At 41.4% G+C, this 226,151-nt stretch overlaps 2 protein-coding genes across 5 annotated transcripts in view; one reads left to right on the top strand and one right to left on the bottom strand.

Annotated features, from left to right (window-relative positions):
• Positions 1–36,777: 36,777 nt before the first annotated feature.
• Positions 36,778–183,288, top strand: PRKCD (protein kinase C delta). Of its 2 annotated transcripts, none has more exons than XM_024195678.2 (18): positions 36,778–36,843; positions 117,584–117,720; positions 123,243–123,442; positions 133,674–133,734; positions 160,705–160,861; positions 161,490–161,521; positions 162,275–162,360; positions 163,244–163,373; positions 164,139–164,239; positions 165,496–165,592; positions 167,459–167,583; positions 168,480–168,653; positions 169,304–169,395; positions 172,668–172,730; positions 176,222–176,360; positions 180,113–180,301; positions 180,918–181,046; positions 182,764–183,288. In XM_024195678.2, exons 2-18 carry the CDS (start codon positions 117,606–117,608, stop codon positions 182,920–182,922), a joined length of 2,049 nt encoding a protein of 682 aa, XP_024051446.1. In that variant the 5' UTR covers positions 36,778–36,843; positions 117,584–117,605; the 3' UTR covers positions 182,923–183,288. The 2 variants fall into 2 exon arrangements, with proteins under 2 accessions (XP_024051446.1, XP_024051444.1); XM_024195676.2 differs by having other exon boundaries at positions 167,456–167,583.
• A 5,193-nt stretch (positions 183,289–188,481) lies between these two features.
• Positions 188,482–226,151, bottom strand: part of PFKFB4 (6-phosphofructo-2-kinase/fructose-2,6-biphosphatase 4) — a 60,623-nt gene continuing 22,953 nt past the window's right edge. Inside the window, exons 5-15 of one of the 3 annotated variants that reach the window (XM_026656683.2) lie at positions 224,160–224,234; positions 222,908–222,964; positions 222,274–222,395; positions 220,350–220,557; positions 219,369–219,515; positions 217,628–217,732; positions 210,015–210,144; positions 209,544–209,606; positions 200,994–201,058; positions 197,114–197,199; positions 188,482–191,284 (exon numbers count right to left, since the gene is read on the bottom strand). In XM_026656683.2, the coding sequence (XP_026512468.1) occupies positions 197,140–197,199; positions 200,994–201,058; positions 209,544–209,606; positions 210,015–210,144; positions 217,628–217,732; positions 219,369–219,515; positions 220,350–220,557; positions 222,274–222,395; positions 222,908–222,964; positions 224,160–224,234 (1,032 nt within the window). In that variant the 3' untranslated portion in view covers positions 188,482–191,284; positions 197,114–197,139. Of the gene's footprint in view, positions 191,285–197,108; positions 197,200–200,993; positions 201,059–209,543; positions 209,607–210,014; positions 210,145–217,627; positions 217,733–219,368; positions 219,516–220,349; positions 220,558–222,273; positions 222,396–222,907; positions 222,965–224,159; positions 224,235–226,151 lie in introns of those variants that run through there. The other 2 variants (XM_026656684.2, XM_029912579.1) reach the window with 2 other exon arrangements.

The raw sequence follows: 226,151 nt of genomic DNA, 5'->3' as shown, positions 1-226,151 counted from the left end.
CTGTGATAGTAAGACAGTAAATATCATAATACCACTATGTAAATCCATGGTACACCCATACCCTGAATACTGCATACAGTTCTTGTTGCTCCATCTTAAAAAAAATATTAGAATTTGAAAATGTATGGAGAAGGGCAGCAAAAATTATTATTGGTAAGGAACAGCTTCCATATGAGGAGAGAGTTAAAAGACTGACTGCTCAGCTTGGAAAAGAGATGATTAAGGGAGGATATGGTAGAGATGTATAAAATCCATGAATTCTGTGGAGAAAGTGAATAAGGAAATGTTATTTACCCCTTCACATAAAACAAGAACCAGGGGTCACTCAATGAAATTAATAGGTAGCAGGTTTAAAACAAACAAAGGAAGTACTTCTTCACACAACGCAGAATTAACCTTTGGAACTTGTTGCCAAGGGATGTTGTGAAGGCCAAAAAGTATAACTTGGTTCAAAAAATAATTAGACATAGCCAGGGTGAATAGGTCCATCAATGGCTATTAGCCAACATGGTCAGGGATGCAACCCCATGCTCTGGGTGTCCCTAAGACTGTCAGATGCTGGGCTGGATGACAAGGGATGGATCATTCAAAATTGCCTACCTAGTATGGCCGTTCTGATGTTTGCATGTTTTTATTCCACTGACTCAACACAAATTTGAAACTTAAATTGTGTTGACTTGCTGTGACTGGTCAGGTGTTGTTCTGTTCCCTAACTGAATGAGTGCACAAGCACTTGTGCACCAAAATTTGGTTTCTGCAACTAATTGTGCTTAGGACTCTGAAATTCACCTACCACTAACATTTTGCTAGTCAGTCAAACTCAACTGTTCAAGTGTTTTTGGAATCAAAAACAAACTGGAAAGTGTGCATAGGCAAGGCAAATTTATTTAAAAATTCAAATTAATATTCATGAACACTAACTGTTAGCTTTATTCTCCCAGCTCTAACTGGCACTAAAGCATGTGCTCTGCTGCTAACTTCATAAACCTGGAGCCCCACTGGATGCTTCAGAGTAAGATACAAAGCACACACACCAGCCTTCCATAATGAATCTAATTTTACAAAAAAATGGACCATAACGGGGGAGATGGAAGTCTAATTATATCCAGAAAGAAGTGTCTCAGAATAGCAGGCAATGAACTTGGAAGGTGCTGGTAGGGAAGCCACTGAAAAGGAGAGTTCAAGTAGTAGAACATGAGGATGCATTCTTTTCACTGAAGCGTTTTGCCACTTGAGCTGAAGTGGTAAATCAAAGCTCAAGCAAGTGAGACACTATTACACCTTAACTTCTTTTCCTTACAGCTATTCCAATTAAATAAGATAATTAAACATAAAAGGACTGGTGGGCAAATTAACCACAACAGCCATGTAGAAGGCTATCCCTATACCTGGAGTTAAGCAAATTTATTCCAATATGTAACATTTGTTCAGCATTTTCAGATCTGTTAAGAGACCCCTCTGGCATCTAAAGAAACTCAGTTTCCCTCTCTGTTCTCAAATTCTGTATGCTGCAAGCATGGGGAAAGTAACTGATGTTTGTAGCTGTTAAAAAGGCAATACAGACCATGCAAATATAGTACAATATGAAGAATGATGACATTTTAGTTGCAGGGCTGCTCCATTTGAAGCAAGACTGGTTATAAGCCCTCTGGCTCCAGGCTCCACTGAAGCTCTTTAGAAACTCTCACTGGCTAACATTTGCCTCAGAAGTAACAATTTAAAAATTAAAATAACCTTGGCTGCTTTTGAGAGAGCACACTGTAATTAAATATAGTCCAGTAATGTACTTCACAAAGCATCCAAGCAAGTTAGAAAGTTCTTTCACAGGTACCTAACTGAAGCACTACTCTTACTGGAAGCCTTTTTCTTTCTCTCTCTCTCTCAAATTCATTGGACAGGTACTGCTACTGAAATAGTGCACGCTGTATTTATAGCGCCACAAAACACTCTATAAGGTTTAGTCATCAGTATGTGACTGTGGCCACACCCCTGAGGCTAAAAATAGGACTTGGTTAAGCGTACTGAAACCAGATTTACTGAATGAGGTAATAAGTACTACTCCTGTTGTCAACAGAGAAACTTTATTCGCTCAGTCTTCCCAGTTATTATTTACTTAGCAATAAGCGGATAAGTGACTATCTCCCTTGCAAGCTATCTTGATCATAGCAAATTATTACATGATTAATCTATATAACCCTTGACTTTTGAGATTACCAAACTGTTTTCCCAGCCCCTCAATGACACAGTTTTTCCACATAAAACTCTCTCTTGTAAGGAAGGCAGTGGCAGGTCAGTTTCATTTTTGCATACTGTAATGCACAGGTTATAGCAGCAGAATTACATAAATTCAGGTCACCTGACCTCTGACGTGGCAATGTTTGAGTCGATCATTCATATCTTCTCTGCGTAAACAGAAAATGGCCATATATGGGTTTCCGTGAAAAACAAAAGTCCAGCAGTCTCCTTAAGCTATGGCGCTAGTGGCTAATTAGGGTGCAGCTTTATTTTTCTGCCAAGTGGGTGTGACTTACACACCTGAAAATGGAGAACTAGAAAAAAAGAATTAATCCCAGACTTTAGGCTGAATGATTCATTAATGAGGCCATATGGGAAATTTTATCAAAACTAAGTTTTAACTCTAATTTCTCTGTGAAATTCACCTAGTGCTTCCTAGTTTCTTGATATCCCATAATGCATTATTCTGGAGCTTCAGTAATATCTTAGAATGCATCTTCTGTGACATTCAGGTAAAACACAGAATGATGTAACCTGGCATGTCTTCTGCTAAGTGGCAAGAGCCAGAAGAATTTAAGCAGGGGAAGTCATTTTTAAGTCAATTCTGTGCTAAATGCCCCTCTCCTACGCAGCTAATGAGAAACATGATGATGCACTGGCCTCAGTTTGTGTTGTAAAGCTTCACAGTTCAGATGTCCCAGGCTCCCAGGTTTAGCTGCCAATTTGCTGTGGCTTCAACCTTCTCAAGGGGGTTAGGCTTGAGTCTGAGTTCAAACTCTAGGCTTACACTGCAGGGAAGACACACCCTCAGTGATTTAGTAATAAGGAGAAATGGATGTAGGGCACAGAGAGCTTTAAAAATTAGGAGAGATAGGGGGAAGGGTGCCCACTACAACAGTAATTGACTGGAATAAGTTACTTTCCATTTTATGCAAAAGTACCAGAGTAATGGTAAAAACTCTCCTACTCACAGCTGAAGTGTTTTGGACCAGTACTGTGGAATACTGAATTATATATTTTAAGTAAGGGTTGCTTTACAAATGCAAGCATCTCAACAGTCTCTGAATTATTCTCATAGGCATTATTACCATTGTTTAATGTTAAAGAAAATCTTTAGGAAAACATCCAAGATGAGGGGTTATATATTTAACCTCTCTTACATTAATAAGGTAAGATGTAAAACACTACAAAGGAGCCTAAATAGCATACTAAAAGGCCTTTCTCTCTGACAAGTCACCTGAAGTGTGAAGGGGGCAGGAAGAAAAGTGTGAGTGGGGAGCAAGGCCTTGTCTGTTTTAGTGATCAGCTCTGACTTCAGCCATCAGGGGCAACAAACTGTATAGCTGCACTGGATCAAACTTCTAGTGCAGATAAGGAAAGGGGTGATTTCTACTCATGGGCAAGGTCTAAGGCTACGTCTACACTACGGGGGGGGGGATCGATTTCAGATACGCAAATTCAGCTATGGGAATAGTGTAGCTGAATTCGACGTATCTGATCCGACTTACCCCGCTGTGAGGACGGCGGCAAATCGACCGCCACGGCTCCCCCGTCGATGGCGCTTACTCCTACCTGGGCTGGTGGAGTACGCGCTTCGATTCGGGGATCGATTATCGCGTCCCAACGAGACGCGATAAATCGATCCCCGAGAGATCGATTTCTACCCGCCGATCCGGGCGGGTAGTGAAGACAAGCCCTAAATGTCCAGTTGTGGGTATCCACCATTACAGAAAGATCTGGTGGAACAGACAAACAGGCTCTAAAAGCACCTAGTCACAGCGTTGGGTACAATCTGGATTGAATTTGGGAACAGGCCCCAAGAACATCACTGAAGCTTGGAGGGGAGGAGTCAACTTGCTTGATAAATCAGTCAGCCATATCAAAAAAACTAAAGATGTATCAGAGCCATGAAGGGAACTTGCAGGGGGCCTGGAACCAGTGTGATGGGTCTCTGACAGACTGAGAGACCCTCAGGATGGACTAAGGAAAATGCAATGGAGAACTAGAAATTGTTTAGGAATTGCCATATTGGATCAGACCAGAGGTCCATCTAGTTCTGTATTCCTTTTTAGTATTCACATGACTAGATGAACTTTGCAAAGTATTTATTTGTTTTCTTTTGATTTTCTCTCTATTGTTAATTCAACGGCTTGAGTCTTAGATGATGATTTGGGAATTTTATACAGACTCTCCCAGAGAGAAACCATTTTTTCCAAATGGAGATTTTCTGGAGCCTAGCTTTCTGTCCAAAGGACACAAGATGTGTCCCTTCCAGGGCTGCGGTCAGACAGACAGACGGGAAACGCCTACTGACCACAGAAGAGAACAGTTTAAGGGACACAAGGTGACAGCTGAATAAACACATTTTTGATACCAGTGAAGAATCACTGTACTGTAGGCTTCTGAGAAAGCAAAACATTTTGGTTCTTGACATTCTCTAATCATTGTCTGTGCAGTAGAGTAAATGGTAAGTTTTCCTATTATGAATTGACTCCAATTTCTGATAAAACACAAAAGACAGCTTTCATCAAACTCATACTTTGTAGAAAAGCCCCAAATCTTCTAAAATAAAGAAGTCAGATTCTGGTGGTGGCAAATTTTACAAAACCCCTTGACACTGCTCCTCTCCTTTCTGGCTCCAGTTTTCAAACACTTGGGCAAATCTCACTTTTAGCATTCAAATTACAAAGTACATGTGGTTTGCTTGACACAGCTCCAGAAGACCAGTGGCATGAAAGCTTCTACACTGCAGAAGGGTGCAGTTACCAGAGTACACATCAGGACGGAACCAGAGTCCACTATGTATGGCGTAGAATCAGAAAAACTATCCCACTAAACAAAATAAATGAAGATGTTAGGAAAACATTTATCCACGTAATGGTGTTTCTCTTCAGTTCCGGAGCCAGCCTTAATCAAGGGCATACAGAATTGATGAGTTATTGTCAGTGAACTATGTGACGAAGGAGTCCTTGACAAGCTTGAGTACCCAGCTGACAGTCAGCATTGCTGATAGTCGCAGATAAATCCTAGGCTGAATTGTTGATTGCTGGGAAAGGTTCTCTCTCCAAAGGGAGAAAAGGGATTTTCCTGTGTCTGAGAGCAGTTCTGTCTTGTTTTATCCTTATCTCTGTTATATCAAAAATGTACAGATTCCCCATAGATCAGTCTAGAGATAAACTGACTGAAAATGGAGCAAAACTGTTCTCTTCCACTTGTGTAAATCCAGAATAACACAACTGACTCCATTAATTATACCAGATTTAGGCTGGTTCAGATGAGAAGAGTCTAGCCTCTGCAGTTCTGCTGTTATAGCATGGGAGTTGGGACCCTAAGGTTCTCTTTCAGGTTCACCTCTGAGTCATGGTTTGACTCAGAGTAAGTCACTTCAAATAACAAGGTGTCCAGCGGGGGTGTAACTTCAGTAGCGTGGATATTTTCAAAGCTGGGGTTTGGGTTAGCTGAAGATGTCTAAGAAGCACACCGGAAACCATGCACTACAAGGGAGCAAGTATTCTGAGGGATGTGGGTCTTCACACAGCATTTTCAAAACAACACAAAGACAGCTAGAGGTGCTTGGAACTTAGATGAGACCCTCGGGGGGTATGAGTGAAGGTGCTTTGATAGCAGCATCTCATTGGGTCTCCTGCAGCCCTGTGCCCCTAAACAGAGCAAGCAGACTGATAGTCATAATCCCAGAGAGCAGCCTCTCACTCCACTGAGAGACAGGCTGTATGCCACAAACTTGACTCTTAAACTAGAATGGAAACATGCTTAGAAGACAGAATAAACATGGTTATGGGGTAAAATGTACTTTTTTATCAATGCAGTTAGTGAGGGACGTTTGACAAGAAGACCAAAGGAAAAAGGTCCAGTGATAAACTGCCAACTGAGGCTACTGTTTGAGGGCTTTTCTATTTGCTCTTAGGCTATTTAGGTAATGGCTTTGGAGCCATCTTAAAAGTTGGCAGTCATTATCAGGTATTGTAGATTGGGCTGGTGGCACCTGAAAATGCTAAATAGCTGCTTGCATCACCCACCCAGGACTAGTGATGGGGTTTCACTGGGAGTTAGTATTAAGGGGATCAGCCTTGGGGGCAACGTAAGAAGCTTGTGTAGCAGAGAAGCTGTAGGCTGCTGCAATATTGGATTGGACTGAGAGCATATCATCAGCACCCATAGCTAAGTCATTCCACACAACATGAGTGGATGCAGACAAGTGGGACCAAGGGGAGGAGAGTGCTGGAGGTATAAGTCTACCAGCTGCCATGAGGCCACCACAAAGGCTGCCATGGGCTTTGCCTGCAGCTTCTCCCCAGATGCTATGGATATTAGGCTGTGCCTTGTTTCTTGGGTGTTTCCTAACTGAGCAGTTGCCCCATGGTAAGTTCAGGGCAGATTGTGCTGGGAGAATGCCAGCTGCTCATGATGCATGATCTCTTCTCATTTCCATTAAGGTCTCCAGGAAGCAGTCAAGAGCAGCACCCAAAATGAGACCTTCTGAAGGTTCCCCTGCTAACTTTATGCTCAGTTTACTTTTCAGAGTACTCTCTCATTTGTGCTGAGGCTTAATGCTTGTGAAATGTTTATCAGTGTTTATATTTCTTACATTACGCTGAATAACACAGAAACCTACTACCGAATAACCCCCTTCAGTAACATTATACACACACACAAAAATCAAGGACCTTTCAAGTTATGCAAGGTGACAAGAAAAACAAGAAAACACCGAGTTCAGGCTGAGCTGGCATGATCCTGCATGCTGAGTCATTGCTAGACAAATAAGGCAGTCAAAGAAGAAACACTGTATAATTGGTATACATCATCTCTGACTGGGAATTTCCTCATTTGCATTAACTTGGAATATTTCTAGTAATTTCCTTTGCTGCTTAAGTCAATTAAAAAAAACTTAATGAAACTTCTATTTATGTAACAAATTTAATATAATTCTATGGGAAATTTATGCTGCTAAGTCAACATCACATGCTCTAACTGCATCTTTCAGTGCATTGTCACATCTACCTTTAGCAATTCAGTTCAATCTATAATTAATAATAAAGTTGAATACATTTTATGGGTAAATATGGCTGGGATTCTTTGCCCAATACTTATGAAAATGTATGAAAAGCATATACTGTGCAGGGGCAACTACTTCAAGCTATCAAAGTTGGTTATTTGTTCAGATTCTGACACATTAAAGTCCCTCTAGACTAGTTTTACATCAGAGGCTACAGAAAAGCTTTATTTAAACATAGTGGTAGTAATAATATTACCTTTCATCCTAAAGGATCTGAAATTGATGATAAATAAGATATACAGAGAGCTACATTTCACTGGTAGTTGAAGTGACCTATCTCTTCGGTAAAATAGGCCATCTGCTACACAGCCCACAGCAGTGTTGTACAACTGTTGAAATTGGAGACCTGAAAAATAACACTCAAGTGAAACCGCAAGGGAAGGAATTTAGGAAAGCAGTACTGTATGTAACTACCTGCAGTGGGATTTGGTGTTGACTTCTACCTGTTAAGGTGACCAGACAGCAAATGTGAAAAATTGGGACAGGGGGTGTGGGGTAATAGGAGCCTATATAAGAAAAGGACCCAAAAATCAGGACGGTCCCTATAAAATCGGGACATCTGGTCACCCTACTATCTGTTACTCTTAAAAGGCCTTGGAATTTTACTCAGAGTGCTATAGTCATAGCTGCATTTATCTGATTTTGCTGTAGTCAGAGGGTCAACCTTTGTCTTAGTTCTCCTAGAAATATCTGTTACATAGTAGGCTGCCTGTAACCTGTGCTAAACTCTGGTGATGTTATTCACCAAACTTCACCCATTAGGTCATCCTCTTGACTCAACATTTCTTGCTTTTTGTAAATCTATCCTGATCCCACCTTCTTGCTTTTTTAAGGATATTGCACTTATGCCCACCCTTACTTCTTCAGGAGTATAAAACAGGAATGAAAGGTTTGTTTGTTTGTTTGTTTAAATTGTTGGTCACTTCACAAACAGATTCTACTGGAATCTCAGTGGTAACTAGTTCTTCACAAAAGAATTGATTGAAAGCTGAGTAACTGTGAATGGAAAAGATTTTTAGTGACTATTTTAAATACTTCAAAAAACACCTAGTCAGCTTTGTCAGTGAACACACTAGAGAAAGGATGTCTTTTTAGAAAGTTCTATACCCCACTCTCTCAATTAAAGTATGAGAAATAACAATTGGCATCTTCCAGAACATTCAGTTCATTCTCCAGGAAGACAAGAGTTGATATTGTTGGTACTACCAAGGGGGAAAACAGTACAGAAAAATATTTAAACCATCTATCCAACATCAAGAAACAGAAAAGGACACAAGCCCCATTCTTTTAAAAAATCCTTAGCAAGTCACCATTAAAGAACTCTTATAACAAAACTCATATTTGTTAGATTTTTTTAAACCACCTCCAAGATTCATGTGATTACATGAGAATGTCACCTTCTATTTAAAAAAAAGAAGTTTCTTGGCCTCATGGCTGTATGGGAAGCTTGAAAACATGATCTAAGTACACCCTAAAAGCTCAGAAACCAGCAGTCAAATAAAAAACAACCCTGTGGACTGGTACCATCCCTGAGCACTTCATCATGGCCTGATATAGCCTTGCAGGCACTGTGCTCCAAGTTTCCTTTTAGTTCCTTGCAATGACTTATTCTCAGACCACAATTCTTGGCATAAGAGTCTCTGTTTGTGGGGTTTTGTGGTGGTAGGTGTTTTCCAAAACACAGAGTCTTTTAGCCCTCAGGCCTGCTCCTACTCCTTCTCCTTTATTCAGGAGTCCCCCAGCCCTTCAAGGGGGCTGCAATGATTCATTCAGGTTTTCCCTCCTGGAGTCCCCCCATCCGCTTTTTTAGGGCTTGGCTAATTCAGGTTCCTTGTGTAAGCAGAGTCAGGATGAGCTCTACCCTGACATCTGGTGGTGAATTATGGCGAGTGTGGAAAAGAACTCCAGGGGCTGATCTTGTTTGCATAGGCACACCCACTCGCCTGGCATGAAACAACAGCAACTGAAAGTGGTTACTTTGGCTGGTGTGGGATCCCCAGTTTCTCTGTTATTGGGGCAGGAAGAATAAAGTTTTGTTACCCTGATTCTGTGAATCAAGGCCAGTGGAACTGTTGTATGACAGAAGGCCTGAGTGAGTCCTTCACCATTACCTAAGTCGCATTTGCTTGTCAAGGGGCATGGGTTACAAAACCCAGTGAATTGAGAGAGGTTGGGGGCAGGTATTGGTACCTGGTGGTGTGGGTCGCCTTTGTGAGCCCGAAACACCAATTGCACCTTCTCCTCTCTCCACTGTTGAATGTTAGAGCTAACTTTGATTCCCTTAGGAGTCTAGTTACAGGCTGCTGAGCTGAGTTCACTTTGGGCCACTAGTGCACCAGCACTGGGGCTCCCCTACTATGAGCTGAAATCACAAAAGAGCTAAAGTTACTAAGAGCTGAGATCACTGAGGCTGTGTTAACTAGTGGGGGAGCCTGAAGCTCTACTGCTAAGCGGCTGGCGGAGCAGTTTGCGGGGACGGCTGGAGGAGCAGCTAGCTGAGTGGAGCCTCGCGGGGACGGGCGGAGCGGAGCTGAGCGGTTCACAGGTCGGTGAGCAGAGCAGAGCAGCCGGAGGAGCAGCTGGCAGAGCGAAGCTTTGCGGGGACGGCTGGAGCGGCCCAAGGGACGGTTGAAGTGGAGCGGAGCCGAGCGGCTCACAGGTGGGTGAGCAGAGCAGAGCAGTTCGTGGGACGGCAGGAGCGGCTCATGGGACAGCAGGTGGAGTGGAGCGGCTCGTGGTGAAGGCTGTGGCAGAACCCCACAGAGAGGCGGCCGGTTGGTCTCGGATCACGTAAGGTGCCCCTTAACACCCTGCGCACCACCCCCCCGAAATCTGGGGCTGCACTGACCAGGGACAGAGACTTTAGGGGGTTGTTGGACTTTTGGGACTTTGGTGATTCTTGGGTTGCTGGTTTCAAGAACCAACGGGAAAGGACACGGCCCAATTTGCTGGGGTGGGTCTTCGCTCATGGTTTGGTCTATGAACTCTAGTTGTGGGGTTTTCCCAATTTAATGCTATGTCGTTTACCTAATGTTATTAAACATTTTCTGCTACACCGAGGCTCTGTGCTTGCGAGAGGGGAAGTATTGCCTCTTCGAGGCACCCAGGGGTGTGTGTAAGATTTTCCCAGGTCACTGGGTGGGGGCTCAAGCTGGTTCTGTGTCACGCTGTTGGGAAGGGACCCCTATGTACTGAACCCGGCCCTTGCTGCTATCAACTTGGCCTGGCAGAAGGGTTACACTTGCAACTCTAAACTAGCTTCCTTCCCAGTTAGCCTTCTTTGTAACTCACTACTTTTCCTCGCTGGACTGAGCAAGGATAGCAATTCTTCACCCCTGCTGGTATTGCCTCTGTTATAAGGGAAAAGATAGCATATATGCTGCCCTTCTTCTCAGGGCTCCTCCCAGTTGGCTGAGACAGAAGGGAGCATTGTCCCACCTACACTGCAAGGCACCAGGACCTAGCCCCTTAAAGAAACAGTAGCCTGGGTTTTTCCCTCCAAGCACCAACTATTCCCACAGGGACCATCTCCCAGGAGCAGCGTGAGGCCAGGGCAGGCAGGGAACCCGCCTTAGCCCCGCTGTGCCGCTGAATTTTTAGCAGTTAAAAATCTCCCGGATTGGCTTCAGTAGCCTCCGGGAGATAGAGCCCTATTCTGGGAGTCTCCCGGCGAAACTGGGAGGGTTGGTAACCCTATGTACTAGGCTTGAACGTAACATTCCAAACAAACCTCCTTTACTTTCTCTCCCCACCCAGATTCACAGCTTTTTCTTCTTCTGTGTTACAATAAAGCAAACAGAAAATAAATATATTTTTAAAAATAATAAAGGATGCACATGGAAGACCCAATGAGCACTTTGGAAAACGGAGTGTACTTTACAAAGAACATAATAGGATTGAAGGGAACAGTAGCACTCTTTGTTAAACATTCATTATGCTCCCAACTTATGGGGGTTTTAGTTTTACATAACTGATTCAGGAAAGCATCTTATGCAACAACTACTGATCACTAGTGGATCAGAGAAGGAATGGAATATGAGGCTATGTAAGCTAGTTCTTAACTGTATGCAGGACAAATGGCAAACTCCCTGTTTTCTTTCCTTTTCTTTCTTTTTTCCTACCCATCATAGAAAGAAAGAAAGAAAGTCGCACTTTAACTAACTATAGCTCACTAAGAAGAAATATATCTTCCCCTATCACCTCAAAATAACCCCTGTTTGAATAGTAAAATCACACAGCCACAGAAGGAATCAAATTTAAAAAGCAAGTTTCACATGGAAACTGGCAACCTTTGTTGGTCCACATCTCTGCCAAAACTGTAACAAAAATTTTCAGTGTGTGGAAAAGCCCTGCTAAAAGGCTGGAACAAGAAGAAAACCTAGAAGGGGAAAACAGGGGAAATGTCAAGGAGAAGAGGCAGAACTCTTTTACTGTGGTAGACTGTGGTAGAAGGTTCACACATTTAAGAGAGATTTAAGGTCTCAATTCAGCAAGGTTTTAATCACATGCTTAACTGCAAGCATGTGAGTCTTCTTCAGTGGGACTACAAAGTGCACAATTACCCTGATGAATCGGGGGTCTAAGTGCAGTTCCTTCTATTATATTGCTGCAAACAGTTGCTCCCAAAGACAAACTTGGAAGCATTTTCCTGCAGCCTTATATGCAACCTCTACAGCCCCTCTACCCTTGAAGGGACGAAAACAGAACCATGTGCTTGAGTCATTTCTTCGGACATAAAGACTAACAGCTGTTTTCCTAGGGGAAGGTCATCTTTATTTTGCAAGAAAATCTTTCTAGGGAGCTGTGAACAATGTATAAAGTGCCTTTACCAGTTTATGGCCCAATGGTATTAGATCAACAGGATGTAATGACACTCAGGACTTTACAGGATCAGACCCTGAATGAAAGAACTGGCCAGATTTTTGTAGTCTATTTTCATTTTACTTGCTTCAGATTTTCCTGTGGATAGATGTATGAAGTGATATTTGGGTCTGTTCACACACCTCTCCTTCCCCGATCTTGCAAAAGTGTGCTCATCTAGAGTGAGTAATTTTAGATATTGTTTCTCTTTACAGGAAAGCAAACAACAACAATGACCAAAATCTAAAGTGCAGTAGTTTGAAGTTACGTCTTAAAAAAGGGAAAGTATAAGGATCTGTGGATGAGTACTAGGTATCCAATGTATGAAAGGATATTGGATTAAAAAATTTTAAGAAAACCACTTGGATGATGACTATGCTTCTGTATAAAAGCTGGGTTTAGAGGCAAAAGCACAGAGTGCATGTTCCATTGTGTTCACTTGCCTCAGTTTAGATGAATTAATTTGCTTCAGGTTCCTTGAACATAAGTGTATATCAGGTCTCATTATCAAAAACAGAATAGTTTAGTCAATTGCTCTTCCCTTGTTCACTGAATCCAGACTTTTTGAAATGAAGTTTTCAAAAGAACTATGAGAACTGATACAGCTCCATGTTCTCCACCCTGAACTATTCTTTACAATATGTTGTGCTGGGTAACAAATACACTGAAAGGTAAACCTGATCAAGTTCTTTATCATGTGTTTCATCTGAGCACTTTGCATTGTTGTCTGCAGCTTCTTAGTATACTAACATAATACTAAAATCTATTCCTTGAAGGTGTGCTTTTCAAACCTTGTCCTGTATCTTGCAGCTTTCAGGCTTAAAACCTGGAAAACCTGTCATTCCAGGACCCCACCTGAAACTGGCTGTATTTTACCATAATTTGTTTTGGAAAATCAGCAATCAAAAATAGAGTTTTAAATTACCACAGTTATGAATGACAACAGATCATATAATTAGAACAAGTAAAAATCAAGGACACAATTTGTATGCAGCCAGCTAGAGAGAGTGCAGAGCGTACAACACCTGTATCACTTTAGCCGACATGTAATACACTTCACTACCTAAAATAGATTGCAATGCCTTTGTCAAGGCTCTTTCCCCACTCTGATCTTTAGGGTACAGTTGTGGGGGCCTGCATGAAAACTTCTAAGCTTAACTACCAGCTTAGATCTGGTCCGCTGCCACCACTCCCAAATGGGTAACTCCCTTCCCTGGGTAGCCTTGAGAGACTCTTCCACCAACTCCCTGGTGAACACAGATCCAACCCCTTGGATCTTAAAACAAAGAGAAAGTAACCATCCCCCCTCCTTTCTCCCACCAACTCCTGGTGGATCCAGATCCAACCCCCTTGGATCTAAAAACAAGGAAAAAATCAATCAGGTTCTTAAAAAGAAGGCTTTTAATTAAAGAAAAAGGTAAAAATCATCTCTGTAAAATCAGGATGGAAAATAACTTTACAGGGTAATCAAACTTAAAGAGTCCAGAGGAACCCCCTCTATCCTTAGGTTCAAAGTTACAACAAACAGAGGTAAACACCCTAGCAAAAGGTACATTTACAAGTTGATAAAACTAACACGCCTTGCCTGGCTGTACTTACAAGTTTGAAATATGAGAGACTTGTTCAGAAAGATTTGGAGAGCATGGATTGATGTCTGGTCCCTCTTAGGCCCAAGAGCGAACTTAAAAATAGATAAACAGATGGAGCTAATCTGAAAATGCCAAATTACTTCATCGTATAGGTAAGGTCAAAGGGTTCCTTTACCATGCAACCATTTCAGGTGTAAGTTGATGGGGTAAATGTGTCCCACCTGCTCTGTAGAGTGAGCTCTTCAGAACAGCACTAGATCAAAATCAATAATGGTGGGTCAAATTCAGACACTGCAGATGAGGGCTTGGCTCCTTTGTCATTAGTGTTGTGTTCACTTACTGAGCTGCTGAACTTTAGTCCATTACCTTGAACAGAGTTTTTCATCAGGAGACCTTAATACACGTTACAAAGAGGGATAACTTTTATTATTCCCATTTTACAGTGAGGCACACTGAGGTGACATGAATTCCCAAGATCATAAAGCAACTCTTCTGACTTTCAGTCTTATGCCCTGTCCATCAGAACACACAGTGCTCATGAAAATTGGAAGAGCCACCCATAGTTACTCATCCCCAAGCCATCTGTAACAGTAGGAGCAACCAATTTCTGCAACACCATCAGTATTAAAGAAAATCTGTATCAAAGGCTGAACTAACCCTTGTTGACAAATAAATGTGTATGTCTTCCCCTAGCTCTGTTTTGCATTACCAGTAATTCCTAAAAGCCAGATAGACCATGACATGGGAGAATAGGAGACTGGCCCACAAATCTTAATTGATCTCCTTCCTTAGTTAATCTCATTATTAGACTCTTCATAATGATACTAGTGAGCTCAGCCTATTAAACTTCTCTGACCCCTGGGTCAGAATAGCTTAGTTCTATTGGTAACATACAAACCTGGATACATTGGCTTAGTCTGCACTGGGGGAAAAGCACTGGGTTAGCGTGTGTGTCTCCAAGTTTTCCAACAAAGCTGAACAGTACTTTGCCCTTAGCATGGATGTGTTAGATGATTGTCAGAGCTAACCCTAGAGAGTAAACAGAGAAAGCGTGGTAGTGCAAGTCATTTTTCACACCAGCATAGTGTGTCTACACTAGGGGTTTGCACCAGTGCAGTTGTGCAAAAAAAAACCCAATGTAGACAAGGCCTAAGGTGCATTTGAGTAAGCCACAACAGTCAAAGTACCCATCCTGCTTCTGGCCGTGGTCAATATCTAATGCTTCAGAGAAAGATGAAGCCACCCTCATGTTCCACTTAGCCCTTGATATAGTGCAGAAGGTGGAGGAAGGAATTCCTTTCTGACCCTGCAGGGCATCAGCTTAAACCTGAAACATGAGCACTAATTGTATGTATCACTGTCTTATCTTGCCTAACTACAAATGTTAACTACAGCCACATGGCAAAACAAATTTAGGCTCAATTTAAAATAGCTTTGAAATTCTGGGTGGGGGCAATGCTTAAGTGCTTTGCTGAATCAGGGTCAGTATGTTCAGAAACTTGCAGGATCAAGCTTTAAGTTGGGACGACAATACATACTTTAAAATTACGTGTATATAGGCAGATAGTTCCCTGTTATCAATGAACATTCAAAATAGGGTGACCAGATGTCCTGATTTTATAGGGACAGTCCCGATTTTTGGGTCTTTTTCTTATATAGGCTCCTATTACCCCCGACCCCGTCCTGATTTTTCACACTTGCTGTCTGGTCACCCTAATTCAAAAGTAACCCCAGTTAAGATGAAAGGTAAGTTCAGTAGCAACATTCAAAGTGAATCTGGGAAACAGCTGTGCAATGGTGCAGTATGCCCTCAGTGCCCATTGATTTGAATGTGCTCAGCATCCTACCCCACTGGGACATGGGGTTCTCTCTTTACAACAGCACTACATTATAATAATAATGCTAATTTGACCACTCTTAGGTTTGTCATAACACATCTATTATAAATTTCAATATTTGGCTTTATATAACTGTGCTGCAGAAGCAAACTCTGCTCTGGAACTTGGGTTCAGGCCTGTAGCTCAACTCCTTTTTTACATGTTTTCAACAATGGATGTATTTTTAAGTTAAAAGAGCAAAAACCAAAATCACATTGGAATGACTTTTTTTCCACTTTGATAAAACAATTTGAGTTCTAAAAATTTTAATTCCCAATCGCTGTCATGGAATTATAAAGTCAGTTGCCCTTTTTTTAAAAAAAAAAAGTTTTAAAAAAATGTCTGAGTAATTAACATTTGCAGGGAAACATTTTCATAACTCGTTATAATTAAGCAGTAAAGACAAGCATAGGGCATTTCCTGGCAACAAATGACTGGAGCTGATGAGCTGAGTCTTTGCCAAGCACCATAACCCCTGCTGGGCATAAATCTTCAGGATGTACATGCCATAAGGAGATTGTTATTGCTGTTATAAAATGAAAATGATTAAATTCAAGTAATCAATATTTTTAATTGGTGGAAAAGTTTCGATTGATCTGTAAAAGAGAGTTGTTTCCCTGTACAATAGCCAATCAGACTATTTGAATTGTTTTCAATGTTCCATCCACCTTCTAACATACATAATTAAATTTTATTTTGCCAAGGAAAAACATGGAAAACAAGCTCTTTTGTGGTGCTGAACTATCCAGGCTAGGCTGACATGGTGCTAAATATGGATTTATGGGGCAGGTTCACTTTGTGCACTTCCTTGAAATTCCTTTAAAAAGAGAAGTCTGTGGTTTAAAACAACAGTGTTAAGGTTACCAAAAAGAAAAGCAGGATTTTAAAGCTATCTCGTCCCTTAATTCAGATCATTGTCTTTCTTTTTTCCACAATAGTTTGAATTAGGTCTGTTCATATTCTGTCAACTCTTGTTTATAAAGGTTTTTGTTTTCAATTTAGTTATTGCTTAGGAACGAACAAGTAGGCAAACTGATTTTCCTTCCAACCCACTGCAGTTAATGCATTGGTACATTCACCAAAATGTAAATGTTTTAATGGATATTTGTGGGGATATTTGCAGCCTCATTCTTTTTGACACTCACATGTCATGTGCTGAAATAAATAAGTTACTGCTAATAACTTGTGTTAGCTAATGAAATGCTTTCAACCAGCCAATAAAATAGTGTTATCTAAAACTATATCCACATATTTCAGTGGTAACCATGTTAGTCTGTAGTGAACCTCATGCTGGAGTGCTGAATGCCTTTAGCCCCCAAGTCAATGGAAGCTGAGAGAATTTAACCACTTGCAGGCTCAGGCAATACAACATCTTAGATGTATTCATTATTAGTTATATCAAGCACTACAATGTTACACCTTTATGTGCTCATTATTAGTTATATTGTATCCACTAACCATGCTGGATAAATGTGCTATATTGTATCCAGTAACCATGCTGTAAAATAATGTACCCAATTTCTGTAAAGCAGATGCCATTCAGAGAACAATTGACACTATAGAGTAAAATTCTACTTTAATTTCTTTGTATAATTCCCATTATGGGAATTGTGTTCATGCACTGATGGCCAAATAGACATTTAGGCAACTTTGAAAATCTCACCCTAGCTCCCATTTTAAAATGAATGGAGAGTAAGTATCCAAATCCCTTAAGTGGCTTTGAAAATTTTAATTCAGAGAGAGAGAGAGAGAGAGAGAGTGTGTGTATATATTTCAATCTCTGGCTATATGGGGGGAGATTTTATGTATTCCTATTTGGGATTTTTTGCAATAAGACATTAAAATTACATTATATTGACATGTATAGGTACATAAAATACAGAATTAACAGTATTAAGCAAGATGTTGCATATTGACCATATATTGTTCTATCATAAACATTTTCTTTTCTTTTCCCCCCAAAATTATTTAAGCACAATCTTAACATGGTGTGTGGGTATGGGTGGGTGTATATATATTGTTAAGCTTATGTATATATTTACAGGAAAGTAGAAAGAAAGGAAAGAAAAGATTCCTTTCATTTTCTGTAAATAGCAAGAATAGGAGTAGCTTTCTTATTCTTAGTTTGAATCTTTTTTAACAGGCCAATAAACATGTCTTTCAGTCCTGGTCGATTTCTATCTCTATTTTTATTTTTTATTTTTTTAAATTTCTTTCAGGATGGTTTTCCAATTTTTTTTTTACCATCTAGCAGTCACATATCATGTGTATGAAAGATGGCCTGGCTGTGTTGCATTTCACACAGATATCTTGGGCAATATTATGTATTTTATTCCATAGAAATAGTGAAACATACTTTCTGTAAACTAAATAGTAGTGAACTTGCACTATTTGTGTAGGAATGTGTTGCTCCCAAATCACAGCCCACGAGAATGGCAAACTGTTCCCTTGGTAACGAGGCAGGAGTGACCTTGTTCTAGTGTCTATGTTTGGAAAACTTATTGGCAACCTGATATCACCCTTGCAGCTGGTGTTCACGCGCTCAAGAGATGGGTTTGTAATCTCATGTGCATGTATACTGCCTGCCTTCTGTTTGCGCAAGAATGTAACCACTAAGAAGAGTTGTAAACAAAGTAAGGAGAAGAATAAAAACCCCAGGAAAAGTTTTCCTGGGAGGCTTTTGGCTTGAGGCTTTAGAAGCTAGTAACACAGACCTGGCGTTCTGTTTCCTTTCTCGTCGCCACATATTTGGTTAGTATTAGAGACAATATTTGTCTCTGCATTCTCTCATTCCATTCTTTTGCTGTTACTTTATATTCACATTCTGCACTCCATAAATTAATAGTTTATGCAATTTGGATTTTAAAAACATAATCCTGAGATTATATATTCTGGACATAATCTTGGTTGCTGAAACTTCAAGTCTGTGCATAAATTTTTCTAATACAGAGAGTTTCATTCGTTACTGTCTTCACTAAAAGTATTTTTAATAAAATAAGCAATCTCTATAAACTCATAGTGCACATTCATTATTTTTTGCTATATCAGCTACATCTGTTTGTGTTAAGGGTTGTCCATCCTAAAGAATTGCTTCCCTTTATCATAGTGACATTTGCTCCAAAATCTAAAAACTGTCTTTTTCAGACTGAATTTGAAAGCCCTATTATTTTTTATTTTTGATATTAGCGTGATCTGCTCTTTTTGTTTGTTCAGGTGCCTCACATATGCCCAGTTAGTAAGTGCATTTTTAAGTAGCAGTTAGGGTTGACAACATTGTCTTTAAAAAATACAGGGCAGACCTCAGATGTCCCCAATCTTGACTTGAACCTCTGGTCAAGTCCATTTCCCCTCAACCCCATGCTTCATAGGGTTTCTCTCTCTCCAGCTCTGGAAGCTGTAGAGAACCCAGGGCCACAGGTGCTGGGCTAGCAGACTCTGCAACTCTTGTTCAGGTTCTGCCTGGGCATCAGGAGCTAGGTCGGAGGCTGCACTTGCTGGTCTTTGCCTGCTGCAGCACTATGCACCCTCCTGGGGATGTTGGCAGGGACTCTACAAGTGGGTAGGCTACACCCCAGGAGTGCTGACCCCCTGCCAGACAGAACCCCTTCCAGACCCTGGCCCTTTAGTGCAGCTCCAGGGCACACAGCCCCATCTTGCCGTGCCAGACAGAGCCTGTGCAGGAAAAGCAGACGGGGATGCACTAAGGGCTAGAGTCAGCAGGGGGCCAGTACTCATGGGTGCATCTTTCTACTCACCTCCCGAGTCCCGATCCTAGCCCTTGAGCGCAGCTCTGTTTGCTTTCCCTGTGCAGCACGGAAAGGCCAGGGTCAGGAGGGGAGTGGAAAGATGCACTCATGGGTACTGGCCCCCTGCTGTTGAAATGCAGAATAAAAGGCGTCATGGTATGGGACAGGACATTTTCTATTTAAATAAGGGGCGTCCCTTATAATACGGGACTGTTGACAAGCCTAGTAGCAGGTGATATTTCATGGATGTTGGAATTTGGGGATTTGAGTCCAGCGCATTATTTTATAATAAAGTCTCCCGAAGTCTGGTAGCACCATGCCTCTGATCTCAATTGGATGTTCTGTTTTGATTTGACCAGATGCAATTTTGAATACATTTTTATTTAAAATGAAACTTTGTTTTCTATTCCCAACATTTATTCCCTGAATTTCTTCAGTATTCCTGATCTTTTGTGCTAGTAATTCAAAAATCAAATCATATCATAGGGGTAACAAGGAACACCCTGGTCTTCTTCCTCTGTATAATGTGACACATCCACAAATACATGACATAGGACCTTTGTAGATTATTTTAATTTACTTCTGAAAGTGTTCCTCAAAACCATATTTCTCCAACAGTCTAAGAAAAAATGGGCATTCTATGGTGTCAAAAGCCTTTTTTGCACCTACAGTTAGAATGCAGGCCTCTTTACTAGCACTCTTGGAACGCTGTACCAAATATAGGAGATTTTGTATGTTAGTTAAAGCGCTTCTTCCTTTTATAAAGCCAGATTGGCTCTGGGGCACTAATTTAGGCATTACTGTCTCTAATTTAGATACTAGTATTTTAGTTAAAATCTTACTATCTATATTTATTAATGAGATGGGCCTATAAGACACTGGATCTGATATGTCCATATTTAGTTTAGGTCAGGAGTTCTCAAACTTCACTGCACCATGACCCTCTTCTGACAACAAAAATTACTACATGACCTCGGGATGGGGGACGAAAGCCTGAACCCTGGCGCCCTGGGGGAGGGGGTGAGCCAAAACCTGAGCCCCGCCCCCTGGGTGGGAGTGGGGGGGCAAAGTCAAAGCCAAAGTGCTTCAGCCCTATGCAGGGGGCCTGTAACCTGAGCCCCGTCATCCAGAGCTGAAGCCCTCAGGCTTCAGCTTTGGTCATGGGCAGCAGGGCTCAGGCTTTGGCCCCGAGCCCCAACAAGTCTAATGCCAGCCCTGGCGACCCCATTAAAAAGGGATCACCACCCACTTTGGGGTCCCAACCCACAATCTGAGAACCGCTGGTTTAGGTATCAAAACAACATCTGCTTGATATACGGTATTTTGTAAGCACTCCATTGCTGAGAAGTGAATTACCTGTGTTTTAAATATTTTATAGAATTCAGAGCTGTAGCCATCTGATCCAGGACTTTTCCCTGATTTTAGTGATGGGATTATCATCTCTCTTCCTGTGTTATAGGGCTATGTAACAGGGCAGCTAACCTGTTGAATGAGCACTCAGCACTCTTGTTCCAATCCAGGTATTCCCACTTGGGCCAATAAAGAGGGCAGGGCAGCATATGGGGGCTATAAGAGGCCTGGTGAGAAGGCAAGCCATCAGTTGATGATACAGCAGGTGGCATACATTGAGTTTCTATAGTATAGTGCCTATACTCTTGCTGTACTGTCAGTATTTGACTAATACTTAAAGCATTTCAAGATAGAAAACCCAAATTCTATTCCATTCCATAAGCATTTAAAAGGAATTATTCTTATTTTTATAAATGTTGACTTAATACTATTTCTACGTGTTTTTATTTTTATCAGGATATTTTTGTTACTAATATTTATATGCAATTTCTTGGCTGTCTAAATTGAAATTAAAAATAAAAACACAATATTTAATAAAAAATATCATAATTTAAATATCAGAGAAAAACAAATTCTTTGCTAGAGCCACTTGCACAAATGATGTATTTGCTCTCAAACAATATTACTCTGCAACAAAACATATTTCCACCTTTGAATGTCTTGATGATTCACAATTGATTTTCATGTTAGCTTTTATTGAGTGGAAGCAGAAATCAATGACACTTTATTTACTGATTAAACTCTAATTAATCCAAACCTAGCTAAGGATCACATACCATGGAAGAACCAGAATAGTTTAACATAGTCCACGCATCTTGACCATGTATGTTGAGAAAACAGGCTTTGTCTGTTTATCTGTAGTTTACATATTATCCATATTGCCATGTTAAACTAGGTTTTTCTTTGGTAGACTTTCTCTTCATGACACCTTCAATGAGGAATAAATAAGTCTCCTTCCCACTGAGTAAGTACCTTTTAGGAAGCAGCAGTGCAAGCTTCTCCTGCACCATCTTGCTAATGTATTAACCCTGAACTGGAGTGACCATCTCTAGGGGTGAGAGAACAGTCAAGTCTTTGGCCTCTTTGTTCAGACTGCTGACATGAATGTCTGCTAGGGCCACTAGTGGGAATGGTTTTGTGAGATGGCTACTTGTCCACTAGAAACTGGACTGAAATGAGCCACTTATTTCACATATAGTAATATGGAGTGGAGAGAGGAAACAGAGTTAAAAGGGAGAATAAGGAAGGAGAAGTGGGGTAAGAGTGTGGAGGAGAGGGGGACGGTACAGGGAACTGTAAGGGAAGAGATGGGACAAGAGGAAAGATAAAGGACAAATTATTGAAAAGACTGAAGCCATGAGGAAATGTCTCATGACAGACCAGAGAGGTCAAAAATGGATCGGCCCAAGCTGTGAAGTTTGGGTCCAAATGCATGAGGGACTTGACCTGGAACAGAAAACTGGATGCAAGTCTAGTTAAGAGAAACTGGCCCAACCCTAGCTCAGTTCCACTGCTGATCTGTGCATTTTAAAATTCTATTACTGGAAACTCAACAGGTGGTTAGACTGAAGTTTACAGCTCTTCTGCTGTAATGTTATTCTTACCTTATGCATTGTAATATCATGCATCTATGAAATAAGTCCTCAGCCTCCACAGACTGCCCCATGAACACATTCATAAGTGAATGGGGAGCTCAGGGAGTAAATTATTGCTCATAAGAAACAATGCATCTATGTTCTCTGCTTCCAACAGAACTGCTGTTTATTTTCCAATCTATAGTGTTGGCAATAGGCTTCTCAACCCACCCCCCGCTCCCAAATGTCAAGGTATCTGAAAGTGAAGGGCAGAAAGCATTTTAAAATCCCCTCCAGTCCACTTAATTACATTATTGACTAGATTCTTGGATGGATAGGGACTGCTTGGTCCTACAAACACTGACAGCCAAGCATGGGACTTACTGCTGAGTACTTACTGCTCTGAGTTCAGAGCAGTGAACCCTTTGATTGACACAAAGGCCTAGACCCAGCAAAGCAACTTAAACATACACTTAGCTTCATGCAAGCAATTAGTCCCCTTGAAATACATGATACTACATGCAAGCTTAGATTTAAGTACATCCTTAAGTGTTTTGCTAGACTGGGTCCCCTAGGGCCTGCTCTAAATAGAAGTTGCACCCGTTGAATTAAAGGTGTGATTTCAAACAGACTTAATTAAAACAGTGCAACTTAATGAATGGACACATATCAGTTTGGCTTGCCCATAGGGTGACCAGATGTCCCGATTTTATAGGGACAGTCCCGATTTTGGGGTCTTTTTCTTATATAGGCTCCTATTACCTCCCACTCCCATCACGATTTTTCACATTTGCTGTCTGGTCACCCTACTTGCCCCTGTAATCTACATGTGTTTGCTTAAACCAGTATACACCAGGGTCAAACTGTTATAAAAGTGTCCACACCAGAGATTTCCACCTGCTTACTTACAGGGGTTTAAATGTACACCTTTAAACTAGGGGAACTACTATGTGCAGATAAGCTCTTTGTATTTACAGAACTGGACCCTCAATTCTGTTTAGCCTGCCCAGTAGACTGGAACTTCATAGCTATTCCCAAGTAATCAAACTAGATGCATTGATACCAAATGTGCATAAGATCAAATAACCAACTTTAATTTCACTCTTGCATAGTTCAAGATACAGTAGCTGTTCCCTTCTAAGAAATACAGGCTTTTGGTTCTCTCCATTTGCTCTTTGGGGCTCTTTGGACTAAACACTGTTGCAGCCTTAAAACAGTAGTGGCTATATACAGCTGGCTAAAAAGACAGTCATTGCCTCCAAATCCTGTAGGATTTCCCTGTACTAACTCAATTGGATTGGTTATAGTGCAGAGGGGAGAAGTTTCCCCTTAGTGTAAGTGTTTTATGTGACATGAATTCAGTGGAAAAAATAAGGCACTTTCCTGGCTTGGATGAGTCAGTGTGTCACAGTTAGTGAGCTTTTTAGTCCCTCTCAAGTGCACATCTCTGGTGATAGGCTCTGGTACTTTCACCCCTCTCTGAGTAGAACCAGGCATTGGTCTCTGGGCTGTTTGCCAACCATGATAACACAACAGGCAAAACTGTTTGGTACCTATAATTTTTCTTCCTCCAGGAGCTTGTACCCAACAGCTGATTAAAATGACTCAGCTTCTTCAAATCAAGGCATTATGTTTTAATTCACCCAAAGGTATATAGCATGCAGAGCAAAGGGATAAAACAAGAAAAGACCTCTGCCTGGGTCTTACCCAAAACTTGCAAGGAAAAAAAATCAATTTTAGGTAAATTCCACTCAGTCTAGACCCTCTGCTCCTGGCCTGGGAGAGACAGCCCCTGCAACATTCTTTTAGTGTCTGTGTCAGACATTCACCCCCAAATGGTGCTGCCCACTCACCAACCCTGTCCTCTCTAGGCTGGGGTTATTAATGATTTGGTGCCCCGTAGTTCCTAGGCTCAGATCAGGGGAAAATCAACCTGCTGGCCTGGTTGGAGCCAGGCAGGTGGGCATTTCCCAATTAATAGCTTCCCCCATTGTTACCATAAAGACCCTTAGTATTGTCTCCAGTAGGATTTTATCTTTGCAATTGTCTTGTTTCCTGGTTGTTGCCTCCTAACAGCCTCCTTTGATTTAATGCCATGCAGTCAGCCAGGATAATGTCAAACAAGTAAAACAAGATGCTAATGATGATCATAAAAATAATACAGATAACTCCCTTTCTCCACAGCACGAAATTTTATTCACACTAATTTGACACCTGGGAGGCATGAAATTTTAGGGACATAGGACTGGAAGGGACCTCCTTGTTCACTAAGGCCAGAGCCCTGCTATCACAGGCAACCCTGTCATACAATCCTGTTCATAAACTTATCCAATTTCCTCATAAAAATCACCTTGATTTGACATTGATCAGAAAAGAATGGGAGAAGTTATGTGGTACCAAATGAAATAGCTGTAAACAGAGAGGCTCTTTTGAAACTTTCAGCCTGAGTGCCATTTTCAAAAGTGACTTAGGCACTGAAGAGCCTAAGTCTCATTGAAAGTCAATGGGATTTAGGTGCTTTTGAAAATTCTACCCAGGATCAGTCACTCATATAGTCACTCCATTCCTAAACAGAACTAATTGGGCATAATGACTGAATTTGTACAATGATCCAGAAATAAAGATCTCTTTTCTCTAAACTCTGTGTTCCAATGCTATCTGCTTCAGAACCACTAGTTTAGAAGCATGCTGTACACTAATCCTTAATTGCTTCATATGCCTGGATTTAAAGTTTGTGGAAGGGAAAATAGCACTTCACAGGGAGAAGTAAATATGGGTAATTTTGTATCTTTTCTGAGAATTAATATTGGAATGTCTGGAAACGCTGTTAAGGCTCCACTATAAAGCAATCTTTTTTAAATGCGTGGGAGTGCAGAGTTCAAGTTACACAAGCAATTTTTACAGAAGAAATTGAAACTTGTGTTTTTTGTTTTGAGTGGTAATCTGCTCTTTAGAAGACAAGGGGGGAAATCTGCTTTTTCAAAATAAAAGCTATGATTTATAATGAATAAAAGACAAGAGAAGCAGGACCATAAGATTATATTACAGAAAACAAGGGCTGTGGAACACCTATATTCCTACACTAAAACGCTTATTGTCCTGTTTCAGATGCATGCTGTATAATGGACTAAATGAAATGCAATCTCTTAGCGAGTGATCTAATCAAGCATTTACCAGAAGAATTCAAGTGTGACAACTGTACAATTTTTTTTTTCAGTTTCCTTTTGCCTACACTGAGACTGTATCTTTTTTCTTAGTAAAGGCCAAATGCAAAAGCTTTGAGAGCAAATCAATTTCAGATAAATGCTCCAAAATGTTGTGTAGCAGATGTTCAGTCAGCAATTCCAATTGGGCTGGAAATCTCACCATAACTACCTTTGGGTGGTGTCTGAGTACATCTCCTTGACTATAACCAGGCACCGCAAAAAGCACCCAAAAAGAAAAAATGTTTTACAGTGATCCTAATCTACAATCAAAAAGTAGATATGAAAAACATGCAGTGTAGATGGTGACCATGGGCAACTTTTAAAAGGAGTCACTAAAGCAATGCATGTTAACTTTCATCTGCTCAGTCACTTGTTTCAGTTACACATTGACTAAAACAGTATAGTTTGGATTTTGTGCTGGATTTCCTCAAAATGGAGAAGAGGATGGATATAGAGTTTTGGTGCAGAACCATCACTAATTGTACTTGGTTTACATCATACTTCCAGTCAATTGATAATATTTAGTGCTTCCTTTGTATATTGACCTGTTTGCTCTAACTGTAAGCATGGAATGTGGTCACAGGAAGGTAACAGTCAACACAGTCCTACTGGATTCTTTTTTTCAAGGATTGTGTGACGTTGTGAGTCTATATGTTTTTATAAAAATATGATAATAAGTGAATATAATGTAACTGGAATATGCTTCATGCAAAAGGTCTCTTGTAAGGTATCATTACAAAGCTTATAATCTACTGAGTGTGATCATCCTATTTGTATAAATGTACCACTCTTGTATCTAAAACTAGAAATATGAAATATAACTCTGAGGGCCTGTTGTAATTATGCAAAGTGTGGGCCATTAATAGTGGTTTGGAATCTTGATGACTCCCATTAACCAGGACCATTGTTTGCAGATGGCTGTGTTTACCTGTTAGTCTTCCTGTATATGTGTGTGCTGGCAAGTGGGTAATGAAGTCTTGCAGTGACATGTGATCATATCACCTGAACTGGAATCCATCTTTAACCTGGTGCTTTTCCAGTGAGGGGGGGTGGAAACCCAGAGGGACAAAGGGTTCCCGCCTTATGCAAAAGATATATAAAGGGGTGGAACAGAACAAAGAGAGAGGAGCCATCATGAAGAATACCCTAGCTATCACCTGAGCTGCAACAAGAGCTGTACCAGGGGAAAGAATTGTGCCCAGGCCTGGAAGGTGTCCAGTCTGAGAAAAACTTACTGAAGCATCTCTGAGGGTGAGATTATCTGTATTTAGTTTGATTAGGCATAGATTTGCGCATTTTATTTTATTTTGCTTGTGACTTACTTTGTTCTGTCTGTTACTACTTTGAACCACTTAAATCCTACTGTCTGTATTTAATAAAATCACTTTTTATTTAGTAATTTACTCAGAGTATGTATTACTACCTGGGGGAGCAAACAACTGTGCATATCACTCTATCAGTGTTATAGAGGGCGAACAATTTATGAGTTTGCCCTGCATAAGCTTTATGCAGGGTAAAACAGATTTATTTGGGTTTAGACCCCATTGGGAGTTGGGCATCTGAGTGCTAAAGACAAGCACACTTCTGGGAGCTGTTTTCAGGTAAACTTGCAGCTTTGGGGCAAGTGATTCAGATCCTGGGTCTGTGTTGGAGCAGACGAGGGTGTCTGGCTCAGCAAGACAGGGTGCTGGAGTCCTGAGCTGGCAGGGAAAACAGAAGCAGGGGGTAGTGTTTGCACATTAGGTCGCAGCTCCCAAGGGGGTTTCTGTGATCCAACCCGTCACAGATTGTTTCAAAAAAAATCTACAGCTAATGATGGGATGGAAAAATAAAGTTCTTTTTGTGGAGAAATAAATGTGAACAGGCTGTGACTGCAACTCCTTTCCAGCTGCTTTTGCAGTAGTTAGATGTTTGAAAGAAAAAGCAGTCTTGCGCTGAACTGCCACTCTTCCCCCTTAGCTGGAATAGGAGCTATACCTCCTTAGAGCAAGAATGACTTTCTCACTTCCAGTGCTTGGCCTGGCTGAAAAGAGCCTGGTCAGATAAGTACAATAGAAAACCATTGCTCCTTTCCCACTTCCCAACATCTTGAATCACTCCTACTCTCTAAAATTGGCTACTTCCATCTTTCCAGCAGTGCAGTGGTCATAAATCTATAGGTTGGGAACACACTGTTTTCTGCAGCCACCAGTTATGATGATGCCAGGGCAATAAACTCTGCCTTCAAGATACATATGCTCAAGTCCCAGTGCATTCAAAGGGAGTTGCACATGTGTAACCAAGCACAGAGATCCTGCTTCTCTTGCCTTAGTCCTTCCGCACTTATGCACACCTGTGCAAATAGTGTGCAAAATGCTACTCAAAGAATACTAATTTTTATAACTGCTTTGGATGGGTGTAAATGACTACACAAGGTGCCAGACAGTGGAGAACTAGACTCAGTGACTTCAGCTACATCTTTTGCATAGCTTTATATTTGAACTCATAAGTCAAAGTTGCTAGTAATTTAAAGAACAAGAAGGAAGAAGTCCGAAACACTGAAAACTTCACCATCTAAAATTCTGTTCTGTTTTTTTAAAACACATTTGAGAAGAGGTGGAGAATTAAAATATAAGCTCAAGTATTTTGTCTGTAGGAATACATTGTTTGCTGTGTTGGCTGGGTGAAAAGAGCAACATCTTAGCTAATATTTGGTAATCTGACTGGTTCTTCCATTCTCTATCTATACCAACAGTGCCCGGGCAAGTTTCTATCATGGGAGTGTTCAAAGCTGAATGGTGAAACTGAAGACTGGTACTTATGCATATGAAAGAGTATCAAGTGGTGGTCTGTGATGCCCCTACCTATTGGAGAAAAACACTTTTCTTATAAAGTCATATTTTAAAAGACCAGTTTTGTTGTAAGCATTAAATGCAATGTTTAATAATGCACAAAGACAATTGGCTTCTGTATTTCAAAGTCTTGAAGCAAAAGATTTAACACTAATTTGAACACTTAAAGTATATGAATTCTGTTTAATGGAGTTGAACTTTCAAAAAGTGTTTAACAGGTGGTCCACGATTCAGGGTTTGACCCTGTAATGCCTCAATCTCACAATGTGGAGAAACATATGCCATGCTCAAAACAGTGAAGTTACACCCTGTTGTGCATAAATGTGTGTTACATGCAAAATTAGTTACTTTTGGGAATGGGGGCCGTAGAGGGTGGCCAACACCAATGGACCCTCATTTATGAAGTGGGAATAAGAAACGCCATCTTTAAATACATTCTGCTGTTAGGAGCATTATAGACAGTATTTACAGTGATCCATCCACAAGTGGGCAAAGTAGCTCTGCTCTAAGGTGAGCAGATTTCCTTAGTTCTTCTGCTACTGACCTCCTTTCATCCCTATCCATAACTGAGCCTTTAGAAAGAAAGTTTCTTCCTTTTATCTACTTTCTAAAAGCTAGTCTGAATTTTCTCACTGTAGCTATCTTAGTTATTATAATGTGTTTTAAAGGATGGTCCAAATCCTGTGCTTTACCTAATTACAGGTAGCAATGGGAAAGCAAAGGCAATGCAAGTTCAGCTTCTACTTTTCATGACAAAGTTTAGAGATCTCAGCCCTGAACTATCATCTCTTCTCCACTGTTCAAATCCCTGATCACAGTGCTCTTTGGGGAAGAGAAGCAGTTTACCCTCTTTGCCTTAGCGTAGCATGATGTAATATTTGTGTCATGACTCCAGACATTTTGAAGGCATAAATCCATCTGCTAAGCTGAACTTGCCAAGTTGAGTTCAGCAAACTCAAACATGACCACTGCAGGCTGTTTCAGCTTTCTGCCCCACCCTTTTTACTGTGCAAACTTACACAGAATGGCATTTCAAAGCCAGTGTTCCTGCTGACTAATAGGCTGATTGGAGTGTACTTTGCATCTGTTACCTTGTTTGACTGATACTAAGCTTTTAATACCAGTAAATTTACTGCCAGTAAAAAAAACAAAAAACCCTAATAAACTTTTCATGACTCAGGCCACCCTGTCATAAAATAGTATTTACTAAAAAGAGACTAGACTACCACTGTGTTCCTGTCTGGGGAAGGGGCTGATGAGACAGCACAGAGAACATAAAAACTAAGAACAATATTATTAATCACAAATATGATATGAAAAAGATTCAGTGGCATCTAATCCCAGAAGCCTTTTAAGTCAGGCCTAGAGCCCAAAGTAGTAGCAAACAAATAGGATATAGAAGTGGTACTTAGGAAAGAAATTTCAGTTGGAAGCATGTGATGCATAAGGTAAGCTGGGCATTACAGAGGGTCAGAACTATTTGTTAAGGTTACACAGCTGTGAACTGTTGACTTCAAACTGGGTGTGTGACTGGTCCCTTTTATTGTTTCCATTCTGAGTAAATGGCTAAAACATTTTAAACAGGAGAAAAACTAAATAATGACTAATGCCCTTCTGGGATGGATGTTCAGCTAAATAATAATTTGTGCTAAAATTAATAAAGATTCCTCAAAATGTTCATAAACACCTAGTATCAGTCTGAATATTAATGAACAACAACTATGGTACCATGAATCACAGTGAACTGAATACAACTCTTATCCATGAAAATAACTTGTGAATTAGATAGGTTTGGTATGTTGGGTTTTTTCCCCTCACACTATTTGAACAGCCTTATTATTTAATCAGACACCATCAATCAGCAGCAGTCCCCTGACTGCTGGCACCCTTGATGTGTGGCAGATCATACTTAGCCAGTAAATAAAAGTATACATGGCAAGTGGGAATTGAATACCTCAGGTGACTAGTTATGGGCAACAGAGCCTATAATGCATCTCAGGTGAATAATAAGCAAAAAGTTGTTTTGTGGCCTGTATTAAGTTCTTTGGTGGTCTCAGTCAATTTCCCAGTGAATATGCATCCAAATCATAACCGTCAACACTACCATAAATAGTGCTGATGATCTCAGCAGCAATGACAATTAGAGATTCAGTCCTTACCTCTAGCCAGGACAGGGGCACACTTGTGTTTCATATCCAGAAGTGTGAACTGCTACTGTATATATACTGTCCTTGTTCTGTAGATAAATAGGAATTCAATTTTCATCTCCTTTTAGCAGAATTAAGATCAAAGAGAATTATTGCAAGGCAAACAAAGCAAAAGAAGACTGGCTACATTCCTGAACACCATAGCTCCTCCTGCAGCAATCACAGCAATGTAAAATCAACTAGGAATAGGACTGTGGTCAATTTCAGAACTGCACCAACACACACCCTTCCTTGTTGTGCTATAACCTTCACCACTTCACGCTCTCTTTGCAAACTAGCATTGTAATAAGGGGAAGTGTCACAGCAATGCTGGTCAACACAGACACTAACAATTTGACAGCAGGCAGAGTGAGACCTAGTAGAAGGGTATGTGCACTGTGGAGTTTTAATCATACCAGGAAGTCTTTTTTTAAAAAAAGCTTTAAAAAACTATTTTCATGAACATGGATTAAACACAGGTTGCAGTATTGCCAGCTCCAATATTCAGCACTCATGAGAACCTAAAAATAAAAAACTTTTAACACCCCAACATTTTAGGTTCTTTTTATTGTCATCCTGGATTTCGATCCTTTAGGATCCACGTGGGTCATGTTTTCGAGCTTTTTCACCCCTCACAATTCTGAAGACTAGAAACATACTTTTTTAAAATAAAAAAATTGCTTATACAAAGTATGGAGGAATTTATATGCTTGGATCTGAAATTGAGAATCTCTTAACTCTTGACCTATATACCTCAACAGTCAGGGAAAACTAAACCCAGGGTGTTTTGTTTTTGTTTTTTAATTCCTAGTATCTATTGAACTCTATGCAATTGAAAAATCTGATGCAAACATAAGTTAAAACATGAAGATTATGTCTCTGATCCTGCAACATGTAGCACATGAATGGAATGCCTCTACCTGTGGAGATCTCTGCTGACATCAGTAGCCATCTGTGCAGGCACAGCACTGTACACATTGAAGAAGCAAGGCCTAAAAAGGTAGAAACAACTGATTCAAGCGCAGATCATGATAAAAGACATGCTGACTAATACAAAGAAAAACAACTTCATAAGTCAATATCAAAATTAAAACATTTTTTTAAAATTTCATATTGCTGTGGAGGGATCCCCTAAAGCAGAATTCAGCTTCACTCAGTCTCTCAAATGGATGTGGCAGGCAGACTTTATTAAATCGATGAATCCTGCCTATTACACATCTAACTCTCAGTGCTAACCCACAAACATGCTTTTGGAGGTAAGTATGAGAAACTGAAGGAAAAGTTTGTGCGGTAAATGGGGGTTTCTGCAGAAGACTCCAACATTCTAAAGCCAGTTAGTTAAAACTATAATCAATTTTCTGAGTACTTAAAAAATAAATAGAGAGGATAGAAAACAACAGATTAATTCAGAAAGTATTCAGCCTCCCTACTTTTGCTGTTCTCATTAATGGAAATCCCCATAATTTTTAGACGAGATTGTAGCAGGCTCCTCCCTCTGTCACTCCCTTCCCCTGCCTCTGTGAGCAAAGGGGAAGTGAGACTAGGCATTTGTTGCTTAGACTTGGGAAACAGAGATCAACAGAAGCTCACCCTCCAGCTGCATCATGGGGCTCAGTGAATAAAAGTACAACTGTAACTGCCATGTTTATTTCTCTGTTGTGAATTGACACTTGTCCATACATAATCATGTGTATCAGTAAAACACCTTTCCTTAATTTGAATTGGAGTCCTTTGGCCCCATGAAAAATATATAGTATTAGTACAACTCAAAGGAGTTAATCACACAACTTTGGAAAAGTGCTGGGTATGATAGTGGATTGGTGTGTTCAGGAAGCTCATTTTTATTCTCATTCTCAGCTGTGAATCTTTTGCTGTCACTTCACTGTAGAAAATTTAATTTCTCATTTCTTTCCACCTACTTGTAAAATGGCTTGTAGACATACCACCTTCTACTGTGGCCCTATCAGATTTCACATGCTAAGCAGCCTCAGGCAAGGTGAGTGTTTTGGATGCGAGATCTCTAAAGAAAACCCAAGTACTTTCAGTATTAAATCAATGCCTCAGCATGGTGCTGGGGGCATTGTGCTACCTATGGTGCAGTCTGACAGATGCAATGTAAAACCACAATTGTCACCACTTAAGGTGATAAAAAAAATCCCATGGTATACTTCACAAGAGTAGAACTATTAGCCCCAGTGTCTTGACCAAATTTCAGCTTGTATGATTACATTTTACATCTCTGATTTTCCCCTGTATTCTCAATTACATACACCATGCTTGGCTGGTGACCTAAAAGTTGTAGTGGAGTGCTGTATACTATTCAACAATTGCTGGTTTTCACACCTTTGTTGAATAACCATTTGTAGTCAGCAAAGTGACTGTACAAACATAAATATGTAATGCTTTCTAAGGTGTTTTGGAATCTACCCAGATGAGACACTATCACTCTCTCCTCTCCTGGTTCTCCTCCTACCACTTTAATCACTCCTACAGCATGTGCTTTGGAGGATCATCCTCCTTTGCCCTTCAATTTTCGGTGGGAGTCCCACAGGACCCTGTCCTTGGTCCCCCTTCCGTCTCCCTCTATACCTTACCTGTGGGTAATCTCATCCACAACCACAAATTCAACAACTATCTCTATGCTGTGTTGACTCATAGGTCTACCTCTCCTCAAGACCTATCTCCTGTCCAAAGTAAAATCTCGGCCTGTCTCTCCATTATCGTTATCACCTTGCAGACACATAGCCATCAGCCCAAGAGCAACAGGGCTAAAACGTAGTTTTTGATCTGTCCTCCAAGTTCTCCCTGTTACCTCCTTTCTCAGTCATTGTAGACAACATCGCCATGCTGCCTGTCACTCAGCCCCATAACCTGGGCATACTCTTCCACTCACTCCTCTCTCTAGGGTCCTCACATCCAGGCAATGTCTAAATCTTGCTGGTTCTTTCTGCATCACATCTCTAAGATATAGCATTTCCCATCCATCCATCCAGCTAAAACTCTCATCTATGCTCTCATCATCCTGCATCTCAATTACTTTAAAATCCTTCTTGCTGGCTTTGGCAAGTGCAGTCTTGCCCTACTCACATCCATTCAGAATGCTGTTGCAAAGATGACTTTCCTATTCAGTAACTTTGATCATATCACCCCACTCTTTGCATTCTTCCACTGACTCCTCCTCCTCTATCACATCAAACATAAGCTGCTTGTCTTCACTTTCAAGACCTTCAAAGTCAATCCTCACACTATCATCAGTCATTCACTATCAAACTGTCAACAACAACCTTCAGTTGGCCCATGACTGCCAGTGTCTATTGCCTGCTTGTTAATTTTCAAACATGCACCTTTGTGCATGCTGCCCTACGTGCTTGGGATGTGCTCCACATAAACATCCACAAAGCAACCTCATTTACACCTTCAAATCCATAGACTGTCCTTTGCTATGATGCCTACAAAAAAAAACTTGACAACGGTTAGGTTGCTCGACCACTGCCTATCATACTGACCAATACTGTCACATTGTTTCCTTGTAGTCCTCCATAAATTTGCCTGTATCCATCTATCATCTCTTTTCTTATACTTAGATTGTAAGCTCCTTGGAGTAGGGTCTGTGTTTGTACAGCACCTAGTACAATGGGGTCCTGATCCCTGAGTAGGGCCCCTATGTGCTATAGTAATACAAACAAATATATACTGTAATAATAAATGTAAGAATATCATCATCAAAATCCATTGTTTGGTTTTAAGGTGAAGCTAGAGAAACAAACCAAAGTCACTAGGAAAAGGCAACTGAAAACATAATAAAACAAAACTAAAGTTTTAGAATCATTGGTGATTGGATTGGAAGGAACCTCAAATTGCTAAGGCCAAGAATTTGCTTTATTAAGTAGGAAAGATTCTACATTGTACTCTCCATGCGCGCTCAGATAATCTTTCATATTTTTTCTTTTAAACTGTAAATTGAGATGTTACTTTTGATTATGCTCTTCATTTCGAAGTGGAATTGTGATAGAGGTGGTCTCTGCAGTAGATTCAGAGGTCTTCAGACATTTTAGAAACTCTCAAGTTGTACCCTATGTACTTTTGGTAGCTATAGCCTGGGAAGGTGGATGGATGACTGGGATAAAATATCAGAAATTCAGGAGGAGGTTGACTGGAGCCCGTATACATTGGGTTTGACTTTCTGCTTGGACAGTACCTAATCTGCATGGTTTTGATCACCCTCAGTTCCCAGAATCTAGCCCAAAGAGAGCTGTAAATGAAGAAAATTAAAGATATTTATGTCCCATAGCTCCTGTACTGCCCTAGAGAGGTGGAAGTACATTGGATTTACTACTATTGAATTCAGTGAAAGTTTAATTGGAGAAGGATAAAGTCATTTAAGTGAAGGTCTGACAGGGAAGTCCACTTTACTAAAGAAAAAGCAGCTAAGTGCTAAAGAGGTTGTTAGGAAAGTTTCTCTCTTCCATACCAAGAGTAAATGTGTGTTTTATTTATCTGTTATCAATGGTTCTGAGCATATATGCTTTATGTTCCTTTTTTATAATTATAAAGGTTTAATTTTATAAGTGGAAATGATGCTTTTCAATAAAGGAAGACAAACTTTAGATTGATTCACCATCCTCATAGCCTATATTTTAAAAATAGACAATGGGAGGGATATTGGGGAACTCCATTCAGAAGCATCAATCAAGGTCAGCCCCCTCCCAGTGAGGGCACTGTATAAACATGCAGGAAGACAGCTCCTGCCCTGAATTAATGCAACTCCCTGATCCTGCAAACATTGGATACACATGCTTAACATCATGTACATGAGTAGTTCCAATGATTGCTCCCCAGCTCCCATGTGTAAAGTTAAACATGTGGAAAGTGTTTACAGGATTGGGGCCTACTGTGTTTTTGCCATTCTTTAACAATACAACTCACAATTTAAAAGCCATCAAAAATCTATTTTTCACCTTTAAAAAAAACCATGTTGTAAACTTAAGACAATCTTTCCCAAAGGATTAGGCATGTATTCAAAGCATTAGTCCAACAAAAACTTTTACACAGATGGAATTCAAATGCACATCACCAATGGCTGAAAATCATAAGCCACCTCAATTGAGTTTGGTGTCTTCTGTCCAATTTCTGGGGGACAAGTGACACATCAAGAAAACCACTGTGGCCTTGCTGCCAGGATTACTAAATATCTAAAGTGAACATTAAAACCACTTGTTCAAATAGAGTAAGCTGGCTTCCCCAAAGGCCAAGCATCTCCCAAAGAAGAAGGGCTGCTGCAACTACACTAATAGGAGCTTAAGATTGGATGAGTTTGGTGAGCTTGGTCCCATGCTGGAATCTTTGCCTTTAATGCTGACCTAGAGCTGAACTCTTGGGTCAAGCGGTCAGGGAGAGCTCCTTACTGGTCTCAGAAGAACTCAAACATGAAGGGGAAGGGAGAAGAGAAAAAGAGGGAGAAGGAGAGTAAAAGTGAAGGGGAAGACAACATGAGGGAGGAGGCAGAGGAGAGTGAAGGAAGGAAAAGGAAGGGGAAGAGTAAAAGAGAGGGGGAAAGTACCATGAGGGAAGGAAGCCAAGTAAAAGAGAGGGAAGAAGAGTGAGAGAAAGGAAAAGAAGGGAGGAGAGTAAGAGGGGGAAGGAGAGGGAGAACAGGAAAAGGACAGGAGGAGAGTAAGAAAGGGGGACGGTAATGTGAAGGAAGAAGGAGTGTACAAGAGAGGGGGAAAGTACCATGAGGGAAGGGAGGAGAGTGATAGAAGGGAAAGGATAGGAGGAGAGGGGGACAGTAACGTCAGGGAAGGGAGGAGACTAAAAGAGAGGGGGGAGGAAAAGAAGGGAGAGGGGGGAGGAGAGTGGGAAAAGGACGGAAGGAGAGTAAGAGAGAGGGAAGGGAGAAGAGCAAGGGAAGGGACTGAGGAAAGTGAGAAGAGGAGAAAACAAGGAAGGTGAAGGAGCACGCGGAGCCGCAGCAGGAGGGTGGCTCTGTCCCACGCCCCGCCGCCAGAGAACTGGCTCTGGGGCTGGGTTTCCCGCATCTAGCTGGGCGCGGACCCGGTGCAGCAGGAGCCCACACACACCGGTCCTGTGACGAGGCCGAGCCGGCGGGGCAGGTGAGCGGGCCGGGGCGGAGGGAAGGAGCCGTGCCCCGGGGGGCGGAGCGCGGGGGGCGGGCCGAGCGGCAGGGGGGCGGGCCGGCCAAGCTGGGCTGGGCACTCGCTAGCTCTCGGACAGCGCTCGGCCTGGGAGCTGCAGCAGCTCCGCGCCGTCTGGCCGGGACGCCGGCCCTGCGGTGCTCAGCTCCCCCGGGAGGCGGTGAGTGCCTGGGGTCCGCGCGGGGGCTGCCGCCCGGGTACCTGCCGCCGGGACCCCGGCCCGGGGAGTTCCCCGCTTCGCACGGCAGTTCCTGCCTCGCCTGGCGCCGGGTGAATGAGGAAGCGGCACAGGCGCTGCCTGTCCCACCCCTCCCTCTGCAGGAGGCTCCTTCGTGCCTTGGTTGCGGGTGCTGTCCCCGCTTAGGGGGTGCGCATCTCCGCGGGGGGCAGCGCTCGGTCTGCTCCAGCCTGGGTCTCTCCCTTTAGCCGTCCCCGGGGGCTCAGGTTCCCCTCGCAGCACCGGCAGGGTGGCGGGGGTAGCTGGCTTTGGGCTCAGGACGGGTACACTCGTGTAAGTCAACGAGGGAGCCTTGATCTGTCCTGTCTTCCCCTCCTGGCGGCGTAAGGAGAGACGGTCGGGGCTGCTCCGCAGAACTCGCACCGCTCTGGGGTAAGCAAAGGTTGCCTCTGACATCCTTTGCCGAGGAGATAACTCCTCTATGGCTTCCTGGCTATGTGAGCCTCCATATTTTGTGTAATGACTCCGTGGTGAATGCACAGAAATCAGGGAGTATAAGCGATACCTGTAAGTCCTTCTATCGGCTCGGTCAGTCTTCTTGACCGTTTTGTTTGCTGACTTCGGATCCTGTTTTTCTTCTGGGTGAACTTGCTCCTAAGAGTTACGCTATTTACTTTAGTCCTTTACTTTCCCAGGGTCTTGCTGCAAATGCCTTACTTGTTACATGCTAAACTTTGTTTGCGTGTAATAGCTGGTCAGTGGTGGTTTGTAAATCAGCAAGTGATTTTTGTTAAATCCCTTACTGAATATTTGAGAGTCAGATCAGTAAACCTATTGAAACAGGGGTCTCTGGCTAACTCTGAGCTAAGATAGTGACCATAGAAGCTGATGCCAGTTAATATACATGATAATGGACTTGCGTAACAAAACCTGAATTTAGTACATTTAGAAAGCAGATAAAAAAGTCTTCCTAGCTGATTTGTGTTTCCCCTCTTCCTGAGAGGATGGGAACTGGCAAGAGTACATTGACATTTTTTAAATTGTTGTTGTTGAAATATAGCCAACATGACAATTGATGCCAGTCAAATGGTCCTTGCAACAAATGATGGCAGTCATATAGTTTTTAATTAGGCGTTTTCAGTGATGCTCTTGCTTCAGAAGTGAGGGGCCAGGAAGTAAGGATGATTATACTCTTCTACATGTTAGCAAAAGTTGTTGTATCCCTGTATGTGAGATGGCTCAGCTGTCTGAATGAGAGACTTTTTTTGTGTGGACTTTCTTAGCTTGTTTTCTGGTTTCACTGTGATAATAGTGATCATTAGCTCCAGGAAGCATAGCTAACCTGGACAGGGAAACTTTGTGTTCAAGGAGGAGTCATAATTTAGCCCATACAACTCCAGGAATGCTACAGTATGGAGTAATTTATTTGTCATGTCAGCTAAAGGTTTGATTATAAAACAGCCGTAGCTTCCTTTGATTTGGGAGATGAAGCAACATATCAGCAGAACAGACTTTAAAAATATATATACACCAAAAGCAAATGGGAGCAAAGTTGAGTTTTCAGTGAGCTAAGCAAATTGTAACTATATGACAAGATAATGGAATTCTTACATCTTCAATCCCTGTTCAAATATCTGGAGCTTGTGTAATTTAGGGTTGCCAATTTTGGTTGGACGTATTCCTGGAGGTTTCATCACATGACATAATCTTTAATTCCTGGAGCCTCCAGGATAGTCCTGAAAGGTTGGCAACCCTACACTCTGTGTGTGCGTGTATATGCATTTGTTTGTTTTATAGGCCCCTCTGTGCTGATCCATGGAGGATGTGAGTTGTTACGGTGTCCAATTATTGAGCCTTGTCTCGTTCACTCAAACTCATGCTGTTAATTTTTGAGGTCCTGGGTTCAAATCCTCTCATGTCAGCCAAGATGGTATCTGTCACATTTGCACTTAATATAGATCCTAAATATGGTAATATTAGTCTTTTTAGTCCAGACACACGTATCATCAGTTTTTGTTTCTCAAGGATCACTATTGGATATGCAGCTCATTTGAACCATAAGTATAACTGCTCAGCATGTCAAGCTATAAAATCCCTCGCTATGTGATCAAATATGGATCTTTTGAAAGCAGTTGGAAAACAGTAAAATTTAAGGAATTAACTTTTCTGGTCTCCCCTTTTTGTATGCATGCAATATATGCACACACATACCCCCTACTATATGTATAAGTTCATAGAGGAAACTTCAGAATTCTCCAAAACTTTTAACATTATTGAAATATAGCATTTTATGATCATATCTGAAGTCTTAATTTACAGGGGTTGGTTGGATATTGTGCTATCTCTCTCCTAAAATACCTAGGTAGCACAGAGGAGATAATATTAGTTTGCACATAGGAACTGCCAGGCCCAAAAGTCCATCTAGTCCAGGGATCGGCAACCTTGCAGAAGTGGTGTGCCGAGTCTTCATTTATTCACTCTAATGTAAGGTTTCGCGTGCCAGTAATACATTTTAACATTTTTAGAAGGTCTCTTTCTATAAGTCTATAATATATACTAAACTATTGTTGTATGTAAAGTAAATAAGGTTTTTAAAATGTTTAAGAAGCTTCATTTAAAATTAAATTAAAATGCAGAGCCCCCCGGACCGGTGGCCAAGACCCGGGCAGTGTGAGTGCCACTGAAAATCAGCTCGCGTGCCGCCTTTGGCACACGTGCCATAGGTTGCCTACTCCTGATCTAGTCTAATATCCTCTGAGTTGACAGTGGGCAGGACCAAGGGAAGTGTAAGAACCCCACTGAAGACAAATGGGAGATCATCTGCCTCCCACATTGTCTCACTCTGTTAATCTCAAATAGAGTTTGGTTTAACCTGAAACATTAGGTTTAAAGTCTCTAACAAAATGTTGTTCACATTAACTTTCATAACTTTGGATATTCTTGTTATCCATATAAATGTCCAATTTCTTTTGAATTTTGGTAATTTCTTGGCCTCATGCACACATTTAGGTTAGGTCTACACTGCAATCAGAGGTGTGATTTGCAGTTTGTGTAGGCATACCCATGCTTGCTTTAGTCTAGCTAACCCACTAAGATAGCAATGCAGGCATGGGCTTCAACATGGGCTTTCCAAGTCTGCCCAGTCCCCACAGATACGTATCGGGTTGCTAGCCCGCATTGAAGTCTGCGCTACTGCATCTTCACTGCCATTTTAGTGAGCTAGCTAGATTCAAGCTACAATAGGTATGCCTAGCCAAGATGCAAATCACACCTCCAGTTGCAGTGGAGGCATATGCCCCAAGTGCTTCTTTCACTCGGTACGCTAGCTACTGTTAAATGCACCGGCAAATAATGCATGCTGTGCCCAGCTCCAAAGAAACAACCAGAGAAAGAAATGCCATTGAGTTTTGAGGTGACTGCAGTTTGTCAAGCTGAAGCAGCAACATTGTAGTTTTCCTGAAATGTTCCTTAACAGCTCAACAGCTACTTCAGTAATTTAAAAAAATGTTCAGCATTTCCTGTTTAGAGCAGTTCCTGAAAATGTCTGTTACAAAAATGTATGAGCTAATATCTAATATTCTGACTGATGGATTATCAGTTACCCAAAGCCACAGTGGAAAGTCTGCAAACTTCGGGGAAAGAGTTAAACACTGCAGATTGCAACACACAGCTTCAGAACATTATTTTCTTTTTCAGCTTCTACTTCCAGTCATATGTTCAAATACAATCATTAGGTTCCACAAATGCATCCCCATGCATATACCCTTTATCTTAATCTTTTTATAATACTCTTCTTGACTTAAGGTTCTTTGACTGTCTTCTTTATAAAACCTTCTTATAATGTCCCTCAATTAAGCATTACCTCTTCATGACATTTAAAATATTGTTATTTCTAAAGGGGCTGAGAGACAGAGAGGGTAAAAACTGTACATTTTGGAATTGTATTTTTAAACCAAAATTTCTACAACATGAGAAATATTACTCCATTAAGCACAAATTAAATGGTTTTGTGTAATGATAAATGAAAGCAATCTAATTCTAGGAGTTCAAATTTAGCCGTCAAGTTATTACAGCTGCTCAGTGGCAATGAATGGCTCAATATGAGAGTGTAGGCAACTGTCATCTGTTACAAAGCTCTGTTGATGTAAGGCCAATATAGTTGTTAAATGCAGCATAGAGTCACTGTTTGTCTGATGTGAAGTAGAATTCATAGAAAATAGTCTGAGTCCTGCCCCCCCAGTAACTGAGCCAAGAAGACACCACCTTGTTTAAAACAGTGATTCCTATGCTGAGACAAACCTGATAAAAAGAGATCTCTTAAATATAGGAAGCAATTTACTTTGTCTGGTATCTTGCCTATGCCATATTTGTGAATATATTTGGGGTATTTTTTTTTATAACTTATAGCCTACCTTTTCCTTGTGCTCAAACATACTGTGCAGTCATAATTTTGTCACCGTGGCATTGGTCTGGTGAGCCTGAAATACTGAGATATAATAAATTCCGATTTCTGACCTCACAGCACAGTGAAGAGAAGATGGGCTATGAGGAAGTAAGCGCTGCTTAAACGTATTTACTTTTGTGAGCTTGCAAATTTTGGAAGGACACTTAAACAAAAACAAATCTATTTACTTATCAAAATAATAGATTAAGTAAATATCATTATTAATAACAAAGTTTTTGTATTAAAGCCACTCTCTAAATTGGCTCTAGGCCTAAAATTAGACCTGCCACTCTCGTTTCTGGTTCAAGGACATGCACGTCATGCTGTCCCTCTGCTCTGCTTGTCTACTTAATTTTGGGGAGTAGGCAAGACATTTACGTGTTCCAGATCTCGGCTCTCTAATGAGTTGGAGTTCAGATCTTAGACCTCAGATTTGAGAAAGAGATAAGAAACTCTTCCTCCTTCACCACCAAGATCAGAAAGACATTTACCTTCCACAAAAAAAAAGTTGAGTAGACCAGGGCTTGAAACATCAAACACTAGTCAAAGGCAGATAGAAAAGGTGAAAGAAAAGGAGGGAACCACCAGTGAAATTCCAGAGTAACCCACTTGTTATTAGAAACCCAACTGTCCCACTATCGTTGGCTGTTGAAAAGAGTGCTGGGATTCCTACCAGAATGTTCTCCTTGGACTTTAGTCTGGGCCTCCATCTTGCATATCGGCTTCTGGCTAGTAGGTGCCTAATAAACATGAATGCTCTTTCCTCTTCCATTCAGCCTTGTAACTATTTGTGGAGCTCCACTACTGTACCTCTCGGCAGCTTCCTTTGAGTCCTCCTCTCCTTGAATAGCCTCAATGCCTGAGTTGGTTCCTGATAGTTTCAAGCTGTGCAAGGGGTCCTAAATGCCAGCAGAGAAAGGAACCTGAGTCTTGCAAAAGGATAAAATTAACATACCCTGGTCATATTCACTGTTGCTATTTAGAACCCCCTGGACAGCAGTGGAAAATATCAAGAATAATGCCAATTTGAATCTGTTGTATTTGGCAAAGCTATGAGCAATAGAGACAGTAGAGCTCTCTCTTTGCAAACTCAGAAAGAAAACACTACATTGGTTTACATTGTGTCCTATGTAGAAGGTTATCTTAGCTGCCATAAGCACTAGAGAGTGATAGCCTGACTTATTTATTTTTTCCCCATAGGTACTGATCACCCTGTGTAAAGGGAACTGTGGGTGCTCTCAGGACCTATGACAATCAGGCTATTTAATTTTTTAAAATATGTGTTAGTTTATGCAGAAATAGAGGTATTGGCGCCCACTTGCCAGGAAAAGCTTCCACCTGTCAGAGGCAAGATTTATTTTTTCACCAGACTGAATTAGATTTTGGACCTGTCAAACTTGCTTTCGCTTGTTATCTTTTTTTTTCAATTGACAAAAATTCAGTTAGAATTGATGCTGTTCTAGCTAGTAGGAGGGAGGAGCAGGGAAAACTCCAAAGGTATAAGCTGAGGTGCCAGACTTTAATATTAGTATTTTATAGATGTTTCTTAAATTAAAGGGGAGAGCAACTGCACAAAATTAATAAAAAGCTATAGAATATGTATTGCAGTATCGCAGTCCAGTATCTTTCAGTAACTGTGTTGATGGAAACAAGGAGCAAAGCAGTAGCTTGGCACTCAGTTTACTGGAGAGAATGCCTCATGCTACTCAGCCAGCACCTCAGAAGAGAGCCATCCATTCCTCCTTTGTCAGCAGGACCATGATGATGGGATGCAAGTCCTTTGGGGCTGATGGGAGGGGTTAAAAGTTCATGAAACTTGGGAACATCCTTGATCCATCTGAGAAATAGAGGGCCTTTACAAATTGTTGCAATGTTGGTGCTGAGTGATTTGAGGGCTGGAGAGTGTGTGTGTGTGTCTATTTCTGATTATGGGTTTGTTAAGCCTTTCAAATAAATGCATAGTGTATTGTCACTTAATGCTTAAGGCTGAAGCTGTCAAAAGATTGAGACTCAATGTGAGTTGGGTACTTAACTTGTTTAAAAACCCCAGCATAAATATTAAAACACATTCACCCTTGGAAGTGATGATGCTGTATCAATATGGCTGCTGCACATGATCACACACTAAAATCATTTTCATGTGATTGATATCTGACATTATAAAGTAAAATCAGTTTCTATAAACAGAATTTCAGAACACATCTACATAAATAGAAAATAATTTTAGGTATTTCAGTTCCAATGAATCTGGGTTAACATGTAGTTAGTTTGCCGTTGTGTGCGGTGTTGAAAAGTTTATTTAAGGGTGTTTTCTCAAGCACATTCAATTGGTATTCATGCAGTGATAACTGCTTAATAAACTGTTCAGTGTGTTTCTATGTGGCTGTCACAGATAATTTCATAGAACTGTAGCATAGGTAATGCACCTTAATGGTTTTACCTGGAAAGGGACACACTCAAAGTTGCTAGGCCTTAAATTATACAAGTTCAACTATGTTTTAGAGAGTGTGTGTGTGGTTGGGGGGTGCTTCTTGTCACCTATCTTTTTGAGCGGGCAGAGAACCAAAACTTACAAAAATTTGGCTCAGAAAAGGATTCTTGTGGATTCCAATATGTTACCTGCTTAAAAGAACAGGGCAGATGGGCAAATTACCGAGGAGAACAAGAGATAATTTGGGTGGCATTACAGTCATGGGCGAAGTATTATTAGGTTGTTTGCTTAGTTGGTGTCATAACTATAAAGGGGAAGGGTAACAGCTCTCCTGTGTACAGTACTATAAAATCCCTCCTGGCCAGAGACTCCAAAATCCTTTTCCCTGTAAAGGGTTAAGAAGCTCAGATAACCTGGCTGACACCTGACCCAAAGGACCAATAAGGGGACAAGATACTTTAAAATCTTTGTGTGGGGGGGAAGGCTTTTGTTTGTGCTCTTTGTTTGGAAGATTGTTCGCTCTTGGGACTGAGAGGGACCAGACATCAATCCAGGTTCTCCAAATCTTTCTGAACAAGTCTCTCATATTTCAAACTTGTAAGTAAACAGCCAGGCAAGGTGTGTTAGTTTATCTTTGTTTTCTCAACTTGTAAATGTACCTTTTACTAGAGTGTTTATCTCTGTTTGCTGTACTTTGAACCTGAGGCTAGAGGGGGGTCCTCTGAGCTCTTTAAGTTTGATTACCCTGTAAAGTTATTTTCCCATCCTGATTTTACAGAGAGGATTTTTACCTTTTTCTTTAATTAAAAGCCTTCTTTTTAAGAACCTGATTGATTTTTCCTTGTTTTTAGATCCAAGGGGGTTGGATCTTGATCCACCAGGAGTTGGTGGGAGGAAGGAGGGGGGATGGTTAATCTCTCCTTGTTTTAAGATCCAAGGGGTTTGGATCTGTATTCACCAGGGAATTGGTGAAGGTCTCTCAAGGCTACCCAGGGAAGGGAATTAGCTTTGGGATGGTGGCAGTGGACCAGATCTAAGCTGGTAGTTAAGCTTAGAAGTTTTCATGCAGGCCCCCACATTTGTACCCTAAAGTTCAAAGTGGGGAAGCAGCCTTGACAGTTGGTATGTCATCTAATAATGTGTTTTTACACTTTGTTGACAGTATTATTTTTATTTGTGTGGTGGTAGTTCCTATGAGCCCCCAATCAGAGACCAATGTTTATTTAGGCACAGGCCACCTTTTTCATTATAGGAAGTATCATCCTTCCTTGGTTTGCAAAGGTGATTTAGAGATCACAGGCCTGGTTCTAATACTGGCTGTGTGACCAAAAAACACTTGTATATCTTGACCTCTTGAGGTCCCTTCCAGTCCTATGATTCTATGAAACATGCCCAGCAAGAACAATAGAGGTTTTCCCCCCCAACATAAAAAGTTATACATGTTGGAAGGATGAAAATCTAGTCCTGTGCTGGCTTAACCTAGTTTTTTATTATGTGTTGGTTTCATGAGATGACAGATAGATAGTTTCACCTTTTCGTTCCCTTACTCTTAGGCCCGTTAAATTAAAGGTCAAGTTACATAATAAGCCATTTAGAACCTCATTTTTCCCCGAGTACCTTTGTATTGCAAACCTGTTAAAAGCAATGTTTGTGAATGTTGATTTTTGCACCTCTTATCACTTTAAAGTCCATGGTTTCTTGAGGAAGTGCAGTTTATCTTTGCCACCACATTTTTCTGCCTGCCTAAGAAACTTGCTAAACCTGAACACTCAGTGATTACAGAGTTTGGTCCTCATCATGCCTGTGGCAGCTCGTCTATGTCAATGCACCAGATTTATTTTGTGTCAACATGCAATATGAGCAGAGTTACAGAGAGGAGGAAGTTTGTTTGTTGTGATATCAGACTTGTCTTTTTGTTTGCCTGCTGATTGAAATACATTTCTGGAAACTTGTGGCCAGATATTTAAAGGTATTAGGTGTCTAAAGATGCAGCTAGGCACCTAATGGGATTTTCAAAGGCACCTAACTCCCACTGAAACCAATCGGACTTGGGCACCTAGGTGCTTCTGAAAATCCCAGTAGCTGCCTAAATACCTTTAAATATCTGGCTCTTAGTCAAATATTATGGACTAGACCCTGCAAGCCTCTGATTCGTTCAAAACTCCCACTTACTTCAATGCAGCTTAGTTAGTCTATTGCTAACAGAGCTATTTGGTGAGGTTTTTTAAAACTAAGCTTACCAGGTAGTGTGCATATTTGCCAAAAACTTCTGTTTGGGAATTGATTCGGGCCGGGTGGGAAGCAGGGTGAGGCATGAGGCTTTTTCATTTAAAGAAAACTTGCTGCATGAGAAATTAATAACAATTGAGAAACTCCAGGCCAAATCCTTCCATAGTACCATCTTAGTGAAATACAGGTAGCAAGATTCACCCCTTGCCTTTCATTTGCTGTCAGGGCCGGCTCCAGGCACCAGCTTGCCAAGCAGGTGCTTGGGGCGGCCACTCCGGAGAGGGGCGGCACGTCCAGCTATTCGGCGGCAATTCGGCGGACGGTTCCTCATTCCCGCTCGGAGCGAAGGACCTCCCACCGAATTGCCGCCGCAGATCGCTATCACGTTTTTTTTTTTTTTTTTTTTTCGCCTCTTGGGGTGGCAAAAACCCTGGAGCCAGCCCTGTTTGCTGTTGTCAGAAGAGAGTCGGTGATGGAGCTGAATGACCATCATTCAAGTACTCTGAAAGGTTTTTATGTTAAAATGAAACTAGCTTTTTTAATTGTGAGAATCTCATAATAAAATTATAGCTTTTGTAATGCCTCCTGGATGACTTTGCATTTGGTTGGCTCAACTAAGTAACTAAAGAAGGGAGTGTTTTGTATCTAAATTTTTTTTAGTGTTACTTGGATTACACTGGTGTAAATGCTGATTTGTGGCAATGACATAAATATATGTCAGATAATATTTGAATGGAAAACCTTTTGTCTATGTAGGATTGATTGCTTTTTTTAAACAGTTTCTGATTCATTTAAATACATGTAAGAAAAGAACACAGTTGATGTATTTATTTCAGGGTGGATGGGTGTTTTCCTCTTGTTAAGATCTCATGCTTTTGACAGCAAACTTTGCTTCCTTTATAGATTCACATTGTGATTCCTACAATAAGAACTAAAACCCCATACAGTCATACAAGTATGTGTGCATGTGATGGAGTAGGAGTTGATTTGACTAAAGATGCTTTTAGTATTGACAGAAGACTCTTCAAAAGTACCTGGAGATCTTTGCTGCAAAAATACCACATTTCTCATACTCTCTAGTTCAGTGATACTCAGACCTCAGTGGTTCAGCATTATCGATCAGCATTACCCAGAAGAGCCATAGTAGTGTGAATTAAATGTTTCATTTACTGTTGTACTATATATTCATATTTAAACAGTATGACAGAGGAATTATATATACACAATATTCTCACAGTAAAACGACTGACCAAGTATTATTATTTTATCAACTACAATTGGTTAATAACATAGTAAAAGCATCCTAATTGGTTAAAACTTAGATTGGCTAATAATTAAATCACAGTGTTTTAATATCAAGTGCTGCAAAGAGCTGTAGGAGAAACATTAAAGAACCACTTGGGACTCGCGAGCCTGCATCTGAGTATCACTGCTCTAGATTTTAGGTGTGCGGTGTGATCATAGAGTGACTTAATTCTTTATCATTCAGTTTGCTGATGCATTAGAGCTCTGTTAATGCAGAATTTCCAGTGGCTCCATAAAAGTTTCACTCTGCTCTTATGCATCTGTTGGCTAAGGTCTGTGGCTTTCAGTGAACTAAAAAAATTCATACCAAGATAAGATCTCATCAGGAAGTTGAGAGTTCACTAATAATGTCCTTTTCTTGTGTCCTTTTCTTGTGTTCCTTAGCAGCTGTCTAACGCTGACTCTTGTCATTTCAATTCAGCAAGTTTATCCTGGTTCACCTGGGGATTATGTGGCTCAGGTGCATAAGAGCACAGCTGAACTGACCCAAACTTGGAAGTCAGCTGATGGCCCCAGTTGTATATGGATCAGAGAAGGAAATAGCCTCAGTGCTGGGATCTCCCCCCTCCCAGTCACACCACTACAGAAAAGGGGACCCCGTCTCACCAGTTCTCCAAACCCAGCGCAGGGGGAAGGGGTAGAGAATGAGGGGCTAGTAGGCAAGGCTGCAGAACTCTTATCATGCCCCCTCTGACCCAGCAGAAGTTCAGCAGAAAAAAACAATACAGCCTGAATCTATGTTCTCATCCAGAGATCTCCCTGCCCAAAGGGACCACCCTGGCCATAAAGACTCCCTGATAATGCAGCTCCAATGGAGCGGCTCTGCTATGGAACTGGGGGCTACTGGAGGCCAGAGCCACTGTGAAGAAACAGGGCCTGCTGCAGATCCCTGAGAGCTTGCCAGGTTAAGGGAGAGTCTGTAGTTTATTCCACAGTGGGCAGGGAGGCTACCCCTCCACTTCCCTCCTATTGGAATAGTAGAAGAGGAGCTTTTTGAGGGATCCTTGTAGAAACTTCCATCTTCTAGGGACTCCTTATACAGGCTGAAGGAGGGAATGATTTGGGCCAAAGGGTTTATAGGGCATTCCTGTTGACTTCCTGGGGGCTTGGAGATTTCGCCTGGAATCCTCTTTATTTAAAAACAAAATACCAACAACAGACTAATTTCTACAGAATGAGCATTAAAACTGTGGAATCTACAGTCTGCTTGTGCCCTGCCCCTCCACCTCTAGTTGAACCAGGCTGTTAACTTAGTTCATGATGACTACTCCCTTTGCCTGCAGTAGGCTGAACTTGCTTCTTTGTGTAAGCACTTTAGGGATCTCTTGCAATTGGAAGGTGTTTATGAACCCATATTTCACTCATTCATTTAATCAGGAATGAATCTCATTGTGACAAAAGTTGTTTTTTCAAAGAGAATATCTGGCAAGTGAGGGCATAGTTTCATTTTACCTCAAATGAAGGTTCTTGGCTAGAAAAAAAATGACACCAGGCTCTTCTGTTTGCTTTGTATGATACTTTTTAATGATTATTTCCAGACTTCTCTGGTTTCCAAATTAGTAGTCCTCTGGGTCCCAAATGGTCAGCTGCCAACCATCCCCACAGCGGTCTTACCAGCAGAGCCATTGTACCAGAACTTGCATGTACACCAGAGACTGAACTCATTGCATCATGGGGGCCTGTGAACATGGCCACTGGCTCTTGTTAGGCCAGCCCATGACTCTGCCTCTCTTGCATTACACTGGAAAGAAAAGGGGAAACTTTGGTTCATTCTGACCTCAGCTGGCTCCTCCTTTTCTCCCTCTGGTGAGGAGCAGAATGCCCAGAGTGGTCTTAACTCCCCTCGTTGTAGGGAGCTAGCAGTCATGTATACAGGGTATCAAGCTACAATGAACAGGAATGCTGCTTGTGCTCTGGGAAAGGGGAAAGCCAAATTTTTGCTCCTGGAGAGCCGTATGAGAACTGGGGGATGGGGCAGCATGCATGGAAGGGAATGGGGACTTGTGAATGAGGAAAAGCAGGAACGTGGAGGCTGAAACAGTGGGAGGGTGTCATAATTGGGGAGGCTGGGATCATGAGAGATTATAGGACTGGAAGGGGCCTTGAGAGGTCATCTAGTCCAGTCCCCTGCACTCATGGCCGGACTAAGTATTATCTAGAGCAGCCGTTTGTCTAACCTTCTCTTAAAAATCTCCAATGATGGGGATTCCACAACCTCCTTAGGCAATTTATTCCAGTACTTAATTACCCTAGAAGTTTTTCCTAATGTCCAACCTAAACTGCCCTTGTGATTTAAGCCCATTGCTTCTTGTCCTATCCTCAGAGATTAAGGAGAGCAATTTTTCTCCCTCCTCTTCGTAACAAACTTTTATGTTCTTGAAAACTGTTATCCTGTCCCCTCTGTCTTATCTTTTTCCAGACTAGACAAACCAGTTTTTTCAATCTTGTCTCATAGGTCATGTTTTCTAGACCTTTGATCATTTTTGTTGCTTTTCTCTGGACTTTCTCCAATTTGTCCACATTTTTTCTGAAATGTGGCGCCCAGAACTGGACACAATACTCCAGTTGAGGCCTAATCAGCACGAAGTAGAGCAGAAGAATTGCTTCTCGTGTCTTGCTTACAACACTTCTGCTAATACAGCTGAGAATAATGTTTGCTTTTTTTTGCAACAGTGTTATACTGTTGACTAATATTTAGCTTGTGATCCACTATGACCCCCAGATCCCTTTCTGCAGTACTCCTTCCTAGCCAGTGATTTCCCATTTTGTATGTGTGCAACTGATTGTTCCTTCCTAAGTGGAGTACTTTGCATTTGTCCATATTGAATTTTATTCTATTTACTTCAGACCATTTCTCCAGTTTGTCCAGGTCATTTTGAATTTTAATCCTATCCTCCAAAGCACTTGCAACCCCTCCCAGCTTGGTATCATCTGCAAACTTTATAAGTGTACTCTTTATGCCATTATCTAAATCATTGATGAAGATATTGAACAGAACTGGACCCAGAACTGATTCCTGTGGGACCCCGCTTGATATGCCCTTCCAGCTTGACTGTGAACCAGTCAAGATCCTAGATGATTACTCTCTAGAAACAGTTTTTCAGCCATTTTTGCACCCACCTTGTAGGAGCTCCCATAGAATGGGATGCTGAGCCAGAGGAGAAAACAGAACTGGGAGAGCGAGGTAATGGGTGAAGCTGAACTAAGCTAATGAGGAGCCTGGGATATAGGGGGAACCAACCTAGTGCAGAATATGGGAAATCATAATTATCCTGAAAAACCACAGAAGACCAAGTTTTCAAGCCATATGGTGCTGCTTATAATTGCTGATCCAGGTTTATCTGGGATGCAGCATACCAATGGTATTCTCACATGCTTTCTGGTGGTTTCACTAAATATCTGGGAACTCTGTTTTTTATTATAAGGTTCTGGGGAAGAGCTGAAAGAGAGCACACTGGGTTGGGGGGAAGTCAAGCACTGCTACTTTGTAAATTCTATCCTCTATTTCGCATTAATGTATAAACTGTTTTTCTTCAGGGAATGGCCCTGATGTCCTTAACAGTCTCCAAAGGCAATCCCAGAGCTTTAATGAAATATGTCTGCTGGACTGATCTTCTGACCTATGTTGGGTATTGTAGGTTGGATCGATCTACTTTCCTTTTCCAGTGGGTAAAGATAAGCAAACGTAGCTTTGCTTGAGAGAAGCATTTCTTTAAAAAAGAGAAGTTATGAAATATTTGTTCCCACAGATTTTATGGCTGTTGTATCTCATTATGTTGTTAAGACTTGGAATTTACCCTCGTGTCCTAGCTGGGGAAGGACAGAGACGGTGTGGACTTCTTGTGGATGAAAACTGTTGTAATTTAGAAGCTTCCCCCATGCTTTCTTGTGGTGTTTTGTGTCTCATTGTCTCTATTCTCTTATTTGTTAGCAATTATGGGCCTGATCTTATTTTGATTAAAGTTAGTGATAAAAATTTCACTGACTCCAATAAGAGTAAGGTCTAGCCCTAAATCCTTAGTTCAGTCAAGAGATGGTAACTGTTTGCAGTTGTGTATTAAGCTCATCAGGCATGCAATTGGATTTTGGAAGTGCATTGTGTCGCTCATCCATTATTCACTTAACTTCCAGCCAGAATAAAAATATGTTGCAAATCTTATTATACAGTTGTTCTCATTTCAAAAGCTGCTGACACTATAACAGGCTACAGCAGAACTGGCTTAACAGGTTGCATTTTTTTTCACATAGGTGCTATGAAGTAACTAACTTGCTATATCAGGTTACATGCTATATCAGATTGCCTTTGCCACCTGAGTGTAAACTGTGTTTGAGAAAATTTATGTCTATAAGTAGGTGGACTTTATTGTTTGCCCAAGGATCCTGGATGGATTTTGTTTCTAAATGTTTGCAATGTTGTAGTTATGTTGGTCCCAGGATATTAGAGAGACAAGGTGGGTGAGGTAATACCATTTATTGGACCAACTTCTGTTGGTGAGAAACAAAAGCTTTCGAGTTTACATAGGACCCTTCTTCAGGTCTGGGAATCATGTTCAGAATGTCACAGCTAAATACAATGTGGAACAGATAGTTTAACATAAGTAGTTAACACGTATTGTAAGATTATGACCTGAAGAAGACTCTGTGTAAGCTTGAAAGCTTGTTTCTTTCACCAACAGAAGTTGATACAATAAAAGATATTACCTTACCCACCTTGTCTCTCTCATATTTTAAGAGACCCCGTTCAGGGTGATGTGGCCAGTTAACCCCTCTGCAGTCATAGGACAAAAAAAGAGGGGTTAGTGGGGATTGTTGTAAAAAGCCATAAATCCAGTGTCTTTATCAAGTCCATGATTTTTAGTGTGTAGCAAAATTATGAATTTAAGCTTCCAGGCTCATCTTTTGAAGGTGTTGTGCAGGTTTCCTTTGAGGACAAAGACTGAAAGGTCAGATGTGGAGTGATTGCATTGTGTAAAGTGTTCACCAGTGGGAGATATGGTGTTTTTCTCTTTTATCCGTTTTCTGTGCGAGTTCATTTGAGAACGTACATAGTTATTATTGGGACATTTAGTGCACTGGAGGAGGTACACTATGTGTTGTGATAGGCATGTGATAAGCATCTTTTATGCAAAAACTCAGAGCTGTGTGAAGTATTTGTATTGATCCTGAAACTGTAAATGAATGTGAGTGTAGTGGTAGGGATCAGGGAGCATGGACTGAGTTTACTTGAACCAGGAACATAGAGAGATGCTTTTGCGAGCACCTTCCAAACTTAAATGCATTTTCAGAGCCCACAGTTTGCTGCTAGTAGATCAGAACTGCAAGCTAGGTCATTGCTTATATTTCTGGTTAATTCTTAAAATGGCTCAAATGTATAAATAAGTCTTTGCAGTATTCCATTTTGATGGAGATGTTGGATGAATATTTAATCCTTAAGGCACACGGAGGGAGTCCGTCTATTTTTGTGAATACTTTTTAATATGTAGTAACTAGAGTTCCATGTTGTGTATACATGTTCCATGTATATCTTGTTATAGCTAATTTCTAGATATGCCTAGTTCTTTCTCTCACTTAGGCCTTATCTATATTAAAAAACTGCATTTGTGTAACTAAGGCCATTTAAAAATTGTTCTAGGTAAGCTGGTGCAAGCCTCTAGCATAAATACACTTAAGTTTCACTCTTATTTAAATTGGTCCAGCTATTTTTGATAAGGCCATGTCTACTGACACAAGTCCCATTGTCTTAGATAAAAATCAGCTTTATGTTGATTTAGTTAAATCAGAGCAAAGCCTGATGTGGACATCCATCAGTCGACACACTTGTAAACTGATTTGCCACAATTATTTGTACTGAATTAAGCTAAATTGACATAAGTCTCTTATAAATTGATCAGAGTGTAACTTCAGGAGTGTCCAGGAAAAATCTGTCCCTTCTCCCTTTGGCCACTTGGAATAAACAATAAGAAAATCCTAAAGGAATAGGATGGGACATAGTTCGGTCCTCTGTAGAATTTGAGATTTTTACTCATTGATAAGGTTGGTTAGTTGTCATGGCAGAAGTGTAAACATTAGAATTTTAGCTAAAAATACTCTAAAAATCATGATGCACCCACCATCTATTCAGTTTTGTCAACGGGAGACGGTCAATTTGAAAATCACTTTTTTTTGCCAGAAAATGTTATAACTACAAGAACACTCTTGATATTTCTTAAACATTAAATACCACTTGCCTGTTTAGTTTGTGTTAAAGAGAAGACTTTACAAAACTCAAAATGATGCATGCTATTAAATACCCCTATATTTGGATGAGCAAGTATAAAAATATGTTGACTGGCTCTAATGCTATAAATACCATGTCAGCAATGGAAGAGAAAACAAACTGAAGTAGGATCCAGGGAGATAAAGGGATATAATGAGAGACAGAGTGATGTAGCAGATAGGGTGCTGAGCAGGGAGTCAGGAGATGTGGATACTATTCCCAGCTTGACCACTGAATTGCTGTGTGATCTTGGGAAAGTCAATTTCTCTATGCTTCAGTTCCTCTTTGTGTGAAATAATAGTCCTCTTTTCTCCCACCCTTCAACTGTATTGTTTGCCTAGATAGTTCCCACCCTGAAGAGTTTACAATCTTTAGGCTACAATAAACTGATCTTCATCTGAGTTGCGCCTCTGGGTGCTACTGTCTTAAAAATAACAATTAATCATTAAGAGATATTGCTGCCTGACTAATTTGTCTGAAATACAGTATTGTGTCAAGGCTTCTAATGAAATGAACACAAGGTAAACAATTCTGCAGACACACAAGGTTGTAATTTAAAGATGACATTTAAAGGCAAAACAAATAATGCTTATGTACCTTTTTTTCCTTTTTGCTGCTTTATGGTGCATAAAGAGGATCCTGAAAGTTTTGGTTTTTTTAACGTTTTTTTCTTTCCAACTTGTTTTATGCTTACAGTATAGTTTCTCTTTATGTGTGTGCATGACCTGGTAGACAAGATCTGCACAAGGAATTAATTTGGGGAAGTTTTATTGCCTGTGCTATACAAAGGGCTGACTAGATGATCGCAGTGGTCCCTTCTGGCCTTGGAATCTGAGTCATGTAAGGTCTCCAGTGAAAGCCTATGCGTCACATTTACAGAGATGCAATTTCTTCATTACAAACTTCTTGTAACATATATCATTCCAGGAAGCAGAGAATGTTCTTTAAATATGCCTTGTATGAAAATTTGTTCATTTTAGAAGCTAATAACTCTTGTGGGTAAGTAATTCCTTTTCTTAACGAGGAGTATGTTAGGACAGGAGTGTGTTTGCAGCTTTTATTCCTTTTATGTAGGCCCGAGAATCTAGGTGCTGATTGAATTTGACAGAATAATACATGGTGGTTTCAAAATGCATCTAACACTATCTCTGCTGTAATTGTCAAATTGGACATTGAATTGACTATATTGAGCAGAATGCTGGCAATCTGTGATGTCTGTCTGTTTACAGGCTTTCCACAGATGTTGCTGAATAGCCAAGAATATAAACTTCTGTTTTAAAATAAAAGTTTTAGATATTTTGGTTACATGTTCTTACTGCGCAAATCTTCACAGTCCAGAAGAAGAGACTGAATCAGTAACTGTGACATCATTGTTGCATAGTGGGACATTGCAGAACAGCAGGGTGCATGGAGTAGCAACGGGGATGGATGTCATGGGATGTAAGGAGGAGTCAGAGACTTTTTCCCTAAAATTTCACACTTTTGCTACCGCCAGTTCAGATCCACTAATCCTTTAATGAGGTAGGAGTACTAGTGTAGACAAGGCATTGGTGTCTTAAGCGCTGTTGTCTAACTTCAGACCACAGCCAAAACCAGTTGCCTCTGTCCTTCAGTTAGGCTTTAGACCCTATTTATGCTGAAAATGCAACCAAATTTAGCTACTTTTGTTAAACTTTGTTTTTGCCTAATTGTGTTCTAATACCTGGTTGGTCCAGCCTCTCTGGATGGAGGCAGATAATGCCATAACCCAGTGGTTCCCAGACTGAGGTTCATGAACCCCTGGGGGTTCGTGAAATGTTACAGGGGCTTCTCAGGGAAAAATTCCCTAATGGCGGACAGAGCTGTCCCTAGGGACCTCGGGCAGCACGGGGCCAGCAGCCCGGAGCCCTTGGACTTTCAAGAATTAAGCAGATCAAAGCAAGCACATCTATTACACTGAGGAGATTTAAACTTCAAGACTCCTTATAAGAAATGGAAAGAGAGGTGAATATTTTTTGCTGTTTTTAAAATTAATTATTATGAAGAACAAGTTTAAGGTTTGTTGTAACGTGCATTGGTTGCCTGGACTGCTCAAGACCTGAATGCTTGTGTAGGAGGAACTCTTTGAGTTGGCTTCTTAAATATCTTCATGCTGTTTCACATCTGATACTCCTTGATGAAACATAGGAACCTTGTCTTATAACAGGCTTATTCAAAGTGATACAAGCTATGAAAGTGAGATCTTGGATGAATGTTGCCATTTTCATAATGTAATAAAAATACTGTAATGATAAATAATAATTAATTATAGTGTGTAATAAGCATGTCATAAAAACATTTTATATTTCCAAGATCACTGCTTTTATAATTTATACCCAGGTAAAGGAGAAAATACCTGGAAATTTCATTTTTAGGAGGGGGTTTGCGAGACTTGACATTTTATTGAAAGGGGTTCACAGGTTGTTAAAGTTTGGGAACCACTGGCATAACCCAAATGATTCAGTCTGGCCTGAACAGTCCTTTAATAGCTTTTAGCAAAACCAGAGTTTAATAATGTTTAATTTTGTTTTCTACTACTATAGATGGGCACGTTAAGGAATCAGTCGGCGCATGTTGCTTAACCAAATATTGTAGCTTGTTTAATAGTACCAGCATTTCAGTGTTCACAGCTAGCCTCTGATGTTAACACCCAGTGCTAGAGTTTTTACACCTCGGGGGCTAAGTTCTGCTTGCCTTTCCAAAACAGGTAGTCCTGTTGACTTCAATGGTTAGGCTGTTCACATAAGCAAGGCAAGCAGGATTTGGTCCTTGGTTTTGCTGCTGCTGCTTCGTCAATCTGGAATTGCCTGATATGCATGCCATCCTAAGAAAAACTTATATTTGAAGTCGAGGACTTTTGCCACAGTAAGGAGTGTGGTCCTAAACCAGGGCCTAATCCTGTTGGGCTCCTGTAACCCCCAGTGAAGTGAAGAACAGGGTCCTAAAACTGTGTTTACACCGAGGCCTTGTCTACGCACACGTCTGCACCAATTTAGTTTAACCAGTTCAAACCTGTGTGTAGGCTCAATCTTATTTAGATTTGAGTTTGGTTTAGCATTTTGGTTTAGCCTAAAACTGTTCCTAACTGACGCTCTAAACTGAAATGAACCTGGTTCAAACCAAAATAAGTGTGTCCACACAGCCTTTTGCAAGGTTTCAACTAAATCACTCTGAAATCAAAGCTTAAGGTAAACTGGTGTAAATCTGTGCTTAGACAAGCCAGAAGGCTGTATTTCACTAAAACTTTTCAGGCATGTAATTCCCAATAGGTGCACTCCATGGCAGCACTGTAGTGGAAACTGTAGTATAGGCAGGGCTTGTATTTTCATCGCCATGCTTAAAGCAGAGCTAGACTACATGGCTACTTGATTCTAAATACACCTGAGCTTTTCCTACACTGCAGTGTCTTACTGCAGTGTCTTCCGTCAGTGGGGCGGCACCTGTTTGGAGTTACGTGTCTGAAAAGCCTTGTGTACAAAAAGCCTCAGAGAGGAGGAAAGCACAATTCTGAGTACGTCTTAATTTAAGAAAGAAATGTAAACCTACAGGTGTAATTGCTTGTATAGTTCTGCTATTTCTATTTTTGACATGATTAACATAATTGGCAAGAAGCTGACTCTTAAGTTTATGATTTTAGGAAATTATTTGTTTTAAACCCTGTTCTAATTCTCCTACTGTTTGCTGCACTCCATCTTTGTTTTCTAAACCTTGTGTTCTTATGCCTGAACTAGCTCCAAAGTTTCTTAGATTAGCACTTCTGCCTCTAAATGACTTATTGTGGAAAGAGTTGTATTTAATTTTTAAACCAACGCATTCTAAATTGTGTCTCTGCTGAATAAAATAATCTTTGCCAGAGTTGTTTGGCATTAGTTTCTGTGCACTGCACAAGATATAAGAAGCAACTAGTCAATAGCTACTTTAAGAAACTTTCCTGGTTTTCATCTATTTTGTCCTTTTCACAGAAGGCTGATAAGCATTCAAACTGTATATGATCCAGACACACATTATTAATGTATTTTATTTCCCTCTTTGTCCAGCATATTCTTTTCCATTGTGTGTGTGCTGCTTTATTACCCCCTCCCCTCCACTTGTTAAAGGAAATGCTAGCAGAAAGTTGTTCTAAGAATTGTTTGCCAAAGTTTATATAAAATTCACCAAATCAATCATTCTGGTGATCCACTTCTGAAGCTGACATTCCTGCTATATCTGAACTGCTGATTGTGAACCTTTCCACTGTCCGCATCTTGACTTCAGGGGACAGGTTGCCTTGAATTCAGTGTAATTCCTTAACATCAATACATAACCAGTGCAGAAATTATCAGTGATATTCGCAAGAAAAATCACTGGTAGGCTTGTAATCTTCAAAGGCCTTATCACTCTGTAGATGAGGTTATCTCTCATAACACCAAAGCTACCTATTTTTTTCTTTTTATGTCCCAGAATCCTTTGTATACCATCCCAAAGTCCTTTGCAGTTTTTCAGCCCAAACTTTCCAAAAATCTGTAATGTCTAATTCACTTATGTTTGTTGTGCTTCATCTATTCATTGAAGATAGCAACACGTACTGTGCATTGAACTGGATAATTTCACTTTAAAAAAAATATGGTATTTACATTTTGTCACTCATTTCTTGTATTAATTACACATTCCCAATTACTGTATGTCCAATAAAACTAATTACTGTTAGCATCGCTTGAGATACACCATGATCTAACACTCATTAGAATGTGAATGTTTTCTTTTCTGACTTTCTTGAAGTGAAGTCAACAAAGATGTGGATACTCAGCATAAAATTCAAGGGAACAATACCATAACTTATTAAACCCATTCTGCAATGTGTATAGTTCTTAATTTAATGAATTGAACTTGTCATCACTTAAATTGTTTAGGAAAATGCATTACAAAACTGATATTATATCAGTGCCAAATTTGTGGAGGAAAAATACAGGACTGCAATGCATTCCTGTACAATCTCACCGTTTAAAATATATTAGGGTATGTAAGTACTGGTTCTTTTACAGAATCTGTTTTGTCCTTATAGCTAAATTTTCCTCTGTATGAAAGGGTCTTTGTTGTGCTCTGTGGCTCTTTCTGCAGTTGATACACAGGGCTAGGGTTTTTCTGTTAAGGGAAAGTTGGCTAGACTGGATTTGCTTGGTGTAATAAAATTCTGGGCTAGAACAGAGCCCGGTCATGAAAAATGTAACAGATTGGATTTTATTCAGCTGGTAAATTTGGACCTTTAACATGTTCCTGCTTATCTCTCTCACTCACCCTGACTGAAGTACTGCACAAGCAGTAATCAGTTAATGGTTCTGAGAGAGATTATGGAGCCAGTATTACGGCTGCAACTTCACTGTACGTTTTAAGCCCTGGTTTTTTTGTGTTGTTTTCCCCGCCTGTAGAAGAGGCACAGTTAAACTTCTTGTGGCCTGAATGTTCTCAGAGGAGAGAGTGACTTAAATCTTGCAAAAAGCTGTCTGGGTTACAGTGTAGTGAAAATGTAACTTCTGACTTTTGCAAAATATATCTAATATCTTTTGCTCACTCCTAACTCCATCAATGGTTTGGTTTTATTACAGTAGAACCTCAGAATTATGAACACCTTGGGAATGGAGGTTGTTCGTAACTCTGAAATTTTCATAACTTTGAACAAAACATTATGGTTGTTCTTTCAAAAGTTTGCAGCTGAACATTGACAGCATACAGTTTTGAAACTTACTATGCAGAATAAAAATGCTGCTTTCCCTTTATTTTTTTAGTGGTTTACATTTAACACAGTACTGTACTGTATTGGCGTTTTTGTTGTTGTTGTTGTTTGTCTTCGTCTCTGCAGCTGGCTAATTGCATATATGAGGGGTGTGGTTGACTGGTCAGTTCATAACTCTGATGTTTGTAACTCTGAGGTTCTACTGTACAACCTTGTCATAAACTTAAGTCTTCTGTCACCTAGTGCCTGAAGGGTATTCTGAACACATTTTTTTCTCAAAATGGGAACCTCAGATTTAAGTATTATTGGCTCCAGTGACCAACAGAAAAGGTGTCAAGAACTTTTCAATTAATTGGACCACATACACTTAACTGTTCAGATTTTTGTTGGTAATTACAAATTTAAAGGGATGCTATCAGGATAAAAACATATTTAAAAAAACATTTCCATATGTGGTGTTAATACAGTATTTTAAATTATTGAAGGTCCCTTTATTTTTAAAAAACCTTTTTTTAAAATTTGTGCTGTTTGTTTTTCATAGTCTGAACTGAAAAAAGTGCGAAAAATTAAATGGACTAGTAATCCTACTTTGTTTTTTGTGCAAGATGTAAGTGCTGTAGTATTTGGGTTGCAATCAGTGGGGGAATATTAAGGTCAAAACTTTGGAAGGACATTTAAAAAAAAAAAAGTATGGATACTAAATTTTGCAAAAGCTTGGAAACATAAGAAGACTAAAGTTTAGCTTAACCTATCAGGCTCTCTCTTTTCATGCTGGTATCACAGGTAGCTGCAGACAAACCTTTAATCTACTTATTGGTAGAGAACCAGTGAGAAAAACTGTCAGACCCAGTGCTGAGCAGCTACAATGGATGCTTATACTTGAAACCCCTCCCAGAGCACATACCTGCAGCTATATCATCATTGTGATAGGTGGCTTCAAGAACAATATTGCCCAACCTTTTTATGATGTAACTTTTACTGGCAACTTGTCAGGATTGGAGAATTGCTCCTAGTTTGCATATAACTTTGCATGGTCATATAAAAAATAAATGCACACAACCATCTTTGATAGGTGAATAGAAATTGCTTGTTCTAGTGTTCACCATCAATAAAATAAGCTTCCAATAACTGATCAGCTAGGTCTTCCCCTGCACTTACAAAAGAGAGACAAGCCAAAGTTCTCTTTTGGCTGCATTTCAGTAAAATCTTTCAGATTAAGTACAATTGTACTACGATGCTGTTTGCATGGGGGACTACAAGGAAAATCCGGGTGCAGTAGAAACTAAGTACTGATGACACAGCTGTCTCCTAATGAGAACACTGGAGGTTGTGAAGGGATCACAGAGATAACCTGCCCTTTATGTAGTAACACAACTTTTAGGTATTTGTTTATTCTGTACTTTACTGTCACTTTCACCCTCATTGAGTGAGAAAATCAACTCCCCTTTACACCACTGCTATTTCTGTCCTTTATTTCTCTTTTTTCCTCCTTCTTCCCTGTTTCCCTCTCCTCTGTTCTTTCTCCTGCATTTCCTTTCCTATAGGAACTCCAAATTCCCACCTCCCCATGAGCTTTACTCTTACTTGATTCCCTAGTTGTTCTGCTAAAATGATCAGCAATGAAATAGTTTATGTTGACACTGAAGCAACATCCCTGGGCTTTAGAGCTGACAGTCCAATGAAATTAATAGAGGTAAGGGAGTTCACACCTCTGAGTTATTGCCTGCAGACTTGGACATCACTGTCCACTTGGAAGGTTTTCTTTGCAACCATGAGGGCTAGAAAGGCACTTGAAAAAAATGTAAAATGAAATCTGATTCAGTCCAATTTTATGTCCCGCATGCAACATAAATACATAAAGTAGGAAGAATATTTGATAGCTCTGGCCTAAGGGTTATAGCCACAGTGTCCTGATCACATTCTAATTATATGTTGTTCTGCCTCCCTAAAGGCCCCCAGTAGTTTACAGTATAGTCTTAATTTCCCATCCTAAAACAGCATTTGATTATTTGTTCCTGCGTTCCACCACAGGCTCCTTTTCTGTGTGGGTAAGAATTCCTGAGGATGTAATATTGCAATATTCATGTTTTTGCTCTTTTTAAACTTGTTTTTGAAATTTCTGAACAATTTTAGTTGGGTGTTAACTTCCAACATGATGTACTGTAGGAAACACTTAGCTTAATTGTCTGTCTGCCAAGGAAAGGGACTTGAAAGAATTGTAGTCTCCCTTAGAATACACAAAAAAGTCATCATTCTCTCAGAACAAATTATGCTATTGTTCATGTTCTAACTCATTACAGTGATGTTGCACCAGTTGTGAGTAGATAACTGTTGTAATATTCTGGGAAAGTTTTAATCATTCCATTTGGAACTCTCTCATTATCTTTATTATGAACCATATGTACTAATTCAAATCAAGTTGTTCTTGACCTTCAATGTGAATGCACAAGAGAATGAGGAATATGCATTTCAGCTTGACTACTTGCATTCCCTGTTTGTGATGCAGAAAACTTATCTCTTCCTATTATTTGTTACACCTAGTTTATCAGGAAAACCAAGAAAGGGTTTCAAACTGACACCAGTACAGGGCTCACTAAGTGGGATTCTGATCAGTTTCACAAACCTGCCAGTTGTGGTGTATGCAGAGAGGTATGTGCTGCACCCAACACTGGGAATTTGGTTTGTTGCAGCTAAGAAGCTGTGATTTTTAACAATGCAGCTGCTTTTGATTTGCAGAGCTGATAACTTAAAAAAAAAACTGGATGGAGAAAAAGATACTTAAATGTAAACTTTAAGGACATGTCAGATTTGGGCCTGTAAAGGTTGAATTGTATCCCTTGACGTTTGAACTGCATATCCTGAGATTTTTCTGTAGTCGGGCTGCAACAGAAACAGATAATTGTTTAGAAGGGGTGGGTTGTTGTGCAGTACTTCCTGAGAAAATGCAAACCTGATGAGAGAGAGGTTCAGACATCATATTTTTCACATGGTATCTATAGACTTCAAGGGAGGGCCAAAGATGCTTTTGTGGTACTATGGACATGCTCTGCATTCTAAGTAAATATAGCTAGATGCTGAAAGCTAACGTAGTGCTACCTGTGTGGGACTTCAAAGAGTTAAAGGCTTAGTAGATGAAAAGTCCTGGCATGTGAACCATCTCACTTATAACTGCAGATGTACCAAGTGGCAGACATTCAAACCTCCATGTAAAAGGTAAGATAATTGCTTATTATTGTGTCTGACCATGGAGGAAAAGAATAAATTGCAATATAGGCTATATAATCATGGGTCATTTCTACAAAATGCAAGGAGGACCAAGAGGACATTCATCCCTGGTGTTCTCTCCATTGAAGATATATATAATCTCACTCACACACTGTTAAAAGAATATTGTTAAGCTTGCAGAGTCAAGCTCTCAAAAGTTATGAATACCAGAAATAAGGTTGCTTGTGCAACCTTAAGTTAGCTCTCTTGTGAGTATGCATTATAATGCAGTTTTTAATTCCATTATCGTATACAATTTTTTTCCATAGGACCCCTGCCTTATTCAGTACACCAGGCACAATGTACTTGCTGCATGAGCAGCTATTGCGTATGTTGTTTTTTATCCTCATTGTTCAGCCTCTGGCTCCAAGTTTTGTTTACTGCAAACTGCTCAAACTCGATTCTGAACAAAGAATTATTAATTTCTTTATGAGCTTTTCTAGAATACTAGAAAAGTGCTTCAGAAACATTAATATTCCCAACAAACCTGTGTGGTGATGTGAGGGTATATTCCTATTCTATAGATGGGGAACTGAGTCACAGAGAAATTAAAGTCAAATTTCCACTAATTTTGGGTGCTCAATTTTAGCTGCTAAAATCAGTCTCTATTGAGCATGTGCAAACTGTGATTTTTTTTTTTTCAGAAGCCTATAACTTGGGCAGATTTGGACAAACTTTCATGGGGAGAGCAAAGGACATATCCCTGACACACAAGCCATACCTCTGCCAAATTTCAAGTCCCTTTTCCAAAGCATAGAAGTGCTAGAGCTGTTCAGAGAAAAGGTCACCAGAATTTCTTAATGTGGGCAAACTGTAATTCTATCTAGTCTCATTCACAAAAATGGTTGAACTATTTTGACTGAGATTTTCCACACAACAATGCAGCTTGGGGCCGACACCTGATAAGTAAAATTTCAGCTCAAATGGTTAAAGTTTGACCAAGTTATAAATAAGTGAAAACATGTTCTTAGAACAGGAAGTGTGCTACCAGCCCTACCTATAATATGTGGGCAACTGGAGCAGCTGCTAGTTCTAATGAGTCAGTTGAGTAAGGAAAAGATTATAACTTCTTGTGCAGTTTATAAGATTTGTAATTATTTTTATTATCTAAATGTGTAGAGCAGATGATTAAGCAAATTTTAAAAAATGTGTGTTAACTATATACCCTGTGATTCAGAAAATAGGTATTTAGAAAATAAGAGGAGAGAAGCAGCCTCAGACATGCATGTACTCTGATTGCTTGGGTATAATATAAATTAATTGTATACACATTCAGATAATGTGTTAATGATGTTGGACCGATGTATAGTGCATATTTGGTGCCACAGTGAAATACTTGTATATAGATAATACTGAAGAAATATACTTGGGTAGATTTCACCAAAGTGTGGAATGACTCCAAAAGGTAAACTCGAAATTCTCTCTTAACACACCCTACTTCGTTTTCCTGGCAAAAGAGGCACTGCCATACTAGAATAGACAAATGGTCCATCTGCTTAGGTATCCTGTCTCAAATGGTGACCAGTACCAGCTGCTTCAGAGCAAAGTGTACAAATCCCCATGATGGACAACCAAGGAGTAACCTGTCTGGTTTTACTGGTCTGTTCACAACAAAAAGCCCTAACAATAATGTGGAAGAAATAAAAGTAATGGTGGGCATCAGTTTCGAGCAGCAAATTGCAGAACTTCTTTAAGCAGAGAATATCTGAAAGGACAGCAGCTTAGCAACTGAAAAAGCAGGTACTGACCTCTTGCCCTGCTCAGCCCCCATGGAACTTTCACTTCACCCTTTGGCTGATAAAAGTAACTAGAATCACAGTACTTCTACACATGAGACAGTCGGCACAACCCAGAAAGCACTGGTAATTTTCTAGCCTGCTTTTATACTTTTAAGAAGTAAATTACCATAAATAAATTGTTCCATGTCCGATGATGTAGGCACTGTATTATGAGAAATTGTCACCTAAGGCTTGGAAAAAAATCTACTCACTCACCTGCCTGTGGGAATGGAAAATTTTCCCAGGCAGTGCCATAAACTTCTGTGGCATCTAGTCTTTATGGTTGGAAAGAAAATGTTTCCAACATGAACTAAGCGTAAACTGAGGCAGTGATGCCTGCAGATGGACTGTTTCAGGGCCTTTGCTGCTACTTACAACATTCAAAAGCTACAGCAGAGTGAAAGCTAGTTTTGCCAAGTCTTTTCTTTTTAAAACTTTGTTGGCAGCTGTGAAAGAATTGGATCAATTTGGTGCTGCGCTACTTAAGAAAGCTCTGAAAACCAACAGAGGCAGGTGTTAGAGCTATTTGCCAAGGAGAACTCAGAAACATAGGCTGGGAGGAGTTGAACAAAATAGACAAGGTGGGTGAGGGCCAACTTCTGTTGGTGAAAGAGGCGAGCTTTGGAGCTTACACAGAGCTCTCTTTCAGTCTGGAGAAAAGAACTTGGTGTGTCACAGCTAGATGCAAGTAGGCAACTCACACTAGCCAATTGCATTAGGCAGGACACTTCAATTAGGTGGGGGAAACAAAGATAATACATTTTTGTTTCAGCAGCCACCAGGATTTGGATATGTGGAAGGGGGCTTCACATTTATCTAATGTTTGGGTTTATCATGAAAAGTGGTCCAGGGACTGCATCCTGGTAGGAATCCCAGCACCTCTCCCCAGTGTTGAAAAGAAAGTAAAACTGAGACTTACATTTAACTACCTTACACAACAAACAGCACACAACTGTTAATTCCTTTACATTGTGGAGTCCCTGGCTGTTGAGGTTGTGGTGCCATAATTATTTTTTTTCACCCTATCTAGGGGGCTTAGTGCTCAGATTAGTAGGTGTCAGGTAAATGTTTTTCAAGCCCTGATATCAGCCCACTTGTGGCCTTATTTGTCTTCATTCCACATAAAATTTTCATATTGCATTTCCTGCTTCCATGTGTTCTGATAATTAGTTTGAGTAACAATCTTGATCTTTGAAAGACTTGCAGGAGTTCATTTGCTCACATAAGCAGAGAAATGTCATGATATCCTCTCGCACTCAGAATACCTCTCCAAGGGAGCAAATCCCAGTTATTAGGCAGAGACAGGTAACAGTAATGTGGGACTCGATCATTAGGAATATAGGTAGCTGGGTTTGTGATGACTGGGAGAAATGCACGGTGAATTGCCTGCAGGGTGTGACGTTTGCTGATCTCTCAAGATATCTATATAGACTTTTGTGGGGAGGAACCAGTGGTCGTGGTACCTGTAGGTACCAGTTACATAGGGAAAAGTAGGCAAGAAATCCTGGAGGCCAAACTTAGGCTGCTAAATTTGAAATCCGGGACTGCCATGTAACATTTTCTGAAATGCTTCCAGTTCAACACACAGGGCCAGTTAGACAGAACTGCAGGGTCTCAATGTGTGGATGAGACAATGGTGTAGGAGGAGGGGTTTAGATTTATTAGTAACTGGGGAACCTTTTAAGAAAGGAGGAGCCTATACAGAAAGGATGGGCTCCACCTAAACCAAAAGGGAACCAGATTTCTTGCATGTAAAATTAAAAAGGCTCTAGAGGAGTTTTTCAACTAAGGGCTGGGGGAAAGCCAACAGGTATGGAGGAGCACACAGTTGGGACAGAGACATCCCTTAGGGGAGGATCTATTATCATGGATTCTCTATATCCTAGTAAGGAGGAGGGATAGAAGTTGATGAAGTACTGGTAAGAACCAAAGAGAAACAGTCAAATGAAAAATAGTCCCATTCAATTACATCACATAATAGCAGACAGCTGAAAAGTGACACATTTTATTAGTGCTTGTATACAAATGCTAGAAGTCTAAATACTAAGGTTGGTGAGCTTGAGTGTCTGGTATGAGGATATTGATACAATAGGCATTGCAGAAACTTGGTGGAATGATGATGATCAGTGGGACATTGTAATACCAGGGTACAAAAAATATAGGCATGACAGAGTAGGTCTTGCTGGAGGGGGAGTGGTACTATCTGTGAAAGGAAGCATAGAGTCAAGTATAGTAAAAATCTTAAATAAATCTAACTGTACCGTAGAATTTATATGGATAGAAGTTCCATGCTTGAATAATAAGAATATGGCAGTAGGAATACCTTACCGACCACCTGACCAGGATGGTGATTGTGAAATGCTCCGGGAGACCAGTGAGGCTATAAAAATAGAAAACTCAGTACTAATAAGGGATTTCAAATATCCCCATATTGATGGGTACGTGTCACCTCAGGGCGGGATGCAGACAAAGTTTCTAGACACCATAAATAACTGCTTCTTGGCACAGCCAGTCCTGGAACCCACAGTCTTAAGTGGAGCACAGGATCTAGTCCAAGAGGTGAATATAGCTGAATCACTTAGTGACCATAATATAATTAAATGTAGCATCCTTGTAGGGGGAGGGGAATAACAAAGATGCCCACCAGAGTAGCATTTAACTTCAGAAAAGGGAAATACACAAAAATGAGGAAGCTAGTTAAATAGAAATTAAAAGATATAGTCAGAAAAGTGAAATGCCTGCAGGCTGCATGGAAATTTTTTAAAAACACCCATAATAGAGGCTCAAATTAAATGTTATACCCCAAATAAAAAAAAAATCATAAAAGGACCAAAAAAATCCTATTGAGGAAAATAGAAAGGAGCATAAACTCTGGCAAATCAAGTGTAAAAGTATAATTAGACAAGCCAAAAAAGAATTTGAATAGCAACTTGTAAAAGATTAAAAAACTAACAGCAAAATATTTAAGTACATCTGAAGCAAGAAGCCTGCCAAACAGTCAGTGGAGCCACTGGACGATTGGGTTGCTGAAGTAGCACTCAAGGAAATTGTGGAGAAGCTAACTGAATTCTTTGCATTTGTCTTTACGACAGAGGGTGTGAGGGAGATTTTCACACCTGAGCCATTCTTTTTAGGTGACAAATCTGAGAAACTGTCCCAGAATGAGGAGGTTTTGGAACAAATTGGTTAATTAAATAGTAAGTAGTAAGTCACCAGAACCAGATGGTATTCACCTGGGAGTTCTGAAGGAACTCAAATATGAAATTGCAGAACTACCAACTGCTCTATGTACCCTAGCACTTAAATCAGCTTCTGTATGAGATGATTGGAGGGTAGCTAATATGATGCCAAATTTTAAAAGAGGCTCCAGAGCTAATTCTGGCAATGACAGGCCAGTAAGCCTAACGTTAGTACCTGTCAAATTGGTTGAAACTATAGTAAATAACAGAATTATCAGACACATAGATGCACATAATTTCTTGGGGAAGAGTCAACATGGGTTTTGTAAAGGGAAATCATGCCTCACCAATCTATTAGAATTCTTTGAGGGGGTCAACAAACATGCGCACAAGGGTGATCCAGTGGTTACAGTGTACCTGGACTTTCAGAAAGCCTTTGACAAAGTCTCTCACCAAAGGCTTTTAAGCAAAGTAAACAGTCATAGGATAAGAGGGAAGGTCCTCGCATGGATTGATAACTGATTAAAAGGCTAGGAAACAAAGGGTAGGAATAGGAATATATTATCAGTTTTCAGAATGGAGAGCGGTAAATAGTGGTGTCCCCAAGGGAGCTGTACTGGGGCCAGTGCTGTTCAACATGTTCATAAATGATCGGGAAAAAGGGGTGAACAATAAGGTGGCAAAATTTGCAGACAATGCAGAATTACTCAAGATAGTTAAGTCCAAAGCTGACTGCGAAGAGTTACAAAGAGGTCTCACAAAACTGGGCAACAAAATGGCAGGTGAAATTCAATGTTGATAAATGCAAAGTAATGCACTCTGGAAGACATCCCAACAATACATACAAAATTATATCATCAAAATTAGCTGCTACCGCTCAAGGAAAAGGTCTTGGAATCATTGTGGATAGTTGTCTGAAAAATCCACTCAATGTGCAGTCCAAAAAGCTTAACAGAACATTAGGAAAGGGATAGATCGTAAGACAAAAAATATCATAATGACACTATATAGATCCATAGTATACCCACATCTTGAATATTGTGTACAGTTTTGGTCACTCCATCTCAAAAAAGATATATTAGAATTGGAAAAGGTACAAAGAAGGGCAACAAAAGTATGGAAGGGTATGAAACAGCTTCCATAGGCGGAGAGATTAAAAAGACTGGGACTTTTCAGCTTGGAAAAGTGACGACTGGGGGTGGAGGGAGATATGATCAAGGTCTATAAAATCATGAATGGTCCAAAGAAAGTGAATAAGAAAGAGTTATTTATTCCTTCACATAACAGAAGAACCAGGGGTCACCCAATGAAATTAATAGGCAGCAAGTTTAAAACAAAAGGAAGTACTTCTTCACACAACGCACAGGTAACCTATGGACCGCATTGCCAGGGAATGTTGTGACAGCCAAAACTAAAACAGGGTTTAAAAAAGATAAGTTCATAGAGGATGGGTCCATCAATGGCTCTTAGCCAAGATAGTCAGGGATGCAACCCCTTGCTCTGGGTGTCCCTAACCTCTGATTGCCAGAAACTGAGAGTGGATGATGGGATGGATCACTCAATGATGCCTGTTCATTCTCTCTGAAGCACTTGGCATTGGCCACCATCAGAAGACAGGATACTGGGCTAGCTGGACCACTGGTTTAACCCAGTATGACCGTTCTTATGAAATAATAGAAGTGTGATGATAGCAGGATTTTTTTAAAAAATGTGTGTTGCTCAGTGGTAGTAGCCACTGGAAAACTTCTGAAAGGGCAGTGCACTGCCCTTCTCTCTTAGAGTCCAGAAATGTTAGTTTGTTAGAATTGGGAACTGGGATGTTATCATTGTTGCATCTGCAGTGGACCTCAAAATTACAATAGGTTTATAACCTACATTTATTTGCGAAATGAGAGCTGTTGATACTTGTCCAGTTGCCAAAATCCTGATCATCCCCTAGAAAAGGCACTGGCAGTTTCTGGATGCTTGTAGAGGACAGATTTAGCTTAAATTGTTTAGTCCGTTTACTTAGAAATAAAAAAAAAGTTACAAAAGTCATGATTTTTAGAGTCCCTCTCTACCTTCCCCTCCCTCCGCTGCCTTTCTTCTAGATAACTGCAGTCTGAAAAATTTTGCCCAGGTTTAATAGGCAATACAATTTGTCACTAATATAACAGTTATTCTTTATTATTTTTAAATGTTGAAAAGGAGAATTTCAGTGATTCATATCATAGTCAAAAAGAATTGTTCTCATCTTATGGACACTAAAATCTTAAAGGACACTATTGTATTAATTTTCCCCTTTATAAGTGCTTGTGAATCTTGGTGATGCTGCACACTTGTATCAAGGTAAGAATAGAGGACATTAACTTGTGCATTTCCTGACTCTTACTTACTTTTTTCCACCTTTATTTCTTCATTAACAAAGGTTTCTGCAAAGAGAAGGAGAAAAAGATTGATATTGTGCCTGAGATAGGTGTTTGTGTTCTTGTGTTGGAAATAATTCTCCTCCCTTATTGGATTAAAATGCATTCTCATTGTTCTATCTTGCAGTCTCTCTGTGTAGAATCTGCCTTTGAGATAACTTCTGCTAGTCATCCAGTCAGGAGGTATCACTCCTGTCATAACATTCAGTCAGGTTTTTAGGAAAATAGAGTGAATTAAATACAAATTTTATAAGGTTGCTTATGTTGGCTGGTAAATCTAGAGGCATCTGTTTTAAATCTCTTACAAGTACGTTTAATCCTTCTGTTTCTACTTCCCTGGTCCATCCAGCCTGCATCATTCAGCAGGTTTGGCTATTTTTATGTGGTTTGGGTGGACTATATACTGTGATAGTTTTTTTGTGTAGGAGTTTATACAACAAACTTACACCTGATTGACCTTAACCGTATTACTTATCAGCGCAATCACTAAAAGTCAAGGAAATCAGCAATTAAGGCAGCAAGGCCTTGTCTACACTACGGGGGGTGAGGGAGGATGGATCTAAGTTACGCAACTTCAGCTACATGAATAACGTAGCTGAAGTTGACGTACTTAGATCTACTTACCGCGGGGTCCACACTACGCAATGTTGATGGGAGATGCTCTCCTGTCGACTCCCCTTGCACTTCTCGTTCAGGTGGAGTACAGGAGTTGATGGGAGAGCGATCTGCGGTCGATGCATCAATCGCTTTGCATCGATCCCCTGGGAAGTGTAGACAAGCCCTTTACCTCCAGGCCAAGCTGAGCTTGCATACCTTCTCACCCAAACATGAGTGTGTGCAAGTTCAAACTCTTCGGCTCTACAGCAAAATCCCTTTCTATTCCAATATACAACAGCCCACAGAGCTCACATCCAGCTCCTCGCAATCACACTCAAGCATGCAACCTGTTTTCCTGGTCTCCCCAATACGAAACCGATGGAACCTCCACATTTCTAGACTGCATTACTACAGTGTGCTCTAATTTGGGATATACTTTAAACCTATTAGAAAATTGAATATGAGGCAGAATGCAGCAGCTCACTTGTTTATTGGAGTAAATCATTTATGAGTAATATTGCATTAGTACTTGGGATCTACATTGGCTGCCAGTGGGGTTTCAGAGTGATGACTGAGGTGTTGGTTTGAGCTGTAGTGTTCTAAGTTGCCTGGAATCTATCTGTCTGGGAGACTGCCCTGAGCTTGTGCTATAGTCACGTAATCAATGTCAATTTTAAGGGTTGTTCAGAGCCACTTGGCCACTAGCCCTTGAAAGGAACAATGTCCCTAAATATTTGTTAAATCAAGTTTAAGCTGGAGAAGATTCTTGCATATTAAATGTTATAGTTGAAAGGTTTGATGTAGAAATTCTAGCTGCTGTTAAAAATGATCTTCAGAATAATAAACTAACCTGATAGGCACTCTCAGATATGGGTCTCAGTCTGTGGATTATGAGTGACCAAGGAAGTCAAGAGTTTCCAGGGAGAGGGAGGGGGTAGTGTGCGAGGGGAATCCCATCCCTTTCCGTGTCTCTGATCTGCCGAAGCAGAGTAGTTCAGTTGCTTGCATATTGGTTTCTCCCAAAATTGCTAAATGTTTGTGTTGATTCCAGCCGTGCCTCCTCCTAGAAGGCTCTGAGAACCACTATGAAGGATTCTGCTTGTGCAGATAAGGAGGATGTGGTTCTGAGGGTCTTGAATGATGAGTTCAATGATACAGGGTTTTAAAAAAGATTAATGAAAATCCTTTTTGAGGAGAGATTTTTAATGAATATGAAAATGAGCTAACCTCTCCTTTAAAAAGTGCAATGTTCAGTCTTTTAAATGAATACAATAGATTTGATGAAATAATCAAAAAGAATATGAAATAAAATATCAAGAGCTTGTCAGCAGCAGGGTTTGTAATGCGTTGATAGCATCTTCTCTTGGCACTTTGCAATCTTACATCAGTTAATTCTTGTAACTTCCCTCTAAGCCCTGGTCTATACTACGAGTTTAGGTCGAATTTAGCAGTATTAGGTTGATTTAACCCTGCACCCGTCCACATGACCAAGCCTGTTTGTTGACTTAAAGGGCTCTTAAAATTGATTTCTGTACTTCTCCCCGGCGAGGGGTTTAGCGCTAAAATCGACCTCGCTGGGTTGAATTTGGGGTAGTGTGGACGCAATTTGACAGTATTGGTCTCTGGGAGCTATCCCAGAGTGCTCTGTTGTGACCGCTCTGGACAGCACTCTCAACTCAGATGCACTGGCCAGGTAGACAGGAAAAGCCCTGGGAACTTTTGAATTTCATTTCCTGTTTGGCCAGCGTGGTGAGCTGATCAGCACGGGTGACCATGCAGTCCCAGTATCGCAAAAGAGCTCCAGCATGGACTGAACGGGAGGTACTGGATCTGATCACTGTATGGGGAGAAGAATCCGTGCAGGCAGAACTCTGTTCCAAAAGACGAAATGCCAATATATTTGCCAAAATCTCCAAGGGCATGATGGACAGAGGCTACAACAGGGACACACAACAGTGCCACGTGAAAATTAAGGAGCTCAGGCAAGCCTATCAAAAAACAAAGGAGGCAAACAGTTGCTCGGGGTCAGAGCCCCATACATGCCGCTTCTATGATGAGCTGCATGCAATTCTAGGGGAGGCCCCTACCACTACCCCACCCCTGTCCATGGACACCTGCAAGGGGGGGAGTCTCACGCAACAGGTATGAGGATTTTGTGGATGAGGAATATGAGGAGGTTGAGGATAGCACACAACAGGCAAGCAGAGAATCCCTTCTCCCTGGCAGCCAGGAACTGTTCTTCATCCTGGAGCCAATACCCTCCCAAGCCAGAGAAGGCACCTCTGGTGAGTGTACCTTTGTAAATATAATACAGGGTTTAAAAGCAAGTGTGTTTAATGATTAATTTGCCCTGAAGACTTGGGATGCATTCGCGACCAGTATAGCTACTGGAAAAGTCTGTTAATGTGTCTGGGGATGGAGCGGAAATCCTCCAGGGACATCTCCATGAAGCTCTCCTGGAGCTACTCTAAAAGCCTTTGCAGAAGGTTTGTGGGGAGGGCAGCCTTATTCTGTCCTCCATGGTAGGACACTTTACCACGCCAAGCCAGTAGCAAGTTGTCTGGAATCATTGCAGAACTAAGCATTGCAGCGAATGGGCCCAGGCTTTGGTGGCATTCAAGCAACATCCATTCTTTATCTCTCTGTGTTAGCCTCAGGAGAGTGATATAATTCATGGTCACCTCGTTGAAATACAGGAAATTTGTTTAAGGGGACATTCAGAGGTGCCTGTTCCTGCTGGGCTGTTTGCCTTTGGCTGAAAAGAAATCATCCCTGCTGTTAGCCACGTGGTGGGGGGGAGGCCCGTTCATGCTGAGCTATTCACGTTTGGCTGATCGGGATCTTCCCTGATACTAGCCATGCAGTGGGGGGACGGAGTGAAGCGATCATCCCAGAGAATTGGGGGGAGGGGTTGGGTTGTGCTGCACATTCACCCTAAAACTGCAGCCCCTCCTTTTAAATGGCCAACCCAACGGGCTTTGCTTGGTATGGGAAAGGAGGGTGTTGCTGTTTGAAACCATTCCCACATGTTATGAAGGTTGAAGAAGCCGAAACCCTTTGCCTTATGATGCTGCCTGCAAGCCGAATTCTGTTACCCAGCCAAGCGTGTGTGATGTCTCACACCAAACTGGCAGGCACTCAATATAAGAGGCAAAATGCAACCTGGTACCAAAGGCACATGTGCTATGTAATGTGAATCGCTTGATTCAGTGTGAAATAGTCTTCCCTTTGTTCTCTAAAATCTATCTTTTTAAATACTACTCCCTTTTTTTCCTCCTGCAGCTGCAAATGTTTCTACGCTCCCCCTATCGTCTCCTTCCCAGAGGCTAGCGCAGATTAGAAGGTGAAAAAAATGCACTCGCAATGACATGTTCTCAGAGCTCATGCAGTCCTCCCGCACTGAAAGAGCTCAGCAGAATGCATGGAGACAAACAATGGCAGAGTCCAGGAAAGTGTTAAATGAACGCGATGAGAGGAGGGAGGAGCACGCTGAGAGGAGGCAGGATGCAATGCTGAGGCTAATGGGGGTGCAAACTGACATGCTCAGGCGTCTGGTGGAGCTGCAGGAAAGGCAGCAGGAGCACAGACCGCCGCTGCAGCCCCTGTATAACCGCTTGCCCTCCTCCCCAAGTTCCATATCCTCCTCACCCAGACACCCAAGAATGCTGGGGGGGGGCAGGGGGGAAAGGAGACTAAAGGCACCCAGCCACTCCACCCCAGAGGATTGCCCAAGCAACAAGAGGTTGGCATTCAATAAGTTTTGAACTGTAGTGTGGCCTTGTCCTTCCCTCATCCAGTACCCTACCCGGTGCTTCCCTCCTCACTCACCCCTCTCAGGCTATCTTGCAAGTTTCCCCCCTATTTGTGTGATGAATTAATAAAGAATGCATGATTTTGAAATAATAATGACTTTATTGCCTCTGAAAACGGTGATCGAACGGGGGAGGTCAGTTGGCTTATAGGGAAGTAGAGTCAACCAAGGGGGCGGGTTTTCATCAAGGAGAAACAAAGAGAACTGTCACACCGTAGCCTGGCCAGTCATGAAACTGTTTTTCAAAGCTTCTCTGATGCACAGGGCGCCCAGCTGTGCTCTTCTAATCGCCCTCGTGTCTGGCTGTGCGTAATCGGCCGCCAGGCGATTTGCCTCAACCTCCCACCATGCCATAAACGTCTCCCCCTTACTCTCACAGATATTGTGGAGCACACAGCAAGCAGTAATAACAATGGGAATATTGGTTTCACTGAGGTCTAACCTAGTCAGTAAACTGCACCAGCGAGCTTTTAAACGTCCAAATGCACATTCTACCACCATTCTGCACTTGCTCAGCCTATAGTTGAATTGCTCCTTACTACTGTCCAGGGTGCCTGTGTATGGTTTCATGAGCCATGGCATTAAGGGGTAGGCTGGGTCCCCAAGGATAACTAGGCATTTCAACATCCCCAACGGTAACTTTCTGGTCTGGGAAGTAAGTTCCTTCCTGCAGCTGTTCAGACAGACCAGAGTTCCTGAAGATGCGAGCGTCATGCACCTTTCCCGGCCATCCCACGCTGATGTCGGTGAAACGTCCCTTGTGATCCACCAGTGCTTGCAGCACCATTGAAAAGTACCCCTGGTGGTTTACGTACTGGCTGCCAAGGTTGTCCAGTCCGAAAATAGGAATATGCATTCCATCTATCGCCCCACCACAGTTAGGGAACCCCATTCCAGCAAAGCCATCCATTATGACCTGCACATTTCCCAGAGTCACTACCCTTGATAGCAGCAGCTCAGTGATTGCATTGGCTGCTTGGATCACAGCAGCCCCCACAGTAGATTTTCCCACTCCAAATTGATTCCCGACTGACCAGTAGCTGTCTGGCTTTGCAAGCTTCCAGAGGGCTATCACCACTCGCTTGTGAACTGGGAGGGCTGCTCTCATCTTGGTATTCTGGCGCTTCAGGGCAGGGGAAAGCAAGTCACAAAGTTCCATGAAAGTGCCCTTACACATGTGAAAGTTTCGCAGCCACTGGGAATCATCCCAGACCTGCAACACTATGTGGTCCCACCAGTCTGTGCTTGTTTCCCGGCCCCGAATCGGCATTCCACGGCATGAACCTGCCCCGTTACCACCATGATGTCCAAATTGCCAGGGCCCTTGCTTTGAGAGAAGTCTGTGTCCATGTCCTCGTCACTATTGTGATTGCACTGGCATCGGCTCCTCACCTGCTTTTGCAGGTTCTGCACATACTGCAGGATAATGCGTGAGGTGTTTACAATGCTCACAATAGCAGCGGTGACGGTGAGCTGAGTGGGCTCCATGCTTGCTGTGGTATGGTGTCATCAGGAGAGCAGAGTTGCAGCGGAAGCGGTGGATGATGATGGATGCCACGAGAATAGATATTTATACAGAATGATGAGAGGACCTGCGAGGTGGATTCATGGTACCAGGAGAGCAGAGTTGCAGCGGAAGCAGTGGAGGACGACGGTTAGCACCGCACTCATTTCCCGAGGAAGAACACACGTACCCGGGAGCCCATGACAGACAACATGGAGAAATTCGCTATTGAGACAAGAGCAGCAGAGCAGAGTTGCAGCGGTGTATGACAACGGTTAGCAGTCCTACTGCACCGTCTGCTGACAGCAGCACCCAGGACACAACAGCGGCGGTGTCGGTGAGCTGAGCTGAGCGGGCTACACACTTGCCTTGGTATAGTGTGTGCATGGAAAAAAGGCGTGAAACGATTGTCTGACGTTGCTTTCACGGAGGGAGGGGTGAATGACGACATGTACTCAAACCACCCGCGACAATGTTTTTGTCTCATCAGGCATTGGGAGCTTAACCCAGAATTCCAATGGGCGGCGGAGACTGCAGGAACTGTGGGATAGCTACCCACAGTGCACCGCTCCATAAGTCGATGCTAGCCACGGTAGTGAGGACGCACTCCGCTGACTTAATGCGGTTAGTGTGGACATACGCAATCGACTGTATAAAATCGATTTCTAAAAATCAACTTCTATAAAAATCGACTTAATTTCATAGTGTAGACATACCCTAAGGTAGGTGAGTTATTGCCATTTCACAGGTGGGGAAACTGAGACACCAAGTTTAGATCGCAAATCGGTCACAAATCTGGGCACTGAACCCAGGTCCGCTGACTCTTACCACATGCCTTAATCATAAATCCTTCCACTCCTTTTCTGTGTGTATTTGTTGTTGATTATTTGCATTACTGCAATGCTTCAGGGCCCTAATCTTAGACCAGTAACCCATTGTGCTAGACAACATAGAACAACCCATTTATTTTGGAGTTGTTTGTCTTTTTATTTTGTAACTCAGCTAGGTAACATCTGTTCATGAAGGCCATAGAGACTTGAAAAGGAGTTAAAGGTACCTGTTTTAAAACATGATCCCCTGCATTGCGGCTATGAAACTTTCAAGCAAGAAACTATCCACGTAACATGAAGTTCCTCCTACCCCACTGTAAATCAGGGAGCTATGAAAAAAGGATGAGAACCTGCTACCCTGCGGTCACCTCTTCTAATGTTAGTATACTTCGAGTGGACTTTTTTTTTTTTCATCTAATGTACTTGACATGAGATAATAGAGAGAGTTCCATTTGGAGAACACAGTAATTGATGCTTGCTACATAGCATGCAGAGAGGTTATTTTGTTTCAACCAATAGGTAGCAGTAGTAGTAGTAGTAATAATTAACTGAAATGAAAAACAAAACTAAAAATACCAGTCAGTCTCCCACAAGCAATCACAATCCAATGTATTATGTGCTGTTCCTGATAAGCTTTCAACATGGCTGTGGGGTATATAAATTATAATTGTGGAACCCATCCTGTCCTGCTTTTGACTGCTTAATTATTTTCAATTGGTCTTTTAATACTCCAACAATATTTAACTCTTGCTTAAGGTTCCACTCTGGATCATGCGTATCAAAAGGAGGACTCTAGAGCCTGTCAGCTCCACTGCTAATTTAGAAGAAAGGTCATTCTTGGGAAGTGTATTACACTAGGCATCATTGGGGGCTGTAGCGAGGAGAGATGTCTCTCCCCCAACACTTACCTGCAGCAGCAGGGAAAGGTGCCCCTCCCCACCGGCCCCAGCACAGACCTGCCCTGGACTTGCTGGGGGTGAGGCACCCCTCCCGTGGCCCCAACCCAGCTCCGGCACGGACCCACCGCGACTGGGGGAGAGGTGCTGTGGCGGGGACAGAGAACTGTGGGGGAGTCCTCTCTCCCCGCTGTAGCCCCTGGGCAGTCTTCACCCCAAACCCCTCATCCCCACCCCCCCAGCCGGAGCCCTCACCCCTCTTGCACCCCAAACTCCTCATCCCCGGCCCTCTCCAGAGCCTGCACCCCCCGCACCCTAACCCTCTGCCCCAACCCTGAGCCCCTCATCCCCGGCCTTGCCCCGGAGCCCTCACCCCCACCACCGCACCCCAGTCCTCTGCTCCAGCCCTGAGCCCCCTTCCCACACTCCGAACCCCTCGGCCCCTCCCCCACCACATGAATTTTGTTATGTTCACCAATATGGAGGTGATGTGTCACAAATCACCTCCATATTGGTGCACATAACAAAATTTATTCCGCACATGGGTGGGAAAAATTAGAGGGAACACTGCCCATCACTCCTGCTAGTTCAGTTCCACTGCGGGTAACAACAGAGTAAATATTAGGAAGGCCTTGAGTAACCCAGGGACTTAATCTCTTGTAACCTTAGCGTACCAATTTGTGTGGGTCTAATCAGGGCCGGCCCAAGACCAAATGGTGCCCTAGGTGAGGAGTGTCTTTGGTCCCTTCCCCCCCCCCTCCCCCGCATTTGTTAAATTTTTAAATATCTTATTTTTTTATTGCATTTGTAGCCCATTTCATGACTTTGATGCACGATTTGCATGCCTGATTTATCCCTGCCATATAAGACGATCAACTGCATGCTAGGATCTGTAAATCTGTATTTATTCATGCCATATATAAACAAATAAAAAAAATTAATTTCCACTAAGCTGATAGAACATTCTAGGAGTTTAGTGAAAAATTAATCCATATGTGGAATACCTGAAATATTTTACTTAAAACTTTGTTTTCCTTTTTGTCACTAACAACAAAAGCAGCCCCATGAGCCCGGTGCCCCCCAAGTCTGGCACCCCAGGCAGTCGCCTGGGTCACCTGCCCCTAAACCGGCCCTGGGTCTCAATAATACTTATGTACTTTATAGTAAGCTTCATTAGTTAATATCTGTAAAGCATTTTGCAGAAAGCCATTGTACTAATACATAGAACTGTGACTATGATCAGTGTAATGAATTAATGTGAGGCCTTGGAGAATGTGCTTTGAGCCAGTTAAAAAAATAGTTATCAACTGATTCCAATCTGTACATGTCAGATACCTTATCTCCTTGTCCTCCCTTTTCTGCTTATTGAACACCTGACTCGTCTTTCCATTTTAAAAAATGTAAAATGCTGTTGTGGAAAGATAAAGACATCTCCCAGTGACAGGAACTATGAAGAAGAATCTGTCTGACTGTTCATATGTTTTCAGATATTGCTGGGAAAATCTTTTTTAATCTCTAAATTTATATTTCCTTTATAAATACCGGCAGAATCAGTGCACTGCCTCTTGCTGCAACTGATAAATTGAATGCACTGTAGGCTGGCTCTTCTGGATGATGCCTAAAAAAGGCAATAAAGGATACCCCCCCACACACTCCCACTCTGCTCCAAAAAAAACCCCCTAGCAGCATATAGTAGAACACACTTGTTTCTATGAAACTTGCAAACTGAGAGAATACCTCCTAAGCAGGAAGTTGCTTCTAGTCCATTATGAATCGTAATCCTTGTGCCAGACATGTAGACACAGCAAGAGATATAGCACTTTCTGACTTGATTTAATCACCATCTAAAAGTACCCACATGGGGAGAACATATCCAATAGTAGAGGGCTCCTTAATCTAGCAGAAAAAAGCATAACAAGGTCCAATGACTGGAAGCTGAAGCTAGACAAAGTCAGACTAGAAATAAGGGGGGAAATTTTAGTAGTGAAGATAATTAACCATTAGAACAATTTACCTAGAGATATGATGGATTCTGTGCCATTTGAAGACTTTAAACCAAGATAGCATGTCTTTCTAAAAGATATTCTCCAGGTCAACGAGAAATCATGGGTCTGATACAGGAATCTGTTGGTAAAATTCTGTGCCCTGCATTATACAGGGAGGACAGACTACATGATCATAATGATCCCTTCCGGAAGTAATATCTATAATGCAAGAATGGGATTTTGCTCAGGTGGTACTGTGTAAAAAAATTTCCCTTTTGCTAGTATTATGGAGCATGTGTTGTCAGTTGCTGCTCCTGGGTTTCAGTGATACTGTATGAAAACAATTTCATGTGTTTGCATTTTGTGTGGAGAGGTGTGGGTGGGAAACTTGCAGTGCTTTGGGATGAAAAGCACTCAGATGTGAAGTAATATTTTTATTTAACTCTGTACATTTATTTTTAAACTTGAGTGGTAACATAGTACATCCCATTTACCTCCACCTTCTGATTTTTATTATAGCAAGGACTTTTCAGACATACAGTATTCCTACAAGTAGTTGTTAAAAGGTCCCTTCCTGTGTCAGTTACATAATCTAAATACAGAAGTTCATTTCCCCCCTCCCCTTTGTTCAGGAAGCTGTTCTACATTTCTGTATGTTCTCAGTAGTGAAGGTCGTGTTGCAAATATATTTTTATGCAAATATTTTGTCATGACATGCTTAAAATGAAAAGAACTTGATTCCCTGCAGAACAAAAAATGTTGGTGTGGTCAAATACCTGTGAAAATGGCTATTCTTATTCAGCATATCGGCTGCTCGTGCATATCAGTCACATCTACCTATTTTACTGACACCTATAAGTGTCTCAGTATTTCTGTTATTTCCTTTTTCTTCTGTTAGCCCACAGAGCAACTGCAATATAAGAGGGTGATGTGGATTCTACTCTTTGGTCTACTGTAAGCTAAATTTTGAGTTCTGAGACTCTTTTTTCGCTCTTGGTGTTTTATGTATGAAGTAAAGACCTCACCTGTGTGTGGTTTTTTTTTTTTTTTTTGTTTTGTTTTTTTAAGAGTTCAGTTTGTTTTCAGGGTGGCCAATAAGAAAAATACTGTTTCTTTTGGGCACCTGGATTATGAAAATCCATTATGATGTCACTTTTATGAAGTCCCATTTCCGATTACAGCCCCAGTTTTTAGGGAACTAAGTAAAAACAGCACAAGCAAGTAAATTGCTTCAGCATAGTCTTGTTGCAGCCCAGAGTAAATATTTAGATTTTAAGTTTTAAAACCCCCATAACTAACATTGTGTAGTAGAAACTGATGAAAGTATTAAATGCAACAGTACAAAATACAGACCATTCCCATAGAATTAGTTTTCAGTGGAAAAAAATTATTTCCTTATTGTGCACTTAAAGAAGAGATTCTGAAACTTTTTCATAGTGTAGACCACAACTTAATAAAGTGTCTCTCTTGAACACTTTCCCACCAAATTTTGATCATGTGAACCGCCTCTAGTTCCTGATTACATAACATCTCTGTGGCTATTACAGTAATTGCTTACAGGGGAAAAGAATATTAGGGTAGTATTTATGTGCTGACAGTGGAGTAGTGCAATCAAGCAGCTGGAGCCATGGAGGAGAGCCAACACCACATGGCAGGGTCCATAGCCTGCCTTGGGGGATCACTGTAAACCACAGGAAAGCCCTGTTCAAGCTTCCTGGATCAAATGGATGTTAAAGGCTGTGGTGATGGTATGGTTTTACATGGGCAGACTGAGAGCTACCTGAGCAACATACAAAGATCGAATTTGAGAGGTGATGATGTATGAAACAAAAAGAAAGACATGGTCCTTGCCCCATGGAGTTTACAGTATAAAAAAACAAGGCAATTCAAGTATACAAAGCACTGGGTGGACCGGAAATGGCTTCATTGCAATGTGAGGGGCACTATATAATTGGCTGCCTGGAGGAAGGGGGGGGGATTTGAAAAAGTTGCTTAGCTTGCCCAGAGAGGAAGAGAGTGTCACCCATTAAGGACAGCATGGAGTGAATTGTCAAGGTAAGAAGGAGGAAGATAAAAAGGGAACAGTTTTGGGAATTGCAGTAGTAATTGGAGACAGGTGGGTGGAGAGTTGAGAAGAGCCTTAAATACACTTCTACATTGTATTCTGAAAAGTTACTTTGTAAAAAATGGCACTTGTTCTGTTCGCTGCTCTACTCGCTGAGCATATTCAAAGTCATACAGATCTGGCAATTTAAAAAAAAATCATCTTTACTTGAAAAGTGGACACATTTGATCTGGAGTCACTGAGAGAGAATCAACAGGGAAATTCACCATGTTATAAAAACCCTTTTAAAAATAGAATTGAACTTTAAAGATCAAGAGGAGAAGTTTATTCTGGATGTAAAAGGATTGGAGTAGGGTGACAAGATCAAAGTCAAGGGAAGGAGTAGCAACATTTTTTGATGAATTGAAGAGGGGTGATGTGAGAAGTGCGGGACCGAAGAGCTGGAGAAAGTGCCTTGAGTGAGACTTAAACTAAAGATATTGAGCTCTTTATCAAAAAGACCAAGAGGTGACTTAATGATGCTATTATAAATAGGTTCACCAGGCTCTTTAATCTAGCAGGGAAGGGAATAATAAGGACTAATGACTGGAAGTTAAAAATTTCAAATGAGAAATAAGATGCAAATTTTTAAGTGAGGGTGAAAAACCATTGGAACAGACTACTGAGGGGAGTGACAGATTCTTCGTCCCTTCAAGTCTTCGAAGACTGATGGATTCCTTTCTGGAAGATATATTCAGTCAAACTCAAGTTAGTGAGCTGAATACTCACTAGTGGGTGAAATTATACAGTCTGACCTCTGGTATATCACAGACTAGATGTTATAACTACTTTCTGGCCTTAAAATCTATGCAAAAAATTATTTAGAAGTTGTAGAGGAAGAACTAACAGGCTCTGATGACAACCTGAATGTGGGGAAGGGGAAGTAGGGAGAGGGAATTATATGATGCTAAATATAAACTAGTGCAAGTTAAGCAACAAGAACCACAATCATGACAATGTTCAATTAAAAAAAATTCTTCTTGTGTTTAAATCAGAGAAAATGGGGGATCTGGACTGCTCTTTAGCTTAGTATCTTGTGGCAGAAAACTGTCTACTAGTGCTGCAAGTAGAAATCATTTCTTGCTGGTACTCTGCACATATGGGAGGGACACAAAGAGGGGGCATGTAACCTTCCCACATGATTCCCCCACGTGACTCCTCCCCGCCCCCAGCCTGGGGCCCCTGCACTCTCCCCGTCCTCTCTCAATGATCCACATCCATCCCACGTTACCTGGGGAGGGAGGGCTCTGTCCTCCTCTCGCTGCGCTGGAGACTTCTGCTGTACAGATCCCAGGCAGGAGGACTCAGGCGACGCAGCTGTGTGGAAGGGCTGGGGACTGGGCTGGGGGTAGTACAGCCGCACCAGATGAGCTGCCGGCATGGGGCTGCCCGTTGCCCCACATTCTGCTCTTTCACCGCTGCGGTTCCCCGGTGATCAGGGCTCTCCGGAACTGCAGCGGGGAAAGGAGCAGAATGTGGGGCCACCGGGCAGCCCCATGCCGGCAGCTCCTCCAGTACAGCGGCTATACCACCCCCAACTCTGCCCCATCCCCCAGTCCTGTCCTCCGGCGGGGCTGCTGTACAGACCCCAGGCAGGAAGACTCAGAAGATGCAGCTGCGTGGAAGGGCTGGGGGCGGGGCTGAGGGCAGGCTCCTCCTGTGTCTTTCCAGTACACTGTCCTGGCTATAAATATCTTACTGGTACGGCGTATTGGACCATACCACCGTACTTGCACCATGCTGTCTATTCAAGGGAGACCAGTGCTTATTAACAGTATTGCATATTAGGACTGTTGAATGGTAGTTGATTTGCACATGAATCCTGCTTAGGGGCAGGGTTTTTAACCCATAAGTCATTTCTCCCTCCCTTCCTCATCCACACCTGAAAACTTGTGAGAGAAACTTCCCTATGCCAGGGTCAAAAGCATGAAAGCCGAGGAGAGACAGAGAAGTAGAAAAGGAGGAGGAAAAGTGGTAATAACTGGAGGCAAGAAGGAGGTCCAAAATGCACTGATTAAACAGAGGTTTTAAGAAGTGTTGCATGTGAATGCACCAAAAAAGTTTGTCAAATGTTGTGTTACTGCAAAGACCCACTAGACCATTGCATGGACAAATACTGCATCCAATCATTCATGCATGGATCTTCCTGCAGTCTTTTCCTGAGGTAAGAGTTACAAGTACTGCTTTCAAGAAGTGATTGGTAGCATCACTTGCCCTTACACCGGCTCAGAGGGCAATAGCACTGCTTTTCTCAGAATCATTTTGGTGCATCTGCACATACCCAACATGGGTGTCTGGAATGGACGTGAGGATTAAATTCACATGTGATAACTAAATTTAAAGTTTGCAGGTTTGAAACTTGGGAGGTATGGAACAAGGATGCTGCTGTTGACCTGTTTAATCTTTTATGGTACCCATCCTGTTACAGCTGGCTTCACATGTACTCATCATTTCACACCATCACAACAAGCTTCTTAGATGTTTAACCATATTGTAGCACAAACACCTCATTTCAGTTCCCCAGTTGCTATAGTGAGTAGGACTTTTTGGTATCTATATAGAGTGGGTTAGTACAGTTCTTATAATGTAAAGTTTATGCTTTCAGAGATGGAATATTGTTTTCCTTTCTCCCTGTGGTTTCTGGTAGATGTATTAGGAAAAGTGATATAACTGAGATGTTTTTATATAGCACTTTCCATTAAAAGATAGTATAAAAGGCTTCCATTCTGTAGTTGTTTGTCTAAAAAGCCCTTGGCTAACATTAATCAAACTAATTACATATCTTTTAGCATTTTAACACTATATACTGTATGTTACACAACTTAGTTTGTATGAAAGAGGTTATACAGAATATGTCAGAATACTGGAAAAGGAGAAATTAACAGCTAGAGAGAACTGTGTATAATATAACATAAAATGCAGCTGCCTTCTGGGCTGAAGCAATGCACTTGTTTAATAGTGCAGTGCAACACAACATTGCAGGGCAAAAAAAAAATGAAGAATTCTTCACTCAATTGAAAGTACAGGGGGAGTTTTGAAAGGATTATTTGAGCCAGAATTTGCCTGGGACACAGGAGCCAAGCACCTTATTCTTACTGATTTGCAAGGAAAATCACACAAACAGCAGCAGTACAGTGTTCATTTGCACCTGCTGGGGTTCAAATATTGATTCAGAGAGAAGGGTGCCATCTACTGATTTGCCAACACTGTTGCTTACAGCTTCTACGTTTTCCTGTAAAGTCTCTCTTATGCCAGTACTAATTGTGCCTGATCCTTCTTACCTTAAAATCCAATAAAATCACAGCTTATGATGATATGGCTGCAGGCCAGGAAGAGATACGTAAGTGAATATAAAACAAATTGCTGTGGATCACTACAAAATAACACTGTAGCAAAGGAAACAGAAGTACTTAAAAAAGCTGCAATGAAACTATCCAGACTTTCAGTCCATTTATCAAAGGGCTTGTGGTTAACATTTTATGGCAGATCAAACTAAAGAAAATATTGAGCAAGGAAAGCTGATTTGTAGCTAAACCATTCAATGCTGTACTGCTTTTGTGGGCGTAGTGACAGTAATGCTGAATTGTAGTGAAGTAATACTAGTTTAGTTACTTCTAGGTAATGTGCAAGTATTTGGGCAAGTCGGTTATTTTGCTCTTATTCCCTCTCTAACAATCCATTTGATATGGATACTGCAGTTTATGCCTTCTTTTTCAGACAAACTATATTCAGCACTAAGATGACCAAGTAGAGCAACAAAACAGATGGTGATTGGCAAGGTTTTTAAGTGGAGTTCTTATGTATACAATTTATTTTTTCCTATATATTTCTATAACTAATTGTGTATGTTTGTTCCTGTACCTATTCTATAATTTTCCTGTTGCAAGGGGTACTGTGGTGGTATGTCTGCTGGAAAAGGTCATGCTGTATTCTTGATTTCCAGAAGTCTGGGGACTTCAGAAGGACATTCTCGATGGAGTCCCAGACTGTGGGATTAGCTCAATCCATCACATTTTAATTAGTTAATATTCAGGGCATGTTGCAGGCTTATTTTTTCAGCCAAGTCTTTGGCAATCTGAGGCACTATTTTTTTTTCTTTGTTTATTGAGTCCTGCCATAAATATGTGGATGCAGGGTAGAGTCCTGGGCTTGGGCAGGAGTTCAAGCTCTGGGACCCTGCAAGGCAGAGTGCCAGCCACTGCCACACTGCATCTCTCTTAACCCTCTGTAGATGTACCCAAAAAGAGTCACTTAGGCTGGATAGTCTCCCGTTGTTTTGGAAAGTACATTGCAAAACTGCCTTCTAATTCCAACGTTTTAGAAGGCGTGTGTTATGTTTTTTAACTCTTGTTGATTTGATGCAAGTTTGCTCTTTTTCCATTTTTTTAATTCCTTCATAGCGATGTGTGACACTAACCAGTTAAAACTGAAATGAAACAGGTTTCCAGTTGCATTCACTATTAAAACAATTCACACATAATCTCTGTGGTGTGCAATTGTTCCAGTTTTAAGGGGAAATATGTTGTGTTTTTTCTCCTCAACAAAATACTAAAAATCAGCAGTTCTCCAAAGAAAGAGACAGAGTTCAACGTCTGATTTTAAATATTTACACTGAAATGCTCTCATGTTGTGTTTGTGTAAGTCTGGTGTCAACACATCTATATTGTAGACTTACATTTTTTGTGGGGAATAGGAAGGCTTAATCAATCCCCTGAAAAATATGTTCCAATGAAAACATATAAAATAAAAATCTGGAATTGTGTACTGGATCCTGAATATCCAGATATTCAGTCTAAAATATTGAGTGAGGGTGGAGTTAAACGGGCGGGATAGACTTTTCTAAATATACCTGTATCGAAAACTCTACGATAGGTTCAGCCTTAGATTCATGAAGAGCCCAGGAGCTCCTTTGTTCATCTATGACTGTTCCTTCCTTAGTTCTTTGGCTTTTAATTGTCTTTTTTAATGGTAAAGGGTGTTAAATATTATTTTTAAGCTACTTAAAAATAGAGCAAATACATCTTGCTGCATTCTCAAACCCTAGAGCTATAGTGTGCTGAGAAACATTGTGAGTGTAATGAGGGGCATTCTGCCTTGTGCCTAGCTACGGACAGAGGCTGATGAAAGTGCACAGCTGGCAAGGGACAATTAGTGATGGAAGCATGTAGGGGTTACTCAAAGGAAGTAAATGAGCAGTTTCTTGTTACCTCATTTATTACAGCGAGGAACAGAACAGAAGAATGTACAGTTGACCTATTTATTTGTGTTTACTCAGATGTTTTAAATAACTGAATTACGAGAATGAGTTTAAAGGAATCAGCTCCCTACAGTATCTTTACTTTTAATTAATCCAGGTACCAAAACAACTGGAGGCTGGTACAGATCATAATTGGTGGAATACATGCTTGTTTCCAAAGAATAGTATTTTCATGACCTTCTTGGGAAAAGGGTTATATGCCTCATTTATAGGGGACAATGAACTGCAGATATTACTGAGTTCTGTACTGAAAAAGAGTGGAAAGGATCTGAATACTGCCCCCAAATCTATACTTACGTAGATGTTAGGTTGGCAACTCTATTAATTATCTTCCTGAAGATAAGAGGACTGATAGCAAAAGCTGGATGTGAAGAATATGATAGTCTTGCTGTAGAAGGCAGGAGTCCTATGCATATGCTCGCTTCCCACCCTCCCCTTGTTTGAACACACTGTGCTTTTCTGCCTCATACTTGAGGAGCCAAAATGTTTAAATAAACAGAAATCGTACTCTTCAAAGTGCCTGTAATCCTTTACAGCTGACAATCCTTTTTTGTATTTTTGGTGGGTGTGCCTTTTTTATTAGCAATTTTGTAATGAAAAAGCTGCTTTCTATACTTCAGGATCTCATTGGTTTGAACCTTTTTTTGAGAGAGAGATGACCAAAGAATGCTCATGTACATAAAGGAATAACAGCTGGTAGAATTTCCTTCTTTTTCTTTAAAAAGAGAAGCTATGTTTTTTAGTCCCAGCACTGAGCATGGAATGGTAGGAGCATTGAAATCCACAGATCTTCTTCTCTTTCTTCTCCCCTTATTCTTAAATTGTTACAAAGTAAAATGGCCACATTATAAAATCAAAGAAACAAAATGTTTGTGCTGATACCTTATGTGCCAGGTTACATGCCTGGGTATTCTTTTGTTCTTCTGTTTGTTTGTTTTCTCCTATCTGACTTATGGATCTGTGAAGTATGCGTTTCTTACAATGGGAACACTGTTTCAGAAACTGAACTGTAGAGAGATGAATCCTGACAGGAGGTGCTGGTGCAGTGGAGGCAGGCTGGGGATGGGTTCTATCACACAGGAATGAACCTCAGAGTTGGGATAGGTAGCAGCCCAACTATGACCGTTCTGATGCTGAGCACAGACCCATATCCTAAATTGCTGTTTTAACTGATGGCTACACTTATTGATACCTGTCCCATTTATGGCCATGGGGTTGAGTAAACCAGATCTGAAACTGCAGGGTATTAAAAAATAATATTGATTTGTAAAATGTAGACAATAATTTTAAATATGTCATTTGGGAAATTGTTTTCAGGTCATTTGTGGGCCAAATCTCAATTCATTAAAAACAAGTCCCATTCTGAATTGTTAAAATACAGAGTTACATTTAGATCCTCCCAAACTAGACATTTTAATCTTTCCATGTTGCTGTTTTTACTCAAGTGAGATCGGCTTGCACTATCTCCAATAAAATAATGAGAAAACTCCATGGGCTGCAGGCAGCTCTCCGCCCCCCCCCCCCCCGGTTTTTTTTTTTTTTTAAATATCTGGAATTTTGCTTTAAGTTATTAAGCAGAATTTGATTCTATGTCTGCTTCAAACATGGTTTTAGTAACAGTGGTGAAAAATGGCCATAGTTCTGAATTGTTTCTATCTACCAGTTAGTCCTGTGCTTTCAAAAACAAAAAGAGACTGCACTAGGCCCAAAAATGTGGAAAACTCCTTTTTCCTCAAAACAAAACAAATACCTTATTGAACTCTTGTGTTCCACTGTGGCAAAACAATTGAGAAAAATAACTTTGTTGGCAAATTAAATTTTCATTCACACCCTGAAGTACAATCATTCCATTTACAAGGTACTTTTCTACCTTATGCCTATAATATCTCTTACATACCCAACCTACTCAGAGATTCAGTTGTTACTCTCTCTCAAAAGTTCAGTACTTTCAGGACTTAAATCCAGATATGTCTTACTTGCCACATATTTGCATTCAGACAATTTAAGAATAGCTAAATGTGATTATTAGACTAATCACATGTCATCAGATGGTCATTCAAATTGGACTTAATATTTAAAAAGCAACTTGGAAGGTTTTATTGCTTGCGTGTGTGTGTGTGTGTGTGTGTGTGTGGTTAGACAAGGCTTTTGACCCTCAGCATTTGTGAGGCATTTCACACTAATGATGGGGGGAAATGAATGATTTGAACAGGCAGCCATAATTTTGGATGGTTCTTATAACATCTTGGATCTTCAAAACAGACATGGCAATCTGGGGGCATTTCCAGTGCTTCTGGTCGGACTGGAAATAGGATGGCAAGAATATCTTTGGAGCAAGGACTGTCTCTCGGTATATATTTATGTTTTCATGTAGTGGTGGTTGTTTCAGCTTGTCAGTTCCTAAAATGTTATTTCTATAATAATAAAAATATCTGCTCAAGGATACAGTGGGTTTGCATAAGTACTTAACAGCTCTTATTTTTGTATCTCCAATTCTGAAAAGCTTCTTATTACTTTGTTATTTATAACAGCTACTCCATTTGGCATTTTATCAAAACTATTATTGGAAACCTTCATATTTCTGATTGTCAGTTCAGGATCCCTTTATACGTGCAAATGAATCAAATAAATAATTGCAGCAAACAAATATTTGCCTATAGGAGGCAGTCATATCCTTCTTATTGTACTCTGCATTGGCATCCTTGTCTTACCTCTTCGTATGATTCTTTTGTAGTTTCAAATTTAATGTATATCAGAAACTTTTATTTAAACATTATAGCCAGAGTTCCTGTGAGCCATTAGGATCAAGTACAAAGTAAACATTGGGTGTTCAGTATCAGAGGGGTAGCCGTGTTAGTCTGAATCTGTAAAAAGCAACAGAGGGTCCTGTGGCACCTTTAAGACTAACAGAAGTATTGGAGCATAAGCTTTCGTGGGTGAATGCCCACTTCATCGGACGCATTCACCCACGAAAGCTTATGCTCCAATACTTCTGTTAGTCTTAAAGGTGCCACAGGACCCTCTATTGGGTGTTCAGACAATTTAAGTATATGTGAGACTCACCTGTAAATATTGTATCCTGGAAAATCTCATGCCATGGGCTTTAATATGGACTTTAATTCATTGTGATAGTCTGTTTTCATTGAAAAACACATGCAAGATGTTGACTTTGCAGCATAAGGTAGAATCAGAAGAGAAAATTACCTTCCTTCACCCTGAATCTGTCATTGGATCAGATCCATGTTCCATTAAAGTCAATGGGAGTTTTGCAATTGACTTCAAAATGACAAGGAGTAGGTCCATTGGGAAGCATTGATCCTCTGGTCGGGGGACTAGTAATGGGATATGGAGTTTTTTATTTCTATGTTGCCAGTTGAAATGCAGCCCAGTTTGGCAATGACCAGAAGTCTTCATCTCATGTCTGTTTGGTGGTCTGAGTGAAAGGAGTGGATAATTTCACTCCAGTTTCTAGAGGGCAGGTTTCCATACCAGTAAAGCATGCCCACAAATGGTACAACTGTCATCCTTGTTGGCAGTCCTACAGCTTCCTATGGGATGCCCCTCTATCCACGCCCAGGTGCCGGTGCCCTGTCCTGTACCCTGCCCCACCCTGGTGGCTGATGCACATGTTCCTGCCCCTTTCCTGGGCTGTGCATCTCTGCCAGAACTCTGTGGCTGGAAGGCAGGACCAGGAAGTCCTACGTGCTCCCGGGTGGCTGGCCGGATCTCATACGCCAGCGGCCACTTCAGCCCCTCCTCCAGTTCCTGCTCTCATCTTCGCGAGGCATTGTGGGGGTGTAAAACATTGGGGGGCAGGCAGAAACATAGATCCATCCCCCCAATATTTCCATTGCAGGGGCAGTAGCCCTAACTCCACATCTCTGTTCTGCCACCTCTGGTGTTGCTGCCCCTGGATAAACAAAGGGCTCTGGTCTCCAGAGATTCATTTAGCACCTTTCAAGTGGAGGATGTTTTGCTATCTCTGTGGAAATTATGGTAGCAATTCACTCTAGAAAAATGACATCGTGAAACAAGCGTTTGTTTAAAATGTATCTTCTATAATGTCACCATGGTACAATAACTCTTAGCTTAAATGTCTGTTTTTACCTGTGTTAATCTATGATCTATGTCGCTGTGCAGGAGACTGATATTGTCTTGGGTCAGTCTGTGGCTCACCTGTTTGGCAGGACTGTGAACGAAGTGCTTTCAAATCATTCAGCTGGAATTTCCAAAGGGGGCTTTGGGGAATTAGGAGTCAAATTCTCATTGAAAATCCTTACACTCCTTTGAAAATCCCAGTGTAAACTGTGAGCTCTTCAGCTGATTTTTAAAACAGAGGCTTAATTATTCGGTTTGTCCATCCATCCGTCTGTCCAATCAATGTTTCTGAGATCAGATAAAATAGAGACATGAAATTTTCAGAACAGATTTGTACACAACAGCTAGATTATATTTCAGTTCGATTTCAAATAAAAATGCATTAAAATGTTAATTATAATTTTTATTATTACAAATCCAAAATCATCCATTCCACTATCCGGTTTAAGTGCCATTACCACCACATCCAATATAGAAAGAAATAAGAAAATTCTTCAATGAACTTTAACCTGTATTTACAAAACACTCCGAATAAAAAACACACTCTGCTCTTAAAGCAAGAAAAGTCATGTTTTAAGTTTTGAAAATTCAGTCACTAGTTCTTTTAGATCCAGTCTTCCAGCTATTTCATGCTCTATTGACATTGTGGCAAGTCTCTCTTTCACCATTGTTGAATGCAGATATGTTTTTATCAATTTTAACTTTGAGAAGCTACGTTCCCTACTTGCTACGGAAACTGGCAAAGTTAAAAGAATGCATAGAGCTTTAAAAATGTTTGGAAAACTATCTGAGAGTTTATTTTCACAAAAAAACTTCAGTACTTCTTCAGGAGTGGAATGTTTCTTAAGTCGTCTTGAAAAAGCCTGAAGCTCTCTACACAAAAGTGTAGCATCAACGTCTTTTGAATTTTCATGAGTCAATGCCGACTCCAGTTTTATACAAAATTCCCTTATCTGTTTTGCTGTTTTCTTTTGCAAGCTGTGGATATCATATAGAAAGCCAAATACTGACTCTAACTGCTGCATCTGTTGAAATCTTTCATCAACCGGGTGAATAGCAGTATCAAGGACTGCAAAGTAGAAATTCACTTTGAACCTTTCTTTTGGGTTCTGAATGGGTGTGTCTCATCCTTCATATGAAAACTGCTGTTTCTTTTGCCGAATGTGAACTGGATCTTGTTCAAATTCTGTCTGAAAGTCTATTTCTTCAGCAAGCTCGAGAGAATCTACCAGTGTTCTTTCGAACTCATCACCTCTGAATTCCTCCAGAATATTTTTAGTTTGCTGCAGTTTTTGAATAGCAGAATGTATGTTCAAGTTCTTTTCCTGAAGCTGCTTACTAGTGAGGTTAATCTCGAAAAGGATATTGTACCATAAAATGAGTGAAGTCACAAATTTGAACTTGGAAAGGCCATTTGCAAGACCTTCTGCATCTGAACGTGCCGTATTGCCAGATGATCCAGTAAAAGTAGTATCCTCAGAAATTTCAATTAGGGCATCATAAATGTTTCCAAGTTCATAGCAAAGAGGCTTCACAGTTCGAGAATTCACATGGCGAGTCAGAATCTCCCAATGGTGTGTTGAGCCTGAGAAAAACACACAAACACGTTGCACCAGGTCAAAGAAACAGCATTTAGCAGCATCATTGACAACCAAATTCAGAGAATGCGCACTGCAAGGAACAAAAAAATTCCTAGGATTGATTTCCATCATTCTCCTTTCCATGCCATTGTCTTTACCTTCATATTACTCCCATTATCATAGCCTTGGCCACGTAAGTTTTCAACAGATAATGACATTGTTTCAAGATCTTGTAGAATGGACTGGAAAATAGCTAATGTGGTTCCTATTTTCAAGAAAGGGAAAAAAAGTGACCCGGGTAACTACAGGCCTGTTAGTTTAACATCTGTAGTATGCAAGGTCTTGGAAAAAATTTTGAAGGAGAAAGTAGTTAAGGACCTAGAGGTGAATGGCAATTGGGACAAATTACAACATGGGTTTACAAAAGGCAGATCGTGCCAAACCAACCTGATCTCCTTCTTTGAGAAAGTAACAGACCTTCTAGATAAAGGAAATGCGGTGGATCTAATATACCTCGATTTTAGAAAAGCGTTTGATACGGTACCGCATGAGGAATTATTGGTTAAATTGGAAAAGATGGGGATCGATAGGAAAATCCAGAGGTGGATAAAGAACTGGTTAAAGGGGAGACTGCAGCGGGTAGTACTGAAAGGTGAACTGTCAGGTTGGAGGGAGGTCACCAGTGGGGTTCCTCAAGGTTCGGTTTTGGGTCCGATTTTATTTAATCTATTTATTACTGACCTCGTAACCAAATGTAGGAGTGGGCTGATAAAGTTTGCAGATGACACAAAGTTGGGAGGTATTGCCAATTTGGAGAAGGATCGGGATATCCTGCAGGGAGACTTGGATGACCTTGTAAATTGGAGTAATAGTAACAGGATGAAATTTAATAGTGAGAAGTGTAAGGTGATGCATTTAGGGATGACTAACAAGAATTTTAGTTATAAGCTGGGGACGCATCGGTTGGAAGTGACGGAGGAGGAGAAGGACCTCGGAGTCCTGGTTGACCGCAGGATGACTATGAGTCGGCAATGTGACGGGGCCGTGAAAAAAGCTAATGCGATCTTGGGATGTATTAGGCGAGGTATTTCTAGTAGGGACAAGGAGGTGCTGCTTCCATTATACAAGGCGCTGGTGAGACCTCATTTGGAGTACTGTATGCAGTTCTGGTCTCCTATGTTTAAAAAGGATGAACTCAAACTGGAACAGGTACAGAGAAGGGCCACTAGGATGATCCGAGGAATGGAAAACCTTTCGTATGAAAGGAGACTCGAGGAGCTCGGTTTGTTTAGCCTAACCAAAAGGAGGCTGAGGGGGGATATGATTGCTCTCTTTAAATATATCAGAGGGATAAATACCAGGGAGGGAGAGGAATTATTTCAGCTCAGTACTAATGTGGACACGAGAACAAATGGATATAAACTGGCCGTGGGGAAGTTTAGGCTTGAAATTATACGAAGGTTTCTAACCATCAGAGGGGTGAAATTTTGGAACAGCCTTCCGAGGGAAACGGTGGGGGCAAAAGACCTCTCCGGCTTCAAGATTAGGCTAGATAAGTTTATGGAGGGAATGGTATAACGGGATTTTAGTGAATTAGGCAAGAACGTGCCATCGCTGGTAAAATAAGGGTCTGGCTGGAGAATCTTGCCTATATGCTCGGGGTTCTACTGATCGCCATATTTGGGGTCGGGAAGGAATTTTCCTCCAGGGTAGATTGGCAGAGGCCCTGGAGGTTTTTCGCCTTCCTCCGCAGCATGGGGCAGGGGTCGCAAGCTGGAGTATTCTCTGCGACTTGAAGTCTTTAAATCACGATCTGGAGACTTCAACAGCTGAGTTAAGGGAAAGTGGGTGGGTCAGCTTTTGTGGCCTGCATCATGCAGGAGGTCAGACTAGATGACCATATTGGTCCCTTCTGACCTTAAAGTCTGAGTCTATGAGAATAATTTCAGTCATAAATGCTCCAGTCGTCTCCTTCAGTGGTACGTGTGACAGGTTGGATCATAGAAAACCCCTTGGGAACTGCCAACTGATGTGCTGGGACTACCTCTGAGCCTGTTTTCCCTGCCAGTTTAGGATTTCAGAACCCTGCCTGGTTTGAGCCAGACATGCTAGCCTGCTACAAACCCAGATCCAGGTCTGAACCACGTCCCCCAACACTTGCAGGCTTAACTGAAAACAGCTTAAGAAGTGCTCCTGTCTCCAACACTCAGGTACCCAACTCCCAATGGGGTCCAAACCCCATATAAATCCGTTTTACCCTGTATAAAGCTTATACAGGATAAACTCATAAATTGTTCGCCCTCTAACACTGATAGAGAGAGATGCACAGCTGCTTGCCCGCCCCCCTTCCTTCCTAGGTATTAATACATACTCTGGGTTAATTAATAAGTAAAAAGTGATTTTATTAAATACAAAAAATAGGATTTAAGTGGTTCCAAGTAATAACAGCTAGAACAAAGTGAATTACCAAGCAAAATAAAATAAAACATGCAAGTCTAAACCTAATACAGTGAGAAAACTGAATACAGATGACATCTCACCCTCAGAGATGTTTCAATAATCTTCTATCACAGACTGGACACCTTCCTAGTCTGGGCACAATCCTTTCCCCTGGTACAGCCCTTGTTCCAGCTCAGGTGGTAGCTAGGGGATTTCTCATGATTGCCGCCCCTTATGTTCTGTTCCACCCACTTATATATCTTTTGCATAAGACGGGAATCCTTTGTCCCTCTCTGGGTTCCCACCCCTCCTTTGAAATGGAAAAGCACCAGGTTAAAGATAGATTCCAGTTCAGGTGACATGATCACATATCACTGTAAGACTTCATTACCCACTTGCTAGCACACACGTATACAGGAAGACTTAAAGTAAAACAGGGCCATCTACAGTCAGTTGTCCTGGTTAATGGGAGCCATCGAGATTCCAAACCACCATTAATGGCCCACACTTTGCATAATTACAATAGGCCGTCAGAGTTATATTTCATATTTCTAGTTTGAGATACAAGAATGATACATACATACACATAGGATGACCACACTCAGTAGATTATAAGCTTTGTAATGATACCTTACAAGAGACCTTTTGCATGAAGCGTATTTCAGTTACATTATATTCACACTCATTAGCATATTTGCATAAAATCAGAGTCAACGTTACAATACGAAATCCAAAAAATGTTCCTTTATGAGCACCACAACATTATCTTCATCTGCAGCCTTTTCCGTATCCACAAAACGAATGATCGTCATTTGTTCAACATTACTCACATCTGGTGTACAGTCCAGTATTATTGAAAAGTATTTTGCAGAATGGGCAGCTTCTGCAATTTTCTTTTTAATTGCATTTGCTAGGATTTGAATCAGTTCATTCTGCATATATTTTCCTAAGTAATGAACCTGTGTTTCATGATCAGTTATTTTACATAGATGCTCCTTCATGACTGGATCAAACAAAGCTAGATATTCAACAAATTTTTAAAAGTTTCCATTACCTGGAGTGAATAATTTTTCATTTCTACCGCGGCCGCGGAATGCTAAATTTTGCCCACTGAGAACTCTCATTAAAGCAATCAGACGCTCTAATTAATTTGTTGCCAATAGTCTTCTTTTTCCTTGATCATATGTAAATTTTCTTCATCGATAGTTTTTCCTTTTTTCAATCGTAATTCAAGTTCTTTCCAATTTTGAAAACATTCCAAATGTTCTGTACTTCTTTCTTGTGAAGAGAGAATTGAAGATACGTTTTTCCAGTCCTTTGAACCATTTTCAGTAAATGATGTACCAATTGCTTGATTTCTAAACAACTTGCAGCAAAAGCAAAACACAGAGTCCTTCGACACTGAATATTGTAACCAGTTTTGATTAATTTCTTCCCCATTAATAAGTTTCCTCTTGTATTGCTGAACAGAGAATTTTCTTTTATTTCCATCCTTAGGGAAGGGAAATTCATGAACTTGTTCGGGTCCATGTTCCACGAGAATTTGCCGCACATCTGGGCCATGAAGCTGGGTCCCCATACTGTAACTTGTTTGTAACTTCCTCATCCTTTCTTCCTTCTAACTTCATTTACTTCAATTTCTGCATGTGTCGCTGAAGGTGAATAAATTTTCTCCACTTCCCTATCAGTCTGATGTTGTGAGCTGCCTTCATCTAGAAGTAAGTTTCCATCATCTTGAGTTTCCAAACTGCTTTTTTGTGGATTTGAGCTACCCTCATCTCAAAGTAATATACCTTCATCTTGATGTTCCAAACTGCTTCCATGCGGATGTGAGCTAACCTACTCTCCAAGTAAAATGCCTTCATCTGGATGCTGTGAACTGCTTCCATCTTTATTTGGATTAAAGAGAAGATATTTCAGGAAGGATCTCTGCTGTTTTGCTTGGTCCTTTTCCTTCTCAGCCTTTCGTTTACGATACTCAGCTCCTGAGGGTTTTCTTTTTCCTCTTTCTGCCATGGGGCATTTGAATATTGTCATGTACTGTGCTCCAGACTGCAAGCATTATAGCGTTAAGGATGGCTGACATACCCACCACATGGTTGGCGATTTAAATCACATTGCAGCCATCCCAACACGTCTTTTCACTGCTTAAAGGTTCAGTGATTAGTAACATACACTCACTTACCTATTAAAACAGTCAGTTACCGCATTTACACGGAAACAAAATGACCTTTTTCGATGTTATAACCCAACATTGGTTGTTTGGAAAGTAATCCCCTTCCTCACGGTTACCCGCTTGGAATGTGACGTCATCACTTTTGTAGTCTGTTAAGCGTTAACGCTGTTACTTTTCTTGTATGGACCTTATTTATTACATGTGAACCAGTTATAACAAAGAAAAGTTCATAATTATACAGCCTGATAGTAATGCTCAGGTTTAATAACGCTTAAAGATACTCACATTTTGGATTTATAATGCTGAAAAATATTTTTTCTTTATTCTTTGGTACCAAGAAACACAGTTTTCTACAGTATTCGCTTGATTCTTAACCATCTACCTGTGACGTGTGTTAAAATGACCGTTTGACATGTATCAACTCGCGATATCTCAGCTCTACATGAATTTCCGGCTATGCAACCTTGATGTATATTCGAGTTAGGTGTCACTAGCATTGCAGCTCTTGCTGCTGGCGGATGTGTTTCATTGTGACTGAGTTATTGCTTATCAGAAGTGAGGAGTGGGTCATCTTGACCCTATGTCACAAATTGAAATTTTTTTGGCTAAAATATCATTTATTTTTGCAGTAAATAAAAGATTTGACATATTAATAAAGTCTCAGAAATGAATTATAATTCATATTCCCATCTTTTTCATTTTTTTTTAATTTGATTTTTTCCCCTTGAATTTGGTGCCCCATTTAACTTGGCACCCTAGGCGACCGCCTAGTTCGCCTATATGGACAGGCTGCCCCTGACTGTCAGGCTTCAAATGGAGTCCCAAGGCAGTGGCTGCAATGCAACTTTTGAGGGTGTCTAGTAATGATCCTGGGATTGGGAGGGTATGAAAGATCTTTTTAGGGAAGGGGAGGAAAAAAGAAAACATTTTAATCTGTTAGGGTATTACAAGAGGCATTTTATACTGTACAACAGATGATTCCAGATCTCTTGGAATATCAAAATCCTGCTCTGTAATTAACATCATAAAATAAATCTGTTTTGTCAGGCAAACAGATGTTGTAGCTGATCTCTTGGAGCATTATGTTGCATGCAGTGAATATAGGGATATAAAAACAAAAGCACGTGAAATTTCTGTATGTACTAAAAACCCTACATGGGTAGTTACTCTGTATGTACCATTAACTCAACTATTTAGGGATTTTAATATTAATAGGATCCATTCATTATTATCAGGAGACATAAACAGTCTTCCTGACTTTTATTCTCCACAGCTAAGGTAAAGTTTAAGGGCTGGTTCCAAGCTATGTTGCATACGTACAATAATTCCCATTGATGTAAGAGGAAGCTATCGATTTTCAGTACCTCTGAAAATCAGATTGTAGGAGACAGAACCATAGAATATCAGGGTTGGAAGGGACCTCAGGAGGTCATCTAGTCCAACCCCCTGCTCAAAGCAGGACCAATCCCCAGACAGATTTTTGCCCCAAATCCCTAAATGGCCCCTCAAGGATTGAACTCACAACCCTGGGTTTAGCAGGCCAATGCTCAAACCACTAAGCTATCCCTCCCCCTAAGATGAAAGTAGCCAAGTCTAAGTCTGCTGAAATCCTATTAACTTTACTGCAGTTTCTTTAAATCACATGAGTCAAACTAACTATTTTTTTACACTTGCAATGACAAATTCATTCTTTCAGCCTGCAGTGAATTTTTTTCTGCTGAGTAATAAACTCATAAAAGTCAGAGGCTCTGATGCAAAAGCTGACTGACACAATGAAGTACAGTATTCCTGAGTCTGGTTGGGAAAAACAAGCTTAAAAAAATAAGTTGAAAAATGGAGAAGGGTAGAGAGAACTCTAATGAGTAAAATAAATGTGTGTATCTAAGGAACCACTTCATGGCAGCTAAGTTTTAGGGAAATTACACAGGCTTCCCTGTAGCTAAAATATATATATATGGGAGAGCAAAATGCTTTTGTATAAATTGAATCATAGTCTTTAAAAACATAATAATTTGTAACAAAAATACGTTGGAAAATTTGAATGAATATTTTTTAATGAAAAGTCATTCAGGTAGTTTTGCAAAAACCCTCAAACTCCACAAAGGTCACCCACATCACTATTCTTTTATGTGCAGACACATTGGTGGCCTTATACTTCACCATAAATGGAGAAATTAAACACTGAAACTTGCTGTAGCAAACTACAAGTGAGGGGTATAGGGGTGGAAATGCAGTTTCCCATCATTAGTCTTCTTGGGGGCATCCCTCTAGGAATTACTCAAACCATTTTAATGCATTCCCCTGAATTCCTGCCACCTCTCTCTGGCAAAACAGCAGTGTGTCATGGTCAGCAGTGTCTAGAAGGATGAGAATGATTGCCTGTCCTCTATCCATTGAAAGAAGAAGATCATCCATCAATGCCACTACAGCATTTTTCAGTTCCATGTCCTGGACTGAATTCAGATTGTTCTAGGTCTGGATTGTTGGGTTGAGTTAGATGAGCTTGTAGTTGGCCTTCTGCTAGCTTCTCTCTGAGGTTGCTCTGAGGAGGTTTGACACTGGGTAATAGTGTCTGGGACTGGGAGGTTTGACACTGGGTAATAGTTGGCTATGACTGAAGTATCCAGAGCAGGTTTCTTCAGTGTTGGTCAGACTATTGCATGTTTTGAAGGAGGAAGGAAGAATTCCTTCTCTGAATGAGGCATTGGCTGTTTTGGTCAGGACTGGCACCAATTGTTCATGACTCTCTTTAACAAGCCAGGAAGGGCCTGGGTCAGATTCAAAAGTCTTGGGTCAGGATCCCTATAGGGTATCCAGAACGTCTTGATGAGTGAATGTACTGAACTCTGGGAATGCAGGTGGGCTGTTGGCTGGCAGGTGCAGGAGGAGTTGCTTGCAGTGAAGATGATAATTCTTCACAGTGCTTGGCGCTGAGCTCCGATGCAGGTTGTATAAGAATTCAGGATTGCTCCCTGGGGGTGGAATTTAGCAGCCTCTTTGGAGGGACCTGTAATACAGCCTCAGTACAGGCTTTGGGGAATTTGTTTCATCCTGTCTAAATCAGCCTTTGTTTTCCATCATTGGCACTTGTTTCTGCCCCTCTCTCTTCATCCAGCACAGGGTGTCAGAAAATCAGGGAGATCTGGGTGGGCAGTGGGGAGGAAGACGCCATTTGGGGGTCAACGTATCAGTGGTTGAGGCGTGTGTATATTGCTAATGATTTAACATGTGCTCGACTCCTTGCCTTGTGGGAGAGGTGCTGTTTTCCTTTAGTGGGTTTTGGAATTTGTTGGAGTCTGGATCTATGGTGTACCATAGGGGAGATGAGGTGCGCTAGCACAGGGCTTGTGGTTTAACCCAGCCAGGTCTCAGTGATGCAGGCTGAGGCTGTGGAGAAGAGAAACGGCATGGCACTTATTGAAAGTTTACCTACTACCTGTCTTTCACCACATACAGCCATTCCAGGACCACCAAGGTGGCCCAGAGGTTGGACGAGATCAGCTCATGGATGGGAAGAGCTGGTTGAAGCTAAACCAGGTAAGGCAGAGGTTATGCTAGTGGGCATTTTGTAGAGTTTTCAGGCACAATGTAGTTTCTTTTTGGTTGAATGTATGCACCTTTTATTGGTCAATTGACTCAATAAGAGTGCTTCTGGATCCCTCACTGATGCTATGATCTCACATTACAGCATCCGCAAGTAACATTTTCTACCATTCGGGTTGGTTAGGAGACTCTGTCCCATCTTGGCCTATGATGTTCTGGCCACGTTTATTCAAGCCTTCATCACCTCTCAGATGGACTACAATACACCTGGAAATGAAACCTTCAGCACCTAGAAAACTCCAACTGTTACAGAATGCTGCAATGTGTCATCTTGCCAATATTGGCTACCATGAGCACATCTATACTGTCCTCTGCTCCCTACACTGGCTTCTCACAGAATATCAAATCAGGTCCCAGGTCTTGGTCCTTATCTTCAATGCACTCCATGGCCTAGTCCCAGGTTATCTAAAAGATAACCTAAAGCTCTGGGATGAAGACTGTGGTTGACAGCTTTGCACTAAGAGTAAAACTCCTTTGTGCAGGAGATAGCTTTCTCAGTGCTGGCCCAATACTTTGGAAAGAACTCCCCCAGGAACTAATGACCATTACAAACCTCACCATCTTCCACTGCAAGTACACAGTGCATATTTTGACCTTGCCTTCTCTAACAAATTTATAACAATGTGTGTGTATAATTTGTTACTATTAAAAAAAATCCAAAAGAAAACTCTCCACTGGGAAGAGGATGAGAGAACAAAGACATGGGAGATGTTATTCATATTGTTTAATATGCTGCTGGAAGATGCTTACCTACTATAGTGATGAATGCATATAAGAGAAAAGTAGTATTTTGGGATGAAGGGAGGCCCTTGTCCAAGCATGCAAAAGATCCAGGTTCACTTCTGGGGCAGGTGGGGTGGGATTGTGGTTCAGGCTGCTCTCTGAACCTATCCCCAGAAAGATTTTAAAAAGCCAATCTTGTGAAGAGGGACATTTTAAATTAAAGCAATTGTCTTATTTTAATTATCCTTAATCTTGTTAGTGACTTAAAAAAATGTTGCTATATGGTTATTGCCTTATAGCTTTCAGATATTACATGCAGTGGGAAACAAAGCAATAATAAAACAGCTAAGTGCCAAAGGGGTTGTGCTATTTGGCCTTTGGCTGCCTTGCAAGCACAGCATCAGCAAACAGCCATGTGCATTCTTTACTGTTGGAAGAAAATAGTTTTTGTATGCAGCTTCAAGTATTCCTGCCAGACAGCATGGAAAAGTTCGTGACCCTTTTAGTATGTGCAGTAGGTCCATATTGCAAAATGCAGAAACTTGGTTGCCTCTCTGGGCTGCTAAGAAATCGGAAACATGAACCAGCAGAAGCTTTTATTAAACATTGTGTCTATGTGAGTGGCTGAACAATGTGTCCACTGCTTGGACCCATTGGTTTTCTGGCCCCCATGGGTCTGGTTTTCTGGCCTGTTGTAGAGTTGTCATTGTTTCTTCTGGATGATGTAACTCACAGTTTTGGTGTTACTTTGATGCAGAGGAGATGCAACTATATCTGTGTTTTTGGATCACTATAGAGGTGCATTGCTTTTGCTGTTTTATAACAAGAAAGAATTACCTACACAGTAACAAAGGAACTTTAACAAGTCTGTAGTACTGACTTGAGTGCTGTTGTTTATGAGCTCCAGATATCTGTTAAAGACTTTGGGGAATGGGAGAAGATACAACATTAACCCCTTGTCTTTCACACCAGCAGCTGCTGTTAGTGAAGAGACTTCTGCTCTAGCTGAACTTTGTAATGGCGATATTTTATGGCTTGGAATGTTTGAGACTGCACCGATTGATTTTTCTATGAGGATTTTCAAACACACACACACAAACAGCCCTCACTAGTGAGCAAATGTTGGACTAATTGTGTGATCCCTCCTTAAGATTAATAATTCAAAGATGACTGTATGGATTGATTTGTTTTCCAATGTAATTCCGTAAAAACTTCCAACTTCTAAAACTAACCTGAAGCTGCTGGAGAATTTTCAGAATGCCTGCCAGAGCACTGCAGAATCCGTAGACTTTTGCTGTAGAATTTTGCTTTAGCTTACCACAGAGCACATGAGTTGTTGCTTAGAGTACTCCTTTTGGAGTGAAATGTGGTACTGGCCACTGTCTGAGAATGGCTCTTGTGACAAAGTTCCTCCTCTATCTTGGTGGGTCCTGCGCTTGCTTATTGGCGGATTTTCTTGCCACAGAGATTCACCATGTGGGTTGGGGAACAGCCCAGAGACCTTCCCCTCTGGAAGAACCCACAGTCCAGGTCAACTGGGAGGTTTGGGGGGAACCCGGGCCCAACCTCTACTCTGGGTTCCAGCCTAGGGTCCTGTGGACTGCAGCTGTCTATAGTGCCTCCTGTAACCGCCGCATGACAGCAACAATTCCCTGGGCTACTTCCCCATGGCCTCCTCCAAACACTTTCCTTATTCTCACCACAGGACCTTCCTCCTGGTGTCGGATAACGCTTGTGCTCCTCAGTCCTCCAGCAGCACACCCTCTCACTCTCAGCTCCTTGCGCCTCTTGCTCCCAGCTCCTCACACTCGCACCACAAACTGAAGTTAAAACCCAGATGCCCTGATTAGCCTGCCTTAATTGATTCTAGCAGCTTCTTCTTAATTGGCTCCAGGTGTCCTAATTAGCCTGCCTGCCTTAACTGGTTCTAGCAGGTTCCTGATTACTCTAGTGCAGCCCCTGCTCTGGTGACTCAGGGAACAGAAAACTACTCATCCAGTGACCAGTATATTTGCCCTCTACCAGACTCCTGTACCCCACTGGTCTGGGTCTGTCACACTCTGTAGTCTGATGCAGCATGGTAGTTTCTCTGCAATTTTCTCTATGTGCAATGTTATGAAAGATTTTTCCCTTTTTTATTTCAGATAAGAGACACATTGAGCTTTTAACTATTTGAGATATAGAACTTGCAACTTCCATTGGTCTCTTTAAGAGCGCACATCTGAATTTTCCCACCATTAGGTTTGAAGGAAGACAAGGGCTTAAGGGAAAGCCATTTGGCTGTCATATTTCATAGCAGCAATAAATTTCTCATGAGTTGTATGTGAATTCCCCTTTCTTATTTCATAGCTTGACTTTTTGCAGGACCTTTTGACTTCTTGTCAAATGCTGTAATTAAAAGCTTGAATCAGCATTCAGATGCTCATGATTCTTCCAGTGTGAAGTTGTGGGAGGGGGAGAGGATCTTAGTTCACAGAAAACACTGGGAGAGAACTGTGTATATTGACTAGATGTGCATATGTTGGGTTTTGTTTTGTTTTTTGAATGTGACTGAACTTTAGATGACTGGGTATTCTGCGGGGATTTTGAGAAATTTCTGTTGATTAGAATGAGTCTCTGTGGCTATGTCTTCACTGCCCAAAAAGGTGGGTATTTCTACAGCAAGATAGTTAATGCACATTAGTTATCTCACTGTAAAATCCTAATGGAGACAAGTCTCTGTAGCTTTTACCATGATGTAGCTAGGTGAGGTCAGCTGCAGATGTGGGGTCGAGGGAATAGTGTTGTCCTTGACTACCAACATTGTGGATAAAAACTACAGACCCTTGTGTGCACTTGGATTTCACAGCAAGATAGCTAATACATATTTGTTACCTGGCAGCAAACACACACCCTTTTTAGCACTAAAGACATAGCCTGTGTGTGTAAAGAAAACAGAGTTGCTTTTGAGAGCAAGTTTACTTCCCAGAGGAATTCATTTTTATTGGTAATAAAAGAGCAGAGGTAGCCTCTGTTTTTGCCAGCAGCCTTGAACTGACTTTGCTCATACCAGCACAATCAGTGTGCGGCGGATCTTGCTGTCCCCACGTGTATGTTTTTGGTAAGCTGATTACACGTAGGTAAGTGTTTGAGTTCACAGTGAAGTTGACTGTCGTGGAAAAAAAAAAGAATACAGCTTTTCAGGAGACAACTACATCTGGGGCTTGAAAGGTCAGTTTTGCACCTGGCTATCAGGAAGGGGAAAGATCACTGGTTCACTTAGAAAACACATACTTCTTCAATATATTTACATTGTAGTTATGAATTTAATGCTCTAAAAGTTCATGTGATGGGGCTTATGTTCACTCTAGGGACTAGCACTGGCTTGAACCAGACACGGCATGAGCAAGCACAGTGTAAACTTTCATCCAGCCTCGCCAATGCATCTCAATCTCAGTTTAGAGCTCCCTGCTAGTCCCAGTCCTGGGTTTATTTGAATAGTGGTTTTCCATCTGTGCTGAATTATGTGGGGACTTGATGATCTTTTTAACTTTCCAAAAGGGACTAGGATCTAAACCATTCAACTCATTTTCACCTATGACCTAATCAGGACTTGAATCTCTCTCTCCAGAGGTGAAAGTCTACAGCATCTGGTTCCCAGTCATCTATGCATATTACCTGTTACTCACTACAGTAACTCCTCACTTAAAGTCGTCCCGGTTAATGTTTCCTTGTTATGTTGCTGATCAATTAGGGAACATGCTCGTTTAAAGTTGTGCAATGCTCCCTTCTAACGTTTGGCAGCTGCCTGCTTTGTCCACTGCTTGCAGGAAGAGCAGCCTGTTGCAGCTAGCTGGTGGGGGGCTTGTAACCAGGGTGGACTGGCAGCCCACCTATGAGCTCCCTGCTCCCCTAAGTTCCCTGTGCTGCAGCCGCCCAGCAGGCTATCAATTGCTGGCAGTTCAGCTGTCCCTCCCCCCACTGCCATGTGCTGCTCCTGCCCTCTGCCTTGGAGCTGCTCCCAGAGACTCCTGCTTGCTGTGCGGGGGGGGAGGGAAGGGGGGGCTAATGTCAGGGTGTCCCCCTCCCCCTGCTCCTGCACCCCACTTACCCCTTCTCCATATAGAGCTGGGTGGGGACAGGACCGAGAGAGACAGAGAGCTTGGAGCAGCAACTGCTGTCTCAACTTCCTGATCCACTTAAAAAGACAATGCACTTAAGAGTGGGTCAGCTTACTTAAAGGGGCAGTGTGTATCTCTTTCCACACACAAGGTGTGTGTCTGTCTCTGTCTGCTATGCTGTCTCCCCTCCCTCATGTTCGTGCTGCCTTGTGTGAGAGGCTACATTAACAACAATGTGTTAACCCTTGAGGGCTCAGCCGAGTGCTAGTTCATCATTTAGCAGCAAGGCATTCCCTGGGAAATATCCCTCCCTCTTCCACCCTCTAACTTCACCACCTCAACCAAGCTTCACAATCATCATAGCTGTGAACAGTATTAAATTGTTTGTTTAAAATGTATACTGTGTGTATATCTATATAATATATAGTTTTTTGACTGGTGAAAAAAATTTCCCTGGAACCTAACCCCCCCCCCTTATTTACATTAATTCTTATGCGAAAATTGGATTCACTTAACATCGTTTCGCTTAAAGTCGCATTTTTCAGGAACATAACTACAACGTTAAGCGAGGAGTTACTGTATCTGTACTCTTGTGTTGGCAGACGATTTGCTCAGCCATTTAAGGTATGGATTCCTAGTCTAGCAGTTAGAACATGTTCCTCATTAGAGCTTTTGATTAGCATTATATTTACATTGAATTTATCAGTGGATGGTGTGAGGTATAGCTGGGATTTGTTACTTTTACTAAAGCTGTTTTCCTTTCTTGAGGAGGTCATCTGAATCCCTAATCCCATCAAATGGAACTCCAGCAAATCAGCTTGAGGTTCAGCATGGCAGAGTTATCTTATTAGTGCCTGGATGACATACTGTGGATATTTGCGTTATAGTGGTGCTTCTCAGTTGTCCAATGGGCTAAATAATTTCACCAGGTAATTGCAAAGCTGAATAAAACATAGCCTTTCAGCTTTTGTTGTTGTTGTTGTTGTGGAGGAGAACAGGCCATTGATCAAAATTAACATAGACTATTTTATTTTGGGGATTTGTAAAATATTCCTGTTACAATTTTTGTAGGAAGGTCTCCGTTTATAGTAGTTGTATAGCACACAAAAAAGAGTATTAACAAATATATCCCTTGCAATACACTGACTTTCTCAGATTTCACAATCTTTTGTCTAAATGACAGTGTGCTGATCCCCATGAGGTTGGGAAGAACTGCTTGTTGCCACTCAACAGTGATGGTTCTGAGCAATTTGAAAAATTATGCTCATAGGCTCTGAAGAGAACCTAATCACAGAAGAATGCTAGTCATGTGATGTGGAGCATTTTGGGCTGGCTAAGAGGTGCTTTAAAGAAATTGAGTAATGGGTCAAATTGTCTTGGCTCCATGAAGGATTTTGAATAGTTCTCCACATTCTTCTCCCAGAAAGAACAGCATAACTATGTTCTGCTGGTAAAGAGAGGGTAGCTAGCTGGAAGGGTGGGGAAGGGCAAAGAAAGATCTCATAAATTGTCCAAAAAGTTTGTATAAAGTCCAGGCCACACCTGTGCTACTTGCTGGCAAAAACAGTTGATCTAGGACAAGTCCAGCATTCTACAGTGAACTAAGAAAATTAATGATGAGGCATTACATGTTGAAACCTTGTTTGCTGGTTGGACAGCTATTGCCTAAGTATCAAAATACTGATATTAAAATAACAAAAAGCGAATGTTGCTGTTCATTATATATCTAAGAAGCTTGTAAACATTGAATTTGGTTATAAAATGTCATTAGGAAGTCATGGGTTCATATGGGCTAATACCCTGGCAATTGCAGAGTCGGGTTTTCAGCGCACCTCCATTAACTTGCTATATTGAGCACTGGAACACAGATCTGTTGATTGTTGTATAATCAGGCTTTTTTTAAACCACTTACAGTGAGGGTGAGCTATCGCTCGTTGTGGAGTATGATCATCTTCCATGGGAGTTATGGGTCCTCAGGTGGCTGATAAGGCCAATCTTTAAGCCACAAGCTCTATTACAATGAGGGCAGATGTTTTCAGGCTCAGCAGGAGGTTGCTGATCATGACTGGAAGTCAGTCTCTCCTTCCTTCTGCGCCTCTTGTCCTCTTCAGCTTGTTGGCGAGCAAGTTCAAAATGCAGGGGACCATCACATAGGACTTCACTCCATTTTAAGTGATCCTGGGCAAATGGCTCCCAAGTGTTAATATCAATATTACACTTTTTTAGGTTGTCCTTCAGCAAGTCCTTATAACGCTTCTGTTGTCCACCCACATTACGGTACCCTTCTTTCAGCTGAGAGAACAGGATCTGTTTTGGGAGACGATGGTCTGGCATCCGGACAACATGACCAGTCCAGCGGAATTGCTGAGGGATGATCATTGCCTCGATACTGGTGGTCTTTGCCTCTTTCAGAACACTAATATTGGTGTGCCTCCCATTTGATCTTCAGAATCTTATGGAGTCAGCGTTGATGGTGCCTCTCAAAGACTTTCAAGTAGTGTCTATAGGTTGTCCAAGTTTCGGACTCAAACAACAGTGTTGGGAGAATAACGGCTTGATAAACAGCCACTTAGAGTAAAGCCAGGTTGACCCCATTTTTAATTTCTGTTCCATCTTCTTTTTACCTCCTCCCACTATTTATATGAACACTTCTTCCTGTATCAGAGCCCTTATTTTTCTCTTCATTACTTCCCAGTTTCTGTTACTAATGGCAGCTGCTGTCTTTTTCTACCAAATAGCTGCTTAATTTTACTATTAAGTAATTTGATGCCTAACAAAACTGTAATTGATGTAGTACTGCACTTGGTGTAGGCATTGGATCTAATTTCATAGCTCTTATTACTGAGAATTATGAATTGAAATCTGCTGTAAATTGAGCTAAAGAGCTTTTTAAAAGTGAAGAGAGAAAGCAGTGAAATATCAGATTGATGGCTTGCCTCATCAGAACAAAGGCCCTTGGAGTCTTAGAGCACTTTTCCCTGGGTTCAGACTTTCCCAGCTTCAAAGCCCTTGGCTTAAATCACTAATTCTGTAATTTAAAAACATAAGTAAACATTACTTTCTCTCATATTAGCAATACTTTTTTCAACTTTTTAACTTTGTTTTCCAGACAAAATATTAAAAAAAAAAAGAGAGAGAGATTTCCCCCTCTCCCCACCCCCCCGGTGAAATCTCTAGTCTTCAGTGTTACCTTGCCAGCCTATCCTTCCAAGAGTAAACATTTTGCTTGTGCAAATTAGTGATTCAGAAGATGTGATGGATCTTTTTTGACCTAGTGAAGGAAAGATCATACATTTATTGACCATTTCTCTTATATTTCACAGTAAAATGTCAAATAAGGTACAGACAAAAAAGTTTTCAGTTAAATGAGGCTAATTAATAAACACAGGCTTCCTGTTAGAAATAAAAAATATAATCGTCTTTATGCTAAATCCAGAGATTCAGACCAAAACCAAGAGAGATGTAACATTTGGCTTCTCAAATGCATCAGCAAAATTTTCATTTTAGAAATGTGTTAGGATGTAGGCTCAATGAGATAAAGGATTCTTGGGTCCTACTAAACAGGATACTTTGCAAAATTGGAGGGATTAAATTAATTGTGAAATATCTTTTGTATAATCAGGATATCATCCCATGGTGGAAATGATCAGTGAGTGGAGTTTATTTGGTTACAAATTTCACTTAACTGAAATACTACCTTAATTCAAAGAGGAAGCCTGCAGGCCCCCTGATTAGAATAGTGATCAAGATTTCATAATACAGAAGTTGCAGTATTTTCTGGTAAAATAATACTGTAATGGGCAATATTAACTGCTCCATTATCAACTAACAGAACCATTCATCTAGGAATTGTTTGGAGAGATATTATTAATACCCTAAGTGATTGATTGCATTTTAGAATACAGTATACTCCTGTTTATTAGGGTTGCCAACTTTCTAATGCCAGAAAACTGAACACCCTTGCCCCGCCCCTTCCCTGAGGCTCTGCCCCTGCCTCGTCCCTTCCCTTCCCGAGACCCCAACCCCTGCTCAATCCATCCCCCTTCCCTCCGTCACTTGCTCTCCCCCACCCTCTCTCACACGCTCATTTTCACTGCAAGGCTCAAACAGGCTTATTGATTGTTTTGACAGATGTATTATGCTAAGTTCAGGTTTTATTTGTTGCAGGATGCTAGAGCTGGCAGCAAAATAGTCAAACTGGGTAATTTTTTAAAAAAAGAATGGTTTTCATGACTCTTTCCCTCCCCTCTTCCCATTTTTTGTAACCAGCTCCATGTTTTTTGTTCACTAAAGTAGTTGTAATTTTATGTGTGGAATTAGGACCACACATTATCATAGCTGCAATGAGTCCATTAAAGGCCCACTCCTGAAGCCCAAATACAAATCCATAGAGTACAACCACAGAAATCCACACCTGTCCAGATAGCTATATAAATAAATCTGTAGAAACTGACTCCCACACCTGCATGCAGATACAAATGTGTATTCATGTGTGCACATCTAGCATGCACTAACACATATAATTCCACATTATTTAATATTACAATTGTTGTTTAGTGTCTAGAAACCCCAACTAAGATCAGGGCTCCAGGGTGATAGGTGCTGGACATGCACATAAAAAGAGAGAGTCTGTGTAACAGTGCGTGACTCACCCCTGCGGCGCCTCCAGCTGGTCGTCTCACGGAATTAGCTCTCCAGCCCTCGGAGCGCCCTCTTCAGGCCGGTGTCCCGCTGCCGCTGGCCCCCGTGTCCCTCCCAGGACCCCGGTGCCCCTTTCCCCGGGGCTTCCCCCTGGAAATACCCCCACCAGTCTCTATGGGTCTCCCCCCTCTGGGAAACCCCCAATCCTCTAATCCCCACCTTGCCTCAGTCTGGGCTACTGCCAGTCATCACCAAGCCCCCGCTCCCTGGGGCAGCCTGCAGTGTAAAAGCCACTCATCATAGGCAAGGGGGTTCGGACCTGCTGCCTTCCTCTGCCTCCCAGTACCTCTATGGGCCTTGGACCAGGCCTTGCAGCCTGGGGAGTTGCCAGCCTGGAGCTCCCCTGCTCCTCTGGCTCTCCCTAGCCCTGCTTCACTCCCAGTACCCTTTCTGCAGGCAGCCAGGCCCGGCTCTCTCCCAGCCTGGAGAGAGACTTCTCTTGGGCTTTTGGCTCACAGCCTTTTGATACAGGCCAGCTGTGGCCTGATTGGGGTGTGGCCCAGCTGCGGCCGCTTCCCCAATCAGCTGTCCCCAGCCACAGCCCTCTCCAGGGCTGCTTTCAACCCCTTCTATTTTAGGAGCAGGGTAGCCACCCCGCTACAGTCTGCAACAAAGAGTTTATAATGTAGCTAGACAAAGGTGGGAGAAATGTATGATACATTGGCTCTTCTGCAATTACTAGTCAACAACATTCATTTTTTAAGAAATAATACATTTCTTTTAGAGTTCCCTTCTCTTTTAAAAACGTATGAAATGAATACACATGTTTTATTTCATCAATTTTTTTTGTGCGCAAGCCAGCAAAGGGAATAATAACAGTCAAAGAGTTAGGCTGCAAATTTTATTCACACAAGTATACACACATGCGACAATACACACACCACCTTACACAAAGACACACAGTCTCTTACACACATACAATGCATACATGCACACACTGGCCTACACAGAGACACTTTTTCATACACTTTTCCAGGGGCTGCCTAAATCACCTAGCTGGGAAGGGAGGAGGGTGGACTGGAGGGGAAAAGATGGAGTGGGGTGGGAGTGGAAGAGAGAGGATGGGGAGGGAAAGAGGCCAAGGATGAGAGCAGGGTGGAGGTGAGAGGGGGCAGTAAAGGAGAGAGGAGTGGGTTCAGGAGGGTATGTGGGGTGGATGCAAGGGGAGGCAGAAGGCTACAGGTGCATGAGGATGTGGGAGGCACAGGGGTGTATAGGAACATAATGGGAGTGCAGCAGTGTATGGAGATGAATGGGGTGCAGGGATGAGGGACATGGGGGTTGCGGCTCTGGGAGGATGGGTGGGAGAGCGCTATAAGGGGTACAGGGCTGATATGGTTAGGTATGGGAGGCAGGACAAAATGGGATGGGGGTGTTGGGACGAGGAGGGATGCAGTGAGGGGATGGGGGTGTGGGGAGGTTGGGGCAGGGAGGGGTGCAGTGACCGGGATGAGGGTGCAGGGGGGTTGGGGCGGGGAGGGAGGGAATGATGGGGAGATGGGGGTGCAGCCCATTCCCACCACTCAGAGATGGGGATACACATACCTCGAACTCCTGGGTGCCGGTGATGGGGCGATAGACAGAAAGCGGTTCACTGCAGGGCACGCACCACAGCTCGAGCCCAGCCACATGAGGAGTGCGAGGAGAAGAGGGCTGGGCATCAGCGAGAGAGGTGTGTGCCACGCAACCCCGCAACAGCCGCCTGCTGAGTGCTCGCGAGTCACGCTCACGCTAGTTTCTCCCCTACCCTCACCCAGCCAATGGGAGCTGCAGGGGGTGGGGCAGCATGCAGACCCCCGTCCACCTCCCCCTCGGCTGCCCCTAAGGCTAGGAGCTGGATATGCCAGCTGCTTCCTTACTGGGAGCCGCGTGGTTCAGTGGCTAGCAGGGAGCCGGTCAGCCTCGCTCTGCGGCTGCACCACCAGCCGGAGAGTCTTTTTAGAGAAATTTCCAATCTTGATTGTAAAATTGCCAGTGATGGAGAAACCACCACAACCCTTGGTAGATTGTTCCAATGGTTAATTACTTTCACCATTAAAAATGTACATCTTATTTCCAGTATGAATTTGTCTAGCTTCAACTTCAAGCAATTGAATCATGTTATACCTTTCTCTGGTTAAGTGACGTGCACAGGCTGCTTAGAGCTTAAAAATGTAGTTTAAAAATATTGGGAAATGGCCTAAAAAATATAAATGAAATGGAACACAAACAATGCTGAGTAAGATACAATTTCAAGATAAAGGATAAAGACACATGATATGATGATCAGATAGTAGTATTCTCAATTCTAACCATTGAAAGTGTTGAGTCAGGCCCAAAAAATCATGAGTGACCAGGGCCAGCACCAGGCACCCAAGCTGGTGCTTGGGGCGGCACCTGGAGGGGGACGGCGCGGTGCTCTGGCTCCAGCCGCCGGGGAGAGCGGGGCCACAGCCGGGGCTCGCCGCCCTGCCCCCGGCTTTCTGGCCGCCGGGGTGGGGGGGGGAGCCGAGCCCCCGCCGGGGCTTGCCGCCTGCCTCCCAGGGCTCCGGCCGCCCTCCCCCCCCCGGCGCCCTCCCCCCGGCCGCCGGGGGGAGAGGGGAGCCCCCCCCGGGGCGCCGGCCACCGCCCCCCCCCCGCGGGGGGGGGGGGGGGGGGGGCGGCCGGAGGCTTTTTTGCCTGGGGCGGCAAAAAAGCCAGAGCCGGCCCTGTGAGTGACTTAAATTGAGATATTTTAAAAATTCATTTTGAGTTGTTTTTATTTTCCCTCTGGTTTCTGAGCACATGCTTTGCATTTTCAAGCTTTTTTCCATGACTTTGAGGACTAGAACCCTATTTAACAAACCAAAGGCTTACACTCTCATTCAGTCTCTTGAATCCAAGAGCTGGAGATTTAAGAAAACACCAAATACTGAAGGATTCACAATAACATTGTGAAAGCTGGCAACCCTGATGAGAGCCAGAGCAGGGGAAACAAATATTCTTCACACATAGGTGTATGAGAACCAAGAAGCGTAAAGATACCATAGACCTTCTAGATTATCACAGGGAGTATAACAAAATAGTAGAAAAGTTAATTGAAATATTTTGCCTCATTCTTGACTGTCTATGATGGGATAATGTCTTTCCCAAAGGCACCGCTTATTGGAGAGCATTGTGTGGCCGTGACACACGTATAAGTCTGTAAGAATATTGATTATGGAGCAATTTGAGAAACTCAAGTGTAATAAATCATCAGGCCTTCTTGTTTCTGAAGGAAATAAAGTTTGACAAAGAAGAGGTAAAGATATTCTCACACAGTTATTCAATGCAGCTTTGAAAATAGCAACTGTTCCTGAAGAATTTAGTGCCTAATTGGGGGGGAGGGAGGGAACAGAGCCAAGAGAAACCCTGGGAATTCCAAGTTAGTGAACCTCATCTGTCTTCTAGGGAAAGGTATTATTTAGCAGCATTTATATTTTGCTAACAGTCAGCTAGTCACAACTATGTATGAGTACAAGTATGAAAATAAAGTGCTTGTCCTCAATAGCTTGCAATATAATTGATAGTGAATCTAACTAAAGGCAAAACACTACCACACTTGGAAATTTAGTTTGATCGGATCAAACTGACACATTACTTGTGATTGAAAACTGTGCCCCTCTCTCTAGTTAGTTTTTTTTTATTGTGTTAATAAAATTGTAAAGATAGAAGTACATAGGAGACTGCAAAAAAAATAGAATAAATTAGCATTGAAGGGAAAGTAGTTGAGGTTCTTTAGAGAACAGTGTATGTGCAGTTAAAATCTCATCAGTCCTCTCTTATTCTGGCACACTTGAACAAGGGGTCACTTGCTGGGTAAATTTAAAGCCAATAACAGGAAATAATTCTTCAGAGCTTGGAGTCAGCCTGTGGGATTCAGAGCTCCAGGAGATCAAATTCTCCTACTGGAGCTGAATTTTAAAAGGAGCTGGATAATTTGATGAGTGATAACTTTATTAGGCTTGCTAAGACAAAAGTAATGAGCTCATAATTGCAGGGTTCAGAAAGAAAGAAATTCCTCCCCACCCATCTCTCTCACACACACACTCTCACACACACACAATTGGCTAAGTGCATTATGGCTTTTTTACATCCTTCCCCCTCCCTTTTTTTTTTTATCTGAAGCATCAGTTGGTGGCCACTGCTTGTGGCAGGATATGAGACTTGAAGCACCAGTTGTTATATCTTGTCTGCAAACCATATGTTGCTTAATTTTTTTAAATTGGGTTGTTTTCCTAAGCTAGGAAAATAAACCACTTTGACATTTAAGTTTATTTCTGAGGACTTGAAACCATACAACATATAATGATGGCATGAATTGAACATATCACTGGATATCTGTTCAGTTACTATGACCTATGAGAAAATGATAGCTCAGTGGATGCCAAGTTAGATTTTCCAAGCTTTGCAAAACCCTAGCCTAATTTTTTCAAAAGTGACTTAATTTGGGGTGCCTCATTGTTTTAATTTATATTTGAAAAAATAAATGTTAATGTGGTCTGACTTTTCAGAAGTGCTGAGCAGCTACCCTCTGAAATTGAGGACACTGAACACTTACCTCTTATATAGCACTTTTCATCACTAGAGCTCAAAGAGCTTTATAAAGGAAATCAGTGTTGTTATTCCCATTTTACAGATGGGGAAACTGAGGCACGGATAGGCTTAGTAACTTGCATAAGGTCACCAAACAGGTCAGCAGCAGAGTCATGAATAGAACACAGGTCTCCTGACCTAAAATCTGAATTACTGAAGAATCCTGTCTTAAGTTAAAATGCTTACTAGTGCGTTGGTAAGTTCTAGACTTCAAACATGAAGGGCATGATTCTGATCTTGTTCACACCAGTTTTACACAGTGGAGTTATTCCTGATTTAAAATAGTATAGGTGAGATCAGAATCGGGTCTCAATTCCCTAACAGAAGAAATTTAAAATGTAATGACAGACCAGTAAATGGTTTTTCTTGTCATGGCAGCCTCCGTGTCCTCCAATGTCCCTTTAGAAAGGAAACCTCATTTAACAATAAAGCTAGGTAAGCAAACAAAACTTTTCTATGATTACTTGGACAGAACCCGCCGTTGATAGCTTGGTGTTCCACTGTATTATGAATTTTCTGATCTCAGTACTATAAATTAATCTTAGATTTATTTTCTTTATTCTTCTTTAATCAGAGGAGTGTTGACAGTTTCAGGTTCTTCGTCTCTCCATTATTTCAAAACAATTCATAGTTGTATTTGATTTTTATCAGTACTGATGTATTGAAAGGATTCAGTGTCTCTGTGAATGATAAAACAAACATTGAGTACTCAAGGTTTAGTTGTGAACTCGGTGGACGGAGAAAAGGATGTAACAATAATTGGGACATGAGATAAGAGACTGGACAAGAGTTGTAGCTGAGTTGGATGGATAGGAAATGCTGTAATATAGAGATGTTATGAAGAAAGAAACAGCAAGATTTAGAAATAGTCTGTATGTGAAGGCCTAGAGAGAGAGATGTCCAACTCAAGATGACACCCAGACTATGGGCCTGAGTGACAGGTAAATGGTGATGGTGTCCAAAATGATAGAGAGAGGAGATAGATTAAAACCCCTATTTTAGTCATACTGAGCTTGAGCTGATGGCTAGACCTCTATTGAAGTTGTAATGTTCTAAACTCCTCAGAACTAGCTTAGAGCCAAAGAAAATGATAGAAATGTATATATAGCCTGAAGTCTATATTTAAAGGTACCTTATGCAAAGCTGCCAGGTGTGGGTTGAGAGAGTTCTGTGTGGGGAAATCTGGGTGCGGGCATCTCAGTGGGGGATCTGGGTGCTGGGGGGGATCTGGATGCACAGTGGCTTGTTGGGGGGTTCTGAGTGCAACGGCAATGGGACTCTGCAGGGGGATCCAGGTGAAGGTGGCTGGGGCTCAGTGGAGGGTCCAGATGCTGGGGAAGTGGGGCTCAGTGGGGTGGGGATCCAGGTGCAGCTGGTTGGGGCTAGGTGAGGTGGGGATCTGGGTATGGGTGGCTCGTCAGGGTGGTTCAGGTGCAAGGGGAGTGGGGCTCATGGGGGGTTTCTGAGTGCAAGGGGGTGAGGCTCAGCAGGAGGGTCTGAGTATGAGGGTGTCTGGTTGAGCGGTTGGGGGAGCAGCTACCTGTACAGGAATCCCTCCCCCTGCAGCTGAGGAGTAATGGGTACAGGAAACAGGCGGGGAGGGGGAGAGGGAGTTTGTAGAGCTTCCTGTAGCTGGGAGAGAAATCTGGGGGTGGGTCTGACCTGGCTCTGGATGCCGTGCAGGGGAAGAGGAAGTCCTGTCCTGCCAAGCCAGGACTAGCAGTTGAGCCTGATGCAGGGTAGGAGCCACCAGCCGGGTCTTCCTCAGTTCCACTCTCTGCCCCACAGTGATTTTACATCTCTGCCGGCTGCCCTGGGCACTCGAAACATACTGCTGGGGAGGGTCACATGACCGCTCTTGTGGATTCCCTTTGCTTCCCTGTCAGAAAGCCGTTTTTCTGTGGGGAAGCAAATAAATCTGCTGGGGACATAAATTCTGCGCATGCAGTGGCGCAGAATTCCCCCAGGAGTAGAGCAGGCAAACTTCCAAGAGAATCTTCCAACTGGGAGAAAGCACTTTTTAAAAAATTAACATCTCTAATTATGCCAAGTGAGCCAACATGCCGCATGATAGTTGGTCACATCCACTTTGTCAGATCACATAAGTGCTTCCAAAAAAAATCATAATTTTGTTAGTCTTAACAGATAAACATATTCAAGGCAGTGGAAGCTTAACAAGTTTAATGCACATGTTAGGTCAATATATTTGGGTTACAGTTGAGTTTTGTAGCTCATAGACACTATGTTGAGTGTTTCTGTAGCTTTGATGTTAAGCTCCATACCAATAGAAGCACTTAGTTAATCCATTAACTAAGCGCTTCTATTGGTATGGAGCTTAACATCAAAGTTAATCTATTAACAATGTGCTGCACAGCCTTATGTTTTCAAAGGGGCATGAAGACTGACTGTGAATTGGGGAGGAGGTCTCTTCAAACTTGTGTCTGGCTAAAATATCCTCTTAGCCATATATAGTAATGTCTTTATTACACTTTAGTTTTAAGGTCATGCTTTCAAACCTGCCCCTAAATTTTTACCATGCAAGTTTTGCACATTCAAATAGATGCATTAGCAAAAGTTGTAAGGGCAAATTTAGAGACTGGATTTGGGGGTCACTCTGATTGAGGAACCTCATATTAGATTTTGGTTTTCTTATCTGCTTCAGACCAATTTTTATTTTAGGTTTTATATTTTCTTTTGTTCACCTAGGTTTGTGCCACTGTTGTGAGCAATGGCTCCCTTCTTACGGATATCTTTCAACTCATTTGAGCTGGGACCTATGCAGAATGAAGGGGAGCAGCTGCAGCCCTTCTGTGCTATAAAGATGAAAGAAGCTTTGACAACAGGTACAGTAATGACTGACACATTTCTGGACTTAAATATGCTTATTAGAAATTACACACGTGCTGTGGCAGGGCTGCAGGACTCAAGACTCAGTCCTGCAAGGTGCTGTGCACTCTTGTCCTGATCCTGCAAAGCACTTAGAAGCGTTGGCTTCACTTAAAGAAATGTGAGAAGTTCCATTGACTTCAGTGGAGTCCATGCTTTTGCTGGATATGGCCCAGATTGCTCAGTGCTTTGCAGGATCAAATCCTTCCTTATTCATTTCCTGTTTCTCTACAAGAAAGAAATGTACGTGGCAAAACTGTCTAATTGTTCTATTTGCATGGGGTGTTGTGGTGACTAGATAATGAGCTAACATTTGCAAATCCGCTGTCTGTGTGTTTTCTAAATTGGTAAAATATGCTTACCTGAAAGTTTTGGGAGAACTGTGGTATCCTGGAAAAGCACTCTAAATTGCATTGGGATGAGAGCCCTTTTTCTCAAATGCAGGACAGTAAATGGCTGCAGTGCGTTAAATGAAATATATGTTAGTGGGAAATTTGGTTTATTATTATCACCAAAGGTTCTTGATAAGAATTAATTTGTTTGGAATTAATTGTATTCTATGTGAACATGTCCCTATGAGCACATGTAGTATATTTACATGGGTGTTAATGCAACACAAACAATAATAATTACCTATGGGATGGTGGGAGGCAAGTTCTTTGACCTTCATTTCAAAATTAAATTAGTACAGTATGGCTGTACTAAACAAAAAAAAGTTAACATTTTTGAAGGATTTAGAGGCCTGTAGAAACTGTCTTCCTATAACAAGAATTTAGGCCCATTTCTTCCTATGATATTTATCTTGTGGTCGCTCATGATAGCTGCATTGAGTGGGCAGTAAAATTATAGGAATTGCTATGCCATATCAAACCCAAGGGCCATTATTCTATCTCTGACAGTTGCCAGCACCATATCCTGCAGAGAAATAGCAAGAAACACCACAGTAGGCAGATGTGGGATAATCTTCTCCCCAATCTATAATCGATAGAGATTGTCTTAAGATCTGACACATGAGGTTTTACATCCCTCCTAAAAATTGTTAGAATTAACTATAACTGAATATTCTTGTTACCTGCATAAATATCCACTCGTTTTTTGAATCTTGCTAAATCCTTGGCCTCAGTGATTTCCTGTGGCAGTAAATTCCACGTGCTGTGTGAAAGTGTTTCCTTCTCTCAGTTTTAAATGTCTCAGCCATTCCAGTTCCTTGCACATCCCCTTTTTCCTGTTCTGTGACAGGGAGAACAGGCACTCCTCATTTCCCTTCTCTACATCATTCCTTATTTTATGTACTTTTACCATGTCTCTTTCTTGTCTCCATTCTAAGATAAACAATCCCCATCTTTTCAATCTCTCTTCATTAGAGGTTTTTTCCAGGCCTTTGATCAGTCTCATTGCTCTTCTCTGAACCCTCTCGAACCTTGCAGTTTTGTTGGTGGTGGTGGGGTTTTTTTGAGATGCAGTGACTGGTTTTGCACAGAGTGTGGTCCTACACAGCTGCTAAACTGTAGGGTCAATAACAATACACCAGGATGGGGCAGTATGATGCTTTCTCGGGGTACCCAGGATTGTGAGTCACCTTGTTACCCTCCTGCCTCAGAAGGAGAGTGAGACTTCCTTGTGCTTAACTGGGTGTTAGCTACCCAAACAATCTCCTCAGGGCTCTGCCAGCCCTTGCTGTGCCTAGATGCATGCCAGTCCCCAAACCTCCTTGAAGCATTCCCCTGCATGGCCAGCACTTAGCCACTGGACACTCTCAGAAATTACCAGGTAAGTTGTCCCCAAATAACAGTGCACGCATGAGCTTCTTTGATTCAACTATAACATTACAGCACAGAGATATGATTGTTTTCACTATAAATATAAGTTTATTATCAAAAGGCTAAAATTTAGTGAGTAAGGATAACGATGGAAACAGAAATGTGTATATATAAAACTAAGTATAATATGCTTCATAGAGTCTCAACTTAACTTCATCAGGCTAAAACCTTTGTCTAAAATAGTTTCTCAGCTAAAGTAATCTCTCAACGTCTCCAGCCAACATGGCTTGGATCCCTCTTTCATGAATTCAAAAAGCACTTACCTTTTTGCTTCCTCAGTGAAGGACGAAAAGGTGTCCTTTTTGCCTTCCCATTATATCCCCAAAGTCAGTGTTTTGTCCCCAGAGTCAGGATGACAATTGTGGTTTATTCCCATGTGTGCTGACTCCATGTTGCCTTCACATCCTCATGTCGCTGTCATATGCAAACAGGCTTCCATTGTGTTAGCTTACAATGCTTATTTTACATGTGAACCAAGGCAGACGTATACATCCTTTATCTGGTCAAAACCTGCTTGTTAAGCCTGTTTTGATTCAGTCTTTAAAACATATTTCCGTGTGTGTGTGTGTGTGTGTGTGTGTGTGTGTGTGTGTGTGTGTGTGTACACATATACACAGCTCTGTAAATATCAACCCTACATACATCTCACAATGATTATGAGGATCAGTATGACATAAGCTTTTAGTAGAGACCTCATTTGATGGTCTTTGCTTTCATAGTATTTGTGCAATGTGGTGGGTGTAGTGAGTTTGTCAAGCCAGTCAGAAGTTACTACTACAGAACAATGAACCCTTTTGCCAGTTGGCCTTGAGTGGTTCTTAGGGTCACAGGCAGTAAGGTGACACAGAACAAGATCCAGCAACCTCATGCTGAAAATCCTGTTTTAATGGGGTTGGAAAAAAGAGGCGCACCAGGGGGCTTGAGCGCCTCCTGTCGGGTGGGTGCGAACCTGCACACACTCTCTTCGTGGTGCGCCACCCTTCCCCCCTCCCCCACCCCCATCAGCTGTTGCCCTTGTCAGGTGGGTCTTCAGTGGCTCAGCCCTCTGGCCGAGTCACACACAGTCAATATGCGTGAATGCACAAACCCTTTCTGGGATAAAAGGTCCAACAGTTGAGAAGGACTACTGAGGAAAGGGAGAGAAAGCAGGTGCAGTCTCAGCTTTCCTTTCCCCTCCCAATCTCTTTCTCCTTTGGGAGTGGTGGTGGATTGGGCCTTTGCAGTGGGAGAAAGAAGCTCATTTGCAGTTTTCATGGGTGTGTTCTGTGGAGCTAGAGGGTGTCATGAATAATTTTGTTTGGACTTAACGTTACTGCATCCTAAGTAGGGAAAAGATCATCCCCTGGGACAATATAGAAACACTAGAAAAAGTAAATTTGCATGGGGTTTGGGATTAAGCAGATTATAAAACATTAAAAAGTAATTTAAAGAGACCCTTGTAAATAGACAAAATAGGAAAGGACTGAACATTCTTCTCTATTGCTGTTCGTCAGTGACATTGATGTATTAATATTTGTAGGCAGGTAACTTGATCAATGACAAATCCTGACTAATATGAATTATTTTAAATAAATAAATAAATAAAAATCAGCATGGCTCGGTGGAATCTTTTCCAGCAACTCTGGCTGCTCCTTCAGTCTTGAACATTTTTAAAGAATACGTACATGTGTAAAATACCTATTCAGTGTGTAAACTTTAAACAAGTTTCCACATAGAATTTCCACAGGAAATGGATCCCTGCTAGTGTTTAATAGACTTTTGTTTAGTTAAAAGGTTTCTAGAAGCCTGGGAACCTTTTTTGTTCTGTGGAATGGTTTCGCCATGCGCAGTGCTGTAATTTCTGTAACTCTGCTGTAACAGAGCACTTTTAATGGGACTTATAAGATCCATATAACAGACCTAAAAAGACAGGGATGGGTGCATATATTTCTTTCTATATTGAAGGATCTCTCCATTAATATTACTCTTTCTGATGTTCCAGGGGCAACTTTCTATAGTACAGTGCTTTCTGAGGAGATGGTTCCGTTTTTAACAATCAGATGACTAGACCGGTCTACTGGATGTGCCATGCAGAAGACCTAGTCTTGATGGCCAGTTTCTTATTGCCCAGTGCAGCAGAAACTTCAAGCAATGGGGAGATAGCCGGCCCCTCCCATAGACTATAGGAAGTGTCTTGTGGTTCAACAGACACCCTTACACCTAATTAAGTACAACCATGTATATCGCCAGTTAGCCATTCCTATCTTTTGTTTGAAAGATGATCGTGATGTTGGAGAAGAAAAACATGGGTATGAGAAGATCCTTTAGGATTATAATAAATGTTCTGTCTAACTTAGGGCTTTCTATAGTTACTCTCACCATCTGTTTATCTAAAAACCTTCATAGTAGCTATAGAGAGTGCTGAGTTCTGGAAGGAACTTTTGATAAATTGAAACCTTTGCTATGATTAGCTGTCTACAAGACTGAATTCCAGGTAAAAGCTTTTGAATACAAGTAAAGGAGAAAAAACAGAAGGTCATAACAAAATGCAGGAGATACTCAGGTGGCTGTTTGTGAACGTTTTGAGAATGCCTTTTGGCAAGCAGACTTAAGCTTACTTGTCAAAGCTGTAATTTGTAATGCTGTTTTTGGCAGGCATTTCCCTAATAAAGCAATACTAAGGTGTTATTCTTTACTGCTGTTTAGACAGCTCATCACAATGAGCAGAGTGCATCAAACAAACTGTTATTGAATTAATACAAACTTAACTTGGAATTCATGCTTCAGAAAGGTGTTTAGATAATAAGGGCCCAACCCTTCCCTCATTGGAGTAAACAGGAATTCTACCAGTTACTTTGATGGGAGGAAGATCATGGCCTAACTTCTTTGGGTAGGGGCTGTACTCTTGTTCTGGTTTGTACAGCACTAGCACAGGAGAATCCCAGTCGGTGACTAAGGCTTCTCTGCACCATGTTAATACAAATAATAATAATAATTGAAGCACATGCATGCTGTACAGCAAGAGGGAGGTCTTTGAAATACTTTGAAAGCTGTAGAAATCATGACTGGATCAGACCACAGTACTGTTTAGAATGCCTTTTCTTTATGTTGCTTCTGAATAGAACTGTGAGAAGAATGTCAGAATAGGTTAGGAGACTAGTTAATGAGATTTTTCAGCTTCAGGCCACCAGTTGGAATTCAAACTAGGCCAGCATTAAACATCTCTTAATTTGTCATCTAGTGGTGGATGCCTGATGTGAGAAGCTAGTGATCTAATCCCCATCACACAATATACTAATGCCTTCTGGGCATTTTCAGCGAACAGTCTAATGACTGAACTGAATGTCCATAAACACTGAACTACCCTCTGAACACTACCATATAGCTCTTCCCTCTAGATCCAAGTTGATGCACATTTGCATTTTCACTGCTGGTGCCTGTGCTATAACTGATATGTGGATAAACATAACTCTCAAGGATCAGAGAGTTTACCAATGTTTGAATATTTTGGTGCTTATCCGGGTGGCAACCACAATCTCATGCTTTCTGAGGTTCTCTCCTGCTTATGATTTCATAGTAAGGGTCATCTCAATGTTGTTTTTCCATTTAAAGTCAAATCAGATATTGTCATATGTAGAGCTATCACTTACCACTTACCCCACTTTCTGTGCGGTTTTCAGAGAGGGGAAAAACTTTGGTCCAGAAGAAACCCACCATGTACCCAGAATGGAAATCTTCCTTTGATGCCCACATCTATGAAGGGCGTGTCATTCAAATTGTTCTCATGAAGGCAGCAGAAGACCCACTGTCTGAGGTTACCGTAGGGGTATCAGTCTTGGCAGAGAGATGCAAGAAGGGCAACGGTAAAGCAGAGTTCTGGGTAAGTGTGAAGATGAATCCATTCAAAATCACTCTTGTGTTTTTTGTCTTGTTTGATTTCACTCAAGCTGAACAGACATGCCATTTCTCTTTTAAAATATGAGTGTTTGCTCCCTTTTGACATGCATGGCAGTCTGTCTAAGTAAGACAGTTATTTTAGAATTGCTAATGATGTAGATAATGAAATGTCAATGTCCATGAAGTTGATAGTAAAATCCTAGGCTTCGGTGTCTGAAATAATGACCCGTATCACACTCAGAATTTATCTTAAAAAGTACCACAGACTATGAGTGTGATCAGCATATATGTTAATAGAGTTGGATTATCATAATTAACCTGTATATGATAAAAAGTGAAGCTAATTCTAAGTCTCTTTCATTTTGTGTATTGCTTTTCAAAAATAATTTCTACTTATGCTGGAACAAGTTGTTTCCTTCCTTCCTGACCCCTTGCTATTTGATCACCCTTTCTTGCCCTCATGTCCTGTGACACATGCAGGGCCAGTGCAACCACTAGGAGAACTAGGCGGTCGCCTAGGGCGCCAAGTGGTTGGGGGTGCCAAAAAGCTCCCTCCGTATTTCCCCAGACATGTACTTTTCGTCTTTAAATAGCCGTCTGGGAGGAATTGGTAGAAAGGTCCGGGATTTCCCCCCCTCCCCCACATGCAGAGTGCAGCGTGACTGATTGGGCACCTGGGCCTGATTGAGCTGCTCCCATTGGCCTCCAGCAGCCAGAGTCCCTCCCCCGCTCCCCCCTCCCCCTGCCTCAGCGCTGCGTCGCCAGCATTCTGCGGGGGAGGGGCTCTGCACTCGGCAGCCTGTTTGGTTTGGCTCCACATGGAGCCAGCGGCTCGAGCGGCATGGTGGTAAGGGGAGTCCCAGGGGGCTGGCGGGGGGAGAGTTGGATGGGTTAGGAGTTCTGGGGGGGGGCTGTCAGGTGGCGGGGGTGTGGAGAGGGATCGGAGCAGTCAGGGTGCAGGAGGGTTGGATGGGTCAGGAGTTCTGGGGGGGGGCTGTCAGGGGGCAGGGGTGTGGAGAGGGATCAGAGCAGTCAGGGAGCAGGCAGGGTTGGATGGGTCAGGAGTTCTGGGGGTCCTGTCAGGGGGCGGGGAGTGGTTGGATGGGGCCAGGGGTGACTCTATGTATTTTGCCGCCCCAAGCACGGCAGTCAGGCGGCTTTCGGCGGCATGCCTGCGGGAGGTCCACCGGTCCCGTGCCTTCGGTGTACCCCTCGCCGAAACCGCGGGACCAGTGGACCTCCCACAGGCATGCCACCAAAGGCAGCCTGATTGCCGCCCTCACGGCGACCGGCAGGTCGCCCCCCGCGGCTTGCCGCCCCAGGCACGTGCTTGCTGCCCTGGTGCCTGTAGCCGCCCCTGGATGGGGCGTGGGAATCCTGGGGGTATGTCTGGGGACGGGCGTATGGATAAGGGTTGGGGCAGTCAGGGGACAGGTAGGGGGTACGGTCCTAGGGGGCAGTTGGGGGGGGTCTCAGGAGGGGGCAGTCAGGGGACAAGGAGCAGGGAGGCTTAGGTAGGGGGTGGGGTCCTGGGGGGCAGTTAGGGGCAGGGGTCCCAGGAGGGGGCAGTCAGGGGACAAGGAGCAGGGGAGTTGGGGGTTCTGAGGGGGGCAGGAAGTGGGAGGGAGTGGATGGGGGCGGGGCTCTTCCCCCCCATCGTCTTTTTTGATCGTTGAAATATGGTAACGGCAGGGAAGAGCCGCCTTCTGGAGGCACCGGAGAGCCAGAGCATCAGCTTGTGGGGGCGGCGAGCCCCAGCCATGGAGGAGCCGGCATGGCGCAGGGAGGCAGCAGCCCTGCAAAGGCGACGGCAGTGCTGGCAGGGAGCAGCCGCACCCCCGCCCCTCCTGCCCAGGCTGTGGCCCGGCACCGCCCCCCCCCGGGGGGCTCCTGCAGGCTGCAGCAGATGCATGCGGTCGGCGGCCCCTGTGCGCCCCCCAGGTCCCCCCTCACCACGCTCGGGCTCTGCGGCTCCTCTGTGTGTGTGAGCCGCCGCTGCCTCTCCCGGGGGGAGGCTCCTCCATGGCTGGGGCTTGCTGCTGCTGCAAGCAGGCTCTCCAGTGCCTTCAGAAGGCGGCTCCTCCCTGCCGAGCTGCTGCAGCGGCCCAAGCCTGGCAAAGCCAGTGAGTGGACTCGGGCGGGGGCCGCCGGGGTGGGGTGGGGAGGGCTCGCGGGGGGGCTGTGCACACTCCAGGGGAGTTCAGGGGGTGGGGAGGGGGGAACCTGGCCCCTGGGGTCTATAAAGGCTCGTTGGGATTTGCCCCTCAGTGAACAGATGTGCGGGGGGGCACAAGGTGGAGGTTTCGCCTAGGGTGCAAAATATCCTTGCCCCCGGCCCTGGACACATGTGACCAGTTCTGTTTACAAATGCAGTTTTGAATGCCTTGTTTCTAAACAAAAGCTCACTGTTGCAATGCTTATCATTTTGTCTCTGCTATTTACATGGCAAATGATTTGCAAACCTGTTAAAACTTCCTCATTAAATAAATAGACGATAAAAAAATCTTTTGGATGCCACTGTCTCATCTTGCCCTTGAGTAAAGAGCAGCTCTGTCTTATGGGATGAGGGTCTGGTTTATCTCAAAAGATTGAATGTTTTCTCAGTAGTCCTGTGGTCTCCATATGTATTATTTTACTAAATGCGTTCTCCCATAAAACCTTGACTCAAGCATAGAAAAATAACAAAGTAGGGGAACCTTGTGTTTAAAATGGCTTCAAGTTAGGCAATATAAAATTCATCAAAACTTTCATAATTGCTTCATGACATTTTACAAATTTCCTAAACAGTTCTGAGTCTGAGTTAATCATTTTGGAAATGATTCTGGGTAGACATTGAAAACCTCAAGTGACAAAACGATGGAAACGTTCAAAATTATGTTTTCAATAGAAATGGGATCAGAACCCTGGATCTGAACATCCAAACATCTGGTGAAGTTCAGATCAGAATTCAAACTTTGCAGCCTGGGCAGTGATGAGCTGCCAAAATATTAACAACCGGTTCCCTCCTCCTCACCCCATGAGGGGGTCGTGCCCCCCCCCGCTCCCCCAGAACTCCTGCCCCATCCAACCCCCCACGTTCCTTGACACCCCACCCCCGGGGACCCCTGCCCCATCCACCCCCCTTCCCTATCCCCTAACTGCCCCCTGCTGCCTCATCCAACCCCTCCTCTCATTCCTGATGGCCCCCCGGGACTCCTGCCCCATCCAACCACCCCTTCTCTCTGTCCTGAGTGCCCCTGGAACCCCTGTCCCTGACTGCCCCCCACCGCCCCATCCAACACCCCTGCTCCTTCCTGACTGCCCCTCCCAGGACCCTTGCTCCCATTCAATCCCCCTGTTTCCTGCCCTCTGACCTCCCCGACCCTAATCCACCCCCCCCACCCTCTATCCAACACCCCCTCCCTGCCCCCCTTACCGCACTGCCTGGAGATGGGGGCTGTGCTGCCCGGCCAGCTGGAGTTGGGGCCGGGGGCTGTAGCCGCGCCGCCCGGAGTTGGGGCTGGGCCGGAGCCGCGGGCCATCCCGAAGTCGGGGCCTGAGCAGCGGGCCGTCCCGGAGTTGGGGCCACGGGCCGTCCTGGAGTCAGGGCCGGGGGCCGGGCCCAGAACCCTGCCACCCGGCCGGCCGGAGTCAGGGCCGGGGGCCGAACCGGAGCCATGCGGCGCCTGGAGCCTCCTCACGCCCCCCTCCCCAGCTCACCTGCAGGAAGCTGCTGCTTCCTTCTCAGCCCTCCCAGGCTTCCCGCACGAACAGCTGATTCACGGGAAGCTGGGGAGGGGGAGCCTTCAGGGGAGGAGGTAAAGGCGGAGCCGGAGCGAGGTGGGCTGGGGCCGGGGGCAGGGCAGGGCAGGGGCTGGTTCTAAAAGGGCTTCTATATTTAACAACCGGTTCCCGCGAACCGGTGGGAACCGGCTCCAGCTCACCACTGAGCCTGGGTCCATCATTAATATTTAATATATTGATGTTTTCATTTGATTAATTTGACTTAACTGATTTTTCATTAACTAAAATCCCAACTGTCATATTACAAAACTGTTTCCCCTTCCCCTTCTACACTTTCATAGTTTCATACATTTGAAGTGAACAAGGAAATATTTTTCTAATGCATTTGTGATTTCCCCTTTTTCCTCATTCACTGAGGTAGACCAGACCCTAATCCCATAATACGGAGCTGCTGTATCACTCATAGTCAAGATGAGTTAGCGGCATCCAACAGAATTTTTTTGGTATTTTGAAGTGCTTGTTCTCATTACTTACAGCAGTGGCATAATCCATGTTTAAAATATTAGTGGGTCTCTGCATATTAAATCAGTCATTCAGAACTACATGCCTAATAATTCAGAGTCTGTAAGATGAGGGAAGTGCTTATGCCTGCCATAATTTGGATGGGACCTCTCCATTTATGATTGAGGGCACCCAATTATGATTGTACGTAGTAAGAAAGTATGGATATATATATATATATAGTCTCACCTAATATGCATGTAAGGGTAAAAGTGGACTCCAGAGAACTCTACCGGAAGGCTGCTGTGTCTGATAATACAGGAACCTGTCTATCTCTGCCCGTGAGAGAGACAAGATACATGAGGTAAACTTTCATTGGCCCAACTTTTGGTGGTGGAAGGGACAAGCTTTTATGCTTCACACAGCTCTCCTTCAGGTCTGGGGAAGGTAACCAGTTTGTCTAAGCTAAATACAAAGTGGGACAGATAGTTAAACATAAGGGGTGCACACTTGCTGTAGGCGTCCACTTAAAATGATGTGGGCAATTAAGGGTTAACAGGCAGTAGTGTGTGTTACAAATTGTGGTAAGGAGCCATAAAACCAGTGTCTTTGTTAAGTCTGTGGTTTTAGTGTCTAGCAGAGTTATGAATTTAGGTTCCCATGCTTGTCTTTTGAAGGTATTACACAGGTTTCGTTTGAGGAAAAGGACTGAGAGGTCAGTATGTTGCTTTGTGAAGAGTGTTTTCCCATGGATGATATTGTGTTTTTGTCTTGTATCGTTTCTCTGAGTGAGTTTATTCAGAGCATAGTGATTGTCCAGTTTCATCCACATAGTTGTTTTGGGGGCCTTTGATGCACTGGATGAGGTACACCACAGGTTGTGATAGGTATGTGTGAGGCCCACTGATCTTGAAAGATGTGCTGTGGTGTGTATTGATCATCAGAACAGTGGAGATACGTCTACAGGTTTTGCATCTGCTGTTCTGGCAGGCTCTGGTGCCGCTTTTAGTTAGTGTGTCCTGGTCTGTGCAGAACTTGCTTGTAATGATGACCGTGGTAAGGTTGGGGGGTTGTTTGAAGTCCAGAAGTGGGGGGGTTGGGATGTGGTCCCCATCAGGTATGGGTTGTAATTGTTTGATGATACCCAGTATGGGTTCTAGTGTGGGGTGGTAGGTGACAAACAGGGTTTTTCAGTCAGTGAGTTTTTTGTATTGTATTTTGTCTTTATTGAAGCAGGTTCTCTCAGGGTATTTGGGTGGTCTGTTCCAAGATGTGATCTACTTCTCTGTGGAGAGAAGTGAAGGCAGATTTAGTGTTTAGTGAAGGCAGTTGTAAGTGCATTTAGTGTATCCCAGTCTTCCTCTTTGGAGCAAATTCTGCAGTATCTGAGTGCCTGGCTGTAGATAACCAATTTCTTGGTGTGTCTGGGGTGGTTACTGGATCTGTGGAGGGAAGTGTGGTTATCCATGAGTTTCTTGTATATAGTCAATTTTTAGGTTCCATTTTTGAAGCTAATGTTGGTGTCCAGGAAGTCAATACTAGAGTGGGAGTGTTCTAGAGTAAGTTTGATGTATGGGTGGTGGTAGTTAGATTTCCATCACAACTTCATGAGGGAGGTTAGACCGTCTGTTCAGAGGATGAAGAAATAATTAATGTATCTCAGGCATATCTTTGGTTTTGTGGTGCATTTTTCCAGAAATTCTTCCTTGAGGTGGCCGTTGAAGAGGTTGGCAGATTGGGGAGTCATCTTAATACCCATGGCTGTTCCCATGGCTTGGACAAAGTGTTTGTTGTTAAATGTGAAGGATGAAATGAGTTTGATGTTTGTTGAGAGTGGATTTCTGAGCATTGTACATTATCTTGTAGGTATTTGAGGGAGGCAGTGATACCGGCATGGTGAGGGATACTGGTGTATAGGGAGATGACATCTATGATGGCAAGGATGGTGTTCTGTGGGAGGTTGATGGAGTTTCTGGAGGAAGTTGATAGTGTCTTGGAGGAAGCTGGCCCTTTGTGTGGTGAGTGGTTTGAGGATGGTTTTGTGTATCCTGATATTCCTTCAGTAAGAGTGCCATGGCAAGATATGGGTCTGCCTGGTTTTCTTTGTTTGTGTATTTTGAGAAGCAAGTAGAATGTCCCTTAGGTGGATCATGGGGGACGAGATGGTAGTTTTTCTTAGAGATGTTTGGGGAAGGATTTGATGGTGTCTTTAAATTCCTGTGTAAATTGTGGGGCGGTCTTTGCCTTCTTTATAGTAGGTGGGGTCAGAGAGTGTCTGTTGGCCTCACTGGCACAGCCATCTGATTAAGGACTACAATGGTGCCCGATTTGTGTGCTGGTTAGATTACTATCTGGTGGTTGGAATTCAAGGATGGTATAACTGTTCTTTGAGTGGTGGACAGATAGTGGTGAATGTGATGTTTTGTTGAGGAATTCTGTCGATTTTTTTGTTCCTGAAGCAATCAATGTAATGATCCAGTCTGTGCTTTCGTCTGCTGGGGGAGGGTCCAGTCAGATTATTCTTTTTTCTTCTGACCGTCTGTGGGGATGTGGTAGTTGAGGGGGGTGTCGTCTTTGTTGTGAAAGAATTCCTCGAGGCAGAGTCAGCAGAGGAATGTTTGAGGTTCTCCACATGTTATTTCCAGTTCAGAAGAAGTTCAGTTCCTTGGAGAGTATGGATAGTTCAGTTCCAGTTAGGGGTAGTCTTGATAGATTGATGATGTTAGTGTGTGGTATCCATGTAGTAGATCTCTGCCTTTCCCAACATGGCTAGTGGGGTGAGTTTTAGAGAGGAAAATTTTAGTCAATGCGAGTGGGCTGACCTGACCTCCTTAGAAGCTCGTATGTTATTCTGACGTTTAAAGCTTGCATCAAAGCAGCTAGGTTTTCCCAGAACTCAATTACTCAAGGAGAGAGTGTACCACTGGGTGTCTTGGTGCGGGAGGAGGGACCAAACAAGTGCCAGCTTGCACAGTGAGTTCGAGTCCACCTGCCAGTGCACGGCAGGATGGCTCAGGACAGTTGGTGGAGAACAATAGTGGGGAGTATTCTTGTTGCTGCTCTGAAGAGGAGTGAGTGGAGTGCATAATTTCTTGGTGTGTGCAACACGCTGCAGTATATGTGCTTAAAGGCAGAGGGTTGAGAAGGTGGTTTGGTTGCATCCATAACGAACAAACCACTCCCCCTTTGGGAAGAAGGTGTGGTGGTTTCATGGGCCCCTCTTAGCCCTTTCTGAACGCTATTTATATAAGCCCAGGGGGTTGTTACATGCGTCTGTTGGGTACAGGAAGGCCTTTTGCACCTTTTACAAGTACATTTCTGTAACACCAAGCAGGATTTGGCTCTCAGCAGATTCCGATCAATGTGGCTATAAGTATTTTAATTGCACCCAGTAATACAGACACAGCAAAATCTAAATGGTGCAACACAGGATATTTCACCACAGGATGAGGCTTGATTGTATTGCTCCACTAATGTTCTGAAAATGGATTCTGCTGCACTTGAAGGCCTCTTCTCACCTTGCTGAAGGAGAGAGAGAGCCTTAACCATTAGGTTCTTCCCCAACCCAGACTGACCATCCAAAAAAACAGTAGAGGCCAGTGAAGACCTCATCTGGAGTGCTGTGTCCAGTTTTGGGCTCCACACTACAAGAAAGATGTGGAAATATTGGAAAGAGTCCAGTGGAGGGCAACAAAAATGATTAGGGGTCTGGAACACATGACTTATGAGGAGAGGCTGAGGGAACTGGGATTGTTTAGTCTCCAGAAGAGAAGAATGAGGGGGGATTTGTTAGCTGCTTTCAACTACCTGAGGGGGGGTTCCAAAGAGGATGGAGCTCGGCTGTTCTCAGTGGTGGCAGATGACAGAACAAGGAGCAATGGTCTCAAGTTGCAGTGGGGGAGGTCTAGGTTGGATATTAGGAAACACTATTTCACTAGGAGGGTGGTGAAGCACTGGAATGCTTTACCTAGGGAGGTGGAGGAATCTCCTTCCTTGGAGGTTTTTAAGGCCCAGCTTGACAAAGCCCTGGCTGGGATGATTTAGTTGGGAATTGGTCCTGCTTTGAGCAGGGGGTTGGACTAGATGACCTCCTGAGGTCCCTTCCAACCCTGATATTCTATGATTCTATGAAGACCAATGAAAAGGAAAATGACATTGCTGACCATGTCTTCGTGTGTGTTTGCACTGTACTGAGCACTGTTCAGGCCCTGATATTGGTTGTGGCTTTTGGACACTACCATACTATAAGTAGTAATAAATGATAACATGGGAAACAGGGTGAGGAGAGAGTATCTAGAATGTGAGTCCAAGACGACATGTCATTCCGTTGATGCCAGATGCACAGTGCTACACACACCAATATGGTAGCAGTATGCACTTTAAACTTACAGAGGTATAGAAGATAATGGGCCAAACAGGTTTTAGAGGACATCTTTATTAAAGCAAGCTTAATTCTAATTTCATTTACATATATTGCTGGGATACAATATTAAAGTATTTGTTCACCCTTTGTATTCCAATGTAACGCTTTCAAACTTTGCACAGTGACCTTGGGTTCCCTGTAGTTCTTCAGACCTGCATGTTTCGTTTTTTGGAAGTTAAAAATAAAAAAAAGGTGAATTTGAGCACAGGTGAATGGTACTGTATAGACAGCATTGTAGACTGAAGTCCTCTATTATCCATGCAACAGGTACAGTGCAGGCAGCAGCTGTGCAAGCTTCCTCCATATTGCGTTAATCCTGACCTGAAGGGACCATATCTAGGGACGAGAAGGTAGTTCAGTCTCCAATGATCTGTCTTAGGTCTGCCTGCAGAGATCGCCAACCAATAGGAGTTGTGGTGTGAATCCTTGTCCACCACTAACTTTATATAGACCAGCAAACATTCATCACATGGTAATGACTTTTGGTCATTAACAACCATCGTCTGATTTTAACCAGTGACCTAGGGATGAAAAACTCCATTCTCCCACTACATTTCCTTCTACCATCCAGCTCTCTAGTGATCCTTATGTGGTGCCTGGCCCTGACATAACAGAGGAGAAAGTCAGAAATGCAATCCAGGAAATGAAGAGTGGTAAGGTAGTGGGACTTGATGAAGTGATGGTGGGCTTGATGAAAGTCTTGGGCGAGAGAGACATAAAATGGATGAACAGAGTCATTAAAACCATATGGCAAGACAAGAGAATTCCTGAAGACAGATGCCAGTCTGTGCTGGTCCTAATACATAAGAAGGGAAGCATCAATTAACATGGAAACTGTTGATGGATAAAGCTGTTGTTGCATGGGATGAAGATACTGGAAGCGAGGGATAGGAGAATGATGGAACCCCTCATTGAACAAAAAAAGTTCAGCTTTAGGAGAGGGCGCGGTGCCATCTTTGTAATTTGGCAAGGGATAGAAAAGCAGTTAGAATACCAACAGGATAGTTTATGGAGTTTTATTGACCCAGAAGGATGCTCACACCAGCCTGAGGTTTAATAACTATGGTGCATGCTCTGTACAGATGACTTAAAAGAGTGATCTGAACATGTTTTGGAAAAACAAGTCCCTTTGAAGTCTAAACCACACTGCACCAGGGGTTGGCCCTAACTCCCCCTGCTGTTTATCATACTGGTGGACTATGTCAGCAGGAAGATCAGTGTAAATCAAAATTAAGAAAATAAAAAACTAACCACTCAGTCAGTTGTCTTGATTACAGTAGAAACAAAATAAAAAGCTCAACAACACTTTGACTGTACTGCATGGTCTGTCTGACACTGGTACATCAAAGCAATGAAAGAGGTAAGAAGAGATAAAAAGAAATAAAGTTGGCATTGTCACTGCAATGAAATATAAGGGTTTTGGAGAAATATCCCTGTTTCCAAAGTCGTGATCCTGTAATTTTACTTAAATGACACTTTCTAATTCTATTGAGAAATATCAATTAAACGAAATCATTGCAATTATCCTATCAACCCAATAATTCACTATTTGTCTTTCCTCTCACAGCTTGACTTACAACCTCAAGGGAAGGTATTGATGGCTGTGCAATATCTTCTAGAAGATGCAGGTAAAGTAAACGTTTTATTTTTGTCAAGTACCAACATTTGTAACGTTTTCTTATATTTTGTTTTCTACAAATGAAATCACATTGTGGAAAGTGCATTGTTCCAGAAAAATTGTACTCAGTGGAATTTTCTAATGTATGAAGTTATGCTTTTGTAATTCCATCACTTTATGCAAGACTAGTCTTGGGTGCATATCTAATGTATCTATCTCAGATACTTATATAGCCTCCACTGCGGTAGCATTTAAGCACCTCACAATCTTTAATGTATCTTGGCTGACAACACCCCTGTGAGGTAAGGAAGTGCTGTTCTGGAATTGAGGTACAGAGAGGTTAAGTGACTTATCCAGGGTCACACCGGAAGTTTGTGGTGGAGCAAGGAATTGAACACGCATCTTCCAAGTCCCAGGCTAGTGTCCTAACCACTGAAGCTAAAAACCATATGAGTGAAATAATTGAATGTGTGTCAGCATGTTAATAAAGTCAGTGCTGTACCATTTTATTTTAAATGCTGTAAATTTTGTATATATTGGGAAGGAATGAATATAGTTTATGGAGGAAAACTAGGGGTAATGGGATACAATTAAGAAAGGGGACATTTAGGCTGAAAAATGGGGAACATTTCCTGACAGGCTGTAAATAAATTCCTAGAGGAAGTGGTAGAAACCCCATCACTTGGGATGTTTTAAACTCAGACTGAACAGTGGACTTTTAAGTATGCTCAGGGAACAGTCCTGCACTGGCAGAGAGATGAGCTGAATTACCTACCACTGATAGCTCTCATCTGTCTCTGTCTTCTATGGTTTTATACTGTGTCTCCAGTAAATTAGAAGCCGTAGCACTATGACCCACTCTGTCTCCAAAATAATTGTGCCTATTTGGAGATGGCAAAAAGATTCATGTCATGGTTGGAATGAAACTCTGTTTGTTTCATTTCTACCCACACACTTAAGACTAGAAGAGTTTAATACAGTTTGAATTTCATTTCAAAATATTTGCACAACTCTAATTAGGACACTTTCACCTGCAGATCACCAGTTCAAATCCCATCTAGTTTGGAAATGCTTTGCCACCTGCAGTTTGTTTGACCTACACAAATGGAGCTGATGGACTCAGCCCAGATCTGTTGCTATTAGACAAGTGTTGACATTTAAAAAATCAGTCCCCTAGTTAGCAGTAACGCTTGTTGGAATTCCCAAGAGAGGAACAAAGAACTAAACAGACTATAAAGACCAGGTTGAAACACATTCATGGGGGAATGATGGGGCAGGAAGACTGTACTCTTGTTACATGTGGTGTAACTATTCTATGGATAAGACATACAAGCTTCTTTCTCCAGGACTCCCCATCTGGCAATTCTCCCTGCACTTGTTACTCTATACACTCCCCATCTGTGGCCACATAAAGTCCAAATATCTCTTTATCAACTTCCTTCTGGCACTGGAAGAGGAATCTGGACTGGAGGGTGGGTGATATCTCTACAAGTGTGGGGTCTTTTTCTAGTCTCTCAACAATGCATTCATTCAGCCAGAGTTCCTCTAGGCAGCATTCACTGACTTCTTGGACTATTCATATAAATGGGCATTGTCTAGAGTTCTCCATCTCTGAATCCTTTGTTTTGACCCCAAGACCTGCACCCTCATCCCTGCTTTTTTTCATTTTGTCCCCCATACTTAGTTAAATCCTGGGCTGTATAGCCCCTCCCTTACTTGAGAGATAGGACTTTGTTCTTTGGTGGGCTCCACCTACTTACCCAAGATTCAAATAGGCTGGTACCTTTGACAAGCACTACATTTGCACAGAAAAATAAATAAAGGAAAAAAGTATTTTTAGTGGAAAAGAATCTGCTGCAGGTAATCCTTTTATGTTCTAGTTATACATAAAAGATATTTTAAAAGAATGTCAAGGAAACGGGAGTTTAAAAAAATCAAGCTAAAAATGATTCTATTGTAGTGAAATGCTTCAACATGAAGTCCTTTTGCACCATATGTACCATCTGTGTGAAACCTACTGTATGGTTACTAAAGATAAAATGTGGTGTGATATGTGTGATCACAGAGTTCTCGTTTGGACATACCATTAATGATTGTTCTCTTAAGTAACAAAACTTTGTAAAGCAACAAAATTTGTACGAATCTGATGGATTTATGAACAGAAATCTCTTCAAAATCTGAATGCTTTATATATAGTGGTCAACACTATTCCAGTCTGGGTTCAAAGTGGCATCAGGGAAGTGTGTTAGGAAACATTTATCTTGGTCCACACACATCGCTGGTTCACATGCAAGATTGCTGCAGATTAGAGAGTAGTACTATGACAGCATATGACTTGACACAAACAGGGATAATGCATAGAAATCTGATTGTCAAAAGCTTGCAATGTTCTGGGCTGAGAGTGAGCAAAGTGAACTTTTCTAAATATGTTTTGATGGTTCATTTAACAAGACTGAGGCCTATCTTTGTCTCACTAAGGAGTATGAAAAATAATCATAGTTTGCACTGTAAATACCATAGAATTTTTAAAGTTATCACACACAAGCATATAGTCTCTTCTCAAAGATTTACTGTAGCAATGATGTGCTGTTACGAAAATTCTAATATACTACACAGCATGCTAGCATGCTATGAGAACTCTGATAAATAATTAAAACTAAACGGCAATTATCAAAACAAATGGAGAAAATAGATGTAATATCCTTGTGCTTTTTTACCTCCTTCTTTGTCTCTCAGTTGTGAATTAGTGAAATCATCCTATAATTAACACAGAGAGAGTGTTAATCTATAGCAGGCCTGCACAACATGCGGCCCGCCGGGGCTCACTGTGCGGCCCGCAGGGGCTCACTCTCAAGCCTGGGAGGGAGGGGGAGCAGCGGCGCGGGTATCAGCTGTTTCGCGCGCCGCGGCTGCTCGGGGTCTCCCCCTCCCTCCCAGGCTCTCAAACCTGGGAGGGAGGGGGAGATCCCGAGCGGCCCCGGCGCGCGAAACAGCTGTTTCGCACGCCACTGCTCCCCCTCCCTCAGAGCCTGGGAGGGAGTGGGAGAAGCAGCGCCCACGCCGCAGCCACTCGGAGTCTCCCCCTCCCTCCCAGGCTCTCAAACCTGGGAGGGCGGGGGAGATCCCGAGCGGCCATTTCGCGCGCTGCTGCTCCCCCTCCCTCTCAGACTTGAGAGCCTGGGAGGGAGGGGGAGGAGCGGCGCCCGCGCCGCGGCCGCTCGGAGTCTCCCCCTCCCACCCAGGCTCTCAAACCTGGGAGGGCGGGGGAGATCCCGAGCGGCCGTTTCGCGCGCCGCTGCTCCCCTTCCCTCCCAGACTTGCAAGCCTGGGAGGGAGGGGGAGATCCCGAGCGGCCGCGGCGCGCGAAACCGGCCCCCCTGCCCCAAGCGGGACACGGGCAGGGAGCCCTCGCGCGCCGCCGCGCCTCCCCCCCCCCCCCCCACCGGCGCGCGGCGCCCCCACGCCCCAAGCGGGACACGGAGCCCCCAGGCCTCAAGCAGGACACGGAGCCCTCGCGCGTCGCTGCCCCTCCCCACTGCCCCAAGTGGGACACGGGCACGGAGCCCTCACCCCCCCCGCGGGGCACGGGGCTCAGCCCCCGCCCCCGTCCTGAGCGCTTTTTGGCCCACCCCTCCCCCCAGGACTCCTGCCCCATCCAACCCCCCATGTTCCTTGATGCCCCCCCCGGGACCCCTGCCCCATCCACCCCCTTCCCTGTTCCCTGACTGCCCTCCGCCGCCCCATCCAACTCCTCTCCTGATTCCCTGTCCAACCACCCCTTCTCCCTGTCCCCTGGCCACCCTTGGAACCCCTGCCCCTGACTGCCTCCCACCGCCCCATCCAACCCCTGCTCCTTCCTGACTGCCCCCCGGGACCCTTGCCCCCATTCAATCCCCCTGTTCCCTGCCATCTGACCGCCACGACCCCTATCCACCCCCCCACCACCCCCCTGAAATCCCCTGCCCTCTATCCAACACCCCCTCCCTGCTCCCTTACCGCGCTGCCTGGAGGTGGCTGGCGGCGCTACAGCCACGCCGCTCGGCTGGAGCCGGGCCACGCCGCCACCGTGCAGTGCCTGGAGCACCGGGTCAGGCTGAGCTTGCAGCCCCCCCGCTTCCCGCGAATCAGCTGTTCGCGCAGGAAGCCTGGGAGGGCTGAGAAGCAAGCGGCGGCTTCGCGCTCAGGCCCAGGGAGGTGGAGCAGAGGTGAGCTGGGGCAGGGAGCGGTTCCCCTCCGCGCCCCTCCCCCCGGGTTACCTGCTGTGGTGCGGGCGGCTCCCCCCACCCCAGCTCACCTCCACTCCGTCTCCGCCTCCCTGGGCTTGAGCGCGAAGCCACCGCTTGCTTCTCTGCCCTCCCAGGCTTCCCGCACGAACAGCTGATTCGCGGGAAGCGGGGGGGGAGAGGGGGAGAAGCGGGGCAGAGTGTTCAGAGGCGGAGGCGGAGCGGAGGTGAGCTGGGGCCGGGGAGCGGGGCGGAGAGCTGGAGCACCCATGGGGTCGGCTCCTAAGGCACCACTTTTGGATAATGTGCTCAGGGGGAGCAGCCGCTCCCTCTGCTCCCCCCCCAGCTACGGTCCTGGTCATTTCAACTTACTGGTTGTTAAATTTAGAAGCCCTTTTAGAACTGGTTGTCCCGCGCAGGACAACTGGTTCTAAAAGGGCTTCTAAATTTAACAACTGGTTCCCGCGAACCGGTGCGAACCGGCTCCCGCTCACCACTGGAGACTCCCCTTGCCACTCTCACCCTAGGAGCCAGAGACCTCCCAGCAGGGCTGGTGAGTGCGGCCAGGGAAGGGGGAAGGATGTGGTGGAGTGAGTGTCTGGGAGATGTGCGGGGGGTGCTGGGCTGTGAGGGTGTGGAGGGCGCTGGGCAGTGGGGGAGGTTTGTGTGTTTTGGGGTGCTAGGCAGTGGGGGCCTGTTGGGGGGTGCTGGGCAGTGAGGGAGATCTGTGTGTGTCAGGGCACTGGGGGTCTGTGTGGGGCATTGTTTAGTTGTGGTGGTGGGGCTGTGGGGAAGGGCACTGGGAGGGAGGGAGGAGAAATCTGTGTGTATTGGGAAACTAGCGAGTGGGGGGTTCTATGTGGGGTGCTGATGTGTATTAAGAGTTACCAGCTGGATTGAGGACTGATAGATATGGACAGAGTTTATATTGAATGGGCAAATGAAAAAGATCGCAGGGAAAAACAGTAAGGTTAGTTTAGTCGTCTTTGACATTTCGACCAATAAGGAAATTAAAATGCATTTGTAATTACATATCTTATTCTTGGCTGATAATCATTTATTGATATTTTTTAGGAAAATTTTCAATTTAAAACACAAACTTTTGTTTTTCTTTTTTTACTTATGATGTTTATCTGAAACCCCATATAAATTGACACAAATTGCAAATTAAAACTTTTTTTAAATGTATAAGCATTTTACTCACTTGGGCGCATTTGCCTCATGGCACAGAAATTTGAACTCTGCTTCAAAAATTTGCACAGAAGAAATTTTTCTTTTACCTTAATTATACTATCTTAGGAGCCCGCTATAACATAGTACCAAGGTTCAATACAAAGTCATATAAAAGTTATACAAAAATGCATAATGCAGAGATTTATCTACAACTGCATTGATTGACTGCTGTGTGCAGTAATATAGTGACCCCTGGACCTACAGGCTTCCACACACCGTCAGTGCCTTGCTAGCGTGCCATGCGCCGTGAGATATCTCTTCTCTTTGTGTGTGACTGTGAGTGTTTCCCTTGTGTGTGAATTTATTCAACAAAATCTTGAGTTTCATAATGGATACCATGAGTGAAAAGAAAAAGAGAAAAATGGAATCAGAGCACAGAGTTTTCAACACTGAATGGACGAATAAATACTTATATACTATTTCCAAAGACAAAATACTGTGCCTCGTGTGTCGCGAAACGTTAGCCGTTCCGAAAGAATACAACCTTCGGTGGCACTTTGAAACTAAGCATCCCAATCTCGCCAAATTGAGCCCAAATGAAAAAATAATTAAAGCAGCCAGTTTAGCGAAAAACCTTAGTAGAGAACAGCAAATTTTCAATAAAGTGAGCACTGAGAACGATACAGTTACTAAAGTAAGCTTTAAAATTTCTAAGGAAATTGCTGCTGCTGGGAAATGCTTGACAGAAGGCGAGTTATTAAAAAAGTGTATGTTGATTGCTGTATCTGAGTTATGTCCAGAAAAGAGGGGAATATTTGAGAATGTCAGTCTATCACGCATGACTGTACGGAGAAGAATAGCTGACATTTCTACCAATTTAAGTGATCAGTTAAAGCAGAGAGTCAGTGAATTCTGCTTTTACTCCCTAGCTATGGATGAAAGCACCGATTTAAAAAATACCGCTCAACTTCTTATTTTTATTAGAGGTATTGATAAAAACTTTGAAATTACTGAAGAACTTGCTGGCATGTGCTCCATGACGGGTCGCACAACCGGAAAAGAAATCTCCAGTGAAGTGATAAAGTGCACGAATGATAAATCGGGATTAGATTTCACAAACTTGGCCATTTGTACTGATGGTGCTCCAGCTATGTGCCAAAAAAATGTTGGAGCAGTTACTCTTCTTGAAGAATTTATCGGGAGAGAAATAACCAAACATCACTGCATTATGCATCAGCAGGTTTTGTGTAGCAAAGTCTTAAAATTTGAGCATGTAATGTCAGTGGTAGTTTCCATTGTAAACTACATCCGTTCTAGAGGACTAAAACATAGGACATTTCGAGCCTTTCTTGAAGGGGTAGACACCGAGTGCAATGACTTAATCTACTATACAGAAGTGAGGTGGTTGAGTCGAGGAAGAGTGCTCCAGCGTTTTGTTGCTTTGAAAGAGGAGGTAGCAAAATTCCTAGAAAATGGGCCAATAAAATTCCCAGAGCTTGAAAATGAGTCCTGGAATCAAGATCTCTTTTTCTTTTGTGATATTCAGCACACCTGAATGATCTCAACATTCAACTTCAGGGAAAAAATCAACTTATATTTCAAATGTGTGCAGCAGTGAAAGCTTTCAAAATGAAATTGAAACTTTTCAGAAGTCAGCTGTCAAAAGGTGAAATGTGTCACTTTCCCACTTGTGCACAGCGTATCCCTCAGCACAAACACGCCGAGTTAGGAGAAAAATACGCAAAGCACATCATTCTTTTGATTGAAGAATTTGACAGAAGACTTACTTTGTCTAAAGAAGAAGACGTCCAGTTGAAGCTGATTGAAGATCCCTTTTCTGTGGATCCAGAGGAAGTGCCACTAGATTTGCAGTTGGAGGTTATTGAACTTCAGTGTTCAGCAGTTTACCGAAATAAGCACAGAGAAAGCAGCTTGCGGGACTTCTACAAAAGTCTGGACAATGAAGTTGCACTGAAAACGTTCAGCATTTTTGGACGCACTTACATACGTGAACAAACATTTTCCATCATGAACATGAATAAAAACAAGCAACGTTCTTCTCTGACTGACGACCATTTGGAAGACATTATGAAAATATCCACTTCAAATATGACCCCCAAATGCGACAAGCTTGTTGCCGAAAAGAGATGTAATATTTCTCATTAAATTTGCAAGGTAATTATGAAAAGTACAAATGTTTTCTTTCAACGGAACAGATGTTTTTAATTTTTCCATGATTAATAAAAAAAATTAAAATAATTTAAAAAATTGTTTGATTTAATTGAAAAATTCTTAATAAAGTATCACACACCCTCCCCCCCAAACCTTAGCTGTTTCAGCGGGGCGGTGCTGGGGAAGGAGGGTTTGTTTACGCGGGGCTGGGCGGTGCTGGGGGGTGTGTTTCCGCGGGGCCGGGGGGTTTCGGCCCTCAGCTGTTTTCTTTGGAGTAATATGGCCCTCGCCGCTTTACGAGTTGTGCAAGCCTGCTCTATAGTGTTGTTAAACCTTTGGATAAAGTCAGTATCCAAGACAGTTTGCTCTTCATTCTTGTCAATCTAAATCTAAATTCTAAATCTTTCTTTCTCTTTTTGTACTTGGTTTTATGATCAGGCAAGTTTGGCAGTTTCAGTAAAACAAAAAAGAAGATATTTGGAATGGTCATTTTGTGTGTTATAGCTAGGGAGTGTTACATATTTTTCAGCATTAATCTTGCCTTTATTATTGCTGACATGACTTCTTGCTGAGAAATTAAAAAGAAACATTAGAAAACTAGGGAGAGCAGAGTGCTAATATTCTTATACTATAGGGGAAAGCCTTGTAGGGGAAACTGATTTTCCCTGAGGCTTTCTATTTTTTTCAATTTACACCAGAAAACGAAGGATAAGATTTGTAAAAGTATTTAGATGTACAAGTCCCCTTGAAAGACTTGTGCTCCTAAGTCACTAAGGTGTTTCCAAAAATTTCACCTTGTTTCTTATACTGTGTAGGGCTTTGTTTTTATAAGATAAATATTATTCCACTAACATAACATATGAGGTGTTTGCTTAATGACAGCTAGAAATAGACTTAGAAGTTTAGACTGATTAACACTTTACAGGGCAGGCACTGCTTCACTTGTTTTGAATTGGGTACTGCATGATCTTTACATGCTCCTGTAATTAGATCCAAATATATCTTTTTACATAAGAGTTTTGGCTACCTGCTTCTGGGTCATTCTAACCTACATTATAAAAGATGTGTGTGACGTTATTGACATAAACTGTGACCGTATAGATCATTGTTGCAACTAGGGTCCTATGGTTGCACCAGTTCTTAAATAGAGGAGGTCAAGTGGGGTGTCTATGGGAAGGTTGTGGTTTGCTGGTTATGATTATGCTGTCTGTATGTGTGTATCATTTTTGGATTTGAAGTTATGAATAGTGGCTATGTACTTGTTTGATTCTAAGTAGCCTTAGTGAAGCATTTGGTCAGCTTCTTGAGAAAGGACTATTCTCAGTAAGTGCCCAATCAAGAAACACTTAACTGACAATGGACTTTGGGAGATGCCAATCCATATCTGAGCTTTCCTGGGAACGTTCAAACTAACATGTAAACAATGGCGTCAGCCTGCAAAAAGCTGAATAATTCATAGATATGTGACTTGCCCAGGTGACTACAAACTCCATCTTGTTGAGGGGATTTTACACAGGAGAACAAAGGGGTATCCACCCACAGGAGAGAGACTATATAAGGTCCTGGAAACCCCTCCATTTTGTCTTCAGCTGGCTCAAAAGATAGCTTCTCCACCCCAAAGAGATGCCTGAAAGAAACTGGAACAAAGGACAGTAACTATGGGGGTGTGAGTGATTGCTGGACCCAGACTAGGAAGGAGTCTGTAAAAGAAGCTTATTGGAACATCTCTGAGGGTGAGATTTACCTGCATTTAGTTTCCTCCTGTATTAGGCTTAGACTTGCGTGTTTTTGTTTTATTTTGCTTGGTAATTTACTTTATTCTGTCTGTTATTACTTGGAACCACTTAAATCCTACTTTTTATGTTTAATAAAATCACTTTTTACTTATTAATTAACCCAGAGCAAGTAATTAATACCTGGGGGAGCAAACAGCTGTGCATATCTCTCTATCTGTGTTATAGAGGGCGAACAATTTGAGTTTACCCTGTATAAGCTGTATACAGAGTAAAACAGATTTATTTGGGGTTTGGATCCCATTGGGAACTGGGTATCGGTGCTGGAGACAGGAGCACTTCTTAAGCTGTTTTCAGTTAAGTCTGCAGCGTTTGGGGAACGTGGTTCAGACCTGGGTCTATGTTTGCAGCAGGCTAACATGTCTGGCTCAACAAGACAGGGTATTGGAGTCCCAAGCTGGCAGGGAAAGCGGGCTCAGAGGTAGTCTCAGCACATCAGCTGGCAGTCCCAAGGGTGTTTCTGTGACCCAACCCTTCACAATGTGTGTACATGGTACAATTATTCAATACACTAGTGAAAATAGAGCTATGTATTAGACCTCTTCAGTATCGAAGAAGGAAATGAGGAAGCTGCTCAGAGCGAGAATATAGAAGGCTGGAGCTCATGAGAGAACTGGCAAAGGAAGAAAACAGTAGGGAGTAGAGTGGAAAGTTAGACACCATGATCTATATCACTGAAAGTTGAAATGTTTAAATCTAGGACAAACTAATACAATCATTGCATGACATGCTGCACATGCATTAGGCTGTTTGACCAGTTTGAGAGTGCTGGCAAAACAGCATCTTATTTTGGATGCTTCCGTGGCTATAAGTACACGCCCAGAATGGGAGCAGCTTTTATAAAGATAAGAAAAATCACAGGAAATTAATAATTATTAACCATTTTAGATGTAGACCAGAAGGCCCTGAGCTGTGGTAATTGGCTTCCTGAATTATTCAGTCCTATGATCTCCTATTTCTAACTGTAAAATATAGGTGCAAATGCCAAATACCCCTTGTGCCCCCGCATATAAAAAACAAACAAAAAAAAAAAAACCAAAACCCAACAACAAATCCCTAAAACCTCGAATGAGACAGGAATGTATCATAATAGTATCATCAGTTTATAGTGCTTAATTGAACTACTGCAGAAGTTTCTTTAAAATGTTTCTCACTCATGTGGATGGGATAATACTGACGACTTGTCTACATGGAAAATTATTCCAGAATAGCTATTCCTGATTAACTTCAAGTGTGGATGCTCTTAGTCTTGAATAAGAGTGCCTTACTCCAAATTACCTTAATCTACATATGAAGTTAATCAGGAATAGTTAATCCACTTTCAGTTCAAACCCTCCTGTATTCTGAATAAACTGTCATGTGTGGGCAAACCCTAAGAAAGGATATGATTTACTGTAAGTAAAGCAGAAGGTTGCTGTGCTCTAAAGTTACCTTGGTGCAGTGCATGAGAGTTGCTTAATACTTCTTCAGGTACTTTTGAGGGTGTGGACCAAGAATATGCACCCTGCCAAAGGGGCCAAAATTAGAATGAAAATTGCAGAACCATCATTTCAGAAAGACTAATATTTAAATATTTGAAAGCTGAGAGCTGATGTCTTTGTACAATAAGAACTATGGCTAAATGCCCTAATTGATAGCAGGAGTTTTAATTAAAAGCAAAGCATCAAATTATCACAACTCAGAGAACTTTTGTTTCTTGAATTTGTCTCAATAGATTCTAATCTATTCAGAAGCAAAAATGGCAAAAGAATTTATGCTTACACTGGGATTGTAAGTGAGAATTTTGTGAGGTATTTTGTCATCCAGCCAGAGTATGTTTCTAAAAAGGGACAGCTAAATATTGTTTTTCCTGATGAGTCATTCCGTATCACAACAGAAAATCAGAGGTTCTAATTATTGATAACTAAAAAAGAGTAGATACATTAAGACACCACATAAGGGGTTTAAGTGTTCTACATAGACAATGTTTTGCTCTAGCCAACATTTATACAATGCTACAATAATTTATGCTACTTTTTATAAAAAGGTGTATATGCCTATTGGGTGTGTTGAGAGAGGGCAGCATTTGTATGTGAGAACGTGGGGTTACATCTGGCTGCTTGATGGCAAAAAATGTATCTATGAACTAAGACATTCAAAATTTAAGTACCGGTAGGTTGTTTTTTTTTAAAAGCCTAAATATTGAGCCGAACATAAAAAGAGATCACCATGTAGGACATCTTGACTGGCCTAGATTCATATTTTAATTTTCCTGTTACGTAAAAAAAAAAAATTCAACAAGAACTTCTGTGTGGGAAGTATGAGCCTTTCCTAGCGTTCAGAGCAATTACAAGCTAACCCCCTGTTCTGGTGCAGGCTGTTCAGTCAGTGAAGATGCACCTTCAAGACTTGCACTTAAGTGCCTTTTTAAATGTACGTTTTACAAAAGGAATTGGCCATTCACGCACTGACAATTCAACACCCATTTCCAATATCAACTTAAAAAGTGTTCGGTAAGCAGCAATAATGGATTTTGGGGAAGGGGGGGGAAATCAACCTCAAAAATAATCAGAAGAAAACAAACCATTTTGTCATCTTTATGGGTAAATAGCATAATGATTTGGGTTCTGCAGAACAAGTATTTTGACTGCATTGCACTATCATATACTAATGCTATAAGTAGAATTCCAATTAACTGTTAAAGCAGAAAAGTTTGTTAGTGCATTTGAGGAATGTCTGCACACTCATCTTTACTTTTCATATTGGCAATACAACCATTGGCTATTACAGTAAAAGCTACAGTTATTATAAAGGGGAACTGAGATTACATTTAGCCACGTCTCCATGTAGACAAGGTTTTGTTATTATCTCGGAGGCTTATATATTTCCATGAAATTCTCCTAAATTTATTTGTTGATTTCTCTAAAATAATATAAAACAAGATTGTTTTAGAGCTAGTATTTCAGTTTTCTGACAGTTTATTTTAGGATATTGCTAATATTATTAATTACATTTTGCTTTAATATATTACCTTGCTTTTGAGGGTTTGCAAATGTGTATAATTATCCCCATTTTCGAGATGGGGAAAATGAGACCATGACTTGCCCAAAGCAATGCATCAAACCAGTCTACCTGATTCCCAGTTTCTTGTTTTAATTACTAGACACACACTATTGCCTCCTTGACAATACTACCTTTCCTTACTTCTGTCCTAAATGTTTGTTTATATGGTGTTTGTGACGGGTTTAACCCCCCATCTGGGATGCCACCTGATGTACTGGGATTTCACTGAGCCTGCCTGCTCCAGTAGCCTGAGCTCCCTCTCCCTGTTTTGCTGAATTATGCTCTCCTGCCTCTGGCAGCACACACACACACAGGTAGGGACGCACCAGCTATAGAATCACAGAGTCTGCAAACCGCTGTCTATGAGAAGACTCAGCTAGGAACTCCCCCAGCACTCAAGTGCAGCTCCCCTCTGGAAAGTATACCCAAAATAATAATGTCCTGCACTGTAGAGAAATCTTTACAACGTAAGCTCATAAATTCGACCCCTCCCTCAATGTGGAGGAAGATGTGCACAACTTCTTGCCACCCCCCCCCCACAGTTAGAGATTGCACAAACTGGGTTTAATAATAAACAAAACAAGTTTATTAACTATAAAAGACCGATTTTAAGTTATTATAAGGGATAACAAACAGAACAAAGCAGATTACTAAGCAAATAAAACAAAACATGCATACTAAGCTTAAGGTCTTACAGAGACTGGTTTCAAGAAGTAATTTCTCACCCTAAATGATGTTTTAGGCAAGTTGCAGAGTTTCTGTAGCTTAGATTTCCAGTTATTTCTCTTTACAGACTAGACTCCAGTCTTAGTCTGAACTCAGCCCTTGCCTTTCCCTCAGCTTAGTTCCTTTGTCTCTTCAGGTATTTTCAGCAGTCTTTCTTCTTGGGCAGGAAGGCAATGGAGAAGATCCCTGTTTGCCTTATTCCCCAGCCTTAAATAAAATTTACATAAGGCGGGAATCTTTTGTTTCCAAGTCTTGACCTCCCCCTCCTTTTAGTGGAAAATTACTAGAAGTCCAAGCTGATGTTTAGTACCTGGTGACAGGACCACCTGACCTAGTAGTGTCACTGCTAGGAGGAAGGAGAGAGATTAGTATCTTCAAAGTCTTATTGTTTCTTCCTAATGGCCCATCAAGCCTGATGACCTGTTGTTTGGTGGGTGTCTCCCAAATACACACACAGTTGTAATTGTTACATAGTCAATATTCCTAACTTTAGATACAGAAATGATATATGCATACAAATTGGATCATCACAGTCAGTAAATTAAAACCTTTCCGATGATACCTTACAAGATCCATCTTGCATAACATATATCTCAGTTATGCCATATTCATATCATAAGCATATTTCCATAAAGAATATGGAGTGTAATGTCACAGTGTTTAATATTGTTCCATCAAATATATTATTACAGAATAGTTTCTTTGGAATAAATTGCTATTAAAATGGTAAGCAGAGAAGGGCTGCCTTGAGATATAGCGGTAGCACTTAACTCATGTTCCTTTGTTGCAGATTAGGGTCTGACAGGAAGCCTGCTAGATAATTTGGAGACAGAAAGGTCTCCTTCCCAGTCCTTGAAGTTCCTTTCTCAAGGACTCTTTAGAGCCCTGACTTTCAGGTACCTGAACCCAAGGCCCCCAAATTGTCCCATCCTGAGAATTTCTTCTTGCCTTCCATATTACCTTTCCTTTAAAGAGAGAACATTGCGGATGGAACTCAGGTGACTTTTTTTCATGCAACAGAAAATGGGAATGGGGAGTAAGGCATGTGACCCCCTCACAATCTATAATGTTATGTACTTTCTCCCCCACCCTCATATTGTGTAATAGGAAATGAAGTGATGCTCCTAAAAAGCAGCTGCAGCTTAATGGTGTGCAGATGCAATACATTTTATGTCTTGCTTGACCTTGTTTATTCAAATGTAGTTAATGACCTTATCCAGTAAGAAAACCCAGCATCACAGTGCATGGTTTAAGACTGAGCCTCACTGTGTGTGTGAGCAGCTTGGAAGCAGTTGGAATATCTTTTTGTTTTGTTTTGTTTTGTTTATTTGTTTCTGGACTTTGAATTGCCATGCTGCTCGCTTCAGCTTCTAGGAGAAGGGGTTAGTGAATTATCTTTCTTTTCAGAGTTATAAGTTATATCAGAAGGCAAATGCTTCACAAGTTATTTCCAGCAAATTAGCTGGTCTTGTTGGGAGGAGGGAATATGAATTGCTCAAAGATGTGTGTACGCTGCTTTAAATCTAATGTGTCTTCTCTACATGTTGTGTGGGGAGTGTTGAGTAAACTGAACATGAGATTTTAAGAGGGGGAGATATAATTTAGCTTATTATTTTTCATTCTAAGAGACAGATGTACAGGTGTTCTGCTAACACCATCTGCATGCTGGGTAGGGCTAAATTCCAATACAGTGCAATCTCTGTGGTGCGCAAAGCATGTTTGGCATTCTTGTCTCCTTTTAAAAATAATAATAAACCATAATGATGATAAATTAAAAGTCAGAAGATGGCCCTATAATTTGTAAGATGAGAGGGAGAGCAAATTTATCTGCGAACTAGGGGGGAGAATAATATCTCTAAGAGATGCCGTATTCAGTATATTGTGATCTGTCTCATACTAAACTGAACTTTCAGTTCTCTCCCTCAAGTAAATTGATGGTTTATATTCATGACCATAAATGGACTTCCTGAAAATCATACCTCTGAAAGGTGAGATTTTTTTGAAAATCAAATAAAATATTAAATTTATTTTATTCTGTCATAGACACAAATTACACTGTAGACAATAAGCCAGCAATATACATGATCAGCCAAGTACCATAAACCACAAGACAGAGGGAACTGAATTTAGTTTTACCAATGCACAGGAGGTAGATAATGTATTTTCAGATGTTAGGATGTACTGGTTCTCCTTGTGCTTTAAAATAGGGTTCCTCTGTTTACAGAGAGCAAGAACTATCAAGCATTTCTGTGCAGACATGTTAACTCTATGAAAACATTTAGGGTGAAGTCTTGGCTCCATTGAAGTCAGTGGCAAAACTCCCTTTGAGATCAATGGGGTCAGGATTTCACCCTTTGAATTCTCCTCGCTTCCTACCCCATAGCGCCTTGCTGTGGCAGTAGGTGGGTGGAGTGGGAAGGTGAAAACTTTAATATTGCAACAGTGTTGCCTCTTGCCATTCAACCATTATTCACACGCAAACCATCACAGCTGGAAATCCTGAGTTCCTCCCTTGCCTTGCATCTGATGTAGGTGGTATGTCAGGCAGAGGAGAATAGCAGCTTGGTGACAGTAGGATTTAGGGATTTCATCCTACTTCCATTCAAGTCCATGGAAAAATGTCTGTTAACTCTAATGGTGAGGATCAAGCCCTAAGCTACTAAGCTGGTGGGGAGGAAATAGCATGATGAGAAAAGGACCAGTAGCACCTCTCACGAATGAGCATTAGCTGTAATTTTTTAAATGAGAAGTAAGTTGTCTATTTACTCCTTTTCTCAGTGTGATCCCTACCATTTGGGTGTTTAAAAACTTGTGCTGGCTGTGGTGTTCTATGCATGGACTGCAGATTTGTCCATTTTAATCTATCCCCCCGCCCCTTGTTTAAAAGGCAGTTTGCTAAAACACTGGTGTCCTTACTTCGTCTTTTTTCTAAGAGTGCTTCAGCATCATTAACTTTCACCAAAGACCAGGACCTTTAGATCACACTCAAAGATAGATATAAATGCAGTATTCCCGTAATACTATGCTGCAGTATCTCAGTCAAAGCAGTGGGATGTCAGCTCAATTCTTGGTGTGGAGTTTAGTTATTTATTTATTTATTTACTTAACACACTCTCTCTCTCTCTCTCTCATATATATATAGCTATAGGGCAAGGTGCCCTGGCAGTCTAAGAAAACAGCTATTACAACTAACTCATTCAGTTACCCTTGCAATGGAAGTGCAGAAACTTCTAAATATATAAGTCCTGTTAAAAGGTTCTGTGGAAAAAAGAGTATTTGATTAGTTACTCATATAAAAGGTTTTAGCATAACTGCCTAGGGCTAGTGTAGATTTAGATTGAATGTTCTATGCAAGATCACTATCAAGAGGGTACTGCTCATGTTAGTAAACAAATGCAGAATTTTATTGGTATTGAAACCTAAAATATGTCATCAAAGCCAAATGCACAAGTACTCTCAGAACAAACAAGTTGATACAGATAAAATAAAATACAGAGAACGTTAAAATACATAGAACAAGAATATACATGATGGTGGAAAAGTAAATGTGAACAAAATATACTGTTTTAGCAACAAACATAGTAAACAAAGAAAAATTAAAAATAATCAAGAGTAGCAGATGTATATTTAGATTTATTATTTTATTAAAATGTAGAGTTCTGGAAAGTTTTCCCTTTTAAAGTAGTTTTTGTACAGGTAATTCATTCGTGTGTGTGTAGCATGTGTGTCTGTAGCATGCATGCAGACTGTAGGGCCAGGTTGAAAAACTGCTTTCTCTGAGCTGAACGAGCTTGTGCAAGGCAAGAAATCTAGTTTGGGAAAAATGTGTATTGCTGTGCAAAGGTTCTAGATGGACGTTTTTATTGAATTTGGCCCGGAGGGCCTTGTTAACATTCAAACAAACCAATAGCAATGCAATAGAATGTTTAAAGGGACACTGTGAACTTCAGCTTTAGTAAGTTTTAAATTGAAGGTGGTATTATTAACATGGGGGAAAATGTGTTTGCAGTATGTTCTTTTTACGTTGGCAGTGCTCCTTTAACTGGTCAGCCATTTAGCACAAAACTGGATTTCACCTATCCACACAAATCCACCACTGTGAAACATTTATGGCAAGCTCTCTGTTTTTTTCAAATCCCACAATTTGCTTTCCCATTTCTAAGCTTTCGGGGGGGAAAATCCATATTGTATAATGAATAAATTAATACCTTGAGAGCTCAGCTCTCTGTCTCTCTCTATGAATATTGGTTTGTCAGCTTCTGGCAAAACTTTTTCCTTGGGCATTTGGAAATGAATGGGCTGATTGGGCTGAGATCATGCTCTTGGTATAGGGGTTATTGTCATTGTGGTTAGGTTAGATCTAGTAATATTGTTTAGGTAGCTCAATAAAATATATTATATTATAGATTGTTAAAAGTATGAAATACTACTTGTTTCAATTACTGTGATTTACCTAGAAGCAGGACTAGGCACTGAAGAATTTAAATAAAAACTGTATGTTCACATAGATACAGTTCTTCTGGTCTGATTGCAGTGTCATGATTGGGGGTTGATTTTATCCCCTATCTCAATGTATAAATGCTGGGAGTAGGTTTTAGCTATATTAGAAGAGCTGGTTTGAGAAAAGGATCTGAATTTTAAGAAGAGAAAAGGAGATATTTGAATAATAAGTGATTTGTTATATATTTTTCATATTTTCTCATTATTTACTATGCAGGAAACATTTAGAAAAGCTAAATGTAATGGTGTGTTCTGGGGCTAAAATGATTCATTACAAATCTAGATAGTAATTACAATTGTTGTGGGGAATTTTCTGACACCATCAACACAACAGCATAAGTGTTGATTTTGCAGTTGGTATGTTACCATTTCTGAGTGTGTTGAGCATGAATAGCATAAGGATCTAGTCTGTGAAAATCCTGCCAATCTCTGTTGCACTTCCCATGACTTCACACTTTTGGGGAAGGGCAAAGTTCCCCATGCTTGTGTGTTGCCCCCAACTATTTGGAATTCTGACTCATTTCCACAGCCTGTTCCTCCCAGCCACTACTGCTATCTGAATCTCAGCTCACAAATAAAATCTTTCTTCCCATTTGACCTTATGATAGCTCCGCTTTTTGAAGTGGTTTCTGGCAATATGTACTACAAGGCATTTATATAAAGAATTGAAATGGACTATACTGTAATCTTACTGTAATTCACTTTAGATATCATTTTAAAGCAGTCTTAGCTTCTCAGATGCAGTCTAACCGCTGCTGTGCAAACTTCCCTATTTGCTCTGGAGCAGAGGTGAAAATGTTCTTTTCAATAATAGTTTGATATATTGGTTGATTTCGGCCAAAGCAGTGCAGATATGTAATTTAATAAGGCAGTCACTTGTAGAAGCAGGTTGTTCTGGAATACAGATTTTGACATTGATACTGTCTGCAAGGATTCTTAAGATAAAATGGGGATGCAATGGTTAAGTACAGTGACTGTTTTACTAGCTTTAAATTATGCTTCCCACTACCTGTATGCACCGACTTCTGAAGCTTAGAGGCCAGCCTAATGCTTTTCTTTGGAGTTCATTGTCAGTTTTACCTCAAGTGGGGGAAACATATTATGATTTTGTCCCATGTACTGGTCAGCAGCTAGCTAGAAATTGAGTGCAACAGTATTAGATTGCTATAGTAACTTCAGCATGAAGAGAACTACTTCCCATTTTCATGGTGAACTCTTCTGTTAGGTTCACAGCTTGCAGGTTTTCCTGAAGCTATATTTTCATTCGATTCCCCACCTGAGAAGCTTTAATTTATTAAATGTTTTCCATCTGCATTGAGCTAAATTATCAAAATGTAGGCCTGAAAAGAGAGGCTGTTGGGGTACAATTATGCAAGAAACAGCTTTTCTCCCCCTTTGGCTATAATGCTGATTAAATCACTCCCCTGGACACATCTGTTTTATGCATCTGATAATCCAAAATGTTACTAACATTTGGCAGAGTTACTATTATGTTCCTTTCTCCAGCCTACACACTTGCACACATTTTTCAGTGTGTGATTTTACTGAAGCATTCAAAGATTTGGTGTCTGTATATATCAAAATACCACTTGCTCAGAAGAATTAAGCAGTGGGGTAATATGGTTTACAAGTGAAATATTGCTGTTGGGGTTAGTCTTGGGTTGGCTATCTCAATAAGATAAGTTGAAACAGCAAAACTGAACTATTTTTAATCTTGTTCCTGGTGCAGAAATGTGATTTACTATGTGTATCTATGTGCATCGTCATCATTATTTAATATTAGAGTATGAGTTCTGGAGTAAGTTCTCCTGTGGGCTAAGATCAAACAGTAGTTTTAAGCCAATGGCTCCCAAATTATTCAGGAAACTCTATTTGCATTTAGCAGCACCAGCCATTGACGTCTTCTCACAGTTAATTGTCTCTTCCTCGCCTTACCTCATAAAACTGGGTCTGTCCTTTATTCTAAGATTTCATGGATCACTGGTTCTTTCTTCCCATTCCAGTGAAACCAGAAAACCAGTTGAGGGTGATCTTAAATCCTGACATATGATTGATTGCATGCCAAGCTTGGTTATAGATGTGAATGCAGTTATTAGGCAGGGATACAGCACCTGACTCAGGACAGTGACCTCACCACAACTAAAGGTGGGGCAGAATTTGTGTGGGCTTACCCAAAGAAAGACAGCTCTGCTTTGTGGTTGGGGGGCGAGGGAAGAGAGGAAGAAGATCAGAAACTGCTGCAAAAGGTGCTCGGTGGTCAACTTTGCAGCAAACACACACACACACACACACACACACACACACACACACACACACACACACACACACACACACACACACACACACACACACACACACACACACACACACACACACACACACACACACACACACACACCATAAAGGTAGGAAACCTGTGTGGATCAAGTCTGTATGTGAAAGCAGCAAGGCAAGGAAAATTTAACTGTTTCATGGCTATGTGCTGCTTGCTGCTGCTCATGTGCCTATACCTTTGCTGGAAAGAGGACAGGCAGAGGCAGGGCAGCCCCAAGGGAGCCCATGGACTGGAAGGAAACCCAAGACAGACAGTATTGCAGCAGGGGTAAGGGCGCTCACAAGTACGTGGACTGCTACTGCCTGTCGTGTGTTTAATAACCCACGGCAGCCTCATGGACTAAGGGAGGCAAATGATCATAGGAAAGTGTCCACGCACTCAGGTGAGCAGGCTGTGTGCATTAATGGGATGGTCAGCTAAGATGTGCAGCAAATGGTCAGTGACGTTGTTTCTGAGGTTTTCTCCACAGCATTACAACGCTTCAAAGGGTGCAAGGTCACCTAAAAAATCCATGATGTTTTCTTCCACCTAACACAAGGGATGGCGGTAATGCTGATCCCGGGGGTGAGTGTAATAACCATACAGAGGTTGGGGAAATGGGTGGCAGAGGTGGTATCCGGCCTTCCAGCCTGGCAAAGGGTGGCAGTTGCAGGGGCCACAGCCAGGTGCAGGGACGGTGCTCAACCAGTCACTCAGTGAGTTCACCTAAGGGGAACAGGAGTCAGCCGATTGGGTTATTAAATACTCTGGGCCCAGGAGTGGAAGGTTTAGAAGCCTGGGCAGACCCACCTAGGGGTGGCACCTTCAGTGGGGATCACTGACGGTATTACACAGCTGCTGCAAGCTAATTTGCATTTACAACAGCAGCTTCAGGCAGCTAGATGTGAGAGGTCTGCATAGGGTGACAGGGTAGGCCCAGCATGGGTTCAAGTTTCAGCAGCAGGACAAGGAAGGGGCACATGGCAACTCATCTGCCATCAGGGCATGTAACCGCAGGGGACAGGGTAGACACTCCCGGGGGGCCTCTGTGGGAGCAGAGCTCTGCAGTACGGTTATGCCGGGGTAGCTTACCCGATGGGCGTTCACCTACTCAGTGCAACTAAATATAGAATCCTCACAGGCAATTTGTGCATGTAATATCCCTATGGCACAGGAAGGGGTTCACAGACAGTAAACATGGACAAGGCAAGCAAAACAGCGAACTGTCCAAGAGGCCAAGGGTGCCTAGAACATGAAAAAATTGGGAGGCTGCCCTCGTCGTCTAGGCGGGTGTTATGGTACAGGCCTACCCAGACAGCAGCCCGGCCTTTGTTAATTATATGAACATAATTAGGCGGGCACCCAATATGTTTGGGGGCATGTCATAAGCAGGTTCCATTAAGGGCAGCAACACAAACTGGAATAAGGTGGCATCACACACTGTGGTTCAAGGGCATAACACCAAGGGCGCCAGCGGTTTGTTCATACCGCAACAAGCCCGAAAAGGGCTCCGGGCACGTAATAGTATTTGCTGGGCATTTAATAATGGTGGTTGTTTAAGACGCCTACCACCGGCAATTTTATTTCAAGGCTATGCCCATCGGCTGTTCAGAATCCTGTGCAGCTTTTCAGAAATTTAGTGCAATGTTGCACAATTTTTGTTTGCAGGGTGAGCTGGGTCAAATGAGTGTTTTCACCTGTTGGACACATTTCAGGCCCTGGTTAAATAGTTGGGGAAACCCCTAGCGAAGGACAAAACAGAAGGCCCCTTTCACGATATTAACCTACCTGGGCTTTGAGCTGAACTTTGCTTGCAGGGTTGTTGCCCCGGGGCGGGCTTTTTGAGCCCGGCTGGCAGCGGCAATGGCTGGCATAGCCAGACCACACAATTACAGATGTAGTAAGACTTGTGGGTGTGGAAAAGTTTTCTAAGTCAATTTAAGGGGTATCATTGTGGAGGTACAAATGGTTATTAATTTGGGTCTAATATACGGGTGTGCCGTTGGTGCGACAACATGGCAGTGGTACAGGTTATCAATCGCCAAACTTCCAGATCACACAGGATTGGAAAGTTGGTAAGGGCATTTGTTCTTCAATGCTTAACTTCAACATCTGTTTTTTCTTCCAAGCATGTGCCGGGCATGGATAATGGCATAGCAGATGCCTTGTCTCATTTCCAGTTTGCTACGGGTTCTCTGCAACCTCGGAATGTCATGTGGCTGGTGAAATGCAGATTTTTTTTTTGGCTCCAGCTTTCAAGTTGTTTGTTTTGTTTTCTTTTAAGGAATCTTGTCAATACAAGGATCCAGAGAATGGGTCGCCTATGCGGCCCTCCATTAAGGGCGATTGCTGCAGTACCAGGTCAAGGACAATGGAGTTGCTGGTGTCCCTTGACGATCACACATGGGACAGTGGGTTCTTTCTCCCTAGTAGGGCTGCTAGCCAAGAGGCCATTTGCGGATGTCTGGGAACCCGGCGGGGTTGGGGGGGAGGCAGCCAAGCAAATGGCTGGCACCTCCTTGTGGCGGATGTTCAGTGCAGGTACTCCATAGGGAGGGCAGCCAGTGACCAGATAAATGGCCTGGTAAAGGACTTAAAAGGAGGTACTAGATAAAGAAACAGAATGGGGGAAGGGGTTCGGGGACTCCCATGACCGGTACGGAAGAGAGCCAACCCCTCCTCCATTCTCATAGCCCTCCTTAAGCTTCTTGCGAGGCTGGTGGATGGTAAGGTCCAAGCTATGGATTGGCTGGGGGACCTGGATGGAAACAAAGGGGGGCTGGTGGAAGCCTCGGAGAATTGATTTGAATAAACATGGATTAAACAAAGGGGGGGTGGTGAAAGCCCCAGAGAATTGCTTTGAATAAGCATGGATTTGCCTGCACTGTACACTTTATCTGCCGGGTAGTCCCAGACATCTATATAATAAAGTTGCAGCCTGATTAAAACCTATAACAAGTCTCCTGTCCTTGCGGTATACTCAGACAACAACTCTCCCAAGTTCTGTCATTTGTTGATTGCTTTTTAAGTGTGGTGGGGACAGCCATCTGATCTAATGGCAAAAGCAACGTCATGCTAGAAGGGGAATACGTACTTCACCAGTGTTTGAGAAATGCTATCATCATAGGTTTCAGAGTAGCAGCCGTGTTAGTTTGTATCCGCAAAAAGAACAGGAGTACTTGTGGCACCTTAGAGACTAACAAATTTATTAGAGCATAAGCTTTCGTGGGCTACAGCCCACTTCTTCGGATGCATATAGAGTGAAACATATATTGAGGAGATATATATATACACGCATACAGAGAGCATGAACAGGTGGGAGTTGTCTTACCAACTCTGAGACGCCAATTAAGTAAGAGAAAAAAGCTTTTGAAGTGATAATCAAGATAGCTCAGTACAGACAGTTTGATAAGAAGTGTGAGAATACTTACAAGGGGAGATAGATTCAATGTTTGTAATGGCTCAGCCATTCCCAGTCCTTATTCAATCCTGAGTTGATTGTGTCTAGTTTGCATATCAATTCCAGCTCAGCAGTCTCTTGTTGGAGTCTGTTTTTGAAGTTTTTCTGTTGTAAGATAGCCACCCGCAGGTCTGTCATTGAATGGCCAGACAGGTTAAAGTGTTCTCCCACTGGTTTTTGAGTATTATGATTCCTGATGTCAGATTTGTGTCCATTAATTCTTTTGCGTAGAGACTGTCCGGTTTGGCCAATGTACATGGCAGAGGGGCATTGCTGGCACATGATGGCATATATCACATTGGTAGATGTGCAGGTGAACGAGCCCCTGATGGTATGACTGATGTGATTAGGCCCTATGATGATGTCACTTGAATAGATATGTGGACAGAGTTGGCATTGGGCTTTGTTACAAGGATAGGTTCCTGGGTCAGTGTTTTTGTTCAGTGATGTGTGGTTGCTGGTGAGTATTTGCTTTAGGTTGAGGGGTTGTCTGTAAGCGAGGACAGGTCTGTCTCCCAAGATCTGTGAGAGTAAAGGATCATCTTTCAGGATAGGTTGTAGATCTCTGATGATGCGCTGGAGAGGTTTTAGTTGGGGGCTGAAGGTAACAGCTAGTGGTGTTCTGTTATTTTCTTTGTTGGGCCTGTCTTGTAGGAGGTGACTTCTGGGTACTCGTCTGGCTCTGTCAATCTGTTTTTTCACTTCAGCAGGTGGGTATTGTAGTTTTAAGAATGCTTGATAGAGATCTTGTAGGTGCTTGTCTCTATCTGAGGGATTGGAGCAAATGCGGTTATATCTTAGAGCTTGGCTGTAGACAATGGATCGTGTGGTGTGTCCTGGATGGAAGCTGGAGGCATGTAGGTAAGTGTAGTGGTCAGTAGGTTTCCGGTATAGGGTGGTATTTATGTGACCATCGCTTATTAGCACAGTAGTGTCCAGGAAATGGACCGCTTGTGTGGATTGATCTAGGCTGAGGTTGATGGTGGGATGGAAATTATTGAAATCATGGTGGAATTCCTCAAGGGCTTCTTTTCCATGGTTCCAGATGATGAAGATGTCATCAATGTAGCACAAGTAGAGTAGGGGCGTTAGGGGACGAGAGCTAAGGAAGCGTTGTTCTAAGTCAGCCATAAAAATGTTGGCATACTGTGGGGCCATGCGGGTACCCATAGCAGTGCCGCTGACTTGAAGGTATATATTGTCCCCAAATGTGAAATAGTTGTGAGTGAGGACAAAGATATGCAAACTAGACACAATCAACTCAGGATTGAATAAGGACTGGGAATGGCTGAGCCATTACAAACATTAAATCTATCTCCCCTTGTAAGTATTCTCACACTTCTTATCAAACTGTCTGTACTGAGCTATCTTGATTATCACTTCAAAAGTTTTTTTCTCTTACTTAATTGGCCTCTCAGAGTTGGTAAGACAACTCCCACCTGTTCATGCTCTCTGTATGTGTGTACATATATCTCTTCAATATATGTTTCACTCTATATGCATCCGAAGAAGTGGGCTGTAGCCCACGAAAGCTTATGCTCTAATAAATTTGTTAGTCTCTAAGCTATCATCATAGGTCATGGTTTGGAGTATTCATAGATTTGTTATTTTGTCAATTCTGGCTGTAAAATTTTATTTTCCAATAGCTCTGTTTACTCCTCAATTCAGTTTCATTAATGGGGCTGAAGGTAAATTTAGGATAACCACCACTAAGAGGCTGCATACAGTGTGTGTTCAAACACTACCTCAGAATGGAAAATAAAACTATCACTCAGATCAGTAGGCATGTCTGAAACAGAAATCCATGGGAAAGTAGGAGAATGTGAAGGTTGTTGGATGCAGTAAGTTTGAATATCGTAGTATTATTCTAATACATAGAATATTTGAGTATTTGTTGATAGAGGGGCCAACTTGGCTCCAACTGAAGACTTTGGCAAAACATCCTTTGACTTCCAGGAGAGCATGCTTCAAGGCAGGCTGCTAACTGTGGTGCTGTATTATCACGGTGCTGAAATCGACTTAGACTACAACTGTACCGCAAGCGAGGGGTGCTCATACTCATACATACTAATGCTAGCTCTCATCAGAGTTAGTGCACTAAAAATAGGATAGATGTGGTAGCATGGGCAGTAGCAGCAATGGCATGGGCTAGTCATGCTGCGTATGTACCCATGGGGTTCAGGCAGTTAGCCTGTGCACCACTGCCTGTGCTACTGTGGCTACACTACTATTTTTAGCATGCTAGCTCAGATGACAGCTATCACAAGTGTGTCTACTTGACTAGGGAGTCGGATACCTAGCTCATGGTGTAGACGTAGCCTTAGGCGTATTAAAAAATAATTATGCTTACAAGGGATATGGTTCTTACCCCTTGCCTGTTCCTACCTGACTTCCTCCTCCCTCCATCACCATGGAATTCTCTACATCCCAAACTACAACCTCTCACTACTATAAAATTTTCAACCACCCCAGACAAAGAGCAGTGGATGAGCATTTCTGAATGCATTGAACAACTGATCAGTTCTCCATAGTTGACTTGTGCTTTTCCTTAACTGGCTAGATGGGGTCATTCTTGAGCAGCTTTTCCTTATCCCCTGCCCTGCAAAAAAACACATCTCCTTTTCTGGGGCTGAGTGCACTGCTATACCAGTGATTCCAGTCTTTTTTTTACTTTCTCTTAACCACTTTAAAATGTCTCAGTTAGGACCATCCCATTCCAATATCTTTTCTTGCCTTTACATTTTGGAATAAAAAAGTTAGTTGAATGTGAACAAGTGTCACTGAAGGGATTAATAAGAGAATCACTTTACTTGGAATTCTGTATCTCCTTAATGAAAATGAAAGATTAGTAATAAGGTCGCTCCAAGACCTGTATGATCCACTTATTTTAGCAACTTGGGATTTTGTGTCATACTCCTCACCAAGGTAGTGTAGGATCCTTGTCTCAAAGCTGCACCATAGGATTGTCTCCTCTGGGGCAACTGTAGAAGTATTGAAAAATATATCATGTTTATTAAAATAGGGAATATTGGCAGCATCTGAGAAGCTCACTTCCTCTTATGTGTTTCTGAAGCTGCACGGGCCTTGGTTTCTCCCCTGCCCCTCTTCCTCTGTTAACTTGAAACATCAGCATGGCCTGTTTTTGGTTCAGCTTGTCTTACATCATTTCACTTTCATTTCATTTAAATTATGCAGCAGTTTTTGTTCAAGAAAATGCCATTGAATGCACTCAGTACTAGGAAAAGTGTTTAAGGTTACTGCTTAAATTTAAAAAAAGTTTGACATTGACAAGGAAAGAGTATTGAACATAGACCTTCTTTTACACATAACTTTTATAATATGTCTGGGTCTAAAACCTGATAAGGATAATTTTGTCATTTCATAGTACTGTATGTTGGTGTGTGTGTGTGTGTGTGTGTGTGTGTGTGTGTGTGTGTGTGTGTGAAAGAGAGAGAACTAAAAATATATATCTAAATTATAAGTCTAAATTATAACTTTTGGGAAGGTGGTATTAATTCATTTTCATTACAACTTGGTATCATTTTAAAACAGTTTCTTTCTTTATTTTTCTCCGCAGATTGCAAGCAGTCAATGAGGGAAGATGAGGGGATTGTGACTATGAATAGGAGAGGAGCTATCAAGCAAGCCAAAATCCATTACATCAAAAATCATGAGTTTATTGCCACCTTCTTTGGACAGCCCACATTTTGCTCTGTCTGTAAAGACTTTGTCTGGTAAGAAGGAAACAATATATGTAAGCAATATAAGTAATATATGTTTATTCTTGGGAGTGAAATGATTAAAAAACAACTAGCTTCAGATGTACTGAGAAATGATGGGAAATGTTGTAAATCACTCTGTAGCCCTTGATGTTACATGTCATGTATCACATTGGATGAGAACAATATATTATGTTATGTAGTACTGTAGCACTTAGAAGCCCAACTCATACATTTTCCCCACATTATGCCATAGTAATAATTTAAGTATGGATCCTGAGCCCACTGAAGTAATTGGCAAAACTTCCATCAACTTCAGTGGGAGCAAAATCTGGCCCTTAACTGGCAAAACCTTCTCAAAGGAAATTGTCTGATAATTGCCTTGGGTATAAGGCAGTGATGTTCAGACCTTTTATGGAAGTTTTCTTAGAGAAGAAGAAGCAGGAATCTTTTGACATGCTTCATTGAGAAACATTTATAATAGCAGGACCTAGACTGATAGAATCAGCATAAATATTGTGATTTAAACCTTGAATCTCGGGCATGTGAAAACAACTAAAAAAAATCTGTTTTGAACAAGACAAATATCTAGAGTTACACTTTCTGCCTTTGTGATTTTCTTTTTGTATTGTTTGTTTTTCAGGGGACTTAACAAGCAGGGATACAAATGTAGACGTGAGTTGACTCTATGCATTTTGTAACTATGACAAACTTTTTAATATTACTCAGTAGATAGGTATATGTAACATGGATAATATACTGTGTAAACATTTATAATACAAAGTGTATAATCACTTTCTCAATGATACGGATGTTAATTATAACGTGTTAAGTGCTAACATAGGGCTCTGTAGTTGGATGTCAAATGATTGACCTTTCCATCATTAAGCCTCGAGTAATAAGGTTAATGGGCCAAATTCTCTGCTGGTGTAAATGGGTGAAATGTCATTGAAGATAACAGCTGCACCCACTAACAACATCAAAAAATTGGGTCCAGTAATTCCATTTTGGTGTTTAGTAAATATTGGAACATATGGGAAATCTTCTAAATAGAGTTTAAGAACTGCAATTTTTCCAATCAGAAGAAACCCTTGATTCATTTCTTATGTAGTTAGTGATAGCAGTACCTTTCAGTCAAAGTAGATCTTGATGTATGCTATATGGTAGCATCAGCTGATGCCAAAGTACTTTTGTTTCCAAAATTTGCAAATGTAGTAATGTTTTCACACACACCTCACCCTCAAATGCTGGTGGCATCACCTACAGGAGAGACTGGTGGTTCAGAAATAAAGACATAAACTAGAGACAATAATCTCCTACAGATACCTCTCTTGCTTACAGAGAGAGGCACTTTCACTTGAGAAATATGGATTAACACTTGCAGATTTTAACTGATGGGTTATTTTCCTTTTCATTTCTCTCTTGAAGAATGCAATGCTGCTATTCATAAGAAATGTATTGATAAAATCATTGGGAGATGTACTGGTACTGCAGCCAACAGCAGAGACACAATGGTAAGAGATGAAAAAATTTCTTTAAGAATGTATGATTGTAAATGTGGCAAGACTTCGATGGAAACAGCAAGATCCAGTTGGGAAGTACTTTGCTGCATAACAATGGCTGTTTACTGCCTCCTTTAGCTACTAGACATTTTATGAAGATGTAGCACGGGTGAAACTCTGGAGAAGGCAGAGCAGTTACAATCCCTTGACAGAAACTTTTTTTTCCCCCAAGTAAAAATTTAATTCTTTAAGAGTTGAATAAATTATGCAGTAACAGATATGAGTTTGGGGACGTTTTAAAATACAACACAGCTCAAATTTGTTGATCTTAAAGTTTTTGCAGTGTGGCTTATCTCTTCAGGAGTTATGAAGGTCAGGGATTTCAGGACAAGCAAGAAACGGGGGTATATTTCCCTGCACTTCATACTTTGTGCTATGTGAATTGTTCTATTGTATTATCCTGCTGGGCAATATTCTTTGTGATTGTATGTTTTTCATTGTTGTCAGAGCACCTAGGCCTCTACATGCAGGCATTTTGAAAACAAAATAAATACATATATCTAAAACAATGGCTTCACATCCATAATAAAATGTAAATATGTGACACACGAGAGATACTTCTGCTGAGAGGTAGACTAGTGCATTGCAATGAGTCAACTTTTGACTGAAACAATTTTAATTTGCCAGTAGGCATCTAGTTTCCCCTTGATAGACACACATTTCACCCAAACTCAGCATGTTACATTTCTTCATAGACTGTACACTTAAAGTACTCAGTGTTGGATCATTTGTGAATGCTTTTTAAATGTGATTTTGAAATTATAAACATGAGTGTGAGAGAGATTAGCCCCCTAATGTCTGAAAAGGTGATTTATTTGTGTAAATATGCCTTCAGTTTCAGAAGGAGCGGTTCAACATTGATATGCCTCATCGATTTAAAGTTTACAACTACATGAGTCCCACCTTTTGTGATCATTGCGGCAGCCTTCTCTGGGGATTAGTTAAACAAGGATTAAAGTGCGAAGGTACGCTAGGGGCTTCTGTGCTATTTGAGTCTTAGCTTTTATGGAAGATGGGGAAAAGAGAATTGCCAGGGCGTTTTCCATAGAAAAACTAATTTGTGGTGAAGTGTGTCCAAGTCTCTTGTTTGTGGATGTTCTTGAGTTTGTATGACATTTTGTGATTCACAAAAAGCTCTCTTAAAAACAATACTTGGCTCTGTCAATTAAAGAGCATTTTGATTATTGCAGTGTTACAGAGGAGACAAGAGCAAGAAAAATTGTCTCTTTGGTACCATTAGGGACAAGCAGCCCCCAGATGCAATGCAGTTGAGTATATTTGTCATGCTGTATAGTATCTGAGTACATACTCCCAAACTGATGATGCATTTTCTGAATGTTAACTATAAATCCCTCTCGTCATAATTCTCCAACCAGAAAGAGAAAATTTAATTAAAGTATTCTTTCTAGTTTGTAAGATAATGGGCCAAAATTACAGCTGAATTAAACAGGCATAACTCCAAATCAGCAAAGCTTTACCTCTCTATTCCTGTGGTGATTTTGGCAACTTCCATTTTAAATGAGTTTGGGGGGGGAGAAAGGTAAAATTTGAATTGCAGTTTTATTAAAGGCTATAATCAATTAAAAGAGCAATTTGTTCATACCCAAATCCGAGCTATGAAAACGTTTCTGAACAGAAGTACTGAATACAAAAAAAAATCTTTCTGATGGATCTACTGTTTAACAATATTTTGCATGAAATTCACATTACTGTCCTTTCCTTTCTTTTAGAGTGTGGGATGAATGTGCACCACAAATGTCAAAAGAAAGTGGCAAATCTATGTGGAATCAACCAGAAACTATTAGCAGAAGCTTTAAATCAAGTTAGCCAGGTATATTGCACTGTTGTTTGTCATTCAACTAGTTGTATTACAAGCATGGGAAGGAGGTTTTTCCTTTCCTTACCATTTTGGTCATTAAGTGAAATATGCTGCTGGGGGGCCTCATTGTAAGTGGTGAAAGCCCTTTTGAGGCTTTAAAGGGAAACCTCACGTTTAAAAACAAAAAAAACCCTAAGATAATTGGAAACGTTCTAATGAAAAGTTGTTTTTTTAATCCCAACAAGAACAAGGTTTTTTTCCCTTTTTTGTTGTATTTAAACATTCTTCTGCAGTGTTTGGTGTAAATGGTGAAAAACAAATCAGATTTTGCAAAATTTTTTTTTTTAGTAATCTCTGTACTTTTTCACGACATGTCGAAAACACAAATGTTCTACTCCATGATTTTAGCTTATCAGAGGAACTAACACATCCACAGTATTAACTTCTTGATCTCCTGAGCCTGGTGGTTGCTTCTTTTACAGCTGGGTACCACTGGCTTTCGTTTACAAGCAGAAAACTGTATACTGGCTGTGAAATACCAGCATAACTGAAAAACATAGAGCCATGTGCTTAACGAAGTGAAGTACATCTCAGAATTCCATCTCAAGCTACCTTTCCTAAGCTTTTGTGTGATATTTACTTTTTAACAATCTTAGGGCTGATAGAACAATATTTCACTACATGAAAATCTCAAGAGGTTAACTACTAAAGCAAAATTAAACAGTGCACTTAAGTAAAGAACATCAATACGGAAAAGTTGCTTACGTGTGCTCAACACCAATAACCTAGTGATTCTTTTCTGTGTCTAGGACATAATGACTCCTGCTGTATATTGCTTACATTTTAAAGTAATACACACTTTTGTGAAGGCTGTTCCCCCACCAGCATTCCTGCCCTGGTTCTTGTTTGTTTCTCCCTCTCTATCATTTAAAGCTATGAAATTTTGAACCCATAATTTTCAATGGATAGCACTGGCAGAGGTTGTAGAATAGAGTGCTCAAACATTTTTAACACCATTTTTGATTCTGTTTATTTTCTTACCACGTATGACAGTGGACAGTGTGGATGCTATAAAAGGGATTATAGTGAATAAAGTGTGTGTATTAATATTCTTCAGCTTTCCATTACCAAAGGCTTCTAGACAAAGTAGTAAATACACATTTTGCATGAGTGAGATTTGCTTATAATAAAGGCAAAGCAACAACTAAAACGTCTCAGTTGATACTTACCATTACTAGTAACCTCAAATGCCTTCTACTCCTGTACAGAAATCAACCAGAAAATCGGATTCTGGGTCACTAGAAAATGTTGGTATTTACCAGGATTTTGATAAGAAATCTAAAGCTTTGGGTGGAGATACAACAGGTAAGAAATGAAATTTATTGAATTTTCTCTTAATTATGCATAGGTAATTACCAGACTGACACATATACTGAAATGTTAATCACAGGCAGTTATTTGCTATTACCATACATTGAAAACAATGTTTTATTATTTTTCTAACAAAAAGGTAGATTTAATATACGAAGATATTTACAGTCTCTGCACAACTCTTGTGACTAACTTACGTTCGGATAAGTAATATTTAGAGTTTTGCAAATATCAGCGTGAACATGAAATATCAATAACACATCAATGTTGTTTTAATAATTTAGACTTACAATTAATTTAATACATTAATTTAATTTAAATGATTAAAATAAGTAATTAATTTATACTTAAAAGGTTGCTGACTGAAACTCCCCTAGAACACTGAAAATATTAGTAAGATTTTATTCCTCGGACACTTTTTCTTCAAAAACACAGAGAACATTGTGAAACAATCTGAGCATTTATAAAGATCTGTGGATTGCTTTGCCCAAGAGTAACCAGAGATGTATTGAGATAAATGAGAGCAAGCTCAAATTCCTGCAGATTTTGCTATATTCTCATTCTAGCATAATTTCTCTGACAGAATTTGGGAAAGGAACATTAATTGGAGAGGTGCACATGTAAATATTCAGCATTTTGTAATGGGAAATCTATACAGTGCATATTCTTAAGATCTTGACTGTCTCATGGAATGTAGAAATCTTTGTGAAATGACAAGCATGCTGTTGATCTGAAAAACTGGAGTCAACTAAAATATATTAGTTGGGACTAAATGGAAGAAGTACTTAAAAAAAACCCACAAACACTAATTCCATGTGTGCAGTTCTGTTCAAAAATATAGAGAATGGGATGTCATTTTTATAACATATTTAATATAATCTTACTGTCAGAGTTGTATCAGTCCTCTCAGTGTAATTATTATTCTACTAATGTGATAATTAAAATATTTTTAGAGAGTGAGAACAGATAGGGTAATCAGGGGAGGAAATCCTCAATAACACAGATCAGAATATTGGAGTTAAAATTCAAAATGACTTATACCAATATGGATGGTCCCATGAAGTCTGATAGAAGTTACTATGTATTGAGCTGATTTTATTGAATTGCTTGGTAAATGATCACTCTTAATGTATCTTTCCAATTTGCTATACTAATTTCTGGCAAGAAAGGCCTTAAAAAAGTATAGTAAGGGCATATTGGACCAAATTCTTTCCTGCAGTACAGCCACTTTGTGACATGCTGCCAGTGCAAAGCAGCTCTAAAACTGGCACTGCCCTCAATGGGAGAATCAACTTACCCTATGAGGATCCTCTGATGGAATAACAACTCATGTGCTTATACCCCTATGCAACCATGTTTGAGTACGTGGCTGGTAAAAAGGGGTGTAGCCAAGATTTCCCTGCCTCGCGGCAGTCCGTAGCTGTTACAATGGCCCATTGCCACCCCACATAAATTAGAGAAGTTTAGTCCCCTAGTGTAAGTAAGCAGGCTGTAATCTGGTGCACAGCAGACCTAGGATCAGAGCAGATGGTTTCAAGCAGCCTTTAACAAATACCCTTCCCCTAAACAAGGTTCTGCCTTGTATTCTTTGGGCAGAGCAGATACTCAGGGCCTTTGAGCATAATATGAATTTAGTAAAATGCCAGATGTTGTTTAGTAAAATCCCAGATTTATACCCCAAATTTTAACTCCATTTGAATGATTTAGCTTCTTTGTAAGGTCCTCATGTTTATGGTCACCAACGTCAGCAGCAGATTTGATGAACTATTGGCATTTTGGCACGTGAAAGTCAGAAATTATAGAGATCTCTGTCATGAAAAGTGCCCATGCTGAATTTAAAATCATGGTTTGCATTAGCAGATAACAGCGAGTATGATAAGCTCTGGGAGGGAAGTACACCAAGACCAGCTTCACAAACCAGGAGAAAATTCACCATAGACAGCTTTGTCTTTCAGAAAGTACTAGGGAAAGGAAGCTTTGGAAAGGTGCGTAACAAGTGGGAAGCGCTTAAGTTGATTTGCCTTTTATTTTCAAGTGTTATGGGCTAATTTCACTTAAGTAAACACAATCTTCATTTTGTGGGGAGAGAATTTTATTAACCCTTTGTTGTGAAACTGTTACTGCTAATGGAATGGATTGTGATCATCTGAGCCTCAGGCATTAAAAATCCCAACGCCTGTAAAATTGCAACTGACCAAGAGCAGTGTTGGGACTCAAAAAAGGATCTACAATGCACTACCCCCCGTCCCTTTGTTTCTTGATTTCTTCCTTTAATACCCAAAAAGATTCATAAGCCTTTGTGCTCTACAGTATGAAATAATGCTGTGCACTCATATGCACAACACAGCTGTGGCTACAGAGCACCCCAGTGCAGTGGCACCACCATGAGTTGAGTTGGACAAAAGCAGAGTTGCTGCAGAGCAGGAGTGACTCCATGTCCTCTGTCTATGGTGGAGCTGAGTACTATGCTAGCCCTGCATAGGTCAATAAGGAGGCGGATTTTGGACATGACCGTTAGTTGGGTTATTTCACAGCAATGAAAAATCTCAAAGGGATGAACAGGGTTCATGTTCTTTCTTCTAGTCCATGAGCTCAAGTAATAGCAACAGAGGAACTGCAGAGATGTCCTACATTTTGCCACCTGTTTGGGCTGGTACACCATAATTTCTGTGATGCACCCCATCATAAAATCCATTAGCTTTGCCTTTGGGCTAAGGGGCTATAGAGGGGTGGTGTGAATCTCCCTATTTTTTAATAACTTTTTTGTAGTGCTATGCAATCTTCTTTAAATGCCTCGTCCTAAAATTCTCCTCTGCTGATTAGCAGCATTAGCTAAATCAACTTTTCTTACGTATGCCCTGAAGTCTTCCTGTGTTTGCAGGTTCTGCTTGCTGAACTGAAAGGGAAGAATGAATTCTTTGCTATTAAAGCTCTGAAAAAGGATGTGGTGCTAATTGATGATGACGTGGAATGTACCATGGTGGAAAAGCGGGTCCTAGCTCTTGCATGGGAAAACCCATTTCTTACTCACCTTTACTGCACATTTCAGACTAAGGTATAATATGGATTTAACGTTTGCCTTTATGAGAATACTGGTATCTGTAACAAAGCAAAATGGATTAGTGACCAGATACAATCTGTTTCTCTGCATGAGTGAAATATGTTTTAATTGACTGGAGGTATTGGTTCTGATTCTTCCCTGCCTTGCACTTTAAGTAGTAGTTTGTGCAAAGTGGGTGTAAAATAACACTAAGTCAGACTGGCAAAGTACAACATTTACAAAGTCTACAGCCAGAGAGAGGAGTTTTAATTTAAACACTTGATACTTCAATTACTGGTTTCATCCACGATCTAAAATGATGACTCACATAAGTTAAGGGAAGCACAAATGGAAGATTCATTAAAATGTACATTCATATCCGACCTGTAAGCACATGAACTCTGAAAATAAGATGCATAGGATGTCATTGAGCTACTGAAATCTGTAGCAATGGGACTCTTGATTTATGTGGGGGTGTGAGCAGGAGGGAAAAGCTTGAGCATGCTGGGAAAGTCAAAGACCATTCGATAAAAGCCATTTGCCAACTTCCTCTCTCCCTCACCAGTTCTTATTCCTTTTCTTGGTCAGAGAGAAGCAGCACCTCCATGCTGAGTCACAATTGCATAAGCAAGTTAATTTTGTGTTCTCTCCTGCTTTGTAAATAGGATCATCTGTTTTTTGTTATGGAGTTCTTGAATGGAGGAGACCTGATGTTCCACATACAGGATAAGGGGCGCTTTGATCTCTATAGAGCAACGTAAGTCCCAAATAAGTGAGCTACTTTGCTACTTGCTTTTCTTGGAGTTTTTAAAATAAGATTTAAACAAAAAAAATGCATCTTGGACAAGCTAGGCTGAGAGAACAGTTCATGATTTTTTAAAATTTTTTTTTACTACTTATAGTTCTAAAGCAGGGATCGGCAACCTTTGGCACGCAGCTCACCAGGGTAAGCACCCTGGTGGGCCAGGCCGGTTTGTTTACCTGCCGCATCCGCAGGTTTGGCTGATCGCGGCTCCCACTGGCTGCGGTTCGCCGCTCCAGGCCAATGGGGGCTGCAGACGCGGCAGGTAAACAAACCGGCCCGGCCCGCCAGGGTGCTTACCCTGGCAAGCCACATGCCAAAGGTTGCCGATCCCTGTTCTAAAGGACCTAGTGATTTCAGCCAATCTATTTAATTGGCTGAATAGTCAAGACATATTTGAAAGCATTTGTTCCATACACTGAATGGCCTTCTGTAATAATGGACTGGTGATGCGTGGTGGCACAGGGAAATGTTCTCTTATCCTTCTTTTAATTTCCTTCGTAAAGTTGGGTTTAATTACATCAAATAGCCAGAGGAACTTAATAAGCCATTTCTAGATAGGAAAGAAGCTGCAGAATGTGAATTATGTTTCTTAGCAGTGTCTCAGATGCAATTTTCCTATTAGGATAGTGTCTTGTGCAAGACTCTGGGCCTACATACTTATATATTGAACTCCTACGTGTGAGAAAAGTGTTCCCCCACCCCCTTCAATTTTTTGGCATAGTAAAAACAAGTAACCATTGGTGAATTAGGCTGCCTTGTGTTGCAAACTTGATATGGTACATGGAGACTCTCTACTTACTTGGCAGATTAGAATCCAAACATTTTCTGCCTTCCCTTCAAGCATTTCCATTGGGAAAATCAAAATGAAATCTTTCAGAGTTCAAATATTCTGTTTTTTTAAACTGACCTGTAATGGTTCATTTTTAGATTCAGTTCAATAAAAAAATTTCTGTTCTGAATTTTTTTGGAATTTCTGTTCTGAATTTTTTTTTTTATAAATTTCAACTTCTTGTCCTTGGGGGAGGGATAGCTCAGTGGTTTGAGCATTGGCCTGCTAAACCCAGGGTTGTGAGTTCAATCCTTGAGGGGGCCATTTAGGGATATGGGGCAAAAATTGGTTGGATGATTTAAATTGGGGATTGGTCCTGCTTTGAGCAGGGGGTTGAACTAGATGATCTCCTGAGGTCCCTTCCAACACTGATATTCTATGGTTCTATGTCCTGATTTGGAGTGAGAAGAGATGTCAGAATTTCCCACAGCTCTACCTCATACTCCAAGCCAAATTTAAAGTGCAAGCTTCATTTATTTTCTTAAATTCCAAAAATTAGCAGAATAAAAACACCAAGCTAACAGGCTGGTGCATTAGAGTACAGTATCCACTTAGTCTTTGTTTAAACTTCATAAAAATGTAATTTCTCTGCTGAGTGTTTAGCAAAAGGAGACTGATCAGATACAAATACTTCCTGTTCTCTTAGCTGAGACTAGCAATAAAAAAAAATCACAAAAAAATTAAATCATTCATATTTTAGTAGTAATGATTATGGATCATTTATGGGCACATTGAGCAAATAATCATATGATTTAGAAGGAATTAAACTTCCGGCAACAGGGTTGGTAGGTAGATGCCTTCTGTGAAACAGGTTTAAAAAAGGCACTAGCCCTTTTACTGTCTTCATTAAATTTTAATAGGGAAGGGCATTGGGTAAACGTTTAATCTGTGTGTGATACTGTAAAAATTAAAAAAGCCTAGCGATGGACTTGATTATATGCAGTTTGGGATTACATGTAAATTACTATGCGCTGTATTAACAAATATCAGGTTTCATTTCATCACAGAGTTTTGGCATAAAGGGCTGTGGGGCAAAGTCCAAGATGGATTTACAACAGAGGGACCCCACCTTGCAGCATTCACTCTCATGCCTAGCTATCCAGTCATGTTACTTGCATTGCTTTCAATAAGAAAGCTTCTCAAATTACTTTTACTTGAACAGTAGGTTAGAGTGCAGGATATGGAGAGTCTCTCTTTCCACCGTGTGTTTTTTCAGAAGCTCTGGGTTGGTTGCCAGATGTATTTTGTTCCAGGAATGAGAACAAGTTGGCAGTTGGGTTTTAAAATTATTCAGTATAGTTCTTCACAAAAGGGAGGGGACATGGGAAGCTTGAAGGGATCCTTTTATTCTCTTCCTCCCCCCTTCAAATACTCCATGTTAGACTGGCACATCCTACTTTTAGGACCACCAAAGGGGGCCACATAGACGACGAGAGACAGCTCCCTCCTGTCCAGATCCTGAGTGTACTGCTAGGATCAGAGTTTGATCCGACTCCAGTTTCCCCAAACAGCAGTGAGCCTCCCAACAAACTTTACAGGAGGCCACTTTCATTAAAAGAATACCTTACAATATCCCCAAATTGCCTACAGTTCTGTTTTGTCTGTCTTACAAGACCAACCTCTATTAAACCACAGCCTCTTGTGTAACATCTTAAGGCTGGTTTTCTCTATAATTTAAGCTAAAGTTCATCAGAGATGGAGATCTTTCCATTCAAAATCTAAGTAAAATTCAACAAAAATCCCATGCCACAGATATTTTAGTGAATGCTGAAGGAAGGTGTTTAGCTTTGTTCAGCTCTACCTTTATTTCACTGACTTCTTTTATAACCAGGTTTACTATTGAAAGATGGGGTGTAACGTTCTCTTGCATGAAGAACCCCATCCATTTTAAGGTGATCCCATGAGATTCCTGGTACTCTGACCTTTTATTCTTTACTGTTGCCTCTTGAAGCTCAGCTATGCACCTCTCTGCAAGTGTGTAAAGGAAGATTAAAGGTTAGATCAGGGAGAATGCTCTATGGTGGAAGAAAAGGAAGTTGCTATCTTCCATAATGTTTGGAGTTGTGTGTATAGAACTGAACAGTAGTGTTATAACAAAAACCTTGTAGCTTTCAGGCCACATTCCTTGGAAAGATGTGAGATATTAATTTTAACTGCAGTTTTATTACATACAGTAATTCACAAGTAATAGTATTCAACACTGCATTATGTCCATATTGCAAGCTATACAAGGTAATTATGCAAAAACTAAATATATGGGATTCCTCCCCCCCAATAATTAAATTATGTAAACTTACAATACTATTCATCTTTCATAAAAAAAATTTCTTAGTTGCATTCACAATGTAGTAAATGTCTAAGCAAGCCCGTTTGAAGTGTTGTTGCTCTATTTCAGGTTTTATGGAGCTGAAATAGTATGCGGTTTACAGTTTCTTCACAGCAAAGGCATTATTTATAGGTGAGTGGTGATCGCCTCTGATACGGGGCCCTTAACACTTGGTATATTTCTTGTGATGTATTAGTGGATTCTGTGATTAACCTACAACCAGGACATATACGAGAAACAGTTCTTTATTAAACATTTGATTTTATTCCAAGGGTATTAAGATGCAATTCAGCAAGTACTTGAGATGAATCTATAATTGTTTTCTTGTGTTTTCTCCTTGGCAACAAGCATAATGAAATATTATTTATATTACACAGAAGTGTCTTTGTTTCACATTAGTTATTGCCAGTACTCAGACTGAGACAGTTTGGTTGTTGGTGGTAATGGAGATTTAGAGGTTCCTTGAGGCTGTGTTTGACTTTGTGAAAAGCATTGAGGCTAAAGCTCTCTGCTGCTGCCGTCTCTAGGAAATAAGGAGAGAGACACTGCTTCCTGGGCTGTAACTTCAAGTCAGAAATGAGCTTGCAGATGTCCAAATTCTTCACACTGTGTTTAGACCTTGTGGGCTACATTCTGATCTCAAGTGCAGTTGAGTAAATATGGTGTAACTCCATTTCCTGGTGCTGCTGAGATCAAACTGTCACCGCTTTCCCTTATTGAAACATACAAGTAAGAGGCAGCAAAGGTTAAGACTTAAGTTACTATGTAATACCCTGGTTCAGCATATATGTACACTCGCCCATATTTAGTAGTGGACCTAGGAAAAAGAAGACTAGCTATATGCTGTAGTGCTGGTGCTAGTTATGCAAGTCAGCATTTCTGATAATACTAGCCTTTATGTGCTAAATTTGAAGGGTGGGGATGGGCCCTCTTTTTTTAAAGAGGCAGAGGGGAGAAAATGTTCCACTGCATGTTTCCTGTGGATATTTGGGTTGCATCTCCTGTATACATCCATCAACTACTAGCAAATTTCTGAAAGTGGGTGCTGCTCAAGGCAGCCCACACTGCATCTTCACAGAGGGGCTGTAATGTGCAGGTGACATGGGAGAAGGCAATGGAAGCAGACCCCAAGACACTTGACAATCAAATGAAAAACCCTTGTTTAACAGCCTAAGGATTTATCTATATGAGGACATCTACCAGCAAAAACAAAAGGTGGAAACACATTCTTATTCTAGAAGATGTGCCCCCACCTGAAAGGGAGTTCTGTTGGTAAATTTTCCCATGTAGACAAGCCCTAAAAATCAATACAAACTTAACATTTGTGATGCTGGAATGAACACATTCCAGGTGAATTTTCAAAGGTTATTTGATTTTAACGGAGTAAACTAACAATCATTTAAATGAGAATAATGACATTTGTCTATGTATCAACAGCTATAATCCAATGGGACAGGTAGGGGGTCATGTCCAATCTTGCAGAGAGGATTAACGGTCACACCATGTGCTTCTGGAGTGGTCAGGGACAATTCTGACATTTGTTTCATGGTCTTGAGCAGTAGATCACCCTCTCTTGACAATCTTAGCAGCTGCTTTGGGGAACTCACCAAGGAAAAAAAAGAATTCCCAGTCATCTTGTGAAACATCTGCTCTAATCATGTCTGTATAGGTCAGTAGCAGGGTTGTTGGCAGCTGTTCAGTCTGCCTTCCTTGGTATGTGTTGCTGCATCCAGCTGCACACAAAAAAATGCATAATACTTTGAAGAAGGGAATGTAACTGCTTTTCCTGCAGACTTGGAGATACTGCATCAATAATGTTCACACCATTAAATGATTTAACAAGACTTCAGAAAAACAGTGTGAACACAGTGTTTAACATTAATTTACTGTGGTCACTGTGAAGTGTAGTGCAATCCCCTGCTGCTATACTTGTACAGTCATCTGTGACTAGATGCCAAGTTGGTTGGCCTTTGGATGAAATCTCATTCTGGTCATGCCGAACTTCCAAAAACAAAATATAGTACAAATGAATCCGAGTGAGTTTCTGGGCACACAGAACATTGCCCTAAGAGACTTCAAAGCAAGTATCTAGGATTATAGAACAGAATTAGCAATAATGCTGTGGTCTATAATCTTCACAACTAAACAAAACTAGGCTGACATTTCAGCTACATCTAAATCATGAAGTGTTCAGGTATTTGAGGATATGTCAGAGCTATTGCTATTTCTATTGGCAGTGTACAAGTGGTGACAGGGTAGTTGGAACTATTTTTTAGCCCTGAAAGAAAATAACTGAAGGCAAGAATACAACTTGCACAGGGAGCTATGTTCCCAAGTCACCTAACCACTTTTGAAAATCCCAGCCAGAAATAAGAATCCTTGCACTTGCTACAAAACAGAGATGTAGAATCCAAATTGAGCTGCTGAAAAGCAGAAGACAAGTCTTTTCTGTGGTTCATTAGTGTCCCAAGGATTTCCACAGAGGATACCAATACATGAAATTGGTGATTAGCCTTGTTCAATTTTTCAAAGATATTCTGGACAAATGCCATCTTTGCAACATGGGTAGGGAAGAGCTGAGATGTTTCAGTTACTCATTGTGCAGGCATCTGTTCATTGGCAATAGCATCTCATGTGGAATAGCTTCAGAACAGTTGTTGGAAGGTACACGTTGCTGTCCCAAAATCCTCAGACACTTTGCCTATGATTTTTTCCCTTCACGCTATGGCAGAGACCCTTGCAAAATATTTGTGAGCCTTTTGTAGAAGGTAGCTGTTTTCAGGTCTTTTAGTTCTTACAAATTGTGAGTTATTAATTCCAGATACTTACTAAGTAATTCTGTACCAAACATTTAACTTCTTCCCTTCAGCCACCAATGAAAACAGGGACCAGGAGAGACTGTCCTGAACATAAGTCTATTTCCTTCTAGGTAATAATAATATCACAATGGATTTTGGCAAAAGGCAAACGTGGTAAGGATAGAAAAATAGATTATAGTAATTTACCATGTGCTTACAGGGAAAGGGAGAACTCATAGTTATAACAGATGCAAGTAATGGTAGGAGTGCTGCACCTAGCCATAGCTCCTGTGGTTATGCTTGCAGAAACTTCAGTTTTACCTAGCTCACCTCTTAGGTATTGTCTTAATGTGGAAATAGTTAAAACATGGAGGGGGAGGAGAGGGGACACAACAGATTGTCTTTTGGATTCACATTTACAGCCAGGTGAAATTTTTTTCTGCAAAGACTGCAGATTCCCCAACACTGAAATATTTCAGAGATTTGCGTAGATCTTGGTGAATTATTATAGTAAAAATCAAGACATTTGTTTAAGTTTCCTGAAATATAAATGAAAACTTTTTTCTCTGATTTGCTGAAAGTTTTGGAAATAAATTTTCGGTTCCACCCAAATAAAAAAAAACTGTTATTTGCCCAGATCTACTAACAATATAAATAACTTGCACTGAGACATATGGGAAAAACCTACTTATTTTAGTAATTTTGAAAGTATGTTCACCTGGTGAGAGGCTGTTTAACCTTTCCTGGCAGTAATGTGTGTCACTTGTTTTCAACATAGTAGTATACTGAAATTTTGTTTTTGTTTTTTTTTACCTTTCCATCTAGAGACCTCAAACTGGACAATGTGATGCTTGATAAAGAAGGCCACATCAAAATAGCTGACTTCGGGATGTGCAAAGAGAATGTGGTTGGAGAAAACAGAGCAAGCACTTTCTGTGGTACCCCAGACTACATAGCACCTGAGGTAAGCACAGAACCAGTCAAGTGCTTAGAAGAGCAAAGCTCTGATAATGGTAATGTGGAATTTGCTTAGAAAGCCTCCTTTGGCATTCACCAACATGTAATTATCTTTCCTTTCACAGAATTTACTTTTAAAAAGTTAGCATTTTAAAAATATTTATTCCTAAATGCTAGTAATCCAATTAGAAAGAGATTAATCCAGATGCTGTCCTAAAAATACTGCAGAACTCTAAAGCATGCATTGGGTTATTGAAATATCAATTCATTTTTTATATTAAATCTATCCAGCTGGCGAAGTTTTAAGCAGCCGTTATCCCTTCTGCTTTATTGCCCAATGAACACTGGTATAATTCTACTGTGGTGCTTCTCCATGATTGTGAGGCACCTTGCCACTTATAGATTCATAGATTCTAGGACTGGAAGGGACCTCGAGAGGTCATCGAGTCCAGTCCCCTGCCCTCATGGCAGGACCAAATATTGTCTAGACCATCCCTGATAGACATTTATCTAACCTACTCTTAAATATCTCCAGAGATGGAGATTCCACAACCTCCCTAGGCAGTTTATTCCAGTCTTTAACCACCCTGACAGTTAGGAACTTTTTCCTAATGTCCAACCTAAACCTCCCTTGCTGCAGTTTAAGCCCATTGCTTCTTGTTCTATCCTTAGAGGCTAAGGTGAACAAGTTTTCTCCCTCCTCCTTATGACACCCTTTTAGATACCTGAAAACTGCTATCATGTCCCCTCTGTCTTCTCTTTTCCAAACTAAACAAACCCAATTCTTTCAGCCTTCCTTCATAGGTCATGTTCTCAAGACCTTTAATCATTCTTGTTGCTCTTCTCTGGACCCTCTCCAATTTCTCCACATCTTTCTTGAAATGCGGTGCCCAGAACTGGACACAATACTCCAGTTGAGGCCTAACCAGCACAGAGTAGGAAGAATGACTTTTCGTGTCTTGCTCACGACACCCCTGTTAATACATCCCAGAATCATGTTTGCTTTTTTTGCAACAGCATCACACTGTTGACTCATATTTAGCTTGTGGTCCCCTATAACCCGTAGATCCCTTTCTGCCGTACTCCTTCCTAGACAGTCTCTTCCCATTCTGTATGTGTGAAACTGATTGTTCCTTCCTAAGTGGAGCACTTTGCATTTGTCTTTGTTAAACTTCATCCTGTTTACCTCAGACCATTTCTCCAATTTGTCCAGATCATTTTGAATTATGACCCTGTCCTCCAAAGCAGTTGCAATCCCTCCCAGTTTGGTATCATCTGCAAACTTAGAAAGTACGCTTATTATGCCAATATCTAAGTTGTTAATGAAGATATTGAACAGAGCCGGTCCCCAAAACAGACCCCTGCGGAACCCCACTCGTTATGCCTTTCCAGCAGGATTGGGAACCATTAATAACAACTCTCTCAGTACAGTTATCCAGCCAGTTATGCACCCACCTTATAGTAGCCCCATCTAAATTGTATTTGCCTAGTTTATCGATAAGAATATCATGCGAGACCGTATCAAATGCCTTACTAAAGTCTAGGTATACCACATTCTCCCTTATCCACAAGGCTCGTTATCCTATCAAAGAAAGCTATCAGATTGGTTTGACATGATTTGTTCTTTACAAATCCATGCTGGCTATTCCCTATCACCTTACCACCTTCCTGCCCTTAGGGTGAGGAAGTCTTGTCTCTGTCTGCTGTGGATCAGCTCCCGAAAATCATTACCCTCTGGCAACAGAAGCACTGCCTTGTAGGCCTCCCACTCTCTGTACAGGTAGTGATAGGCCCATCTCATCCACTGGGCTGTCAGAGTGTCCCTCAGGAATGCTCAGCCTCTGTTTCCCTGCACACTCACAGAACTTAGATCTGCTCTTCCCAAAGGAATAGTACACACCAAGTTGTAAGATTCAACTCAGGATCAACACTTTTCATGAGTGCTGTGGGTGAAGCAAACAACCATAGGTTTACTATCAAACAGAGGAGGTTCACATGATAGGAAGTGAGAATACTAGAAAAATGGTTACATATAAAACAAAATCAATGCACTTTCTAGAGACTAAAACTTAATTACAAGGCATTCCCCTAGTTCCTACAAGATCGTTTACCTCCTGTCCTTTCCCCAGCATTTTCAAGTCGAGTGACTAAGACCCCATCTCCTAAGGACAAGCTTGCTAGCAGTTTGGCTGCACAGATGGAAAGAATGAGAATATACCTCCGTGTCCCATAGTTATACCACCAAAAGTTCATTGTCCTTTTTATAAAGTGCTAGTTCATGTCTTCCTGTATATTTCCTTTCTGAAGATTTCACAATCCTTCCTTAGCATTGACCTCAGACAGTAAATGGAGGGCCACTATGAACCATGATACATATTTTACAGTGTAAGCAGACATTTTGTGCCTGAAAGAAAACCTGCTTTTTACTTGTGTGGTGACCAGTCGCTAGTCACAGACCTTAAGAACATAATTTTCTCTGTGTGTGTGGGTGTGTGTATATGTATATCATGTTGCAATAACACATGTTGCAATGATTGTGTGACATAGGCTTTCATTAGAGACCTTACATGCCTCAGATTCTAAGGCCATAAGGGACCACTGTGATCATCTAGTCTGACCTTCTGTATAACACATGCTATAGAACTTCCCCAAAATAATTCCTAGAGTAGATCTTTTAGAAAAACATCCATTCTTAATTTAAAAATTGTGAGTGATGGAGAATCCACCACAAACCTTAGTAGTTTGTTCCAATGGTTAATTACTCTCACAATTAAAAAATTACACCTTATTTCCAGTCCGAATTTATCTAGCTTCAACTTCCAGCCATTGGATTGTTATACCTTTCTTTGAAAAAATCAAAGCTGGTCTTTGCTGACTCCTTCTCCCACATCATGAAACTAAAAATGAAACCAGCTTGTAGGTATAAAACATTTTGATGTGGGGGGTTGGGGCAGGGGAATGCTAAGTGACTTAACATAAATCCCACTGAAATTCAATGGGACTTGTGCTCTTAAGTCACTTGCTTGCTTTTAAAATCTCACCTGTACTATAGTCCAGAATGAGATAATTGAAATCCTAGTTACAGCTATGAGAGCGCCGTCCCAGCAAACGTCCATTCGTTAGTAAATTATTTTCTTTGATCACAATCAATCTTGTTTCCGCCAGTCATATAGTTCCTCATCTTGCAGAGGAGTGGTAGTGACTTACACTATCTTCTAAAGATTGAAAAACCAAGTTGTCAGGTGTCCAACAATATTTCTGCCTAGGAAGTCCATGTTACAAGTGAACAACCAATATATTTACAAATCTGGACAAAAAATTTAGCTACACAATTTCCATATCCAGCTAGCTACAATCTAAAGTGTAGCCATTTAAGTAGGACCTAAAGCTCCTTTTATGTAGGTCATAATCATGTCAAAAGCTTATTTTTTTCTTCTAGGGCTTCTTGATTTATGAAGATTTTGCTGTTTGAAAATGCCTCTCATTCTTTGTGCTGTAGTTGACATGCAGGTCTACATTGTGTATGAAAAGAAGCTCCAAATCCCTAATCAGTTTTCTACCAGTAATCCATTTATCTAAGTACTTATGATTTAGTATCTAAGCTGATTTAACCTTTTAAGGTGCAGATTGGGTTTTTGGACATGACCAAAAAGTTATTTTTAAGTCTTTGCGGACCTAGTTAAGTGAGCCTCTGGAGGTAGCATTTCCTTATTAGAATTTGTGTTTCTCTCCCCTGCACATGTCCTGTCATGGCAACAGATTCTTCAGGGCTTGAAGTACACATTTTCTGTGGATTGGTGGTCATTTGGAGTCTTGCTGTATGAGATGCTTATTGGACAATCTCCTTTCCATGGCGATGATGAGGATGAGTTGTTCGAGTCAATCCGAGTGGACACGCCTCACTACCCACGGTGGATTACCAAGGAATCGAAGGACCTATTAGAGAAGGTAGGTGTAGGCTTTGACACAGTCAGTAGGTCCTACTGTTAAGTTTGTATTAAGGGAAGAGTAGCTGGCACTAACTTCACAGGTTACCAAATTGCACTTTCAGTAAAGTATCTCCTCATAATTTTAAACCTTTCACAGAAGTGCAATTATTAGGCAAGCAGTGAAAGATTTTTATTAAACTGAAACCAAAGCAGATTTAGCACTAAGGCTAGTCTATACTATGTTAGAGGGGACAGGGAAACCCTTAAGGTATGTCTGATCTGCAGTCACAGGGCATGCTCAGGTACTGGAACAGTGACTTAGATGGGCTTGTACAGCCTATGTTGAAGCCCATGCTGCCACAGTTTCATTGCTTGAGTACCAAAGCTAGCTTGATTCAAGTTAGCTCAGGTATGTCTACATTGAACTGCAGTCACTCCATGAAAACAAAGTATGTCTGCACAGCAATCACATGGTCAGTGGCTTACCTGTTCCCTTCAACAGTACATATGATTCAATTCCACTGTCTTTGTCAGTGCCCATGTACCCCCAGAACCAGCTAAAGCCCTGTGTTCCCTTTCCCACTGAGGAGATGTAAGGATACAGAACTCAATCTTATACACATTTTATTTCAAAGCTCTTTGAAAGGGATCCACCAAAGAGACTAGGAATTACTGGGAACATCAAGGAGCATTCTTTCTTCAAAACAATCAACTGGACAGCACTAGAGAAGAGGGAAGTAGAGCCTCCTTTCAAACCAAAAGTGGTATGTATCATTCCAACACTTATTGTACTCTACATGGTTTTGCACTGTTCTCACAGAGTTGGTTACCCAGATGATTCATATTCCTGAAACTAGAGACAGGTGGTGACGTAAACAAAAACTGTTAGATAGTATGGCTATGAGGATACCACTAATAAAGGTGCTTGTTGAAGAAACAACATGATAAAAAAAGCTTGAAGGTTTCCTAACAGGAGGAATGGAATGTGAACAGTCCCATTAGTTAAAGCTGAATGGGGGAAATGGATATAAGGATTTTTCAGTGAAAGTAATCAATGGAAAAATCTACAGCTGGTCCAACTAAGAGCATCCTGTACTTGCATGTTATCAAGTGTGGGATTGCTCACATGATAAAAGATTATTAAACAACTCATACTACCACTTGAGATGACACTTTAAAATAACTATATATAAATTGTATATTCTATTATAAAGAATCAATCATTACCACTGCCACTCAGACCAAAAAATCTGAATGATGATTGCATTTCTCAATATATGGTTAAAGATAACTTTCACTATAATCCTTCTTGACATACAGTACCTTTATACATGGATTAGGAATCTTCCATAAGCATACGTAAAGCACTTCATTTAGCACCATATGCTGCTTTCCTGTAATGGAACAGTAGCCAAAACATGAGGCAATAGCCTATCTAGTACCAGTCTAGGAAATGCAAGTGTTCCACACTACCTCAAATCAGTTTTCTTTTAATATCTAGGGGAAAGAAAGGATTTTTATCTCCATCATCTGCACAGTTTAACTGTTAAGTTCTTTAAGGAGAGCCAAGGATAGGCACAGGCACCTGTCAATTTTATTGATTAAGTTCCAGTAGTAGTACCTAGGCTATCTATACACATGTGTGTTGTAGCCCATATTAAATTGGCTAGTACTCATTCTCAATTGTAGCTTTTTCTTTGTTTGGTATTTACATGGCTCTTTCCCTCTGCGTACACAGCAGAAGGAGCTATCTAAGCCTAGTGCTATTTGCCTTTAATTATTACTTAGATATCTCCTCCCCTGTAGAGAGACTCTAAGCCATGGTGGAGTTCTAGCAATACCACTTTTAAAAAAGCACATCTTAGAACGTGTCTAAACCTTTTAGTGATAGTCATGGAATCTTTCGGTTGACTGAGAATGAACAACTCAACAGATGAGTGTTCTGGTTTTCTCCACTGGGATCATGTTAGCTAATATCTCCATCATCTGCTAGCACAGTAGTAAGATCGTTAGTTGTTGGCCTATCAGTTACTGTTTTAACTATGACATCTTTGACTAAAATGAACTGCCTTTTTCTTTTGAAATGCTGGATGTGTTCATCTACCTCAAAGTGAGCTTCCCACAAAGTAAATGTAGAAAGATTGACACCGAGCTTTCAAGAACATTGTCTACAGACTTCTAAACTTTTCAACATTCTACAAAGCATTACTTAACTTGCTTCTCACTTGAGTTTTCATCAGTAAAGTAGTGTGATTTAATACTCTTCCAATGATTAGAACTACTTGGGTGATAACTCTGAAAATATGCTAAGGTAATGCTCTGTGGGGATTCAAGATCTTACATATAGTAAATGAAGCATTTTAATGTTGTGCTTACAGTTACGGGTTTTTAAACTTTCTCTTTAGCAAATCTGATTAGGCTGAAGCTGTGCAGAAAAGCAAAGAAGCCACTAACTATTTCCACCCTCTTTGTTTAACACAGAAATCAGCAAGTGACTACAACAACTTTGACCGAGAGTTTCTGAGTGAGAAGGCACGGTTATCTTACAGTGACAAAAACTTGATTGAATCTATGGATCAGTCTGCATTTGCTGGATTCTCTTTTATTAACCCTAAGTTTGAACAGATCCTGGCTAAATAGTCTCTGAACATTTAGGGTTAGCGTTTGGAAGCCTCTGTTTACAATGTTTAAGTGACATGTGGTCCAACAATGTTGTCTCTATACCTTTCCTTCAGAATAATATACAGTAGCATGAAAAATTTCTTACTGCTGATTAACTGGCAGTGGTTTTTTGCATAGTCAGGTTTAAAATATTAAGAATCGTGTGCATTAATTGGGAAAATGTAAATTTTGTGTTTGGTAATTTTATATATATATAGATATATATATATGCTGTATATTTTGCTCTGGAAACAAGACATTAGAAAAGATTCTTTTTTTAAATATGGTTGAGGCCCTTTTATTCATCTTCAGTAAAAGTTATATTAAACTTTTTTTGTGATTTTAGCAATTACACTTTTTTTCTCCAAAATGACTCTCATTTACTCTCAATCTATTGTAAAAGGTAAATTAAGATTATAGAAATGTTCCTGATTTAAAAAGCAAAGACTTTTTTTTTAAGGATACCCTACCCAACACTATAAAAAGAACGAGGAGTACTTGCGGCACCTTAGAGACTAACTAATTTATTTGAGCATAAGCTTTCATGGGCTAAAACCCACTTCATCTGATGGATGCAGTGGAAAATATATATACACAGAGGACATGAAAAAATGGGTGTTGCCATACTAACTATAACGAGAGTATTCAGTTAAGGTGGGCTATTATCAGCGGGAGAAAAAAAAACTTTTGTAGTGATAATCAGGATGGCCCATTTCCAACAGTTGACAAGGAAGTGTGAGTAACAGTAGGGGGGAAAAAGGTTTTACTTTGTATAATGACCCATCCACTCCCAGTCTGCAAATTAATTCCAATTCTGCAGTTTCTCGTTGGAGTCTGTTTTTGAAGTTTTTTTGTTGGAGAATTGCGACTTTTAGGTCTGTAATCGAGTGACCAGGGAGGTTGAAGTGTTCTCCGACTGGTTTTTGAATGTTATAATTCTTGACGTCTGATTTGTGTCCATTTATTCTTTTGCATAGAGACTGCCATGTACATTGGCCAAACCAGACAGACGGGCATTGCTGGCATCTCCTGCTTATAATAGCCCACCTTAACTGATTACTCTCGTTATAGTTAGTATGGCAACACCATACTTTCGTTTTAGCTCACGAAAGTTTATGCTCAAATAAATTTGTTAGTCTCTAAGGTGCCACAAGTACTCCTCGTTCTTTTTGCTGACACAGACTAACACGGCTACCACTCTGAAACCTGTACCCAACACTAGTTTCTCTTAGTGTCAGATGCTTGCCTGTTGGCTTATTCTGACCAAACAACTTTGCCTCATTACAAACTAATACTTTATTGTAAGACAACATCCAATATTTTAAAAGTTTAAGAACTCATGTAACTATGGGGCCTCCAGAGTGTTCTGTGCCAAACAATTTCATGCCACAGTTAAGTAACAAATGTGTTGTCGTCTGCGGCTGCAGATAAAACACTGGCTATTCTTTAAGTTTAGCCTCAGTGTCTCTCTCTAGTTTTTAAAATAAAAGAATGATTAAATACTGCTTAATTTAACTAATTTATCTCCTCCAACCAATATTACATCTCCTTTCTATCCTGCATCATTACAATAGTTACGAGATTAACTGCTACAACCTTCCACCTGCAGTGTAACTCAAAAGGATGGGTTACATTAGGAAAAAAGAAACTAGTTCCAATTCATTGTGTGACATCTTTTTTCCATGTGCTATGCTTCATTGGCTACTCTAAATATTTATTCTTGGCAAACATATGCATCAGATGTTCTGGCCCAAGTATCTGGCAACAACCCACTAGGAGTAAATTTTTAGAGACTGAAGTACAAGTTTCCACTGCTAAAGTATAAAGTGCATTTATTAATACTGTAGATGTGAGCAATAAGCTCACTGCCTCTTACAAAAAAGCCCTGGTTCAGCTATTATATGGAATATTGGGTCCACTTACCTGGCCTTTCAGAGATGGAACATTTCTGCTGAACTGCCAGACATGGTGCTGTTCCATATAAATCACCAGCTTTCAAATAGAACATCTGTGGCTCCATGTGTTTTAGCACAACTGATGTTAAAGCAAAGCCATGCTTCCATTTAGTAGGTTATAACCACATGTGAACTTTCCACAGTTCAATAACATCTGTACATGATGAGGGGAAAGGATTCATCTGGGTTAAACCACTTTCATTACTACAAAACTAGTTCACACAGGTCTACTTCCAAGTAAATAGAAAGTTGACTTACTCAATGCACAACCTCTAATGATTTGGATCATAACCACCATTAACTATAGAGCTAGAGATACACCACTTGCTCTACTACATAAAATAACTGGGCCTGTGGCATACTATGGACCTTAAACTAGTGGATAGATCAAAAAACAATACTGAAGTGCTGCTGTTCTATAAGCGTATTGCATAAAAGAGGGCCCTGATTTGCTAACCAGTACAAAAATTCCACAGCTATGTAACTACCATTAGCCCAGCAAATAGTGCTACACAGCAAGAATAAAAACAGTTACCTACCAGATTGTCACAGAAGACAGCATACATGTGTGAGAGAGAGGCAACCATTAAGTGTAGGTGCTTCAGCATATTTATTAGCCTAATGTCCATTAAGTTTAAAAAATCCTTTTCTGCACAGAAGCTTTATAAATGTTAATTTCATAATCAAAACTGCTCATTAATTCAACAATCAAATGTACCTAAAATTTAAATGGCTATAAGCCACTATGCTGAGATCAAAAGGGAATCATTTCCTCCTTTGGATTTCTTTATCCAAGATGCACCAAAAAAATTGAGGGGGGTCCTCCAAGAATTTAGAATTAGGAACTATTGTTACTGAACATGAGAATACCCTATTGAAAACCTTCCTGAGGTACTGTGATGAACTATGCTAAGAAAAGGCCAGTTAGTTTTAGAAAAACTTTCTACTGAGTGCAGTGCTTAAACATGGAATAGTTGGCAGAAGGTGAGTATAGTTCATTTAAATACAATAAAACCTTGCCAGCTCTGGCAAATCCAGTGCAGAAAGATTTAATTTTCCAAACAGTGAGTAAGCAGATAAAGAATTAATCACAAAATATACACTCGTTAATTTGACAAGCATAGTTTTGTTAATTATAATACTTCACAGCATGCTACAGTATTTTACAGAACATATAGTGAAAGAATAGCAAAACCTGGAGTACGTCTACTCTTGGAGCTGGGGGCGTAAATTCCAGCTCAAGGCGACATACCTGCCCTCCCTAGTGCTGATCAAGCAAGCATGCTTAAAAAAAAAAAAAAAAGTGTACCCACAGCAGCAGGAGGGGCAAGCTGCCCCAAGTACATACGTAGCAGCTCGAACACATATGTACTTGGTGCTGCTAGTCCCTCCTGCCGCTACTACACTATTTTTGAGCCCACTAGCTAGGATATGTTTCCTCAAGCTGGAATTTACAGCTCCAGCTCCAAGCGCAGACATACCTTAAGTCTCAGGCAGATGAAACCTCCGTAGCCCTGTACTACTGAAGCAGGAAGACAGCTCTGGCTTTTTAAAAGAGGCTCCACTGTAGACTCAATCATATAATACATTCTTGGTTTTGTTTTTATAAAAACAGTGCTACTTTTTAAAGCTGGGACCTACAGCTTCAGTGTTCTCATAATAAATTCAGGTTTATATAGGGAGACCCAGATTGGCGTTTTATTTCATATAGAAGGGTTTGCCTACACACTGGGGATTTGCCCTAATATCAGCAGCATAAGTGCAAACCCTCAGTGTAGGCAGAACAAAAATAAACGTAAAGTGCAATTTGTGGTTTCAAGCAGAGGTAACAGAACCATGGCTGCCAACCAATGGCTGAAAAGGGGGCAAATCACCAGAACAGAGAAGGCTTAGGTATGTTTTACCTGGCTACACTCTTGTTCTTTATATTTGAGATTGGTGTGCCTATGGATGCTTGATCCTTCTGCAACAGAATGGTAGAGATGCACCCTAAGATTAAAAGTAAGTTATTACAAATACAGTTTCAAATCAGGCTCTCGGCCTTCAAGCAGGGAAAATGTGTATCTGCTTTAACCAAGGAAAGAAGGAATTTTAAAATGTGTCAAAAGAAAATAGAATTCTAACTGGTTACATTTACCCATGCTCCTCTTTTAAAATATGAGATGACCCTACTCTACAAAGCTCTCTTTTCTCGCACATCACTCTAATTGGTAGGAGATGCTGAAATGACTTGCTGGGAATGCCTGCCTCAGCCAATTGGTGTCACACATGCACATCAATGTATCAGGAGGCTTAACAGACCAATTCATGCAAGGGGAGTTAACATACCCTCCAACAAGTAACCAGACACACATTGTGATCTTTATCTGCATCAGCATAATAAATAATACATTATCGATATTTGATGTATTGCTACTTAAGTGACAGTCAGTTCCATTTATCAGTGGGGAATTAGACTAAGGTGTTAGATCACTATCATCATCAGCCAATAATTGAATACAGAGATTTACAATCTTTATTACATACCTTCTTTCCTGTAACCATTGTGTATGAGAGCCACCTTGTGGAAGATAGTAGACTGCAGTTATTTTCTATCTGGTTCCCAAACTGGTCTGAAGAGATGACTGGGCACAAGGGCTGGTGTTCTTAGTTCCAGCTGCTGCTAAGTGTCCATACAATTCACTGCAAAGAGCAGTCTCAAGGCCTTTTAAAAAAAGGCACCTGGAAATGAGTTACCTCTAATAAAGAATGCTACTGCATTGGAGGAGAAGAGGGTATAGCAATTGCTGTTGTAGATAATACACCACCAAGAGGGACTAAAGTTAGTAGCGATCAGTACTTTCTAAAGAGGAGATGTGAACACAGTAAGCTGTGCTTCCCGATATGAACACGTTTGAGAGCCCCTAGTCTAGACAAATGACCACTGGTCAGTTTTGCCTTCTCATAAACTGCATCAGAAATAGAAAAAGCATTACTAACACTATTGCATCTCAATGCAGTCTAGCTTATTTATACATGCATAATGGACTATTTAAATCCAAATGCTACAGCAGATTAACATTTTACTTACTAATTTGCAGCTACTGGTACTGAAGACTATCAGGTAGATGAGAATTAATCATTTAAAACAAAAAACCCCAAAGTTGTCATGTTTCACAAATCCTAAACATTTAGAATGACAAAACGTAACAGTTAATTTTCATTGAAATTCACAAAGCCTCAATTTACAATCATAATTTCACATGAATTTTGACTTCCTCTTCTATTTTAAATCTGAACTATTGCTTTTTCTTCGTTATTGCAAAAGATTTTTGCCAACCTGAGCAGATCTCAGCTTCTGTCACACATTGTAGGTAATATAATCAGTATATCTCACCTCTTTTTGCAGCAGATGATAATGAAATGAACTTAACCTTTACTCTCACACTTCTCTCTATCTGAGATACATTTTGTAAAAAGTATTTCACAGCCTTCCGCAGTGGACAAATTCATAAAGTGTGTTGACCTGAGGAGATATTTACACAACTCTACATGTTACTGTAGCATAGCTGGCCTAAGGGGACAAAGGAAAGAAACACAAATCTTGAGTTTTAACATTTGATCTTTATTACTTGGCTCAAAGATCACGAGATTCATTTTGCCTAGAAGATTAAATTGAAGACCCAGTCATGTCAGAAAGGTTAGTTTAATCCCATCCAATCACTGCAACATAAAACAAACATACTAGACCATACTTAGAAGTTACCCCCTCTGGATGATGACTCACTTTTCCGAAACAGATGGGAATATGTATACAGCTTTTAGATAGTAATGAGTAATTCTTGCAATATATTTCCAGAACTCTCAATTTTTACAGGAGAGATGGGGGTGATCATTTACTTATTTTTACATTCTAGTATTTTTCTTTTACTAACTAAGATACAGTCAATGACATTATTTGTAAATTAAAATAGAATTGACAGCTTCAGATTCTCCTTTTTATTTTCAAGTACTGACACAATTTATTCACAAAGTCTATAAAAATATCTACTATACATAAAACATTTAACCATATAGAATTTTACAGCACCTCTGAAAGTTCTGAGATTAAAAACCCATATAGGGAAACATTTCCCTTTTATAACCACGCTTCCTTTACCAGGACGAAGCTCAAAACTACAGTAATCCAAACTCTATCTTGGTAAACCTCTGCTTTTCAAAGCACATTAAGAACATAATATTTGGGAATTTGCCTTGGATAACTATGGATAAAAGCTAGACTTGCTCAATTTACCATCATTAAACATAAATAATCCCTACTGTAGGTCGTGTGGCCCAGATCCAGAGGAAACAGGGCACCTTAGAGGATAGGGCTGTTCTGAACTATGAACAAATAGGTTATCAGAAGGGAAACCACTATATAGCATCTCTTCCCTCTACATAAGCATCTTTAGGGTTTGTTTTGCTGTGCATCAATAAATGTCTTAGCAGTGCTTTGTGCTATAACATTAGACAATAACTATTAATACAGCTAAATAAATATATATTTTTAAATGCATATTACTGGTTGCATGGATTACAGACAAAAAGCTTTTGATGCTAAGGTTCCAAGCAAGTGTTTTGATATCCTATGCATTCGTTTTCTGAAATGAAATCTAGCTATATGGCTTACTTCCAGTACATTGACTATATTGCTAAGACTAGCTTAATAAAACAAATCACAACAGCAGCACATATTAGAGTCCCCTGCCCTGCATAAAACAAAACAAAAAAACAATTTAGCCCTTGCCTGCAAGCTACTTTGACAGAACTCAATTCTCTGCACTGAAATTCAACTAAATGTATTAACGGATAAATGCAAGAGTTGGATTAACAGACATCAAAAAGATACTCCAATAACTAATGGGCAGCTTTCTTTATTTCATTAACAATTAGGTGTTGCTACCTAAATTCTATCATCCAACAACACATGTATAATATATATTATATATATATTGGCTTGGAACAATGAAGGTAGTGAGTGGCCTTGACATGCATAGAAAATTCTATTACTTTTTAGCATTGGACATAAAAGCACTTGCAATTTCACAGAAAGTTTAAAAAGATTTTAAAAACAAAATATAGAGATGACATTTTAAAAAAAATCAATTTCCAAATTCACTCAAGGGTTTTTGTACTTCTACAATTCTCAGGAGGCTAAAATCCTATTTTAACATTCTCCTCTATTTACTTAATGCTCCCACATAAAAAACCTTATACTTTTAGTGTGAAACTCACTCTATTAGAGCCCATTTAGGGTTTACATTGAAGTTTTCCTGCATTCAAGTGATGCATTGGGTCTTTTGAGGGCCCACTGAATGGGAGTATATTTCACCCTGAATGTGGAAGTTGTGTTCTCTCTTGGAAAGGTTGCTTAACCTGGACAGTACAGATATTCTGAAGGATATCTGTCATCTTACCCTTTATAATCTCTTTCTAGGATAATTAGACTATTAACAAGCCAGCTATCTGTACTTAAAACCGTCCTTCCATAACGATCAACTGTATAATAGTGCACCCCCACTATGGTACAAAATGCCATTTTGCACGGAGAAGATAAAGGAACTTACTGTGATAGCAAAGCCTCTCTCACTGTCAATATAATATAATATATAATATCAAATATTTTTTCTTGGGAAAGGGGAAATCATCCCTATTTCAAAAGACACACATACACGGTGCTTTGCAACACCTGAACTATGCTCAAACATAGATAGGGGATGGAAAAAAAGAGTAATTGAGAAACTTTTTCAGAGCAAGCCTCCAATATGAACTGGTTTTGTATCAAATGGAGCCTACAGAGCATTAAATGCAGAATTTCTCATGTATTCAAATAAAAATATATATATACACACACACTAAAAAAAAAAGTCATCTAATTCTAGGCAGTCATTCACAGTAAAAATAAGAGGTACTCTTAGAAAAGCCATTATTGAAAAAAGTAAAAGTTCAGTTAAAACTTGACATTAAGCTGACGAGCAATTAACAATCTTGCATGAGCCACAGGTGAAGAATAAAAACAGTTGAAAAACTGCATATTCACAGAAGAAAAATTAATAGCAACTTCACTGGGTTTCCCACAAATATTTCCAGTCTTGCACATTTCAACTTTCAGCATTAAGGGTCCTCCAGAATAATGGGTTTTCCCACAAGTCATTGAATCACATTCTAAAAGCCTTACAGTCAGAGGGAGTGTGTGCATGTGACACTGCTTGACCTCCTTGGATGTCTTCTCCAGTCTCATGTACCTGAGCTATTTCCTTAGTGCTTCTGTGGCAGGCAGGGGATATTGTCATGGTCCACGGGAGTTATAGATGATTAGGTACTGTCCTCAAGGCTTCCTCTCTCGAGCGATCCACACCTACATTCTGCAAGCCAAAGACAGAAAGGGGATTTAAGCAAAGTTTCTTCCTGCTTTGCTGTAGGTTTTTACTCAGTCTATGGCATATTACAAAGAGCAAAAGACAGACAGAATTTGCTTTTCTTACACAGCACCTTGGACACATTTTCTCAGAAGACTTAATAAAATGAGACATAAGGCCCAACCTACACCTACACCAGCCAGTATATAGAGTTCAAAAACCATGATTAAAACTTCATGCCAGCTCTTAAGTTCTCTACAAAGCCAACTCTCTAATACCAGATCACAGGCCTTCTTTGCTGCCAATAAAAAAGCATCAGTTAGGACATCCATTATGCCAGCTCTTAAAACACTCTCATACTGTCCACTGAGCATGTGTCTTATTAAGTTTATCTTTAAAGATGTGGTTCCTTTCTCCACACTATGCGCTATGCTAGTTTAGCTTGAACTGCACTCCTTGGACGAGCATAACCTCAGATACAGGCTTGCAAAGACTCCATAGGAAAATGAGGTAGCACTATGCACTTAGCAATAACTGTCACACACCTCTGGGCATTAGGCCCTGCTTGACTAAGATGAGGAATATGGGTCAGGTCCCCGAGTTATTCACTTACTCGTCCCCAAAATAGTAACTGTTCAGATTTCAAGTTTTATTAGCTACTAGCAGATTTTATATTAACTGAAATTGAGTGAATTCATTTTTACTGGTTTCTGCAGTCTTAGAGAAAGTGTTTTTCATTGACTATCTTCTCTGGTCTCACAAAACCAAGCACACAGGGCAAGACACTTGCATTCAAGGTTATTTGCTGGATAAGTAAAATGTAAATAAAACTGAAGGATCTATTCTCCCCTCCCCACAAGCATACAATTATTGTTAGGGCATACAGATACTATCATTCATATTACGCGGATAGGTGCCAGTGGTTGGCATTTAGATGCGATTTTAAAACCACTTTTTCTACCATCTGACTGCAATACTGTTCCCAAAGCTGTTTGGATAGCATATAGTTTCTATACCACTGTAGTTTCACTCTGAAACCATATACATTTTAACTGAGAAGTAACAAGTCTACAGAACTTGGGGAAGAAGATGGTTGCAGAAAAGTTTTGCATGCTTAGGGTTCTCTACTGCAGAGCCCTTTCTTTCAACCACTAACAAAAGGAAACCCCAGCTGCAAAGACCAATGATGTCACAGGAAAGACTCCCGCTGGCTTTGCATCAGGCCCATTATCAACGGATGGGAGATATAGCACCTATTGCTGACTTTGCCACAGACCATCTCCCTGTTCTGTGTTTTAACCACAAAATCACTCTCCTACTATAAACATTGTAAACTACCTTTACTGAAAATTCTGTCTGAACCTGCTTTTATTACTGCACTTCAGATTTTCATGAATTGCACAAATTTCACCAGAACCCCCCCACCCCCCGCCAGCCCATGTTTCTATGTAGTCTCAAAAGATATTTGAACTTCTTTTCTGATTTTGTTTTGGTCTAAAGGGCAATGAGGGGGCAAAGCTATTGCAGTACAACTATTAAAAAATAAGAGCTGGCACTTTTAGTAAGTTTATCAAGCTCCTCCTCTACAGCACACATCCATCCAGGCAATGACTTGATTTAATGAAAAAATAAAAAAGTGAGTTGGAAAATTGATTTTGGGATGATAAGTTGCTTTATTATACTTAATGGGATACTATCAAGTTACTGGAAAACAATTTGTTTTCAAAAATAAGTTTAAACGTGTTTCAGGGTTCTACACCTGCCAATATGCCCAACAACCACAACTGCTAGTCAATTTTTGTGGTTTTATACTCATATTTGCCTTTAAAAAAATATTCTTGTTGATCTGTAAAAACCTACATTAATAAGAAGACATACAATGACTTATACACAGCGGAAACGGCTGAACTGACTACACAGAGTACAGTCAAAAGCGCACAGAAAAGTAATTGAAAAACAGAGAAATCCGTTTTTTCCTCTACCCTATTTCAGTGACAGAAATCTAGCTCTTACTTGTGAAAACGGTATGTAGAAAAAAGCCTGTGATTTTTCTTAAGTTGAGGGCACCCCCACTTTTTCTTTTTTAAAACCTCTCTATTTTAATTCATTCCCTTTATTTCAAATCAACATTTATAGCATTGGATAGACACAGAAATTATTTTCTCACACACACTGAAATAGCTAAGGTTTCTGAAAAAACTAACGCCGGAGCACTGATGAGTCGTTGCAGGCTTTTTGAGCTCCAGGCAGTGAATCTGTTCCTCTGCCCAGCAGAGAATCAAGACCAGAACCACCTTTCATTTCAGTAAAATTAGGTGACGGTCCTGTTCCTGGAAGACTTTTCAGTACGTAATACCATCTTAAAACTGAGGAAGACAATGTGTGAGAGAGTGATAAGTGAGGACTGTTAGCTCACTGACTCTCCTTGCTGAAACAGTAAACAAGCAGAACCTGAAGAGTTTACAGTCTAATCAGAGATGTGCCAATAGGCTCAAGGGAGTGGTTCCAATAATGTTATTAAAACTTAGGTTAAGACCCCAGACTAGGGCAATATATCTTACGGGAGATCTGAGTCTTGTGAGAGAATTATGGAAACACCACTCTGTGAAAGTTAAGTTACCTGCAAGCCTGAAACCAAACTTTGAAACCCACACTGCCATCAACTAAGCCCATATGGAATCCCTCCAGAGGAAATTCAAGAGGTCATTCTGATGACACTGAAAACTGAGTTTTCTCTGGGCAGGCAGCAAATTCAGAATGTCTTTCAAACTCTTAATGGGATCAGGGGGTTCCAGGAGTTGAAGTGAGCCTTTATGATCTTTTCAGAGACTCCTTTTTCTTAAAGCAATAATCTCTTGTGCAACAAGCCAGCAGAGGCCAAATTCTGGAGAGAAGAGTGACTGTCCTGTTTTTGGGAGAGACTATAAGGGATTTGGAGTCAACGCCTGTCTATGGATATTTGGCCTTTAGCAAGCCAATCTTTGAATGGCCACAAAGGAGCAATGATGATGGTATTTGTTCAATCTGTCCATATTTTTCAGAATAACTTGTGCAACACTTGGATCAAAATGACACATCCACCAGGCTCTTGGGACTAAGTTATTGAAGGGTTGTCTACGTGGGCTGCCTGAGAGCCCCAGTATTGGCTGCAGTATATGGAAGGCTGGGCATTTGCTGTTGATTCAAAAAGATGGAAGGCAAGAAGCCAAATTCCAGGAAATCCCAGGGAAAATAAGAGGAGATCAAGAAGTTGTTGGAGTAGACTATATGCCATAATAGATGGAGGCCTAAGAGAAAAAAGAGGGAGACATCTCTATCAGAAAGAGTGCAATGAGGGAGAAAGGATTTGGGAAGGGAGAGAAAGGATGGCGTAGCTACATTGTCTGGAAATGAGAAGTTCTGGGCATAGTCCTAAGTCTTCCAGGGATTCATCTCAGATACCTATGGCAACCATGTCTGTGAGAGTAGATGGAACCAGGATGGGAGAGAGCTTAATAGTGGTTTTTTACTGGCAGGAATTGTGCAGCTCTTGAGACTGCCTAGATGGGCTTATGCCTGTCTCCAGGATATCCTTGGTTTGCAAGAAAAACAAGTCTGGAAGGAATGAAGTAGGGAGGACAGTATTTTTCAGAAAGAAGCCAGACAAGGAGTTGTTAAATACACTGAAGGCAGACATGGCTAGTTTACTACACAAAAATAAAAATAAAAAAATACCAGACTCAATTTGTGAAAAGCATTTACATCCAAAACCCAAAAGGTAAAATACATAAAAATAAATGAATAGATATTTTAAATCAGTGTATTGTAGCAGCTTAGGTACTATAACTAGCTGATTTCCCTTGGAGCTCTGTACAAACAACGGTTAAAAATCCATTCTCTCCTCTACTAGGGTTTTCTCTAGTGCTACAATAACTGTACGCGGTTTTTGAACCACTTACTCCATTGCCACATCCAGGCAGTTATACAGACTGAAAAAGACCTCTTAGAACTACTTACTGACTCTTACCTACACCTGCAGGATGTAAGTATTACAGGCATCAGACAGCAGAAGCAGCTTTAAGTTAACTTTGAATATATATTTACTATTGCATGGGATTCTCCTTAGTAATGGGCCACACACACACACTCTCTCTCTCTCATTTACTCACTATCTTGTTACTTTTCCACATCTCTGGTTTACATAACTAACTTCCCTGCAAACCTCTCAAGGATACCTACCCATGGCAGCAACAGGAACAGAACCCAGGTCAATTGACTCCCAGTCTAATGTCCTACCCAGTGATACATGCTATCACTTGAAACAAATTCTATACTAGGATTTTATCTGTACAATAGACTATTTACATGAGCCAGCTAGCTATCAATTAATCCCTATCACTATAGTATTTAGGAGCTCATAATGGGGTACATGACCTCAACAGAAATTATCAAAAAATGCAAATAGTTAATTTCAACAAAATGCAAAATGTTTGTAAAAAATGTACAAGCTGGAGAAATAGACCTATTAACTGAACAAACAGTTTACACAACAAGGGATTTGTGCTATTCTTTTAGATGAAAAGCAATTGCTTAGAAAACAGCCTATTTTCCAAGATTCGATGCAATGAAAACAAAGCTGCCCCTGTTACTCGGACACCTCTAATTTTAATTTGGTCTCTATCCCCCAAAAAACAGCAAGGTCGTGCTGCTACTCAACTTTCAAATGAGCTACAGTCTCTTTTTGTACAATGTGTGAAGGATTTTAGACACTGGCATGTTGCACTCTCTTGGTGAATAACTGCTTGACAATCCGTAGTAAACACACCATCTTTCACACAAACATTCTATTAATGCTTCGGGAGGTGTGTGCACCCATTTTGGCCAGGACAACCTCCAACCACTTTTTTTTTTTTTTTTTTTTTTTTTTTTTTTTAAGTATAAGCTAAAATCTAGGTACAGACTAATCTGAAATGGCCATTGCCCTTTGTATTGTACCCAAGGTAAGCTCTGATAAGATGTATGCACTATTGAAGACTCAAAGGTGAAGACTCAAAGACTATGTGATAACTCAAAGGTCATCCACATATGCGCTAGGAGCAGCATACTACTAGGAGTAAGTGTGGCTGCTGCTTGCCAGACCATGAATAGGGCACTTTAAGATTCTGTGTTTCTTAATTCCTAAACAAAAGAAACCAAATGAAAATTGTTACTATGTGCCCAAAGAACTCTGCCATCCGCCCAATGCAGAAATATATTTTAAGAAAAATCGCACACATTAAACTACTCATATACTTCTCCTCATTATGTTTGAAGTCTGGAATAAAATAAGCTTCAACTTGCTAGCCTCCTCTCCAAATATATATCATTAAAGAGTTTGGTAATCTAGCAGATCTACCAGACTAGCACTATGGATCAGTAGAACTAAACGTTTTGCTAACTATGGAAATGTTATTTTCTGCTACATTTAACAGTCCAATCACTCCCAAGCCCAGGGAAACAAGTACTACTTGTGCCCAGCTTGTGCTTATCACACACAGTATGTTATGCATCGTAGCTTTCATACTTCAACTAAAGTCCAACAGTTACTGGACCTAAAAAAAATCAATTTAAAAATTAAAACTGCAAGATCACAGGATTATAGAAATCTTTAAAAAAAAAAAAAAAAGAACAGCAAACAGCAGCCAATTAAGGTTCAACTGAATTAGTATAATACAGTTTCACTATGCCTAGACAATTTTAGACGTTATGTGCTGTACAATGATTTAAATATTATTTTTGTAATTGGTTTTAAAGTGATTGGAATGATTTTTTTTAAAAGATGTATTTTAAAGTAATAGGATGAAAACAGCACCACACGTTTGATAGCTGATCTGGACACGGGTTCACTGGTGAGCAGGGACTGTTACAAGGGCTTCCTCGGGAGGTCTGGAAATGTCTACATTCTGTATAATAATAAAAATACAGAGGAGAATATTTATCATGCAGCAATAAGCAGCAGTAAAATATCAATCAGCTTCCTTCACAAGTACACAGCTGCACTTCAACAAAAGATTTTTCACTCAGAAAATTCAGTGAAGTAACAGCTTTTTAATGCATTAGAACATACAGCAGCACAACTTATATAAAATAACCATCAATCCTACATAAATCTTATTGCTAACACTTCTGTTATTCACATGTAGAGGATTCCTATTATAGACCCCAATCAGGAAAACTCTTAAGCATGTGCTTAAATCTATTCCTACCCAGGAGAACCACTGAACACATACTTGATTTCAATAGGAGTTGAGTATATAAACTGGTTTCTCTGAATAGCAATACTTTCCTGAACTAGAGCCGTACACTGCATTTCCATAGCATGATCTTCACTTTACTTGTAATATAGCTAGTTTAGAATACAAAAACTACACCTGATGCAGTGAGTTATGACAAAATCCCTCCTCCAAGACTAAAACGGTACCTATGGGTAGACCTCTGATTATTTTGCAGAAGTTGTACAGTATTGTCCATGTTCAATGCAGCACGCGTTCAAAGGGTAGACAGTTTAGCTGATAAGCCTGATGTTGGCTGCACCCATGCAGCTCAAGTTGGTGGCCTACAACAGTATCACCAAATTCAAACAAAGTACCTGCTAACCTAGTACCCTACCTACTACTTTAAATAAAAACCAAATGATGTGCATTCAGGTTCAATTTGAAAGATCAATTCATTCTTCAAATCAAAGCCATTTCAATTCCAAAAATATATTTTCCATTTTAAAAAAAGGCTTTGGGCATTTGGGTTACATGTTTCTCTCTTTGTTCACTTCCCTGATTCTGTGTTAGGGTGAGCAAATTTCTCTTTTATTTTTATGATAAAAACTGAATTAACTGAAATAAATCTAAAAATGAGTTTTTGCAGTGAATCTCTAATTTATGGACTAAGATATGTAGCAAAGGAAACAGATTTTCCTGCCATACAAAGGCATTAAACTTGCTTTCTGAAATAAAATCCAAAACATCAGAGAAAGAACTCAAATGATTGTTGAAGTAGTTCCATAAGATTTATTATGGGAAAAAACAAAGATCACTCCTCCTTCATCCTATCCAGATTGAGACTGAAGTCATTACAAATCTGATGCTACTGTACATGACCAGTCAGATCTGCAGTTCAAATTCAGATAGATCATCTTTATTATAGAAAACACAGGAAAGTCAGTTATTCTACTCCTTTATATGTATTTTTGCAATGTAAAAATGACAGTCTTGAATTTTTCTTAGAGTACATAAAGTATTTTAAAACAGTTTTTTCAACATCTGCTATGCACTATAGCATGCCTTATGTATTGATATGGAATTTATATCTAAGAGGCGCACACAGTACAATTATTAGGAAAGTATCTTGTTTGTAATGGTAATTTTTAAAAATTAAATACTATAGCTGTTCAGCTTTAATAAAGAGTATTTTAAAATTAGATTTTACAGTAGCAGTTACCATTTACACAGATAGCATAAAGGAAATATTTTATACTCTATACCACACTCTAATCCCGACCTAATCAACTTAGCCTTTCATCCTGCCTAGTTAGTTTAACTGTATACTACGAAGTTTACTCAGTGTGGGTCTTTCAGAAGACATCTCAAGTACAGGTCCCGTCTGTGACTCTCTATGGGTAATAAAATCCCCATGGGTCTTCCCTGAAAAAACCTCAGGTTTACCCTACTATCCTTTGTCAAACTTTTCCACTAGTTTCACTACTGTACAGTTGTTGCCTGACTTCTGCCCTTCTCCCCAAACATGATTACATTTCAGCAGTACCAGATGTGTAGTTTGTCAAGCATTTCAGGTCAAAAGGTGCTAAGTAACAGCATTAGGTGCTCAGGTAACCATAATTATAACATTTAGAGCTAATGCAGTGACTCAACAGATTCTCTTCCCAAATAAACGTTTTTAATAAGCTAACATCATAATAAATATTCCCAATAGCAATTTCCTGGAAATACGTGGCATGCTGCAAGACACTGGCAGACTGAGGTTAATCAGCAGCTCTTCATCTGAACTGCAGGAAACAGTTATTTGGATCATCACTGAAAAAGTCATGGCTTGAAAATAAGGATATTCACAAAGGGGCACATAAGGATGTCATTTTGGTGGTAAAGAACATGTTCAATTCGTCAGAATTGTTTAATATTCCATCTGATGGGTGAGGTGAAGTGTTTGCCAGAAAGCATCCCATTATTTACACTCTGTTCCTATTAAGTGGCTTTCAGCATAATATGCAAGCTGCATCAAGAAGAATAGATTAAAAATCTGGTAAAATGTAATACATGAAGGGAAAGAAGTAATGAAAGCAGTGAAGCCTAATCATGGTAAAAAACATCCATAATGAAAGCATTTGACTAGAATCGCTACTGAAACCAATGTTTTGTCAACTCAGTGTAACTAAGATAATAAAACTTCTTGCAAAGCCCGGTAGCAAACAGCATGCAATAAACTGATTAGTCACAAAAAAGCCATATATACTCAAATATATAAATCATATTACACACACATCATTTCCATGCACACAAACATACAAAAACTCATATCTTCACACACGTATGGCCCTGATCAATACCACAAATCCCAACTTCTCACTATAATATAAATTGACTATACTGCACTAATCCATTCGCCTCAACTCTACCCATATTATTCTTTGCAATGGTAGCCAATTTACTTCAAGGGAGACTTAAAGCATAGACACAAAAGCTAGTAGCATAAGCACCAGGCATATCAAGTTTGGGTAAGCTTTTATAATCCATCAATGGCAGAGCCTTTTGGGAGTAATATGGTCGATCCAAACTCATGTTACTATAGAATGCTATGGCACCACACAGCATCTCATACTCTGATTCAGCAAGAATGCAATAAGTTACCACAAGCCTGACTTCCTAACTCTGCTTACACATTACACACATACAAGACACTGGGGGGGTATACGGGTTGAGCTTGACTAGCTACATCCACTGAGATATCTCAAGTTAGGTATCTCAGTGTAAACACACCCCTATCTTCTGCAGTGAAAAGATGAAGTCTCAGTTGGCTGGGCTTGCTTTGAGGTGGTCAAGATGACAGATATAAAAACACCCGTTCCTTCTCTGTGCTAGTGTTCCCACCATTGGCTAGCATTGCTAAAAATTCTCAGTATAGAAAAAGCCCTGTAATTGCAGTCAGCCTAAAGCAAGATAGACTTCATTAATCCCTACTATCAACAGTTCTTGCACGTTTTGGAAATGCATGGGGAACTATGCCAATTCCAAACTGGAAAAAGAGCTCAATCAAAATTTTCCTCTAATGTTTAAAATACATTATCATGCACTTGGAAAGTGAAATAGATGCATGATAAGTTAGTTCCTAACAGACTGAATAGCTTATTCATTGCTTTGATCATTACTAAGTCTTTGGCATTTGTGTTTTCTAACATAAAAATATAAAAGGCATTGACTTAGAAACACTATGTACACACAGTTGATATTTCTAAATGCAAGAGCCAGTTTACCTTTATGTCTGAAATGTAAAATTTCTTTTCACAAACTTATCTAGAAAACAATACCCAGATGAGTAACGTACTGGTTACACAAAGTTGGTGTGTAAAGTTAAATATGCTCAGCAATTGTAGCAAATTAATTCTAAATCTGGATAATACACTTTTTTTATGATAATCATCTCAGAAAATGCAATGTATTAAGGTATTTGTATTGAACACTTGTCCTACCTCTGGTTTATCTCTATGTGTGTTTACAGCTTCAACGTTCAGGAATATAGATTCCACCTTACAACCTGTTGAGAGAAATTAACCAGATAAGTAACTAATGTTTCTAAAACTGTGTTGCTTTTTAAAAAAAAGTTACAGTAAATATGTGATCTAACTTTAAAAGATTATTTCCTGTCCTTCCATCCACCTCTTGGCTTTCACTTGGAATTCCTTTGCTAAGTGCTGATTGTCCTTGGCCTCACAATGAACCAACCCCAGTGGATTTAGTATTTATCCCAGTTTGGTGATTAATCCAGTTCTCACTATCTTCAACCTCACATTCTTCTTCTTACTTTTAACAAGACAGGGAAACTAAGTAATTCACTTTGTTCAAAAACCCTCAAAAATGATCATAGGCATACACACAATCATAAAATTTCACATCCACTTCTGTTTTCTGGAATATTTTTAGCCTTAGCATCACATTGTAATGCAGAAGATAAATACTGATCTCAAACTCTTCATAACGGTGAATGTGACCGAATGCATGTATATTTCAGATTTTTAAAAGCCCACATTACTAAGGCTGGCACAGGCAAAGCTATTAAATTATTATTAAATTTACCTAACATTTTAACAATTTATATAAATGGAAATCTAAAACTAACCTCTGGGGAGAAGCCAATTTTTTTTCCATTCGATGAGCCAGCAAGCTCAGAGAAAGTAGGAAAGCCATATTTGTCTCTCATGCTGGATTGGTTTTAACAGATGCCTCCAGCAAAAACTGATCCATTTACAGACTAGTGACTATCCAGTGCATTAAAAAAAAAAAAAAAAAATCTGCACTCTCCATAATTTGGTGGTCTGTCCTCACTCCTCAGCTATGTTTAATAACCAATGGCTGTAGTTCAGGTCTCATATTACTAAGACATCATTATTTTTATGAAATACACTACAAAATATGAATTAGTATATGCTCTGAAACCTCACACAACATTAAAGCAAAGTACCATTTATGATGCATTATTATGTGTGTTCTAATTAGTCTGTTCACTTACTAATTACAGTGAATCAGAGAAGTTATAATGCATTCTTTCCCCAAATGCAAGTCAAGCAGAAATCCACCCTACTTCCAAAAATTAAAGCTACATCAACAGTCAGGATGGTACAAATTTGTACCGTTCCTTAGAGGAGGATCTTTTTTGACTAAGGGTATGTCTAGACTACGAAATTAGGTCGAATTTATAGAAGTCGATTTTTTAGAAATCGATTTTATACAGTCGATTGTGTGTACCCCCACTTAAGACCATTAACTCGGCGGAGTGCGTTCACAGTACCGAGGCTAGCGTTGACTTCCAGAGCATTGCACTGTGGGTAGCTATCCCACAGTTTCCACCGCCCATTGGAATTCTGGGTTGAGCTCCAAATGCCTGATGGGGCAAAAACGTTGTCGCAGGTGGTTCTGGGTAAATGTCGTCAAACCCGCCCCCCCCCCCCCCCGGAAAGCAATGGCAATACATCGTTTCTCGCCTTTTTTCCTGGGTTACCCATGCAGACGACATACCACGGCAAGCATGGAGCCCGCTCAGCTCACCGTCACCGTATGTCTCCTGGGTGCTGCCAGACATGGTACTGCATTGCTACACAGCAGCAGCTCATTGCCTTTTGGCAGCAGACGGTGCATTATGACTGGTAGCTGTCGTCGTCGTCTCCTGGGTGCTCTTTTAGCCGACCTGGGGCACCTGGGCAGATATGTGTGCTCCTGGCTGGCCTTGGTGAGGTCAGCTGGGGGCACCTGGACATAAATAGGAAACAACGATGCCCAGCAGTCGTACTGCACCGTCTTCTGGCGAGCAGCCAGAAGACGACAATGGCTAGCAGTCATACTGCACCGTCTGCTGCCAGCCTAAGATGTATAAGAGAGATGGAGTGGATCAAAACAATAAAGAGACCAGATTTGTTTTGTATTCATTTGTATTCATTTGCTCCCCCCTCCATGAATAGTGGGAGGAGGGATAGCTCAGTGGTTTGAGCATAAGCCATGTTGTCAGTCGCCCCTCCCTCCATCTGAGCAACAGCAGACAATCGTTTCGCGCCTTTTTTCAGCGCAGACGCCATAGCACGGCAAGCATGGAGCCTGCTCAGATCACCGCCGCAATTATGAGCACTGTAAACACCACGCGCATTATCCTGAAGTATATGCAGAACCAGAACCTGCAAAAACAAAACCAGGCGAGGAGGCAACGGCAGCGCGGTGACGAGAGTGATGAGGACATGGACAGAGACTTCTCTCAAAGCACGGGCCCCGGCAATGTGGACATCATGGTGGTAATGGGGCAGGTTCATGCCGTGGAACGCCGATTCTGGGCCCAGGAAACAAGCAGAGACTGGTGGGACCGCATAGTGTTGCATGTCTGGGACAATTCCCTGTGGCTGCAAAACTTTCACATGTGTAAGGGCACTTTCATGGAACTTTGTGACTTGCTTTCCCCTGCCCTGAAGCGCAAGAATACCAAGATGAGAGCAGCCCTCACAGTTCACAAGCGAGTGGCGATAGCCCTGTGGAAGCTTGCAACGCCAGACAGCTACCGGTCAGTCGGGCATCAATTTGGAGTGGGAAAATCTACTGTGGGGGCTGCTGTGATCCAAGTAGCCAACACAATCAAAGAGCTGCTGATTATCAAGGGTAGTGACTCTGGGAAATGTGCAGGTCATAGTGGATGGCTTTGCTGAAATGGGATTCCCTAACTGTGGTGGGGCGATAGACAGAACCCATATCCCTATCTTGGCACCGGAGCACCAAGCCAGCGAGTACATAAACAGAAAGGGGTACTTTTCAATGGTGCTGCAAGCACTGGTGGATCACAAGGGACGTTTCACCAACATCAACGTGGGATGGCCGGGAAAGGTACATGACGCTCGCATCTTCAGGAACTCCGGTCTGCTTCAAAAGCTGCAGCAAGGGACTTTCTTCCCAGACCAGAAAATAACCGCTGGGGATGTTGAAATGCCTATAGTTATCCTTGGGGACCCAGCCTACCCCTTAATGCCATGGCTCATTAAGCCATACACAGGCAGTAGTCAGGAGCCTGAACAGTAGTCAGGAGCTGTTCAACTATAGGCTGAGCAAGTGCAGAATGGTGGTTGAATGACGCCACCTATCATCTTAGGCCCGCCACTTATTATCTTCAGCCTGCCACCTGTCCTCACATTCATATTGTGCTTTCCTGGACTCTGACACTATCTGCCTCCACGCATTCTGTGGGGCTCTTTCAGTGTGGGAGGACTGCATGAGCTCAGAGAACATTTCATCGTGAGTGCGTTTTTTTCACCTTCTAATCTTCGCTAGCCTCTAGGAAGGAGAAGATAGTGTGAGCGTTGAAACATTTGCAGCTGGTGGAGGGAAAAAAAGGGAGAGTGGTAGTTAAAAACATGAATTTTAGAGGACAACGGGTAGACTCTTTCATGGTAAACCTTGCTGTTAACATTACATAGCACATGTGCTTTCGGTACAAGGTCGCATTTTGCCTCTTATTGAGGGTATGCCGGTTTGGTGTGAGAGATCTTTCATGCAGGGCCGGGCAACAGAATTTGGCTTGCAGGCAGCCATGGTTAGACACAGTCTTTTGGCTTCTTTAACCTTCATTACATGTGGGAATGATTTCAAACAGCAGTGCCCTCATTTCCCATACCAAGCAGCCGTTGGGTTGGCCATTTAAAAGGAGGAGGGGCTGCGGTTTCCGGGTTAACGTGCAGCACAAACCCAACTAAACCCCCTCCACACACACACCCAATTCTCTGGGATGATCGCTTCACCCCTCCCGCCACCGCGTGGCTAACAGCGGGGAACATTTCTGTTCAGCCACAGGCAAACAGCCCAGCAGGAACAGGCACCTCTGAATGTCCCCTTAATAAAATCACCCTATTTCAACCAGGTGACCAGGAATGATATCACTCTCTTGAGGATAACACAGAGAGATAAAGAACGGATGCTGTTTGAATGCCAGCAAACACCGGGACCATACGCTGCCATGCTTTGTTATGCAATGATTCCAGACTACGTGCTACTGGCCTGGCGTGGTAAAGTGTCCTACCATGGAGGACAGAACAAGGCTGCCCTCCCCAGAAACCTTTTGCAAAAGTTTTGGGAGTACATCCAGGAGAGCTTTATGGTGATGTCCCTGGAGGATTTCCACTCCATCCCCAGACACGTTAACAGACTTTTCCAGTAGCTGTACCTACCGCGAAAGCCAGGGCAAATTAATCATTAAACACGCTTGCTTTTAAACCATGTATAATATTTACAAAGGTACACTCACCAGAGGTCCCTTCTCCGCCTGGCGGGTCCAGGAGGCAGCCTTGGGTGGGTTCGTGGGGTACTGACTCCAGGTCCAGGGTGAGAAACAGTTCCTGGCTGTCAGGGAAAACGGTTTCTCCGCTTCCTTGCTGTGAGCTATCTTCCTCATCCCCAAAACCCGCATCCCTGTTGCGTGCTACTCCATTGACAGAGTCAAAGCACAGGGGTGGTGTAGTGGTGGCTGCACCCCCTAGCATGGCATGCAGCTCATCATAGAAGCGGCATGTCTGGGGCTCTGACCCGGAGTGGCCGTTTGTCTCTCTGGTTTTTTGGTAGGCTTGCGTCAGCTCCTTAAGTTTCACGTGGCACTGCTGCGGATCCCTGTTATAGCCTCTGTCCTTCATGCCCTTGGAGATTTTTTCAAATGTTTGGGCATTTCGTCTTTTGGAATGGAGTTCTGATAGCACGGATTTGTCTCCCCATACAGCAATCGGATCCCATACCTCCCGTTCGGTCCATGCTGGAGCTCTTTTGCCACTCCATCATGGTCACCTCTGCTGATGAAATCTGCACTCACCTGCAGATCGCCACGCTGGCCAAACAGGAAATGAGATTCAAAAGTTCGCGGGCCTTTTCCTGTCTACCTGGCCAGTGCATCGGAGTTGAGAGCGCTGTCCAGAGCGGTCAGAATGGAGCACTCTGGGATAGCTCCCGGAGGCCAATACTGTCGAATTCGACCACACTACCCCAAATTCGACCCGGCAAGGTCGATTTCAGCGCTAATCCCCTTGTCGGGGGAGGAGTACTGAAATCGATTTGAACAGCCCTTCAAGTCGAAAATAACGGCTTCGTCATGTGGACGAATGCAGGGTTAAATCAATCTAACGCTGCTAAATTCGACCTAAACTCGTAGTGTAGACCAGGGCTAATATTGAGAAACCCATTTGCAACTAGTAATGAGAGAATACACTGGGCCAGATGGCCATATCCTGCAGAAAAGCCCATTAAAAGGGCCTGGGGTGAACCCTATTAGTTTTTCCACTGGCACTCTCGTCCCCACACACAAGCAGCAAAGGGTTCAAACCCCTGATATTTTACTCCTGTGGGAATTCTGCACCACTGTGCACATGCTGAATACATGTTCCCCACAGAATTTTTTTCTCTGAAGAAAATACATTCTGCTGGAGAGGTGCTGCAGTTACACCTTTTGCCCACCAGGGGCTGCTCTGGCACCCGAACAGAGGGCAACTGATTCTGGGTGGGAGCAGGCCTCTGCCAATAGGGAGGAGACGAGGCTGTGTTCCACACAGCGCCCTACCCATGGGGCCAGGTGAGGAGGCACAGAACATGGAAGGGGATGGACAGAGCGAGGGTGCTGAAAGACTGAGGTTCAGAAGGGCTAGTGGGGGGACAGACTGGGGCAGGGGCTGAATGGGAGTGAGGATGCAGGGGTACATGGGGATGGGAGAGCAATGGTGGCTGAGTGAGGGTGCAGAGACACATGGGGATGGGGCAGATGTGCCTGATTGAATGGGAAAAGTTAGGAGTCAGCCAGGGTCTGCATAGGTGAGGCTCCCCAACTCCCTAACAGTCCCTCCCCCACAAAACCAAACTGCTCCATACTTCTCCCTCCCATACCCAACAGCCCTCCAGGTTCACTCCCAGGCTTCTTTCCAGCAATTACTTCCCTCTTCCTTAGCTCCTCCATTACTCCTGACTCCCCCAAGCCTTTGCATTGCTTCTGAGGGGTGCAGGAAATACATTTCTGTATTGTAGTTTAAATGAATTATTACTTAAAATTCTGTACTAATATAACTAGTAAGGAATCTATTTGTCAAAAACATTTTCTGGATTTTTGTTGTCTCTATTGTTACAGACATACTTGTTGACAGGTATTTTTAAATAAATTACCAAAATAATTGAAACTGGCTTGATTATATTGTGTTATTTTGACAAATAAAATACGCAGAATTTTAAAATATTGTGCACAGAATTTTTAATTTTGTTGGCACAAAATCCCCCCAGGAGTAATATGTGCAGCTGCTGGGGAACTGTTCGATTCTAAAACTATTTCCACAGAGGTTTCTGAGCCTTCTGCTCCCCTGCCATTAACTGAGAGATTCTCTCAGAGCCCCAGACTCCCTGCCTTGTCTCCTTAAGGGGGGTTCCAAAAGCACAGAATTTTGTATAGAAGTTAATATAGCATCAGATGGTTAACTTTTAAGCAGATTCCTCAGAGTGGGTTGTAGGAGAGTGTTAAGATAATAAGCATAGCCCATCTGTCCATCCCCACTAGTCACTAGGGATGAACACACTGCCAAGTAGGATTCTTGGGGAATGATCTGACACATAGCAAGTACTTATGGGAACTAACATAGTCCAATTACACACATAAGAAAGGGACTAAGACATGTTAAGTTCAAAGCACTAGGTAATGACAACTTACTAGGGGACAAAGGTTTCCCAAACACATGAAACACACATGGTTATTAAATATCTCATGCTTTTTCACATCTTGTCTCATGGAATCCAAGTGACATATCAATATTAGTTTCCCAGAAATATTAACAAATTAAAATGTTTATATATTTTAACTTCTGAAGACAAATGTCATGGTTTCAGTTGGTGAAATTACTAAAAAGTAGGTTATGCTGCACCTATCAATCACACAAATACAAAAATCCATCCTCAAAAGCACAGCCTTCTTCCTATTTTAGTCAACAGGAGCTAGAGGGGGTCTCATTGTTAATTCTGTTTTCCTATCTGGTATCTTAAAATACTGTTAATAACATTCAGGTCCAATGTCTAAATACAGACTACAAAGTACTCAAAATCACTCAACAGTTCAGTACAATTTCTATATGAAACACTAGAATAGTTTGGGACTGGTAACTTGTACAAGATGCCTCCCTTCTCTGTTAAGATATTTTTAAATACCAGAACTCCCAGCACATCTGCCTTGCAACTTGTTATAAATGATTTTGGACACCAGGTGTCACTACAGTGAAGAGTTCTCTTAGCTTGTTTAAAAAGCAAGAATATTTTAGATCATTGTTATGAAGTCTATAAAAATCTCTTTTTTTTCCAGATACGAATTCCCCTGGTTTTTAACAACTATTTCCTTAATCTTACTTAGATCTGAACAGAAGCCAATTTGGGTTTGTTTTTGTTTAAACTGGATATATATATTGTTTAGCCTTTGCCATTTGAATTCCATCGTGTAGTTAAATTGTCAAATGATTTTTTGGTAACTCGTTCCCAGATAAATCGTGAGAAATTTTTCTCCATCTACAATTAATCTTCTGAACAGTGATTAGCCATCACTGTGTACAATTAAACAATTATTCTAAGGACAATGTAATGAAGCACATTAAAATAAGACATGCTGAATCAGGGTTGAGATGCACTTAATCTTAGTAGTGATAAGTTTATGAACTGTGTCTGAAAAACCACTCTAGAATTTATTGAATTTTATTTCTTGTATTCTGTAGACTTCTGGTAAATCTAAGAGTTTAGATTTGCTGAAAAACAATCTAACAGTAATAATTGTTAATGAAGAGTTTTACAGAAAGTGGGGACACAGCCAGGAAAAAAGAAAAAAAAATTTTTTATTTTTTTTTAAAGAGAGACCATAAATAAATACCTCAGAAAAAGCAACCAGCAGACTCTTTGGGGGTAAAGTTTGACAATTACCAAACTCCCATTTTATGAGCAATCTTCAGAATTTCACTTGCTTATTTTTAATTAGCAGGGATATTAAATCAGTGCCCAAAGGACCCAACCAGCATTGGGGTCCCCTAGAGCTGGCACAGTACAAACATAGTCAAGGTGTGCTTGCTGGTGAAGTTGGTGAAATATCATCTGGACTAAATTAATGAAATACACACAAGAAAGTGTCCACACACACACACACAAATTGGTATTTTCATATCTTCATTATTATACACTTTTCTGGTGTAATCAAAACACACAAATACATATATGCACACTCCCATTAATTTGGAAGGGAGTTATATGCATATATAAGGACAGAATTTGGCCCTCAGCATTTATAGATTTAACTATTTATTTTTCCAATAAAGGAAATTTGTAAAGATGTTTCACGAAAATGTGTTTTGACTAAATAATTTTATTGATATTGGGAAAGAAAATTAAATAAGGACTTCTCCCTAAAGTTATACTGGAAAGGACTTCACTTTATGTATCTTTATTTTAATAAAATCAAGGGTGGAATTTGATAATAGCATGTTTACAAAAAAAATGTTTTAACTTACCATAAGCCACTGGGGTTAGCTTTAAGACACTATGGAGTGGGCACTTGAGATAAGGCAGTTGTTCTGAGAAATTGAAAAACAAAAATACATATGAAACACTGGGAACAAGAAAATTCACTAAGCTGTAATGTTTGTTATATTAAAACTATTTAAAAAGCTTTTCTTCCTAAGTGACACTGAGACCTGTTTTTTGGTTGAGCAAAAAAAAACATTTGTGTATTCAAAGACAGGAATTGTTAAATATAAATCACACACCAGGCATGCAAAAAGGTAGATCAGCCATGAAAAAAAATTCAACTTGCCTATTCACCCAGGGGAAGTAAATTATCGCGTTAGAATTTGCTGTGACATTAACATCGCATCAAGGGAAGGGTGAGCTTTGTGCCTGGGCTGCATAAGTTGCCAAGACCATTTGCAAGGCTAAGGTGGACCCATTGTATTAAAACATCAATACTGATTAAGGGCATATACCTGCAGTCTTGTCCAGAAAGTAAGCAAGCAGACAGCGCATAACTGCTTGGTGACATATAACAAGCACATTTTCCTGCCTTTCCAGCTCCATGATTACTGGCTCCAATCTCTGAACGAGATCTTCATATGACTGGAAAACAAAAGCATATTGAGCAGTCAGAGGCTCACTTAGGCAGGAATTACTGCACAGTCAGAAGGAACAAGTAATGCTAGTTGTTTTATAAACATTTTATTAAGACAGGATATTGACCAGAAAGGAGGTCCTACATCTATATAGTGCACTTCACGAAAGAAAAAGAAAAAAAGTTTACAATTTTTTTTACTCTGTAGAGGAAGTGGTTTACTCATTTGCCATCATCTCTGAAGTCAAATTATCCCTCAACCCTCTCAAATATAGAATTTTACCATTAATATTTATCTGAAAATTCCCTCTATTTGCATGAACTTCTATACTTTGATGTACTCTTACTCATACTTTTTTGGTTAGTTTGTTTTTTAACTTCAATTTCCCATTCATGGGCTATCCTGTGCTGGTAATTTATGGCCTGATCCTTCCAATGGGAAATACCAAACCTTTCGTTATTAATTTGGTTGCTAGGTTCTCTTCCATCTTACATTTTTTGACTCCAATTCAGAAAAGCACCTTTTTTCAGGACAGCATTTAAGCATGCCAACTTGAAGTCAATGCAACTTTAGCATGTGGTTAAATGCTGTACTGAACAGAGATTAACACTAACCACACACTAAGGAAGACTGACCAAAGTCAACGTGTGTTTTTGTTTCTTTGTTATTTTCCTAGTTTCTGGATTACGCCTGCTCAATTAAACTAAAAATAAAAAATTAAAAAACCCTAAGCTTTGTCTCATCTTAGGCAATCTCTACACCAGCACTTTTGTCAGGAAAACTTTTGTTGGTCGGGGTATGAAAAAAACACACACCCCCACCCCCGGGCCCTGACCAACATAAATTTCACCGACAGAAGCGCCGACACAGCTACTGCTGCTTGTTGGGGGTGATTTAATTATCGTCAGCACAGAGCAGCTACACGGGAGAACTTACAGTGACGCAGCTGCAGCAGTACAGCTGTGCCACTGTTAAGGTCTCTAGTGTAGACATAGCCATAGTCAGTTAACACCATAACCCTTCCTGTTTAGGTCATCTTAGCCACAATTATTTAACTTCTGCAAGAAGATCCTGAGGGTGATAACATTTATGTAGCTGCTCTATATTGGCCTTTAAAAAAAAAAAAAAAAAAAAAAAGGTTAGAGTCTGACCTTGATACAAAAGTGCCCCATGCCTAAATGATTATCTAAACAAAAACATATACCTTTTAAACCTGTACGTTACCAGTGAGTAGTGACTAAGGCCCCACCTACAATGGCAAGTTTGTGCGCAGTAAAGTAGCTTTGAGCACTGTAATTCCTGAGGTGTACACACCACCAAGCCACTTAGTGCACAAAAACTGCGCAGATGCAACGCTCTAAAAAAACCACCTCGATGAGAGGTGTAGCGCTTTCTGCGCCATGGCTACAGTGCTGCTGTGCCAGTGTAGACACCGTGGTGATTACAGCGCTGCGATTGGCCTCCAGGAGGTGTCCCGCAATCCCTGTTTTCATCTCACATCGGTTTGAACTCTACTGTCCTGCCCTCAGGTGACCAACCATCAGCCCCATCCCATACATTCCTTTGCAAATTTGAAAGTCCCCTTCCTGTTTGCTCGGTGATGCGTGCAGTGGTCTCAGCGCATCTTTCCAGGTGGCCATGCCTGCTCCATGCACCAGGCGATCCCCCGCTTGGAGCAACGCTGAGCTGCTGGACCTCACTGGCATTTGGGGAGAGGAGGCAGTGCAGTCACAGCTGCACTCCTGCTGTCGGCATTATGATACCTATGGACAGATTCCTAGATGCATGATAGAAAAGGGCCATGACCGGGACACATTGCAGTGCAGAATCAAAGTGAAGGAGCTGCGAAATGCCTACCACAAGGTGCGGGAGGCAAACCGCCACTCCGGTGCTGCACCCACAAGCTGCCGATTCTACAAAGAGCTGGACGCAATACTCGGTGGTGACCCCACCTCCACTGTGAAGTCCCCTGTGAATACTTCGTTGGCTTCACTGCCAGTCAAGAGTGGACCGAACCAGGAGGAGGCAACCTTGGATGAAGCGGAGGTGGGGGAACCAGAGGCAGAGGATGACTCGGAGGCCAGAGATGCATGCAGTCAGGAGCTCTTTTCTACTCCGGAGGAGCCTAGCCAATCAGATCTTGGCAAAGCGCAAACAGGAGATGAGGCCCCTGATAAGTGGATCTGATTTGGGGAATTGCTGAAGCGAGTTGTTGGGGGCAAGAGGGTTGCAGAAAGCAGCTTGTCTCCCACCTCATGACTAGTTTGAGCAGTGGAACAGGCTGTTGATACACTCCTTCACTTCATGGGAATCTCCCTCAGAGATCTCCAGGAAACTCTCGTGGAGATACTGGGAAATCCGCTCCCGCAGGTTCCTCGGCAGAGCTGCTTTGTTTCTTGCCCCATTAACTGTAACTTTCCCGCGCCACTGTGCCGTCACGGGGGGGAAGGGAGGAGAAGGGGGGGAGGTATTGTTGCACACAGGCTAGCCGCACAGGTGTCAGAGGGCAGAAGCCACAGGCTTGGAGAAGACCCTCCCTTGATTCCCTGTTCACCTTCAGCAGTAAGATATCTTCCATAATGATCACCTCCTGTGGAAAGTGTGGGGACAGGAATGATTATCAGGCTCCCCCAACAGTGCTGGCTCTCCCCAACTGCCCAAGAGCCACATGCCCAGCGTACAGCAGGGTCCGGGAACAGTGATTTACCCTGCCCCTGCGGCTACTCACCATTTTGGGGGTCTTGTGACTTATGTGTGTTTGCCTGGGGTCAGCCAGTTAGTGACAGGTGTGAGTGTAGTGGCTGTGTTTTAAAGCACTGAAACGGTGTTGTCTGTGTTGCAAACAATACTGCTTCTGTAAAATGTTGCATTTAAACTTCACAGAGGAGCACAGCCTCCTTCTTTGTTATTGGCAGCAGAACGATTGCAAAGAATTAGAAAGCGTCGAAGAGGAACTAAGGAGGATTTTATGCGTGAGCTTATGATGCACTCCACCATCGAGAAAAAGGAATTGAAGCAGTGACGGAACAGCGAGAAGAGGGAACGAAAGGAGAATGCGGCACACTAGAAAGAAGCCACAAAGCGGCTCTTAACAGTTATGGAATGGCCAAGCGGACACGCTCGAGGCAATACTAGCTCTTCAAACCGAGCAGCTCCGCACCTGCCCTCCCCTGCAGCCGCTGTCGCAAAACTTTTTCAAATACGCCCCACACACACACCGCCAACATATCAACCTCCTGGCTCCACTCTCTACCCGCAGCATTCCATTCCTCCCTCCTCACAGTCCAGCAGTGTGGACTCCCAATACTCACTGCACTCAACACCCATCCATCCGCAGTTTGGCCCTGCTGAAGTACAGCACTCGCTGCATCGTACTCCAAAGGAGAAGGTTGGGTATGATCCCTGGACATACACAGATCAGTAGCCGTCCTAGGACCTCTCCCTCCTCTTGAGACCTTCCATTCCCCCATCCCCGCTGATGAATTTTTTTGTTTGAGTCTCTCCTTTGGTTGTTGTCTTTCAATAAAAGAATTGTGTTGGTTTGAAAGCAATCTTTATTCTATTAAGTGAAAGCAAAAAGAGCACTGCAAAGCAACATACAATACTGTTAAAGCCCTGTGGCGGGGCAACGACTCACTGGCACAGTGCCTCCTGCTGGTCGTCCAGGGAATTAGCGTTTCCAGCCTCCGGAGTGCCCTCTGCCGGCCAGTGTCCCGCTTGCCGCTGGGCCCGAGTCCCTCCTGGACCCCGGTGCCCCTTTCAGGCCGGGGTGCTGCCCCCTAACAGTACCCCCACAGATCTGGGTCTCCCCTCCCCGGGGAACCCCCACCCTCTATCCCCACCTCGCCTCAGACTATGGCTACTGCCAGTCTCGATCTAGCCCCTGTTCACTAGGACAGACTGCAGTGTAAATGCCACTCATCACTGGCAAGGGGGGCTTGGACCTGCTGCCTCTGCCTACCCTTGAGCTGCCCCTCTGCAATGAAAGTACTCTTTTCTGGCCTTTAACAAGGCCTGCAACCTGGGGGGGTTTCTAGGCCGGAGCTCCCCAGCTCCTCTGGCCTTCCCCCAGCCCTGCTCCAGTCTTGGTAGCCTCTCAGCTTCCAGGCAGCCAGGCCCTTTCCTCTCTACTGCTAGAGAAAGAGAGAGAGAGAGAGAGAGAGAGAGAGAGACAGACAGACAGACAGACAGACACTCTGTGTGCTCCTGGCCCACTGCCCTCTTATAAAGGCCAGCTGGGCCCTGATTGGGGCGTAGCCGCATCTGTGGCTGGTTCCCCAATCAGCCGAGGCTTTCTTCACAGCCACAGCCCTCACCAGGGCTGCTTTTAACCTCCGTTCCTCAGGAGTGGGGCAGCCGCCCCACTACAAGCTCCTTCTTGCATCATGTGCACCAATCACCTCCTAGCATCACAAGTACTGCAATCCCAAGCATAGCAACAAATATTAGTGGCTTTCAGCTTCAAATTGCTGCCTCAAAGCATCCCTGATCCTTATGGCCCCGCACTGTGCCCTTCTAATAGCCCTGGTCTCTGGCTGTTCAAACTCAGCCTCCAGGCACTGAGCCTCTGCGGTCCAGCCCTGAGTGAAGCTTTCACCCTTCCCTTCACAAATATTATGGAGCTTACAGCACACGGCTATAAGCATAGGAATATTGTCATCGGCCATGTCCAGCTTCCCATACAGTCATCACCAGCAGGCTTTTAAACGGCCGAATGCACACTCCACAGTCATTCTGCACTTGCTTGGCCTGTTGTTGAACCGCTCCTTGCTGCGGTCAAGTTGCCCTGTGTATGGCTTCATGAGCCCTGTGTATGGCTTCATGAGCCACGGCATTCACAGGGGTAGGCGGGGTCTCCCAGGATCACAATGGGCATTTCAGCTTCCCCTATGGTCATCTTCTGGTCCAGGAAGAAAGTCCCTGCTTGCAGCTTCCTGAACAGGCCAGTGTTCCGAAAGATGCGTGTGTCATGCACCTTTCCAGACCAGCCTGCGTTAATGTCTGTGAAACGCCCACGGTGATCCACAAGTGCTTAGAAAACCATTTAGAAATACCCCTTGCGATTAATGTACTCGGTGGCTAGGTGGCCTGGTGCCAGAATTGGAATGTGCGTGCCATCTATCACCCCTCTGCAGTTAGGGAAGCCCATTTGTGCAAAGCCATCCACAATCTCACGCATGTTGCCCAGAGTCACGGACTTTCGGAGCAGGATGCAATTAATGGCCCTACACACTTCCATCAATATGACTCCAACGGTCAACTCTCCCATTCCAAACTGGTTAGCACCCGATGGGTAGCAGTCTGGTGTAGCCAGCTTCCACAGTGCAATCGCCACGTGCTTCTCCAGCGACAGGGCAGCTCTCATTCTCATGTCCTTTCGCCACAGGGCTGATGCGAGCTCATCACACAGTCCCATGAATAAGGCTTTCCTCATGCGAAAGTTCCGCAGCTACTGCTCGTCATCCCAGACATGCATCACGATGTGATCCTACCACTCAGTACTTGTTTCCCAAGCCCAAAAGCGGCCTTCCACTGTGATCAGCACCTCCATGAATGCCACAAACATTCTTGTGTCAGAGCTACTATGTGTGATGAGATCAATGTTGCACTCCTCTTGCCTTTGTAGTTTAAGGAATAACTCCACTGCCACTCGTGATGTGTTGGTCAGTGTGAGCAGTATTCTTGTCAACAGCTCGGGATCCATTCCTGCAGCCAGAAAGAGGCAGGGCAGGGTGCACAAACCATTGAAAGATGACGCCAAATGTGGACGGAAGCACAAGGATTGCTGGGATGCGAAGCAACGCATCACGTGCCATTGGGACAGGACCCAGGATGCCCCGCAACCCCTTCCGCCTTCCCACAAGTCTTAGCAGCAAAAGAGAAAGAGGTGCTCTGTGGGATAGCTGCCCAGAGTGCACTGCTCTGAATAGCACCGCAAGTGTGAACACGCTGTTGCGCAGGCAGCTGTCAGCATGAACACACAACAGTGGTTTTCCTTTGGCACTCTCTGAGCAGCGCTGTAACTCCGCCAGCGTAAACCTGCCCTAAAACTTGTTTTCATCTCATGTCCATTTGTTGATCTTCTACCCATATTACACACAAAAATAAATAATAATAAAAACAATTCAAAATAGTAAATTTACTTTACTATTAAAATAAGTCCCACTCTACTAAGACAACTGAATTTCACAGAGAGTGACAGCCCTAATTGTGCTTGTTGATTTGAACACTATAGAAAAGATAACATTCTCTATCAAACTCTATACACCTTTTTCACAGAAGCTACCCTGTCACCTCTAAAAGGTTGTCTCTCAAGTTGACTGTTACAAGCACACTGACAAGACACTATAAGGAAATTTTCATTGCCACCGCCCACTCTGTACCTGCTGCTTTCTCAAGCAATGAATTCACACACATAAATACCTTTAATAGTTCTTGCGTGTATGATAAAGCTAAAATATAAATGGCATGAATGTTCTACAACTTTATTTATTTTGATTTTGGCAACAGTAACACTGAATATATTCCAACCTGGTAATATTGAATGACTCAGCTTTGCTGTTATCACCAACAAATACATTTATTTTGAGAAATTAACAAAATAGATTAATCACTAAAAGCAATGAGACAGTTTGAAATGTTTGTTAATCTTTCAGAGTAAGCACTGATGTAAAAAACCAACAGTCCTTGTTTGAGTAGATTAAAAACTTTTCAGTTTAGTGACTGTGTCATTACTAAATGGATTACTCACATCTAGAAGAAAACACTTTATCACAAACCTATTCTGGGCATGATGATCACTCAGACTATTGATGGAAGAGAGCACCAAAGCTTCATTTATGTACCAATGAAGTCCACTGCACTCTTCAGAAACATCACAACAGGTGTTCTAATTGCTGCCATGAATCCTAATCTTTAGCATACAAAGACAGACCATATGACTATCCATTAATTGCCTCAGTTTAATTATATTAGTCTCCTTATAAAAATGCTAGCAGGTTCATTTTTGTTTCTGAAGTGCAAGACTTGCTAGATTACAAGGGAAGCCAATGTGTCTACAGATTTACACAGTATTGAACCAAAAATGCACGTGATATGTGACATTTACCACACACAAAGATGACAATTATAAATAGTCTTGACAGCATATAGCTGCATGTCTAATAATAATAAAACCTGCTCAGCCACCTTGTGAAACAACCAAACTATCAATATAAAATTAATGGTAACATACGAAAATCCTTCCAGGCATATTTCCAGATACGGTATTTATTTTAAAACCAAAAAAACCCCATAAATTTACACCCAGGGTGTCTTCAGCTAAAAGGTTTTGGCTAAATAAGATCTACAAGCTCCTATAGTCCTTCCACCTGGCAAGGAAAACAACATATTACTCAATTTTCTTCAAGATACCTAGTACCTTAGAAAACATGACGCTCTCTTAACTTTAAAAAAAAAAAAAAAAAAAAGAAAGAAAAACAGCAGCATACCTCCCCCTTAGGGTATCTGTATTTGTATTTGTCTTGGTCTCTCAAAGCAAATTCAAGAGGATAGTTTTCCTGAATTTCTTCATATGTCATTTCTTCACAGACTCCCTAAGGGTAACAAAAACAAAAGGCACACAATATCCATGAGAGTCATCAGGCCCATGGGCATAACAGTAGATCTTTATCTCCCATACCCACAGTGGCAGACTTGGAGCTTCTATGTAATAATGTATTAATCCTATAGGTGACCTAGTCATTGACATAGACTGTGTCAATTTCACAGTCATACTGAGGTAGAAGAATATTTATTATCCACATATACTGCTTTTATTCAATGCAGGATGTCCTCAGAATGATGACAGTAACTCCCAGATAAGAACATCCCAGCACACACTTAACAGACAATTGGGAAAGCTACTAATTTCAAGGATCCTACATGTGGTCTCCAAAGAAACTTCAAAATTTATAAGTATAAGTGCCTTACAATGGTAAACAAGTGACAAGTGCCAAATATTAAAATTTTCTCTCTCTTAAGAACACGCCTGAAATTTTGGACCTAGAATTATACTGAGTGTCCTTTTTATTAGCCTGGTCCAACACGCAACTTGATGGCATTTCTCTGCTTGCCTATAATGCAATAACCTTTGAATGTTGCATATGATCCACTGCAAAATTTCATGCAACATTCTAGATATCAACGGGCAGAATGCTATTGATTTTGTGAAAAGTCAGAAAACCAGATGGGTGAAATGAGGGAACATGCAGAGCTACTACCTGCAATCAAGTCTGCAATTGTCTACATATCGAAGAACTGGTTGATAGCAGCCACTAACACCTTTAACCTAACAATACTCTCCCTCCCCCATCTCAGCTCTGCTCATGGCCCCAATAAGAGTTTAAAATGCAGACACCCTAAATGACTTATCTCCCAGAAAGGGGGAGGGGAGGAAGACTTAAGAATGGTGAGGAGGAAAAGGGGACTTGAGCGGGGTGGAAGAGAGAAAAGAACACCACAGCGCCCCTAGCAGCAGAGAGGGAGCTTGTGAGGGTGGCGAAGGTGCCCATGCTCAGCCTACAGAAGAAATGAACTGTGTGACTGTTACGGGGTGCTCACCACACCCCGCTGGGTTCAGCCTTCTGGCCCCACTCCCCAGTGAGTCAGGACCACTTCAAGCTGGGGCAACAACCATGCTCTTTATTTCTGTGTCCGGTCCCCACCACCAAGCTCCAACTATTTACAGATTATTTACAGGTTTGGCCTAGCACAGGCCTCAGTGGCAACAAGGTAGCAGGCTCCTTCTGAGCCTACTCTCCCCTCCTGGTCTCTGCCCCCTCCCCTCCAACTCACTTCCTCTCTAGCTTTTAGCCCGTTAACAAGGCTGGCAGGTGTGGCCAGTTTCCAGGCCAGTCCTAGCTAGTGGCCCAGCCCCAACCCATTTCCCCTGATTGGGGCTGGAGTGGCAGGAGCTGATTAGGGCTTCCCCTGTAGCGCCCTACCACAGTGACCCTTTAAGTTGCATACCGTTTAACCAAGACTAAGTCTAAATTCATTAGGGCACCTTTTACTAAAACATTTAACACTGTTAATGGGGAAAGGGCATAAGCCTTCTGATCTCCAGAACCATAATACTAATTACCTTCTAATCCACACAAACCCTATTACTGCACAATAAAGTACTCCCCCCATCCGAAACAAAACCGCTTTCTTGAATAGTTACAAAAAAGGAAACCCGGGAGAACTTACTGCATCTATTTCATTCAACACCTTCCACTGTTCATAAGGCACTCCCAAAGCCTCCGCAGTCTGAATCGTCCTTTTCATCTGACTGGTCCAAACTTTCAGATCCTTGATGTTTTGCTCATTAATGAACTGCGCCAAGCTCTTGGCAAACTGAAAAAGACATTAGAGGTTGGATGAGGGATCAGTGCCAATATACTGTACTCGAGTTGGAACCCAATCTGTTCTTGTCCCTTACTGCAAGTTCATTATGTTACTTTAAAAAGGCTCTTTAGACTTTTCCTAAGAATATGACAGTTCCTGTTCAGCAATGAAAAGATGATACAAAGATGACAACAATCCTATTTGGTACCCCACTCCAGCCCCAAAACAACTTCCTCTTCCATCTTTACCTTACAAAGGTTCACAGGTGTCCACCAACTAAGGAGCGCCACAGGTTTAAAAATCAAAACCCAACTTAAAATAAGGACTCCTTGAAAAGTGCTTTGAGCTCAAGGTTATACAAGTGTATCAGAGAAGAATGAAAATAGAAGCCATATATGAAGAGCTACCAGCAAACTACAATACAACTTGCCCACTCAAACCTCTTACCCACTTGCATGACATTACAGTCAAGGTAAAAGGGATATTTATGTTTGTTATAAGAAAAGGACAGAGGAAAGAAAGGAAGCTGTAAGAGATGGTCAACAACATAAGAACACCCATACTGGGTCAGACTAATGGTCCACGTAACCCACTATCCTGTCTCTGACAGTGGCCAGTGACAGATGCTTTTAGAGTGAATGAACCGAACAGGGCAATTTCAAGTGATCTATCCCGTCATCCAGTCCCAGCTTCTGGAATTTGGAGGTTTAGGGACATCTGGAGCATGGGGTTGCATCCCTGACAACAGCCATTGATGGACCAATCCTCCATAAACAATAATTCCAACATCCACCCACACAAGGACACCATTTGTTTGAAGTCACTTAATAAAAATGATCTTACCTCTTTCCCCCTAAGGGACAGTCCAGTGTCTCCTCCTATCCTCCCTTTCAGATTCAGTTCACTTTCTCCATGTCGACAGAGGTAGATCGAGCGAGGAGTTACGTGGATATTCATGAGGTAGTAGACAATCCGGCTTTGGATATGGTCCATTACTCTATTCACAAGGTAACTCCTTCCAACATCCATGATTTTAATATAGGAAAGATCCCTTTCATGGTAAACAAATGAGACTCATAAATCATCATTTGGTTTCCTCTCTCCTCTAACTTGCACCAAGCCCCACCAACAAACATCACCACTCAAAAACAAAAAGGCAACTGCCAAAGAGACCACAAATTGAATAAATCTTCAGATATATGAAAATATATAATATCAGTTCAAAAGGGCTAATCTTCATTATAAATCCTCAGCCTTGATGCATGGCAGCAAAGTATTGTCCACAGAGGTGCAATGAACTCATGCAAACAATTAATTTTCTCCTCACATGTAAAACTCTTCTCTCTCTCATGTCACGCCATTCTATACCACTTCACTTGTGCACTGCCCCACAGCTAGATCCTCAAAGGCAAAGCCCTTCATTGAAAGGAAGATTCAGGAGCAGTCCCAGGAGAAATTCTGACTTGCTCATGTAAGCCTGACACCATTCTGCAAATTGCAGCTGTTGCTCCCCACATCTAATAGATGTCCGGTAAAGAAAGGGATTGGAGCCATGGTCACATCCACATGCCTCACTGACCCCTTCTAAAAAGGGTCACCAGAAGAGCTAGCAATCCCAGCCACCTTGTGGATGTCTCTTCGGCCAACCCCACTCCCACCCAAGTTCTACCCACTCACATTGGGTAAGGTACAATCTGACTAGTATTATCTATTTGTTTTCCTCTCCACTCCCATCTCCACCAACTTGTATAGCCGAGCTAACAATTTTGAGCAACATTCAGCTTAGCAAAAAAGCGTGTCAAGATTGGGGAGCCTAAAATTAGCCTTTTTGGGTTTTGCCCATTCAGTTGAGAAACCACATGATTAAAAAAAAAAAAGACAACCTATTATTAAATGCAGTAAGGAACAACCACCATCACTTAATCTCTGAACGCATTTGCTGACGTTAATCATTACTGATCTGCACAGGCACAAATATCATGGCTCTTAAAGACATGATATGCACAGATAGATCTGACAGAAGCAGCTTGTCACTGCTCACGGTCAATTACACTAAAATGATTTTTCAGCATGGCAACAGCCACAAAACAAACAATGAGAAATTTACTGAGAGGATGAGTTTATGAGTCTAGCATAAAACCCTAGGAAGACAGATTGAGTGCTGGTACTGGGATGTACCATGACAAAGTTCTTCCCACAGTTTCCAGAATCTACCTTAATCTCACAGTGTGTTAAATGTGAATGGTAAGTACACCTCATTTAAAACACTGAACAAATGAGTCTGGACGTCAGATTTCTTAAGACTAAGGTATTCAAAGTTGCCACAGGGATTTAAGAGTCAATGTGACTTGTGCTCTTAAATCACTTAGGCCTTGTCTACCTAGAGGAAACAGACCAGCAAAAATATTCCAGAATAACAATTCCACTATAGCTATCCTGGAATAATATAGCTATTCAGGAATAATTTCCCCATGTGGACACTATTCTGAAATAAAAATGACTTTATTCTGATTATAGCAAATTGTGAGTGGAGTAATTATTCTGGAATAAAGCACAGGGACAGCTATAGTTATACCTGTAAATTTCCCCATGTAGGCAAGCTGCTAGGGTCTTTGAAAAATCTCTCTCTAAATTGCCAACAGATGAGATAGTAAAAAAAAAAAAAAAAAAGTGACATATTTCCATGACAATGAGATTGAGTACACATTCCCTAATGTAATGTCATGAAATAAAGTGGCTGTGACCACAGTATTATTCTGCCACTTACTTGTCCAGAGCTTCATCTAGCATCTCATATGTGTTCTTGTAGCACTCGATTCTTTTCATGAAGTCTTCTGTAGCTTCATCATTACTACAATCAACATAATCAGGACTGCCAAGTTTCACTTGCTATTTAAAGTAAAGATAAAAGAGCACATGCATTTTTTTTCCCCATTTTCAGCAAAGTTTAAAGACATTTTAACCAAATGTGTGTAGCAATGGATGGCTGTTTTTAATTAAACCTAAATTCCGTACTTACTATATAAATGGGTAGGAAAACAAATCAAAAGGAAAAGGAGATAGATGATGTTTCTTTTCTTTTAGGAGTCCTGCTAAAATAAGCCAGTCAAAGAACAGCCTATTTAAAGGTAGATTAAAGAAAAAACAGAACCCATGTGAAGGGTGACCCAACTGCCAAATAATTTTTCCTTTTAAAATAAAATGAAAGGGTACAGTTTTATATTACTGCCATGAAATTACATTCTTGTTCTGTACTTCAGCAAGACCAATGTGAAAGGAGAGGGAAAATGAGACTAAATGAAAGGTAACATTAAAAAAAGTCATCATCATTTGGCTGATTTTAGAGACGCTACAGTGTCTCCCGGCTTCAAGCAATTTAAGAAAACTTTTCTATAACTCACCACAATATTTGCAGCAATGACCTCTGGATCTACACATACTGATTCAACAAAGAACGTCTTTAATCCAAACAGGAAATCACATGAAAGGAAGGAGGGAAGAAGGGAGAGACATTAGAACTGTTCCAGTAATTGACAACACAAACCCACAGTTTCCACCAGTTCATGTATCAAGTCTTGCTAATTATGCCATGCTTCAAACATTCTTATGTCGACTTAGGATTGGTCTTACAGGGTACTCAATGCCCCACTAAAAGTTGAGGGTGCTCTGCACTTTGCAGCATTAGGCTCTATAATTTTCCCAAGCACCTTTCAGTAACAGAGAGCTTCTGTGGCAAGAAAATTCAGATTGGCAAAGAAGCGGAAATGGAGAGTGGAAGAAAGTGAATCAGCACTCCTAAAGGTAATTGATACCTTTGAAATAAAAGCATTTTGGTGTTAAAAGGCTCTCTAACTAACAGAGCAGCTCTTACGTATGAGATGTACATGACATGCTTTCCCAAAGATCTATGAAGAAGCTAGATCAGGGGGAAAAAACAGACTACTAGGAAAATGCTGAATGACAAAAAATCCTATACCCAAATAATACAGTCTGTTAAATAGAAACTTATCTGTATAAAACAAAACAGAAAACCTCTCTCCATTTATCAAAGTAACTAAAGGAAGGCAGTGACAGGATCTTGTTCAGAACAGAATCAGAACTGGAATGACAACCATATTTGAAACAAGTATCAGGGGGTAGCCGTGTTAGTCTGCATCCACAGAAACAACAAGGAGTCTGGTGGCATCTTAAAGACTAACAGATTTATTTGGGCGTAAGTTTTCGTGGTTAAAAAACCTCACTTCTTTAGATGCATGGAGTGAAGAAGTGAGGTTTTTTTAACCACGAAAACATACGCCCAAATAAATCTGTTAGTCTCTAAGGTGCCACCGGACTCCTTGTTGTTTATGTTTGAAACAGTTATTGCTAACATTTATATGAATAACATTTATCTGTTATAGGGTGCCAAAACATAAAACACGGCTACTGATTAATTTCACCAGGATGTAAACAGCATTCTCGGGGGGGGGGGGGGGGGGAACCCCTTTCTAAACTCGTCAGAAAAAGATGTGCTAGATCTCTACTGGCCAACATCATTTAAAAACTTAGTTGATGTTAGCACAATTCTGATCAGAATGTCACTAGAGCATAAGACAAAACCATGCATCCACATTAGTCAGATTAATATCCCAAGCATCTTAGCTATTGACTCACCTTATAGCCATTCTCCTCACCAAATCTGAAGATGGTTTCTCTGCGTTCTCGTGTTGTGTTTGTAGCATCAAAAACCTAAGACAAATGACAGAGACAACAGTATCATAGTAGAGACAAAATATCGCCACATCTTGACAACAGCACTAAACGATCAATAAAAGTTTCCAAGTCCTTCAACTTAAAAAACAAACAAACAAACCCTATAAACAGGAATAAATCATTCCCAGGAACAATGGCAAAAACTTTGCTGGCACTAGATTATGGCCATAAGAATTCTGAACAAATAAAATAGCACCTGGGTTGAGAACCCACTTTTCTGAAGCATCTCTACCTGTCCTAGTAGTGAAAATGTCAACTTACATTTCTAAAGTGGCCTCCACTTTCAAAAAGTAAATGCCGCACAGACACACACAATCTAGTTCAGTACTGCTGATGATTAAAGCTGGAATTTTTCAAAGGTGCCTAATTTAACATGCCACGCTTTTAGAAAATAGAAAGCCTCACAATATTATTCACTTCAAGAACAAACATGATGAGCATGATCTCATGGGATCCTGTTCTGCTCTCTTGTACTTATGCCATGTACCTCCCATACATTTCAATACCTGCATATACTCCTACTCTTGTTTGAACAGTATACAAAGAGGTAAACTTATTGGATTTCCCTGTAGAAGTTTTCCAGCTGCCAAAAGCTTTCAGAAACTAGATAAGATGGGAAAACCTCCATAGAGAATGTGATTATCCATATAAAAACTGAAAAGCAAGTCTGATGTAAAGAGAGGTTCTGACTATAATAAATGGCATGAATTATACTCCATTTATAATGACTTTAGAAATCATATTCATAATTTTCCTATTCATAAGGAGAATGTACATGGTGAACATTATTGTGAGATAACTGCACACACCTTGGGTATATCGCAAAACGGGTGACTAAATGCAAAATATCTTCAGCCACATACATTCTATTATGCAAACTTTCATGTTTGTTGAGACTTCTATGAAATGGGTTGCATTTTGCAATTTATTTTGATTTTTAAAATTGAGCATAAAAAGTAAAAAAGGTCCTTTAAATAGCATGTCCTTATTTTTCAACACTCCAAATAGCAGGATAAAATTTAGCTTCTTCGAATTTTTTTTTTTAATACTAAGAAATAAAAAGATACCTGCACTACTATGAACTCACAGACAGACTGAGTTTTGAAATAAATTCATATTGCACATTTAGATCCTTACATGTTCTAATGGAAAAACTGTTTTGGCAGATAAGTATACACCTTATTATATAAACAATCACTACATTAGTCAAAACATTAAATGTACGGTAAAGTGTAATGATCAAAACAGAGAGCAGGTGCCTTGCACAACTTGTAAACCATACCCATGAATTGTAGGTTTTCCTACAATGAAACAGGCATCAATTTCTTCATAGGCAACATTTAAATAGTATATAAGATATAAAATGTTATTTTGAGTCCCAAATTATGGCTTAAATTTACAATAAAATGCTAGTTTGACTAACTCACTGAACACTGAGTGACAGCTGCACATGTCAACGGTCTCAAAAACAGAGTTCAAATTATGCAGAAACCTTAATAATCCCCCAGAGGAAACAAAATTAAAATGTCATTTGAATGAACAGCCCACGTTTTGAATCCTTTGCATATTACTGGCATTAGATGAGCAGAGATTCTAACAGCCAAATTTTACACTGAAGAGTCAAATCTCAAAAACCAAGCCAATAACTTACAATTTAGTAGAAAGTAAAAGCGTGTGTGCATGTGCATTCCCAAGTAGTTTTCCATTAACAGTTATATTAACTGTGTTCCAACAGGAGTTTGTGCCATCACTGATCAAACTGCCAGCAAAATTAAAAACACTATGTGCAACATTGGTGGCAGGGCCAGCTCTGGCTTTTTTGCCGCCCCAGGCAAAAAAGCCTCCGGCCGCCCCCCCCCCTACGGGGGGGGGGGCGGGCGGAGCCCCGGGGGG

This window comes from Terrapene carolina, unplaced genomic scaffold (genome assembly GCF_002925995.2).
Source record: "Terrapene carolina triunguis isolate 2854851 unplaced genomic scaffold, T_m_triunguis-2.0 Scaffold232, whole genome shotgun sequence".
Classification (NCBI taxonomy): Eukaryota; Metazoa; Chordata; order Testudines; family Emydidae; genus Terrapene; species Terrapene triunguis.
Note: the sequence above shows the minus strand (reverse complement) of the source record. Positions and strands in the feature narration are given on the sequence as shown.

Coding starts and splice junctions, on each gene's coding strand:
- PRKCD (XM_024195676.2), top strand. CDS start 117,606: ATGGCTCCCTTCTTACGGATATCTTTCAACTCATTTGAGCTGGGACCT. Junction 169,396..172,667: donor TTTGATCTCTATAGAGCAAC/GTAAGTCCCAAA, acceptor GCTCTATTTCAG/GTTTTATGGAGCTGAAATAG. Junction 180,302..180,917: donor CGAAGGACCTATTAGAGAAG/GTAGGTGTAGGC, acceptor TTTATTTCAAAG/CTCTTTGAAAGGGATCCACC.